The sequence below is a fragment of the Oryctolagus cuniculus genome, chromosome 19 (genome assembly GCF_051225735.1).
Source record: "Oryctolagus cuniculus isolate XC-2025 breed Fujian yellow rabbit chromosome 19, ASM5122573v1, whole genome shotgun sequence".
In the NCBI taxonomy this organism is placed as follows: domain Eukaryota; kingdom Metazoa; phylum Chordata; class Mammalia; order Lagomorpha; family Leporidae; genus Oryctolagus; species Oryctolagus cuniculus.
In genome coordinates this window covers 33,966,357-34,229,334 of record NC_142885.1, presented here as the reverse complement: position 1 = coordinate 34,229,334, position 262,978 = coordinate 33,966,357, and the positions used below count along the sequence as shown (strand labels likewise).

Here is a 262,978-nt window from a genome sequence, read left to right as displayed (position 1 = left end):
TCCACCCCCAAAATGGCCACTACGGCTGGCATGCTGCGCCAATCTGAAGCCAGAAGCCAGGTGCTTCCTCCTGGTTTCCCATGCGGGTGCAGGGCCCGAGCACTTGGGCCATCCTCCACTGCCTTCCTGGGCCACAGCAGTGAGCTAGACTGGAAGAGGGGCAACTGGGACAGAATCCGGCGCCCCAACCGTGACTAGAATCCGGGGTGCCGGCGCCACAGGCGGAGGATTAGCCAAGTGAGCCGTGGTGCCGGCCAATCTAACTTACTTTATTTATTTATTTTTTGACAGGCAGAGTGGACAGTGAGAGAGAGAGACAGAGAGAAAGGTCTTCCTTTTGCCGTTGGTTCACCCTCCAATGGCCGCCGCAGCAGGCGCACTGCAGCTGGCGCATCACGCTGATCTGAAGCCAGGAACCAGGTGCTTTTCCTGGTCTCCCATGGGGTGTAGGGCCCAAGCACTTGGGCCATCCTCCACTGCACTCCCGGGCCACAGCAGAGAGCTGGCCTGGAAGAGGGGCAACCGGGACAGAATCCAGCGCCCCAACAGGGACTAGAACCCAGTGTGCTGGCACTGCAAGGCAGAGGTAACTTACTTTTAAACTCAATAAATAAATATCACTCCACACACAACTGACTTGATTTATGTGGAGCACCCTCATACCTCATACCTCCCTTGAGAAGAACAGATTGTGTAAAAAAAAAAAAAGTGCTAAAGATGCTCACTGTGTTATTCATTCAACAAACACGTAGCACTGGCCCAGTGGGTGCTGATGATGAAAGTGTGAACAATACACACCCTCTGCTGGCTAGCCCACAGTCTAGCTGGGAAACCAACTCTAGACATAATTAACTCCAATATGCTGTGTTTAGACGCCATGGAGCAGAAGAGGGAATGACTAATGAGGTGGAGAAGCGTCCCAAAGCCAGGATCTTCAGGCAGGATTGGGGGAGGAGCACACAAGGCCAAGGTGTGTAAGAGAAGCTGGTGTCTGTGATGGCTCAGGTGTGATTTACTTTATTTTATTTTTAAAGATTTATTTATTTGAAACACAGAGTTACACAGAGAGAGAAGAAAAGGCAGAGGCAGAGAGGGGTCTTCCATCTGCTGGTTCACTCCCCATTTGGCCTCAATGGCTAGAGCTGGGCTCATCCAAAGTCGGGAGCCAGGAGCTTCTTCCGGGTCTCCCGTGTGGGTGCAGGGGCCCAAGCACTTGGGTCATCTTCCGCTCCTTTTCCAGGCTGCAGCAGAGAGCTGGATCAGAAGTGGAGTAGCCGGGACTCAAACCAGCGCCCTTGCCAGCACTGCAGTCAGTGGCTTTACCCACTGTGCCACAGTGCCAGCCCCAAACCAATTGTTAAAAATGTGAAATATCTCCCCGACCTTGTTTCTGTGGTGAAATGATTGATGGGGATTAGAATAGTATCCGTAACAAGCTGCATTAAATATTAAGTTCTTGCAGTCCTGTTTCTAATCATCTGGAAAAGCAGCAATGAACAGAAACATCCAGTCAGCAGTCAGTCTGTAGTTCAGTGTCTCAATGAGGCATGTTTCCAGATAAAACAATACCAGGTAGACCGGGAAAGGTGAGGTTGGAGAAAGATAGGTATGAGAAAGCAGTTTCAGAAGAGAGGACTTCCGCCTGGGAAATTGGGAGAGAGGCCAAGGTGATGTTAGATAGACGCTGAAGAGGGGGTAGAATCTGGCCTGTGGAGAGAGTGGTGATCTTGAAGCTGAGTGTCAGTGGGAACAAAGGCATGGGACTGGGACAGAGCAGAGCAGACTAAAGGGTGTGGCATGGGGGCGGACATTGTGGTGTAGCAGGGTTGGGCACCTGCTTGTGATGCCACCAGCAACCCATATCAGAGAGCTGGTTTGAGTCCTGGCTACTCTGTTTCCCATCCAGCTTCCTGCTAATGTACTGGGAAGGCAGGGGAAGACGGTCCAAGTACTTGAGCCCCTGCCACCCACATGGAAGACTTGGATGAAATTCCTGGCTCCTGAGGCTCCAGCCTGGCCCAGGCCTAGCTGTTGGCGCCATTTGGGGAGTGAACCAGCAGATGGAAGGGATCTCCTACCCGCCCCCCAACGATTTCTCTCCTTCTCTCCCTGTTGCCCTGCCTTTCAAATAAATGCATATTTGTTTGAAAGTCAGAGTTACACAGAGAGAGAAGGAGAGGCAGAAAGAGAGAGAGAGGTCTTCCACCCACTGGTTCACTCCCCAGTTGGTGGCAACGGCCAGAGTTGTGCCGTTCTGAAGCCAGGAGCCAGTAGTCTCCTCCAGGTCTTCCACACAGGTGCAGGGGCCCAAGGACTTGGGCCATCTTCTACTGCTTTCCCAGGCTATAGCAGAGAGCTGGGTCAGAAGTGGAGCAGCCAGGACTCGAACCGGCACACATATGGGATGCCGGCACTGCAGGTGGCAGCTTTACTGGCTACACCACAGCACCAGCCCAAAACTCATAAATCTTTAAAACAAAAATGGTGTGGCATGATAAGGATGTACATCCAAGAAAAGAAGCAGCATTCAGTTGTGTTCAGTCTCCAAGAAGAACTGCTGCAGAAAACACAGGCAGGGGATGGCGCTGTGGCACAGCAGGTTAAAGCCATGGCCTGCAGCCCTGGCATCCCATATGGATGCCAGTTCATGTCCTGGCTGCTCCACTTCCACTCCAGCTCCCTGCTAATGGCCTACAAAAAAGCAGTGGAAGATGGCCCAAGTCCTTGGACTCCTGCACCCATGTGGCAGACCCTGAAGAAGCTCCTGGCTTCGGCCTGGCCCAGCCCTGATCATTGTGGCCATTTGGGGAGTGGACCAGAAGATGGATGATCTTCCTGACTCTTCCTCTCTCTCTCTCTGTAACTCTTTCAAATAAATAAAATAAATCTTTTAGAAAACAAAAAACAGGCACAGCAAGTGATCTTGGAGAAGAAGCTGTGCAGAGAAGTAGGATGAGGTTCAGATCCATTTCTTGTGATCTAGGAGCAAGAATTGTCACCCTGGTGACAGCCATCATTCCTTTGTATTCCTGGGGGATACACAGGAATGAGTGAGAGGGTGGTTATAGGTATGAACATTGCAGCCATACAGTCTGAGTTAAATCCAGTCTCCATTACATACTAGCTGTGTGTGTTTAAGTTTCTTATCTTTCTATGTCTTTGGGGAACACATTTGTAAAACAGCCATGCCCACACCTCCCTTACGGAGTTGCTGTGCTTAGAATAACATCCAGAAGTGGGAAGCATGCTTTCAAAAGATATGACTATTATCATGGCCATGGCCCACATTGAAAACAACCAAACAAGATTTACCCAAAAAAAAAATTGTAAAGTGATGGGTGGATGTTATCCAGTTCTCACTGCAATGTGCTGTCCATCCTCGTGGGAGGATCACGGAGCCCTTCATTGCCCCCACCTTGCCCAGAACAGTTGAGCTGAGTTATATGCTTCCAATGAGTAGAAAACATGCACATGGCCATTCCAGGGCTGGGAGTGGTGTGAGGGATGAGCAGCCAGGGTGAGATGCATTTTCCTGGAGTCTGTTCCTTGTGTCCCCAAAGATGTCCACACCCCAGTCCCTCAGAACCTGTTCATATGTCACCATACAGGGCTGCACCAGTACATTTTTCATTACTGTAATGGAATACCCGAAGCCAGGTACTTTATAAGGAAAAGATGATTGTTCACAGTTTGAAGGCCAAAAGTCCGAACATCATGGTGCCAACTTTTTTGTTGTTGTTGTTTATTTATTTATTTGAAAGTCAAAGTTACACCCAGAGAGAAGGAGAGGCAGAGAGAGAGAGAGAGAGAGGTCTTCCATCCGATGGTTCACTCCCCAGTTGGCCCCAGTGGCTGGAGCTGTGCCAATCCGAAGCCAGAAGCTTTTGCCAGGTCTCCCACATGAATGCAGGGGCCCAAGGACTTGGGCCCTCTTCTACTGCTTTTCTAAGCTGTAGCAGAGAGCTGGATCAGAAGTGGAGCAGCCAGGACTCGAACCAGCATCCATATGGGGCGCTGGCGCTGCAGGCGCCAGCTTTAACTGCTACGCCACTGTGGCGGCCCCAACTTTTTTTTTTTAATACTTATTTATTTGGAAGTAGGAGAGACAGACAGAGATCTCATATCTGCTGGTTCATACCCTAAATGCTTGCAGCAACTGGGGTTATGCTAGGCTGAAGCTGGGAGCCAGGAATTCAATCTGGGTCTCTCACATAGGTGGCAGGAGCTTGAGCCATCACTGCTGCCTCCCATGGTCTGCATTAGTAGGAACTGAGATTGGAGTCAGGACTCAAACTCAGGTACCTCTGTATGGCATGCGAACATCCTGAACAGTGTCTTGAGTGCTGCACAAAATGCCCACCATGGTGCACCAATTTTGGTCTCTTCTGATGAAGAGCTCAAGGCAGATGGCACCTCCATGGTAGGAGCCTGTGTGACAGGGAGGGGTCTCCCTGCCAAAAGGAAGCCAGAGCAGCTGGGGATTCACTGAGATCCAAAACTAGATGAATCCTTTCACCTGGTGACCTTAACCACCTCCCACCAGGCCAAACCTCTTAAAGGTCCCACCACCTTTTAACATCACACTAGGGACCAGGTTTCCAACATCTGAGCCCTTGGGGACACACTCAGACTATATCCAGACCATAACAAGAGCCATAGGAACGGTTCAGATGTGATTAGAGATATGGACCTTGACATGAAGAGATTATCCTGGATTTTCTGGGCAGGCTTGACATAATACACAGTCATTAAAAGCACAGAATCTTCCCTGGCTGATGTCAGAGTCACAGGGAGGTGTGACCATGAAGGAATGGTCAGAAAGACCCATCATTGCTGTCTTGGAAGACAAGCGGAGGGGCTGTGAGCCCAGGGAAACAGGCAGTGTATAAAACCTGGAAAAGGCAAGAGAATGGATTCTCCCCTGCAGCCTCTACAAAAGACTGCAGCCCTTCCTAACACCTTGATATTAGCCTTGACAGAGCACACACACACATACCCATACACACACGCACACTCCTGTCAGCTTGTCCAGAGTGCCCCTGGTCTCAACAGCAATGGCTGCTGTCTGGCCAGGACAGGGCAGGCTGATGTTGTTTCCAGACCTTGAGGCTCAGCTGCCTGCCTGACACCCCTGCTGCAGATGCCTTGGGGCTTCTTGAGTTTACATTTCAGTCTCTGGCTGCTGGGGCCAGATAAGAGAACAGAGTGACAGGTGCAATGTTTCATTAAGGATTGCCCCTTGGACCTTGCAACCTAGCAAGAGTCTTCACTCTGCACCCTTGGGGAGGGCCCTTTTCTGGAGACTCGCTGGTTATAAATGGGCCTGTTCCCCACCCCCAGCCCAGTCTGCCAGGTGGGCCTGTGTACTGGCACCTCTGCCATGTGCTTCTCCCAGTGGGCTTGCAAAGTCCCTTGAAAAGTGTTAGAACAGTACCTGATAGGGCCAGTGTTGCAGCACAGCGGGTTAAAGCCCTGGCCTGAAGCACCAGCATCCCATATGGATGCCAGTTCGAGTCCCGGCTGCTCCTCTTCCAATCCAGCTCTCTGCTATGGCCTGGGAAAGCAGTGGCAGATGGCCCAAGTCCTTGGGCCCCTGCACCTGCATGGGAAGACCTGGAGGAAGTTCCAGGCTCCTGCTTTGGATTGGCACAGCTCCAGCTGTTGCAGCCATCTGGGGAGTGAACCAGCGGATGGAAGACCTCTCTCTCTCTCTCTCTCTCTCTCTCTCTCTCTCTCTCTCTACCTCTGCCTGTAAATCTGTCTTTCAAATAAAATAAATCTTTAAAAAACAACAGTATCTGGCACTTAGCAAGCACTGAATAACAAAATCTCTTTATAGTCTTGTCTAGTATAAATTGTATACCATAGGGGATAAAAAAGCAAGTTCATTTTTCAAAGTTTTATTTATTTTTTTTTATTTGAAAGGCAGATCGAGAAAGAAAGAGAAATAGATCTTCCATCATCTGCTTCATTTCCCAAATGACTGAAATATCCAGAACTGGGCCAGGCTGAAGTCAGGGGCTTGGAACTCCATCCGGGTCTCCCATGTGAGTGGCGGGGAACTAAGTACTTGGGCCACCTTCCCCTGCCTTCCCAAGTGCGTTAGCAGGGAGCTGGATCAGAAGTAGAGCAGTTGGGACTTGAACTGGTGCCCATATGAGATAATGACTCTGATATGGGCTGCTGGTGTTGAGGTGACAGCTTAGCCCCCTGCACCACAACACCAACCCCTCTGAACAATGGGACTCCAGGCCTTTGTTTGGAGTCCTAGCTCTGCCACTACTAACCTCGTGACCTTGGGCAAGCCCCTTAATCTTCTAGGCATATAATTTTCTAAATTTCTTTCTCTACAAAGTAATTATGACTGTGTTTACCTCCCAAGAGGATGAAGCGTGAGAATCACTTGGCAGTGGTTCTAAAACCTGCCTAAATTCTCTGATGCTCCTTCTCTTGAGGAGGAAACTAATTTCTCCCCACCTTGAACATGGACTGGCCTCAGTGAGTCACTTCTAATGAATAGAATGTGGAGGAAGTGACTATGGAGGCTGGAGCCAACACCACTTTGCTGGCTCTTTGGAGATATCTGAGCCAGCCTACAAGAAACCCCGCTACCTCCAAAGCACCACGCTGGTGGGACCATGTGGAGAGATGACACAGCTATACGGGGAGAGGCCTAAGGAGGCTCTTTGGCAGGAGCTCAGGCATATGACATGTGACTGAAGAAGCCTCTGGTGTAAGCCCAGCCCCAATGAGTATCTGGCTGCGATTGTACGAGAAACTCTCCGTGAGAGTCTCATAATGGAGTACGCCTCCCGCCGGATGAGAGATAACACAAGTCTCCCACGCTCCGCACCTGTACCTTCTGCAGTTGTGGTGGCCTGCAGTCAATTATGATTGGAAAATCTTAGAAAATTCCAGAAATTAAAAATGCTTAAGTTTGAAGTAACTTTTATTTTAGTTTACTGTTATAGATGTGATTTTATTGCTAATTATTGTTGCTAATCTCTCTTTCTCTTTTTCACCTGCTTGAAATACAGAGCAACACTAGAGAGAGAAAGAGAAAAAGAGAAAGAGAGAGAGAGAGAGAAATCTTTCATCTGCTAGTTCACTCCCCAAATACCCACAGCAACCAGAGTTGGGCCAAGCCAAAGCCAGGGACCAGGAGTGGCACTTGAGCTGTCCTCCACTGAGTCCCAGGAGCATTAGTGTTATATCTTAATGTTAGCCGTCGCGAAGCACACCGGACACCGGAGTAAGGGAAAGGGTTTATTAGGGAACACCCTACAGACCGGAGTGAAGGGGCGGTGAAGGAAAAAGAGAGAAGGAGACTGTAAGAGAGAGAGAGAGGAGGGAGAAGAGAGACCAAGAGAGTGCAGGAGAGAAGGACCGAGAGAGAGCAGGAGAGAAGGGCCAAGAGCCCAGAGGAGGAGGCTAGAGAGAGGAACCGAGAGAGAGCAGGAGAGAAGGGCCAAGAGAGGGCATGTTCAGGAACAGGCCCTTTTAAAACTTTGCCTGAGGCCGGCGCCGCGGCTCACTAGGCTAATCCTCCACCTAGCGGCGCCGACAAACCGGGTTCTAGTCCCGGTCGGGGCGCCGGATTCTGTCCCGGTTGCCCCTCTTCCAGGCCAGCTTTCTGCTGTGGCCAGGAAGTGCAGTGGAGGATGGCCCAGGTGCTTGGGCCCTGCACCCCATGGGAGACCAGGAAAAGCACCTGGCTCCTGGCTCCTGCCATCGGATCAGCGCGCCGGCCGCAGCGCGCTGGCCGCGGCGGCCATTGGAGGGTGAACCAACGGCAAAGGAAGACCTTTCTCTCTGTCTCTCTCTCACTGCCCACTCTGCCTGTCAAATAATAAAAAATAAAAATAAAAATAAAACTTTGCCTGAGGGCGGGCAGGGAAGCAGGAGCAAGGAATCCCATTAGGATGGGGGTGGAGCCTGGCTCAGGTAGCTACCTCCCTACAACTGCCCAGTTTCCTAACAATTAGCAGGAAGCTAGATCAAGGGTAGATTAGCTGGGACTCCGATCAGGCACTCTGATATAGGAGTTGGGCTTCCCAAGAGGTGACTTAACCCCCTGTGCTGCAACATCGGCCCCTGTGGCATCCTTATCCCTGGATAAGGAAAAACTGCTATAATTAAGACAACTGTTTACAGCTTTGGATTTTTTGTTACAGATACATGAAGTAATTTGCACATTAAAAAAATACACTGAATAAATACTAGTCCTGATTATTTTTATGATTTCAAATCAGGTTTAGCCTGGCCCACTAGGGCTTCCTTTACAGCAATTGTTATTAACTGAGTACTTAGCATAAATCAGACTAGTACATATACAGGTTTGTTTTTTTTTTTTAAGATTTATTTATTTATTTGAAAGACATAGTTACACTGAGAGAAGGAGAGATGGGGGCGGGAGGGTTCGGGGGGGGGGGGGGGAGAGTCTTCCAGTTGGCCACAATGACCGGAGCTGCGCTGATCTGAAGCCAGGAGCCAGGATCCTCTTCCAGGTCTCCCACATGGATGCAGGGGCCCAAGGACATGGACCATCTTCCACAGAGAGCTGGATCAGAAGTGGAGCAGCTGGGACTTGAACCAGTGCCCTTGCCAGCACTGCAGGCAGCGGCTATACCCACTACACCACAGCACCCCCCTCCCCCATATAGTTTTTATCTCACTCATTAAATAGCCAGGGCCTGGGCGTCTTTTTGTTTTGTTTTGTTTTTTTGTTTTTGTTTTTTTGACAGGCAGAGTGGACAGTGAGAGAGACAGAGAGAAAGGTCTTCCTTTGCCATTGGTTCACCCTCCAATGGCTGACGCGGCCGGAGCGCTGGTGCCGGCGCGCTGGTGCCGGCGCATCGCGCTGATCCGAAGCCAGGAGCCAGGTGCTTCTCCTGGTCTTCCATGGGGTGCAGGGCCCAAGCACTTGGGCCATCCTCCACTGCATTCCCAGGCCACAGCAGAGAGCTGGCCTGGAAGAGGGGCAACTGGGATAGAATCCGGCGCCCCAACCGGGACTAGAACCCGGTGTGCTGGCGCCACAAGGCAGAGGATTAGCCTATTGAGCCACAGCGCCGGCTTGTCCATTTTCACTGAAGTGGAAGTGAGTAACTCATCGAGGCCATGCCAAGGCATGATGCAGTTTAGATGCACCCCTGGCTGCTCTCAGAACTTGTCACAGAGCGGACTCCAGCAGGGGAGCAGCTGCTGGGGCTGCACTACTGCACTGCCAGTGGTGAGTCCTCTGACTGGGCTGGGTCCCCACCAGCGGTCCCCGTTATGAACTAACCAAATTGGGGCTCTTGCTTTTCCTTGTGGCATTCTTTCAGGATGGCTGCCACACAATACCATGTTTGCATGGCCCATCCACACCCAACAAACGAAAACCGTTGCAGCACCCCGGGCCTTGAAACTCTTTGTCAAGCTTCTGCTTTCATGACAAGGACTGTCACATGAGGTTTAGTAATGATCCTATTAACCCAGTGTTCATTCATTTGATCCCTTGGGTAATTAACTTCTAGCAAACCTGCTCCTGGCGTGCTCCCCGGGCAGATGCAATTGCTACCCTGCACAGAGCTTAAACTCTGTGGCCAGACCACTGGATTCAGGGTCAAGCTCTGCCACTTCCTAGCTGTGTATCTTTGGCAAGTCATTCAATCTCTCCTAGACTCAGTTTCTTTATTGGTAGAATGGGCATAATCGCAGCATTGGCCTGGGGGGGGGGGGTGAAGATTGAAGGAGATAATTAATAGGAGATGTTTGACATTGTACCTGGCACACTGTTAAACTCAAGAAGTATGAGCTATTATTGATATTCTGTTATTGCCCTATTTGTTTAGAGAAAATATTTCAGAGATAGCGTTGTGACGTGACGTCGCAGGTTAAGTCTCTGCCTCCAGCACTGGCGTCCCATATGTGTGCCGATTCGAGTCCCAGCTGTTCCACTTACAATTTGGCTCCCTGCTAGTGCACCTGGAAATGCAGCTTGGGTCCTTGCATCCACATGGGAGACCTGGAAGAAGTTCCTGGCTCCTGGCTTCAGTCCAGCCCTATTCTGGCTGATGCAGCCATCTGGGGAGAGAACCAGTGGATAGAAAATTTCTCTGTCTCCCTCTCCTCTTTCTCTGTCTTTGTAACTCTACCTTTCAAATAAATAAATAAATCTTAAAAAGAAGAAAAAAGGAGGAAACATTTCAGCCCACAACTAAATTTCTTCAACCTTTTTCCTTTCTTTCTCAGGCAGGAGTCAGAGCTTGATATTTCTGAAGCTGATGCTCGGGGGTGTGAATGGGTTAAGGATCTTTCCCTTTTCCCTGTCTTCCTCTTCTCCTGGAAGCACAGTTTTTCTTTTCTTTTTCAAGATGTATTTATTTAGCTATTTATTTGAAAGAAAGAGCAACAGAGAGACGGGGAGAAACAGAGAGAGATTTTTTTTTTTTTTTTTTTGACAGGCAGAGTGGATAGTGAGAGAGAGAGACAGAGAGAAAGGTCTTCCTTTTGCCATTGGTTCACCCTCCAATGGCCGCCACGGCTGGCGTGCTGCTGCCAGCGCACCGTGCTAATCCAAAGCCAGGAGCCAGGTGCCTCTCCTGGTCTCCCATGGGGTGCAGGGCCCAAGCACTTGGGCCATCCTCCACTGCCTTCCCAGGCCACAGCAGAGAGCTGGCCTGGAAGAGGGGCAACCAGGAAAGAATCCGGCGCCCCGACCGGGACTAGAACCCGGTGTGCCCGCGCTGCTAGGTGGAGGATTAGCCTATTGAGCTGCAGCGCCAGCCAAGAGAGAGATCTTTCATCCACTGGTTTATTCCCCAAATGGCCACAACAGCCAGGTCTGGGCCAGGCTGAAGCCAGGAGTCAGGAGCTTCTTCTGGGTCTTCCATGTGGGTGCACTTGGGCCATTCTCCGCTGCTTTCCCAGCCACATTAGCAGAGAGCTGGATCAGAAGAGGAGTAGCCAGGACTCTGAAATGAGATGCTGGTATCATAAGAAAACATTCGCCCACACAAAGTGGATTTTTAAAAAAGATTTGTTGATTTATTTGAAAGGCAGAGTTACAGAGTGGAAGAGGCAGAGAGAGAGAGAGATCTTTCCTTTACTGGTTCACTCTCCAGATGGTTACAATGGCTGGGGCTGGGCTGAACTGAAACCAGGAGCCAGGAGGTTCTTCCAGGTCTTCCATGTGGGTGCAGGGGCCAAGGGGCCCACTGCTTTCCCAGGCCACAGCAGAGAGCTGGATTGGACATGAACTGGCACCCATATGGATGCTGGCACTTCCAAGAAGATTTTTAATAGATAGCAAATATAGTTGGATCCTTTTTTTAAAGGATGCATTTATTTATTTAAAAGGCAGAGTTACAGAGAGGGAGAGAGAGAGAGAAATCTTTCATTGGCTGGTTTACTTCCCAAATGGTCACAAACAACTAGGGTTGGGCCAGGCCAAAGCCAGGAGACTGGAACTCCATCTGGATCTCTTATGAGGGTGCAGGAGCCCAAGTACTTGGGCCATATTCTGCTACTTTCCCAGGTACATTAGCAGGGAGCTGGCTCAGAAGTGTAGTAGCCTGTTCATAAACCTATGCCTATGTGAGATGTGGGTGTCACAAATGGTGGCTTAACCTACCATACCCCAATGCCAGCCCTGGTTGAATCCTTTGAAAAAATGCATTGTGACAACCTCTGCCTTTAGTTGGAGTGCTTAACTCATTTACATTTCATGAAATGATTAACGTAGATGTTTACATCTATGATTTTGTTATTTTTCTTCCTATCTCTCCTTGTAAGCTTTGTTCCTGACTTCTTTTGGATTGAGTATATTTTTAGCATTCCATTTTTTTCCTCTATTGCATTTTTAGACAGATCCGAAGCCAGGAGCTTCCCCTGGGTCTCCCACACAGTTACAGGGACCCAAGGACTTGGGCCATCTTTCACTGCTTTCCTAGGCCACAGCAGTGAGCTGGATAGGAAGTGGAGCAGCTGAGACTTGAACCGGCACCCATATGGGATGCCGGTGCTACAGGCTGCAGCTTTAACCCACTGCACCACAGCTCCAGCCCTGGCAGATCTGCTTTTAAAAGTTGGTTTCTCTAAGGATTATAATAATAAATCCTTAACTTATCCATTTTTACCCTTGGTGAATAATAAGGTAATGTAGAATCTTACAACAGTATAATTGCATTGGCCTTCTCCTCTACTTTATAATAAGACTGTCAATGGCAGGACCAGACCAAGGCCAGGAGCTGGGAATTCAGACAAGATCTCTCCCATGGATGATGCAAACCCAATTACTTGAGTCATCACCTGCTTCCTCCCAAGGTGTGCATTAGCAGAAAGCTGGAATTGAGAACAGAGCTGGGGCCCAAACTCAGGTGCTCTGAGGTGGACTCTGGGTGTCCTGAGGGACAGCGTGCTTGCTGCACCAAATGCCAGCCTTCTACCTTCATGGTTTTAAATGCTTCCTCCAGATCAACAGTCAGGTCCACTTTCATGTCTACTGTCTGAGACTCAGCCACAGAGCTCCTTTGATCTGTCCGACTCCTTTTTCACCACAGTCTTTTATGCGGTCTCCCTATTTTCCTTCCCTGTCTGAGTTCCCATCCCCATCCTACAGAATGGCCTTCTCACAAGCCAAGTTTGCTATTTGCTATAAGCAAACCTGGACTGATGATCTCTCATGTGCGGCCAGGCTGTCTCCTTCTACCTGGGTGTGCATGGGCATGCTGTGTAGCCCCAAAGCCCTTCTGCTTATTCACCTATAGAGAGGATCATTGTGAAGATAAATGAGGTTTAGTGTCAAGCTTGGCTCCTGCTGAGTTACCCATGTTCGGTTCTGTGGTTACAACCCTGCCGTCTTACGTACCTTCCCCAACTCCTAGCCCAGCCTCAATTCATTTGCCAAAGCTTTGGCCCCTGTAGGTTGCTGGATACATATTCAGGAATGTGACCTCATGTTTGCAGAATGCCACTGGCTTTTACATTTGGCCTCCCCAGGAAGGGATGGCAGCAGGCCTCTGACATAAGCTGGTAGGTTCCAGTAGCATGCCATTTAATTTTCTCATTTTTCAGGGCTTAGAGTTGGTATCCTGTCTTCCCAGCGACCTGTTGCGGCCCAGCTCTGGGCTTCTGTGGGAGAAAACAGGAAAGGCTGAGGGTCAGGTCACAGACATGGAGTGGATGAGGATTTGCTCCCAAAGGAATAGACCCTGAAGCCACAACACCAATACCCCCCCCCCAATTCAGGGCAAGATTGCTGGCTGCTCCTGTGCTCAGGATCCCTTGGGAGCCAGAGCTGGACACATGGATCCCCCAGGAGTTAACCCAATGCTGATGATGCTCGGCTAAAATACTGACAGAGGACTGGGAGGTAGCAAGGTAGATAGTGAGGGGAGGGCAACTCAGCTACACTCAGTCTTGTTGATTTTACTTTTTTATTTATTTAAGAGGCAAAGAGACACAGAGAGAGCCAGCCAGATGGAGAGAGCTCCCATCTGTTGGCTGACTCCCCAAGTGCCCAATGCGGCTTCTCCTATGGTGACTCAAGCTGGGAACTGGGAACTCAGTCCAGGTTTCCCATTGGGTTGGCAGGGATCCCACTACGTGAACTGTCACTGCCGCCTCCCAGAGTGTGCATTAGTGGGAACCTGGATAGGACTCAGGCCCTCTGATACACTCACCCTCCTGGCACATGTAATTATTTGGGAATTCCAAGTAATTCCACTCTTGAGTTGACTAAGGCATGAAAACCTTCAATCCACAAAGCATCTCAGCCTTTGCTCTCTTCTGTCCCCTATTCTACTCTCAGCACTATCACTGTATTTATCTTCCTGAAAAATAAATTTTGCGGGGCATGCATTGTGGCGAGGCAGGCTAAGCTGACACCTGTGATTCTGGCATCCCACATTGGAGCAACAGTTCCAATTCTGGCTTCTCTCCTTCTGATCCTGCTCCTTGCTAATGTGCCTGGGAAGACGGCAGATGATGGCCCAAGTCCTTGGGTCCCTGCCACCCATGTGGAAGACCCAGATGGTGTTCCTGGCTCCTGGCTTTGGCCTGGCCCACCACTAGCCATGCAGCCATTTGGGGAGTGAACCAGATCATCTAAAGTCTAGAGTCTGAGCTGTCCCTGAGCAAATCCCTTCTTCTCTTCCAGACCCAGAGGATCGAGAAGCCACCAAGGCACCACCCTCACTTTATTTCTTTTCTTTCGTTTCTTTTCTTTTTCTTTTTTAAAGATGTATTTATTTATTTGAAAGAGTTACACCGAGAGAGGAAAGGCAGAGAGAGAGAGAGGTCTTCCATCTGCTGGTTCACTCCCCAGTTCAGTTGGCCCCAACGACCAGAGCTGCGCCGATCGGAAGCCAGGAGCCAAGAACTTCTTCCAGGTCTCCCACGTGGGTGCAGGGGCCCAAGGCCTTGGGCCATCTTCTACTGCTTTCCCAGGCCATAGCAGAGAGCTGGATCGGAAGTGGAGCAGCCAGGTCTCGAGCCGAAGCCAGTATGGGATGCCGGCGCTTCAGGCCAGGGCGTTAACCCAAATGACCGGGAGCCAGGAGCTTCCTCAGGGTCTCCCCTGTGGGTGCAGGGGCCCAAGGACTTGGGCCATCCTCCACTGCTATCCCAGGAGCATTAGGGAGGTGGATCGGAAGTGGAGCAGCCAGGACTCAAACCGCCACCCATGTGGGATAACAGGTGTAGGTCGCGGCTTTGACCTCCCTGCTCCACAGCGCCGCCCTGACCACCCCGACTTTTCTCCGGGGCCACTCGTCCTGAAGCCCAGCCGGAGATGGCCCCGCCCGCAGCCTGGGTTGGCGGACGGAGGCAACGCCCATCTCGTCCGGCCACCTCGGATTGGCGCGGTCGCCGCCAGGGGGCGGAACAGGGCCGGGCGACCGCTGACGCCACCAGGTCCAGAAAAGCCCCGCGGGGCTGCTGGCTGGAGAGGACTGCGTGGCCAGCCGACGGTGAGTGCGCGGCGGCCGCCCGGGCGGGACAGGCGGGACTTGCGGGAGCGGAGGCCCGTGGCGCGCGCAGGGCGCTGCCCACATCCGCCCTCCCGGGAGCTGCGCTGTGTCCAGGGCAGTGCCCGGAGCCAGGGGCCGGCCGCGCCTGAGGTGAGGTGGGGGGACTCTGCGTGCTGAGCAAGTCCCTTCTCTTCCAGACCCAGAGGCCGAGGCTCCTGAACGAGGAGGAACCGCCCAACATGGCATCGGAGGTGAGTGGGACTCGGGGTCGCTGAGCCTCCGAACCTGCAGACTCGGGGCGCGGGGCCCCTGGGAGCCAGCCAGGGCAGTGAACTGCGCACGGGAGCTCCGCGCGCCAGACCTGCCGCCTGCTGGCCTGGGCGCACCTGCCGGAACCCGGCGCAGCCCGAAACCGGCGCTCGCCGGTAACCCCATCACCGTCTGCCCTCGCTCTCTCCTGGCGCCCCCAAGTGGCTTGTGTGGCAAACCCACCAAGCCACACTGCTGGGGGACAGTGAGCCAGAGCGGAGCCTACAGGGCTGCCAGGCAGGCCGGGAAAGATGCTGCCCACTCAGGCAGTCCCCTCTGCCTCTTCGTTTCTTCTTCCCCTTGTTCTGTCAGTCCCCACCCTGCACTGCCACAGCAGCCGTCCCCGTGCATAGAAAAAGGCCCAGCCCTTAAAGTGCCCTTGTCCCTGACTCTGGCATATGCAAGGAGCCAGGAGGTAAGGGACTCCCCTGACCCCTGCTGAGGCCCTGGTGGCCCCAGTGGTCTCAGGGCCTGGTTCTTACCTGTCCCGCTGACCTCTCCTCCTTAGAGGCCAGGGCTCCTGGCTTCTCACCCGGACCACTGAGTGGCAGGAGTCTGGGGCACATGCTGCCTTCCTTGGACCTCAGTTGATTTATCTGGCAAATGGGAATAATAATAGTAGTCTGCCTCCCTCTGTAAGGTGCCGGATCATGAGGTCATTGCTTTGAACCCTCGGGTAGAAGGGTCGGTCTGCCTGAGGCTGAGGAAGGGAACTTGGACTTGTGAAGCAGGAGGTCTGGTTTCAGTCCCTTCTGGCCCCTATTAATTAGCTGACAAATCACTTCCTCTCTCTGCGTGCATCTGAATAAACAGGGTAAGAAGGCCTCCCCTGCCAGCGCCTGTTTCATGGTGCAGGGCTTGGGGCAGGGCCTGGACTTTGGAGCCAAACAGACCTGGTGTCTGTCCCAAAGTCACTGCGGCTCTCCTCTTTCTTCATTTGTAAAGAGGAAGTTGTGGCGCCCACCCCCCAGGAGGATGCAACACAGGAGTGCGTCAAAGAGTTCGTGGGACATGGAATCAAAGATAAGTTTATTTGGTGTGGAAGGTATTGAAACCCGTGCCTGGGAGAGTCTTCACAAAGCTCATGGGAAAAATGCATCCCATGAAGAAACTATGTATGGATTTAACCATGTGCACATCAAAATAAACTTACCTTTTAATTCCATTTTGCCACGAATTTTTCCAAGTGGCCTTGTGGCATATGTAGCATCTCTAGCACAGGGCCAAGAAATACTCAATAAAATGCTGGCAATAAGCAGCAACAGGACTGATGCTTCCCTTGTTCATTCAACTCAGCTCAACTCAGTACCCTTGCCCCAGAGAGATCTTTCTGGACCGGATGACTCCTGGCAATGCTGTCTCCCCAGCACCTCACTCCAACCTCCTCCTGGGATCCTTTTAAGGCTACCAGTGAGGGGGCAGCTGAGTCTTAGAGTGCAGAGGCTGCCCTCAGTGACCTCAGCTTGCCCCAGGCCAGCCTGTGGGTTGGTGCTAATTGGTTTGGCTGCAGCCCACTCATTAAGTAGTAGTTGTTGTTATTATGAACAACTCAGGCACGGGAGCCCCAGGAGCCTGCTAGGCAAGGCGGTGCCTGGTTGCTGGCTGAGGAGCCTGCTGGCACTCCCAATTGTGATTGACTGGCCTGGCCTTCTGCCTCCAGCGGCCAGACCCAGGTCCCACACGATGCTTTGCTGGAGATCAAGGCTTGACAGAGCAGCTGCGGTGTCAGGGGTGGGCCCAGTTTAAAAGGCTGAGGGAGGCAGAGGCTCTCTCTGCAGGGCAGAGTCCATTGGCAACAGGCTGTTGGACTCAGGGATATGGGGGCGGGGGTTCAGCTCACAGCACTGTGGAGGCCCAGAGGTGCCACTAGAATCCACCCTGGCCCTCACTCAGTACTGGCTACCATTACTGAGTCCCCAGCTGAGTGCAGGTGAAGTGTAACCCGGTCGCTTCCAAAAGACCCGTGGAAAAACGAGATTAGATTAATTGATTTTGGTGCAAACCCAATTGAAATCCATGCATATAGAGGATCTTCAAAAAGTTCTTTGAAAATACATAGTATGAAAGCAACTGCCTGGATCTCAAAGTTTGTTGTTTTTTTTTTTTTTACACCAAAATGTATCTTTTTATTCCATTTTTGTGAACTTGTTGAGGTACTCTCAGAGGCATGCACTCTGCCAGCGTTATCTGATTGAATGTTCAACAACAGACCTATCAGAGAGGATTGTGATTGTCTCTCTCTTTTTTTTTAAAAGAAAAAGATTTATTGATTTTACTTGAAATTCAGAGTTACACAGAGAGAGCAGAGGCAGAGAGAGAGGTCTTCCATCCGCTGGTTCACTCCCCAGTTGGCCGCAACAGCCAGAGCTGAGCTGATCTGAAGCCAGAATCCAGGAGCTTCTTCCGGGTCTCCCACATGGCTGCAGGGGTCCAAGCACCTGGGCCATCTTCTACTGCTTTCCCCGGCCACAGCAGAGAGTTGCATTGGAAGGGGAGCAGCTGGGACTCGAACCGGCACCCATATGGGATGCCAGCACTGCAGGCGGTGGCTTTACCTGCTATGCCATAGTGCCGGCCCCGATTGTATCTCTTTTATAGAGAGGCATCCCCGAGGCTTAGAGGAGTTCCAAAATATGCTCAAGCTCAGGAACTTAAGAGACGAAGGGCATTGTGGGTAGGGGGAGCAGAGGACTATGTCCTTAATGACCTTGGAGACCCCCTGCAGAGAAAGGGTGCCAGTGAAGTCACGTGCCCACCTACCCCTATCTCTCCTCCCCAGGTGTTCGCATCCCTTCCCCCCCATCTATCCCAAATCTTGGCCTACATCCTTTTTCCATCCATCCCATCCATCTGCCCTTGGCTCCTGGGGGTCAAGGGGTCAGCTAGTGACCCCCTGGAAGCCCAGTGATAGCAGGGGTGTCAGGGGTGCCCTCCAGAACCAAAGGAGTGGCGGGAATTAGGACCTTGCCTGCCTCCAGCCGTAGGGGGAGAGTGCAGGTGCAGAGTCTAATGGGGCCCCTCGGGAGCTTCTTCCTGCAGTGGAGGAAGTTCAGAACACCAGAACCAAGCAGAGAGACCCTGATGAGTATGAGGCTGGGAGCATGGGTTCTGGCTTCAAACTGCTGGGCCACAGCCCTGTTGCCCCCACTGCCATCGAGTGCAAGCCTCGTGATGCTCTGTGCCTCAGTTTCCCCTCTCCATAGCATGAAAATGTGGGTACCTGTCTCAGAGAGTTGCTCTCAGCGCATGGCCAAGCAGTTAGCATGGTGCCCAGCACACAACAAAAATGCAAGACACGTTTAGCCACTGTTAGCATCATGATCATTGCCACATCAGTGCTGGGCTGCACCTCTAGGCCCTGGAGCTGCTCCCCAGGTGCTCTGCACCCCTCCCCTCTGCCCTGTGCCCCACCCCGTGTTCCAGGGTGACTTCTCAGCTTGGTGGGTGGCACAAAAGGTTCCTGAAGTTCTGCTGTGCCCCCAGGGGTGCCTGGTGGCCTGCCCCTGTCTCCTGCAGTTGTGCCACATTGTGGGAAAGACCTTACTCCAGGGACCAGCCACATTCTCTGACTCATTCCCTGAGTGACTCGGAGCACGACCTTGACCCTCAGTGTCCTTGTCCAGAGGGAGTAATCCTGCGTGATGGCCCCCACGGCCATCAGGCTTGATGACTGCTTTGGGGGCCCAGAGAGGTGCTGCTCTATAGCAGGAGGCAGGGGGGAGGTGACAATTCACTCTTGCTCTCTTGGCCAGAGCGGGAAGCTGTGGGGTGGCCGATTTGTCGGTGCAGTGGACCCCATCATGGAGAAGTTCAACTCGTCCATCACCTACGACCAGCTCCTATGGGAAGTAGACGTGCAGGGCAGCAAGGCCTACAGCAGGGGCCTGGAGAAGGCAGGACTGCTCACCAAGGCGGAGAGGGACCAGATACTGCGTGGCCTGGATAAGGTAACTCTCTGTCCCCTGCCCCGCCCGAAGGCCTTTTGTGGCCCTAGGCTTCTGGCGGATTCCTGAGCAAGCGCACATCGGAGTGGCTGAAGCCTGTTGTTCGGCCTCCAGCGGCACTGGCTAAGCACGTGCTGTGGGGACTGGCACAATGTGGGGATTCAGCCTGTAATGACCCTCACAGTCCCCTGCAGCTTGTGAGCAAAGGGGTACAGGCCTAAGATGCTCCCTCGGGGGTGGGGGTGGTGCCAGGACTCAGCTCCTGTGCAGCGCCAGGGAGAGAGGGTGGGAACAGGGCAGGGCCCTCTCAGCCACTGCTGCCTGCCCACCTGACTCCTTGGGGGTGCTGTCATCTGCTGTAGGTAGCTGAGGAGTGGGCCCAGGGCACCTTCAAACTGAACCCCAACGATGAGGACATCCACACGGCCAATGAGCGGCGCCTGAAGGTATTCTCACCCTCTCCCCCCACCCCCGGCCTCCCCCTCTGTACCTTGCCCTGGGCCACTCAGCACGAGTGCCATCTTTCTGCTGCCTTCATCCCTGGTACAGTGTGGGCAGGACCTCAGAGGCAGAGGCCTCTGCAGAGATGGCAAGAGAGTTGGGCAGGACTGGGGCCCTGGGATGGGGAGACAGGGCCGCTGGGAAGCCCTGCCTGTCTGGGCTGACCCTGCTGGGCTGTGGCAGGCATACCCGGACCCTGTGTCTCTCTTAACCCCCAGGAGCTCATCGGGGAACCCGCAGGGAAGCTGCACACTGGACGCAGTCGGAATGACCAGGTGCCACCACCCCTCCAACGCCCTATGCGGTGCCTGCCCTGCCTCGGGGAGCCCAGGCGGCAGTGAAGACCTGGCAGTGGTCCCGGGCCCCCCAGGGAAGCTACGTGTGTCCCCCTGAGGGCCACCTCCTCCTTCCTGCAGGTGGTCACAGACCTCAGGCTGTGGATGCGGCAGACCTGCGCAAAACTCTCCGCCCTCCTCTGGGAGCTCATCAGAACCATGGTGGATCGGGCAGAGGCGTGAGTGTCCCAGGACCACCCCACTAGGGCCCCAAGGGCAGCCAGGGAGTCCTCTGCCCCCAAGGCAGGCAGGTAGTTTGAATACCAGACCTAGAGGCCAGCGCTACTGACCGGGATGGGGAAGCCAGGCCCTGGGAACCAGGCGATCACGACTGCTCCCAGGCAGAGCAAAGCAAGCAGCCAGCAATGGGGCTTTTCTTGCGGCCTCCCGTCCTGCCGGTCAGCCTAGCTCAGCGGGCAGGGAAAGCTCGCCCTTTAAGGATTCAAATACAGGAGGCACCAGGCAAATGACCAGAAGCCCCAGGAAAGGGCCTGGCTGAGCCAAGAGCAGCCAGAGCCACTCCTCCGGCTGCCTGCACTTAAGGCCCCTTCCCAGGCTCCAACCCCCGCCCACAGAGGGCGGAACCAAAGGCTGCCTCCTGCCGGCTTCCTACAGAGGTTTGGCTTCTGTGCCTCGATGATGCCTTTGGGGCCACCTAGTGACGGTTGTGTCCTAAAGTGTATGTTTAAAATGGGTAACCTGTATGTGAGTTATTTATTAATAATGCCATTTATTAAAAAAAAAAAAAAAAGAAAGAAAAAACGGCCAGCGCCGTGGCTCACTAGGCTAATCCTCTGCCTGCAGCGCCGGAACACCGGGTTCTAGTCCCAGTTGGGGCGCTGGTTCTGTCCCGGTTGCTCCTCTTCCAGTCCAGCTCTCTGCTGTGGCCTGGGAAGGCAGTAGAGGATGGCCCAAGTGCTTGGGCCCTGCACCTGCATGGGAGACCAGGAGGAAGCACCTGGCTCCTGGCTTTGGAATCGGCGCAGTGCCAGCCGTAGCGGCCATTTGGGGGGGTGAGCCAACAGAAGGAAGACCTTTCTCTCTGTCTCTCCCTCTCTCACTAACTCTGCCTGTCAAAAAAAAAAAAAAAAAGCAAAAACAAAAAACCATCATATGCAGTACTTCTGCCTCTGAAAAACTGGATTTCAGATTTTTTTTGCATCAAAATAAACTTTCGATTTCTCCATAAACTTTTTGAAGCCCCTGTGTATTCCTGGATCCTCAGGAACCTCTCGTGTTCACAAGCACGGCCTCCCATTGCCAGCTGGTATCTATCATGGGCTCTCTTTGAGCCCAACTTGGAGCTGCCGAGTGGCTCAGGATGGGATCTAAGGGCAAAATCCCGCTCCCTGGCTCACATACACCGCCCACTTCTGGTCTCGTTTCTCTTAAGACCCATTTGTCCCCAGAACATCACTGGATCCCTTTGGTGGGCAGAGACGCCCTGCGCTTCCCTGCAGGGTGCTGGGTTTAACAGGCAGGACTCCTCAACCTCCGCTCAAGCCCCAGCCTGACCCCAAGCCCCTCAGATGCTTGGCCCTTCCCTTCCTCCCACAGAGAACGTGACGTCCTCTTCCCAGGGTACACACACCTGCAGAGGGCCCAGCCCATTCGCTGGAGCCACTGGATCTTGAGGTACGTGGAGTGCGGTACAGGGGTTGTGATGCCAAGGAGGGCCCCAGGCTGTCCTGACCCTCCTGCCCCTGCCACAGCCACACAGTGGCACTGACCCGAGACTCGGAGAGGCTGCTGGAGGTGCAGAAACGGATCAACGTCCTGCCCCTGGGGAGGTAAGCGAGACCCCACCCCATGCTCTGGAGCCCAAGGGGGGGTGCGTGGGGGGGTCTTCCTTGCTATACAGTCAACATGGCCCTTAGGAATGACAAAGGAGAAAAGCCAGGAAGGACAGAGCAGGGGCCAAATCCGGGCAGCTGCTGGGAGGAGGAGACCCTGCAGAGACCCCCCCAGGTCTCTTTTTTTTTTTTTTTTTTTTGACAGGCAGAGTGGACAGTGAGAGAGACAGAGAGAAAGGTCTTCCTTTGCCGTTGGTTCACCCTCCAATGGCCGCCGCTGCAGCCGGCGCACCGCGCTGATCCGATGGCAGGAGCCAGGATCCAGGTGCTTTTCCTGGTCTCCCATGGGGTGCAGGGCCCAAGCACCTGGGCCATCCTCCACTGCACTCCCTGGCCATAGCAGAGAGCTGGCCTGGAAGAGGGGCAACCGGGACAGAATCCGGCGCCCTGACCGGGACTAGAACCCGGTGTGCCGGCGCCGCAAGGTGGAGGATTAGCCTATTGAGCCACGGCGCCGGCCCCCCCCAGGTCTCTTAAGATGGGAACAATTATGCTAGCAAATGAGAGTCCAGCTGGCTGGCCACAGCCTCCCCTTTCCCCTGCATGGGGACAAGCGTTCTGGCACCCAAGGTGACCAGGCCAGGGAAGAGGCTAGCTCCAGGCCGAAGCCCTGGCAACCAGAGCCTGGTTCTGTGTGCACATGTGCACCTGTGCCAGGGCTTGCCGCCTGGGAGCCTTGTCACTCTGAAGCCCCTGTCCCTGCAGCGGAGCCATTGCCGGCAATCCTCTGGGTGTGGACCGTGAGCTGCTCCGAGCAGGTGAGGCACCCTGTCCTTTGTCCCCAGGGGGAGAGTCACCCTCAGCACCCACCAAGTACCACAGATGAACTTGATCCTCTTTCCTGGGAGGGGGTCAGAGGGCAGCCTGGTGAGGGTGGAGAAGGCCTTGCCTTGTGGTCCAGCCTTGTTTCCTGTCCCACCCCCACTCCCAGAACTGGATTTTGGGGCCATCACCCTCAACAGCATGGATGCTACCAGCGAGCGAGACTTTGTGGGTGAGTCCTGGGACCCTACCTTTGTCCCCCAGCCTCAGCTTCTCTCCAGTCCCCTCCCACCTCCTGGATGGCCCACCTGGAGGTGGGTGGGAGCCAGAGAGGCCAGGTGAGCTGAGAGCCTGCTCTTCCCTCTCTCCCAAGCCGAGTTCCTGTTCTGGGCTTCCCTGTGCATGACCCACCTCAGCAGGATGGCTGAGGACCTCATCCTTTATGGCACCAAGGAATTCGGCTTTGTGCAGCTCTCCGATGCCTACAGGTAAGGCCTGAGCTGCCTCCTTCCCCACCCCACCTCTGCACGCACCAGCATGGCTCCCTCCCTCCCATACCACCCCTTGGCCATTGTGCTGCTGATCCCTGCACTGCCTCGGCCAGCAGACAAGCCAAGTGACACCCAGCGTTTCTGTCCCCAGCACCGGGAGCAGCCTGATGCCCCAGAAGAAAAACCCCGACAGCCTGGAGCTGATCCGCAGCAAGGCGGGGCGAGTGTTTGGGCGGGTGAGCAGGGCACAGAGAGGTGCTGGGCTGAGCCAACTGACTCCGAGACTGGCTCCGGGTCCCAGCTCCTGAGCCTCACTCTTCCTGCAGTGTGCTGGGCTCCTGATGACCCTCAAGGGACTTCCAAGCACCTACAACAAGGACTTACAGGTGTGGGGCTGGGTGCAGGGGGAGGGACCCAGCTGCCTGCACAGTGCATACCAGTTCTAGGGGCTGTGGTCCCACTGACACCGCAACTTCCCTTCCTGTGCACACAGCCTTGTGCCGCGCTCAGGGCTCCCTGCTGTCTCTTAGTGCAGGCTGTGAGAGGTCTTTGTCCCCCAGGCAGGACAGTAGGAAGTAGGAATACCTCAGGGAGGGGAGAGGATGGACTTGGGGCCCTCACCTCCTACCATGTGCCCCCCACCCCCAGGAGGACAAGGAAGCCGTGTTTGAAGTGTCAGACACCGTGAGTGCTGTCCTGCAGGTGGCCACTGGAGTCATCTCTACACTGCAGGCAAGATGCTGACCCACCTGCCTCTTCTCCTGGAGCCCCTGGACTCTGGGTGGGCCTGCCAGGACAGAGGTCAGGGGAGGAGGTGTGGGGTGGATGGCAGCTGGAGAAAGGGGTATGCACTTGTCCCTACTCCTAGGGCGCAGCAAGGGGAGAAAGTAAAGGAAGATTAGACTCCAGGGGCCCAGGGCCCATCAGCTAGCCAAAGAAGATTTCCTTTTGTGTAGATTGATTGATTTTCATCAAAAGGCAGACAGGGAGATCTTCCATCTGCTGGTCCATTCCCCTAGATGTCCACAATAGCTGGGCAGAGTCAGGCTGAAGCCAGGGGCTGAGTGAGTGGCAAGGACCCAAGTACTTGAGCCATCACCTGCTGCCTCCCAGGGTGTGCATTAGCAGGAAGCTGGATCAGAAGCAGAGCACGAACTTGGACCGAGGCACTCCAACAGGGGATGTGGGCAACCCACATGGCAACTTCACCACCACCCCGGGGATTTCCTTTTTATCATTTGTTAGGGGAAATTGTGTTGTACCACAGTGTGGGCCCTTGAGACCCACACACGCCTTCAGCAGCCATCAGCTGTCGATTCTTTTTTTTTTTTTTTTTTTTTAAAGATTTATTTATTTGAGAGGCAGAGAGAGAGAGAGAGAGAGAGAGAAAGAGAGGTCTTGCATCTGCTGGTTCATTCCCCAGATGGCTACAACAGCCAGAGCTGAGCTGATCTGAAGCCAGGAGCTTCTTCTGGGTCTCCCATGCAGGTGCAAGGGCCCAAGGACTTGAGTCATCTTCTACTGCTTTCCCAGGCCATTAGCAGGGAGCTGGATCAGAAATGGAGCAGCTGGGACTCAAACCGGCACCCATATGGGATGCAGGCACTGCAGGCAGCAGCTTTACCGCTATGCCACAGCACTGGCCCCACCCCCTACTTATTATGAAGACAATTCTCTCTTCACTTCCTGTCGCTCCTGAGTGGTTCACAGTATGTCTCTAAAACACCAGCCCCAGAGCTTGGTTCTCGGAGGAGGAGCATCAGCAAAGGCAATCCTAGGTTCTACTCCCAAGGACTGAATCAGAGACTGGCCGTGGGGCGCAGCGATGTGTACGTTTAATAAATCTTCCAAGTAATCCGGCCACATGCCCAAGATTCGGGTTCTTTGAAAACACAAAGATGGCAACCAGCAATGTACCTAAAAATGATTATGAGATGTTGCAAGCAGAGATTGGGGCACAGCTGGGTGCTGAGAGAGGCAGGGGACATCCGGCTAAGGAGGCCCTGCCCTGGGCTTGGCTGGGGCCAGCACTTGCAGGCCCCAGGGTCCCGAGCTCACAGCACTCACCGGCTGGCATCCCTAGATTCACCGTGAGAACATGGCACAGGCTCTTAGTCCCGACATGCTGGCTACTGATCTCGCCTACTACCTGGTCCGCAAAGGGGTAAGTGTGAGGCAGCCGGGTGGTGAGGGGCGAGGGCACGGGGATGCCTTCCAGGCCAGGAGCAGGGACAAGCCAGAGGTGGAGGAAGCCTCCATCAGCGCCCCCTGCCCGGCACCCTAGATGCCATTCCGCCAGGCGCATGAGACTTCTGGGAAAGCCGTATTCTTGGCGGAGACCAAAGGGGTCGCCCTCAACCAGCTGTCGCTGCAGGAGCTGCAGAGCATCAGGTGCGACCACCATCCCCCCATACCCACCCTGCACCCTCTTCCTGGGCTTGGCTCCCAGAAGGCGCTCCTGGGCCCCTGGGGGAGGGGGGTGGGGATCACGGCCACAGCCTCATCTCATCCTCTCCCACAGCCCTCTGTTCTCGGGCGACGTGAGCCGCGTGTGGGACTACCAGAACAGCGTGGAGCAGTACGGCGCGCTGGGCGGCACTGCGCGCTCCAGCGTCGACTGGCAGATCGGCCAGGTGCGGGCCCTGCTGCAGGCACAGCAAGGCCTACACGCCCTGCAGGCTGCTCCCTAATAAAGAGGGCTCGACTGGAGGTTGCCGCGTGTTTCCTGCCCTAGCCCGGCTCACCCTGCTTGGTGGCCCCGCCGGCGTTTCTGGAGCCGGCCTATAGAGGCCACCAACAAAGTGGAGAAATCGGACAAGGATGGTGACAGAGGGGCCTCCCATCTGAACCCCAACCCCTTGACCACAGGGCAAGGCAGTGACCCTCGCCTGGGCTGTCCTTGGAAGGACTAAGCCTCCTTGGAACCGTGGTGGTACTTGGGTGGCTGGAGACCTGTTGATCACTGTCCATCCCGCCTCCAGCCCAGTGTCCGCCTGGGATCCCCTTGCTCTCATTCCCTCCTTGCGTATCCCATCCCTGAGTCTTTGGTGGCCCAGTCATGCATATGCTAAGTTAGCTTCCGCCAAAGGTGAAGACAGCGCCCCCTCCCTGTGAGAGAGTGACGTGCAGATAAATCCCCTCTGTTAACAGAGCAAGGGCGGGCCTGCTGGTCAAGGGACAGGTGGTCACTCAGGCTGCAAGGGGCCCTGCGGCCAGGCCTGACACACAAAGACTGTTAAGCAGACCCCACGGAAGTATGGAGACCTCATCCACACATATCTCACCCAAGTCCCTGCCATCCATGTGGGAGACTCCGATGGCGCTCCAGGCTCCTGGCTTCAGCCTGGTCCAGCTCCGGCTGTTGCAGGCATTTAGGGAGTGAACCAGTGGGTGGGAAGATCTCTCTCTGTCTCTCTTTTGCCTTTCAAATAACTAAAAAAGAAATATAATTGTTGTACATATGGCACAAAGAGAATTGGAAAAGACTAAGAAGGCCACCATGTCACCTACTCCACCTCCATGAGTGAGTCACAGCAGCAAGCCAAGTGGGGAATCAGTTTTTAGGTGATCCTGTTAGAAGTTCTTTGGGGCCGGTGCTGTGGCATAGTGGGTGAAGCTGCTGCCTGCAGTGCCGGCATCCCATGTGGGCGCAGGTTTAATTCCCAGCTGCTCCACTTCTGGTCCAGCTCTCTGCTGTGGTCTGGGAGAGCAGTGGAGATGGCCCAAGTCCTTGGACCCCTGCACTCACATGGGAGACCCGGAAGAAGCTCCTGGCTTCAGATTGGCTCAGCTCCAGCTGTTGGCAGCCAACTGGGGAGTGAATCAGCAGATGAAAGACCTCTCTCTGGGCCGACGCCACGGCTCACTTGGCTAATCCTCCGCCTGTGGCACCGGCACCTCGGGTCCTAGTCCCGGTTGGGGTGCCGGATTCTGTCCCGGTTGCTCCTCTTCTGTGGCCCAGGAAGGCAGTGGAGGATGGCCCAAGCGCTTGGGCCCTGCACCCGCGTGGGAGACCAGGAGAAGCACCTGGCTCCTGGCTTCGGATCGGCGCAGTGCACCGGCCATAGTGGCCACTGAGGGGTGAACCAACAGAAGGAAGACCTTTCTCTGTCTCTCTCTCTCACACTAACTCTGCTTGTTTAAAAAAAAAAAAAAAAGACATGCTTGTCTTGATGTCTTTGAAACACTGAATAAATAAATCTTTTAAAAAAAAAAATTCTTCCTTAACAACTGGACTCAACCTCCCACAGCCTGGCCTTGAGCAGAAGGAGTGAGCCTCTCTCAGCACGGGAAGTGGCAGAGTTTGTGTGGCTTTTCTGCAGGTGCTGCCTGTACTTGACTGAGCTGGTCACCATCTCTGCCTCCTGTTCTACTAACTGGTTTAACCATGTCTCTATTTTTGCTTTGTTTTTGTTTTTAACCTAAGCATCCATTTACACCAAAGTTCAGTGTGACCTTGTATTGGTTTTCTATTGCTGCTATAAAAAATTACCACAAATTTAGTGTCTTAAAACAACATAAATTAGGGTGGGCCTTGTGGCACTGCAGGTAAAGTCGCCACTTGGGATGCTGCATAATGTATCAGAGCACCAGTTCAAGTCCTGGCTGCTCCACTTCCAGTACAGATCCCTGCTAATGTGCCTGGGAAGCAGTGGATGATGGCTCAAGGACTTGAGTTCCTGCGACCCACATGGGAGACCCAGATGGAGTTCCAGGCTTCTGGCTTCAGCTTGGTCCATATCTAGCTGTTGTGACCATTTGGGGAGTGAGACAGAGGATGGAAGACATCTCTCTCTCTGTCTCATTTTTCAAATAAATACATAAATCTTTTTAAAAAGAAGAAAATTCATGTAAATATAGTATCTTTTAAAAAGAATTCTTTTTAAAAAAATTTATTTATTTATATGAAAGTCAGAATTACACAGAGAGAGGAGAGGCAGAGAGAGAGAGAGAGAGGTCTTCCATCTGCTGGTTCACTCCTCAGATGGCCACTATGGCTCGAGCTGTGCCAATCTGAAGCCAGGAGCCAGGAGCTTCTTCCAGGTCTCCCATAGGGGTGCAGGGGCCCAAGGACTTGGGCCATCCTCCACTGTTTTCCCAGGCCACAGCAGAGAGCTGGATCAGAAGTGGAGCAGCCGGGACTCGAACCAGCGCCCACATGGGATGCTGGCACTGCAAGTGACATCTTCACCTGCTACACCACAGCACCGGCCCCTAAAAAGAATTATTGAAACTTTTTATTTGAAAGAGAAACAGACATGGAGAATATTCCATCCCAAATGCCTGCAATAGCCAGGGCCGGGTCAGAGTGAAGCCAGAATCCTCAAACTCAATCTGGGTCTCTTGTGGGAGTGGCAAGGACCCAAGTACTTGAACTGTCATCTGCTGTCTCCCAGGGTGTACATTAATGGGAAGTGGTGGAGCTGGGACTCAAACCCAGGCACTTCAGTAAGGGATGTGGGCTTCCCAAACAGTGCCTTAGCTACTGTGCCAAGTGTCCACTCCAAATGTTGTGATTCCAGTGATGAGGAGTCTGAGATTGGTGTTATACTGAGAGGAAATCAAGTGTCAGCAGGGCCTGTCTTCCTCCATAAGATTTATTTATTTGAAAGTCAGAGTTACACACACACACACAAGCACACGCGTGAGAGGGAGAGAGACAGAGAGAGAGAGATCTATTTGCTGGTTCACTCCCCAGATGGCTGCAACAGCTGGAGCTGGGCTGAACCAAAGTCAAGAGCCAGGAGTTTCTTGCAGGTCTCCCACACGGGTGCAGGGGCCCAAGCACTTGGGCCATCTGCCACTGCTTTCCCAGGCCATAGCAGAAAGCTGGATCAGACACAAACCAGCATCTATAGGGAATTCCGGCACTTCAGGCAGCAGCTTTACCTGCTATGCCACAGCACTGGCCCCTGAAGTAGATTTTTAATAGATAGCATATAGTTGGATCTTTTTTTTAAAATGATGCATTTATTTATTTGAAAGGCAGAGTGAGAAAGAGAGATCTTTCATTGGCTGGTTTACTTCCCAAATGGGCACAAACAGCTAGGGTTGGGCCAGGCTGAAGCCAGGAGCCTGGAACTCCATCTGGATCGCCCATGTGGGAGGCAGGAGCCCAAGTACTTGAGTTATCACTTGCTGGCTCCCAGAGTACTCATTAGCAGGGAGCTGGATCAGAAGCAGAGTAACTGGGACTCAAGCCAGGCACACTCCAACATGGGATGTGGGTGTCTCTAACCCCAGCCGAGAATGAGGGAGTGTGTGCACTCAGATCCCCCTTCCTCATTTAAAGCCACTACTCGACATGGCAGGGGGGCACCCTCATGACCTCATCTAACCTTAATCTCCCCAAAAGTTCCACTCCCAAATTCCATCCACACGTGATGGGAACATTAAGTTTCCAACACATAACCTCTGGGGAACACACTCCACCACAGCAATGGAGGGTCCACTGATGAGGCTGACTCCTGAGCCAGTGACCGTTTCTCCAAGCACAGTTGGGACAGGTTTTGATCCTTAAAATTCTGGGGGTAGTACGGTGGCTTAGTGGATAAAGCTGCTGCCTGCAGTGCTGGCATCCCATATGGGTGCTGGTTTGAGTCCCAGCTGCTCCGCTTCTGATCCAGCTTTCTGCTCTGGCCTGGGAAAGCAGTAGAAGATGGTCCAAGTCCTTGGATCCCTGCACCTGCATGGGAGACCTGGAAGAAGCTCCTGGTTCTTAGCTCCTGGCTTCGGATTGACCCAACTCCAGCCATTGTGGCCATCTAGGGAGTGAACCAGCAGATGGGAAACTTCTCTCTCTGCTTCTACCTCTCTGTAACTCTGCCTTTCAAATAAATAAATAAGTCTTTTTTAAAAAAAAATTCTGAGTCTTGAGTGGGTTTCGGGGTGCGGATTCGGCAGATTAAGCTGCTGCTTGGGCTGCCACATCTCATATTTCAGTGCCTGGCTTGAGACCCAGCTCCCCTGTTTCTGATCCAGCTTCCTTCTAATGCTCCTGGGAAAGCAGCAGAAGATGGTCCCGAGTACTTAAGTCCCTGCCACCCACATAGGAGACCCAGATGCAGTTCTTGGCCCCTGGCTTCAACCTGACACAGCCCCTGCAGCTGCAGTCATTTGGGGAAATTGATGATTCTCTCTCTCCCTCTCTCCCTCTCTCCCCCTCTCCCCACCCCCCATCAGTCGCTTCCAAATGAATAAATACTTTATTAAAAAATCCTGAGCGTTCTCTGTGAAACAGAGTTGGAGGCCGAGTGTTCTCTGTGTGAGAGGCACCTGCTGGGCTGGAAGTCTTTCTTCCTGCCTCTTTCTTTCAAGTGGGGACTGCTCACTGTAGTACTGCTTCCTTAGCAGGCCGGTTTCTCCTGGCTCTTTCTCTCGAGTGTAGTTCCACTCCCTGATGCTTGAACTAGAAAGAGCTTCCTGGCCTTTGGGGAGGGATTTTTGTTCTGTCTTTTGATCCCACCTCTCCCCTAAGACCTTCTCAGTGGACTGAAACCCACTTCTTGAGTCCTGCTAACTGCATGCTGCACTTCCTTTTTTTTCTTTTTTTTTTTTCCTAAAGATTTTATCTGTTTACTTGAAAGTCAGAGTTAGAGAGAGGTAGAGGCAGAGAGAGACAGAGAGAAGTCTTCCAACTGCTGGTTCACTCCACATGGGTGCCGGTTAAAGTCCCAGCTGCTCTACTTCTGATCCAGCTCTCTGCTATGGCCTGGGGAAGCAGTGGAAGATGGCCCAGGTCCTTGGGCCCCTGCACCCATGTGGAAGACCCAGAAGAAGCTCCTGGCTCCTGGCTTTGGATTGGCGCAGCTCCAGCTGTTGCAGCCACTTAGGGAGAGGACCAGCAGATGGAAGATCTCTCTCTCTCTCTCTCTCTCTCTCTCTCTCTCTCTCTCGTTCTCTATGTAACTCTTTTTTTCTTTTTTTGAGATTTTATGTATTTATTTGAGAGGTAGAGCCACAGGCAGTGAGAGGGAGAGACAGAGAGAGGTCTTCCTTCCGTTGGTTCACTCCCCAGATGGCCGAAATGGCTGGAACTGCACCAATCCGAAGCCAGGAGCCAGGAGCTTCTTCCCAGTCTCCCACGTGGGTGCAGGGGCCCAAGGACTTGGGTCATCTGCTGCTTTCCCAGGCCATAGCAGAGAGCTGGATTGGAAGAGGAGCAGCCAGGACTAGAACCAGTGCCCATATGGGATGCCAGCACCACAGGTGGAGGATTAACCTACTGAGCCATGGCGCCGGCCCCGTAACTCTGACTTTCAAATACATAGATCAATCTTTTTAAAAATACACCATAGTTCGTTTCCAAACCATAGTTTCATGGTGAGGGCAGTACTTTCTCAAGATGGAGTCTCGGTTGCTCTAAAATGGAGTCCCTCCTGTCAGGGTGTTACTTCAACAGGAAAGCTTAATTGTTGCATCTGTCAGAAACACAATTTGCATAAAATGTAAAGGAAGCAAACATGGAAGTGTGCCTTGCTGACTGGTAGCTAAAATGTTAGAATGAAAGCTATATAATCTCTGTGGTGCTCTGTATTTATGCTATGTGTATGGGGTATTTTTCTACATCAGTGTGGTATTATCAAATTAATTTATAAAATCTTCTAAAGGACTTCTGTCTCAATTGTTTTACTTATTTTTTTTAAATAAATGTATTTATTTGAAAGTCAGAATTAGGCCGGCACCGCAGCTCATTAGGCTAATCCTCCGCCTTGCGGCGCCGGCACACCGGGTTCTAGTCCCGGTCAGGGCGCTGGATTCTGTCCCGGTTGCCCCTCTTCCAGGCCAGCTCTCTGCTGTGGCCAGGGAAGTGCAGTGGAGGATGGCCCAGGTGCTTGGGCCCTGCACCCCATGGGAGACCAGGATAAGTACCTGGCTCCTGCCTTCGGATCAGCGCGGTGCGCTGGCTGCAGCGCACCGGCGGTGGCCGCCATTGGAGGGTGAACCAACGGCAAAGGAAGACCTTTCTCTCTCTCTCTCTAGCTCTCTCTCACTGTCCACTCTGCCTGTCAAAAAAAAAAAAAAAAGTCAGAATTGCACAGAGAGAGGAGAGACAGAGAGGTCTTCAATTCGCTGGTTCACTCCCCAGTTGGCCGAAATGGCCAGAGCTGCACCCATCCAAGCCAGGAGCCAGGAGTTTCCTCTGGGTCTCCCATGCGGGTGCAGGGGCCCAAAGACTTGGGCCATCTTCCACTGCTTTCCCAGGCCACAGCAGAGAGCTGGATTGGAAGTAGAGCAGCTGGGACTCGAACCAGTGCCCATATGGGATGCTGGTACTACAGGCGGTGGCTTTACCTGCTACACCACAGCACCAGCCCCTGAACTGTTTTAAAGATTTTCAAAAGTGCTGTTATAAATTAAATATCTTTGTAATGCTCAGAAAATAATTCCAGAAACTAACCAAATGCTCTTCAAGTTCACATGACTTGGATAAAACTTTGGCAATTAAGCCTGGTTTAATTTTATCTTCTAAGTTATTAACATCAAGTATAATATGGAGTGCCTTCACAAATTTAATGGAAAATGTTTATTATAGAAAGAACTACGCATGGATTTCAAAATCACTTGCTGTAAAATAAACTTTAAAAAATGTTTTGAAAGGCAGAGCAATAGAGACAGACCCAGAGAGATCCTGTATTCTGCAGGCTCACTCCCCAAATGGTCACCAACAGTCAGGGCTGTGCCAGTAGGCCAAAGATAGGAGCCCAGAAGTCAGTCCAGGTCTCCCATGTGTGATGACAGGGGCCCAAGTACTTGAGCCATCAGCTGCTGCCTCCTAAGATGTGCATAAACTAGAATTGGAAGTGGGGCTAGGACTCCAGCCCAGGCACTCTGATGGGGTACAGACATCCCAAGTGGTATCTTTTTTTTAGAAAAAGATTTATTTATTTATTTATTTGAAAGTCAGAGTTACACAGAGAGAGAAGGAGAGGCAGAGGGAGAGAGAGACTGGTCTTCCATCTGCTGATTCACTCCCCAATTGGCCTCAATGGCTGGAGTTGCGCCACAGGCTGAAGAAGGGAGCCTTGTCCAATGCATCTCTTCCCTCTGCTGTTCCCAAGTCCTGTCCTTTATACCAAGCTGAAAACCTAGCAAGCACAGCGTTTCCCTGTGTTCTGTGAACCGTTCTAGCAAATGACAAACCTGAAGAGCAGATATGAGAACCTCTGCTTATAGCTGGGGGTATAAGGTGACAGGGGCTGGCATTGTGGCATAGTGAGTGGCTGCTCCTCTTCTGATCCAGCTCCCTGCTAATCTTCCTGAAAAAGCAGTAGAAGATGGCCCAAGTCTCTGGGCACCTGCTACCCACATGGGAGACCTGGAAGGAGTTCCTGGCTCCTGGCTTCCAGGAATGAACCAGTGAATGGAGATTCTCTCTGTCTCTGTCTCTCTCTCCCTCTCCCTCCCCCTCTCTAATGCTGCCTTTCAAACAAATAAATAAATCTTAAAAAAAAAAAAAAGTAGCACCACAGGTGACAACAGTGGGGATGGGCTGTGGACTTGGGCCCCTAACCTGTGGGATGTGATGCTGACTCCAGGTGGATAAAGTCAGAACTGAATTAAAATGCATGATACCTAGTTGGCATCTGCAGAGAACTGGAGGGTTGAATTGTTGGGGAAAACCCCACACATTTGGTCTCAGAAGTTGAATGTGTGTATAGAGGGAAAAAATGGTTTATTTTTACTATACGGTGAATACAAAGATAAAAATAGATTCGTAGTTGCTTAGAGCTAGGTGAGAGGGATGGAGGGACAGATAGCTAATGGGTACAGTTTCTTTCTGACGTGATTAAAATGTTTTAAAATGATCTACAATGATGGTTGCACGTATCTGTGAGTAAAATAGAAGTAATTGAACTGTACACTTTAAGTGGCAGAGTTGTGTGATATATGAATTACATCTCAATAAACCTGTTTTTAAAAAAGATCTAGGCCGGCACCGCGGCTCACTAGGCTAATCCTCCGCCTAGCGGAGCCGGCACACCGGGTTCTAGTCCCGGTCGGGGCGCCGGATTCTGTCCCGGTTGCCCCTCTTCCAGGCCAGCCCTCTGCTGTGGCCAGGGAGTGCAGTGGAGGATGGCCCAGGTGCTTGGGCCCTGCACCCCATGGGAGACCAGGAAAAGCACCTGGCTCCTGGCTCCTGCCATCGGATCAGCGCGGTGCGCCGGCCGCAGCGCGCCAGCCGCGGCGGCCATTGGAGGGTGAACCAACGGCAAAGGAAGACCTTTCTCTCTGTCTCTCTCTCTCACTGTCCACTCTGCCTGTCAAAAAAAAAAAAAAAAAAAAAAAAAAAAAAAAAAAAAAATCTAGGCCGGCGCCATGGCTCAATAGGCTAATCCTCCACCTAGCGGCGCCGGCACACCGGGTTCTAGTCCTAGTCGGGGCGCTGGATTCTTTCCTGGTTGCCCCTCTTCCAGGCCAGCTCTCTGCTGTGGCCAGGGAGTGCAGTGGAGGATGGCCCAGGTGCTTGGGCCCTGCACCCCATGGGAGACCAGGAGAAGCACCTGGCTCCTGCTTTCGAAGAGGCGCAGTGCGCCGGCCGCGGCGGCCATTGGGGGGTGAACCAACGGCAAAGGAAGACCTTTCTCTTTGTCTCTCTCACTATCCACTCTGCCTGTCAAAAAAAAAAAAAAAAAAATCTAAACATTAGGGGTAGGCATTGGCACAACAGTTAAGATACCACTGGGGGCCAGTGCTGTGCCCTAGTGGGTAAAGCCACTGCCTGTAGTGCCGAATCCCATATGGGTGCTGGTTCAAGTACCGGCTGCTCCACTTCCAATCCAGCTCTCTGCTATGGCCTGTGAAAGCAGTAGAGGATGGCCCAAGTCCTTGGGCCCCTGAACCTGCGTGGGAGACCCAGAGGAAGCTCCTGGCTCCTGACTTCGGATCAGCCCAGCTCTGGCCGTTGCAGCTATTTCATGAGTGAACCAGAGGATGGAACACTTCTCTGTCTCTCTGCCTCTCTGTAACTCTGCCTTTCAAATAAACAAATAAATCTTAGAAAGAAAGACAGACAGACACCGCTATGAGTTCCTGGCTCCGCTCCCAATCCCAGCTTTCTGCTAAGTCACCATGTGTGGCAATGGGTGGCCCAAATACTTGGGTCCCTGCCCAAATGGGGACCTGGTTGAGCCCCCAGCTCCTGCTTTCAGCCTGGCCCAGCCCTGGCTCTTCTGGGATTTAGGGAGTGAACCAGTGGATGGAGGATCTCTGACTGTCTCTCTCTGCCTTTCGAACAACAATAAACATTAAAGGTGTTCTCTTTGTTGCCTTTACTGCAAGAAGGAAGATGATTGCCAGCAACAGATGGTGGATATTCCAGAAAATGTTGACATCACCCTGAAGGGAACATGGCCATGGTGCAGGGCCCCACAGGACTCTTTTTCTTTTTTAAGATGTATTTATTTGAGAAGCAGAGTTACAGATAGAGGAAAGGAGAGAGAGAGAGAGATCTTCCATCCACGGGTTCACTCCCCAAATGGCTACAACAGTCAGGGCTGGACCAGTCTGAAGCCAGGAGCCAGGAGCCAGGAGCCAGGAGCCTCTTCTGGGTCCCTCACATGGGTGCAGGGGCCCAGGGACTTGGGCCATTCCACTGCTTTTCCAGGCCATCAGTAAAGAGCTGGATCAGAAGTGGAGCAGCCAGGACTCGAACCGGCGCTTATATGGGACGCCAAGCTCTGCAGGCAACTGCTTTTTTTTTTTTTAAAGATTTATTTATTTACTTGAAAGAGTTACACACAGAGAGAAGAGGCGGAGAGAGAGAGTTTTCCACCTCTGGTTCACTCTCCAAATGGCTGCAACAGCCAGAGCTGAGCCAATCAGAAGCCAGGAGCCAGGAGCTTCCTCCAGGACTCCCATGTGGGTGCAGGGGCCCAAACACTTGGGCCATCCTCTACTGCTTTCCCAGGCCATAGTAGAGAGCTGGATGGGAAGTGGAGCATCCAACTTGAACCGGTGCCCATATGGGATGCTGGCACAGTAGGCGACGGCTTTATCCACTATGCCACAGCATCTCATGTCAGAGTGATTGGGTTCCATTCCTGGCTCTGGCTCCAGGTTCCAGCTTCTTGCCAATGCAGACCCTGGGAGGCAGTGGCAGTGGCTCTAGTATTTCAGATTCTGCCACTCACGAGGGAGATCTGGATTGAGCCACTGTCTCTCAGCTTTGGCCTCAACGTAGTTCCAGGCATTGCAATCATTTGGAGACTGAACCAGCATAGGAAGCTTTCTTTATCTGTCTCTCCGCCTCTCAAATTAAAAAAAAGCAAAGAGCTCAGAAAAACTTGGACCTGTGCCTATGTCTGAAAAAAGACTGATGAATGGTATCCAGGTGTCATCCAGCTACAGAAACAAGGAAATGCCAAAGTCACTGCTAAGATTCTTTTGTGATATTTACAAAAATGCAATAAAATTTATCTCATGGTGTGGACCAAAGGGTACAAAGTTTCCATTAGACAAGAGGAGTGGGTTTTTGAGACCTATGACACAGAACGCTCATTCATTAGTAAACAAAGTTAATAATACTATATTATGTATTTCAAAATTACTGAAAGAGTAATTACTATAAAATGCTGGTAAGAAGTTATTGACATATTAATAGGCTTGCTATAGTGATTCCATAATGTGTACATCAAAACATCACACTGTGAATCATATATACAATCAGTATATGTAACTTAAAAACAAACATTTACATTTTAGAATTGCATCATAGAAAAATTTTTAAAGTATCTACAGGAAGTCCCAACCATGCTTTGATCAGCCAAGCATCCTGTGACTTCCTGTTATGTTCCAGGCTGTGACCCTCCCCGCTTTGCAGGGGTGTTTGTGTGCAGCACTCCCACCACCAGGGGGAGCATCTTTCCTATTTTCTGTTCAGATTTCAAAGTGCTTTTGGATAGAGGATGCTTTTATTTTATTTTATTTTATTTATTGAAAGTCAGAGTTGCAGAGAGAGAGATGGGACAAAAAGAGAGGTCTTATATCCACTGGTTCACTCTCCAAATGGCTGCAACGCCAGACCTGTGCCAATCTGAATCCAGGAGCCAGGAGCTTCTTCCGAGTCTCCCATGCAGGTGCAGGTGCCCAAGGACTTGGGCCATCTTCTACTGTTTTCCCAGCCCACAGAAGAAAGCTGGATCAGAAGGGAGCAGCTGGGACTCAAACAGGTGCCCATATGGGATGCCAGTACTGCAGGTGGCGGCTTTATCCACTATGCCACAGTACTGACCCAACCCTGCCTTTCAAATAAATAAGTCTTTTTTTTTTTTTTTTAAAGAAACGTATTTGTGGATTCTAAGCAAAGGAGGTGAGTGGGGAAGACACGGGACCTGTGCTGGTCCACGGCCTGTGGTTTCGGTGCCCTCTGTGGACAGCTCCCTGGGTGAGACTATGCCCAGAAAAGGGGGAGATGGGTGGACCCTACCACACAGCAGCCCCTCTCCTAGGACACACCTGGAGAAGTGTCACTCATGGCTGCGACAGGAGTGTGTATAATGGGAGTGAAAAGTGGAGACCATCTGAATGCTCAGCAGGAAACACATGGTGTCTCACACACAGGAACACTCTCCAGTAGCTAAAATGGACAAACCGGAGCTGCCTGTGTTGGTGTGAGTACATCCAGCTGCAGCTTGTCCCAGCATCATGCCTGGCTTCCCTGGGGTGGGAGGCAATGATCCTCTCCTGGAGAGGGAAGCAGACATCAATGAACGGCTATTCAGTTGATCACAGGTGTTCAGAAGAATAGCAAACAAGGTCACTTCTTTTTTTTTTAGGACTGATTTATTTATTTATTTGAAAGGCAGAGTTATACAAAGAGAGAAGGAGAGGCAAGGAGAGAGAGAGAGAGAGAGAGAGACGGAGGTCTTCCATCCACTGGTTTACTCCCCAGTTGGCAGAAATGGCTGGATTTGCGCTGATCCAAAGCCAGGAGCCAGGAGCCAGGAGCTTCTTCCGGGTCTCCCATGCAGGTGCAGGGGCTGAAGAACTTGGGCCATCTCTCCTCTCTCTCTCTCTCTCTCTCTCTCTCACTCTGCCTTTCAAGTAGATTTTTAAAAATTAAAAATTATTTTCTGCTTTCTCCTTTCCATATGATAGATTTTGAGCTCCTCAGCTTTTTTCTTTTCTTTTTTTTTTTTTTTAAGATTTTTATTTATTTGAAAGGCAGAACATCAGAGACAGAGAGGGAGAGACTAATCTTCCATCTGCTGGTTTACTCTCCAAATGGCTGTTAACAGCCAGCACTGGGCCAGGCTGAAGCCAGGAGCCTGGAAGTCCATCTGGGTCTCCCACGTGAATGGCAGAGGCCCAGCCACTTGTGCTGTCTTCCACTGCTTTCCCAGACCCACTAGCCCAGAGCTAGATTGTAAGTGGAGCAGCCGGGTCTTGAACCCATGCTTACATAGGTGATGGTGTCACAAGTGTAGGCTTAACCTGCTATGCCACAACGCTGCTTTTTCCCCTTAACAGCTAAGAGAAAGCTGACATAGCATCTTGGCAATGTTGAAGAAAAAGGAAATTGGGGAAGATAAGAAAGAGGATATTGCGTGTTTCCATCAAAGAAGGAGTTGCATTTTTCCATGCAAAGGTGTGGACACCATTCCATGTCACAAAATGGGCTCAAAGACTCTCGTGTGAACCAAGGGTGGAATTGAAGCGTTCATGAATATTCTCTCCAGAATGGGCTCTTGCTGTTTTCTGTGACTAAAATCTGTCCTTGAGAACAAGATCCATAGAGCAACATGGATGAATCTCAAAAAAAAAAAAAAGTTTCATGGAATAAGCTAGACACAAAAGAGCACCCTGAACAATTCTATTCATGTGCAACCCTGAAAAAGCCAAATCTAATCTACAGTGACACAAAGCAGGGTAGGGGTGAGAGGCAAGGAAAGGTTTGAGAAGGGTCAGAGCAGAATTCCTGGAGTGAATCAAAGCTCTCTACCTCGGTAGTGGCAATGGAAACTCAGACACACATCCTCCAAGCCTTAGCACATGGTACCAACTGAATGAATACATTTTAGTGTCTGTAAACTTCACATCAATAATTTCGAATAATAAAATAAACCATTCTTGGATATGTCTCTGGTTCATGCCCCAAATGCCTGCAAGGACCCAGCTGAGCCAGTCCTTAGCCGGGAGCCATGAGCTTCTTCCAGGTCTCCCACATGGGTGCAGAGGTCTGGGCACTTAGCATCTTCCACTACTTTCCCAGGCACATTTGCAGGGAGCTGGATCAGACGTGGAGCAGCCCGGACTCGAACCGGTGCCCATGTGGGATGCAGTGCTGCAGGCGGCAGCTTAACAGCTACACCACAGCACCGGCCCCTTGGACATGTTTCTACAAGACAAAGGGAATCATTTTAAAAACTCAGACTTTTGTTATTATTTTTAGATCTTATACAATTAACCTTTACCTTTTTTTTTTTTTTTTTTTGGTAAGATTTATTTATTTATTTGAAAGGCAGAGTTACAGAGAGAGAGAGGTCTTCCATCCTCTGGTTCACTCCTCAGATGGCTGCAATGACTGGAGCTGTATGATCCGAAGCCAGGAGCAAGGAGCTTCCTCCAGGTCTCCCATGTGGGTGCAGGGGCCCAAGGACTTGGGCCATCTTCCACTGCTATCCCAGGCCATAGAGAGAGCTGGATCAGAAGTGGAACAGCAGGGACTCAAACCAGCACCCATATGGGATGCCGGCACTGCAGGCGGAGAATTTACCGCTACACCACGGTGCCAGCCCCAACCTTTACCTTCTAAAGTGTCTGTTAGTCCCACTAGTTGTATCTGATCATTGTTAGACTGGTATTGACATTAAAGTAACAATTGAAATATCAAATAATATCTCTGTATTCACAAAAGATATAAACACATGTATACACATGAGGCATACTTCAAAAAGTTTGTAGGAAGAATGAAATCAAAAGATGAGTTTGTTTTGCTGCAAAAATTTTTGAAATTCCTGCATATGAGGAATCTTCCAAAAGTTCAGGGAGTGCAGATGACGTCACCTGGAGCTTGAACTGCAGCAGACAGGTGTCAAAGACAATGGCCAAGAACAGATTAAAAGAGCAGCAGGCCAGAAAGTTCTCTCACATAGCCAGCCCAAAACAAAACAAACAACAACAACAAAAAAACCTTTCAGGCTAAAACAAAGCAAAACCAGTTACCATCACTCTTAAGAAGGTAAACACTGGCCAGCGCCACAGTTCAAAAGGCTAATCCTGCGGCACCGGCACCCTGGGCTCTAGTCCTGGTCAGGGCGCTGGATTCTGTCCCGGTTGCCCCTCTTCCTGTCCAGCTCTCTGCTGTGGCCCGGGAGTGCAGTGGAGGATGGCCCAAGTGCTTGGGCCCTGCACCCGCATGGGAGACCAGGAGAAACACCTGGCTCCTGCCTTCGGATCAGCGCGATGTGCCAGCTTGCAGCGGTCACTGGGGGGTGAACCAATGGAAAAGGAAGACCTTTCTCTCTGTCTCTCACTCTCACTGTCCATTCTGCCTGTCAAAAAAAAAAAAAAAAAAAAAAGAAGAAGAAAAAAAAGTAAACACTGTGAATGATGAGGAAGTTAACCGAGTGAATGCAGCTATTCTAAACAGACAAAGGGAACTTGCACACTTCTTAAAAGGCCATTCTCTGGAACCTCTGCAGAAAGGGCTGGCTCCACAGCAACATCCGAATGACCAACCTGTCAATGCTGATGAGACCACAAGACTAATAAAGCACTGATACAATTGAATTCCCACCAAAAACATCAATAAATTAAATGTTTTACATTAAAAAAAGTTCATGGGAAAAGAGTGTTAGGAAAAGAGGTCAGATTAGTACCTCCTCCCATGGGGCACCAAATGTAAGAAATGGCCGTGGACGGGGCCAGCACTGTGGTACAGCAGGTAAAGCCACCGCCTGCAGCACCGGCATCCCGTATGGGCACTGGTTCAAGTCCTGGCTGCTCCACTTCCAAACCAGCTCTCTGCTATGGCCTGGGAAAGCAGTAGAATATGGCCCAAGTCCTTGGGCCCCTGCACCCAGAAGAAGCTCCTGGCTCCTGGCTTCTTTTCAATGCAGGTCCTGCCATTGCACTCATTTGGGGAGTGAAGTGGTGGATGGAAGACCTCTCTCTCTCTCTCTCTCTCTCTCTCTCTCTCGCGTGCGCGTGTGCGTACTTTCTCTCTGCCTCTCTGTAACTCTGTCTTTCAAATAAATAAATAAATCTTCAAAGAAATAGGGCATAGAATAGAGAGTAGACAAAATACAAGCTCGCAGCCAGATCAAATTTATAAATAAAATAAATCCATAGAAGTTGACCATCATGCTCATAGACCCAACATGTGGCAGAGGCCCAGACCCCAGGAGGCTGGGCCCTTTTTATCTTAGGTGGGCTAGGGGTGGGGGTGGAGGGGCAGCAGAGATGAGCTTCTCCATACTGGTTCTTCAGGTTTGGCCCACTGACTTCCAAACCTGGGGAAGAATGCAGGGGGTGGGGTGGGGAACAGTGCAGAACCTGAGGCTTAGGCCCTTGTTCCATCAATGAGCATTATGAAAAAGCTCCGCATGGATTTCAAGCTATTTTGCATGAAGATGAACTCACCTTTTAATTCTGTTTTCCACAAACTTTTTGAAAGACCATCGTATTTGTCAGCCCCCAGGGTGGAACTTGGCAGCCCTCTTTTCTCTACAAGTGCATGCATGTGCAATAATCTCCAGGATCTGTCACTCCTTACTCAAATGTGAGTTTGAGAGCCTGGAACAGGCGGTGTAGATGAATTATGGGGGTTGAGGGTGGCATCAACCCTGGGAACCATTGATGAGGATCAAGTTGCGCCTCCGTGGTGCCTGAATGGGCACTCAGCCTTGCCCTTCTCAGCCGTTGCGCTTTGAAATTGAGAACACTAACCCCTACTTTACTGTGTTGTTGGGAGAAGTGCATGAATTAACTCTGCAAAAGCACTCAGATGAGGCAGTCCTGCAGCAAATATCCAACGTGGCTGCCAGATGGCCTCTAGCTCATTAGAACACCATTCCAATAAAGTCCCTGTAGCTGATGTTGGGTTTTAGGACTTTTTTGGGTCTGAAGAAGGCGCAGAGAGGACTGGTTAAGGCAGAAAAAAGGACCACAGGCACAGGGGGCGCTGCGTCTCAACCCGCTGGGCAATGGGTGTGGGAACTTCCCCAGGGAGGGGCCCGTGGAACGTGGAATGCCGCAATGACTGGTAAGGGGGACTCGCCCGTGTGCGGACTCGCCCGTGTGCAGAAATCCCCACTGGCAGTTGTTAATAGCAGCGATGATTTACAGTAGATGGTTCCATCAGTTTGCTATGTTCTGGGGGAGGTGCAGGACAGGTGGATTTACCGGGTGTTTGGAATTAACTACTTGCGCTCCAGTGGGCTAACAGACCCTAACAGTGACACTGCCATTCCCATCCTGCACCTGATGCCATGACGCTTCCCAAACTTCCTACAGAGGCCAGAAAAGGGGCAGTCACCAAATTCTTGGAGATCCCCGCCTGTCCTTGGAAAACTCCACCCAAAGCAGCACCCTCTTTGCCCCCAGATCACATAGAGGGATGGCTCTGAACTTCATGGGGGCACAGCTCACTGTAGATACTCTATCTTGGGTGTGTGTTTCCTCAGTTGTTTGAAAGGAAAAAATGTTTATTTCTTTTTTAAAAAAATTAATTAATTCATTTGAAAGACAGAAGGAGAGAGAGAGAGAGAGAGAGAGAGAGACAGCGATCTTCTATCTGCTAAGTTTGCTCCCCAAAATGGCTGCAATGGCCAGGGCTGGGCCAGGCCAAAGCCAAGAGCCTGGAATTCTATTCAGGTCTTCCATATGGGTGGCAGGGGTCCAAGCACTCAGGTCATCTTCTGCAGCTTTCCCAGGTGCATTAGCACGGAGCTGGATTGGAAGTGGAACAGCTAAGACTCGAACTGGTGCTCATGTGGCATGCTGGCTTTGTCAGCAGTGGCTTAACCAGCTGTGCCACAGTTCTGGGCCCCCAATACATGCAATTCTACCTTGTGCCTGGAAAAGGGGAGAACGAAAAGTATTTGGTGAATAGCACCAGTGATTATCGTGGTTAATGATTGGTGTTTAATTTTAAAAGGGGTGGAGAAGAACTCAATGAGACTACAACATTTGAGCTAAGATTTAAGTGACAAAAAAGAAACTTCTTAAGGGGCATAGTAGGTTAAGCCTCCACCTGCGGAGCCAGAATCCCATATGGGTGCCGGTTCAAGTTCCAGCTGCTCCACTTCTAATCCAGCTCCCTGCTGATGGCCTGGGAAAGCAGAAGATGGCCCAAGTCCTTGGGCCCCTGTACCTACATGGGAGACCTGGAGGAAGCTCCTGGCTTTGGATTGGCCCAACTCTGGCCGTTGCGGCCATTTGGGGAGTGAACCAGAGGATGGAAGACCTCTCTCTCTATCTGCCTCTCCTCTCTCTGTGTAATTCTGACTTTCAAATAAATAAATAAATCTTTAAAAAAGAAAGGAATAGAAATAGTCAAAATAAACTTTGTTTTTATTTATTTGAAAGGTAGAGTTACAGGGCAGGGGGCAGACAACGATGTCTTCCATCTGCTGGTTCACTCCCCAAATGGCCGCAAGGACTTGGACTGGGCCAATCAGACACCCATAGCCTTGAACTCCATCTAGGTCTCCGGATGAGTGGCAGGGACCCAAGTACCTGGGCCATCTTCCACTGCTTTTCCCAGGTGCATTAGCCAGGAACTGGATTGGAAGTGGAGCAGCTAGTACCCGAACCAGTGTTCATGTGAGATGCCGGCATGGCAGGCCATTTAGCCTGTTGCACCACAATGCTATTCTGTTCATTTTAGAAGCAAATCAATGGATTGGATGTGAAGAATAGGGTAAAGGGAGGAATGAAGAATGGCTCTGGAGGCTGGTGCTGTGATGTAGCAGGTAAAGCCGCCGCCTGCAGTGAGGACATCCCATATGGGCAAGGGTTCAAGACCCGGCTGCTCAACTTCCGATCCAGCTCTCTGCTACGGCCTCAGAAAACAGTAGAAGATGGCCCAAGTCCTTGGGTCCCTGCACCCTCATGGGAGACCCGGAAGAAGCTCCTGGCTCCTGGCTTCAGATCAGCACAGCTCCGGCCATTGTGGCCAATTGGGGAGTGAACCAGCGGATGGAAGATCTCTCTCTCTCTCTCTCTCTGCCTCTCAAATAAATAAATAAAATCTTTTTAAAAAGGCAAGAAAAAAAGGCAGAGAGCCAGAGAGAAAGACACAAAGACAGAGAGATCCTATCTGCTGATTCACTCCTCAAATGGCCACAATGGCCAGGGCTGGGTCAGGCTGACTCTAGGAGCCAAGAACTCAATCCAGTTCTCCCATGGGTGGTAGTAACAGCTGTTGCCTCCCAAGGTATGCAGTAGCAGGAAGCTAGAATCTGAAGTGGAGCTGGGATTTGAACCCAGGCACTCCAACTCCAAGCCTGAGTTCCTTGCTGGCTGTGAACAGGAGGCTGTCACTGTGCTCACCTTGTGATATTCAGAACTGTTTGAATATTCCCCCAGGACATAGCAAGCAGGCCAAGAGCAAGCACGAAGCAGAAACCCCAGTCCTGGTCTTGCAGGCAGTGTGCTGCCCCTTCTGCCAAGTTCTGGTGATCATATCGATCCGCTCGGGAGTGACGTGTGAGCGCTTGGATCTCGCATGGCAAAGGATGTGATAACTTGGTGGGCAAAGGATCTAGACCGAGAACCCTGGGCCACTCCAGTGTTTAAAGACCAAGCAGAAGAGGGACCAGGAGAGCAAGGCCATATCCTGGAGAAGGCAGGGCAGGAGTGGGTTCTGAGCCTGGGTGGAGGGGCTGGACTTGGGGCAGGGGCAGTTCTTCAAGGGTAGTGGGAGGGCAGGCAGACCTTGTCGCATAGTAGCAGGTGTCTGCATAGATGTGCTGGTGGGAAAGAAAGATGAGGGTATTTCCATTTTAGAGTTCTGTGGTTTTTTTTTAAAGATTTTTTTATTTATTTGAAAGGCAAAGTCACAGAGAGGGAGGGACAGAGGGAGGAAGGAAGGAAGGAGGGGAGAGAGAGATGAGAGAGAGTCTTTATTTGTTGGTTTACTCCCCCAGATGCCTGCAATAGCCAGGTCTGAGCCAGGCTGGAGCCAGGAGCCAGGAGCTCCATACTGGTCTCCCATATAGGTGGTAGGGACTCAGACGCTTGAGCCACCATCGACTGCTTCCCAGGCACATGAAGAGGGAGCTGGATCAAAAGTGGAGCAGCTGGGACTCTAACTGGCGATCTGTTGTGGGCTGTGGGCATCCCAAGCAAGAGCTTGAGCCACTGTGTCACAATGCCCAGAGTTTTATTTTGTTGAGGAAGTACAAGATGTGGTTTCACAGTAAGATAGCAGACCATGAGCGTTTTGGTTCAAACTATGGTATAAGAGAATTGTGATATCTTGAGGCTATACCTGCCTCCTCCTGCACTCCCCTCCACCTCCACACGTTCTGTCTTTTCTGCTTCTCCTAGAATACCTTCTTCCCATCTGTTATAGACTGAATATATGAGGGCACTTCCAAAAGTTCAAGGAAAATGGAATCAAAAGATAAGTTTATTTTAATGCAAAAGATGTTGAAATCCATGCATATGAAGAGTCTTCAAAAAGTTCATGGAAAGTGAATATTATGAAAAAAACTGCATGACTTTAATTTTTCATCAAAATATACTTAATTTTTTTAAAAAAGATTTATTTTTATTTATTTGAAAGAGAATTATAGAGAGAGGAAGAGACACAGAGAGAGGGGTCTTCCATCTGCTGGTTCACTCCCCAAATGGCCACAATGGCCGGAGCTGTGCTGATCTGAAGCCAGGAGCCAGGAACTTCTTCCGGGTCTCCCACGCCGGTGCAAGGGCCCAGGGACTTGGATCATCTTCTTCAGTTTTCCCAGACCATAGCAGAGAGCTGGATTGGAAGAGGAACAGCCGGGACTTGAACTGGCGCTCATATGGGATGCTGGCACTTCAGGTCAGGGCTTTAACCCACTGTGCCACGGCATGGGCCAATGTACTTATTTATTAATTCTATATTCCAAGAACTTTTCTATATATATATACACATATATATGTATATGTGTGTGTGTCTGTAGTTTTAAATTGTTTACTTGTTTGAGAGAGACATACACAGAGAGAGAGAAAGAGACTTATAGACAGAGTGGGAGAGAGGGCCGAAGGGAACTCCATCCTCTGGTTCACTTCCTGAATGCCTGCAACACTTGGGCTGGGTCCAGGTCAAAGCACTAGAAACTAGGAATGTAACACAGGTCTCCCAGGTAGACAGCAGGAGCCCAGTAACTTGAGCCATTACCGCTGCCTTCCAAGGCCTGCATGGCTAGGAAACCAGAGCAGGGGCTGGAGCTGAGACTCAAACCCAGTTACTCCAATATGAGATGCAGGTGTCTTTTTATTAATTTTCTCCAAAGATATATTTATTTATTTGAAACCCTCCCCAAATGACTACAACAGCCCGGGCTGGGACAGGCCAAAGCCCAGAGCCGAGAACTCCATGCCAGGACTTGAACTGGCACTCATATGGGATGCTGGCATCACCAGCAGCGGCTTAACCAGCTGTGCTGTAATATCGACCCCAAGATGCTAGGCTAAATGCTCCCTCCATGAACATTTTGAAGTAGCTTTTTTTTTTGTCCCTTCAATATTAATGTGTCAAAACCCTAACCATTAACGTAGATATATTTGGTGAAAGGAAGTAATTAGCGTGAAATGAGATCAGAAAACTGGGGCTCTGTGCTGATGAGATTTTGTCTATGAAAGAGCCACCAGAGGCCGGCGCCCCGGGTCAATAGGCTAATCCTCCACCTGCGGCGCCGGTACACAGGGCGCCGGTCAGGGCGCCGGATTCTGTCCCGGTTGCTCCTCTTCCAGTCCAGCTCTCTGCTGTGGCCTGGGAGTGCAGTGGAGGATGGCCCAAGTGCTTGGACCCTACGCGTGCATGGGAGACCAGGAGAAGCACCTGCCTGGCTCCTGGCTTCGGATCGGCACGGTGCACTGGCTGCAGCAGCCATTGGGGGGGTGAACCAACGGAAAAGGAAGACCTTTCTCTCTGTCTCTCTCTCTCACTGTCCACTCTGCCTGTCCAAAAAAAAAAAAAAAAAAAAAAAGAGCTGCCAGAGTGCAGCCCGCACCCTCTCACTCTGTTTCCTCCTTGCCGTGTGAAGGCACAGTGAGAAGCCAGGCAGAGAGCCCTCACAAGACACAGAACCCGCGGGAGCCTTGACTTTGAACTGCAGGCTCCAGAACTGGGAGAAAGCAAGTGTCTGTCATTGAAGCTCCCCTTCCGGTGGTATTTTCTTAAGGCAGCCAAGACAAACTGCAGCCCTAGCCTGCAGGGAAACTGACATGATATATACCCAAACAAGTTCAAGATTAGTCTGAAATGAGGGCAGACACTAGAGCAATTCAAACATGTGTACCAGTAGCTGCTGGCTTGATGTTGAGCAACATAATGATGTAATCAGACCACTCGTTTTCAATGTACATTGATTTATTGACGAGTATGTCCGGGAGTTTTGTTGCTGGATCACTTGTATATTCTGGCTGTTTTGGTATGCCGATAGAAATTTTGCCCACTACTTTGGACTCATGAGACTGCAGCATCAGGTGTGTTAGGATTATGAAGATGTGAGCTGACACATTGGGGGGGCAACTTCTCCAAGAGATGGAATCACTGTTTGTAGTGTTTGTGCAAGTTTGTACACTACAAACATAAGAATAGTAATAACTTCTTTTTTTTTTTTTAAAAAAGACTGTGTATTTATTTGAAATGCAAAGTGATAGAGAAGGGAAGGGAGAGAGAGAGAGAGAGCGAGAGAGAGCGAGCGAGCTTCTATTTGCTTGTCTACTCTCCAAATGACAACGATGGATGGCTGGGGCTGGGCCAGGCTGAAGACAGGGGCCCAGAGCTCCGCCTGGGTCTTCCATGTGGGTGGCAGGGGTCCAAGTATCTGGACCATCATCTGTGGATTTCCAGGTGCATTACCAGGGAATTCAGATCAGGATCAGAAGCAGAGAAGCTGGAACTTGAACTGGCACTCATGTGGGATGCTGGCATTGTAAGCTACAGCTTAGATCTCTGCGCCACAATGCCGGTCTTTGTAATAATTTCTAGTTCACACAATTCTCATAAAAAGAAGGCTCTCTCCCCATGTATGTGTGTGTGTTCCTCTAAGTGTAGGTGATTGCAGAATAGCAAATTATTGAGGCTATTCTGTTACGAATGATCTCATATTGTGATTAGATATCAACAAGAATGGACAGGGCCAGTGCTGTGGCATAGTGGGTAAAGCCATTGCCTGCAGTGCCGGCATCCCATATGGGCACCGGTTTGAGTCCCTGCTACTTCACTTCCAATCCAGCTCTCTGCTATGGCCTGGGAAAGCAGTAGAAGATGGCCCAAATCCTTGGGCCCCTGTACCTGCATGGGAGACACAGAAGAAGCTCCTGGCTACTGGCTTCGGATCTGCTCAACTCCAGCCGTTGCAGCCAACTGGGGTGTGAACCAGTGGATGGAAGATCTCTCTCTCTCTCTCTCTCTCTCTCTCTCTCTCTGCCTCTTCTTCTCCCTCTGTGTAACTCTGACTTTCAAATAAAATAAACAAATCTTTAAAAAAAAAAAAAGAATGGAATTGTCTGATTACAACTGTACTCTCCAAATAACTAAAAGAACCTCCCACATGTTAGCTCCTGGTCCCACACATCTCCAGCCTTGTTCTCTCCATGACCCATTTACATCCCCCCGGGACACCAGCAAACACTCATCTCCAGCCCTGCGCCTGAGTGCCGCGGTATCAGGTGAGGAGGTCAGCACAGCACTCTTGGAACCCTCCTTACACCAGATCCACCAGCAGTAACTTTGCACATGGACATGACTCAACCACATAATTACATCTCACTAAACAGACTAAGGCTCAACTTCCAAATTAGAGAGGAAAGAGAGGGTGATCATAGCCTAGGAGAGTCAGAGTCTCTTGGGGCAAATTTTATCAAAAATATATCCTTTTTTCAAAGATTTATTTTATCTGAAAGGCAGAGTTGAGAGAGAGAGATTGAGATCTTCTACCCACTGGTTCACTCCCCAAATGACTAACAGCCAGAGCTAGGCCAAAGATAAGATCCTGGATCTCCTTCCTGGTCTCCCACATAGATGTCAACAGCCCACACACTTGGGGTATCTTTTGCTGCTTTAACATTAGCAGGTAGCTGGGGGCTGGGCCAGGACTTGAACCAACACTCATATGGGGATGCCGATGTCACCAGCGGCAGCTTAACCTGCAACACCTGCTAAACCACAACACTTGCACCAGAAAACATAAATTTATGTGTTTTGATTTGGCTTCCCTTCAAAGCAGAGCCCTTGGGTGCTACCAGCTTATTTGGGAGGTGAGTCTAGGAAGCAGAGAGAGTGAAACAAGGGAAAGAGAAAAAGAGGTCAGGACTATAAGAAATGGGGCCTCATTCTGTTGGGGACTGCAGGAAACCACACAGAAAACTGCCCAGAATGTACAGCCTCCATGAAGGGAGGTAGGAACACAGATGCACAGGCTCTCATCTCCCACTGTGGGGGCTGTCCCTACGACACTTCCCTGCCAGATCTCATTTTGGGAAATCAGATTCAATAAGCCCTTAGTCGAAGATGCTGGCAGAGGCACTGTGCGCAGGGAAGGACACCCATACACAGAGTGTTTTTTTTTTTTTTAAGATTTATTTATTTATTTGAAAGTCAGAGTTACACAGAAAGAGGAGAGGCAGAGAGAGAGAGAGAGAGAGAGAGAGAGAGAGAGAGCTCTTCCATCTGATGGTTCACTCCCCAATTGGCCGCAACGGCAGGAACTGCGCTGATCCAAAGCCAGGAGCCAGGAGCCAGGAGCCAGGAGCCAGGAGCCAGGAGCCAGGAGATTTTTCCGGGTCTCCCACGCAGGTGCAGGGGCCCAAGGACTTGGGCCATCTTCTACTGCTATCCCAGACCATAGCAGAGAGCTGGATGGGAAGTGGAGCAGCCGGGTGCCCATATGGGATGCTGGCACTTCAAGCCAGGGCTTTAACCCACTGCGCCACAACACCGGGCCCACTGAGTGGGTTTTAATGATGGTTAAGTTGAATTACTGGTCCCTCTTCCTCCTTCTCCTCCTTCTCTTCCTCCTCCTCCTTCTTTTTTATTTTATTTTTATTTATTTGAAAGTCAGAGTTACACGGATAGAGAAGGAGAGGCAGAGAGAGAGGTCTTTCGTCTGCTGGTTCACTCCCCAAATGGCCGCAACAGCTGGAGCTGAGCTGATCCGAAGCCAGGAGCCAGGAGCTTCTTCCCGGTCTCCCACGCAGATGCAGGGCCCAAGGACTTGTGCCATCTTCTACTGCTTTCCCAGGCCACAGCAGAGAGCTGGATGGGAAGAGGAGCAGCTGGGACTAGAACCAGCGCCCATATGGGATGATAGCACAGCAGGCGGAGAGCCATGGTGCCGGCCCCCTTCTCCTCCTCCTCCTTCTCCTCCTCCTCCTCCTCCTTCTTCTTCTTCTTTTTTTTTTAAGAGATTTTATTTTATTTTGTTTGAGCAGTAGAGTTACAGACAGTGAGAGGGAGAGACAGAGAGAGGTCTTCTATTCGCTGGTTCACTCTCCATTGAGCTGGATGCTGGATTGGAAGCGGAACAACCAGGACTAGAACTAGTGCCCATATGGGATGCTGGATGCTGGTGCCTCAGGCAGAGGATTAACCTACTGTGTCATGGTGCCGGCCCCAACTGGGCCCTTCTGGATGGAAGCAGCAGCATTTCTGGATGTGAGATATTCTGGTTCTAGAATCCAAAAAGGCTCTCCAAATGTGATGCCTTTTTCTGGGCAGGCACGGCCCAGACCATTGGACCTTGGAGAACTTCACTGAGTGGCAGGGGCTGAATCTTTCTGAGGTTTATTACTCAAGCTCTGGAATGGATACCCCTCCCTGGCCATTGATGGTACTTGCTACTCCCTGCTCACCCAAATAATTAGCACGACATCATTAACCTGCTGGGCCAGCACCATGTTCTGTGGGATGTCAAGGTCACTGGTCACCTAAGTATGACAGAGTACAGGAGGGTTGTCAAAGACTCGTCAAACTCTAGGGCTACAGAGCGCTGCTGTCTTTCTCCTGTAAGGATGAACTGCTCTCTGCGTATCTGGTGATGGAGATGGAAATGTACACATCTGTACCCACACATATAGGCCCAGGGGCTGTGCCGATGTATTCTAGAAAAGACACAGCCTTGTGTTTCTGCTACTGGTTGGTGAAGTTTATGGCAATCTGGTCACGGATCCCCATGACCTACCCAGTGTTTGTAGGGGTCATCAAGGTGTACTGAATGGAGTGCAATGGGGACTCCCCCCCACAGTTGCAACTGGGTGCCTTATTGCTTTTGTTTTACTGCCTCAGCAGGTGGGATGGGGTAGTGGGCTGGCCGAGGTTTCTGCTTGGCCTTCCTCAGTGCTCCATCAAGACGATTCCACCAATGGGGCCGGCACTGTGGCATAGTGAACAAAGCCACTGCCTGCGGTGCTGGAATCCCATGTGAGTGCCAGTTCAAGTCCCAGCTGCTCCACTTTAAATCCAGCTCTCTGCTATGGCCTGGGAATGTAGTAGAAGATTGTGCAAGTCCTTGGGTCCCTGTACCACATGGGAGACCTGGAAGAAGCTTCTGGCTCCTGGCTCCTGGCTTTGGATTGGCCCAGCTCTGGCCATTGCGGCCATATGGGGAGTGAACCAGCGGGTGGAAGACGTCTCTTCTCTCTCTCTCTCTCTCTCCCCCCCACCTCTCTTTCTCTGCCTCTCTGTAACTCTGCCTTCAAATAAACAAATAAATCTTAAAAAAAAATATTTTAAGAGCCTTCAGAGTGTAATAGGCTTGGTTCCAGATGGCACAGCCTGAGTCATGGAGGAGTGGCCTCACCCCTTGTCAAGGAACCCCACCCCCACCCTGCTGTACACTCCACACTCTGATCTGATAGACAGTAGTCCCCTCCCACCCACCTGCCCTCCTCCTATGAGTACTTATTAACCAGGCCCTGCGATTTTTTTTTTTTTTTTTTGCATGAATAAGCTACTTCTTCCTCCACGGGGCCTGCTTTCCCTGTTCCTGCTGTGCTACTAGTGTTGCTGGTCTTGCAGGAAAGGGAGGAGTGTTTGGATCTGGACAAGGACTCCTAGTGTGGTGCCTTCCTCAGTGATATCGGCCCCTGTGGCTCCTGTCGAGAGGGGGCCACTCTCAGGGGAGTATGGTTTCTTTCACTGGCCACAGGGTTCAGGTACCGCAGGGTTCAAGGTTGCCATAAACCACGCTGGGGTCTCCTTTCCTATCACGGTCCTGCCTCTACAATTTCTGGTACATTGTGGCTAAATACTGGACTCGGTTTTCAACACAGCCCACCTTTCAGCTTCAGGAGATGAAGAAGTCTTATTTATTTATCTACTTATTTGAGAGGGAGGGAGGGAGAGAGGGAGAGAGAGATGATATATTTTATATATATATAATTATAATATATATAATATATATAGAGAGAGAGAGGGAGAGAGAAACACTCCCATCTGGATCACCCCCCCCCAAATGCCTGCAATGACTCCAGCTTGGGCAGGCTGAAGCTGGGAGCCCTTAATCCAGGTCCCCACATAAGTGGCAGGAATCTAAGTACTTGAGCCATCACCCGCTGCTTTCCTTAGTGTGCATTGGCAGGCAGCTAGAACCAGAAGCCAGAGCTAGAAATTGCACCCAGGCACTCTGATGGTGATGCAGGCTTCTGAGCCTATTTCTTAACCACTAGGCTAAATACCCACCTCAAGATTTCTTTATTTTTTTAAGTTTTATTTATTTATTTGGAAGACAGAATGGCAGAGAAAGAGGGAGTGAGAGCGAGAGAGAGATCGTCCATCCATTGGTTCACTTCTCAAATGGCTGCAACAGCCAGGTCTGGGCCAGGTCAGAGCCAGGAGCTGGTCTCCAACTGGGTCTCCCGCATGGGCAGCAAGGGACCCAAGTACATGAGCCATCTTCTGTGCCTTCCCAGGCACATTGGCAGCGAGCTGGGTCAGAAGCAGAGTAGCAGTGACTCCAGCATCAGAAAGCCCCAGCTTACCCTGCTGGGCCATAACACTGGCTCCCCCAGATCTCCTTAAACAGTGCCAGCATATCCTGTATTGCTGTTGATTGAATAGAGCCTTGCATTCTCTCTCTCTCTCTCTCTCTTTTTTTTTTTTTTTTTTTTTTTTTTTTTTTGGACAGGCAGAGTTAGACAGTAGAGAAAAAGGGACAGAGAGAAAGGTCTTCCTTTTTCCATTGGTTCACCCCCCAAATGGCTGCCAAGGCCGGCGTGCTGTGCCAATCCAAAGCCAGGAGCCAGGTGCTTCCTCCTGCTCTCCCATGCAGGTGCAGGGCCCAAGCACTTGGGCCACCCTCCACTGCCTTCCCAGGCCACAGCAGAGAGCTGGACTGGAAGAAGAGCAACCGGGACAGAATCCAGCTCCCCAACCGGGACTAGAACCCGGTATGCCGGCACCGCAGGCGGAGGATTAGCCTAGTGAGCTGCGGCACTGGCCTGCATTCTCCTTCTTCAAGCTTGCCTGGACATTGAGCAAGCACTTCACAATCCTTATAATTCCAGTGCTCATGTTTCATTGTCACTCGTATTTCAGTGCTTCCCTGTTACTTGTATTTCATCTCAACCTACAATGGGCAAGAGTCTTAGGAACAGTAATGCCACAGCACCCCAGGAGCTGGCACCCTCTCTTTGCTAGTCCTTGCTGAATGACTGGCAAGGCTTTCGGGCTTCAGAATCCCACCCTGAGGGGTAGTTTTCTAGAGCCACTTCAGCTGTGCTCTCTTCAAAGAGGAGCCTAAAGCAAAGATCTATTGAACTAGTTGTCGGTATTCATTGGGAAGTAATCCTAGGAATCAGAAAGAGTAAGAGAGATTCGGTGATCTGAATGCTGGTGTCCTCCCCCAGTTCCTGTGTTGGAACTCAACACCAGGTGTGATTGGATTAAGAGGTGAGGCCTTCGGGAAGGGCTCACGGGGGCTCCACCTCATGAATAGGATTAATGCCTGTACAAAAGAGGCTCCCAGGAGCCAGCTTGCTTCTTCCACCTTGGTCGGGCACAGCTAAAAGACGTCATCTGTGAGGAATGAGGAATAGGCTGTCCTCAGACATTGCATCCACCGGTGCCTTGTTCTTGGTCTTTCCACCCTCCAGAATTACACAGTACAAGATAGTTTTAGAAATACTTCATCATGTATTTGAAAGGCAGAGTGACAGAAAGAAGGAGAATCAGAGAGAGAGAGAGAGAGAGAGAGAGAGAAAGATCTTCATTTGCTGATTCACTTCCCAAATGACCTCAACAGCCAGGGCTGGGCCAGGCCAAAGCCAGATGTCAGGGACTTCCTCTGGGTCTCCTACATGGGTAGCATGCCCAAGAACTTGAGCTGCCTTCCCAGGCACATTAGCAGGGAGCTGGATTGCAAGCAAAGCAGCTGGAACTTGCACTCTAATACGGTTACCTGCAGTGCAAGCAGTGGCTTAATGCACTGTACCACAACACTGGCTCTAGTCAAAGATATTTTTGTCATAGCAGCCTGAATGGACTACAACAACAAGCCAGAAAACCCAATGTCGGGGTACCTGGATTGTACACAATGTTCCCAGAGTGACCCAGGTGGTTAATATGCATGTACCCCTGCTTCTCAACCCAGAGAAGCAGAGGTTAGCAGTGGGGTGCTCTCAGCAGGGCATGGGTCCATGATCCCAGGAAACTAGGTCATTGCATCTGTGGTAGACATCACTGGAAGGCTGAGACATGGGGCACCATGGTACCTGATATATCATGTGAACAATTGCTAGCATATAGCTTTTTTCTTTAAAGATTTACTTATTTATTTGAAAGTCATAGTTACAGCAACAGAGAAGAAGAGAGGCGAGAGATTTTTCCATCTGCTGGTTCACTCCCGAAATGGCTAGAACAACCAGAGCTGGGCCCAACTGAAGCCAAGATCTTCATACAAGTTTCCTATGTGGATGCAGGACCCAAACACTTGGGCCATCTTCTACTGCTTTCCCAGGAGCATTAGCAGAGAGCTGGGTTGGAAGTGGAGCAGCCAGGACTCAAACCATATGGGATGCTGGAGCTGCAGACAACAGCTTAACCTGCTGTCGGCTCCTGGCACATTGTTTTTAAAAAATGTTTTAAAATTATTGTTTATTATTTGAGAGAGATTTCTCATCTACTGGTTCACTCCCTCAATTGCCTAAAACAGCTAGGCCAGGCCAAAGTCAGGAGGAGTCCACCTGGGAGCCAAGAACTCAATCTGAGTTCTTCCACATGGGTGGCAGGGACCCAACTCCTTGAGCTTCCTGGGGTGCATATTTGCAGAAAACTGGGGACAGGAGCCACAGCTGAAGCCAAAACTGAAATCTGCCAATGTCTTAACCACTAGGCTAATGACAGGCTCTTGCTGGCAGCTTTCTCAGGGCCTTAGAACAGCTCTGGAAGCTTCAGGGTTCGGCTTCAGGGCTAATCTGCTTCTGTTGGGATCTCACATTTATCTGGGAGAGAACGGATGACCAAAGGACTTTGAGTCCCACCAGCATCCTGCACACAGTGTTTCTCCTCCTTCCCTGGCTCCCAGCCTTAGGCTTCCCAGGGCTCCCTGGGGTGTCAGAGTCATGTGTATCGCCCCCATGGCAGGCCCCAGCATGTGATATGGAAGCAGAATCGTTGGGAAATGGGGACTTTATTACAACATCCCTAAGCTTAATGTTTGTGGGTCAGTGGCCTCACTGACATGAATTAGAATGAAGAGGAAGCTGGCCAAATTTAGTGACTGGCAAGCAGGAGGAAATGCTCCCAAAAGCCTGGGTTTAATCCAGACCAGGGAGGAATTAGCCCCTGAAAGACCCTTCAGATTTTCCAAACTGTTCACCTGAGACATAGGGAGACATGACATTTGGCCCTCATGGCCAAATGCAGGGATGCTTTTAACAGATGCATTGAGAAAAGACTCAATCATAAAAGGGGGGGACTATGAATAGCACCCACAAAGGGTGGGACTGGGTAACTTCCCCACTCGTGAGCTTGGTTTCCCTTTTCTATTTCTGCAGGCAAGTCTTCAGCATGGGAAGGGTTTATGCACCTGCATTTGGGAGCAGTGAAGAGGAAGCTAGTCTCCCTTGTGGGTCAGCCTGGGCAGATGGAAAGGACTGATCCCTGGGGCACAGTAGGTGGTGGCAGCAAGAAAGGAAGAGAGAAGGGGGCGGGGGATAAGGGGTGGAGATGGACCAGAGGAAAAGCCTCCTCGTGGTGCCCTCTCAGGGACACGCAAGCTGCTGATGGGACAGGCTAACAGCCAGGAGGTGACAACCAGATCCAGACAGACAGAGAAGCAATGGAGCTTCAGCCCGGCAGAGAAGTGAGCTTGGAGGAAATGGAGTTGGAGAACCCAAGAGGGAAGGGGCGTGAGAAGCTGGTGTGTGTGTGTGTGTGTGTGTGTGTACGCATGCGCGTGTGCTGAGGGGCAGGGCTTAGGAAAGTAGCAACCTGGGAATAGGGAGGGTCACCCTGCAGCTCTGGCCTGGGATGAGGGCACTGCAGGCCATGCTGGGGAATGGTGAGGGTCTGAGCCAAGGATCGGGGTCCTCAGTGAATTTGGGGGTATATGCGTGTAGGTGGGCAGGAGAGGGAAAAGAAACTAAGATGTGTGAACTGAGCAGTGAAACATGAGCGGGATGAGAGGGACAGGAAGAGATAACCAGAGACGAGGAGGAAGGCTTTCCAGGACCAGGGTGCGCAGCATTCCCAAGGACGGAACAGGGACGTTGCAGGGTGTTGTGGTCAGAAATTGGCCAGTGGGGGAGGGGCAGCAGAGAGGCACGGAACATGCTAACATGTTTGGAATTTTCCTGGGGCCGGCGCTGTGGCATAGCAGGTAAAGCCACCGACTGTAGTGCCAGCATCCCATATGGGCCCCAACCTGAGTTCCAGCTGCTCCACTTCCCATCCAGCTCTCTGCCGTGGCCTGGGAAAGCAGTACAAGTACAAGTGCTTGGGCCCCTGCATCTGTGTGGAAGACCTGGAAAAACTCCTGGCTCCTACATTCGGATGGGCGCAGCTCTGGCCATTGCGGCTATCTGGGGAGTGAACCAGTGGATGGAAGACCTTCCCCCCTCCCCCGCCTCTCTCTAACTCTGCCTTTCAAATAAATAAATAGATAAATCTTAAAAAAAAAAGAAATTTTCATATTGTAAGCGTTTGGGGAAAAGCCTTTGGACTTTGTCAGTTCCTATATTTATTTTTATTATCTTGGGAAATCGGAAATCTGTTCCCAGTATCAAAGTCCATATTCAAAGAAGATTGCTTTGGTGAGCATTTCAGAGCCAAAAAAAAAAAAGTTGCGTAATTGTAGGAGTCATCATATCCAGGTGGGGTCCCCAGGACAGTAAGCTGTCTTATCTCTTCCCCTGCATCTTCTTGTGCCCCGGAGGCCAAGAGCAAGCCCAGGACCCTGACTGGGACTTGGGGCCCCTGGGTCCAGGGGCAAGGCCACGGCCAGAGTCCCTGGCGCCAGGCGAGACAAGGCAAGGCAATGGCTTCGTTTGAGGCTGCCTGGTAGGAGTAAGAGAGTGGAAAGGAGTTTCAAACGGGGGGGGGGGGGGCACTTGGGCCATTTCAGGGGTTCCTTGTTGGCCTGCGGCCCTGGCCCTGCTGCCCCAGGGAGGCAGATGGATTAGGGATGGAGGGCAGTAGCCGCGGGGGCAGGGCCTGCGAAGCTGGGCGAGGCTGGCGGGGAACTCCGGCCCCCGCGGACCCTGTGTCCTTCGTGCCTGGGGCCCCGCGTGGGGCCCGTCCCTATTCTCCGAAGATCCAGCCTCGGGCTCCAGGCTGGCCCTCCCAACGCGTGTGCATAGAACGGGCGCTTCCAGGCCTGGCACTCGCCCTCACCCAATATGGCGCGAGCAGCCTCAGGCGTGACACGTGACGCGCTCCGCCCCAGGCTCCGCCTCCTGCGCCGCTTTAAGCCTGGCGGCGCGGCGGCTGGCCACCAAACAACAACGCGGGAACCATGCCCCGGAGGCCGGCAGCTTTCCGGGCCCTGCTCGGCCCGCTGCTCTGGGGCTGTGCGCTGGCGCTGCAGGGCGGGATGCTGTACCCCCGCGAGAGCCCGTCGCGGGAGCGCAAGGAGCTGGACGGCCTGTGGAGCTTCCGCGCGGACTTCTCCTCAGGCCGGCACCAGGGCTTCGAGCAGCAGTGGTACCGGCGGCCGCTGCGGGAGGTGCGGCCCGGAGCCGGGGAACGTGCGGTGGGAGCGGGGAGCCCAGCGCCCTCGCAAAGCCCTTGGAGCTGTTGGCAGGGAAGGAAGCTGAAGATGGCCGGGCTTGTTAGCGTGGGGCTGGGAGACCCGGAAAGGGGGCTGAGCGCCTCAGGCAGTGTCCGCAGCGCTGTGGAGCCCGAGCGGGGCCAGGGTGGACTTCTCGGGTGGCCGTGGGTTCCTTGGCACCCAGCCAGCCCCATCGTGACATGGGTCGCGGTTTGCAGAGAGCTGGGGCTGGGGCAGGCCTGTGCCCAGGGGAGCCTTGCCCTTGTTAGATCCTCTTTTTCTGACTTTGCCGCCCCAGCCTTCTCAGAAGAAGGAAGGAGGGCAGGGTCCCCGCGTGTGCCTGGCTCAAACTTTCCCCAGCTGCCTCTGAGTCAGGGGATCTGCCCCTTCCTCCTGCCTCGGCTGGGTTGTGGTCTCGGGCGCACCCCCTCTCCGTGTAGATCTTGGCCCGGGAGTACTCCATCTATACCTCCTCCTCCCCCTGCAAGTCCTGGGTGCATTTCGCTCGTATCAGGCTTGGGCTAGGCAGCTGTGAGGGTCATGCATTCTAGGTTCTTAGGGGGCGTGGACCTGACCCCAGCCTTTCTTTCCCCAGTCAGGCCCCACCCTGGACATGCCAGTCCCCTCCAGCTTCAATGACGTCAGCCAGGACGGACAGCTGCGTAGCTTTGTCGGCTGGGTATGGTACGAACGCGAGGTGGCCTTGCCCCAGCGATGGACCCAGGACCTGGACAGGAGAGTGGTGCTGAGGATCGGCAGTGCCCATTACTACGCCATTGTGGTCAGTGCAGCCAGCAGCAAGGGAGCGAGAGGGTGGGCCAGGTTGTGAGCAAGCCTGAGTCCCAGCTGTCACCTGACAGCCTGTCTCTTGGGATGGGACAGTGAAGGGGGGGACACTCGTGCCTCACACTGGGCTGTATGCCCTGGGTGGGGTTGCCTAATCTTGGAGCTCCAGTCTTTTCCACCAGGCTGGCCAGACAAGGTGGCAGGTCCCTCGGCCCCCATGTGCTGTAGCTTATGGGAGGGGCGTGCCACGGGTAGCAGGGCCCCCTCCTCATGCCCTGGCCCGCTGCCCCTGTGTCTGCAGTGGGTGAATGGAGTCCACGTGACAGAGCACGAGGGCGGCCACCTCCCCTTTGAGGCTGACATCAGCAAGCTGGTCCAGAGCGGGCCCCTGGCCTCCTGCCGCATCACCATTGCCGTCAACAACACTCTCACACCTTACACGCTGCCGCCGGGAGCCATCCTCTACAAGACCGATACCTCCAAGTGAGCCAGTCCTGGTCTTGCTAGGGACTGGGTAGGGGGGCCTTGGCAGAGTGGAAGCCTTGGATCTGGGGAGGCCAGGAGGTTGAAGGACTGTGGGCGAAGGCATTGGGCCGCTGTCTTCCCACCCTAGGTATCCCAAGGGTTACTTTGTCCAGGACACAAACTTTGACTTCTTCAACTACGCGGGACTGCATCGCTCCGTGCTCCTCTACACCACACCCACTGCCTACATCGATGACATCACCATCACCACCGATGTGGCCCAAGACACTGGTGAGGGCTCCTGACAGGCTCTGCCCTCGGTAGCTGTGCTCTCTGTTTGGAAAGCTCCCCCAGGAAGAAGGCCCTCCCCAGTATCTCTCCGCCCTCACAGGTTCCCATCCACCAAAGCAGCCAAAACCCAGGCTGTCCAAGCAGGCCAGGGTTTCCCAAGTCACCCACGTGGTTGCTGTCATTTTGTGCGGGAACATGGGTCAGTGAGGCATGGGGTCTTGCCTGGAATCACAAAGCTCATAAAGGAACAGCCTCACTGCACATGGAGTTCAGGAACTAAATGGTTGTTGGCCAAGGGGCTCCTCGGAGTGGTGGCTGCAGGGTGCTCCCATCTGTGGAGCCTGCCCTTGGCCCTGACCTCTCTTGTCTCCTGCAGGGCTGGTGAATTACCGGATTTTTGTCCAGGGCACTGAGCACTTCCAGCTGGAAGTGAGTCTCCTGGATGAAGAAGGCAAAGTTGTGGCCCAGGGAACGGGTGGCTGGGGCCAGCTACTGGTGCCCAGCGCCAACCTCTGGTGGCCATACCTGATGCATGAGCGCCCTGCGTATTTGTACTCGCTGGAGGTAATGCCTGCCCCCATCTAGCAGCCCTCACTTGTGCAGGGGCCCAGGACAGGTGGGCAGGCAGGCCAGGGTCCCCTGAGAGCTTTCTGATCTTTTTTCAGCCCTCGGTGGGGAAGCCCAGCTTTGCCGAGCAGGCCCCAGGGGAGGGCGGGGGTAGGTCCCTCCTTGTGAAGAGTAGAGCCCTGTCATTTCTCCATCACTGCGCGCAGGCCTGGGGTATGCCACTACGGTGCACCTGCTGCTGGGCGTGCCGGGTGCACTCAGGCCAGTGGGGGCGATCACACCTGCTGGTTTGGCTCTCCTAGGTGAGGCTCATCGCACAGACAGCAGCCGGGCCTGTGTCGGACTTCTACACACTCCCTGTTGGCATTCGCACCGTGGCTGTCACAGAGAGCCGGTTCCTCATCAATGGGAAACCTTTCTATTTCCATGGGGTCAACAAGCACGAGGATTCAGATGTGAGTTGGGGGGCCCTGCAGAGCCTGTTTCTGGCCACGCTCATCTCCTTTCCCCTCCCTCCCCAGTGCCTTGAAGCTCAAGGCGGTTAAGCAAGAAGCTGGAAACCCCAGTGTCACAATGAGGGGCTAACCGAGCGCTAGTGGGCGGTTGTCTGGGGGCCCAGCTCTGGAAGGAAGTGCACCTTCGGCAGGGACGGAGGGTGGGGGTCACTCTGCTCTGCTGTCTTCCTAGATCCGAGGGAAGGGCTTTGACTGGCCGCTACTGGTGAAAGACTTCCACCTGCTCCGCTGGCTCGGTGCCAACTCCTTCCGCACCAGCCACTACCCCTATGCGGAGGAGGTGATGCAGCTGTGTGACCGCTACGGGATCGTGGTCATCGACGAGTGTCCCGGCGTGGGCATCGTGCTGCCGTAAGTGCCGTGCTGCCCGGCTGCCCCGCTGCCCCGCTGCCTGGCTGCCCAGCCCTGCGGGCCATGACTCCGCTCCCTTTCCTTCCCGGCCACAGCCAGAACTTTGGCAACGTGTCCCTGCAGCACCACCTACAGGTGATGGAGGAGCTGGTGCGCCGGGACAAGAATCACCCGGCCGTGGTGATGTGGTCGGTGGCCAACGAGCCTAAGTCCTCCCTGAAGCCTGCCGGCTACTACTTCAAGTGAGTGCCCCCGGGGTTCCCCTGGGCTGGGAGGTGTGGTGGAGACGAGACCTCAATCTTGGTTGATGGCCCTTGGTGCCAATCAGATCGGAGGGTAGGTACATCCAAACCCAGCCAGCTCAGGACCAAATGTCTACTCACCCCACTGGGCTATTCAACTCAGGGAGACCCTGAAAGGGTCTGAAAGGAAATCTGGAGTTATCCTATTTGTATATACAACTTCACAGTAAAAAAAAACAAAACAAAAAAAAAAACAGCTGGTGACGTGGTCTAACTGGGAAGCAAGGAGAGTCTTTTTTTTTTTTTTTTTTTTTCTGACAGGCAGAGTTAGACGATGAGAGAGAGAGACAGAGAGAAATGTCTTCCTTTTTCCGTTGGTTCACCCCCCAAATGTCAGGGCGCTGCACTGATCCGAAGCCAGGAGCCAGGTGCTTCTCCTGGTCTCCCATGCGGGTGCAGGGCCCAAGTACTTGGGCCATCCTCCGCTGCCCTCCCGGGCCACAGCAGAGAGCTGGACTGGAAGAGGGACAACCGGGACAGAATCCAGCGTCCTGACTGGGACTAGAACCTGGGGTGCCGGCGCCGCAGGCGAAGGATTACCCTAGTAAGCCTTGGCACTGGCCGCAAGGAGTCTTTATAAAAAGACAGCGGAGGGGTCAGACAAGCGTGCTCTGTAAGCACAGCTACACAGTAGCAGATGCACCCAGCAGAATCCATGGACCCGTCCCTCAGTCTCACAGGCAGTCTAACGTGTGTGAAGACTGCAGAAAACCACTGTGGGGTACCCCGGGCCCGTCTGTGCAGCTGAGCTCGTCTCGGGACGTGATCCTGAAATGGTTGCTTAGTGACACGCAGTGTCCGCCAAGACCAGGCCATCTACGGGAGGCAGATGGTTCCATCCGCTAAATGCCAGTGGCCTATCCCTGTTCTGCCCAGGTCACTTGCACTGGACAGAAACACCACTTGGGGGGTGTCACAGTCACCGAGGGAGGCTGTCCCTGCCGGGGTTGGGGGGGAGTGTTCCTTCTTTCTGTTACAGTCATGCGGTGGTCACAGCCTTGACAGATGAATTATTTCACTAGTAGCAGACGTTGTGGAAACATTCCTCGAAGCACATTAGTGGATTTTTTTTTTTTAAAGATTTATTTATTTGAAAGAGGTACAGAGAGAGAGAGAAGTCTTCCATCTGCTGGGTCACTCCCCAAATGGCCGCAGTGGCCGGAGCTGATCTGATCTGAAGCAAGGAACCAGGAGCTTCTTCTTGGGCCATCCTCTGCTGCTTTCCCAGGCCACAGCAGAGAGCTGGATCTGAAGAGGAGCAGCTGGGACTCGAAGCAGCACCAATATGGGATGCTGGCACTGCAGGCAGGCGCTTTAGCCCACTGCACCACTGCGCCACAGCGCCGGCCCCTCCTGAAGTGTTTCGAGCTGAGCCATGGTTGGAAGGGTGGAGGGCTCTGAGAGGCCCCGGCCTGGTGACGGCCGCCTCTGAACACCCACAGCCCCTCCAGGCTCCTGGGTCGTGGTGCGAACAGGATGAGTCAGGGCCTCACAGACAGAACCCTTTTATTTTTTTTTCTATTTTTAAAAAGATTTATTTATTTACTTGAAAGGCAGAGTAATAGAGGGAGAGGGAGAGAGAGAGAGGAGAGAGAGGAGAGGACAGGACAGGACAGAGAGAGAGAGAAAAGGAGAGATCTTCTATCTGCTGGTTCATTCCCCAAAAAGCTGCAACAGGCAGGTCCATTCCAAACCAAAACCAGGAGTCTGGAGCTCCATGTGGGTCTCCCACACGGGTGGCAGGGGCCCAAGCACTTGGGCCATTGCTGCCTTCCCAGTGCATCAGCAGGGAGCTGGGCAGAGAGAGCTGCTTTCAGGGGCCAGTGTGGTGGCACAGCGGGTAAGATGCCAGATGTGACACTGACATCCTGTATTGCAGCACAGGTCCAAGTCCCAGCTGCCCCCACGTTCTATCCAGCTCCCTGGTAATGCATCCAGGCAGGCCGGGAAGATGGCCCAAGTGCTTGGGTCACCACCACCCACATGGGAGACCCAGATGGAGTTCTGAGCTCCTGGCTTTGGCCTGGCCCAGCCCAGGATGTTGTAGCCATCTTGGGGTAATGAATCAGCAGAAGAAAATCTCCCTCCTTCTCTCTCTCTCACAGCCTCTCAAATAAATAAGAATAATTTTTTTTCATTTATTGAAAGGCAGAGTGAGAGAAAGAGCAAGCAAGCTTCCATCTGCTGATTCACTCCCCAAAATGGCTGCAGTGGCTGGAGCTGAGCTGATCCGAAGCCAGGAGCCTGGAGCTTGGAGCTTCTTCCAGGTCTCCCACATGGGTGCAGGACCCAAACACTTGGGCCATCTTCCACTGCTTTCCCAGGTGCATTAGCAGGGAGTTGGATTGGAAGTGGACCAGCCGGGACTTGAACTGTGTCCATATGGGATGCTGGCACTGTAGGCAGCAGCTTTACCCGCTATGCCACAGTGCTGGTCCCAGCCCCAAAATAGTGTTTTTTTTTTTTAATTTAATTTTTAAAAAAACATTTATTTATTTGAAAGAGTTACACAGAGAGGAGAGGCAGAGAGAGAGAGAGAGGTCTTCCATCGCTGGTTCACTCCCTAATTGGCCACAACGGCCGGAGGAGCCCCCAAACCAAGCCCTGACCGCAGACAGGTCCTCTGCTGGGGGCCTCCTGTCAGCTGCACTCGGCGTAAATGTCATTTCCTCAGAGGGAGAGCCTGGCCCTGCCCCTCTCCCACATGCGTTAGGTTCCCGGTGATTGCCTCGGCGCGCGCTCTGCTTCCTCTTCCTAATTCTGCTCCCACAGTCACTTCAGTGCAGCCAGTAGCTGTGTGTGCGTCTCTGCCCCTTCTGTTCCATGCAGCTGTGGAAGCCACCGCCCAGCACCCCGCACACGGCACCCTGCCCACCTCCTGGCACGAACTCCCGGATGGTTTGCTACATTAACCCCCGTCCTTGCCTGATCCCACCCTTCTTGTTCTCAAAATCACCTGGCTAGCCCTTGTGAGAGCAGCCTCTCTGCAGAGCAGGAGTAAGGGACAGGCAAGAAAACTGAGGGGCTCCGGGTAACTGGATATGACTTCAGAACATGGCCTCCAACCCCAGCTATCCAAGGGGGCTTCAGAAGTCCAGGGAAAACTGGAGTCAAAATATGTTTTTTTGTTTTTTTGTTTTTTTTTTTTTGAGATTTATTTATTTATTTATTTAAAAGTCAGAGTTACACAGAGAGAGGAGAGGCAAAGAGAGAGAGAGAGAGGTCTTCCATCCGCTGGTTCACTCCCCAATTGACCCCAACGGCTGGAGCTGCACCCATCCAAAGCCAGGAGCCTGGAACTTCCTCCAGGTCTCCCATGCAGGTGCAGGGGCCCAAGGACTTGGGCCGTCTGCCACTGCTTTCCCAGGCCATAGCAGAGAGCTGGATCCGAAGTGGAGCAGGTGGGACTCGAATCAGCGCCCATATGGGATGCCGGCACTGCAGGCAGTGGCTCTACCCACTACGCCACAGCACCAACCTCCAGACTTATCTTTTAATTCCATTTTCTGCAGACTTTTCGACGCACCTCTGTAGCGGCAGGGAGGAAAAGTGCGGCTGTGGCGGGTTTGGGCCAGGGTGCGCGGGAGGGAGAGGGTGAGAGAGTGGACTCCGTGGACTGATGGAGCCTGTGTCTTCTGCCCCGCCACGGACAGGACCGTGATTGCCCACACCAAAGCCTTGGACCCCTCCCGGCCCGTGACCTTTGTGACCAACTCCAACTATTCGACAGACTTGGGGGTGAGCCGGGCTGGGAGGGAGGGGTCCTCTCCTCCTTTGCCTGCCTCTTTTTAGTCCTGTCCTGATGCTTGCTAACCTGAACTTCTGGAAGAGCCGCGGGTGGGCGGTGCAGCTGTGTTCACGGATGGTCTTCAGGTGAACGCTAACTGCCCACCTGCTGACCTCCCAGGCAGTGTGGCTTCCTGGAGGCAGTGCCTAGAGGGGGGAAGCACTTTGTTCTCAGTGTGGACTCAGTATTTTTGACACCTGAATTTAATGTTATGCACCTGAATTTAAAATGTCAATGCTTTCAGTTCCCTTGGCCCAGGGTTTCCCAAACCTGGCCAATCGGCAGAATCTCTGAGGGAAGTTTTTTTTTGTTGTTGTTGTTGTTTTTAAAGATGTACTTTATTTATTTGAAAGGCAGAGTGACAGAGAGAGGGGGGCCGTACTGTGGCATAGTGGGTGAAGCCACCACGTACAGTGCTGGCATCCTGTATGGGCTCCACTTCCGATCCAGCTCTCTACTATAGCCTGGGAAAGCAGTAGAAGATGGCCCAAGTGCTTGGACCCCTGCACGCATGTGGAAGACCCAGAAGAAGCTCTTGGCTCCTGGCTTCAGATTGGCTCAGCTCTGGCCATCGCGGCTATTTGGAGAGTGAACCATTGGATGGAAGACCTCTCTCTCTCTCTCTGCATCTGCATCTCTCTAACACTGCCTTTCAAATAAATAAATAAATCTTTAAAAAACAAAAAGAGAGGTCTTCATCCGCTGCTGGTTCACTCCCCAGATGCTGCAATGAGCAGGACTGGGCTGGGCTTCAGACTAGGAGTCTGGAGCTTCATCTGGGTCTCCCAAGTGGGTGCAAGTTCCCAAGAACTTGAGCCATCCTCCGCTGCTTTCCCAGGCACACCAGCAGGGAGCCAGATCAGAGCGGAGAGCTGGGTCTCAAACCAATGCCCATATGGATCCCGGGTTGCAGGCAGAGGCTTAACCCACTATACCACAATGCTGGCCCCAGATTCTGATTTTTTTAAGTCCAGGATTTGAACCTGAGTTTTATTTTGTTTTGGTTTTTAGGATTTATTTATTTGAAAGGCAGAGTTACAGAAAGGGGGAGGGAGGAGAGAGAGAAAGAGAGATCTTCCATCCACTGGTTCACTTCCCAAATGGCTATAACGGCCAGGCCGAAGCCAGGAGCATGGAATTTTATCCAAGTCTCCCCTGTGGGTAGCAGGGGCCCAAGCACTTGGGCCATCCTCCACCACTTTCCCAGCTGCATTAGCAGGGAGCTGGATTGCCAGTGGAGAAGATGGGATTCAAATCAGTGCTCATATGGGATGCCAGTGTCACAAGTGGCACTGTACCACAACCCCAAACCTGGGGTTTAAAAGCCCAAACCTGGGCTTTTGAAAAGCTCCGTAGTGATCTCAGTGGCCAAGCAGCTTGGGAACCACTGTCAGACTGAGTGTGGAAGGGGTAAGGTCTATAGCCGGTTGTCGCCTCTGCATGGGCTGCACCCAGGCCGGTCCTGCACCCCATGTGGCTGCACCTGCATCCCAGCACTTACGAGTCTGGCTACAGCAGCCCCTTGGACACTGTGGAGTTGCCCTGTAGCTCTAAGACACAGGAGCAAGAAAGTGTCCTTCACTGTCAAAAAAAGTGGATGAGAAATCATTGTGCACACACATTGTGAAGCCATCATTTTTTTTTTTTTTAAAGATTTATTTACTTATTTGAAAGGCAGAGCTACAGAGAAGCAGAGACAGAGACAGAGAGAGAGGTCTTCCATCCGCTGGTTCACTCCCCAATTGGCCACAACAGCCGGAATTGTGCTGATCCGAAGCCAGTGCAAGGGCCCAAGTGCTCAGGTCATCTGCTGCTGCTTTCCCAGGCCATAGCAGAGAGCTGGATGGGAAGTGGAGCAGCTGGGACTCAAACTGGCGCCCATATCGGATGCTGGCACTGCCGATGGTGGCTTTGCCTGCTACGTCACAGCGCCGGCCCCTTGAAGCCATCATTTTAGCACAGATAGGGAAAGCTATGTCAGCCAGATGTTCCCTCCTCCCAAGACATACAAAGGCTGCCATGAACTCTAGCATTGCACAGAGAGCTTCCTCTTGCTAGTTCACTCCCCAAATGGCTACAACAGCCAGGGCTATTCCAGGCCAAAGCTAGGTGCCAGAAACCCATCTGGGTATCACATGGGTGGCAGGGACCCAAGTCCCTGAGCCATCATCTGTTGCTGCAGGGTGTATACTAGCACAGAGCTGGATTGGCGACAGTGGAGTGGGAATCGGCATCCAGGCGCTCTGATAGGGGATCCAGTGTCCCCCGTGGCATTGAAACAATTGTACCAAATGCCCTCCCCAAGTTCCAGTCCTTCATGGGGACAGGAAGGCTCTGCTGGACACCCTGTGCCTGTCCCTGGGAGAGGCTGCCAGACTCACTGACAGTCTGTGATCCCTGAGCCGTGCTGCCACCCACACCTGCCCCCAGCTTTCTCCTTTCTCCTGCCTACATCTTCCCACCCCCAAAGTGGGCAGAGGCACTATGGATAGACCACATCAGTCCAAGGGCAGACTCCGGACACTCGCATTTATTACGAGACAGGTGTACACAGCCAAACAGGTGATGTTAGATTCCAGCTGGGGCACCCTGAAGGTTTTGTGGAGTCCTCTCCAGCAGGGTCAGGAGTGTCAGCCCAGCACCGTAGACCTGCTGCTGCCTGGGGTCCCTTCCTGACTACTTCCTACGCGTGGAGCGGGGTGATCCCCAGGATCTGACTCTCACCCTCTGCGTCGCCTTCCTACCTTCTCTGCCGGGGTCCTGACACTGTTTGCATCCCCTGGTTAGTGAACGCGCCTCGGCGCTCTCGTCCTAGGTTCCGTACGTGGATGTGATCTGCGTGAACAGCTACTACTCTTGGTATCACGACTACGGGCACCTGGAGTTGATTCAGCTGCAGCTGGAGACCCAGTTTGAGAACTGGTACAGGGCCCACCAGAAGCCCATCATCCAGAGCGAGTACGGAGCAGAGACGATCGCAGGGTTTCACCAGGTAGGTTGTGCACTGCATTCTGCCTGGTGCGCCACCCACTCCTCATTTCCTCAAGCGGCACTTGATGGTTTCCCTTCAGCTCCTTGGGGCCCCTGCCCCCTCTGCAGCCCCTGCTGCCCTACAGTCACACCTGCCTCACTGGCTGCGTCCTCATAGGCAGCCACCACCAGCAAATCCAGACCTCGGAGACCTGTCCTTAGCTCCCCCGGTCCACGGGACCAAACCTTCATTCCTGATCAGGGCAGTGATGTCCTTTGCTACCTCCCCTGTCCTGTGTTTCATCTCTTTTCTCTCCTTTCACTCCCAGCTAATGAAGAGCCTCCGCTGCATGGGGACGAGCAGGGCTGCTGTCTCTGCCTGTGACGCCCGTGTTAGCACCACATTCACCAACAGATGCCACGTCTCGGCTCAGCTGTCCCTTCTTGGGGAGGTTTATCCCACCTGTTCCAGGAAGAGTACCTACCTGTCTGTCAGAATTTCTTGCTCTTGACCTTGGCCAGGCTGTGGGCTCTAGGGGAGAGAAGGAATCCTACTGATTATTGCTTCCTGAGCACTCAGCAGTGTGACACACAGCAGGTGCTAAATAATATTGGGGGAAGGAGTGAAATCTTGGGAGCAATGTTTAATCATCAGCTTTGCTCTTCTTTTTTTTTTTTTGCCCATTTCCTTACCAAAGATACAATGCTGTGTATTTGGGGAATTTTTTTTTATGTGGGCTTTTTTTTTTCCTTTTAATTATTTTCATTTGATTTGAAAGGCAGAGACAGAGACAGACAGACAGGTGGAGAGAGATCTCCCATCTGCTGGTTCATTCCCCAAATGCCCATAACAGTCAGGGCTGGGCCAGGTCAAAGCCAGGAGCCTGGAACTCCATCCTGATCTCCCAAGCACGTGAGCCATCACCTGCTCCCTCCCAGGGTTCTCATTAGTAGGAATCTGGATGGGAAGTGGAGTAGCAAAGACTCAAACCAGGCACTCTGATATGGGATGTGGGTGTCCCAAGTGGTGACTTAGCTTCCACACCAAGCACCTGCTCCTTCATCTGGCTCCTTGAACCATAGCCAGCCCTTCACCCACTCCCATAGCTCTGTCACCTCTACCTGCCTACCTGCCTGTCACGACTCCTGCCACCCATTGTTGATACACACTTCTTCTTCTTCTTTTTTTTTTTTTTTTTTTTTTTTGACAGAGTGGAGAGAGAGAGAGAAAGAGAGAAAGGTCTTCCTTTTTGCTGTTGGTTCACCCTCCAATGGCTGCCGCGGCTGGCGTGCTGTGGCCGGCACACCGCGCTGATCCGAAGCCAGGAGCTAGGTGCTTCTCCTGGTCTCCCGTGTGGGTGCAGGGCCCAAGGATTTGGGCCATCCTCCACTGCCCTCCCAGGCCACAGCAGAGAGCTGGCCTGGAAGAGGGACAACCAGGACAGAATCTGGCACCCCAACCGGGACTAGAACCTGGTGTGCCGGTGCCGCAGGTGGAGGATTAGCCTATTGAGCCGCGGCGCCGATACACACTTCTTAAGGTGTGTTAACAGCTACCCATGGTGGGCTATACTTTTCTGTTTGCACCCTTAAATTCATCTTGCTTATGTAGAATGCCATTTCTACAAAGTAGTAAGATATGGGAAAATCTCTCATAGATGTATACATTTCTTTTCCCTCTTTGAAGGGTGACCAACTCTGAATCTTTAAGAAACTCCCAGAGTCTGGATGGAAACTGAGAGAACCTTTGCAAGGATGGGAAGGGTAGCCGTGACTAGGGCAGGGGTAGCACTCTCTGCACCGTCCAGAACTTGGTTACTGCACACGTGGTTAGTATGGCTGAGCTGATTTACTGTTTATTTTTTTTTTTAAAGATTTATCTATTTATTTGAAAGAGTAACAGAGAGAAAGGAAGAGATAGACAGATCATTCATCCACTAATTCATTCCCCAAATGGCCACAATAGCGAGGATTGAGCCAAGCCAAATCAGTGAGCCGGGAGTTTCTTTTGGGCCCAAATGATTGGGCCATCTTCTGCTGCTTCCCCAGGCACATTAGCAGGGAGCTGTATAGAAAGAGGAACAGCCAGGACTCAAACTGGCACCAATATGGGATGTGAGTATTGAAGGTGGCAGTTTTATCTGCTATACCACAGCAGTGGTCCCACCTCTTTTTTTTTTTTTTTAAATTAGCAGGAAGCTGGAATCAGAAGCAGAGCTAAGACCCAAACCCAGGCACTCTGACAAGCCACGTCCTAATCACTGTACCCTATTATTTATTTATTTATTTTTTAAGATTTATTTTATTTGTTTGAAAGAGTTGCAGAGGCACAGAGAGAGAGAGGGGGGGGGGGTCCTCCATCCGCTGGTTCATTCCCCAGTTGGCTGCAATGGCCAGAGCTGCACCAATCTGAAGCCAGGAGCCAGGAGTTTCCTCTGGGTCTTCCCACACGGGTGTAGAGGCCCAAGGATTTGGGCCATCTTCTACTGCTTTCCCAGGCCATAGCAGAGAGCTGGATTGGAAGTGGAGCAGCCGGACTCGAACCGGTGCCCATATGGGATGCCGGTACTGCAGGCGGTGGCTTTACCCGCTACACCTCATTATTAGTTTTAATTTAAGTACCACATGTGGCTAGAGGCTGTTGTATGAGACAGTGCAGGTTCATGTCCATTAAAACAAAGTAAGACGTCTATGTCATGCCCTGCCCTCATTCAGCTGTGGACATGGAAGCGAGCATGGTTCAATGTTGGAGTTGTATTCTCAGTGTATATTTATTTATTTATTTTATTTTTGACAGGCAGAGTTACAGACAGAGATAGAGAGAACGGTCTTCCTTTTCCGTTGGTTCACCCCCCAAATGGCCACTATGGCCGGCTTGCTGTGCCAATCCGAAGCTAGGAGCCAGGTGCTTCCTCCTGGTCTCCCATGCGGGTGCAGAGCCCAAGCACTTGGGCCATCCTCCACTGCCCTCCCAGGCCACAGCAGAGAGCTGGACTGGAAGAGGAGCAACTGGGACAGAATCCGGCGCCTCAACCGGGACTAGAACCCCGGGGTGCCGGCGCCGCAGGCGGAGGATTAGCCAAGTGAGCCGTGGTGCTGGCCTTCTCAGTGTATGTTATACAGCCTTTTGAGTCCCTTTCATTGGAAAAGAAAGTCAGGGCTTTGCTCTCCCCTAAAATGATGGAGCAGCAGCATCTTTGGACATCTGAGACTTGAGCCTCCAAAACGTTTGCTTGAGATGAAAACTTGACCTTGCGTCCCCAGGACATCTTTCCCAGGGTTACATCTTAGCAGGCAGCACACAGCACTTCACTGGGTACTGAATCCACATCTCGGCGTGGGGCAGTCTCAGCCTAGCACTGCCCTCGGGGAGGCTGTCGCCTTGTCTCAGGGGGCTTGGCTGCCGTCCCCACCTCCATCTGTGCCCTCTCCCTGTTCACCATCATCATGTATGACGGGACACGTCTCTTCCTTGCCAGATTACAGAGCCTTTCCTTTCTGGTTCATCATTATGTCTGCAATGCCTGTCACCTAAGCAGATGGGAGATTATTTGTTGCGTGGATGAAGGGGCTCAACGAGCAGCTCCTTGCCCCGACCTGCTGCACATGGGGCTGAGGCGAGTTCCGTCTGAGTCGCGCTGAGTCGCGCTAGTTCCCAAGTGATGCACTGGCAGCGATGGAAAGCTCAAGGCAAGCACATATCTACTTCCAGCATCATTCAGCTTTAAGACAGGACAGAGACAGAAAAGCTAAGATAAAGCAAATATCAAGTTGTGTTTATAAATAAAGCGGTATTGGTTACTTTTTTTTTTTAATCTTGTTTGACTTCGGGTTACGTCCTAGCCTGGCTATGTCTACACCACTACATACCACTGTGAGGACAGGTATTTTGGTCCTCAGCAAGGGGGCCTTTATTTTTATCTAACCTGTACATGGTCTGTCAATTCTTTTTTTTCTAAAGATTTATTTTATTTATTTGAAAGACAGTTACAGAGAGAGGTAGAGACAGACAGACAGACACACACACACACACACACACACACACACACACACACAGAGGTCTTCCATCCACTGGTTCACTCCTCAAATGGCCACAATGGCCAGAGCTGAACCAGGAGCCAAGAGCTTCCTCCAAGTCTTCCCACGCAGGTGCAGGGGCCCAAGGACTTGGGCCAGCCTCCGCTGCTTTCCCAGGCCATAGCAGAGAGCTGGATTGGAAGTGAAGCAGCCGGGACTCGAACAGGCGCCCATATGGGATGCTAGCACTGCAGGCAGCGGCTTTACCCGCTAAGCCACAGCACCAGCCCCACATCTGCCAATTCTAACTTATAAATTCTCTTTGCCTCGAATCCCAGGACCCTCCTCTGATGTTCAGCGAGGAGTACCAGAAAAGCATGCTGGAGCAGTACCACTTGGTTCTAGACCAGAAACGCAAAGAATACGTGGTGGGGGAGCTCATTTGGAATTTTGCGGATTTTATGACCAACCAGAGTAAGTGGCAGTGGGCTTGGGGGCAGGTACGGATTCTAATTTTTCCAGGTGGGCTTTTCGGTCCCAGGTATTTGGTTGTGAGAATACTGGAAACCAAAAAGGGGAAAGCTGATTTCGTGAATGCCAGCTGCACAGAGAACTCCTAGAAGTAAACCAAACCAGCAGCAAAGAAATCACGCACCTGCTGTACAAAGCATTCATGGCCAGACAGCAAACAGGACAGTCCACTGTGCTGGGGCAGACGTGGCCAACTTGCCGTTGTGTATTTCACAACACCATGAAGCAGAACTCGCCCTCGGACTGGGTTTACTTTGGGATACTTATTATCCCAGAGTAGGGCACGGAGCCTGAGAAATGACAGGTAGGTCAGCCTACCTGCATATTATTCACTGGGAAGAAGCAGGCTCGGGGCTGGCGCTGTGGCATAGTGGGTGGGGATACCACCTGCTGTGCCAGCATCCCAGATGGGTCCCAGTTCGAGTCCCAGCTGCTCTACTTCCAGCCCGGCTCTTTGCTAATGGCCAAGCAGCAGCAGATGGACCAAGTGCTTGGGCCCCTGCCACCCACACGGAAGACCCAGAAGCAGCTCCTGGCTCCTGGCTTTGGCCTGGTCCAGTGCTGGCCATTGTGGCCATGTGGGGAGTGAACCAGAGGACGGAAGATCCTTGTCTCTCTGTCTCTCCCTCTATCTAACTCTTTCAAAATAAATAAATAAATCTTAAAAAAAAAAAAAAAAGGCTCACCAAAATAGAAGTTTCAAAGCACGTCTGGGTGCAGGGGTGTTTAAGTCTTCCAAGAGAGTAATTCTGGGACTTCAGCAGTGGGGAGAGATGAGGGTGACTTCAGCTAAGTTCTGAGTATTTCGGGCTTCTTCCCACACATGATTTCTAGTTTCCTGGCTCACCGTCAACACAGGAGGGCATTTTAGGTGAGTGGAGAAGACTATGGTTGTGGTGGGAATGATGGTCCATGTTTTGGGGAAGATGGGCCTCTGAAAGGCTAAGGCTTAACCAAAGACTAGAATAGAAAGGGGATAAATTAGCCTTGAACACGATGAGATGAGGAGAGATGAGGTCAAGAGGAAAAAAGAATGAGGACCCGAACCTCTACTCTGCTTAACAAATGAGAATGGCACCTGGGAATACCTGGATTTTTGTGGAGTAAGAAATTAGCTGAGTGACGTAAGCTTTGCATAAGTAAAGTGAGAATAATGCCTATCACCTTGTAGGTTGCTTCTGTTTTTAACTCTCATTTATTTGAAAGGCAGAGAGATAGAAAGATAATGAAGCAGAGAGAGGTTGCCCATCTGCTGGTTTGCCCTCCAAATGCCTGCAGCAGCCAGGACTGGGACAGGCTAAAGGCAGGAGCTGGGGAACTCCCCCAAGTGGATGGCAGCTACCTGAGCTGCCATCTGCTGTCTCCCAGGATGTGCTTTAGTGGGAAGCCAGGTAAGAACCATGCATCCAGGGGCCAGCATTGTGGCCTAGTGGGTAAATCCCCTACCTGCTGTGCTGGCATCCCATATGGGCACTGGTTCATGTCCCAGCTGCTCCACTTAACAATCCAGCTCCCTGCTAACAGCCTGGGAAAGCAGTGGAAAATGACTCAAGTGCTTGGGCCCCTGCCACCCACCTGGGAGACCCAGAAGAAGATCCTGGCTCCTAGCTTTGACCAGGCCATTGTGGCCATTTTTGGGGAGTGAACCAGAGGATGGAAGAACTCTTCTTTCTCTCTGTAACTGACTTTCAAATAAATAAATAAATCTTAAAAAAAAAAAAAAATCGGGCATTCCAGTATGGAATGTGTGCATCCTAAAATAGAATCCCAGCTGCTGTGGCAAATGCATTCCCCAATTCCTTGTAGGTTGATGTCCGATTTCATTTGGCCACGTGCTTGACAGTGCCTGGTATTTGCCTGTTGTAGAAGAAATTAGTCTTGAACTTTTTTTTAAAAGATTTATTGGGGCTGGCGCTGTGGCATAGCAGGTAAAGCCACCGCCTGCAGGACCGGCATCCCATATGGGTGCTGGTTCGAGACCCGGCTGCTCCACTTCCTATCCAGCTCCCTGCTCTGAGCTGAGAAAGCAGTAGAAGATGGCCCAAGTCCTTGGGCTCCTGCACCCACGTGGGAGACCTGGAGGAGGCTCCTGGCTCCTGGCTTCGGATTGGTGCAGTTCCGGCCATTGCAGCCAATTGGGGAGTGAACTAACAGATGGAAGACCTCTCTCTCTCTCTCTGTGTAACTCTTTCAAATAACAAATATATCAAAAAAAAATTTTATTTATTTGAAAGGCAGAGTGACACAGAGAAACACAGAGATTAAAAGGAAGAGAAAGAGAGAAATCTTGCATCTGGTGGTTTACTCCCCAGATGGCCATCAATAGCCATTTCTGAGCCAGGCTGATGCCAGGAGCCAGGAACTCCATTCAGGTCTCCCACATGGGTGGCAGGGGCACAGGTACTTTGGCCATCTTCTGATGCCTTCCCAAGTGCATTTGCAGGGATCTGGATTGGAAGAGGAGCACTTGTGCCAATTTGGGTCGCCAGTATTGCAAGTGATGGCTTAACCCACTGCCACAACACTGGCCCCTGTCCTGAGCTTCTGGGCAGGAAAATTCTTTTCCATTTAGCTGTGGTCTCTCTGTGGGTAGGGGTGGAAGGAAAGCAAGCTGAAGGTGTGGCCCTTACAAGCTGCTGTTGGCTTTATTCCCCTCCCAATTCCAGCTCTGGGAAACTGACCCCCAGCAGGAGTATCCAGGCCGGAAGTTGGCCTGGGCAGACCCTGAAACCTGTATCACCCATAGGCCAAGGTTTTTGCACCTGCTCTTCAGGAAGGGCCAGCCTTTTCCGGAATAACTCTGTCTCAGTTCCCCTTTGCCCCAAATTCCAAGCACCTGGGTACTCAAAATGTTATTTTGTAAATAAAAGATCAGTTTTTTTTGGGGGGGGGGTAGGCATTTGGTGCCGCACAGCTGAGATGCCCACATCCCATGTAGTGCCTGCGTTCCAGTGCTGGCTGCACCCCCAGTTCCAGCTTCCTGTTCATGTGCACCTCAGGAGGCCACAGGCCATGGCTCAAGTACTTGGTTCACTGCTATCCATGTCGGAGACCCGGATTGAGTTTGGGGCTCCTCCTGGTTTTGGCCTGGCCCACCCCCAGCCATTATGGGTCTTTGGAGAATGAGCCAGCAGGTGAAGAGTGCTGTCTCTCAAATGAAAAAAACCACAGATATAAATGATTTTGAATTTCTTCCCCTAATGGGCTGGAAATTCACACAGCAGGGGCTGAGGTGTTTTGGGGGAGCAGTGGCATGTAATGCTTTAACCTCCAAGTTGTTACTTTAGGTCCAGCAATGGCCATTTCTTTTTCTTTTTTTTGCTTTTTCTCTTTTTTGACAGGCAGAGTGGACAGTGAGAGAGAGACAAAGGTCTTCCTTTTTGCCATTGGTTCACCCTCCAGTGGCCGCCGCGGCCGGCGCACCGCACTGGTCCGATGGCAGGAGCCAGGTGCTTATCCTGGTCTCCCATGGGGTGCAGGGCCCAAGCACTTGGGCCATCCTCCACTGCACTCCCGGGCCACAGCAGAGAGCTGGCCTAGAAGAGGGGCAACCGGGACAGAATCTGGCGCCCTGACCGGGACTAGAACCCGGTGTGCCGGCGCTGCAAGGCGGAGGATTAGCCTAGTGAGCCGCAGCGCCGGCCGCCATTTCTTTCTAATATTTATTTATTTATTATTTGAAAGGCAGAGTTACACACAGAGAGAAGGAGAGGCAGAGACAGAGGGGTCTTCCATCCGCTGGTTCACTACCCAGCTGGCTGCAATGGTCGGAGCTGTGCCGATGTGAAGCCAGGAGCCAGGAGTTTCTTCCAAGGACACGGGCCATCTTCTAATGCTTTCCCAGACCATAGCACAGAGCTGGATGGGAAGTGGAGCAGCAGGGACTCGAACCAGTGCCCACATGGGATGCCGGCACTGTAGGTGGCAGCTCTAACCACTATGCCACAGCAGCGACCCTAGCAATGGCCATTTCTATTGAGTACCCAGCTGGGCTCCAGTTTGCCTCCAGTTTAGTCTCCAATTCCGGGGGCAGAAGTCATCTGAAATGCTTTGTTTGCCTTTATTGTTGTTTTTTAAATTTTTATTATTTTTTTAGCCCCGCAGAGACCAGTTGGGAATAAGAAGGGGATCTTCACTCGTCAGAGACAGCCAAAAAGTGCAGCTTTCCTCCTGCGAGATCGCTACTGGAGGCTCGCCAATGAAACCAGGTACCACCGGTCCACAGTGAGGTCGCAGTGCCAGGGCAACAGCCCTTTTACCTTTTAAAGCCAGAACTACCTTTGGGGCCGCCTCTCAGCAGCCACCTCCACGGAACAAGTGCCTCCCGGGACTGTTCAGGGCACTGCCAGAAGGCTTCCGGCACTCTGCTGGAAGAGCACCTCCAAGGGGAAAAATAAAAGCTTTTCTCGTATGAGAATAAAGAGTTCAGCGCCAAGTGATTGCTCTGTGCTGCCGACAGGCATCTCCGATCGAGGTCAGGCCGTCTTCATAGCCGTAACACGTTTCAGCCCTCGTCCAACCGCTGCCTCACTCACCCACGCCATTTCCACGGCGCCTGCAACTAGGCCAGCCCTGACCCAGTGAGAGCGCCAAAGGCTTTCATAGCCGCGGGTGAGCCCTGCACATGGGCTGATGTCCCGCGTGGCCTAAGTGATTTATAGAACTGCCCTGGCAGTGCAGTAATTAGCCAGGTCTATGTGCCAGTTTCCTGTTAAGCTGGTCGATACACATAATGAGGCTTTCGTGCTGATGAGTGTCAGAGGTAACCAGCCCTCCTAGGACACCGCTCCTCCCGCAGCCAGAGTCTAGTCCCGACAGATGGACAGCCCACCGGCTGTCATGCTGACTGTGGCAAGGCCTCTTTAACCAGGCTGGGCCCACTGGTGACTGCCCCACGCTTTGGTACCTCAGGAGATCCTCTGGGCCCTCTCCCAGAGCACAGCCCCCCCCAAGGAGTCTTTTCTCCCACTCTCCATACAGGCAAGTAAGGTGCATAATTCTAACGTTTGCACATTCCATGATCCTGTTTTAAAGCTCCATGCTCGGGCAAGTACTCTTTTGGAGAGCAATCAAATGGAGGACAAGCAGCCAATAACAGTTCTTGATACAGAACGCGAATTGCTTCAATTCTGCTTGATTCTCATGTCTCAGTGTGCAACCCTTTATGGCTGTCCCTTGCAAGGGACAGGAAGTTCCATGGAAGGAAAATTTAGCTGAATCTTCGGCATCTCCAGGTCTGTTTTTAAAAAATGAGTGTAGTCAGTTGAGATAGCTAAGTTAGGGAGTAGGTTAAGCAGTTAGGATGCCACTTGGGACATCCGTATCCCATATCAGAGTGGATGGTTCAAGCCTTGACTCTACTTTGAATCCAGCTTCCTGCTGACGTGCACCCTAGGAGGCAACAGGTGGTGGCTCAACTGCTTGTATCCTTGTCACCTACACAGGAGACCTAGATTGGGTTCCAAGCTTCCAGGCTGGCCAGGCCCTGGTTATAAACCAGCAGATGGGAGATCTATTTATTTTTGTATCTCTTTGCCTCTCAAGTAAAGTAGAAAATTAATGTTTTTAAAAAGACAAATAGTACATTAGGAATTCTAGAGGTTCCATTTCTCATCACCCCCGAACTCAAGCTCTTCATATTCCAGTGGAATGTCAATGAATAATGTCTCTCATTGACAAACATTAAAAAACATTAAGCAGACACTCCTGAATGTTCTACAGATAGGGGCAAGGTCTGTTTCGGAGGTCATAAGGTTCTAGCATAGAACACATTAGTTCTAGTCAGTGAAGGATGGCTGCAACATACTTCAAATGGACTCGTCTCTAGCATATGCCATCTTTTTCTTCTTTTTAAAGATTTATTTACTTCAAAGTCAGACACAGAGAGGGACAGAGAGCGAGCTTCCATTATCTGGTTCATTCCCCAGATGGCCGCAACAACCAGCGTTGAGTCAGGCTGAAGCCAGGAGCTTCTTCCCGGTCTCCCACATGGGTGCAGGGGCCCAAACACTTGAGCCATCTTCCGCTGCTTTCCCAGGCACATTAGCAGAGAGCTGGACTGGAGGTGGAGCAGCTGGGACTTGAACCGGCACCCACATGGGAGGCTGGCATCATAGATGGTGGCTTAATCAGCACCGGCCCCAGATGGCATCTTAGAATTTTCAAGGTAAGCTAAAGTAAAGCTGTGGAGAACATCTGACTGGTATGTTTCCTATGTTTACAGAACTGTCAGCCATAACACCTTTTGTAACATCCGTTGTTGACAACCACACAGATGGTAAGCCACAGGACCTCTAAGAGCTAGAATCTCTCAAGGACTCTGTGCCTTCCTTACACGGACATCTAAGAGGAAAGTCAGTGGCTCTGTAGAAACAAGGTCACAGTCGCAACTTCCAGAATACTTTATAAGGCTTTATGAGGCTTCATTTTAGCTTCCTTTTTGAAGTGCAGTACTACAGTGTAAGAACAATGGCAGCACAACTTCCACAGGTAACTTCTACATTTATTTTATACCAAAAAAGTTATGTGCAACAAATAAACATTCTTACATATTTACATTTGTTTTTATTTACCAGTTAGCAAAATGGTGCCCTAAACCTCTGATAAAGAACATTTCTATCTCCGTTAAAGGGGAATCTGCCCAGTGAACTCCATTTCAAATGAATGTTTACTCAGGCGCTCAAAGCACTAGTAATAAATATTTCTGATGGAACATACTATACAGATCATACACCTAATAATTAGGCCATGCTTAATACAGTTTTATAACAAAACATTTCACCTTTTATGGGCTAATTTGTTGAAAAAAATGTTTAACCATGTAGCCTGGACTCCCACCCCCGCCCCTTTTGTTTCGCTGAAGGGTAGTTCTCACAAACTAGGAATCATAACTGCTGCCTAAAGTCTCTCTGCAAGACGTGCTGTGTGCTGCAGGACAACTCGTGAGGACAGAGGCGGCCTGTCGGGTCCATCTCCCCAGAGGCTACTGAAAATGAGAGTGGGTTTCTTTGTTGGCATTTGTCTAGACAAGATTTCCTGGTACTCACTGGTTGTCAAGCAGTGTTGCTGATCTAAGTTATGAAGTAATTGCCTAAGACAGCTCTGCACTTTGGCAGTCTTTGAAAAGGCATAAATGAAGAACAAAAGCCAACAAAGAATTTTTAATTTTATTGTAGCCTGGTCCTGGATCTTATCAAGTAGGTCCAAAGACCCCTTGTACCACATGACAAATCATCTTTGCTTCTGTATGAAAATAGTCAGTACTTTCAACATTCTTGAAAAGTAATGAATTTAAGGAGGGGATACATACATGAAGTAATTCCTGGCACACAGCTAATTAAACCTGAGTTATTTCACCAGAAGTTTTACCCTCACTGACAGCAGCTAGCTGCAATGAAAAACCAAATGAAATCCTCCAAACCACCCAGATTCCCTAGGATTTATCCTTTAACCATACTTTCCCCCTTCAAATATTTATAACTGTTAATAGAGGCTTCCTCTGTAATAAACCACTCCAAACACATGAAGTGGGAATTCCTGCTGTAAGCGATTCTTTCCCTAGCCTGGCCGTCAGCCCTGGTGGCCAGCAATGCCACAGTTTATACGTATTCAGTCTGGAATTATAGCAATCTTCAAACTTTATCACATGGCATTTCCTCCCCCTTGTGGGTGGAGAAGAATGTAGTGGTGGGGGGGAGAGGGCCTATAGTTTTCCAGGGCATATGTCACTTACTGAGACACCGGCATCACACTCCTGCCATTGCAGGCAGCACATGTTCATCTCGCAGCGAGAAAAGGGGCGTTGATTTTACTGCGTCATAGGAATGTGGCTTTTTAAAAAAATTTATTTATTTTTATACAACTGAAACAGTGGTTTCCCCAAGGCTTATAAAAGTAAAGGAAAAACTTGAAGGGTCTGGCTGAATGACTTTCCTTGTTTTCTCATTTGAGAGTTGAAGACATTTTCAAGACTGTAACCTCAAGACAAGCTTTAACTATACTCTGCTGACTGATACAAAATGTGACAAAAACCTTTTGAGACTGGGACACGAGGAACTTGTTTAGCACTAGCGGTGTTATAAATACCACAGAAGTCTTCACGGTGAAGCCATTTCCACTCTAGTTTGTGAACTGCCTTGGGAGAACCACACACACTGGCACAGATGACCTCACTGCACAGTTCTCAGATCAGAGGACTGACTTCTCCACAGGAACCGGCATTCAGTCAGTGCTTCCTAGAATTCTGTAACCACTTGACAATACAAGAACAACACGTACATAATAAAACAGGCATTGAGATATTCACATTCATGGGAAAACATAAGCCTCGATGAAATCTGAGTTAAGCTATCTTTTAACGAACTGGTTAAGACCGGTTAAAAGTTCATTACAATTCAGATTTGATACCTGCCTTGGGCCAGAAGGACTACACTGCATCAGTGAACAGCTGTAAACTGCTAGATAGCTGCTGACTCTGTACACACTTTACTTTTCAGAGCGGGCCCGCCCCCTCCCTTCGCTAAGAAGGCAAGTAGAACACTCAAAACTCACCAATCTAATTGCCTATTTTTAACAGAACAATTAGTTGAATTGGAAGCAAAAACACTGCTACTGCTTCTCAATCTAAAGAATAAAATGATCATTCAGAACCTTTTTGCAGAACACAAGTTTTCCACTTGACAGAAAGGAGGGGGGGACACTTCTGCCCAGATTCACACACAAAATATTTGGTTTGAGATTTTAAGACAGAAGGCACTTTTAACACTCTGGCAGAAGATGTTAACCATAGAAACATACTGTCACTATTTCACTCAGGTTTATTCAAATCACTTTAAGAAATTCTGCTTACTGCATTTGTGTAGTTAATAGAGCAGTGATGACATTACTGTATTTTGCTCCTAGATATTTCTACCTATAGTACTTCTCCCAATTAAGTAAACTGAGCAGTGTGTCAGCCCTAAAGTTCACAGATCCAATGTCCGACTCTGAAACAATTAAACCAGATATCCAATTAGTGCAGAAAGAAACAATGAGAACACCGTGGAAAGACCGAAGGGCAATTCTCCTTGAGCACTGGGGCTTACACTGGTTATTTCCAAGTTCTAATACTGTTTAGTTGACTGGCACCAATATTAAGTAAAATCATCTGTGAAAATTCAACTACTGTCAAGAGGCTTTACCTGAAAATGCCATATTAATATTTCCAGTTTTTCTCCAAAGAAATATACCCATTTCCCAAATCATTAGTGTTCCGAAGGCCTTGGACTTGAAGGTCTGGTCACACAGCTCCTTCTGTAAGGTTATAATTCATCCAGTTTTACGCCTAAACACAGAATTGACTTGAATGTACAAATTCATTTTCTTCCTTTCAGAGGATGGAGATGAAAGGGAACCAACCACCCTAATATTTTTGCTGTCAGTGTTGCACCCATGGCTGTCAGTGTTTTTCACGAGATGCTCGGTAGGGACTTCCTACTTTCACTATTTCATCAGTCAACATTGAGCTGCATTCTTCATTGCTACACTTCAACTAAACCGTACAGTAAGTTCTGCAGGGATGGATCCAATGTTTCTACCTTTATTTACAAATATCACAAAAATGGATTCTAGTTGAATCTACATGTTTAAATCCGTCAGCTAAAAACATATTACATATTGTAAACATGGCAATATTTAATACAGCATCTATTCTAAAATAGTTTCATGTCATGATCACATTTGTTATACCTGAAATTGAATTTATACACATTAGAGAATTACTAGCAATGGTTTCTCACTTTACAGTGGAGGGAATGGGGCTAGGGCTACATTTTATTATTTGAGAAACATCTTCAAAGTAAAGTTAAAGCTTGTCTTTGATTGGCTTGGTGATCCTTTTTTTTTTTTTTTTTTTGTATCCACATTTAAAATGAAGATCGACACAGAAAATAGCTAGGGCCCCTTCTAATGTACAGGATTTTAAAAAATCAGTTTAAGATTCTCAGGGAAGTGTCTGTTGTGAAGAATTAAAAAAAAAAAATGCTGCCAAATAAACTTAATGGAAAAAGGGACTTCAGACTGTCCGTCAGGAGTTCATCAGGTGTCAGTCCTGCTTGGGCTGCAGCTGCCGCTTCCAGGCCTCATTCAAGTAAACCAGTCGTTTGTAGTTGATGATAAGAAGAATGAAGTTCAGCGCGTACGTGGTGACGCAGATGATGCAGAACTCCTTCAGCACGAAGTACAGAATGTAGGCCAGGTACAAGGACCCTACGGCAGACATGATGGAGGACGTCATGAGGATCAGAGCCGCCACGGCGCTTGCTGTGAGGCCTGCAAGACAGAGACACCTGGCTCAATCAGGCCTTGATGCTGAGACAGCGGCTGAGTTAAAAGATAACATTTCATGGCCAGCTGTGGTGTGTGAATCCTTGTCTGACTGCAAAACTCTGAAAGTTGAGAACAAAAACTACCGGACTATTTGAAGATTATGCAGGTTGACTATGCAGACAGGATACCAGTGTAATGGCTGCAATGTTTGGATTTGTTCGTATTTCAGATGAAATATTATTTCATAAACCAGCCATAGCTAAGGATTTGCATACCAAGAAAAAAATGCGGTTTCACAATCACATTAAGCAATGAAGCTGATTGAGAAGATCAACAGCCCCAACTCTCCTAATGAATAAAGAGCATGGAGACAAAACCATTCCTTCCAAGCTGTGCACATCTAGGGAGAGTCCACCCTGGCCTTTTTATACAGACTCCCTCTCTGTGGAAAAGAAAATGTGTTATTCCATCTTTAGATCAAATTGGTCAAAAATGCTTCATGGAAGAAGACTGGTACTACTCTAGAAGGAATAAAAATCTTGATAAACCTTTCAGAAGGGGCTCACCCTAGAGTACAGGAAACCATCTGTGGCCAGGTGGCCCCCTATGGGTCAACCCTGATCAAGAAAGAAGGCAGTCATGTGAGCTATGCCAGGGCTTCCACCCCCCCCCCAAAAAGTGCCCAAATTCTTGACTCTTCACGTGCACTCTTGTGATTTCCTGTGTCCAACGACATGTGAACAGTGTGTTTCTTTTCAAGGGTAGAGAAGATGGCAGAACATACTAAACTACCCTCCCACCCAGTGGGCTAATGCAGAGCAGCACAAAATAAGAATAGGTGGGGGTTGGTGCTGTGGCGTAATGGGTAAAGCCACTTCCTGTAGTGCTGGCGTCCCATTTGGGCACCTGTTTGAGTCCCAGCTGCTCCTCTTCCCATCCAGCTCTCTGCTATGGCCTGGGAAAGCAGTGGAAGATGGCCCAAGCCCTTGGGCTCTGCACCCATGTGGGAGACTTGAAAGAAGCTCCTGGGGCCGGTGCTGTGGCGCAGTGGGTTAACGCCTTAGCCTGAAGCGCTGGCATCCCATATGGGCTGCTCCTCTTCCAATCCAGCTCTCTGCTATGGCCTGGAAAGGCAGTAGAAGTAGAAGATGGCCCAAGTCCTTGGGCCCCTGCACCCACGTGGGAGACCTAGAAGAGACTCCTGGCTCCTGGCTTCGGATCGGCACAGTCCGGCCGTTGTGGCCAATTGGGGAGTAAACCAACGGATGGAAGACCTCTCTCTCTCTCTCTCTTCCTCTCCTCTCTATGTGTAATTCTGACTTTCAAATAAATAAATAAATCTTAAAAAAAAAAAAAAAAAAGGAAGAAGCTCCTGGCTTCTGATCAGCCCAGCTCCAGCCACTGTGGCCATTTGGGGAGTGAATCAGCAGATCTCTCTCTGCCTCCCTGTAATTCTGCCTTTCAAATAAATAAATAAATCTTAAACATGGTTAAAGAAGTCAGTGAAGAAGCTAAAATTGTGGGATTTGTTGGCAAAAAGAAAGGGAAAGGTGCCTTGGAGCCGTGGCATAGCCACAGAGACTTGACTTGTCCACAGGACTATTCACAACTAGATAATGTGTTAATAAGGTTCTTCAAGACGAATGTGCTGTTCAATTACTTTGTCAGGGACTGGCATATCTGGCCAGACACCTGCTTCTGTCAATAAAGCTTGCTGAAACCCAGCCATCCTCATTTATATAAGGTCTGTGGCTGTTTTTACACCAGAAAGGCAGAGTCAAGTAGCTGTGGCAGTAACCACAGCCTGAACTATTCTGGCCTCCTACTGAAAAAGTTTGCTAATTTCATCAAAAAATAATGCCGTCACCTTAATTTTACCTGATAAAGTTACTTATTTTCTCCACATCTTTCTTTCCTCAATTCTTTTTTTTTTTTTTTTTTTTTTTTGACAGGCAGAGTGGACAGTGAGAGAGAGAGAGAGAGAGAGAAAGGTCCTCCTTTTGCCGTTGGTTCACCCTCCAATGGCCGCCGCGGCCGGCGCACCGCGCTGATCCAGTGGCAGGAGCCAGGAGCCAGGTGCTTCTCCTGGTCTCCCATGGGGTGCAGGGCCCAAGCACCTGGGCCATCCTCCACTGCACTCCCTGGCCACAGCAGAGGGCTGGCCTGGAAGAGGGGCAACCGGGACAGAATCCGGTGCCCCGACCGGGACTAGAACCCGGTGTGCCGGCGCCGCTAGGCGGAGGATTAGCCTAGTGAGCCGCGGCGCCGGCCTCTTTCCTCAATTCTTAAACTGGGATACTAATCATGCCTTCCTCTGAAGACTGTTGTGAGAATTAAATGAACTAATACAAAGCACAATTAAATGAGCTAGCATACAGCATGGGGAACGCCCTATCAATGCCAGCTATTAGTTAAATGTTCTCATAACTAGGTACCTGTAGCTTGGAGACATTTTCCCAGTGGAATTTAAAATGTACCATAAATAAATGACAGTACATTCATGCAATGGTGTATTTTTCAGCTGTAAATAAAGAATGAAGACACTCAATGCACTAATATGGGAAGACCACCAAGACAGATTAGTAAAGCACAAAAAAGACCAAAAATGCAAGCTGTAGAATATTTGGGTAGCATCTGCCTTTTATATTTAAAAAGGGAGGAAAATTAAGATCTTTATATTTGTATTTTCTTGTACATGCACAAGAAAATTAGAACAACAAGCTTCCAGTCAGGGATGGAGGGCAAAGAATACCAAGAAAAGGGGGCAGAAGTCGGACAGACCTGTTACTGGATAGTGGTTCACCTTCTTAAATTTTTGAACTGGGTGAATGCATTTCTATGGAAAAATTAAATTCAAAATGCTATCTCAAACAGCTTAGAAGGGAGTGAAGATAATGTGCTTTGGAACACAGTATTAGATGAGTTAAAATGTGTCTCCAATAACAAAGACATTGACAAAAGCATGTGAAGGGTCTAAAACAAAACTTCAGAAAATGTGACGGGAAGAAATACATACGATACAAAATATGTATATCATGAAATTAACAAATTAACAGTATAAATAGAAATGATGTTTCACCTACTAGCTCCAAAACTTAATACAGCCATAGGTTTTTTAAGGCTCTTTTCTATTAAGGGAAAATGAACTACTGCCTTGCATTTGAGCTTATACTTTATAGGCTTGTTTAGAAAGACAAGAAAACAAATATATGGAACAAAAAAAAAAGACACTGCTCCCAGCCAAGTCCCTTTTTTATGCATTTATGCACATATATACAAAAATATATTTACCTATTCCTTTTTTTTTCAATAAACAATGTCTTGCTCTTTTCAGGATATACACATAGACCTATGCTTTCCTTTAATGGCTATACAATATTCTCTAATTTTAATATACCCTAATTTACCCAGCCATTACCCACTGCTAGGCTCTTTCCAATTTCTTGCTATTTTAAACAGTGCTACTCTGAATACCCTTGTGTGCGCATCTCTGCAGGATGACTACGTAGACAGAGAATTGGGCAAATCTGATAGGACCATCCAGAAAAAAAAATCAGATTCAAAATTTGCCTCGTAACAAATCAACTTCAGCTAGAAAAGTTAAATATGTATTTTAATGACTCAAATCACAGAAGAGCTGACTGATAATAGAATATAATAATGAACATTGAATTGCAAAGGCAAAAACAGATTTAACCTGAAAATTATAAAACCTTATAAAAATTCACAAAACTAAAAAAAAAAAAGAATGGGGGAAATATCTCTAACAAATATGAAAAAGGGCCACTAGCCAGATCAGAATAAATAAGGGCAATAAAAAGGAAATGAAAATATAGTAAAATCAAAAGAATGGCTACTATATGTATGCATTAGAAATTTCACGGAAAGTACTTTAAAAATGGACTGATGAAACTTTAGGAAAAACAAAACTGGGAGGTCAGGTGGGAAAATAATATGGTAATACCTATTAAAACCCATATATTTTATATATATATATATATATATATATATAATTTTGTCTCATAAACCCATGACTAGAAATTTATTTTGTGGAAATAATTAAAAGAAGAAAGTGTATGTGGGGGTGGATCATAAAGTCAATCACTGCAGTGTTACTTGGAATGTAAGAAACGTGCAGCCAAGGGCGGGTGTTTGCCGCGGGTAAGTCACTGCTTGGAAAGCCCATTCTCATATCCGAGTGCGAATTCCAGGCTCCTGGCTTTGGCACCATCCAGCCTTGGCTGCTGTGAGCATTTGGAGAGTAAACGAGTAGATGGAAGATCTCTCTCTCAAATAAAAATCAAGGCTTTTTTTAAAATGTGAAACTTGGGGTGGGTGTTTGGTGCCTCAGTTAGGTTACTGCTTGGGATGTCTGCTTCCAATATCAGAATGCCTGATGGGAACCCTGGTTCCTCCATTTTTGATCCAGCTTCCTACTAATGTGCACCCTGGGAGGCAGCAGGTGATGGCTCTGGTACCTGAGTCTCCGCCACCCTCATGGGAGACCCAACTGGAATTCTAGGCTCCTGGCTTTCACCTGGCCCAGTTCTGGCTGTTGCTGGCATTTAGAGCGTGAGCAGGTTATGTAAGGTCCTGTGTGTCTGTCTCTCTGCCCTTTAATTAAATAAAAATAATAATTTAAAAAAGCAGAAGACAATGGAAATAGTGAATATATAAAAGTGATGGAATTATGAATATAGTTTACTGTTAATGTTTTCTCAATACATGATACTTTTAAATAGCCTCGGAATCTATAAAATAATGAGGAAAGAGCTTACAGTGAAGACAGAAGTGATAATTTCCTTGAGTGACTGTTTTTTCTGTATATCATGAGATACTCCTACTATTGATAATTAGATACCAACTGATACCAAGTTCAACATCAGCATCATAAAAATCTCAGTGAATCAAGTTTTCATAACACACACATGTGCTACAAACTAGTGGTTCTATCATTAACATAAGTGTTTATTTAATATAAAGACACACTTTAGGGCAAAGACACAAAGCACTAAATGGAATATAACAAACTTAGTTTTTGTATTGCTGTATAAATACTTACCAAGTAATAACTGTAGTATATAAAATATAAGTCCAAAGACACTGTTTGGCTGGTTTAATACACCATCTTTTCCAAAAATGGAACCCAAAAGACCAAATCCTCGACCCCATCTGTAAAATAAGGAAAACCAGTAACCCTACATTTGAGTTTCCCTATTTTTAAAAATGTAAAATTATTTGAGAATGTTATCCAATTTCTAAGATCAACTAAGTCCTTTTACTGAGGTCGCTAGATTTCTATGATCTAAAATGAACATGTTTTAAATCGCCAATATATCTATGTATATCTCTTTAAGTGACCAATTTCTACATATTCTCTTTTACAAAAAGTAAGATAAAATATTCTTTATCTGATGGCAGTAGTATTTGCAGGAGGAGGGTCTCCCTCAATTTAAGCCACAGTGTCTTAGCAGTAGCACTACTAACATTTTGGGCTGGGTAATTCTTTGTGGCAGGGGCTGCTCTGTACATTCCAAGGTGCTTGGCGGTGTCCCTGGCCTCTACCCCCCAGATGCTAGGAGCACTCCTTCACTCTCAGTCTTCAGCCATTACCAAACACCCCTGGAGGGGCAAACTGTCCCCTGGTGAAAGCCACTGATGTAAGCTGCCCTGTATTTTCACTCAAAGTAGTAGGCTGGGAAGTTGTTTCCTGACAGATTTCACCAGCCTATGTTTAGGAAGCATATCCTGGGAACAACTTGAGGGGATTTTTAAAAAGTTCATGAAAAAATAAATTAAAATAATATTACAAATTACAGGCTTTTCCTAGAATCATATCTGAAAAGTAAAAAAAAAAAAAAAACTATTACATATATGCCATCAGTTTTTATTTATGGTTAACTTCAAATTTTGCATGAGTTAAGATTTTGAGATTTCTATTTTCCTATTTAAAAAAGGACTATTCTAATTTAAGAAAACTTGATACAAATATCAAATTAATATTCACTTTGGATAAAAACATTTGGATGACTTTCATTCTGAATGAGAGTGCTTTTTTAAAAGGAAACAATGGTGTTAAGTCAACAGAAAAGCACTCTAATAAACCTAAACTTTAGTTCTGAAGACAAACTGCCTGAAAACAATTAAAAATGATTTTTATTAGCCACACTAGTTTAATTGTACTCAGTGCCCAAGACGGAAACCTTTTCATAATGATGGCATTGAGAGAGAATAACCCCAATTTTACAAGCAAGAGAGGGCTGGAAAGACATTTATCGTTCAGAGCTACACATTTCAAACACAAAACCTTCATTATATTCATTTATTCTTTCACTCACAAAATACTTATTGAGCATGTACTAGGTGCAGACACTGCTAGGTTGCTGGGGATCCAGGAGTGAACAAGCCAGGCAGCTTTAATTTAGGGAAGAGAAGTAATATACAGGTTGAAAAACAAAAATGAGCAAGCCTATTCACAGAGACAGGAAAACCAGAGGAGGAATAGCGCTCCGCAGTGCAGTCACCTGAGGGTCTTGTTAAAAGGCAGGTTCTCCTTCAGCGGGTCTGTGATGGGGCCCAAGATGGCATTTCAAACACACACACACAAACGAAAGAAAAAGCAAACTGCTCTAGGTGATGCTGATGCTCTGGCCTGAGGACCATACTGTTGGCCCCACCGCTCTAGACAGAGAAGCGGCAGAAAAAGCTACCCTAGCTAGATGCTGAGGGAAGGTCTTTTTCAGGAACTAGACTCAAATGCAGAATGGGAAGGAGCCATTCTTAGGAGACACGGTCTGCACAAAGGCTAGGAGTGTGCCAAAACAGAGCCACCAAGGTCACATACGATGATCAGGGAGATTAACAGGAGAAGCAGACAGGAGTCCAATCATTTAAGATAATGTAGGGCCCTGTTTTTAGGCCATGATAAAGGCTTTGTATCTTATTCTAGTTGCAAAAAAGACATTCATGAGGTATGCCTATTTAAGGTGACTGCTGGCTCCTGTGTAAGGACCAAACTGCAGGGGGCAAGAGAACAGAAGAGAAACTATATGCAATCAAACTTCTTCTTATCTGAAGTACGAATTCAAATTTAAATCAGCTGCCTTTGGCAATGGACATAATTGGGCATATTGCCAAAGTTATCAAGAGTATACTGAATTTTTATACATTCAAAGCATTGGTCTAAGCCTGATTATTCACAGGGGATCATATGGGTATTTTCCTTGAAAACAATGCAGTAATCCAGAGTGAATACATTATTTTATCAAAGGAATAAATGCATAAGATCTCAAAAAAATACCAAAAGCCTTATAGAACAAAACAGAGACTACCCTATTCCTATCACCCTCATACTCAATTCTGATTTTCAGAAGCAGAAGTCTTTTCCTGTTTTCTGCTCCTTTTTGCCTCCACATTTGTAAATAATATGCTCACAATGCTATTTCTTGATTTACCAATTCTAAATATTACCATTTGACTTTTTAATATGGTAGGGCAAAATACTGCTGGTTCAATTTGTGCACATACATCAAGTTAACACAATAGCATCTCCAAGTGCCATCACCCTGCTTCAATAATTGTGCCTTGCCAGTACTGTGGCATAGCGGGTAAAGCACACGGGTGCTGGTTCGAGTCCCGGCTGCTCCATTTCCGATCCAGCTCTCTGCTGTAACATGGGAAAGCAGTAGAAGATGGTCAAGTCCTTGGATCCTTGCACCCACTTGAGAGACCTGGAAGAAGCTCCTGGTTCCTGACTTTGGATCAGCACAGCTCCAACCTTTGTGGCCAATTGGGGAGTGAACCAGCAGATGGAAGATCTTTCTCTCTGCCTCTCCTTCTCTTTGTGTATAACCCTGACTTTCAAATAAATAAATAAATCTTTAAAAAAAATTGTACCTTTCCTGTTTCATTTCCACCTCTACTCACCACACAATGGTTAGTATTAGTTCTTTTTTCTTGAAGGCAAATAAATATATAATTTATTTGTTATTTCTGGGGCTGGCATTGTGGTGTAGTGGGTTAAATTATTTGTTAAATATATTCACATTGCTGTGAAACAATCTGCAGAATTTTTTCTTTTCTTTTTTTTTTAGATTTATTTTTATTTATTTTATTTATTTATTTATTTATTTTTTTTTTTTGACAGGCAGAGTGGACAGTGAGAGAGAGAGACAGAGAGAAAGGTCTTCCTTTGCCGTTGGTTCACCCTCCAATGGCCGCCGCGGCCGGCGCGCTGTGGCCGGCGCACCGCGCTGATCCGATGGCAGGAGCCAGGAGCCAGGTGCTTTTCCTGGTCTCCCATGGGGTGCAGGGCCCAAGCACCTGGGCCATCCTCCACTGCACTCCCTGGCCACAGCAGAGGGCTGGCCTGGAATAGGCGCAACCGGGACAGAATCCGGCGCCCCGACCGGGACTAGAACCTGGTGTGCCGGCGCCGCTAGGCGGAGGATTAGCCTATTGAGCCGCGGCGCCGGCTAGATTTATTTTTATTTATTTGTAAGAGTTACAGAGACAGGTAAAGCCAGAGAGAGAGAGAGAGAGAGAGAGAGAGAGAGAGAGAGAAAGTCTTCCTTCCGCCGGCCCACTCCCCAAATGATTCGCAACGGCCAGAGCTGAGCCAATCTGAAGTCAGGAGCCAGAAGCCTCCTCCCAGACCTCCATGCGGGTACAGGGGCCAAGGGCCCGGGGCCATCCTCCACTGCCCTCCCAGTTCACAGCAGAGAGCTGGATCAGAAGTGGAGCAGCTGGGAATCGAACCAGCGCCCACATGGGATGCTGGTGCTGCAGGCAGGCCAGTGCCCTAACCCAATGCACACAGCACCAGCCCCCAGAATTTTTTCATCTTGCATAATTTAGACTCTGTAACCATAAAAGAACAATTCTCTTCCCACCCTATTCCTCCAGCCTCTGGTAACTATCATTCTGTTTTCTGTCTGTGAATTTGATACCTCAGATAAGCAGAATCATACAGCATTTCTTTTTCTATGACTGGTGTATTTCATTTAGCATGGACAGTGTCCTCAAGGTTCATCCCTGCTGTAGCATGTGACAAGACTTGGCTGTTTAAAGGCTGAATAAAATCTTACCATACATATATTTCACATTTTGTTTATGCATTCATCCATAAATAGGTATCTGGGCTGCTTTCATCTCTTAGTACATAGAACTTTTCTGTTGTGTGTGTGTGTGTGTGTATTTTTCTGTTGCACCAGTGAATTAAAATTGCTCATAATCTTTCAGTCATTCCTCTGATAGGAAAAAGACCCCTGGTAGGAAAATTTCAGGTAAAACTAACTCAATGTGAAGGCAAATCAAGAGATGTGGTTCACAAGACAACAGCTGGAACATTCCCTACCATTTTGTTAACAGTGTGGTTTGTGGGAGTGAGGTAGCCCTGGACAAGATGAAAAATAACCCATATTTCCTCCATACTAAGCTCATCATCAATTTAGAAAAGGGAGAAAAAAACCTACCTGTATAAATATGTATATTGATCCTAATGGTAAATTAAACAGTGGACATTAGAAACATATAAGTTAATGCTTGACCCAAAAAAAAAAAAAAAAGAAGTTAATGCTTGAGTTTGTTCCTTTTGAGGAAATGACCAGCTTGTATCAAGAAAAGGTCTTTCTTCCAGGTTATGACAGCATGTCAAATGAGACTTAAGATTATTTCAGCTGAAAGAGCCACCTTTGTTTTTTCAAGTTATATCAGGAACAAAAAAGAGCCACAAATACTAAAAAGGAAAACTGGATTCTGCAAAGTATAAAAAGGATGGGATAATACATTCATGGTAAATGACAATACTATATGTTCAATACATAGTTATAATTATGATAACTATGTATGTAAAATTTTCTGCAAGGGGCTGGCATGTGGTGTAATAGGTTAAGCCTCTGCATGCAGCACTGACATCCCGTATGGGTGCTGGTCTGTGTCCCGGCTGCTCCTCTTCCAGTCCAGCTCTCTGCTGTGGCCCGGGAAGGCAGTGGAGGATGGCCCAAGTGCTTGGGCTCCTGCACCCACATTGGAGACCCGGAAGAAGCTCCTGGCTCCTGGCTTCGGATCGGCCCAGCTCCGGCCATTGTGGTCATTTTGGGAGGGAACCAGCGAATGGAAAACCTTTCTCTGTCTCTCCCTCTCTCTGTCTGTAACTCGGCCTCTCAGATAAATAAATAAATCTTAAAAAAAAATTTCTGGCCGGCGCCGTGGCTCAATAGGCTAATCCTCCACCTTGCGGCGCTGGCACACAAGGTTCTAGTCCCAGTCGGGGCGCCGGATTCTGTCCCGGTTGCTCCTCTTCCAGGCCAGCTCTCCGCTGTGGCCAGGGAGTGCAGTGGAGGATGGCCCAAGTCCTTGGGCCCTGCACCCCATGAGAGACCAGGAGAAGCACCTGGCTCCTGCCTTCGGATTAGCGCGGTGCGCTGGCCACAGCGTGCCAGCCGCGGCGGCCATTGGAGGGTGAACCAACAGCAAAAGGAAGACCTTTCTCTCTGTCTCTCTCTCTCACTGTCCACTCTGCCTGTCAAAAAAAAAAAAAAAAATCTGCAAAGCTTAGTGAAAAACTTCTATAAGATACTTGTGTGTGTGTGTGTGTATTTAGTTTTCATTATTCTCAATTCTATTAAGGTTATTGAATGACATCAATACAACATGAAGTTGCACAGTCCACAAATAATTTTCTTCCAAATTCTTTATGCATAAACAAAATTTGTTAAAATTCTGTACCACTAAATAAAAGTATCTGAATGAAAGTTCACAATAATCTCATATGCAGCATTCAGAAAAATATAGCCCATACCACTGCCTGGTCTCAGGCTTTCTTGAAGCTGCCTAGAAAATGATTCTTCCCAAACTGCATCTCCATAACCCAGCTGCCTCAAGATAACCCCAAGATAATATCCTACATTTTCATATACTTACTTATTTCAAAGTTAATGTCTTTAAAACATACATTTTTTAAAAATTATATATTTATTTTTCATTTTTTATCTGAAAGGCAGACACACACACACACTCCATGCCTGCATAGCCAGGGCTGGGTAGGCTGAAGCCAGGAGCCCAGAACTTCTATCTTGGTCTTCCACACAGGTAGCAGGGACCTGGGTATAATCAAGTCAACACCTGCTGCCTCCCACGGTACTCTAGAGCAGGAAGCTGGATTGGGATTAGAGGCCGGACTAGAGCCAGGCACTCTAGATATGGGAGGTAGGCATCTCAGCTATTAAGCCCAACACCCACACCTCTGCCAGTATTTCTAGTAGGATTATTGCTATTTCCCTTCATTAGCTAGTTACAAGGTTACATGAATTTTGTGTGATCTACTCATCCCTGTCCCATAAATAGCAGGTGTGTGTGTATACCTACATACGTGTGTGTGTGTGTGTGTTATAACAACTTTTGGGGCCAGTGCTGTAGTGCAGGAGGTTAAGCTGCCACCTGTGATGCAGGCATCCCATAAGTGCAGGTTCAAGGCCCTGCTGCTTTACTTCCGGCCCAGCTCCCTACTAATGCACCTGGGAAAGCAGTGAAAGACGGCCCGAGTACTTGGGCCTCTGCCACCCGTGTAGGAGGCCCAGATGAAGTTCCAGGCTCCTGGCTTCGGCCTGGCCCAGCCCTGGCTGTTGCAGCCATCTGGGGAATGAACCAGCAGATAAAAGATTTCTCTCTGTCTCTCCATCTATGTCACCCTGCCTTTCAAATAAATAAATAAATAAATATTTTTAAAAACTTTTTATTGAAGCAGTTTATATATGAAAAAGTACACACAAGTGTGTAAAACTCAATGAATTTCCATGAGCTGAATATGCTTGTGCACCAGAACCCAAGTCATGAAATAGAGCAGTCAGCACCCTGGACGCCCCCTTGTAGTCACTTCTCCTCCTCCAGGACAACCACTATTCTAATGTCTTCTTATAAAACAGAACTATCACATTCAACACCATTCTATCTAATGTATTAAATATAAAATGCATAATAAAATATTTAAAAAATACATTTTAGGGCAACAACCTTGTAACCACCACCCAGAACAACAGATTTTTGCTTCCCCTTCCATGTGCCTCAACCTAATTAAACACTCATTTCCTGTTCTTTTTTTAAAGATTTATTTATTTATTTGAAAGAGTTACACAGAGAGAGGAGAGGCAGAGAGACAAAGAGAGAGAGAGAGGACTTCCATCTGCTGGTTCACTCCCCAGTTGGCTACAACTGCCGGAGCTGCGCTGATCTGAAGCCAGGAGCCAGGAGTTTCTTCCCAGTCTCCCACATGGGTGCAGGGGCCCAAGGATTTGGGCCATCTTCTACTGCCTTCCCAGGCCATAGCAGAGAGCTGTATTGGAAGAGGAGCAGCCGGGACTAGAACCGGAGCCCATATGGCATGCTGGCATTTCAGGCCAGGGCGTTAACTCACTGCACCACAGCATCAGCCCCACATTTCCTGTTCTTAAAGATTACAACAATTGAGCCGGTGCCGCAGCTCAATAGGCTAATCCTCCACCTAGCGGCGCCGGCACACCGGGTTCTAGTCCTGGTCGGGGCGCCGGATTCTGTCCCGGTTGCCCCTATTCCAGTCCAGCTCTCTGCTGTGGCCAGGGAGTGCAGTGGAGGATGGCCCAAGTGCTTGGGTCCTGCACCCCATGGGAGACCAGGAGAAGTACCTGGCTCCTGCCATCGGATCAGCGCGGTGCACCGGCCGCGGTGGCCATTGGAGGGTGAACCAACAGCAAAGGAAGACCTTTCTCTCTGTCTCTCTCTCTCACTGTCCACTCTGCCTGTCCAAAAAAAAAAAAAAAAAACAAAACTATATTTTACTTAGCTTTCTGTTATTATCATTGATATTCAAAAACCCTCTTGAGCAGTATCTGTTGATATGAGCCTCTTTCATATCAGGAAATCTGTCGGTTGTAATTTTTCCCCTGGAGACTCTGCCTGGACTCCTCAACCTCCCTGGGCTGCTCTGGAGGACCTGATTTGGGTTGGCTGCTCTCTTAACCTGCTGCACAGCTACAGTCTAAAACTTCTAATTTCTTTCCCACACAGGATCTTTATTTCTTAGATTCTAGAGTCTTCCTTTTCCTCCTTCGTTTACTCCTCTGTCTTGGTGGAATAATCCTCCAAGAGACTCCTTAAGAAAATATATTTGGCTCAAGTACTTGGGTTCCTGCCACTCAGGTAGCAGACCTGGCTCAGACTGATCAGCTCTGGCCTTTGCAGGCATTCGGCATGCCAGCAGATGGAAGACATCTCCCTTTCACTCTACCTTTGAAATAAATAATAAGTCAATCTTACAACAACAACAACAAAAAACCACACTCATGGGACAGGTTTTTAGCATGGTGGTCACGATGTCCATTAAGACATGCGTGCCCTGCAATAAAGTACTTCAGTTTGATAACTGCTCCAGCTCCAGACTTCAACTTCCTGCTTGATGCAGATCCTGGGAGACAGCAGGTGGCTGGCTGCTCAAGCACTTGGTCTCCTAAGTTCTCTCTTTCCCCTTTTGCTTCATTTTCTAAATAAGCGTGATACACTCTTCCAAGCTTTCAAGTGAATTCATTTATTAAACTTACTGTGTGGAATATTATTATGAAAACAACATTGAAAGAGCCTTTCAAAACTGGAGTAGGGAGGCCATAAGGGGAGAAGGACTCACAGCAGCTGCCTGGGCATGTGAACTCTGGTTCCCTTCTGACTGCAGGTAACTACAACATATCATTACACTGTGCCTAGAGACTAAAGATGCATATCAAGAAATCATGGGACTCTTATTTTATGGCCATTTGTACTGAGTATATACATTCTTTTCTGTATCTTCTGTTGGTCACAGAGCCTCTGCCCTTCCTTAATTTCCAAAGAAGTTCTCCACAAAGGAACATTCACCTCTGTGCCACCTGCTCACTTAAACTCCCACTTTTCCTTGCCATCTTTGGAAACATTTAGATTCAGACCCATCTAAACTTTCTCCCAAGTTGCATTCTTCAAGGCCCCAAATAAAGACTTTGCTTTTAGAGTTTCTGAGTATGCACTGATCAACAATTGCTACCATATATCTAATTTCTAAGTGTTCTTATTCTGATTGGTTCTTTTACAAACGCATCTGACTATGTTTCAGGTTACCACTTTTTCTTAGATATAAGGAAAGAAAATCATTTAAGTTTACTTCTGACGCTGTTTGTGAGTGTCTGTGGTATTTGCCTATGTGTGTCTGTCTCCCGTATTGGAGACTTCTCAAATGTCTGGCCCGATGACCCTTAACTATCTACTCATTTGTAAGATCATGGCACTGGTCTCTGGAATGTTAATTTCAATGCTGGATAAAACAGAAAATGCCCATTATAGCTGCTCTCTTCCACTGATGACAGCTAAAACTTGAGTAACAAAAAGGAACTGAGAACTCTGAAAAGTAAAAATAGGTGGTGGATAGGGGAGGCAAGTCAAAACCTGAACAACCAGTACAGCGGAGTACCGTAGGAGTTTTTTTCCTCCTTCTATTCAAAGATAACTTCTGGCTTTGAATCAAAGGTGGCCCAAGTTGCAGAATTGTCCAGTGGAGCAGTCGATCAAAAAAGTCCCTGTTCTGGGAGAGTCTAAGAGAAAGGAACTCATGTGACCTAGAACATGAAAATGGTCACAGATTGAAACACAGTGAAAAAGCGTGGCATCTCTGCCTTTATACTGCATCTGTGTCCTTTGCCACCCTAACCTTTGGGTCAGACTGCATGTAGACATGTTAGTCACGAGGGGAATTCTGCTTGCAGCTTAAGGTTTCTGCAAATGGGCCCTTACATGCTCTCTTCCTCGGAGGAGACAAGGAAGAGCACAGAAATAATGATTGCTCTGTTATGGTTTTATTGGAGGACCTTGACCATATCCCCAGCTCTCAGTCAACCAATCAAGAGCAGTTTTACAACCCTTTTCGAGCCCTTGCTGGTGCCCAGGTATCTGCAGTAATCCATCACCTCTCAGCCTTTCCCTCTCCCCTTTTCCTGCCACTTGTACTTAAAATTGGTCTATGACAAGGCATGGAGAAGATAGTTTCTTTAGGGTGCTAGCCCAGCCATCCTTTTGGTTTACCAGTACTCCAAATGAAATTGCGTCCTTGCTCCAACACTTCACCCTCAAGTTAATGGTTTTTTTGTGCGGTGGGCAGATGAACTTGGACTCAGTAACAGTTTGTTTTCAGATTTATTTTCTTTCTCCCTTGGCCTTGCTTAAAGGTCAGTATGATACTGTGAAACATACACTTGGTCTGCATCAAGTTTCTTGACGTAACTCCTAAAATCCGTGGAATCTCCGAAGTAATAAATGTCTTGCTGTAGCTAGTCAGTCAACAGATGGATGGCAGCCCCAACCCTCAACCTTCAGGGAATGGAGACAGGCCAAAAGTCAAGCTGATCACCAAAGGCCAATGATTTAATCAATGGTGCCTGTGGAGGGAGCCTCCATAAAAATCCAAAAGGACATGGTTCAGAGAGCTTCCGTATAGCTGAACACAAGGAGGTTCCTGGTGGGTGAGGAGCCCAGAGGGAATATGGACACTCAGTGCTCCTTCCCCCATCCAGCTCTTTGTCCTATCCATCTCTTCAGTTTATCAGTATCCTTTGTGACAGCCTTTATAATAAACCAGTGAACACAAGTATTTCCCTGAATTCTGTGAGCTGCCTGAGCCAATTAATTGAACCTGAGGAGGGTGAAGTGGGAACCCTGATTTACAGCCTGCTGGTCAGAAGTACAGGGAAAACAACCTGGGGCCTGCGATGGGCCTCTGAAGCAGGGAGACTAAGCCTTCCACCGTGGGCTCTCCAGCCAAACAGTGTCAGAACTGACTTGAATTAGAGGACATCCAGCTGATGTCCACTGCTGAAGGACTACTCTGACTTTCAAATAAATTTTAAAAAGAAAAAACCAAACAATATCTGGAATTAAATATCCACTAGAAGACATCAATAGCAAACTAGTAACACCAAAGGGAATATTAATATTCTAAAGAATGCAGAGAGGAAAAAGACTTTAAAAATACAGACTTAGGGTAGGGACTTGTAGGATAATATTAAAAGTTAACATTCATGTCACTGGGTTTCTGGAAGGAGACAAAGACAGACATGGTGTGTGTGAAAAATAATGACAGCCGGCGCCGCAGCTCACTAGACTAATCCTCCACCTGCGGCACCGGCACCCAGGTTCTAGTCCCGGTCAGGATGCTGGATTCTGTCCGGGTTGCTCCTCTTCCAGTCCAGCTCTCTGCTGTGGCCCGGGAGTGCAGTGGGGGATGGCCCAAGTGCTTGGGCCCTGCACCCGCATGGGAGACCAGGAGAAGCACCTGGCTCCTGGCTTCGGATCAGTGCAGTGCACTGGCTGTGGCGGCCATTTGGGGGGTGAACCAACGGAAAAAGGAAGACCTTTCTCTCTCTTTCTCTCACTATCTAACTCTGCCTGGCAAAAAAAAAAAAAAAAAAAGGAAAGAAATAAAGAAAGAAAAGAAAAGAAAAAAATGACTAAAAACACCCCAATTTAACTAAATATAAAAATTTGTAAATTCAAAAAACTCAGTGAATGTGCAGCTACTAAACTCAACACTATACCCAGACATCATAATCAAACTACTAAAAACCAAAGCTAAAGAAAATACTTTTGAAAGCATCTAGAGAATAATGATACATTATATGGAAGAGAATAGTAACTCAAATGCCTACTAATTTCACATCAGAAACCATGAAGGCAAAAATCTTTAAAGTGTTGAAACAAAAAGAATTGTCAACTGAGAATTCTCCATCTGGCAAAAAATATCTTTCAGGGACCATGGATAATTGAAGGCAATCTCAAGGGCGGGAAAACTAAGAGAATATATTATCAGATCTGCACTAAAAGAAACATTAGTGAGGGGCTGGTGCTGGTGAGAGTCCCAGCTGCTCCACTTCCGATCCCGCTTTCTGCTGTGGCCTGGGAAAGCAGTGGAAGATGGCCCGACTCCTTGGGCCCTGCACCTGCAGAGGAAGACCCAGAAGAAGCTCCTGGCTCCTGGCTTCAGATCATCTCAGCTCTGGCCATTGTGGTCATTTGGTGAGTGAACCAGCAGATGGAAGACCTCTCTTTCTGTAACTCTTTCAAATAAGAAAAATAATAAATCTTAAAAAAAAAAAAAAAAAAAAAACCCAAGGACTCCTGGCAGGCACACTATTAAAAAAAGAAAAAAAGAAACACTAGTGAAAGTTCTTCACAGTAAAGGAAATGATACCCGAGGGAAATATGGAACTTGAGAAATGCAAAACAACAGAATGGTAAAGAGACTATTTTGTCTCCTGCATTCTTTTAAAATATGTAAGATTGTTCAGCCTTAAAAAAGGAGGGTGAGCAAGCATTCAGCCTAGTAGTTAGGACACTAGTTGAGATGCCCAATTCCCGTTAACTGACCACCTGGGTTCGATGCCCTCTCCAGCTCCCGAATGCAACTGTCTGTTGATATGGACCTGGGAGGCAGTGATGATGGCTCAAGTGGCTGGGTTCCTACCACTCACGTGGGAGACCTGGCTTGAGAGCCCAGCACCAGCCTGTTGTAAGGTGTTTGGGGAGTGAGCCTGCACATGGGATCTCACTTTCTATTTCTATTTTTTTTTATTTGTTTGACAGATCTATTTCATTTTTTTTTAAATTTATTTGACAGATAGACAGTGAAAGAGAGAGACAGAGAAAAAGGTCTTCCTTCCATTGGTTCACCCCCCAAATGGCCGCCACGGCCAGCGCCCTGCACTGATCCGAAGCCAGGAGCCAGGTGCTTCTCCTGGTCTCCCATGCGGGTGCAGGGCCCAAGCACTTGGGCCATCCTCCACTGCACTCCCGGGCCACAGCAGAGAGCTGGCCTGGAAGAGGAGCAACCGGAACTAGAACCTGGCGCCCATATGGGATACTGGTGCCGCAGGCAGAGGATTAACCAAGTGAGCCACGGCGCTGGCACCCTTACTTTCTATTTCTTTGTCTCTGCCTCTTGAATAACTTTAAAACAAAAAGAAGGCAATTCTGTCATTGATGACAACATGGAATGAAATTTAAGAACATCATGTTACGTGAAATAAGCCAGGCACAGAGAGACAAATACTGAATGTTCTCACTTATATGTGGGATCTAAAAACAAATATCAAACTCCTAGAAGCAGAGAGCAGAACAGTGGGGGCCGGGGAAGTCTCGAGAGGAATCAGGTTTGTTCTTGAGTTCTACTGTATCCATGGTGAATACAGTTAATGAGAGAACTGTATATTTCAAAACTGCTAAGAGTAAATTTCAAATGTTCTTACTACCAAAGAATATTTTCTTGTTTATTTTAGGTAATGTATATGTTAACATTGGTCATTATCTCATAAATACATACAATTATGAATTACCTATTTATAATGAAATTTTAAAACCCTCATTCAAGGATTATCAAAAGATAAAATATTTTTCAAAATATAAGATTGTTGGAAGCAAATGTTATACCATTGTTGAGTGGAGTTTTCAATTTATGTAGGGATAAAGACACATGACATAACGGGGAGAATAATAGGATCTTTAAAGTTGTAAGAATTCCTGCATCGTGGTACAGATTAAGCCACCACCTGGGGTGCTCCACTTCCAATCCTGCTGCCTGCTGAGCCTGGGGGTGCAGTGGAGGATAGCCTGAGTACCTGGCCCCTGCACCGCTGTGGCAGACCTGGATGGAATTCTCAGCTCCTGGATTCAGCTTGACCCACTCCACCCACTGAGGCCACTTGGGGAATGGACCAGCAGGGGGGAGATCTCTTTCTTTCTCTGTGTCTCCCACTCTGTAATTCTGTTTTTCAAATAAATAATTAAATCTTTAAAAACAAATTCAGAGATAAATAATTTATAAAAATGAAATTTTAAAAATTTCAAATATCTAAAAGAAGGCATGAAATAGGGGTAAGAATGAGCAAAAAAGGTGAAGATGCAAATAGAAAAAATAAGTAAATAAAAAGGTAGACTAAAAGCGAAACATATCAACAACTACACTGAAAATAAATGGCCTAAACACATGAATTCAAAGACAGATGCTGTCAAACTGAACTTAAAAATAAAAAAGGCCCAAGTATATGCTGTCTTCAAGAAACTCATTTTAAATATAATGATGCAATTAGGTTAAAACTAAAAAGATCAAAATGAAGTACCATATAAATACTAATCAAAAGAAAATTAAATGATAAATTTTATGTTATATATTTTATCAACAAGAAAAAAGGTATAGAGGCAGTATTAACCACCAGAATGCAGTGTCCAGAACATGGGAACTTAACAGGGAATAAAAAGAGACATTAAAAGGTCAATTAACCAAGAAGACAAAATGCTCCTAAATGTATAAGCATCTAACAAGAAAACTTCAAAATGAAGCAAAAATTAAATGCCCGAGACAGAGCATTTGGTATAGTGCTTAAGATGCTACTCAGGATACCTGCATTCCATATCAGAGTTTGATTTTAAGGATTTATTTATTTGAGAGGCAGAGTTACAGAGAAAGGAGGAGAGACAGGGAGAGGGATCTTCCACCTCTTGGTACATTCCTCAAATGGCCGCCCACAGTGAGGGCTGGGCCAGGATGAAGTGGGAGCTGCTTCTGGGTCTCCAGCATGGGTGCAGGGGCCCAAGTACTTGGGTCATTTGTGGCTCTGCTTTGGATCCAACTTTTTGCTAATAGGCACCCTGGGAGGCATGAGGTGATGGTTCAAGTACTTGAATCCCTGCAATGCAGATGGAGTTCTGGGCTCCTGGCTTTGACCTGGACCAACCCCAGCTCTTGTAGATATTTGAGGAATAAACCAGCAGATGGAAGCTCTCTGTCTGTTTGAAAGGAAAAAAGAATCCACAACAATACTTAAGGATTTTGATGTTATTTCTTATCAGTAAATGATAAACAGAAAATCAGAAAGAATTCAACAGGTCTGAATGGAACTATTAACCAATTGGACCTTACATTGTATAATAATCTACCCAGTGATAGCAGGTCACATGTTCTCAAATATGTGTGGAATTCTCACCAAGACAGACTTTATATAAGTAAACATAAATAAATTCAATAAATTTAAAATAACTGAAATTGCATAAGGGAATCAACTAGGAATTGGTAATAGAAAATTAGACCGAAATTAAACATCTAAAAAATATGCATGGGTCAGAAACTATTTTGAACTAAATAAAAATACTACATATAAAAAATTGATGGTATGCAGTGAAAGCAGCCCTTAGAGAAAAACATATAGGGACCAGCACTGTGGTGTAGTAGGTAAAGCCACCACCTGCATTGCCAGCATTCCATATGGGTATCAGTTCAGGTCCTGCCTGTTCTACTTCCAATCTAGCTTCCTGCTAATGTACCTGGGAAAGATGTAGAGGATGGCCCAAGTGCTTGGGCTCCTGCACCCACATGGGAGACCTGGAAGAAGCCCCTGGCTCCTGGTTGCGGACCAGCTCAGCTCCAGCCTTTGTTGCCATTCATATTGTATTAAAATGCTAATATTAAACAACAAGAAGAAAGGTCTGAAATCATTACTATAAACTTCTACCTTAAAAAACACACACACAAACAAACACACACAAGGAACCAACTAGACCTACAACAAATAGAAGGGGGGAAAAATCTCAAAAACCCAAGAGTAGAAAAAAATCAGGGGCCAGCACTGTGACATAGCAGGTAAAGCCGCCATCTGCAGTGCTGGCATCCCACATGGGTGCTGGTTCAAGTCCCGGCTGTTCTACTTCTGATCCAGCTCTCTGCTATGGCCTGGGAAAGCAGCAGAAGATGGCCCAAGTGCTTGGGCCCCTGCACTTGCATGGGAGACCCGGAAGAAGCTCCTGGTTCCTGGCTTTGGATTGGCACAGCTCCAGCTGTTGCAGCCAACTGGGGAGTGAACCAGCAGATGGAAGACTTCTCTCTCTCTCTCTCTCTCTCTCTCTCTCTCTTTCTCTGCCTTTCCTCTCTCTGTGTAACTCTGACTTTGAAGTAAATAAATAAATCTTTTTAAAAAAGAAAAAAAAAACAATGAAATTTACAACAGAAAACAGAAAATAAATGAAACCAAAAGTTGATTCTTCAAAATGATTGAGAAACTTCTAGCTAACATTATTGATAAATATTTGACAAAGAGGGAAAAAAAAACACAAAGTATTAACATCAAAAATTAAAAGGATATCATTACAGTTATATATATTAAGAGAATAAGGGAATACTACAAACAACTCTATACCCATAAGTTTGACAACTTGGATCAAAAGGACTAATACTGTGAGATTCATAAATATCAGTAGATAGTGTCAGTAACTTGTAGAAAGTAAAAGGATCTAGAAAAGCCAAAACAGGTTTGCAAAGTTGGAGAACATACACTAACTTTAAAATATCCGAGGGCTGAGCACTTGTGGTGCAGCGACTAGGATGCTGCTTGGGATGCCAGCATCCTAGAGCCTGAGTTTGGGTCCTATCTCTCTTCTGATTTCCTGCTGCTGCACACCTTGGGAGGCAAAGAGTTTTGGCTCCAGTTGTTAGGTCCCTACCACCCACATGAATACCCAGATTGAGTTCTTGACTCTTGGCCTTGCCTAGCCCCAGCTGCTAGAGGCATTTGGTGGAGCAAACCAGCAGATGGAAGATTTCTGTCTGTCTCTCTGCCTCTCAAGTTAAGTAAGTAAATAAGATAATCTAGAGCTATGGTAATTAATCAAGACACAGTATGGGACTTGCGTTGAGATATAGCAGGCAAAGCTATCACCTGGGATGCCAGCCTCCCAAATGGGTACAAATTTGTGTCCTGGATGCTCCACTTCTGATCCAGCTCCCTGCTATTGATCTGGGAAAGCAGTGGAAGATGGCCCTAGTGGACCTCTGAAAAACACATGGGAGACCTGGATGGAGCTTTGGGCATTTGGCTTCAGCCGGGCTCAGCACTGGTTGTTGTAGCAATCTGGGGAGTGAATCAAAGGATGGAAGATCGCTCTCTCTCTCTGCCTTTCCCTCTCTGTAACTCTTTCAAAATACATAAATAAAAAGACAGTGTAGTGCTGGATAAACACAATGATCAACATAGAATACAGATTTCAGAAACAGACATGACCACACACAAAAACTGAATCTCAACCTATACCTCATACTTTATTTATTTTGAAAGATTTATTTATTTGAAAAGTAAAGTTACAGAGAGAAGAAAGGGAGAGATAGAAAGAGAAAGAGTGAGAGATCAGTCTTCCATCTGCTGGTTCACTCTCCAAATGGCCGCGACAGACTTCAGCAATCTGCTGCTGCTTTCCCAGGTGCATTAGCAGAGAGCTGGATCAGGAATGGAGCAGCCAGGGCTCAAACTGACGGCCATATGGGATTCTGGCGCTGCAGGTGGCAACTTTAGCTGCTATGCCACAGCACCAGCCCCTACTTCATACTTCTAAATACTTTTAAAACAATGGCAAATTGGTCTTCATCGATACTTAAACATTTGCTTTGTGAAAGACATTGTTCTCAAAATGAGAAAACAAGTAAGAGACTGAAGAAAAAATGCTTGCAAATTACCTACCAAAGAACTTTTATCCATAATCCAGTTTTTTTTTTGTTTTTTTGTTTTTTTTTTTTTTTTTGACAGGCAGAGTGGACAATGAGAGAGAGAGGCAGAGAGGAAGGTCTTCCTTTTGCCGTTGGTTCACCCTCCAATGGCTGCTGCGGCTAGCGCGCTGCGGCCAGCGCATCATGCTGATCCGAAGCCAGGAGCCAGGTGCTTCTCCTGGTCTCCCATAGGGGTGCAGGGCCCAAGCACCTGGGCCATCCTCCACTGCACTCCTGGGCCATAGCAGAGAGCTGGCCTGGAAGAGGGGCAACCGGGACAGAATCCGGTGCCCCGACCGGGACTAGAACCCAGTGTGCCGGCGCCGCAAGGCGGAGGATAAGCCTAGTGAGCCGCGGCGCCGGCCCATAATCCAGTTTTAAAAAACACTAAAAATTCTAACACATCTACCAGAATGGCTGTTAAACATAATGGAACCCAAAAACTCAACACATCTAAGTGCTGGTGAGTATGTGAAGCAACTGGAACTCTTGTATGGAAAACAAATTGGCATTTTCCTCTGAAACTTAAACTTATATGACCTAGAGGTCCTATTCCATTTATTCTAGAGACACAAAACCTTATGCCCACCAAAAAAAAAAAAAAAAATTGCACAAATGATTATTGTGGATTTATGGTTGTCCCAAATTGGCAATAACCCGACTTTCCTTCAACATGTGAATGGATGAACAAGCTTTTGCAAACTATGGAATATCACTCAGCAATAAAAATGAAAGGACTATTTGCTTTTGAAAATTTGTTTATTTAGTTATTTGAAAGGCAGAGTTAGAGAGAGGCAGAGGCAGAGAGAAACGAGTAAAGAGAGGAGAGAAGAGAGAGGAGAGGGGAGAGAAGAGAGAGAAAGAGAGACAGAGAGAGAGAGAGAGAGAGAGAGAGAGAGAGAGAGAGAAACTTCATCTGTTGGGTTCACTTCCCAAATGGCCCCAATGGTCAGAGCTGGGCCTATCAGAAGCCAAGAGCCAGGGCTCTTACAGGTCTCCCACACAGGTGTAGGGGCCCAAGGACTCGCACCATCTTCTATTGCTTTCCCAGGCCGTAGTAGAAAACTGGATCAGAAGTGGAGCAGCAGGGTCTCAAACCGGAGCCCATATGGGATGCCAGCACTGCAGGCGGCAGTTTTACCCGCTATGCCACAGCGCCGGCTTCAAAAGGACTACTGATACATGAAAAGACAAGGATGAATCTCATATACATTTATGGTAAGTGAACAAAGTCAGACTTAAAGACTAAATACTGTAAAATTCCATCTTATGGACATTATGAGAAAGGCAAAACAACTGGGATAGAAAATAGATAAATGTTTGTCAGGGGCCAGGGATAAGGAAATGTTGACTACAGTAAGGGAACCATTTTGATGTTTACAATAGTAGTGGCTACATAATTATATGCATTTGTTTAAACTCAACAAACTATAAAACATACAGAATATACAAACTTAAGAGCTAATCAAGTCATTAGAGGCACTCCAATGTCAGTATCTGTGTATATTTTATCTAGAAAGAAAATGTTTCTCTAGAAAAGCTTTAAAATCCCACCACTAGGGGTAAACATGGGGATTAAAATGCCTGGTTGCTAAATGTTCTCAGAGCTGTGCATACTTTCTCTTTCTTGTCCTTGTGGTTTTATACAATCATTTTTTTTGAAGATTGCTTCTTCTGGGTCTCCCAAGTGGATACAGGGGCCCAGTACTTGAGCCATCTTCTGTTGCTTTTCCAGGAGCAATTAGCAGGGAGCCGGCTCATAAGCGGAGCAGCCGAGACTCGAACTGGCATCCACATGGGATACCGCCACTGCAGATGGCAGCCTAATCCACTATATCACAGTGCCTGCCTCTATACAATTTCTTTTATTCCTTTATTTCCTTTGGTGTTCCCTGATGGTATAAACACATGCATTCAATCCATTATGTTTACTTAGAAATCTAAAATTCACTTATTCAAAATTTATCAACTATCTATATAAGCAGTGTTTGAGACAGTAGACTGTGAAGTTGGGCACGAATGAATCACAGTCCTCACTCTCAAGAAGCTGTCTTAAAGAACAGAGAAAAACCATATTCAGAAATGTGACGTAATGCTGTGGAGCACTCATGTACCCAAGTGAAAAGGGCTTAATTCTGTCTAGGAGGGTTAACAGTAATGTGGTGGTGACCGGAGGGGTCAGAATGGGAAAGAGACCACCTAGGAGACTGCTCTAATAGTGTAGGTGAGACATGAAGGTCTGACCAAGGGCTAGAGGGCTACAGATGTTCACATATCAGTCTTAAATGCAGATTCAGAAGTGTGTCTCTAAAAACTAGTCATAAATAAGGCAGTATGGAGAGATAAAAACAAAGTTTGGTTATGGATGGAATCCTAGCAAGCACCACAAGTTAAGAGAAGGAGTCCATGAAAGGGACTGAAAATGGGCTACAGCAGCAAGAGAAGCAGTACAGAGTACCAAAGGAAGGATATAATATTCATTATCAAGTCCAAAGGAAAAAGTGAGTGAAATACAGAGCAAAAGGCATTTCTTAGAATTGACAAGCTAATGATGAATTGTGACTTAAAAGAAGGGGCACACCAGCGCTGCCTGCAGTGCAAGTATCCCATATGGGCGCTGGTTCAAGTCCCAGCTGCTCTACTTCCAATCCAGCTCTCTGCTATGGCCTGGGAAAGCAGTGGAAGATGGCCCAAGTCCTTGGGTCCCTGCACCTGCATGGGAGACCTGGAAGCAGCTCCTGGCTCCTGGCTTCGGATCAGCGCAGCTCCAGCCATTGTAGCCATCTGGGGAGTGAACCAGCGGATGGAAGACCTCTCTCTCTCTCTGCCACTCTGTAACTCTGCTTCAAATAAATAAATCTTAAAAAAAAAAGTGGGGCGGGGGGAGGCCTTTAGCCTAACAGTCCAGATGCTGGTTAGGTCAACTCTGTAGCACACTGAAGTACCTAGGTTCCATTCCTAGCTCCCAATTCCAGCTTCCTGCTAATGCAGATCCTGGGAGGCAGGGGTAATGGCTCAAGTAATTGGGTTCCTTCCATCCACATGGGAGACCTGGATTGAATTCCTGGCTCCCGGCTACGGTCCTGTCTGTTGTATGGATCTGGGTAGCAGGTGGGAGCTCTGTCTCTGGTTCTCAAAAAATAAGGAATGAGTAGACATAGCTGTCAGTCACCACTAGTCCTATATAAATAGAACTAACCATTTGATCATTTGTCTGCTAGTATGTTTTCAAAAATTTTAAGATAAACTTGCTCAAAATATGAAGACTAATGTGGCATATATAAACATTATCATGAAGTGTAGTGTTAAACTCTAACAGTGGTTCCAATGAAAAACGTCCCAGAGATTTTATTTGACCAGAGGTTGGTAAACTATTTCATGGTGTAATCTAGCCCACAACTATTTTTGTAAACAGAGTTGAAATGGAACACAGCCATTCTCATTTGTATTGTATTTCTGATCACTTTTACACTATAATAGAATAGTTCAGTAGATGGGACAGAGGTCATATGCCCACAAAACCTAAAATATTTGCTATCTGTCCCTTCACAGAAAAAGTTGGCCAACTCACATTTGACCAGTATAATGTCACTACTGATAAAGATTAGGCAACTTCGGAATCTAAGAACAGAGTATCCAGATTAAAGAGGGTAGAGACTAACGTGCTGCTAAGTGCTACCATTTGGCCACCAGAAGTCGCACAACTGGTTTAATTTGGTACATTCAAACTTAGCCCAGGATCTAGCTTTGGGACTTTAAAATGTGAAAATCTTGAAAACCCGTGAGAGCGTCCAGCCTCAGCAAGCCAGGTTCTGAAGACATTAGAGCTTACGGAGCCTCTACTGAGAAGCCCACCCTCCCCAGGTCCTAGATGATCCTACACTATTGATTCCTAAGTACAATGCATCAAGGTACCATTTCACACATGCCTATACCTGAAGAGGGCACCTTTGTAACCAGGGTAGAAAACCTGACTGCTCATCTCTATCTCAGACTTCAAGACATACTTCATTATGCCTCATAGGCTGCCTTTTAACTTGTTCCAGAAGGTCAAGCTTCCAGTCATCCACCACATGACTCTCACTGCTCTGTACTTTCCATCAGAATCTGAAATTTTACAAAAATGCAAATACAAAAAAAGATTTTTTTCTTTAGCTTGTCCTTAACATCACGAATTTCCTTGCAGTCATTCAGATGAAAAGAGCTTTTGGTGTCATACTCATTTGGCAGCGCCATAAAGAAAAATGCCCTCTTCCCTTTCATTTTTTGCTTGCAGGACTTTGTTCCTCTTTCCCTCTTGCAAAACTGTGGCTCCCTGGAGGAACATTTCAACACAGACATGCCCCAGCCACTGCTCTCTCTCGCCGCCCACACACCGCCACACCTTCACACACTCTCATTCAAGAAAGCTTTTAAGCTCCTAGCTTAGTCTTTCTGTCCTCTCCAACTTCTGCTTTATTTTTGAGACTTCAGTATCATGCAGATGAACCATACATCAGTTACCCCTTAGCAACTTCAACTCAGTTACCTTATTCTGTGATCAAATGCTCTTTGTCATTACCACAAATAGAGAAAGGAACAAGAGAGATGTAATATTTGAAGAAATAGTGGTGAAAACTCTATAGCCTCTACAATTCTATACTCAAGTCTAAATATCACTTGAAATTGAAGGTTAATTTTTTTTTCTTTTCCAGATGGAAAAAACTGAATTTGTTCACTTTGCAGACCTACACTATAAGACGTTCTACAAGCAAAAGAAATAGCATCCTAGACAACAGTACTACAAATATGTAGGGAATAAAATTAGAAAGGAGAAACATGTAGAAGACTCAACATCAATGGATGTTAACTACATAAAGCAATGTCTTGTGGGGTTAACAAATATATAATGTGAAATTAAACAAGTGAAACAAGTAAGACCCGCACAGTAACAGAGAAGTGACAGAACTAGTAATTAACATTAGGCATTAATTAAAGTCAAGGATTCATTGTATAATACATAAAATAATGACTAAAAGTAAATGTAGAGGCCAGCATTGTGGCTTAGCGGGTAAAGCCACCGCCTGCAGTGCCAGCATCATATGGACACCAACTGCTTCTCTTCCAATCCAGTTCTCTGCTCTGGCCTGGGAAAGCAGTAGAAGATGGCCCAAATCCTTGGGCCCCTGCACCCATGTGGGAGACCTGGAAGAAGCTCCTGGCTCCTGGCTTTCGATCAGCGCATCCTGGACCATTGTGGCCATCTGGGGAGTAAACCAGCAGATGGAAGACCTCTCTCTCTCTCTCTCTCTCTCTCTGTAACTCTGCCTTTCAAATAAATACGTAAATCTTAAAATAAAATAAAATAAAATAAAATAAAATAAAATAAAAGTAAATGAATGTATCTGAATAGGTAATGAAGGAGGAGAATGGAAGGAGGGGGCTGGAATAATAAAAGATGTCTGAATAATCCAAAACAATGTGAAAGGAAAAACATACTAGAATTTGTAGAAATAGAAATTGTAAGATATTACTAAATATATCAGCAATGAAATTGACCATGTAGGGGCCAGTGCTGTGATGTAGCAGGTAAAGATGCCGCCTGCAGTACCAGCATCCCATATGGGCACCAGTTTGAGTCCCAGCTATTCCACTTCCAATCCAGCTCTCTGCTATGACCTGGGAAAGCAGTAGAAGATGGCCCAAGTCCTTGGGCCCCTGCACCTGCATGGGAGACCCGAAAGAAGCTCTTGGCTCCTGACTTGGATGGGTGAAGCTCTGGATGTTGCAGCCATATGGGGAGTGAACCAGCAGATGGAAGACCTCTCTCTGCCTCTGCCTCTCTGTAACTCTGCCTTCCAAATAAATGGATAAATCTTAAAAAAAAAAAAAAAAAAAAAAAAAAAACTGACCATCTAAACAGGCTACTAACACAGTTATTAAAAATACTATGAACTTATGAACTCTCGTAAGATGTAGCTAACACTGTTTAAAGGGAATGTAGAACCATAAATGCATACATTAGTATTTTTTAAAAGATTTATTTATTTATTTGAAAGTCAGAGTTGCACAGAGAGAGAGGAGAGGCAGAGAGAAAGGTCTTCCATCTGCTGATTCACTCCCCAGTTGGCTGCAATGGCCAGAGCTGCACTGATCTGAAGCCAGGAGCCAGAAGCTTCTGCCAGATCTCCCACACAGGTACAGGGGCCCAAGGACTTGGGCCATCTTCTACTGCTTTCCCAGGCCACAGCAGAGAACTGGATGGGAAGTGGAGCGGCCAGGACTTGAACCAGTGTCCATATGGGATGCCAGAACTGCAGGCAGCAACTTTACCTGCTAAACCACAGCGCCAACCCCCATTAGTCCTTTAAGTATCAACCTCAAAAAGGTAGAAAAATAATTGCAAATTAAACCCTTCAAAAGTAGAAGAAGCTAGTAAATATAAGAGAAATGGTAAATAATATAGAAAATAGGAGCCAGTGTTATGGCACAGTGGGTTAAGCCACCACCTACAACACTGCTAGCATCTCATGAGTGCCGATAGTAGTCCCGGCTGCTGCACTTTTGATCTAGCTCCCTGCTAATGCATCTGGGAAAGCAGTGGAAGATGGCTCAAGTACTTGGGCCCCTGTATTCATGTGAGACCCATATGGAGTTTCAGACTCCTACCTTTGGCCTGGCCCAGCCCTGGCCATTGAGGTTATTTGGAGAGTGAAGCAGAGGATGGAAGATCTCTAACTCTTCATTTCAAATAAATAAATCTTTAAAAAAATATTTTTAGGGGTAAGCGCTGTGGCATAGTGGGTTAAGCCACCACCTGCAGTGCTGGCATCCCATTTGGGTGCTGGTTCAAATCCCAGCTGCTCCATTTCCAATCCAGCTCTCTGCTATGGCCTGGGAAAGGAGTAGAAGACAGCCCAAGTCCTTGGACCTTTGAACCCCTCCCTGCACCTGTGTGGGAGACAGGGAAGAAGCTCCTGTCTCCTAGCTCCTGGCTTCCGATCAGTGCAGCTCCGACCATTGCAGCCAACTGGGGAGTGAACCAGCAGATGGAAGACCTTTCTCTCTGTCTCTCCTTCTCTAACTCTTCCAAATAAATAAATCTCTAAAAAAATATATTTTAAACATAAAGGAAATAAAAGTATAATACTAATCAAAGATGAAAAAATATGCTCAATGTCTATAAAAAGATTTACCTTTAAAAATATAGCAAGGGCCAGCGCCATGGCTCACTTGGTTTATCCTCCGCCTGCGGCGCTGGCATCCCATATGGGTGCCAGTTCTAGTTTCAGTTGCTCCTCTTCCAGTCCAGCTCTCTGCTATGGCCTGGGAGGGCAGTGGAGGATGGCCCAACTCCTTGGGCCCTGCACCCTCATGGGAGTTCAGGGAGAAGCACCTGACTCCTGGCTTTGGATCGGCATAGCGCCGGCCATAGTGGCCATTTCGGGAGTGAACCAATGGAAAGAAGACCCTTCTGTCTCTCTCTCTCTCTCTCACTGACTGTAACTCTGTCAAATAAAAAAAAAAAAAAGAGAGAGAGAAAGAAATTATCAGGAATGAGAAAGGGCTCAACACCACACAGACTACTTAATACATTAATCTTCTAGATCTTGCTTTTTTTTCCTTTTCAGATTGATTTATTCAAAAGGCAGAGTGACAGAACAAGGGGAGACAGAGAGAAGGAAATAAAGATATATAGATAGACCGACCGACCGACCGACCATCTGCTGCCTTTCCAGGCACATTAGCAGGAAGCTGGATCTAAAGCAGAGCGGCCAGGACTTGAACCAGCACTCTGACTCCGGGAATCAGCACTCCCATATGGGATGCAGGGGCCCAATACAGTGCAACATGAGAGCCCCCAGACACCAGCTTTTGCACTTGGCCAGGGAGGGCCTCTGTTGCTCCTCCTGTCAGCTGCAGCTTCTTTCCTTGAAAGCTTTCATCTCAGATGATGCAGATGAATTCGTGTCAATCCATGACTGTGTCTCCTGTACTAGTTTATATGCTCCATGAGAAGAGAACATCCTGATTACTCAATGTCTCACACGGTGGCCAGCAAGTGGCAGGGAACCAGTCATTTATTCAACAAATACTTATTGAGTGACTACCATTTTCCTGGTACTGTATTAGCTACTGGGAATACAATAAAAAATAAAATATACATCTTTCTATGCCTTCATGGAGTTTAGGTTCTCATGGAGGGAGACAAGCAAACAAGTACACAGAAAAACATAGAGAGTAAAAGGTGGATAAAAGGTTAAAAGAACTGCAATTTAAACTAACATTTAAAATTTAAAGGCAGATAGTCAGGGAAGGTGTCGTGAGGTGAGAAAGTAGATTAGGAACCCTGGGTCTGAAGAACAGTCAGGAGCTCAGTACGGACAGAGTGAGCAAATGGAAGAAGGTCAGCGTGGGGACTGAGCGTGGCACAGCCAGTTAAGCCGCCACCTGCAATGCTGGGATTCCACATGAGCACCGGTTTGAGTCCCAGCTACTCCACCTCTGATCCAGCTCCCAGCTAATGCACCTGGAACAGCAGTGGAGGATGGCCCAAGTACTTGAGCCCCTGACACCTGAGAGATTCAGATGGAATTCCAGGCTCCTGGCTTTGGCCTGACCCAGTCCCCATCACTGGAGAGTGAACCAGCAGATAGAGGATCGATCTCTCTCTCTCTCTCTCTTTCTCTCTGTCACTCTTTCAAAAAAATAAATAAACTTTTAAAGAAAAACAAAGAAAGAAGGGAGAGACGAGTAATAATAAATAAAGTAAAAAACATTGGGGCAAGGGAGGTTCTGTTTACATTTTAAAAGAATTTTTCTGGCTACAGTATTGAAAATAGACAATGAAAGAAAAGCATGGATATAAAGCAGTCCAGGCATGATATTACTGTAATCACCCCAGCACAGATGAGGGAAGCCTAGGCCAAGATGGTATGTGGTAAGAAATGGTTACACTTAGGATGTATTCTGGAGGTAGTCACCAACACTTGCTCACAGAATGAATATGCACTGTGAAAACAGGAAAAGGTTTAAGAAAATACCAAGGTTTCCAACTTAAGCAGCCAGAAAGAAAAGTTGCTTGTTTCTTTCTTTCTTTTTTTTTAAAGTTAAGATATAGGCAGCTTTGTTCCGGAAAATGATCAGGAATTTAGTTTTAGACACGTCTGAAGTGCCTATTGTAAAATGTCTAAGTAGAGATGTCAGATTGGAAGTGGATGTATGAATCTGCAGTATCAGCTAGAGAAAATATCTGGAAATTGTCAGCATACAGTTTGTAGTTAAAATCATCAGACTGGGGGCAGGTGTGTGGTACAGTGGTTAAGACGCCACTTAGCACATCCTCTGCCTTTCAAATAAAATTTAAAGTCATGAAAATGAATTACTTCAACAACTAACTTTGGGTAAATGAATCAATCAGTGACTAACAACCATGACTAATAGCCATCAGAGCCGTCACAGCGGAACAAGTGGTGTAGAACTATGGTGACGCGAGCTTCTTTCGGACAGGAGCCACACCTTTGCTGTTCTTAGGTTTCTTCAGAATCTTCCTTTGCCTTCAGATATTCTCACACACCACTTCTGAGAAAAAGCTGCAAAGCCAACAAGGAGACAAGCAAAATCTCCTTTGATCTGATCTCCAGATTTGGTGGCCTTTCCTTTAACTGACACTGTAAGTTTTCTACACTCTGTATCTTGAAACACATGCTGCCTACGTCTCACCCAAACCTGGCTGAGAAAAGTATCCTTTGTGGAGTGTCTGAGGATCACTGCAACCACTCATTGCTATGGGCTTTATCTTGAGTCAACCTGAACCACCAGAAGCTATGCCTTTGGACAATACTCTCTCTCCTGTGTACCAGAGCTTGCACTGAGTTTCATGTTGGCACTGTTTCTCAGCAACTTCTAAAGCAAGTAGTCAAATGAATTCCAGTGCTTCACTGGCTGTAAGGAGGCTTCTGCAAACATGATCTGCACACTTCTGTGCTATGAAACCCTACAAGAGATTTCTTATATAATTGATGGGAAAAACTGAGTCTTCCTTGAAGAGAAATAAATAGCCAAACTTTCTTTTCTAGACAGACTGCCATGAAGTATATGTTTGATTCCACTCATACCATATTCTAGAACAAGCAAAACTATAATGAGAAAAAAATCACAACAATGGTTCCTTTTTTTAAAAAAATATTTATTTTATTTATTTGAAAGACAGAGTTACAGAGAGAGGTAGAGACAGAGAGAGAGGTCTTCCATCTGCTGGTTCACTCCTCAGATGGCCGCAACTGCCAGAGCTGCACCAATCTGAAGCCAGGAGCCAGGAGCTTCTTCGAGTCTCCCACGCAGGTGAAGGGGCCTAAGGACTTGGGCCATCTTCTACTGCTTTCCCAGGCCATAGCAGAGAGCTGGATCCAAAGAGGAGCAGCTGGGACTAGAACTGGCACCCATATGGAATGCCGGCGCTTCAGGCCAGGGTTTTAACCCACTGCACCACAGCACCCGCCCCAACAAACCATCCAGGCCTCTCATGTGGGTCACAAGAACCCAAGTATCCATGTCATCACCTGCTGCCTCCCAGACAGCATATCAGCAGGAAGCTGGATTGGCAGTGGAAGAGCTGGGACTCGACCCAGGCATTCCCATTTGGGATGTGGGCAAACATCCTGCACCAAGCAGTTACCCCAATATCCAACCTTTTCTATACAAACTGGATCACTAGGTAATCAAGTAATAGTAAAAGGGAGTTTTTTTTTCACACAGCTAATAAATGAAGAATGATAGAATATCACCATTTTGCAGCACCTAATAAATTAATGGATTTAGGCATTGAACATCAAATGGTAACTACATGACAAAAAGATGTAGTCTTGATACATTCCCCACCCCCCAAATCAAACTTCTAGATCAAATTACCAATTTCCCATAAGATAGAAAACACTACTGGACAACTATTAATAAACTACAAAAGGAAGAGAGATGGAGGGAGATCTTACAGATTATGACACCATTAACCAGCTGGAGTGTTTCTATTTAGATCCTGACATAGAGAAATTGAAATTTTTCTTAAAAGTAAACATAACATTTATGAAACAACTAGAAAGTTCAATAATGACTAGGTATCTGATATAAAGACAACTGGTTTTCTTTTCTCTCCTGAAAAATTTATCAGTGGATTGATTGAATTAAAAGGCTGGTTCACTCCTCAAATGGCCACAACAGCCAGGAACTCCATCTGGGTCTTCCATATGGTTGGCAGCGGACCAAGTACTTGGGCCATCACCCACTGCCTTCCCAGGCACATAAGCAGGAAGCTGGATTGGAAGTGTAGAGTAGTTGGCACTTGAACTGGCACTGATATGGGATGCCAGCATTGCAAGCAGTGGCTTACCTCACTAACTACAATGCTGGCCCCTATTGGTTTTCCTTAAGTGTGATAATTTTATTGTGTTTCAGTTTTTTAAAAAGAGAACTTATCATTTATATAATGAAATATGATATGATATTACATGTGATATTTTCTTCAAACTAATCCAGGAAGAAGAAAATGGATAGGAGTACAAAAAACAAAACAGATCACAAGTTGTTAACTGTTAGTGCTATATGACAATTGCATGACATCCATCTACGATACTATCTGGTTACTTTTTGTATGTTCTATTTATTGTATCTTTTTGAAACTCTACAAAATTAAAGATTTTAAAAGTCTTTCATTAAAAAACAAAAACAACCTCTAAGTCTGTGCTTACAAAGGAACTAGAATCTGAATTTGCCCTATCTATGTAGGAAGGGAATCTCAAGTAAAGATTAACAATAACTGTCATAGATGGGTGAAAACCCTACCTCCTTCTGGCAATTTCAAATACGAAACTTTCTCACTCAGTGGGGGATATTTCTACCTTAAAGGAACCAAAGACTCTCTGAGAGAGAGCAAAAAGCACCACTGACAATAAGTTCACAATCAAGAACTACAATAGTCAGGGGCATTTGGTTTAGTGGTTAAGATGCTGACAAAAATATGAGCACTTGGGTTCAATACCTGGCTTTGGCTCCTGACTCGTTTCTTGCTAATGCAGATCCTGGGAAGTAGGGATGTCTGCTCAAATAACTGGGTTCCTTGCTGCCCACATGGGAGACTTGGATTGATTTCCTCACTCTTGGCACATGGGTCAACCCAACCCAGATATGGCTGATGCAGGCATCTAGGGAGTGAACCAGCAAGACGGTTTAAAAATTTTTAAAAACTTACAAATAAGATAGATAGATAGATAGAGTTCAAACAGGAGAATCTCAAGAATGGAAATAACAATTTAAAAGTGATTATGAAATAAATGTCTGCTACAGTTTGGATATGGACCATCCCCACCAAAAATCCTGTTGAAATTTCATTGCCATTGGGCCGGCGCCGCGGCTCACTAGGCTAATCCTCCGCCTAGCGGCGCTGGCACACCGGGTTCTAGTAGTCCCGGTCGGGGAGCCAGATTCTGTCCCAGTTGCCCCTCTTCCAGGCCAGCTCTCTGCTGTGGCCAGGGAGTGCAGTGGAGGATGGCCCAGGTGCTTGGGCCCTGCACCCCATGGGAGACCAGGAAAAGCACCTGGCTCCTGGCTCCTGGCTCCTGCCATCGGATCAGCGCGGCGGCCATTGGAGGGTGAACCAACGGCAAAAGGAAGACCTTTCTCTCTGTCTCTCTCTCTCACTGTCCACTCTGCCTGTCAAAAAAAAAAAAAAACAAATAAAAAAAAAAAAAGAAATTTCATTGCCATTGTAGTGGTGTTTGGAGGTAGAGTTTTTAAGAGATGGTTTGGTCGTTAAATACAGATGAATGCCTTTTTCACAAGGGAATGGTGGGAGTTGGCCCCCTTTCTACTGCTGCATGCACCAACTTGGCCTTCCACTACGCGGCATTATGTGTCAGCCATGGCCACCCAATTCTGGACCCACAGCCTCCAGAACTGTGAGCCAAAATAAGCCTCTATTCTTTATAGACCATTCAGGATCAGAATAACACCAACAGAAAACAGGCTAAGGCAATGTTCAAAATTGATTTAAGAAATGCGAGGAAGGGGCCCGTGCTGTGGCTTAGAGGGTTAAGCCTCTGCCTGAAGTGTCAGCATCCCACATGGGTGCCGGTTAGAGTCCCGGCAGCTCCACTTCAGATCCATCTCACTGCTAATGTGCCTGGGAAAGCAGAAGAAGATCGCACAAGTGCTTGGGCCCTTGCACCAAGTGGGAGACAGGGGTGAAGCTCCTGGCTCATGGCTTCAGCCTAGCTCAATTATGGCCATTGTAGCCATTTAGGAAGTGAACCAGCAGATGGAAGATCTCTCTGACTCTCCTCTCTGTCGCTGTTAACTCTGCCTTTCAAATCAATAAATAAATCTTTTATTTTTTTAATTTTTTTGGCAGGCAGAGTAGACAGTGAGAGAGAGAGACAGAGAGGAAGGTCTTCCTTTGCCGTTGGTTCACCCTCCAATGGCTGCTGCGGCCGGCACACCGCACTGATCCGAAGGCAGGAGCCAGGTGCTTCCTCCTGGTCTCCCATGCGGGTGCAGGGCCCAAGCACTTGGGCCATCCTCCACTGCACTCCCGGGCCGCAGCAGAGAGCTGGCCTGGAAGAGGGGCAACCGGGACAGAATCCGGCGGCCCGACCGGGACTAGAACCCAGGGTGCCTGTGCTGCTGGCAGAGATTAGCCTAGTGAGCCACGGCACCGCCCTGATGCTGAAGAATTAACAATCTCAGATGGTACCAAGTTCAAGACATCTAAAATAAAATTTAAAAAGATTTTTTTAGTACATCTTGATTCAAGATACAAGGGTTAGAGTCCAAGGTGAATGAAATTGGTGTTTTGAGAGCCCTCGAAATTCTCCCATACATCCAGGATTGGAAAGAAGTCCTAAAATTTATTTTGGCACAAAAGGCCACATCACACAGAATTTCACGGAAACTTTCCTTAGACATTTCATCACATTTCCTGCCCATTTATTTGAGAGGCAGACAGACAGAGACACACACAGGCTCCCCAAATACCTACAATGGCTGGGCTGGACCACAGCAGCAACACAACCTACCCACAGCCAAGTGTGTGGTAGGGACCCAATTACCTTAAGCCATCATTGCTGCTTCCCAAGGTCTATACTGGCAGGAAGCTGGATCCAGGAATCAGACCCTGGAACTCCCATGTGGAATGTGAGCATCAACCACTATGCTGAACATCTGCTCCTCATCTGTATCCTATCAATCAGACTTTCAAAAGCCTTTTCCAGTAATGGAATGATACTCTCATCTTCTCTTTTCATGGCACAGAAGTTTGTGTGTGATGATTTCAGTGGAGGAACACTAATCTAATAGCATAGCTCCTATTTGATTACTGTAGCACAAAAAAAAGTAGATATAGACCTCCCTCTATAAGGATAAACTATTAAATCCTTAAAAAAGATGCATAGGAAGCCAGCACTATGGTATAGGAGGTTATGCCTCTGCCTGTGGTGCCAGAATCTCATATGGGTGCTAGTTCAAGTCCCAGCTGCTCTACTTCGCATCCAGCTCCCTGTTAATGACCTGGGAAAGCAGTGGATGATGGCCCAAGTGCATGGGCCTCCACACCCCAGTGAGAGAGCCAGAACAAGCTCCAGGCTTTGGATTGGCCCAGCTCTGAATGTTGCAGCCATTTGGGAGTGAACCAGTGGATGGGAAATCTCGCTCTCTTGTCTATCCCTGTCTGTAACTCTGCCTCTCAAATAAACAAATAAATCTTAAAAAAAAAAAAAAGAAAAGAAAAGAAAAGAAAAGAAAAGAAAAAAGAAATGAGGCTAGTTATTTGTGGACTTCGTAAGTATTAATGAACATAAAGATTACAAATTTCTTGAGCAGGATACAATCATCTAGTCCACTGCTATCCAAAGGGTAGGCTTAAACCAGTGCTAGTCTACAAACTATGTTAAAGGTCCACAATGAGATCAGTTCAGAAACTGAAAATAAGCATTCAGAACCTTTCCTAGAACTTTTGACACTGCCATACCATCCAAATACATGATCCATGGATTGGTCTTGATGAAGAGAGTACTAACTGATGCAGATGTTGTGAAACACATAGTGAGTTGCATATCGTGTGAAATGTCCACTAGTCAGGTACAGCAGTCAATTTATATATGTATTTTTAAGGTTATTTGGTCAATTACCTAAAGTAAATAAAATTCTGATTAAATGTACAGGCTTATTCTTTTTTTTTCTTTTTTTAAATTTATTTGACAAATAGAGTTAGACAGTGAGAGAGAGACAGAGAGAAAGGTCTTCTTTCCGTTGGTTCACCTCCTAAATGGCCGCTACGGCTGGAGCTACGCCGATCCGAAGCCAGGAGCCAGGTGCTTCTTCCTGGTCTCCAACGTGGGTGCAGGCGCCCAAGCACTTGGGCCATCCTCCACTGCCTTCCTGGGCCACAGCAGAGAGCTGGACTGGAAGAGGAGCAACCGGGACTAGAACCTGGCGCCCATATGGGATGCCGGCACCACAGACAGAGGATTAACCAAGTGAGCCATGGGGCCAGCCCAGGCTTATTCATTTTTATAGTTAATTTTTACAAGCATTTTCATCTTAAGTCTCTTTTTGATTTATAATTTAACAGATTAAATTAGAAATATGATGGGGCTGGCATTGTGACGTAATGGGTTAAGCCACTGTCTGCAACACTGGAATCCCATATGGGCACCTGCTGGAGTCCCAGATGCTCCACTTCCAATTCAGTTCCCTGTTAATGCACCTGAGAAAGCAGCAGAAAATGCCCAAGTGCTTGGGCCCCTCCCTGCACCCATGTGGGGATACCTGGACAAAGCTCCTGGCTCCTCCTGGCTTCTGCTTGGCCTACCCCAGGCTGTTGTGGCCATTTGAGGAGCGAACCAGCAGATGGAAGATCTCTCTTTCCCTCTTTCTCTGTAACTCTGCCTTTCAAATAAATATTTTTTAAAGAATTCCTTTACAAAAAAATTACAGAAGTGAAATTCATATTTTTTAACTGAATTTCCATATGGATCAAAAAAAGCTTTAGATTTTTTGGCACCCTTTTAGTGGAAAAGACACACTTTCTCTGGATGTACCAGTCACAGTAAACCAAATGACAGTGAAGGAAGTGACTGCAAAGAGATGAAGATCAAGAGGCCATACTACTTTCAGTCAGGAGTATGATGCCTCATACACTGAATTCAGTATTGTAGCCATAATTGATGGTGCAGCTCTAACATCTCTGTGTTAACTGCAGAGGTATACTTGTTAAAGGAACAACAAACTATCAAAATTTAAGGGGCTTTTACAGACAAAAAGTACAGAAATAAGCCCAAACAGAAAGAATCCTTTGAAAGACAGAGTACTGAATTTAAGAAGCCAACAAGCAGTTGATCAGTATTTTATCCATAAATATCTGCATTACAGACTTCCTATCCTAGCACTCTGGACTGTTTAAGTGAAAATGCTAAATATAACTGTCAAGAAATAACTGAATGGGCCGGCGCCGTGGCTCAATAGGCTAATCCTCCACCTTGCGGCGCCGGCACACCGGGTTCTAGTCCCGGTTGGGGCGCCGGATTCTGTCCCGGTTGCCCCTCTTCCAGGCCAGCTCTCTGCTATGGCCAGGGAGTGCAGTGGAGGATGGCCCAGGTGCTTGGGCCCTGCACCCCATGGGAGACCAGGAAAAGCACCTGGATCCTGGCTCCTGCCATCGGATCAGCGCGGTGCACCGGCTGCAGCGGCGGCCATTGGAGGGTGAACCAACGGCAAAGGAAGACCTTTCTCTCTCTGTCTCTCTCTCTCACTGTCCACTCTGCCTGTCAGAAAAATAAAAAAAAAAAAAAAGAAATAACTGAATGATTACTTGGAAATAGTGGATAAATCTACATTTTCCAGTGATAGCACAGCTTGCGACATTCAGAAGCTAATGATACAGAAGAACGATGTACAAAACAAAGCTTCTATCTTGACAAAGGTATAGATATTGTTAATGTGCTATTTGAACATGATGAGATGTGAAGGAAGAATTCTTGTTCTCCGTTTTACATCCAGTAAACGGAAATGGCTCCAAACTGGAAAAAGAATTACATTGGCAACAAAAGTCAGTCTGGGGTTTTGTATAAAACAATATTCTAATGGCACAGCTGCAATGACAAGAAAACTTTCCAGAGTAATTCCCCAGATTAAGAAGGTTGCACCAGAAAAGAAATCACTCCTTTTTTAATTAACAAAATCTTAGTATAAAAAAAGTTGAACTACATAGTACGTTTACTGCCCTAATAAAAATCATGAGGATGGGGCCTGCGCCATGGCTCACTTGGTTAATCCTCCGCCTGCAGCGCCAGTATCCCATATGGGTGCCGGGTTCTAGTCGCGGTTGCTCCTCTTCCAGGCCAGCTCTCTGCTGTGGCCCGGGAGTGCAGTGGAGGATGGCCCAAGTGCTTGGGCCCTGCACCCGCATGGGAGACCAGGAGGAAGCACCTTGGCTCCTGGCTTCAGATCGGCGAAACGCACCGGCCGTAGCTGCCATTTTGGGGGTGAACCAACGGAAGGAAGACCTTTCTCTCTGTCTCTCTCCCTCTCACTGTCTATAACTCTACCTGTAAAATTAAAAAAAAAAAAAGAAGATGTAAATGCTAAAACAGCAATTATTCTATTATGTACTCACAAGGAAGTATGTTATAACTGCTGTTAATGAATGAATGTTAGGGGTCAGTGCTGTGGTGTAGAAGGTTAAGCCACCGCCTGCAACGCTACCATCCCATTTGGGCAACAGTTCAAGTCCTGGCTGCTCCACTATCCATTCCACTCCTTGCTAATGAGAGACAGAGATAAAGAAAGGAACTACAGCAGCACTAGAAAACAGCTATCAAATTGGCAGTAAGACCTCACCTATCAATAATTACCCTGGTGTAAATGGAGTGAATTCTCCAAATAAAAGACACAGAGTGACTGAATGGATAAAAAAGCAAGACCCTTGGGGCTGGCACTGTAGTGCAGTGAGTTAAGCTGCCACTTAGTGTCCACATTCCTTGTGGACACCAGTCAAGTCCCATCCTGCTCCCTGCTAATGTGCTAGGGAAAGCAGTAGAAGATGGCCTAAGTGCTTGGGACTCTCCACCTACATGGGAGACCCAAAAGAAGCTCCTGGCTCCTAGCTTCAGCCTGGCCCTGCCCAGGCTGTTGTGGCCATTTGGGGAGTGAACCAGTGAATAGAAGACCTTTCTCTTTTTCTCTCTAACTCTGCCTTTCTTGTTTTCTTTTTTTAAATTTATTTATTTATTATAAGTCAGATTTACACAGAGAGGAGAAGCGGAGAGAGAAGACTTCTATTCGTTGGCTCACTCCCCAATTGGCTGCAACAGCCGGAGCTGCACAGGAGCCTCCTCCGGGTCTCCCACAGGGTGCAGGGGCCCAAGAACTTGGGCCATCCTCCACTGCTTTCTCAGGCCAGAGCAGAGAGCCAGGTCGGAAGTGGAGTAGCCAGGACTGAAACCAGAGCCCATATGGGATGCTGGCACTGCAGATGGTGGCTTTACGTGCTACACCACAGCGCCAGCCCCAATTCTGCCTTTCAAATAAATAAACACATCTTTTTAAAAAATGAATTAATGTTAAAACATAGTTAGTATTAAAATAATGGTTACTAAGGAGAAATCTGAATTACAGAACAAACAGTATTTCTGCAAGATAAAAAACAAGTTTGGATCCAACTTTTCAAAAGATTTGAATTAGACAGCCAATAGTACTAGTATCTTTAGTACTTTTTAAGAGCTTAATATTTCCTTACAAGGAAGAAATGCAACACGTTTTCAATGGCAAGTAAGATTAAAGGGCAAAAACTAAAGTTGGAAGAAAGAACAGTTTCTACAGATTATCACTACACATGTTATAAATGTAGCAACATTTTACAACTTAATTTTCTAACCAAATGAGATCCATAAAAAGAAATGTAAAAGAACCAAATCCATTTCTTTCATCTAAAGTTATTTTAACTACTCATAGCATAAACTGATAGAAATGGCTGCTGTTCAAAGATAAGGGATATTTGTTTTACTTGGGATAAAATTTGAAGTACTGAGCTTCATTAAACTGCTTTCAAGATCTTTTCTCCCATTGCCAACAACATAATTGAATAACAATGTTTTCCCTACTTACTACTATTAAATCAAAGCAAATAGCAAAGTTTAGCTATAGAGTGTCACCTGACAGAGGTGCTGTATATTCAATCCAACCTAGATAAATTAACAAGAGGCAAGCCACTTTGTCACATTACAAATTTTAAATATTAAGGGAGTGGTGTTTGGTACAGCAGTTAAACCACTGCTTGGAACACCTGCATCCAATACTAGACTGCCTAGGTTCAAGTTCCTCTCTCCATTTCATCTTCCTGCTCATCAGCGCCCTGGGAGGCAGCAGATGAAGGCTCAAGCACTTGAACCCCTGCCACCCTTATTGGAGACCTGGATGGAGTTCTTGGCTCTTGGATCCTGGCTTTCGACTGGCCCTGTGTGGCTGTTACAGGCATTTGGGTAGTGAGTCAGTGGATGGCAGATCTCTGTAAAAGAATGTGTTAAAGTACTTAATACGTGGAAATTCTATTTCTTTCTTTCTTTCTTTCTTTCTTTCTTTCTTTCTTTCTTTCTTTCTTTCTTTCTTTCTTTCTTTCTTTTTTTTTTTTGACAGGCAGAGTGGACAGTGAGAGAGAGAGACAGAGAGAAAGGTCTTCCTTTTGCCGTTGGTTCACCCTCCAATGGCCAGTGCACTGCGGCCAGCACACCGCACTAATCCGATGGCAGGAGCCAGGTACTTATCCTGGTCTCCCATGCGGGTGCAGGGCCCAAGCACTTGGGCCATCCTCCACTGCACTCCCGGGCCACAGCAGAAAGCTGGCCTGGAAGAGGAACAACCGGGACAGAATCCGGCGGCCCGACCGGGACTAGAACCCGGTGTGCCAGCGCCGCAAGGCGGAGGATTAGCCTAGTGAGCCGCGGCGCCGGCGGAAATTCTATTTCATAATTATTTATTCAGTTACAATCACAAAATAACTATGTATATGACTATATATGTCCAGTTTTTATAATTCTTCATGTTGCTGTTATTTGTTAATTAAAATGCAATGTTAGCAGATAAATACGTCACTGGAGCTTGTATTTTGCATGTCTATCATTTATTTTTAATAATACATTTTACAAACATGATAGTCCTAAATGGGCTGGAAAACTGAAAATCTCTGCCTTCAGCAGTCTGAGAAACACTGGGCTAGTCTTAAGTAGCTACTTGTATATTGAGTTTGTGCCAACAGATTAAATTCTGAATAAATCTCTATTAACTGAGATTCAGCTAACACGTTAGGTAAATGTAAACTTTTAAGTATATGGAAATTTGAAGTGTATAGGAAAATGCCCTGTCAGCATTTTTATATGAAGTAGTGGTGGCCTGTGAATATCAGAAGAGCCAACAGACCTGACACATGGCTTGTTTTCACTGTAAATAATAAAAGTCAGACTACAACACATTTTCATATTTAATCTGATGTCCTGTTCACTTAAACTGTTGTCTTGGGAAGAAAATGATGAAGGAAGAGTCTCTAAAAATCAAAACCCATCTATCTTAGGTTAACAAGCTGAACAAAATTGTCTATGGAAACACCAAAACGTTCTGATTATAACCTCAGACTCCCTGGGGTTCAAGTAAATTTGAACTTGAGAAATAATTAAATACTTGGCTCAGAGATCTTTTAGATCCTGCTAATAGCAACGAAAATGTTAGATCTTCTCTCCACGATTCAAACAAAACAGTAACATTCACAGCAATGTACATCACCAATAACCCAAACTGCATACTAGAAGGTTTGCTGCAAGTCATTCCAGAATGAGAAAAACAAACCCAAACCAATCTTTCAAGCTAATTGTCAGATGGAGGATGCTAAAGGCAATCAGAAATATTGCTGAGGCTGGCACAGCAGGTAAACCCACCACCTGTGACGCCGGCAATCCCATATGGGTGCAGGTTTCAGTCCTGGCTGCTCCTTGCTAATGGCCTGGGGAAGCAGCAGATGATGCCCCAGGTACCTGGACCCCTGCCATGGGAGAAATTCCTGGCTCCTGGCTTTGGCCTGGCCCAGTGCTGGCCATTGCAACCATCTGAGGAGTAAACCAGCAGATGGAAGATCTCTCCCTCACTATCCATAACTCTTTCAAAATAAATAAGTAAATCTTTTTTAAAAAATCTCATAATTAGTATCAACACAAATTTAGGATTTTTCAGCCTGAGCTTACCCACCACTTTCTTACTCTTTCTCATTCTAAATTAAAGTCTATTATCCCAAAATGAAATTCCATCTCCATCATTCTGCATAAAATCTTTATTGACCTCACCTGCTGAAAATGTAGACTATGGGCCGGCGCCGCGGCTCACTAGGCTAATCCTCCGCCTAGCGGCGCCGGCACACCGGGTTCTAGTCCCGGTCGGGGCGCCGGATTCTGTCCCGGTTGCCCCTCTTCCAGGCCAGCCCTCTGCTGTGGCCAGGGAGTGCAGTGGAGGATGGCCCAGGTGCTTGGGCCCTGCACCCCATGGGAGACCAGGAAAAGCACCTGGCTCCTGGCTCCTGCCATCGGATCAGCGCGGTGCGCCGGCCGCAGCGCGCCGGCCGCGGCGGCCATTGGAGGGTGAACCAACGGCAAAAGGAAGACCTTTCTCTCTGTCTCTCTCTCTCACTGTCCACTCTGCCTGTCAAAAAAATAAAAAAGAAAAAAAAAAAAAAAGAAAATGTAGACTATGAATCATGGGTCCTCTTCAACTTAGCCTTCACACCCCAACACCACAACTGCCACTGTTTTGTTATATTTATTTTGCTGACATCATCTGTGTCTGGCTTTAGACTGAACTCCTTGAGAAGGCGAATTCTTATTCATTTTTGGGTCCTTGAGCCAAATTATAAAGCTTAATTAAGAAAAAGAGTAATTCAGTTCTTTCCAGCTTTGTATCTGTGGTCCTCTCAAAAAACAGGTAGCTTGCGTTCAAGCTTTGCTTGATCATTCACATATTTCCTTGACAGTTCTCCTACCTTTTGGTAAATTCAGGAAGCAGAGACTGTCTAGAGCATACACTCACATGGCAATATTTACAAATAATAACTCTTGAACCTAACTTTCTACTACTAAAAATGTTTGTGATACCACATTTTAACTGTCCAGGTAGCTGACAATTCAAAGGAACAAATGACAAAACCATTAAAGTCACAAATGGACACTCCACTTTATTTTCCAGTCCTAAGTTATTCTTATTGGAGTTTTAATAAGCCAGAGCTGAAAAAAGAATACAAAGTCTGACAGTATTAAAAAAACTGGTATGATCGCTTCTTGGCCTTTTGGCTAAGATCAAGTGGTATGAACTGCTGTTAAAGAATAAAATATATACTACTCAATGTTTTAAAAGAAGGAGGAAATTTGGCATTTGTAAATCACCATGCAGTTGACATACCCTAAGATTAGGAAAAAGTTCATAAAATGAAAAGATGTTCAGGTGAAAAACATAGTTTGCCAAATTTAAAACATCAAGAGAAGCAATCAATGAGAGATGAAATATTACTGAACTAAACTTAGTGACATTTTAAAAAATAATAAATTATCCCACAATTCTAATCAAAAGGACAAAATAAATCAGTAAAAAGAAAAAATAATAGAAATGTTATTCAGATTAACCTTACCAAAACAGGGGTGGCAGGAAACAAATATATTGGTTATGCTTATGCCAAATTTATTGAGCATTCAAGTACACTATTGCCATGCACTAAGGACACAATGGTGAACATGGAATGTGTCTCCAAAATGTCCATAATCTAGAATAAAAAGCTGAAATAATAACCCAAGAAATGAAGAAAACTACACTCATGAAGAAGGGAGGGAGGGAAAGGAAAAATAACTGTGTACATTTTGTTTTAGATAATTTAACACAAGGAGATTCTGGTAGAAATTTTAAACTTCAAAGTATCTGACATAGCACTGCAAGAGAGAATCAATTTATCTACAATTTTGTAATCTAACAATGTTTTTTAACATTGTTAAACATCACACAGAGCAATGAGATTAAGTTGGCACTACTATGTGCTGTAGGGAGAACACAGATGTCATCTCCCCACTGTCATCTGATTTGCCAAGTCTCTGGTGAGAAGTCTACTGTCATTCTTTGTTATGCTCTACACATCGTGTATTTTTATTTTCTGCTTTCAAGATTTTCTCTTTGGGGCCGGGGCTGTGGCACAGCAGGTTAACATCCTGGCCTGCAGTGCTGGCATCCCATATGGCACTGGTTTGAGACCCAGCCACTCCACTTTCCATCCAGCTCTCTGCTATGGCCTGGGAAGGCAGTAGAAGACAGCCCAAGCCTTGGGCCCCTACACCCACATGGGATACCTGGAAGTAGCTCCAGGCTCCTGGCTTCAGATCTGCTCAGCTCCAGCCATTGGGGCCAATTGGGGAGTGAACCATCAGATGGAAGACCTTTCTCTCTCTCTCTCTCTCTGCGTAACTCTTTCAAATAAATAAATAAATCTTAAAAAAAAAAAAAAAAAGATGTTTCCAACCAGACTGATTAATTTTCAAAAAAAAAAAGAATTTATCTTTAGTACTAGATATCAGCAATTTGATAATGATATGCCTTGGTATAGATTCATTTTGTATTTATTCTCCTTGGGATGTGCTGAGCTTCTTGAATCTGTGGATTTATAATTTTCACCCAATTTGGAAATTTTCTGGTCATTAATCTAAAAAAAAAAAAAAATTCCTGTCCAGTTCTCTCTTTTCTGGGGCTCCAATTATATGTATGTTAGACTGGTTTTGCCCCAACTATCATTTCATTATAGTCACTGATGCACTATTAATTTTTCATTTCTCTATGTCTTGTGTTCAACAGTTTCTACTGTGGGATGCCAGCATCACAGGTGGTGACCTCAGCCTTTATACCACAATGCCAGGTCCACAGATTACATTTTTAGTTTTGCTTTCTTTTCCTCTGTTCTATTTATGAATAGTCAAAGGCCAGTCACATATGCTACTTGTGTTAAGAACAAAAGAGGTCATAAAGGAAATTTATTTCTTTTCATAAATGAACTTTCAGAACTTGTTGAAATTAGACAGGGTGAGATCATGCCCAGGTGGAAAGGATACAACATGGACAAAACTTTGGAAACTGGCCTATATCAGAAAATTCAGAATCAGAAATCTTAATCAGGGGTGGGTGGTGACCATCTGGGGAGTGAAACAGCAGATGGAAGATTCTCTCTCTCTCTAACCCTTTCAAATCAATCAATCCTTTTTTAAAATGTAACCAACTAAATTTTAAAATATAAGCTTATACATGTGCTTTTATCCATCTCTATCAGGAGGTAGGAAGGAGTTAATTCAATTAAAATGAAGACTGATTCTGTTTTACAGATATTGTCTTCTTTATACTTCCCTGTATTCTACACACACACTAACACACAGTGTAAAATGAGAAGCCATTTTTTAAGTCATCACTTCTAGCTAACAGCAAGAGCTATTTTTGCAGGACATCATCTTGAACAAGTATTTTAAAAACCGAGTCACATTATCTTCCACCTACAGTCTGCTTGCACCCCTCTGTTCTGACTAATGGTGCACAATCCTCTCATGAAAGTTCAATCATTTCAACTTATTCCTCTGTTCCCACATTCAGTCAGAAATCCTACTGGAAGCAGTGAGTTTCAATCCTTGGAAATGGTATTACTGCAGAGGACTCTAGAATGATCTCAAAGCAGCACTGAAAAGCTGGTAGAATGAAAAAACTTCCTTACCAAGTCAGAGGCAGGAGGAATCTGCAAACAGCAAGCAATATTCTTGGCACAGAAGCAGGCTGTGGTTGGCCCCAGGATAAGGAGGCATACTTTCAGGAGTGGATCAAAGTTAGATAAGCCCAGGGAAAACTATGGTGCGGGTTCAAGAAGCTGGAGGCTTGATAAGCCTGCATTTTCTTTGGCACCTATCAGGCTTCAAGTGGCACTATGGCATAAAGTTTTTTGCTGCTAAAACTGGCGCTTTATACTGGTTGAGCTTAATAATACCCATCAGCTAATAACTTTTTACTATGTAATTACCCAGTTCTGAATTATAAAGTCCATCTCTTTTTATTTTAATGTTCTTTAATAATATGTAATAAATGAACCAAGTATAGAATTCAGGTCACAAAAAAGTATGGATTGAACCCTAAGGACACTGTGCTAAGTAAAATAAACCAGTCACAAAAAGATAAATACCACATGACTCCACTTTTATGAGCCATCTAGAGAAGTCAAATTCATAGACACAGAAAGCACAATGGTGTTTGCAAGAAGAGATGGAAAGTTAGTTAAAGGATATGAAAATGCTCTGGAGCTTGGCTGTACAGTAATAGTAATACACTTAACACAACTGTGCACTTAAAAATATTTAGGATAGCTTTGTTATGTGTATTTTACAATTAAATATTTTTAAGTTTAAAAATCACAAGATAGTATACAGAGAGAATGTCTCCGAATTCTGTCCTCCAGCTACTCAGTTGGATCCACTGCTCAGTGTTAATTTTTTTTCCTTCCAAAAGTATTTTATTTATATTTGCTTATATATTCATGCCTTTTTTAAATTTTTTATTTTTGACAGGCATAGTGGACAGAGAGAGAGAGAGAGAAAGAGAGAGAGAAAGATCTTCCTTTTGCCGTTGGTTCACCCTCCAATGGCCATCGCAGCCGGCGCACCGCGCTGATCCGAAGGCAGGAGCCAGGTGCTTCTCCTGGTCTCCCATGGGGGTGCAGGGCCCAAGCACTTGGGCCATCCTCCACTGCACTCCCAGGCCATAGCAGAGAGCTGGCCTGGAAGAGGGACAACCGGGACAGACTCCAGCACCCCGACCAGGACTAGAACCTGGTGTGCCAGCACCACAAGGAGGAGGATTAGCCTATTGGGCTACGACGCCAGCCGATATATTCATGCCTTTTAAAGTAAAACACACCCACATACAAATGGTATTCACGCACCTTGGTCTTTTCATATGTCTTAGAGACTTAAGAACTGCTACTGGGGCCAGCGCTGTGCATAGCAAGTAAAGCCACCATCTGCAGTGCTGGCATCTCATATGGGGGCTAGTTCAAGACCTGGTTGCTCCACATCAGATCCAGCTCTCTGCTATGACCTTGGAAAGCAATAGAAAATGGCCCAAGTACTTGGACCCCTGCACCCATGTGGGAGGCCTGGAGGAAGCTCCTGGCTTCAGATTGGCTCAGCTCCAGCTGTTGTGGCCATTTGGGGAGTGAACCAGCAGATGGAAGACTTTCTCTCTCTCTCTCTCTCTCTAACTTTGCCTTTCAAATAAATAAATAAATCAAAAAAAAAAAAAAAGAACTGCTTCTAATTCATCGTATGACTACATATATCATTAATCATTTTACCAGTTCCCTACTGATAATTAGGTTTTGGCCAAACTTTTATGATAGACATAGAAATAAATGTCTTCATACCATTTAACATCTCACAAACAAGGGTGTATATGTACATGTTATATGCCTAGAATGGAACTTTTATGACAAAGGCATTGTGGTGCAGAGTTAAGCTTCTACCTGCATCGCTGACATCCATATGAACCCTAGTTCAAGTCCTGGCTGCTCCACTTCCAACCCAGCTCTCCTAATGTGCCTGGAAGGGCAGCAGAAGATGGCCCAATTACTTGGGCCTCTGCTACCTACATCGGAGACCTAGATGGAATTCCAGACTCCTGGTTTTGGCCTGGCCCAGCGCTGGCTATTGTGACAATTTGGGAAGTGAACCAACAGATGGAAGATTCTCCCCCTCTCTCTTCCTCTCTGTGTAACTGTTTCAAATAAATCGTTAAAAAATATATTAGGGAAAAAATTATTAAATGCTGGTGAGGATGTGGGAAAAAAGGTACCCTAATCCACTGTTGGTGGGAATGTAAACTGGTACAGTCATTGTGGAAGACAATATGGAGATACCCCAGAAATCTAAATATAGATCTACCATATGACCCAGCCATCCTGCTTCTGGGAATTTACCCAAATGAAATGAAATCAGCATATGAAAGAGTGATCTGTACCCCAATGTTTATTGCAGCTCAATTTACAACAGCTAGGATATGGAATAAGCCCAGGTGTCCATCAACTGATGACCAGATAAAGAAATTATGGTATATACTCTATGGAGTACTACTCAGTGGTATAAAAAAAGGAAAGAAAAAGCAAAAGAAATCCTGTCTTCAGTCCCGAAAAGACAGATACCATACGTTTTCCCTGGTCTGTGGTAACTAAGAGTACCTAAAAGGTAATGTATAGGAATGAAATTGACATTTTGAGATTTGATGATTGTTCACAGCCCTTGTCTCAACTGTTGAGGAATGGCATTTTTTTTTCCTTCAAACTATTTGTTAAACTCTCTACTTAGTGTAGGATTAATTTTATGAGTATAAAGTAAACTGAAAGTAAATCTGTAAAAGTTAGAGTGGGAATAGGAGAGGGAGGAGGAAGAAGGATAGTAATGTGGGTGGAAAGGAGGGTAGGTTAAGAAGTATCACTATGTTCCTGAATCTGTATATATGAAATACATGAAATTTGTATAATTTAAATAAAATTTTAAAATATTACAGAAAAATTATGCCTGAACTGAATGTGTACAATTTTTCATATTCTCTAAGCAATACAGTAAAAATAATTTACATAATTACATAGTACTAGGTATTATGAGAAATCAAGAGATGATTTACTGTATACAGGAAGAAGTACACAGGTTATATGACAATGTTACACCACTTTATATAAGGGACTTGAGCATATGCTGGTCTTGACAGTCATAGGAGATCCTAAAACCAATCTGTTACAGATATCAAGATACAACTGTAGAGCACACACTCAGAAAAGTACACACATTCTAAGCTTATACCTTGATGAATTTACCTACTGTAAACAAAGCCAAATTAACCAGCAGCCAGATAAAGAAACACATTATAAGCCAAAGTCCCTCTTATGCCCCCAAAATTAATATCACACTAACATCTAACACCACAGAATAATTCTGCTTCTGCACCTATATTTTTGTGTCCAGCGCCTCCACTCAATGTTATTTATTATGTGCACTGTGATTTATTTTTAAAATTTTGTTGCTCTATTTCTCAGTATGAGAATATTACTACTGAGGCATGTGCATCTTGATTTTAAAGGATACCATCAAACTGTTCTCCATTACTGTAGAATTATACTATGAATACACAGAAGTACCTAAGTACCTATTTCCCTACACTTCAGCCAACAGTCAGTCAATCTTTGACCTTGGCCAATCTGATATATTAAAAATGCTTTTAGGGGCTGGAGCTTTGGCATAGCAGGTAAAGCCGCCACCTGCAGTGCCAGCATCCCAGGTCCTGGCTGCTCCACTTCCCATCCAGCTCTCTGCTATGGCCTGGGAAAGCAGTAGAAAATGGCCCAAGTGCTTGGGCCCCTGCACCTGTGTGGAAGACCTAGAAGAAGCTCCTGGCTTTGGATTGGCACAGCTCCAGCTGTTGCAGCCAACTGGGGAGTGAACCAACGGATGGAAGATCTCTTTCTCTCTCTCCCTCCCTCCCCCCTCCTTCCCTCCTTCTCTCTCTGTAACTCTGACTTTCAAACAAATAAATAAATCTTTTAAAAAAAAATGCTTTCAGCCGGATTCTGTCCCAGTTGCTCCTCTTCCAGTCCAGCTCTCTGCTGTGGCCCGGGAAGGCAGTGGAGGATGGCCCAAGTGCTTGGGCCCTGCACCTGCATGGGAGACCAGGAGAAGCACCTGGCTCCTGGCTTCGGATTGGTGCATCCAGAATCCCATTTGGGCACTGGATGGAGTCCTGGTTGCTCCACTTCCGATCCAGCTCCCTACTGATGCTCTTGGGAAAGCAGCAAAGGATGGCCCAAGTCCCTGGGCTCCTGCACCCACATGGGAGATACGGAAGAAGCTTCTGGCTTTAGCTTAGCCCCGACACGCCCCAGCTGGTGCAGTCATCTGGAGAGTGAACCAGTGGATGGAAGATCTCTATCTCTCCCTCTCTCTCTCTCTCTCTCTCTCTCTCTGTGAAACTCTATAACTCTGCCTTTCAAATAAATAAAATAAATCTTAAAAAATAATCAATCTCCATCTCATACCAATATAAAGAATTCAAGGGGCAGGCATTTGGCAAAGTGATTAAGAAACCTGGGACACAGTATCCCGCATTGAAGTGCCTGAGTTTGAGTCTCAGCTTTGCTTGAGTCCAGCATCCTGTCTAGAAAGCAGCAGATAATAGCTCAAGTACTTGGGTCCTAGCCACTCATGGGAGATGAGATTTGAGTTTCAGACTTCTAGCTTCAGTCTGAACCAGCCTCTGCTATTGCAGGCATCTGGGGATTCAAAGATGTCTCTATGTCACTCTTTCAAATAACATGAAAATTAATTTTTTAAAGGTTTATTTATTTGAAAAGCCAAGTTACACAGAGGCAGAGGCAGAGAGAGAGAAAGAAAGAGAGAGAACAAGCGAGAGAGAGCAAGCTAGCTCTGTCATCCATTTGCTGGTTCACTCCCCAGATGGCTGCAACAGCTGGAGCTGTGCCAGCCAGGAGCCAATAGCCAGGAGCAGCTTCTGGGTCTCCCACACAGGTGCAGAGGCCCAAGGACTCAGGCCATCTTCTACTGCTTTTCCAGGCCATAGCAGAGAGCTGGAAAGGAAGTGGAGCAGCTGGGACTTGAACTATATGGCACTGCAGGTGGTGGCTTTACCTGTTATGCCATAGCTCCAGCCCCAAAAATTAATTTTTTAAAAAAAGTTTCCATAGATTGTTAATCTAAATGTTGAAAAGCAGAATGTTACTAAAAATATATAGAATATGTTCACACTAGGGAAAAAAATCCCTAATTAAACAATTGGGGCCAACATTTGGCTCAGCAATTGAGACATTGTTTTGGAAGCCCACATCTCATACTGGACTCTCTGGGTTTGAGTCCCAGCTCCACTTCCAATTCCAGAATCCTTCTAATGTACAAATGAGAGGCAGCAGGTAATGGATAAAGTACTTGTTTCCATGCCACCCATGTGACAGTCTCAGATTGAGTTCTGGGCTCCTGGCTTTGGCCTGCCTCAGGCCAACTTGTTGTGGGTATTTGAGGAATGAACCAGTAGATGGAAGATTTTTCTGATCCTTCTCTGTCTCTGCACCTTTCAAATAAACAAATATATTTTTTAAAAAATAAATGAGTGATATATTTAACTACACTAAGAATTCCTGTGCTCACTTCAGCAGCACATATACTAAAATTGTAATAATACAGGAGACGATTAGCATAGCCCCTGCACAAGGATGACACACAAATTTGTGAAGAGTTGATATTTTTTTTCTTCTTACTACTTTAAAAGAAAGAATTAAGAAGGCGGGAGCATGAGCAGCAGGGAGGGTAGAGTGGAAGTGTCTCTATGCACCTAAATCTGTACATACAAAATACATGAAATTTGTTCACCTTATATAAATAAATTGCCAAAGATGGACATCTTACTATGTAACATGACAGAAAATAATAATTTCTTTAATTAAAAAAAAAACCTCCTGGGGCTGGCACCGTGGCATAGCAGGTAAAGCTGCCACCTACAAGTGCCGGCATCCCATATGGGCGCCAGTTCAAGTCCCAGCTGCTCCACTTCCAATCCAGCTCTCTGCTATGGCCTGGGAAAGTAGCAGAAGATGGCCCAAATCTTTGAGCCCCTGCACCCACGTGGGAGACCCAGAGGAAGCTTCTGGCTTTGGATGGGCACAGCTCCAGCCGTTGCAGCCAGTTGGGGAACCAGCAATACCTTTAAGAGAATAATAAAGTAAAGCAAGGCAGATCACCGAGTAAAAATATCTGCAATACAGATATCGAAATGAGGGGTGGTGTATACACAGTTTGAATATCCCTTAGCTGAAATGTTTGGGACTGGAAGTGTTTCAGAGTTCAATTTTTTTTTCAAATTTTGGAATACTTGCATAGACTTTATCAGTTAAAATAGCATCCCTAAACTGAAAGTCCAAAATAGGAAATGCTCTAAATTCCAAAATCAGGAATAACTTCAGGTCTTCAGACTAGGAATTAGGAATGCTCATCCTGTGTGTGTGTGTGTGTGTGTGTGTGTACGCACACGCATGTGCACGCAACTCACAAACTGTAAGACATCCAATAGAAAAATAGGCAAGACTTTAATGAGTCTTTCAAAGAAAATATATCCAAATGTCCAAGAAACATACAAAAGGCTGTTTAACCTCATCAGTAATCAGAGAAATGAAAAATAAACCAAAGAGGAGTATATACCACTCCCCTTCTCTTCTGCAGATTTTATTAAAATAAACATTAGGCCGGTGCCGCGGCTCACTAGGCTAATCCTCTGCCTGCGGTGCCAGTACCCTGGGTTCTAGTCCCGGTCTCTCTCCCCTTCTCTCTCTATAACTCTGACTTTCAAACAAATAAATAAATCTTTAAAAAAATTGCTTTCAGCCGGATTCTGTCCCAGTTGCTCCTCTTCCAGTCCAGCTCTCTGCTGTGGTCCAGGAAGGCAGTGGAGGATGGCCCAAGTGCTTGGGCCCTGCACCCACATGGGAGACCAAGAGGAAACACCTGGCTCCTGGCTCCGGATCGGCGCAGCGCCGGCCAAGGCGGCCACTTGGGGGATGAACCAACGGAAGGAAGACCTACCTTTCTTTCTTTCTTTTCTTTTTTTTTTTTTTTGTTTTGTTTTTTTGACAGGCAGAGTGGACAGTGAGAGAGAGAGACAGAGAGAAAGGTCTTCCTTTGCCGTTGGTTCACCCTCCAATGGCCGCCGCGGCCGGCACACCGCGCTGATCCGATGGCAGGAGCCAGGAGCCAGGTGCTTTTCCTGGTCTCCCATGGGGTGCAGGGCCCAAGCACTTGGGCCATCCTCCACTGCCTTCCCGGGCCACAGCAGAGAGCTGGCCTGGAAGAGGGGCAACCGGGACAGAATCTGGTGTGCCGGCGCCGCTAGGCGGAGGATTAGCCTAGTGAGCCGCGGCGCCGGCCTTTCTTTCTCTCTGTCTCTCTCTCTCACTGTCCACTCTGCCAGTCAAAAATAAATAAATAAATAAACATTCACCTACTCTAAAACCCAGAAATCCACTCCTAGAATAGTTATATGTACATTCAAAAAGAGAAATGAGTATATATGTAAAAAGATTTGTAAGAGAATGTTCATAGTAGCTTCACAATAGCCAAAACTAGAAACATCAATAAGAATATAATTAAATAAATTATAATCATACAATAGAACTCATCCAAAAAGGAAAAAAAGAACAACTGATAGAACCAACATTTTGGATGAATTGCAAATACATTATCCAAACAGAAAGAAGTCACAGACAAAAAAGTACAAACTACATGAGCCATTTACATGAAATTCAGAAACAGACAAAACAAATTCACAAGTGTAGATGCCAAGACCCTGTGGTTAGAATAGAAGTTTCTGACTGGAAAAGATCATGAGAGAATTTTCTGGGTGATGGAAACATTTTATGTAGTTATCTGAATAGTGGTTACTAACACAGGCATTTTTACACATATTTTTTAAGCTATCCACTTAAGATTTTTTACATTTTATTTCATACAAGCTATACCTCAGTTACACACAAAAAACCATTACATAGGTACCAGTATGATTAATAAAATTCAACAGACTGACAATTCCAAGGTCTGGCAATGGGATGAATAAGGAATGTTCATATATTGTTGGTAAGGAATCTAAACAGCCTGGCATTATCAAATAAAATCAAAGACACACAATGTTAATAATTGCTACAAACTGAGAACTTAAATGTCCATCAAAAAGAATGAGCCTGATACAATAGAAATTATTCAGCAGGAACTAACGAATATACCACAGCTCCATAAAACATGAATAAATCTTACAAAATAATAATACTGAAAGTAGCTAAGTGAAAAAAAAACCAAAGGTTTCTATTTATATAAAGTTGAAACAGGCAAAACTAAACTATCAAGTTTGGGAGCCGGTTTTGTGGTATAACTGGTAAAGCCACTGCCTATGATGCCCCACCATCCAACACAGATGCGGGTTCCTGTGCCGGCTGGTCCACTTTCTATCCAGCTCCCTGCTAAGGGCCTGGGAAAAGCAGCAGAAGATGGTCCAAGTTCTTGAACCCCTGCCACCCACGTGGGAGACCCAGAAGAAGCTCCTGGTTTCAGCCTGGCCCAGAGATGGCCATTGTAGCCATCTGAGGGGTGAACCAACAGATGGAAAATAGACGGATTCTCATTCTCTTTCTCAAATAAATAAATCTATAACAAAATAAACTATCAAGTCTGGATGCAATCTTATCCAGAAAGGAAAGAAAAAGATGATCATGAAAGTCAGGATAGAGGTTAGTTTTTAGGAGGAGGAGAGCATAGTTGGTTGAGAGGGAGTTTAAGGAGGGTTTTCTGGAGTGCCAGCAAAGGCCTATTTAATCACCTGAAGGTCTGCTGTAAGGGTTCCGCTGTTATAATTTTAACAAAAAAGATGCACTGTTTGGTGGTGTTTTTTATGTATGTGTTTTATGGCTCATAGTTTTAAAAAAGTTCAAAACAATTGAACCTGGTGACTGATCAGACTAGGGTGGTGGTGGGGTGTCAAGAACCACAGACAGGGACCGGCACTGTGGCACAGTGGGTTAATCCACCACCTGCAGCGCCAGCATCCCATATGGGCGCTGGCTGCTCCTCTTCCAATCCAGCTCTCTGCTATGGCCTGGGAAAACAGTAGAAGATGGCCCAAGCACCTGGGGCCCTGCACCCATGTGGGAGACATGAAAGAAGTTCCTGGCTCCTGGCTTCAAATCGGCCCAGCCCTGGCCATTGTAGCCATCTTGGGAGTGAACCATCGGAGACCTCTCTGTCTCTCCCTTTCACTATCTGTAACTTTACTTCTCAAATAAACAAAATCTTTAAAAAAAAAAAATCACAAACAAGTCGATGTTTCTGACTTACACAATTGTTTGGGTGGTGGTGCAACAAGCATTTTCAGAGGAAGAATATAAATTAAATGTTGGACATGTTGAATTTAAAGGACTTTGGAGGCACTGCTTTAGAAAGTGCAGTAGGCAATCAGATAAGTACACAGAATGCTCAAAGTAGTAGTCAGGGCCGGCGCCGTGGCTCACTAGGCTAATCCTCCGCCTGCGGCGCCAGCACACCGGGTTCTAGTCCCGGTTGGGGTGCTGGTTCTGTCCTGTTGCTCCTCTTCCAGTCTAGCTCTCTGCTGTGGCCCAGGAGTGAAGTGGGGGATGGCCCAAGTGCCTGGGCCCTGCACCCGCATGGGAGACCAGGAGGAAGCACTTGGCTCCTGGCTTCAGATTGGTGCAGTGCGGCGGGCCACAGCAGCCATTTGGCAGGTGAACCAACGGAGGGAAAACCTTTCTCTGTCTAAATCTGCCTGTGAAAAAAAAAAAAAAAAAAAAAAAAAAAGGCCGGCGCTGCGGCTCACTAGGCTAATCCTCCGCCTAGCGGCGCCGGCACACCGGGTTCTAGTCCCGGTTGGGGCGCCGGATTCTGTCCCGGTTGCCCCTCTTCCAGGCCAGCTCTCTGCTGTGGCCAGGGAGTGCAGTGGAGGATGGCCCAGGTGCTTGGGCCCTGCACCCCATGGGAGACCAGGAAAAGCACCTGGCTCCTGGCTCCTGCCATCGGATCAGCGCGGTGCGCCGGCCGCAGCGCGCCGGCCGCAGCGGCCATTGGAGGGTGAACCAACGGCAAAGGAAGACCTTTCTCTCTGTCTCTCTCACTGTCCACTCTGCCTGTCAAAAAAAAAAAAAAAAAAAAAGTAGTCAGGGCTGGAGATAAAAAATTGTGGATTTATCCCTAAGTGAAGCCCTGGACATCAAAGTGATTAAAGAAGACTGACAGAAGTGCATAGTGCTGATCTATGGATCATCAACATTTAATGTTCAGGTACAGGAAAAAGGAAGGGACCACATTGTAGGAAGAAAATGAAGAATATGTCATGAACCATTAAAGAAGAGAGAATGTTTTATGAGTAGTCAGTCATCCACTGCAGGGATTTAGAAAGATGAGAGAGGATACAGACTGTGTGTATTGCTCAGCAAGCCAGCTGTTACTCCACCTCTTTCTAGCTGCCCTGAGACACGAAACAGCCCAAAGAGTCAACACTTCTGAGATGGGCTATGTGTTGTCTTTTGAGGCAAGGATTTAAGGTCCTTCTTGGCCTTCTGTCTTCTCAACTCTCAGGAAGGAAGGGGGCAGATCTGAGCACACTGATTGGATCTGTGTACAACTTGGTAGAATCATGATTAAAAGGTCAGCACACAGGTGCAGGCTCACTTTTCTGCTTCTTCCATGTGACTGGAGTCGTATGAGATGGTTCAGCCACACCCACCCCCAACCCCCTCTCCTCGCCAGCTTCTCTTCTCCAAGGGACAACCCAGGCCAAAACAACTACTTGGGCAGAAAAGGCCCAGGGCAGGTGGCCAAGGCTAGATCAGCAGTCAGCCAGGGCAAATGGGCTCTCTCTGGTTACATGGCCCCAGGCAACTGATAGGAACTCGTTAAATCAGGCTTTGATAACATCACAGTGGAAGATCTAGTCCTGTTTGAGAACTGGGGTACTAGAGGAGATTCATCTCATAACTTGCTTTAGTTTGAAAACAACTTAAGCTTAACCAGATTCTTAAGAACAGCTTTTCCACATGAACCAGCTGGGCTCATTCCAGTCTTCCATCCTGGAGTTTGGTGCCCAAATTCTAGTTAAGAATAAAATGTAAAATAGTTTTGTTTTCTGTTTGACAGTATAAATACTGAATACAAATCTATCCCTCAAGGACTCTACAGAGTTGAAAACAGGAGTTATGGATTGCAGTGAATTCTGACTGACACTTCTGGAATCCCACACAGAGTATCATAAAATTATCCTAATTCCTTAAATTCTAGCACCACATAAATCACAACCTTAAACATACACATTCTTTCCCTTCCTCCCTTTCTCTCACCTACCTCTCAGAAAGTAGCACAAACTATAAATGGAATCTAATGTGTTCATCATGGATTAGTGAAAATAACAAAATGTGAATTAAAATAAAACAAGCACTGTGGTGCAACAAGTTAAGCCGCCCCCTGCAATGCTGGCATCCCATAAGAACACCAGTTCAAGTACCTGGGAAGGCAGCAAAAGATGGCCCAAGTACTTGCCCTTGTACCCACGTAGGAGACCTAGATGGAGTTCCAGGCTTCTGGCTTTGGCCTGGCCCAGCCCCAGTCATTATGGCCATTTGCAGAGTCTCAGTCTCAATCAATCAATCTCTCTCTCTCTCTCTCTCTCTAGCTCTGCCTTTGAAACAAATAAACAAATCTTAAAGAAAAAAAAAAAAAAAAACCCACACACTTAGTGATAAACGCTCAACTTGCCAACGTACTGCTGACAGCACAGCCAGTTAGTGCAGTCCTTTGGAAGGAAAATACTATGACACATATTAGGAACCAAACCTGTTATTCACTGCTTTCTCTTTTATGACAGGAGAAAACAGAAAATTGCAAAGGCTTAGTTTCATAAATAATAGTACAACATTATAAAAATGAGACAATTGTGCCGAAGGCATTTGATGAAGCAGTTGAAGCCATTTGGGAGGCCAATGTTGTGGCACAGTGGGTTAAGACGCTGCCTGCAACAACATTTCAAACAGGTGCAGATTCAAGTCCCAGCTGCTCCACTTCAGATTCAACTCCCTGCTAAAGCACCAGAGAAAGCAGTGGAGGATGGACCAAGTGCTTGGGCCCCTGCCACCCATGTGTGAGGCCCAGATGGAGTGCCAGGCTCCTACCTTGGGCCTACTCCAGCCTTAGCCGTAGTAACCATTTGGAGGAGTAAACCAGCCAATGGAAGATGTCTCTCTCTCCTCTCCCTTTCAAATAAATAAATAAAATCTTAAAAAAAAAAAAAAAAAAGTAAGAAGGAGGAGGAAACAGCAGCAGCCACTGCCACCATCTGAGATGTCCAAATCCTTATCAGAATGCCTGGGTTCCAAGTCCCAGCTCTGCTTTGGATTCTAGTTTCCTGCTAATGTGTACCCTGAGAGCAAGAGGGTGATGGCGCAAGCACTTGAGTTCCTGCCACCCATATGGGAGACCCGGATTGAGTTCTAGGCTGCCAGCTTCAGCTTGCCCCAGCCCCAACTGTTGTAGTGAACCAACAGATGGAAGAGCTCTTTGTCTCTGTTTTTCATGTAAATAAAAATATAGTTTTAAAAACAAACAAAAAATATAAATACTTGTGTATTTTGAAGGAGAACCAAGGTACTTAACCTATTAGATTTAATAACAGCTAAAATTTGCTCAATACTTATGTGCTAAGGCTGTGCTGTTTGTACACACTATTTAATTTTACAATAATCTTACAAGGGAGGTGGCACACTAACCTCATTTAACAAATGAGAAAACTGAAGCAGATACTTGGGTAATCTGCCCAATGTCAAACAGGGTACAAAAGAACTGGGATTTAAAACCATGAAACCTTGATTTCAGAACCTCATTTCTATTTACTATGCCAGTATTTCATAAAGTACGTGTACTTTGGAAAGAACAGTTATGTATTTATTTAATATGCATTAGAAAAAACAACTGGCACAACAATCAGCTTTCACAGTTCTTACAAAGAAGTGTTTCTGGGTTTTTTATGTAAATTTTAAACTGTTACAAATTAATGGTGCAGATGATACAAATATATGGCAAAGCATGTAGGAGGTACTTGAATGAAAGTTTGTAAAACAATATTCTCACTTTTAGAGGGTCATTTTTTTCTTCATATACTGCAATTCTGTACAAATTTTACACATCAAATAAGTACTAACAAAAGGACATTTTTTTTTTCAAAAGAATAAAACAATTCCTCCTGGAACTTTTTTAAATTAAACAAGAGTAAAAGCATATTAATTTATACTATCCTTCATGTCCTACAATAAGATAAGAATTGTTAAATTGATAATCCCTAATCATTAAATTAATGACAGTAAGAGAGAGAAAGATGATGATACAGTGCCAATTATAAGAGCCTGAGTGTATAGATACACTGTGTACCATGATAAAAATCTCTTTAGGTCCCAAATTAGAAGAGAACAGAGAAATAAAAGTGGGGATAGATTATGAGTCTTTTCAACCAACTAATTTACTCTAATGCTATCTTTTCAAAACATCTGTCTTAACCAAAATCAAACCACAATGGGCATCTCAGTTAAAATGGTATCTGGTAAGCAACTGTAAAATAGAAAGATACAGTATGTTCCTTGATGAGAAGATTTGTAAGTGAAGATTGACTGACTCCTTCCCACATTCCTCTATAAATTCAGTGCAGTTCAAATCGAAATCTCAATAGGATTTTTTTAGAGCTTATCAAAATAGTTAAGAAAATTTTCAAAATAAGCAGATTTGCCCTATCAGATATCAAACTTACTATATAAAGCCAGGGAGGAGTAGGGGACTGCAGGAATGGAATATATACTGACAGACATTATCAGTAGAACAGAACTGAGAATCCAGAAAGCCACCTCAGATACACAGTAAAGTCTTGTGGCATTTCAAGTATGAACAAGTTAATAAATGGAATTACGGAAAAGCCTACTCATTCAGAAAAAGTCAAGTTAGGTCTCTACCTCACACTAGATACAAAGCAAATTCCATGGGGCTGGAATTGTGGCATAGTGGGTAAAGCTGGCACCAGAGATGCCAGCATCCCTTATGGGCGCCAGTTCACGTCCTGGCTGCTTTACTTCCAACCCAACTCCCTGCTAAAGGCCTAGGAAAAGCAGAAGAAGATAGTCCAGGTGTGTGGGGTCCTGGCACCCACGTGGGAAACCCAGATGAAACTCCTAGCTACTGGCTACAGCCTGGCTCAGGCCCAGCTGTTGCATCCACTTGAGGAGTGAACCAGCAAATGGAAAATCTCTCTGTAGTTCAGACTTCCAAATAAAAAAATACATTTTTAAAATTTATATTAAATGCATAAAGAGAGTCGGACCTTCATCCACTGGTTCACTCCCCAGATTGCCCTCATCAGCCAGGGCTGAAGCCAGGAGCCCAGAACTCCATCTAGGTCTCCTTCTAGGAGGCATTGGCAGGAAGCTGGATTGAAAACAGAGCAGCCAAGACTCAAACCATACAATATGTGATGCAGGGGTTGTAACCAGCTTAACCCACCGTGCCAAAATGCCCACCCCCTTTACCCACCTTTTCCTTTCTGGGTATCTGCATTTTGTTCTTACAGGTTAGTAAGACTTTTTAGATATCAAAGTAGTTAATCTCTTTGTGTATGTGTGTGTATAAAATATATATAATATACATATAAAACACCTATTTTCGGCTGGCGCTGTGGCTCACTTGGCTAATCCTCCACCTGCAGCACTGGCTCTCTGGGTTCTAGTCCCGGTGGCTCCTCTTCCAGTCCAGCTCTCTGCTGTGGCCCAGGAGGGCAGCGGAGGATGGCCCAAATGCTTGGGTCCCTGCACCCGCATGGGAGACTGGGAGGAAATACCCGGCTCCTGGCTTTGGATCGGTGCAGCGTCGGCCATAGCGGCCATTAGGAGAGTGAACCAACGGAAGAAACAGAACCTTTCTCTCTGTCTCTCACTGTCTATAACTCTCTGTGTGTCTCTCTCTTACTGTCTAACTCTGCCTGGCAAAAAAAATATATATTTTCTTTTTTTCTTAAGATTTTTTATTTATTTTTTTAGTGAGACAGAGTTACAGAGAGAGGGAGAGACAGAGACATAGGTCTTCCATCCACTGGTTCACTCCCCAGATGGCCCCAATGACCATTTTCTGCTAAGGGCCACTTGGACATTTATAACATCACTCACAGGCCATACAAAATTATCAACTTAAAAACCAGCCTGCTATAGGTTTATCAAATTTCAAGTCCTGCCTGCAGTTGCCCTGGCAGAGTCAGACCAAGCAATTTTGCGGGTTTGTAGAGACTGTGGGGTCCCAGGACAGTCTCCACACCTGCTTCAGAGTCTGCCATCTTCACTACCAGCACAGAGTGCACAAATCAACTCTGCAAACACAGTGCAGTCAAGTGCATCATCCATTCTAATTCCTTATTTTGTCATAGATTTTTCCACTATTTGGTTCTCAAACACAGTGTTTTTAAAAAGATCAATAATCACAAGACAGCAACAAAAGTGTCATTTAACTAGGGGTATCCTAATTAGACATGAAAAAAAAAGTAACTTTAGAAATCATAATTAGGCTGGCGCCTCAGCTCACTACACTAAATCCTCCGCCTTGCGGCGCCGGCACTCCGGTTCTAGTCCCAGTCGGGGCGCCAGATTCTGTCCCGGTTGCTCCTCTTCCAGGCCAGCTCTCTGCTGTGGCCAGGGAGTGCAGTGGAGGATGGCCCAGGTGCTTGGGCCCTGCACCCCATGGGAGACCAGGATAAGTACCTGGCTCCTGCCATCAGATCAGCGTGGTGCGCCGGCCGCAGCGGCTATTGGAGAGTGAACCAACGGCAAAAGGAAGACCTTCCTCTCTGCCTCTCTCTCTCACTGTCCACTCTGCCTATCAAAAAAAAAAAAAAAATCATAATTCTTTCGTAAAATAATTTTTTTCTAAATGAAATCTTAGTAGATTTTTACAATATGAGAAACAGATTAAAGCAGTATTTTATTCCATTAGTATCTCTTTAAAGATTTTCATTTATTTATTTGAGAGGTAGAGTTACAGAGAGAGAAAGATCTTCCATCCGCTGGTTCATTACCCAGATGGCTACAATGGTCAGAGCTGGGCTCATCCGAAGCCAGAAGCCAGGATCTTCTTCTGGGTCTCCCACGTGGGTACAGGGGCCCAAGCACTTGGGCTATCTTCTACTGCTTTCCCAGGCCATAGCAGAGAGCTGAATCAGAAGAGGAACAGCTGGGACTAGAACCAGCGCCTATATAGGATGCCAGCACCACAGGCAGAGACTTAGCCCACTACACCACAGCACCAGCCCCCCATTATTATCTTTTAAGATTTATTTATTTGAAAGTTACACACAGAGAGGAGAGGCAGAGAGAGAGGTCTTCCATCTGCTGGTTCACTCCCCAAGTGGCCGCAACGGCTGGAGCTGTGCTGATCCAAAGCCAGGAGCCAGGAGCTTCCTCGGGGTCTCCCACACGGGTATGGGGGCCCAAGGATTTCAGTCATCTTCCATTGCTTTCCCAGGCCACAGCAGAGAGCTGGATAAGAAGTGGAGCAGTTGAGACTCGAACAGGCACCCATATGGGATGCTGGCAGGTGGCGGCTTTACCCGCTAAGCCACAGTGCCGGCCCCTCATTATTATCTTTTAAAACTCAAATTTATGACATTTATGAGAATAAAGTCCTTCTGGCAAACACAGTTTAAATTAAGGATAACTGCAGCAGTCTTATGTCAAATTTGTTTTGCTTTGATTGCAGTTATCAGGAAAAACCTGATTCACAAAGATGATCAATTAACAATGATAAAGGTGCTTATGTTTTTTTTAAAAAAAAAAACAGTATATTAATGCTATCTAAGTATTTAATTACACATGTCCAGAAGCCTAAAAGTTAGAACATTTCCAAGTTAAATCTATAATAATATTAAGGAATGTGAATAACTGGTAATCACACATTTTTTTTTAAAAAATCTCAAAATATATACTAATCATTACCTCAAGATACATGCATAAGGCAGTCAATAAGTTGTTTCATAATTCAGTGAGAATTCTATACAGTGCTGAATTTTGCTTATATAATTTCATACAAACAAGCACTATCCCAAATTTTAGTGCCAATATAAAGCAAAAGTCTTATAAACTAATAGCATTTTTAACAATTCAAAGTATGGGGCTGGTGTTGTGATGTAGCAGGTAAAGCTGCCACCCATAAGGCCAGCATTCCACACGTGCTGATTTGTGTCCTGGCTGCTCCACTCATCCAGCTACCTGCTAATGGCTGGGAAAGCAGCAGAAGACAGCACAAGGCTATTAGGTCCCTGCTACCTATGTGGGAGACCCGGAAGAGATGGGCCCAGCTCAGGATGTTGCTGCTATTTGGGGCGTGAACCAGCAGATGGAAGACCTCTCTCTCTCTCTCTCTCTCTCTCTCTCTCTGCCTCTCTATAACTCTGCCTTTCAAATAAAATAAATAAATCTTTAAAAAATTAATTAATTAAAAAATGTTTCAAACATATGCACAAAATAAATGAGAAACTATTCAGTGATAGTTATTCTACGAGTTGCCATTACAGATTACCTAAATTTTCTTGCTTTTGCTTATTTTCATCCAAATATTCTAAATACATTGCTTTTTGCTTCTTTTATTGTGATAGATATTTACTTACTTTTTAGATGTTAACATATAAAATTGTACATATTTATGGGATAAGGTTTTGACATACACATATATTGTATAATGTCCAGAGTAAAAACATGTATCTCTTCAAATTCTAAATTTTTATGTTGAAAACACCCCAAATCCTATCTTCTGGTTTGCTTATTTAAATAAATATACAGGGCCGGCGCCATGGCTCACTTGGTTAATCCTCTGCCTGCAGCACCGGCATCCCATATGGGCGCTGGGTTCTAGTCCCGGTTGCCCCTCTTCCAGTCCAGCTCTCTGCTGTGGCCCAGGAGGGCAGTGGAGGATGGCCCAAGTGCTTGGGCCCCTGCACCCGCATGGGAGACCAGGAAGACGCTCCTGGCTCCTAGCTTTGGATCGGCACAGCGCCAGCTGTAGTGGCCATTTGGGGAGTGAACCAACAGAAGGAAGACCTTTCTGTCTCTCTCTCTCTCTCACTGTCTATATCTCTACCTGTCAAATAAAAAAATAAATAAATAAATATACAATGCATGATCTATAGCCACCCTTCTGACTCCCACCCAGTTGATTAACCTGTGTTAATCAACCTTCCCCGTCCTTCCTTTTTCCTTCCCTCCCCAGCTTCTGCTAACCTCCATTGTATTTTCAACTTCTATGAAATCACCTTACTGTTTTTTTTTTTACTTTTCATCTTAAAATTATTATAAGTATCTATAAAACACAAGAATCTGTAAGGAAAAAAAGAGCACCAGGAGGTCCCAAGTGCCCTTCTCCCAACCTCCCCCAGTGATCTGACTTCAGTGACTATTGTCTCCTAAATGCCAGTTTTCTACCTTTTCACGCCTTTACTCATGCTGTTCCCTAGAGTTCTTCCTCATCACTGAAGAAATCATCCCTCCAAATCCTAGTTCTGCCTAGTGATTTAGCCAGCACCACACCCCAGGCCCAATCTCCTGTCTCTCTGTGCAGTAGGTCAACAAGACTCAATAGCTCCCTCCAAAAGAACTACCTCCACCTAGCACAGATCCAAATTAACTTAACCCTCTACTTTATCTTTCCTCCCTAGGCAAACCTAATTAAGTCTTCCTGATAGCTTACCTCACTGCCTATCTGTTATCAAACTGGGTGTGACAAATGCCAGGTCTCCAACAGGTTTTAGGCTTAGAATCCCAACACTCCAGGAACTTATTTCTTGAATATCACGCCTTCCATAGTAATGTCTTGTTTTCCAACAAGACTGCTCTAAATAAGTAAAGTTATAATACTATTCCTGGATATTCCTATCATACATATGTGAAAAATAGCACCAGTTTGCATAACTTTCAAAACTTTTGGCCAATACAGGTATCACTTTATCAACAATAGAACTAAATGTAATTTAAAGTAGTAGTAGGGGCCGGACATTGTGGCGCAGCGGGCAAAGCCACTGCCTGCAGCGCCAGCATCCAATACGGGAGCCGGTTCATGTCCTCACTGCTCCTCTTCCAATCCAGCTCCTTGCTAATGTGCCTGGAAAAGCAGTGGAGGATGGCCTAAGTCTTTGGGCCCCTACACCCATGTGGGAGACCCAGATGAAGCTCCTGGCTCCTGGCTTCAGTCTGGCCGCATCCTGGCAGTTGCTGCCATTTGAGGAGTGAACCAGCAGCTGCAAGTTCTATCTATCTCTACCTCTCCTTCTTTCTTTGTAACTGTCTTTCAAGTAAATAAAATAAATCTTAAAAAAAAATAAAAAAAGACTTTCCCTTACTTTAAAAATAAATAAATAAAGTAGTAGTAAAGAGTTTATATTCTTGAGCCAAATTGCCTGGGTTAAATTCAGAACTCTATTTGGATCAAGTTTCATTTACATTCTGTGTGTGCCTCAATTTTCTCATCTGTAAATGGTGATAATAGTTACCTCCCTTACAGGGCTTCTCTGAAATTAAATAATACATGTACAGCACTTAGAACACTGCTAGCAAGTATTACCTATAAGTATGAACGTCTCTCTCTTTTTTATTTTTATTTTTGACAGGCAGAGTTAGAGAGAGAGAGAGACAGAGAGAAAGGTCTTCCTCCGTTGGTTCACTCCCCCAAATGGCCACTACAGCCAGCGCTGTGCTGATCCGAAGCCAGGAGCCAGGTGCTTCCTCCTGGTGTCCCATGCAGGTGCAGGGACCCAAGGACCTGGGCCATCCTCCACTGCCTTCCTGGGCCACAGCAGAGAGCTGGACTGGAAGAGGAGCAACCGGGACTAGAACCCGGCACCCATATGGGATACCGGCACCGCAGGCGGAGGATTAACCAAGTGAGCCATGGCGCAGGCCAATGAAGTCATCTCTAAAGCATGACTGTTCAGATTCATCTCTTTGTGAGACCTATTCCTCTTACACTCTGAGTTCCTACTGCTTCTGAAATTTCTATGCATGGTAACATTAGAAATCTATACTTTACTCCTAAATTCACCTTACTCAAAACTACTGGGGGCCGGCACCATGGCTCACTTGGTTAATCCTCCGCATGCAGCGCCGGCATCTCATTTGGGTGCCAGGTTCTAGTCCCAGTTGCTCCTCTTCCAGTCCAGCTCTCTGCTGTGGCCCGGGAAGGCAGTGGAGGATGGCCCAAGTGCTTGGGGCCCTGCACCCACATGGGAGACCAGGAGGAAGCGCCTGGCTCCTGGCAGCCATATGAGGGGTAAACCAACGGAAGGAAGACCTTTGTCTCTCTCTCTCACTCTCTCAATGTCTAACTCTGCCTGTCCAAAAAAAAAAAAAAAACAAAACACCTACTGGAACAAACTTTCCTTTGCACACTAGCAGTTACTAACATTTCACTAAATATAAATGAGCACTTAAAAGTTGTGTGGTGATGACAAGAATGCTAAGGAAAAAGCAGGATTCAGATTAGAATGTATAATGTGCCTTCATGTTTAAAAACCAGTCAAGGAAGGGTGGCATTGTGGCTTAGCAGGTAACACAGCCGCTTGTGATGTCAGCATCCCATAAGATAGTGTTATGGCTGCTCGTGGTCATGTTTTGGCTGCTCCACTGCCGATCCAGCTCCCCTTCTAAAGGCCTGAGAAAAAGCAGTGGAAGGTAGGAGACCTAGAAGAAACTCTCCTGGCTTTGGCCTGTCCATTGTGGCCATCTGGGGAGTGAACCAGCAGATGCAAGATCTCTCTCTAACTCTGATTTTCAAATAATAAAATAAAATAAATATTTTTTTAAAAAACGGTGGGGATACTTTGGTCATATTTATACTTGTATATGCACAACAAGGCACTGGAAAGCTTCAAGGCTGCCTATGGAAGGGGAGAAGTGTATGTTTGGAGGAGGGATACGAAAGGAGACTTTTCACTGTAAATGCTGTTATCTTTCAACTCTGAAAAGGAAATGCATGACCTATACAAGAATGTAATTTAACAAGTACTCTGGGAGCCAAGTCTCAATCTGCTACCACCTGTGTTACCCTGGGCAAGTCACTCAGCCCTGGAATCTCAACTGCATAAAGAGAGGGGCAGTAAGCCTTTCTAGGTTCTGTTCTAATTCTAAAACTTTATCTCAGTGGGGAATGGGATGTAAATAGATGATTTAAAAAAAAAGGGATATGAGAGAAGTACTAGTCCAACATTTTGTAAAACAAGGCAACTTTTAGGGACTGATGATTTTCAAACACTGTTTGTACGGTCTTAAGAACTATAGAATTATTAAGCCTATCATTATTTTTTATTATTATTATTTTTTCACAGGCAGAGTGGATAGTGAGAGAGAGAGAGAGAGAGAGAGAGGGAAAAGAAAGGTCTTCCTTTGCCGTTGGTTCACCCTCCAATGGCCGCTGCGGCTGGCGCACCATGCTGATCCGAAGCCAGGAGCCAGGTGCTTCTCCTGGTCTCCCATGCGGGTGCAGGGCCCAAGGACTTGGGCCATCCTCCACTGCACTCCCTGGCCACAGCAGAGAGCTGGCCTGGAAGAGGGACAACCGGGACAGAATCCGGCGCCCTGACAGGGACTAGAACCTGGTGTGCCGGCCCCGCAGGTGGAGGATTAGCCTAGTGAGCCGTGGCACAGGCCAAGCCTATCATTCTTTCAAGAAACCCTTCTCAGAGTCTAATGCAATTTACAGAAAGCACCTATAAAGAATATTCTGCGTGTGATTTTGTTTCTAAAATGATTTTAAATGACTTTAAGCCTTTATATGTCAGTCATAAAGTAATTAACAAAATAAAAACTAAAATAACTTTAAACATATAAACCAAACAGAAGACAAGAAACTTGGTCTATTTAAGGGCATTTATTGTCAGAAACTGCAAATAGAAAAAAAAAATAAAGTAACACCTTCAATCAATCACAGCTATCACTGAATATATACTGTTTTTAGGTATATACATGTATCATATTTGATTCTAACACTCAACTGGCAAAATAGGTCTCGATATCCCTATTTAACAAAAGAAACAGGCTCAAGGAAGATAAGTTCCTAACTTGAGGCCACAAGTGACCGAGCCAGGAGCCCCCCCAGATCCCTTGGTACCAAACCGAAGGAGCAAGGGTGCTTACTGAATGTCAACTGGCAGGCTGGCATAGGTTTGTAGTGGAGCTTTACACCAATTTACATAAAAATGAGGAAACATAGGAACAAGCAAGTAAACTTTTCAAAAAGCTAAATGATTCATTTAAAGGTCTTTTATCCTGAGATTCTGCTGCTCTACCAAATTTTTTACTTAAAATATCTTTTTTCAAAATGAAGTGACCATAGAAGTAGACAGTGATGTGAATTACTGCTCTTATTTTTACTGGCTGTACTTAGTAAAATTTTAAAATGTGCCAATTCTAATGCACTTTCTCAATTTTCTGGGGGAAATACTCACTTCTTTTGAAATCCAAAACTCTAGAACCACTCCCTTACATAATTATGCTCCCAAAATATCAGAGAACTTTACACACAGACACTGGCCCTCCTCAAGATTCTCTCATTAATCCCTACTTTATTTCTATCTGGATTAGGAAATTTAAGGATTGAGAAATGAGAATAAAGTGAGTTTAAGCAATCCAAAAATCCTGTGTGTTAACACTGGATCCTAGAAGAGGACTTTCCCTCAGGGTCTTTTTAGTTTGTTGACTTCTTTAATTCTTTACTTCCAATTCTACTAACTCAAACTTGGGCTCACTTTCTTTTCCCAAAATAATCACATCTCTGAATACTACTGCTACATGGCAATCAAGATTCAAACAAAAGGAACTAACTTGAGGTCTCCAACAACCTGCTCCTACTTGAAGTCTTTTTCACTTTGGCAAAATAAACTTTTTATTTATTCTAGCCACTTCCAAAAGAAAATTAGTCTTAAATCAGACTGACAACACTTTAACTTCCAATTCTCCATTAAAATATGTACTTATACTTGCGGCGCCGGCACACCGGGTTCTAGTCCCGGTCGGGGCGCCGGATTCTGTCCCGGTTGCCCCTCTTCCAGGCCAGCTCTCTGCTATGGCCAGGGAGTGCAGTGGAGGATGGCCCAGGTGCTTGGGCCCTGCACCCCATGGGAGACCAGGAAAAGCACCTGGCTCCTGGCTCCTGCCATCGGATCAGCGCGGTGCGCCGGCTGCAGCGGCGGCCATTGGAGGGTGAACCAACGGCAAAGGAAGACCTTTCTCTCTCTGTCTCTCTCTCTCACTGTCCACTCTGCCTGTCAAAAATTAAAAAAAAAAAAAAAAAAAAAAAAAAATATGTACTTATACAAATATATTATACATATATATATACTCATATACATATATATGAGTTTACAAGTAGTTTACAAACAGGATGATTAAGCTGGATAAATTTCTTGAAAATAATTTTATATTATAAATGCCAAATATGTTATTTTCTCATCCTATTAGCTTGTCTTATTTCTTACCTATTCTTCAGAAGGCATCAAATTTAAAATATTTTATGTACAAGCTACATAAGTATCAGTTCCAGTCACAACATATTAAAATTTATATTTAAAGGCACTAGCATGGTGGCAGAGCAGGTTAAGCCGTGGCTTGCAATGCCAGCATCCCATTTCCCAAAACTACGCTTCCATCCCATCCTCCTCCTAATGCACCTGGGAGGGTAGCACTGCTTTGCAAAGAAAAGCCAATTTTGAGAACTTGAATAGACTCTTTCCCTGTCCAAATGTCAAAAGGCCCATAAAGCAGAAGATGGCCCAAGCCCTTAGGCCCCTGCATTTGCGTGGGAGACCAGGAAGAAGCTTCTGGCTCCTGGGTCCGGATCGGCGCAGCTCCGGCCGTTGCAGCCAATTGGGGAGTGAACCAGCAGATGGAAGACCTCTCTCTCTCTCTGCCTCTCCTTCTCTCTGTGTAACTCCAACTTTCCAATAAATAAATAAATCTTTTTTTAAAAAAAGGTCCATTAAATTTTCATACACTATGTGCTTCCAGAAAAAAAAAACGGAAACAGTACTAATTCTGCCTAAATTCATTACCAGTATAGCCTCCGAAGGTGTTTTCTTACTTAGATTTTCCACACTGAAATAAATGTGCTGCTGGCGTAGTCCTTTCATGATGCATTTACTCATTCATCTCCTTCTGAGTGCAAGCTACTTTTAAGTAAAAAATCCTTTCCAAAATTAAAATTAACATTAAAATGTTTGCATAAGATACATGCAATGGTTCTCAAAGGTATCTTACTAGAGGGTCTAGTACGTCTTTCTAACTTGGTCCAAAAGAACCAACAACAAATGGGAGCTTTTTGTCACACTGATCTATTTTTCATTATAAACTGATATTACATCTTAAATGCATTTTTAAAAAAAGAATGCTTAATGCATCCACAATGGCAAGTATGTTCTACTCAGAAGTTATAAGAATTTGGTTTAAGGGCAAATGAGATCAAGCACCTGGGCCAGGAAAAGATCAGCAGCCTGAAGTTTGCAAACAGAAACAAGACAGACTCCAATGCTAGCTTGTTCATGTTACCACCAATATGTGGGTCAAAATAAATTAATGACCTATACATGTCTGTCTACCTAGCAATTTACCATCACAGCAAGGGAAGAAACTGCTCAAGTGTGGGTAGTGTTAACAAACATCAAAATATTAGAACAGTCTCCATTAAAATGATAATCCATGAGTTTTGAAATCATTTTTCACTTTTGCTATGTTTTTAATGATCCTCTCTCAAATGAAAAACAATCACTTTTAAAATGTAAACTTCTGTTTTTTCCCCAAAGTAACCTGCCTACGAATATTCAATACATTAAAATAAAATGTAAAAGACAGATCAATTACAACATCGAAAACCCTAAAATTAGCGAAACCAGCTTAGCAAAGTGTGTATTTTTAACCTTTTGTGAGTATCCAATTATGCTAATCAACGACGTTTAAAAGTCACCCTAATTGAGCTTAAAACACTACCACTATGCTTAACACACTCATCTCTTACTCAAATTAAACCGGATTCAAACTCAGATCATTTACCCTTCCTGGACACCCTGAAATACACCAGGGGGAATCCAAGAAATCAGACACGTTAAATGCCGGTATCTTCTTCCAGAGTGGGGTCAAATTCGTGTTTGCCCAAATGTCACCGTCTCAAGAAGTCCTGCAAATTCTCCTTAGCGCGACAGAGTACAAAGAGGCCTGGCTACGGAAACACCTGTCCTCGCACCGGGAAAACAGTGAGCAATGCAACCCCCTGGAGCCCACGCCGGCCACGCAGCCTCGGGCTGCAGAGATCCGGGGGACGAGGGCTGGACACCGGCCCTCACAGCTTCGCCGGGACGGGGGTCCTACACCCCAGATCCGACTCCCAGGGCGAGAACCAGGAAACCTGTCAAGCCTGCTGGGACCCACCCTCGGCACAACCCTCGCGCCCCAGCCTGCCCGACTGCTCCCGGTCCGCTCCGGCCTCCCGCTGCACTCTGCCACCTCATCCCTCCTCGCCGGCCTCGCCGCCCCGCCGCCTCCGCCCCGCAGGCCTGCGCTCCCGCTGCCCCCGGGCCGGACCCCGGGCCGCCGCCCCCCGGGCCCGACTGCGGCCCGGGTCCCAGCGCCGTCGGTCCCTCTGCGGCCCGGTGCCCGCCGCCCCCCAGGCCCGAGCTTCCCGCCGAGCGCTCCCCACCCCCAGCCGCCGCCCGCGCCCCGCTCGGCCGCTCCGGGCCCGCTCCCCTCAGCCGGGATACCTGGAGGTAAGGGCGGCGGAGCACTTCACCCAGGGCCCCAGGTCACAGAGGGCCCGGTGCTCAGGGTCCCGCTCCTTCTCCCGCTCCACGTGGTAGGCGTAGATGGAGAGCAGGATCCCGGCGGCGCACACTGCATACCGGGCCACCCGCTCCCACCGCGGCACCGACACTCTCAGCAGGACGGGCGCCGCCATCTTCCCCCCTCCTCCTCCGCCGCCGCCGCCGCCGCCGCCGCCTCCCTCCGCCTCCACCTCAGCCGCCGCCGCCCGTCGGGGCCCGACCCAGCCGCCGCCGCCGCCGCCACCGCCGCCGCCGCCGCCACCGCCGCCGCCGCCGCCACCGCCGCCGCCGCCGCCGCCGCCACCGCCGCCGCCGCCGCCGCCGCGCCCCATTGGCTCGGTCGCCTCCTCCCGGCCCCGCCCCCACAGGCGCGCGGCCCAACCGCCCCGAAAGGAGTGAATCGGGAAGGGCGGGGAAGGCGCGCGCGGGCGCGGAGGGAGGGGGCGGAGCGCGCAACCGCCGGGAAGGCCCGGCTGCCGGCGGAGACGGAGGCGGTGCGGCGCGCGTGGCGGGCGAGGCCGAGGGCAGGGGCGGGGCCAGGGGACGGGAGGGGCGTGGCAAGGCGCGGGGGAGCGGGAGGACCTTCGGGGGCCGTTGCGATGAATCTATTTCAGACACCACAGTGCGTGACTGGACAAGCCCTGGGCCCCGCCTCCTGGGGGGTGGCAATCAATTACCATCCTCTTTTTCCTTTTTTGTCCTTATCACTTGATATTTCTGACCCAATCTGAATTAACCGCGTCCGATGCCCGGAGCAACAGAGCCAGGTTCCCATGACCTGATCGTCCCCAGCACCACCTCCAGGCACCTGTGTTAAACATGTGCAAAACTTTGTGGGGTTTTTAACGTGCAGAACTAGTTTTTAAATTAAAAAAAAAAAAAAGATTTTAAGTGACTTAAGAATGCCTTGCTTCTAAGCTGAATTCGAGGTTGCTTACCATAATCCATATACTGTAGAAAAACAAATAAACTAAAAAATCACAAAGACGAGAAAGACAAGACAGAGTAACCAGGAGTTAAGAACACGGAGACCAGCAGACCACAGGGGCTGCCCAGTTACTAAAACCAAGTCAGAAATTTGTTTCTGAGCTTCCTGGTGGTCAAAACTGGAAGGAAAACCCATGGAAGTGCATCTCACTGTTTAATCATCAGCACACGGTTCCTGGACACTGCCAGCTTTTCCCAGGATGCAGCTCTCCAAGTTCCAGGAGCTTTAGGTAGTGATTTTGAGTGATAAACAATGTCCTGGTAGCAGTTATCTGCTGGGTAACGAGTCACTCCAACTTTTGTAGCTTAAAACAGACGATAAAATGTTCTCACAGTTTCCGAAGGTTAGGGATCTGGGTGCGGCTTCACTGGGTCCTCTGGCTCCAAGTCTCCTTGGTGGCTGCAGCCAGGTTGACAGCTGGAGCTGCTGTCATCTCAAGGCTGGAGAATCGTGTTTCCAGCTCTCTCCTGTGCTGTTGTTGGCAGGCCTCGGGTCTTCTCTGGCTGTTGGCTGCAGATATCAGTTCTTCTCCACTTGTACCTCTCCCTAAGAAGCAGCTGGCTTCCCCCAGGGCAAGGCTTGAGAGAGAGAGAGAGAGAGAGATTACAATTTTTGGATAATATAATTAATCTTGCAAGTGACATCCCATCGCTTTTACAGATTCTGTTACTTAGAAGATAGTCCCTGGGTCCAGCCCACACTCCGAGGCAAAGGATGAGCAGGGCACAGGGTGTGAACACCCGGAGAAGGGGATTAAGGGCTGTCGGCCATGGTCCTCAAAAAGATCCCCACTCTAAATCTAAGTGGACTCTCCAGCCTGCAACTCCCTCCTGCTAGATTCCTTCACTCAGTGCATGAGATTATTGATCGATTGGCTTCTTTCGCTCACCATTATGCCTGTGAGGTTTATCTGCCCTGTTACACATAGCAATTATTATTCCGCATTACTGTGTAAATCGTCCATTCTATGAATGACCACACCATTTTATTTAGCCACTCTGTTGATGGGCATTTGGTCCGTTTTTTAGCTATTACGAAAAAGCTGCCATGAACACTCCTCAAATGTCTTTGGGTGGATACAAGCGCTTAGTTCTATTGGGAATACATACAGGGCAAAATGACTGAATGAGATGGTATTAGTAAAGACCGCCTTTGTCGATTCAGTTGCTCCAGGAAACAGATGCCAAGGTGGAATTGGATGTGCAAGAGACTTACCAGGGACAATGTGAAGGATAGAAGAGGGAGGGAGCAACAGTAGACAAGGACAGCCTCCAGACCACAGATCAATTGAACAATTTGTCTCTGCCCTGCAGGTCAAATTCCCAGAGAGGGGAATATAGGGCTTTTGGGTTTTTTGTTTGTTGGTTTGGTTTGGTTTCATTTGTTTTTTTTTTTTTTAGAGTGGCAGATACTACTCACTGATTGTTTGGAAATTGTGGGTGACTGCTCTGCCCGAATTTTTGCTGCCTGTTCTGCAACACACAAGTCAGCCTCGTTCTACCACTCTCTCCAGTTCCAGGGCTGTGTATAATAACATTCGACCTCGCCTTGGTTTCTAACATGCTCAGGTTAACCCTAATGATCTCAACTTCCTTTTCATGTCGTCTCCTGGCATGCATACCCAAAACATCCAGTCCTGTTGGAACAAATGTAAAGGAAAGTACAAGACCACAAGAGGAGTTTGTTGCAATACGTCGGATTCATTATTTGGGGGCACAATGGATTGGGAAATAAGGCTTTCAGTTCCCTTTGACCGCAGATATCAGAGCAATTTCCTGCTAATTAATATGTGCTTTGACTTTGGATTTTAGTAAGTTTTAGTACAAATATCCAAGAACAAAATCTTTTACTGAATATATATTAGAGACAAATTGTTCAAGCAATCCCAAGCCTGACAACTGTGAGAGCCCTACAGTCTCAGTCAGGCTGTTGAGGAGCATTATAGGAGCTCTATGCAAGGCCCGGGTGGCCTGAATCTAGTACCCCAACCTTTCAGTCATTGGCATGCCTCAGCAGGAGCACAGTGGTGGGCTCACAGGTGGAGCAGCTACAGGCTGGTGGCCAACCAGCCCCCCTTGCAGCAGGCTCTCTTGAAATGAGATTCCAGTGGGATACCACCATGAGGGCCAGACTACCAGTTTTTCCAAAGTGGCTATAACACTTTCAACCCCAACTAGCAATGTATGGGAGTCCCCATCACTCCACTTCTTCAGCAACCCTTGGCATTGTCCATGCTTTTAATTTCCACATTTTGGTGGCTCCATAGAGGGATCACATTGTGGTTTCAAAATTACCTTTCCAGGGCCAGCACTGTGGCGTACTGCATCTGCTGGTTCACTCCCCAGTTGGCCTCAACGGCTGGAGCTGTGCAGATCCAAAGCCTGGAGCCAGGAGTTTCCTCCAGGTCTCCACGCGGATACAGGGGCCCAAGGACTTGGGCCATCTTCTACTGCTTTCCCAGGCCGTAGCAGAGAGCTGGATCAGAAGTGGAACAGCTGAGACTTGAACCAGTGGCCATATGGGATGCCAGCACTACAGACAGCAGCTTCACCTGCTATGCCACAGTGCCAGCCCCACAAAGAGCTTTTTATCCATTGGTTCACTCCCCAAAAGCCCGCAACAGCTGGCGGTGGGCCAAGCTGAAGCCAGGAGTCTGAAACTCCAACTAGTTCTCTCCTGTGAGTGGCAGGGACTCAGGTATTTAAGCTATCATCTGGTTTAAGAGGTCTTTCTATATTCTGATACAAATACTTTGTCAGATGTGTGTCTTTTTTTATTATTTGTTTGTTTTGTTTTTTAAAGATTTATTTATTTGGGCCAGTGCTGTGGCTCACTTGGTTAATCCTCCACCTGTGGTGCCGGCATCCCATATGGGCACCAGGTTCTAGTCTTGGTTGCTCCTCTTCCAGGCCAGCTCTCTGCTGTGGCCCGGGAAGGCAGTGGAGGATGGCCCAAGTGCTTGGGTCCTGCACCCGCATGGGAGACCAGGAGGAAGCACCTGGCTCCTGGCTTCAGATGGGTGCAGCTCCGGCCGTTGTGGCCATTTGGGGAGTGAACCAATGGAAGGAAGACCTTTCTCTCTGTCTCTCTCACTGTCTGTAACTCTGCCTGTCAAATACATAAATAAAATCTTTAAAAATTTATTGCAAAGATCTTCTCCCACACTTGCCTGCCTGTCCACTTTCTTAATGCTCTTTTTGATCGAACAAGAGAGCTGACTTCTTTGAATTCCTCATACACATTCCACTACCTCTTATCTCAGAGCTTGCACAAGCATATCCACAGCAGAGCTAGCTCTTCTTCCTGGAAGACTTTCCCATGGCTCTGCTAATAGTCAGGACTGGTGACAGAAACCCAGCTCACCAGGCAAAGGACTCAAGAATAAAATTCATGGGAGGCTGTTGTTTTGGAATAAGCCCCTGCACTCAGCCCAGCAGGGCAAACCAAAATGGAGTCACTCGTGGCACATTCCAGTGTCATTGAACTAAATTATTTATCTGACTTTCTATGAAATCAGGAGAGTAGTGCTACTCAAATTCCCAAATAGGCCAGTTTTAGCAGGCATGATGAAGAAGGCTCCCTCTGCTTTCAGTCTTTCAGGGAAAGTCACCTTAATAACACAGTGTTAACCAATCTGGTTTTTTGTATTATGCGGTTTCCTTGTTCCTGAACAAGCTGCAACATAGAAACCAACCATTCTGCCATGCATAGCAGATCGCCCAGATCTACACCTTTAGATTAAGCATCGCTTGATTCATGGGTAGCTGGAAAGAAGGGGTCCTGGGGGTGGCAGCCTGTATAGACCAACAGGACCAGCCCTCCCAAAGAACAAGACGTTGGTCTGGAAAGCAGGAAAGAGAAATTGGAGAGCTAAAGCTGGAGGTGAATCCGTTCATTTGTTTCACAAGTATTTATTGAGTACCTATTTCATGCTGGGCACAGTCGCAGAGGTTGGGACCACAAGGGAGAAGATGATTGACAGGTGTTTAAGTTTTTTTTTCCCCCTCTTAGAATATTGTCCCCGGTTCTTCAACACTGGTACCAAGAAGGAGATCTGCGTTGGCTCAATTCACCATGCCAGAACCAGAAATCTGAAAAGGATTCTACAAACTTGCTCATGGCCTACACTTGCTTTGCTGAGTCGGAATTCTGTGCTCTGCATTTTCAGCCAACGTTTCAGGTCTTAGCAAGGACAGAACAGAGTCCTCACGGTGTGACAGTAGCTGATCAGAAATCTTTCCATAGCAGCATCTGACCACCCCAGGCCTCCCCACATCCTTCGGGGAATCACCCCTAGAAGAGATCGTCCTACTGAGAGGAGAAGGATTTGTCATCTTTGCATCCAAGGGAAGAGGGATTCCGTTATCATCCCATTATTGTCAGTCCACACAAAATGCTCCTTTTAAAGGCTGGACAAGGACTGGCCCAAGAAACATCCTTTGCATGCAGATGGCCTGCTGAGCCTCCAGGCAGAGAAGATGTCTCTATAGCACATTCCTGCACACTAGGCGGTAAGTTCTATTGAAACTTCCCAAGATCTGTACAAGATAGTTGTCATGAGCTCCACTTTTCATGTTAGAAAAATAAGTCTCAGAAGGCTAAGAGCCCAATTACTGCAATCAGTAGAGCTCCAAGTAGCAGCCAGGCCCGTCTGAGTATAGTGTTTCTCTTCTCACCAGCACCTCTGACTTCTCCGTGCTAAACCACACGCAAGGGGATGCAGATGCTCTGTTCATTACCCAGGAATGAATGGATCATGTTTCCCAACCTTCCCTTCGGTCCTGTTTCAAAAGCAGCCATGACTTCCCCCACCAGGCCTCCCATCCCTTTCATTCCATTCTAAGTCCTTTGCCTGTGTGAACTTGTTTCATACCAAGAACAACTTTTAAAGTGGGAACTGGTGTTTTGCTGTGTTTTGCAGATAAGGAAACAGGCTCAGAGAGATGAAGCAAGAGCTAGGAAGTTGCAGGACTAGGATTCACACCCCATCAGTCTGGCTCCCCGATTCATGCTGTTAACCTCTGTGCCATGAGTTAACACGGAGAAATAGGATTTTACCACCGCTTCACTTACTATGTGTTTTACTTACTTACCTTGTTTATGTCTGTCTCTCCCAGGAGATTGTAAGCCCCATGAGGACACAGCTCTGTCTGTCTCGTTAACTACTGAATCCAGAACAGAGCCTGTGGGCCAGTGCTGTGCTGCAGCAGGTTAAGCTGAGGCTTAGGACACAGGTATCCCATACTGGAGTGCTGATAAGTCCGGCTACTCCAGTTCCAATCCAGTTCCCTGCTGATGAACCTGGTAAAGCTGCAGAAGATGGCGCAAGTGCTTGGGTTCCTGCCACCAATGGTGGAGACCTGGATGGAGTTCCAGGTTCCTATGTTCAGCTTGGCCTAGCCTGGGCTGTTGCTGCCATTTCAGGAGTGAACCAGTGGATAGAAGAGCTCTCTCTCTCTCTCGCTCTCTCTCTCTCTCTCTCTTTGCCTTTCAAATAAATATTTTTTAAAACCACATAGAATAGGACCTAGCAAAGATATTTTGAATGAATGAGTAAATGAATGAACACTCAGAAATGTCAACCATAGTATCTTTGCACAAATAGTAGGTCTACAGCAAGCCTCTTTCCCCAAATTAAAGGAAAATCCTACCCACAAAGATTAAGAGTTTCCCCATTCACGACAAAAAGGCAAGAGCTTTTAATAGATGTTTTGCCCTCTCTACCTTCACTTCACTTTTCTTTTTTTAAAAAGAGTTATTTATTTATTTGAAAGTCAGAGTTATACAGAGAGAGAAGAGAGAGAGAGAGAGAGAGAGAGAGAGAGAGAGAGAGAGAAGTCTTCCATCTGCTGGTTCACTCTCCAACTGGCCGCAATGGCTGGAGCTGTGCCAACCCAAAGCCAGAATCCAGGAGCCAGGAGCTTCTTCCAGGTCTCTTACGAGGGTGCAGGGGCCCAAGGACTTGGGCCATCTTCTACTGCTTTCCTAGGCCATAGCAGAGAGCTGGATCAGAAGTGGAGCAGCCAGGACTCAAATCGGTGCCCATATGGGATGCTGGCACTGCGGGCAGCAGCTTTTCCCACTACACCACAGCACCAGCCCCCACTTTACCTTTCTTATGTCCTCTGCTTTCCTGGGGATACCAGTGTCCAGGTGGACAGCCAGAAAACTCCCTGGTTCACTGTTCCATATCTTCTTCTGTGGCTGCCCCACTTAAACTGCCCACAGGAATGGCCCTTGCAATCCTTTTGAATGACTAGAATTCTGAAATCTCAAACTTCAAGATTCTTTCTTTTAAATTTGTATTTATTTGAAAGAGTAACAGAGAAAGGAGAGAGGGAGGGAGGGACGGAGGGAGAGAGAGAGAGAGATCAGCCATCTGCTGGTTCACTCCTACAACTAGGGACTGAGCAAGGCCAAAGCTGGGAGAAAGACACTTAGTCTAAGTCTTACACATGGTTGCTAGAGACTCAAGTGCCTGAACCATCAAGTACTGCCTCCCAGGGTGTGCATTAGCAGGAAGCTGGAATCAGAAGTTGAGTCAGACCTTGAACCCAGACACTACAGTATGGGATGTGGGCACCTGGACACAATATGGGATGTCTTGACCACTCAATCAAATGCCTACCCCTCAAACTCAAACTTCAATATTCTGTTCTTGATACTTACCCTCTGTGGCAAATTATGTTTTCCAAGATGATCACAACGAGAACGCCCAGTCCCCATGCTGTTCTTCCATGTGATATTAACAGTGGGTCTGTGCTGCTTACCCTGGTCTCTGAGAGGGTTTGTGGCTGCAGAAGTAGTGCCATGTGCCTTCGGAGGCCAGTTCACAAAAGCTGAGGCTATTTGTCTGTGGCCTTCCTGGGATGCTTGCTCTTTGCACCCTGCCTCCAAGCTGTGAGGAAGCCCAGACCACACAAGGAGGCTGCATTTAATCTTCCAGTCAACAGATGGATCTCAGGTCTCAGATGACAACAGCTAGCCCGGTCACCACCTGTGGAATGAAGAAGCCCCCAGCAGGAGACTCCACATGAAAACCACCTTGCTGAACCCAGTCAACTCCCAGAATCACAAAAAGAAAAAAGACTGTGGTTTTTAGCTTCTGAAATCATGGGGCTGTGCACTGTGTTCTAAGAGGAACTGAAAGACCTTCCTTCCCTTCTGGTTCTCTGGTGCTCTGACTCACCACACCAGCCTCTCTCTCTGGAGACCCGCTCTGCCCTAGTCAATGTTTACCCCAGAAGAGGATTGGGGTATTCTCCTGGTCTCTGTGACTATTCCTAGACCATATTTTTTTTCGGACAGGCAGAGTAAGACAGTGAGAGAGAGAAAGACAGAGAGAAAGGTCTTCCTTTTTCCATTGGTTCACCCCCCAAATGGCCACAATGGCCAGAGCTGCAGTGATCCAAAGCCAGGAGCCAGGTGCTTATCCTGGTCTCCCATGGGGTGCAGGGCCCAAGCACTTGGGCCATCCTCCACTGCACTCCCTGGCCACAGCAGAGAGCTGGCCTGGAAGAAGGGCAACCGGGACAGAATCCGGCACCCCGACTGGGACTAGAACCCGGTGTGCCGGCGCCGCAGGCGGAGGATTAGCCTAGTGAGCTGTGGTGCTGGCCTCCTAGACCATGTTTCATCTTCTTTGGCTAACCCAAATGTCTCTGAACCCTCTAGCTTTCTGTTCTCCCGAATCCTGCATCCCTCGTGTGACTGCAGAAAACCCTGACTTTTTTCTCTTTCTAAGGATTCCTGAGATCTCCACAGGAGCTCATGCGCCATCCATAAAGAGGTGAGTTAATTGGGGCCAGCACTGTGGCATCCCAGGTGAGCGCCAGTTTGAGTCCTTGCTGCTCCACTTCCAACCCAGTTCCCTGCTAATGTGCCTGGAAAGCAGCGGAGGATGGCCCAAGTCCTTGTGCCCCTGCACCCACAGAAGAGAATCAGTAGAAGCTCCTGGCTTCTGGTTTTGGCCTGGCCCAGCCCCAGTCATTGCAGCCATTTGGGGACTGAATCAGCAGATGGAAGACCTCTCTCTCTCTCTCTCTCTTCTCTCTCTCTGACCTTCAATTAAATAAATAAATAAATATTTTTAAAAATAAAATGAAAAAATAAAAATTAAATAAAAAAAGAGGTCAGCTGATTTGTCCCCACTCCACTCCAGCCTGTATAAGAACAAGGACAAGGACACTTTTGAGCTAATCAGCATTCATGCTCTCTGTTGAAAGGAAAACATATAATAAATAAACCCATCCCCAAATGCTGAATTCCTGGTGGGCCTCTGTGTTAAAAGTAACTTTCAAACATCACTCCTACTAATGTTTATCATGTTGTTTATTTTTACAACTTCCTAATTAGAGACTCCCTAAGATATTCTAGGCAGCTCCTCAGTAAGTCACAGGAAGCACAAGAATAAGTTGTTCAAAAAAATTAACAGGGGCTGGTGTTGTGACACAGCAGGTTAGATGCCTGCATCCCATATGGGCACAGGTTCAAATCCCACCATTTCAGCCATTTGGGGAGGGAACCAGTGGATAAATTTGTTTCTCCCCTTCTCTCTGAAACTCTGCCTTTCAAATAAATAAATAAATCTTTTTAAAAATTAACAAAAGGCGTTGCCTTCTTTTATACTTCAGTTGGAGATGTTTCCAGATTTCATGAGTCTTGTTGGTCCAATGTTTTTTGAGGACAGATTTCTCTGTGTTGAGAACAGTGTCCCTTGATGAGTTGCAAACAGCACAGAGAAACTCTTCTGTCTTACATAAGAATTATTTTCTCAAAAGCATATTGAACAAAGACAAATTTTGAGCATCAGAGTCCCTGGTCTGGAGTAAGTGCAGAGGGCAGGACTGTGCTGGGTTAAGGGCATGCGTTGGAAGCCCAGCTCTGCCACTTTTCGAGTGGTGCATGCCTGCCCAGATGTTCAAGCACCCTTTGCCTAAGTATCTTCATCTGGTACCTGCCTCAGAGAGAGAGGAGGATTAAAATCCTGGCACATAGAAGCATCTGATAAATGCTAGTTATTGTTACCTTAATCCCTGTCTCTATGGTGAAAGAAAAATATAGCATTGGGTGAAATTAAACTCTTCCAGAAGCAAAGGCTTAAAATAAACTGCTCTTCAAAAACTAAAATTATCATATCGGGTAAATGCTATCCAAAATTTAACTAATCCATATTCCAATAAGTCCATGAAATCCATAAATTGATGCAGTAATGGAGAACTTTCATTATTATTATTACTATTATTTGAATGGCAGAGTGACAGAGAGAGAGATCTTCCATCTGATGGTTTACTCCCCAAATGACTGCCATAGCCAGTGCTGGGCCAGGCTCCAATCAGGATCTCTGAACTACAATTGGGTCTCCTACAAAGGTGGCAGGGGCCCATGTGTTTGAGCCATCACTTGTTACTTTCCCAGGCACATTAGCACAGAGCTGGATCAGAAGCAGAGCAGCCAAGACTTGAACTGGCCCTCCATTTTGGGATACTGTGGTCACAAACAGAGAGGCTTAACCTGCTGCACCACAATGCTGGCCCGGGTTTCTTGAAACATTTAGCAACTGACTTAAAATGCAGATTCTTGGGCTTTGCTTCCTGCCTGATTGCCATCAGAGGAGAAGCCTAGAAATATGTATTTTTTTGCAAAAGTCCTGCAGGTGATCCTTATAATTGCGCAAATTCAGATAGTAACACTGAAGGGTTGGTGAGTGTGTTGATTTTCCTGGGCGGGGTAATTTGTAAGCCCTATCTTCAATATTTCTCCAGTTTAAAATGATGTTGGCCACAGAGGAGCTTTTCTCAAATTTTAATGTGCTTAAGAATCATTTGGAGAGTTGTGAAAAATTCAGATTCCTGCTCCTATCCACAGAGATGCAGATCCAGAGAGCTGGGCTGCACTCAGAGATCTACATTTAACCACCCCCTTTCCTCCAAGGTGAGTCTCTGAGAGCCACTTGTGAGTTTATTGCCCTTTGTATACTAGGAAAAAGTCAGGTATCTTTTTTAAAGGAAAAGGTTTGGCTTTGCTGTGTCATTTAAATATCCTAGACCTCATTAAACTGCAGATATAAACAAAGTGACATTAAGATTATACCTGAATTTTGATTGTGCAAGAATCGGCGGCCCAAACTCAATCCCTAATGCAACGGTGTTGGAAGTGAGTCCTTTGGGGAGTAAACTCTTAGGTCCTTAGAACTCCACCCTCACAGACTGTCATTATAATGATATTTAAAAAGGATTTTCCAGGGAGAGTTTTGACTCCCTATCCCCCTCCGGCCCCTCCACCAAGTGAGTCACAGTGCTCCTCCCCTACTCAGGATATAGCACAAGACATGGGAGAGCAGCCTCACCAGACAAGGAACATTCTAGAACTTTCCAATCTCCAGAACTGTGGGAAGTACAATTCTCTATAAATTACCCAGGCTCAGGTGCCTTGTTACGACAGCACAAAAACTAGGTGCACTGGAAATCTCAAAACAAAACAAAACAAAACACCACTGCAGGTATGTCTGTTGATTACTTTGTTGCTCACCAGCCTCAGTACTCACACCTCAGCTCTGCTGTTAACTCACACTTGTTACTCAGCTATTGCTACATTGCAAATTATCCCCAAGTTAGAGGCTTAAAGCAATCATCTTGTCTTGCACATAGCTGTGAGTTGGGGGCTGCCTCAGTGTTTGGAACTGCAACAGCAGGGCCTGGAGCAGATGGGATGGTGCAGTATTTCTCTCTCTTGGCTTCAGAACCTCTCCATGTAGATTAGTTTGGGCTTCCTCAGGGACTGCTCCCCCAAGTAGTTCAGGGTTGTTATTCCAATAAACAAAGTGAAAACTGCACCCCTTCTCTGACCTAGCCTTTGGGAGACACATTGCCTCAATTCTGCTGTGTTCTATTGGTTGCGAGAGCCAGAAGCCTGGCCAGATTCAAGAGGTGGGGAACAGGGATCCATTCTATTCCCCGTCTGTACCCCTTCTCTCAGCAGCAGGGGGATCAAGGTCACATTATAGAATAGCAAGGAGGGTAATAGACATTGTGGCTGCATCTTTGGTAAATATAATCAGCTATATAACCTGTGTTAAGCCTTAGTCTCTCATATGTAAAAGGAGGATAATGACATGTGCCTAACAGGATCACAGTGAGAGCTAGGTGAATAGCGACACGGAAAGCACTAGAATGGTATGTGGCCAGTGGCTATCAAGAAGCTGGATCAGAAGCAGAGGTGGGACTCAAAACCAGGCACCAAACCCTACATCCTCCATACAGACTGGCTGCAGAACCCCGCCTCTGCCTCCATGCAGCATACGGATTGCTATCCACCCAAAACTCCAGCAGACATCCCCAACGTTGCCCCGAGAGGATCCACTTCTGAGCTGGCCTGACCGCATATTCTGCTGTCAATCCACCTCCACGGATTCCCCCTGACACCAATATTCATGCAAAGTAAATAAAACAATCCAACAATAATATGCCTGCCCCCTCCCCCTCTCAGCACTGTGCTAGGCTATGGAGAGTTGGGGACTGTTGTCTGTCCCCCAAACTGAGGGGTGATAGTAAAACCATACATGCAACCCCCACGCGTGACAGTTTTTCCCTATGGAACAAAGACACTCTCAGGATAGGTGCTGATATCAGGCCCCCATACTGTTCCTCTTGGACCCCTGCTGCTCCCCACCTCACTCGGGTGCTTTCTAAACATCTGCCTACTGTGCCAGTTGCCATTAGGATTACAGTAAAGTCCTCAGTCTGATTTTTTTCTGGTGTGTCTCAAATCCTTCCTTCAAATTCATGTATTTCTAAATTGTGAACAGAAGTGGAGTTGGCATAGCAGGCATTATGGAGCACTAGGTTAAGCTGTCGCTTGAGATACCCAGATCCCATATTGGAGTGCCTGGGTTCAAGTCCCACCTCCACCTCTGAGTCAGCTTCTTGCCAATGTGCACCTGGGGAGGCAGCAGATGATGGCTTAAGTACTTGGGTCTCTGCCCCCAACATGGATATCTAGATGGAGTTCCTGGCTCTGATCTGGCCCAGTCCTGGCTGTTGCAGGCATTTGAGGAGAGAACTAGCAAATGCAAGATCTCTCTCTCTCTCTCTCTCTCTCTCTCTCTCTTTCTCTTTTAAATAAACAAACTTCAAAAAACAAAAACAGAAAAGCAAGGTTGGCTTTCCCCAGGGCCCCCTGTCTGTCAGAAGAAGCCGGTGACTACTTAGGAGAAAGGGAGCCACTTATGTTCAGGCACTGAACACATTTAAGTCCCAGCTGCTGTAATACCCCACCCTCCATCCAGGATACCCTGCCACACCTACCAGAACCCTTCAGCCATTTCCCCATTCAGGAGGTGCCCATGGATTCAGCAGAGAGTCTTCAGGCTCAGAGAGACCTGGGGCACTCTATATATCAAGAAAACCCGGGAATCCAGCCCCGCTGCAAGTGGACATCCTACTCTCCTATAGTTGCACAGGATCTAAACCTCTCCTGTTCAAGCAAGCTCCCACCTCCCAGTGAAAGAGATGGAAACACCAAATGCAAGGGTACTTCAATTTTGGAGGGGCTATGCCTGGTGACACAGTGAGTTAAGCAGAAGCTTTGAGTCCCAGCTGTTCCACTTCTGATCCAGCCTCCTGCTAATGCACCTGGGAAATCCATGGAAGATCACCTGAGTCCCTGGTTCCCAGCCATCCACGTGGGAGACCAGGATGGAGCTCCAGGCTCCTGGCTTCAGCCTGGCCCAGCCCTGGCCATTGGAGCCATTTGGGGAATGAACTGGGAGATGGAAGGTCTTTCTCTGTTCCCTTCTCTCTCTCTCTCTCTCTCTCTCTGTCACACTGCTTTATAAATAAATAAATAAATCTATCTATCTATCTATCTATCTTAGCAGCAGCCAAAAAAAATAGTTTGTGGGGAAAAAAAGTGGAAGTTAACAGATAAGTTTATTTTGGTGCAAAAAAATGTTGGAATCCATACACGTGAGAGGTCTTCAAAAAGGTCACAGAAAATGCTTATTGTGAAAAAAAAATTTATGCATGGATTTCAAACGTTTTTACAACAAAATACACTTATCTTTTTATTCCTTTTTGTAATGAACTTTCCTAAATGCAAATGTGGGGAGACCCAGAGATCTTGGGTCAGGGACAGTAGGTGAACCTGCATGGTATCTACATCTAGTTTCTGGACGTGTCCTGGTGCCAGGGGCAGTGTCTGCCATTGGTGAAGACAGCCAGGGCAGCAGGGCCACTTCAGAACAGCTCCCAGATGGGACCCGAGCCTTTGTGCCAGCTGTAGAGCCTGTCATCAGACCGTCCAGAAGTTCCACACTATTGGATATCCTTTCCAGAAATTCCTTTTCTTCTTGAGTTAACCAGAGTTTACTGTGACACGTTTGCCCATGGGGGCCTGACCAGTCGCAGCACGCTGAACATTGTTTAACTCGAGAGACCTCACCACACAGGGACCTCAGCAGGGATGCAGCATCTACAAGGATGCAGCAAGCTCCACGGGGGTGAGGCCTGCCCAGAGGTGGTGGGCACCACCCAAGGAAGCCAGAACAGAGGGAAGAGCATGGTTGGCACCCAGTGGACGCAAACCTGCCAGTCCTACCACTTTGAAGGCTCCCTACGAGAGGAAAAGAAAGAGCTTACAATAGCAGTTGGAGGTAATAACCAGGGGCATTGGGGTATGCATTACTTTTTTTTAATTTTAGGAATTTTTTTGACAGGCAGAGTGGACAGTGAGAGAGAGAGAAACTGAGAGAGAGGTCTTCCTTTTCCGTTGGTTCATCCCCCCAACGGCCACCGCGGCTGGTGCGCTGCGTCTGGCACACCGCGCTGATCCAAAGCCAGGAGCCAGGTGCTTCTTCCTGGTCTACTATGCGGGTGCAGGGCCCAAGCACTTGGGCCATCCTCCACTGCACTCCCGGGCCACAGCAAAGAGCTGGACTGGAAGAGGAGCAACCGGGACAGCGCCCCGACCGGGACTAGAACCCGGGGTGCCAGCACCGCAGGCGGAGGATTAGCCTATTGAGCCGCAGCGCCAGCCTTTCTTTTCTTTTTTTTTTTTTTTTAAACACTTATTTGCCATGAATTCATGAAGAATAGGTTCTGGAGCTTAGACTTCTTTCCACTTTTTCTTATAGAGTGAGTTTCTTTGGATGGAGCAAGCTGGTGCTTCAGTTGAACCAGGTATCTTTCTTTTTGGCTGTTTTTTTTTTTTAAGATTTATTTATTATTTATTTGAAAGGCAGAGTTACAGAGAAGCAGAGGCAGAGAGAGAGAGAGACAGAGAGAGAAATCTTCCATCTGCTGATTCAGTCCCCAGATGGCCGCAACGGCTGGAGCTGGGCCAATCCAAAGCCAGGAGCCAGGAGCCAGGAGTTTTTTCCAGGTCTCCCACGTGGGTACCCAGGAAGAAGGACTTGGACCATCTCTACTGCTTTCCCAGGACACAGCAGAGAGTGGATCAGAAGTGGAGCAGCCGGGACTTGAGCTGTGCCCATATGGGATGCTGGCACTGCACGCAGCAGCTTTACCCACTATGCCACAGAGCCAGTCCCGGAACATTACTTCTGAATCAAGCAATTTATTTTTTTTAATATTTATTTATTTATTTATTTGAAAGCCAGAGTTACACCAAGAGAGGAGAGGCAGAGAGAGAGAGGGGGAGAGAGAGAGAGAGAGAGAGAGAGAGAGAGGCCTTCCATCCACTGGTTCACTCCCCAATTGGCCACAACGGCTGGAGCTGTGTCAATCCGAAGCCAGGAGCCAGGAGCTTCTTCTGGGTCTTCCTTGTGGGTGCAGGGGCTCAAGGACTTGGACCGTCCTCCATTGCTTTCCCAGGCCATAGCAGAGAGCTGGACAGGAAGTGGAACAGCTGGGTCTCGAATCTGCGCCCATATGGGATGCCGGTGCTTCAGGCCAGGGCATTAACCCACTGTGCCACAGTGCTAGCCCCGCAATTTATTTTTCAAAACTGCAAAGTTGGGCAGTTGAAGAGCTGATTCCATATCCTACTGAATTCTTAGAAAACTATATTGCAGGGCCGGCTCTGTGGTGTAGTGGGTGCTGGTTCAAGTCCCAGCAGCTCCACTTCTGATCCAGCTCTTTGCTATGGTCTGGGAGAACAGTAGAAGATGGCCCAAGGCCTTGGGCCCCTGCACCCATGTGGGAGACCTAGAAGAAGCTCCTGGATCCTGGCTTTGGATCAGTGCAGCTCCGGCTGTTGTGGCCATCTAGGGAATGGACCAGCGGATGCAAGACCTCTCTTTCTCTACCTCTCCTTCTCTTTGTGTAACTCTGACTTTCAAATAAATAAATATATCTTTAAAAAAAAAAAACTATGTTGCTTTTTGTCTCTGATCTATTTTCTTGAATAAATTAGGTAATTATCTAATCACTTATATTTGGTAAGATTGGTAAAGTACCTCTAACATTAACATTTTAGTTAGTGTAAAATATCATAAGCTCCCTTCCCATATATGTGGTACATAATTATCTCAGTAGGAAAAATTTATCATGATCTAATGAAAAGGAGCACAACCCAGTGTAAATATACCCTTTATTAAGTGGTGAAGTATTATAAAACATGTTACGTGAAATGCTTCCTCTCTCTATGAAGGAATACATATAGCTAATATTACATTAAGTCCCATAAATCTAGACAAAATATTTTATAATTGGTAAATAAAAAGACAAAAATAAAAGACAAAGTTCTATGATCTTTGAGAAAAGACATTTATTCAACATCTCCAACTGTGGGCAAATAAATATTTTCACTCCTGTATTTTAAATTACTACCAAAATATTGTATCTTTCTACAAGCAACAGAAAACAAGCGTGCAGTATCCAGAAAGTTTTTCTGACAAAGGTGTCAAGTCTTTGAAGGTACACCCAAATTTTTATTTCCTGAATAAGGGCACTATAATTTTAGGTTAAAGTTATTGTAAGCAGTTCAAGCAAAAATGCACATTGTTTACATTTTAAAGCAAGTAATTTTTTTTAAAGATTTATTTATTTATTTGAAAGTCAGAGAGGAGAGGCAAAGAGAGAGAGAAAGACAGAGAGATAAAGAGACAGAGAGAGGTCTTTCATCTGCTGGTTCACTCCCCAATTGGCCACAACGGCTGGAGCTGCATAGATCCGAAGCCAGGATCCAGGAGGTTCTTCCAGGTCTCCCACGAGGGTGCAGGGGCCCAAGTCCTTGGGCCATCTTCTACTGCTTTCCCAGGTCATAGCAGAGAGCTGGATCGGAAGTGGAGCAGCCGGAACTCGAATTGGCGCCCATATAGCTTTACCTGTTATGTCATAGCGCCAGCCCCGCAAGCAATTTTGATAATGTTTAATTAAAGTGTAAGTATAAATGTGAACCCGTTGAAACATTTATTAACAGCTCTTGGAAAGGCTCACAAATCAACAAGTAATGGAATAACTGAAAAATAATGAAAGCATGAGACTATAAGCAGTGTTTGGTGACAAATCCAAAAATATCTTCAAGAGATTTTAAAGAACATAAAAACACAGCTTTATGATTCCAAGTTTGAAAACCTAGCAGCAAAACAATCTATTTGCATATAATGGAATGCAATGAGTATTTGTTCATAAGACTCTGAAAGTCTTGAAACTATTATACATAAACCAGAATGGAATCCATTAGGATAAATGATTTAAAGATGTCCAGAGTAGCTTACCAAGAACTACTAGACACTCTCACCTGTTATCACCGAACCTTAAGCAAGCTTATGCAAAACTGTGTTCTGGATAGCTGAGTCTTATGACTCCCCAATAACAAGCTCAGATAAGACAGATCAGACCTAAAAGATAAGCAGTTGCCCAAGAAACATAGGTTGCACGAAATCGCCTAGCCAAGTGTTGGGTGCCAACAGTTAACCCAACTCCAGTGAAAATACATATCATTCCAACACTAATGTATGCACAGCAGGGTCTTCGTGGAAGTGCACTGTCCACGGAGGAGATTGCTTTGCAGTGTGGGCATTTTGCCAGAGTGTTGAACCTCAGTTCCATCCACAGGAATGTGCTTCCACAGTGTCCACACACAACCCTTGGACCTTCTTGTTGGGTTGGCAGAGCAGGTTGAGCTGGCTGTTCAGAAGTAAGCATTATTGGGCCAAGGGTGATTATGTGTCTACAGCTGGGTCTTGGACATCCTGTTCGCCGAGATGTGTCCTTACAAATGAGGAGACAATTACAAGGGCATCTAACATATTTCTTCCCTGATGGTGGGTTTTTGATTGGCGTGGCTTCATTGCAGACCATGCCCTTAGTCACAGGCTGGTGAAGTTTGCCATCCAAATTGATGAGAGACTGGCATGTACGGCAATTTACTACTGGAATACCGCTGCATCTGGATTAGCAACAGCCATATATGGAGGTGGGAGTTCCGTGCTGGGGCTGCTTTCTTGCAAATATGGTGGGACTGGGGGAGTGACATTCCCTGAATACAATGCTGATAGCAATGGTGAGCCTTCGTCCACCCTGTCCACAGCCATGACTGCAGCAGCGGCAGGCCAGAGAGAGGCTGAGCCAAGTTACAGCAGAGGTGGAGGCAGAGGTGGAGGTGGCGGCTCCTGGCTGTTCTTTAAAAAAAAAAAAAAAACTGATTATGTATTTTTAGGTAAGGCAGAGTGGCAGAGACGGATTGGGGACAGAGATGTCTTCCAACTACTGGTTCATAACCTGGCAACAGCCAGGTTGAAGCCAGGAGCCAGGAACTCCATTTGGGTCTCCCATGTGGGTGGCAGGGACTCATCCACTGCTTTCCCAGGCACGTTAGCCGGGAGCTGGATTGGAAGCAGAGTAGCTAGGACTTGAACCAGCACTCTGGTCTGAGATGCTGGTGTTCCAAGCGAAGTCTTAACCTGCTGCACCCCAACACCCAACCCTTCTTTCTCTTTCTGATCATTTTTCTTCATACTGAAGTTTCAGGAGCTGTCTCAGCTCCTAAGAGTACTTAATATGCTCAGTACACACACTAATTTCTTTAGCAAGAAGCTTGCCCTTACCTTGTTGACAACGCCAAGAGCATGCTGGGTAACACTGTAGACTCTTCCAGGGTTGCCACGGTAGCACTTCTGGTCATTCCTTTTGGAACGGCACCCATTCTATTGATGCCTATGGTATCACCTTATCACACACAGATTCACATATGTGTAGCTAAAGGAATAACTGCGTTTGGGGCTGGTGCTGTGGTGTAGCAGGTAAAGCCACCACCTGCAGTGCCCACATTCCATATGGGCACCAGTTCAAGACCCGGCTGCTCCACTTCTGATCCAGCTCTCTTTTGTGGCCTGGGAGAACAGTAGAAGATGGCCCAAGTCCTTGGGCCCTTGCACCCGTGTGGGAGACCCAGAAAAAGCTCCTGGCTCCTGGCTTCGGATCAGCTCAGCTCCAGCCGTTGGGGCCAACTGGGGAGTGAACCAGCAGATGGAAGACCTCTCTTTCTCTCTCTGCCTCTCGTTCTCTCTCTTTGTAACTCTGACTTTCAAATAAATAAATAAATATTTAAAAAAAGAAAAAGAACTGAGGCTGAGAGGGAAAGAGCTCTGGGATTTGTTTCAAGTTTTCATTGGGATGTATCTGTTGTTCTTTAAACGCTCTAATGTCTTTACCTATGGCAAGCAATGTAGGAAAGAGACAGGGTGAGAGTAAAAAAGAGGCAGAAAAAGAAAAAAAGGGAAAACAAAAACAGAAATAAGGAAAATAAAGGTGATACTATTGCTCTCCGACAACTCTGGAAAATTGAGACAGTGGCGTGACATGTCCACGCTGAGCCCTTCAGGGTGTGCTGGTGGCTTCCCCACAATCCCAAGGGAGACCTAATGTTCCTTTCCCAGTCAAGTAACCTCAATTTAGGGATGTCCCCAAAATACGGAGAAAGGAGTTCAGGGTTCTGGCAGTGGTGGGCCACTCAACCTGTCTCAGCCTCAGTGTGGTCAAAGGGAAAAAAGAAGGGAGGACTTGGACTTAGGCTCCTTTTGGGTACAAATTCAAATGTTCTTGTAATTGACAACAGATCTTGGTAAGAAATAAGAATGGGAATAGGAGTGGGAGGAGGAAGCGGGGGTGGGAGTGTGGGGGGCAGGGCAGGTAGGGTGGGAAGAATCACTATGTTCCTAAAGTTGTATTTATGAAATGTATGGAGTTTGCATACCTTAAATAAAAATGTTCGTTTTTAAAAAAAAAAAAAACAGAAATAAGAAAAAATTCCGGATGTGTAAATGCTCACCACAGGAAACATAATCAGAACAAACTGGAAGTGCTGAGTCAGAGCCCAGCCAGACCAGGAAGGGGTGACTGAGGACCCAGAGCTTCCTCCTAACCCAGGTGAACTGCTCCCCCGACCCTGAATCTGCTCACACCAGCAGCTTGCTGCACAGCCAGCCAGTCTTGTGCCAGTAAATTAAACCTGTTTATTTCATGAGAATGAAAAAGTGAATGACTGTTTTGTGGGCTACAGAATGTGACTCTAGGGGCTGAGTCTCCTCTTGTAGCACTGGCATCCAGTATGGTCCCAGCTGCGCCACTTCCAATCCAGCTCCCTGCTAATGCGCCTGGGAAAAGCAGAAATGGCCCAAGTGCTTGGGCCCCTGCACCTATGTGGGAGACCCGGAGGAAGCTCCTGGCTCCTGGCTTTGGACTGGCCCTGTTCCAGCCATTGCAGCCATTTGGGCAGTGAACCAGTAGATAAAGGAACTTTTTCTCTTTCCTTCTCTCTTTCTCTGCCTTTCAAGTAAAATAAAGAAATATTTGGCCTAATTTAAAAAGTAATATGGAATATGAAGAATGTTTCTGTAACTATTAGTCCATGTATTTGGACATATAAAATACCAAGATCTTTCTAAGGAGTACATTGTAAAGTAAGTAATGAGAATGTCTAGTACAACAAAGACCAGACATCAAAGTCAGCAGTTAAAAATTCCAGGACCAAGAAAACAAAGGAATCAAAAGAAAGTGGGGGTGGGGGGGCGCCGCTGTGAGGTAGTCAGTGAAGCCGCCACCTGCAGTACTGGCACCCCATATGGATGCTGGTCAGGTTCCAGCTACTCCACTTCCGATCCAGCTCTCTGCTGTGGCCTGGGAAAGCAGTGGAACATGGCCCAAGTCTTTGGACCCCTGCACCCGCATGGGAGACCCGGAGGAGGCTCCTGGCTCCTGGCTTTGGATCGGCTCAGCTCTGGCCTTTACAACCATCTAGGGAATGAACCAGCGGATGGAAGACCTCTCTCTCTCTCTCTCTCTCTCTGTCTGCCTCTGCCTCTCTGTAACCATGCCTTTGAAATAAAATAACTAAATCTTAAAAAAAAAAAAAAAAATGGAAGGCCCTAGTGCTTTATTCCTTTGATCTTCAGGACATTTTTTTCATTTCCAATTCTGAATTTGGCAAGGAGAGTGAACTGTGGCCTGGTGACTGGCAGACAGCATTTCAGAGTTCACAGCATGCATGGGAAACATAGCCTTAGCCAAAGCTGTGGCATCATGCTTGGCCTCTCACCACATTCACAGGACTTGGCTCAAAACAACTTGATACAAATCGACTCCAGCTTCAAAGGAGAAAATATAGCTCCCAAGATGTTCAGGAAAAAGATAATTAGGATTATTAAAAATCAATGAAGGAAGGAGAAAAGAAGGGAGGGAGGGAGACAGAAGGGTCCCTTGGCCATAAACTCCTGCCCAGTTCTGGGCAAGTGACAAGATTCCAAGAATAGGCGGGAGGTCTACCTCCAGGACCCAGGTATGGTTTTGGATGTGCGGGCCTATTGGAAAATAAATCTCACTCACTAACTCATAGAACTGACCTGATGAAAGGATCTCAGGGAACATGTGCTCTCCCCTCCTCGTTTGAAAGACGAGGAAACTGGAACTAAGGAGATGATTCAAGTCCCTCCCTGGGCGGAGAAGCGCTGCTCCAAGGTCAGCTGTTAGCATCCGGGGTCTGCCAAGGGACAATTCCCAGGAGCGCGTCCTGCCTGCATGCTCCAAGATCCTTTAGAACAGCTTAAGACAGCACTGATGTGTCTCTACCTCAGAGGACAGCCAGCTTGTCCTTTGCCTTTTGCACCCCTTCAGGCAAGTGGTATGTCTCAACTCCGTGTTTGTGCAAATCCTTGAGCAGCACAAGCTTCTGAGCTGAGAGACTCTCCACTCTGCAATGGAGGGCAAAGGCTTGGAAGGCTTGGCCCAGCTTCAAGCTCCTTCCCCCGTCGGAGGTAGCAGGAAAAAAAAATTTATTTTTTGCACATGGTGAGAGTGAGACCAGGATCATCAAACAGAGGTGAAGTTACTTTACTCTTGAAGTAAAAGAAATTACATTTAAGGGATGGGTGTTGTGGTGCAGCAGGTTAACGCTCTGGCCTGAAGCACTGGCATACCATATGGACTCCGGTTAGAGACCTGGCTGCTCCACTTCCGATCCAGCTCTCTGCTATGGCCTGGGAAAGTCCTTGGGCCCCTGCACCCACGTGGGAGACTGGGAAGAAGCACCTGGCTCCTGGTTTCAGCCTGGCCCAATATGAGGAGTGAACCAGCAGATGGAAGACTTCTCTCTCTCTCTCTGCCTCTTTTCTCTCTGTGTGACTCTGACTTTCAAATAAATAAATATTTAAAAAAGAAAAGAAAAGAAATTTCATGCTAAGAGACCAGGAAAAGGAGAAAATAGAGGGGGCAAATGGCAACATTTCAGAGTGGAGCTGATATTTTTATGAGACATAAATGTTTTTTAGACTCTTTGTAATTTAAAAATTGCCCTTGGAAATACAATTAATATTTACTCTCTATGATTTCCTAATACAAGAAAAGAAGTGAGCAGGAGGGAGGGAGGAACAGAAGCAGAACTTGAGTAGAATCAAGGGAAATCCCCAAAAAAGTTGAGAGTCTGATCCAAGTTCTTGCTCCCCCTTTTCTCGCCTTCGATTCTATATTTAGCACAAGGAAGGATTCCAGGCCCTATTTTGGCTTATCTCTTCTATTCCTAAATCATGCTTGTTCCTCAAGTATTTAATGAGGGAGGGAAGCCATGAGCTAGTACAATCTGTTCCCCACCACCCCTGGAATTTTCCACATGCAAATAGGACACAATGAAATCAGACAATGCAAACATTCTCACCAAGGCAGCCAAGGGATGCCTTTGTTCTGGTGAACCAGAATGAAGTTTAACTAAATACACTGGGGAGCAACTTAAGCAAAGTGGAAATGCAAAAACGTTTTCCACTTCCAGATATAGCAAAACACGTTAGGAATAGCTTTTTGGTCTAAGAAAATCCAGTGACTTACAAAGGATCATTTCCATCGTGGTCTAATGAGATCACAGTTTATGGAAGTTAATAATGATCAAAGTTAATGAAAAAGATGCCTCGGTATTTTGTTGTCTTTAAAAGTGTGTCCTGTTTTGATTATAAGGCAATTAAATGCTTAAACATTTTTAGAATCATGGAAAAAAAAATACTGGGGTCAGTTAAAAGGAAGTGCAGAATCACATTAGTCAGTGTCTAAGTTAACTGTTTTGTACAATCTCCTTGTTTAAAAGACAGAGCTTGGGGCCAGCATTGTGGCACCATGGGTTAATCCTCCACCTGTGACACATGCATCCAGTATGAGCACTGGTCGGAGTCCTGGCTGCTCCACTTCTGATCTAGGTCCCTGCTGATGCACCTAGGAAAGCAGGAAGATGGCCCAAGTGCTTGGGCCCCTGCCACCCACATAGGAGACCCAGATGGAGTCCCAGGCTCCTGACTTTGGTCTGATTCAGCCCTGGTCATTGTGGTCATCTGGAGAGTGAACCATCAGGTGGAAGATCTCTCTTCCTCTATGTCTCTCCCTTGCTCTCTCTTTGCAACTCTACCTTTCAAATAAATAAATAAATCTTTAAAAAAAGTTCAAAGAAACTGGAAAAGAAAATTCTTAGTTAGATGTATTACTGGAAATAAAACCAATCTAGAGCTTCGTATACGAGCAAATCTGACTGCTCTCTCGGCTCTTCCTTTTCCCCTTGGCTGGCTCCTTCTCCAAGTGTGGGTTTCATTTCCAAACACGGGAAGAGAAGTGTTTGGGAGAACTTTCGCTATTTTAGAGTCTGTTGCTGCCGAACAGCTGTTTGGGATCAGAACCAAGATAACACAGCACCTGAGAGCCTGTGGCCCTGGCTTGTGGCTGTGCAAACTCAGGTAGCATGCTCTCCTGGACTGAGAGATCCTCTGCTGCCTATGGAACCGGTGGAACAGGCACACGAGGAGAGGCAGGTCTCCATCTCCAGATCCAAGCAATGAATGAAGATGTCGACTGGAGGACCCAACACTTTCCATGAAGCCTCCCAACCCTGAGCCCACAGAGGGAGGGTCAGAGTGAAGGGATCTGAGGCTGAGCTCTGTTTTTTTTTTTTTTTCTTTAGATTTATTTTATTTATTTGAAAGACAGAGCTGCAGAGAGAGGTAGAGACAGAGAGAGAGGACCTCCATCCAATGGTTCACACCCCAGATGACCACAATGGCCGGAGCTGTGTTGATCTGAAGCCAAGAGCCAGAAACTTCTTCCAGCTCTCCCACGCAGGTATAGGGGCCCAAGGACTTGGGCCATCTTCCACTGCTTTCCCAGGCCATAGCAGAGAGCTGGATCGGAAGAGGAGCAGCTGGGACTAGAACTGGCACCCATATGGGATGCCAGTGCTTCAGGCCAGGGCTTTAACCCACTGCGCCACAGTGCTGGCCCTGAGCCCTGGTTTTTTTGTTTGTTTGTGTTGTTGTTGTTTTCCTAAGGCCCTGATCAACACTTGGCCTAGAGTGATCAAAGGACATTGAGGTAGAAGTGGCTCATCAGTTGTCCTAGTCCCACACTTGCTACTCCACGTCCAGTCTCTCAATGAGCATCTGGAATGTTCTTTTCAACAAAAATCAGATAAGTTACTCCCTATCTCAAATCTGCCAATATCTCCTCACAGCTCTCAGAATAAACAACAAAGACCTCACTGGGGTCTCAGGAACCCATTCCAGTCTGGGCTCTGTTTGCCCTCTGACCTCATCTCCGGCCTCCTTTCTGCACTTGGCTACACTGGGCTTCACCACTGCTTCTCAAACACGCTTTGCATTTGCTGTTCTGTCTGCTGGCAGATTCTCGAATCTTCATGCGGCTGCATCTCTCGCTTCATCCAGATGTTTCCTTGAGTGTCCTGCTCAGAGAGGCCTTTCCTGACCACTGCATCTAAAACAGTCCCCCATTGCATTGGTTTTCTTCTACTTTATTTTTCTCCATAGACTTACCCAAACATTACACTGGGGATCTCAGCCTTATAGTGCGTTTACCCCTATCTTCTAGGAGAAGGAATCTTAAACGTGTAGTTATTTATATATTTGAAAGGCAAAGTAACAGAGATGGGAGAAGACAGACAGAGAGAAAGAGATGAAAGAGATCTTCCTGGGGCTGGTGCTGTGGTGTAGTGGGCAAAGCCACTGCCTGAAGTACTGGCATTCCATATGGGCACTGGTTCAAGTCCTGGCTGCTCCACTTCCGATCTAGCTCTCTGCTATGACCTGGGAAAGCAGTAGAAGATGGCCCAAGTCCTTGGGCCCCTGCACCTGTGTGGGAGTCCTGGAAGAAGCTTCTGGTTCCTGGCTTCGGATCAGCACAGCTCCAGCCATTGTGGTCATTTGAGGAGTGAACTGGCAGATGGAACACCTCTCTCTCTGCCTCTCCTTCTCTCTCTGACTTTCAAATAAATAAATAAACCTTAAAAAAAAAAAAAGGAAGAAAGAGATCTTCCATCCACTGATTCACTTGAACTTGATGAGTGAGTGGTGATGACCCCAAAAAAAGTGTCATTTTCTTCTAATTAGTTCAGATTCAATTTCCTCTTAAATAGATGCCAACTGAGAAACATCTCAGTGTCAGGTAGGAACATACGTAGAAATGTAAAGGTGACAAATCACAAAATCTCCCTCCCTTGATCCACATTCACTCTAAAGGTATTTCCTGTGGTGCAGTGGATAAAGCTGCCACCTGCAACGCGGCATCCCGTATGGCTGCCAGTTTGTGTCCTGCCTGCTCCACTTCCAAGCCAGCTCCCTACTGATGGTCTGAGAAAACCAGCAGAAGATGGCCCAAGTACTTGGGCCCCTGCCACCCACACGTGCGAGACCCACATGAAGCTCCTGGCTCCTGGCTTCAGCCTGGCCCAGCCCCGGCTGATTCGGCCGTCTGGGGAATGAACCAGCAGATGGAAGATCTCTCTCTCTCTCTCTCTGTAACTCTTTCAAATAAATAAATAAATCTTTTTAAAAAAGATATTTCCTGTGTATGTACTATGTGCCAAGTTAGGCTCTGAGAACAACCAAGATTCCTGCTAAATGGAGCTCATTTTCTCCCTGGGTAGGAAGACAAATTAAACAAATAAGCAATTAATTAACAAGCTGATTTTTGAATGCAACATCTGCTCCAAGGGCACTAAGCAGGCTGATGTGATAGGAAGGAGAACGAGAGCCTCCCGTCACAGAATTCTCTGCTGAGGAATGAAACATGGGAAAGATCTAGCCATGGCAAGAACTATGGGAAGCCCATTTCAGGCAGGGAAGAGCATGTGCAAAGGCCCTGAACGCTTGGAGATAAGGGAGCAGAAAAGAAGCCCCTGTGCTTGCAAAATGGTGGGCAAGAGGAAAAGGGTAGAAGGTGACAGGCCAGACCAGATTATGTTAGGATCTGTTTTTTGTTTGTTTGTTTTGTTGTTGTTGCTTTGTTTTTTATAGAAAGCTTTTACTGGGAGCTGGCGCTGTGGCACAGTGGGTTAAAGCCCTGGCCTGAAGTGCTGGCATACCATATGGGCACCGGTTCTAGTCCCAGCTGCTCCTCTTCCAATCCAGCTCTCTGCTATGGCCTGGGAAGACAATCGGAGATGACCCAAGTCCTTGGGTCTCTGCACCATGTGGGAGACCTGGAAGAAGCTCCTGGCTCCTGGCTTCAGATCGGTGCAGCTCCAGCCGTTGCAGCCATCTGGGGAGTGAACCATTGGATGGAAGACCTCTCTCTCTGTCTCTACTCTCTCTATAACTCTGTCTTTCAAATAAATAAAAAAATCTTAAAAAAGAAAGCTTTTATTTAATAAATATAAATTTCATAGGTACAGCTTTAGGTGGTTCTTCCCCCCATAACCACCCTCCCACCCACAAACCATCCCATCTCCTACTCCCTCTCCCATCCCATTCTTCCTTAAGATTCATTTTTAATTAGCTTTATATACAGAAGATCAATTCTATACTAAGTAAAGATTTCAACCGTTTGCACCTACACAGACACACAAAGTATAAAGTACTATTGGAAGACTAGTTTTACCGTTAATTCTCATAGTACAACACATAAAGGATAGAGGTCCTACATGGGGAGCAAGTACACAGTGACTCCTGTTGTTGATTTAAATAGAATCTGGTTTTGATGTTTCTTGCATTTTAAAGGATTCCTGTCTCTTTAAAAATTATTGATTTATTTGAGAAGCAGAAAGACAAGAAAAAGAGTCAGGCAGAGATAGAGAAATCTCCCATCTACTAGTTCACCCCCCAAATACCCACAATGGCCAGAGCTAGGCCAGGCCAAAGCCAGGAGCTGGGAACTCAATTCAGGTCTCCTGCATGGATGGCAAGAACACAACTACTTGATCCATCACCACTCTCTCTCAAGGTTTGCAATAGTAGGAAGCTGGAATCAGAAGCTTAAGCCAGGGCTCAGATCTTGGCACTATGATATGGGATATGGATATCCCAAGGGGCATATTAGCTACTACACCAAACACCCACTTCTGGTATTTTTTTTGTTAAAGATTTATTTATTTATTTGAAAGTCAGAGTTACACAGAGAGAGGAGAGGCAGAGAGAGAGAAAGAGAGGTTTTCCATCTGCTGGTTCACTCCCTAGTTGGCTGCAATAGCCGGAACTGCACCGATCTGAAGCCAGGAGCCAGGAGCTTTTTCCAGGTCTCCCACACTGGTGAAGGGACCCAAGGACTTGGGCCATCTTCTACTGCTTTCCCAGGCCATAGCAGAGAGCTGGATGGGAAGTGGAGCAGCTGGGACTTAAAGCAGCATCCATATGGGATGCCAGCACGGCAGGCGGCTGCTTCACCCACTACGCCACAGCGCCAGCCCCCTGGTATTATTTTAAACTCAATTTTAAGCCATTAAATGCTGTCAAGTGGAGAGGTGGCATAATAACAACATTCAAATATTACTTTGTGTTTCATATACCTATTGCTATAGAATAAACCACCTTAAGCTTAGGGCTGTACAACTACAATGTCACGTATCACTAGTCTCACAATTCTGGAGGCTGACTGGACTCAACTAGGTGGTTCTTGCTCAAGATCTCTTGCCTTCAGTGACTGGCAGGGGTATGAGGGCAGATGTGTCCCAACCGTGAAGATACAGCTTAGAATTCCCACATCCCATATCAGAGGGCCTGGGTGTGAGACGGGCTCTGCTCCTGATTCCAGCTTCCTGCTGGTGTGCACCCTGATGGGGAGCAGATAATGGCTCATGTAGTTGAGTTCATTGGAGACCTGGATTGGATTCCCAGCTCCTGACTTTGACCTACTCCAGCCCTGGTTGTTGTGGCCAGTGGATGAGTGAATCAGCTAATGTTGGGAAGCAGCTCATTCTCTCTCTCTCTCTCTCTCTCTCTCTCTCTCTCTCTCTCGGCTTTTTAAACAGATAAATAACAATTTAAAAGCAAACAAACAAGCAACAACAACAATAAAACTCTAACTGGAGATGGAGTCGTCTCAAAGATTTCCTTGCTCAGGCTGTGACCTGGAACTCAGCTGGGGCTGTCTGGTGTACACCTCCCCACAGCCTCCCCATGTGACCCGGTCACCCTCACAGAAAGGCCAGTGGGATTCAAGAGCACCCAACCCAAGAGGGAGAGCCAATCAAGGGCAACACTTCCACCGTATTCTATCCATGGAAGCACATGACTCAGTTTATATTTAATAGAAAGGGAAGCCGGCGCCGTGGCTCAATAGGCTAATCCTCCACCTTGTGGCGCCGGCACACCGGGTTCTAGTCCCGGTTGGGGCGCCGGATTCTGTCCCGGTTGCACTTCTTCCAGGCCAGCTCTCTGCTATGTCCCGGGAGTGCAGTGGAGGATGGCCCAAGTGCTTGGGCCCTGCACCCCATGGGAGACCAGGAAAAGCACCTGGCTCCTGCCATCGGATCAGCGCGGTGCGCCGGCTGCAGCGGCGGCCATTGGAGGGTGAACCAACGGCAAAGGAAGACCTTTCTCTCTCTGTCTCTCTCTCTCACTGTCCACTCTGCCTGTCAAAAATAAAAAAAAAAAATAAAAAAAAAAAACTTTAAAAAAAAAAATAGAAAGGGAACTAGATACACCCCACGAAGACAGAAGTTTCCAAGTATTTTCAGGAGCTGGTGCTGTGTTGTAGTAAGTTAAGCTTCTGCTCGGAGCACCAGTATCCCATATGGATACTGGTTTGTGTCCCAGCTGCTCCTCTTCCAATCCAGCTCTCTACTAACGGCCCAAGTGCTTGGTCCCCTGCACCCATGTGGGAGACCTGAAGAAGCTTATGGCTTTGGATAAGCCCAGCTCTGGCCATCACAGCCATTTGGGGAGTGAACCAGTAGATGGAAGACCTTTCTTTCTCTCTCTCTCTCTCTCTCTCTGTCTTTCCCTCTCTCTTTCTATAACTCTACCTCTTGAATAAATAAATAAATGTTTAAAAGAAAAATTTGCAGACAATTTAAAAGCACCACATCTTGGTTTCCGAGTAGAGAATAAATTATAGGTGTGGGGGCAACAATGCAATAAAGGGAGGTCGAGCAAGAAATCAAAGTAGCAAGAAATCTTTGCGGAATCCAAGCAAGAACCGCAGCTGGAGTAGAGACTAAAGACGTACAGAATGCAAGGATATGTTTGGAAAGTAGAAATGAAGGACTTGGCAGTGAGCTGGATGCGAGGAGTGGGGAAAAGGTGAGTGCAAGGCCTTTGGCTTAGACAACAGGGAGCAGCGTGCTGCTACTCTAATAGAAGTGATGGGAGCCAGGGGACAAAAACGAAGACTTTCTTTCCGTTTTATATTTTTTAAAGATTTATTTATTTATTTGAAAGGCAGAGTTACAGAGAGGCAGAGGCAGAGAGAGAGAGGTCTTCTATCTGCTGATTCACTCCCCAAATGGCCACAATGGCAGAAGCTTGGCTGATTGGAAGCCAGGAGCCAGGAGCTTCCTCCAGGTCTCCCACATGGGTGCTGGGGCCCAATCACCTGGGCCATCTTCTACTGCTTTCCCAGGCCATAGCAGAGAGCTGGATAAGAAGTGTGGCACCTGGGATTTGAACAGGTGCCCAAATGGGATGCCGGCACTGCAGGCGATGGTTCTACCCACTAAGGCACAGTTGCAAACAGAGACAAAGAAGGGAAAGTGGTCCCCCGACACTAACCTTGAAAAGTGACTGCTCCCAATTATCTGGTGAAGCAGTTGTGCTCGGTTATCTTGTCTAGGGAAGGAAGATGTCCTAAATTCTGCATCTGTAACTCCAGCCATAAATATGTCCTATACATCTTCCCCTGGGATCTCTTTTATAAACACACTGGACACACCGACCGCTGAAAGTGTGGTCCTAAGTCACGTAGGCTGCAATTTAAACCCACCAATGCTATAACGGTTAAGGTATGATGCTGAGAACCTATAAATAAGGTAAGGAACTTGGGATTGTCGCTCAGTTCTCAGGAAATGATTCCAGCCGAGCCTGCTGGAGTTACTAAACCGCTCTGGATCCTCTACTGTCTCTGGTGTCTTTCAACGAAGAGTTTTTTCCACCCCAGTTTTCTGTAACATTATTAACTCCTCATAGGCAATTACTTGTCTTCTGGTTTGTTGAGACAGGAAGTCAAACAATGTTTACCTACAATAATGGCTGTCAAAGAGGCTGGCTTGCCACAAAGGTGACTAATTTTGTCATTCTCATCCCCCTTATGGTACTTCGGGACAGTTAGTTAGCTTAACCTTCTTTCTCGTATGCTTGTTCTTCTTGGGAGTGGTGTAACTCCTCTTCTTCCTTTTCTTGGCACCACCACGAAATTTCCACATAAGATGAAGAGTGGGCTCCTTTTGAGTGTTGTAGTCAGATAAAGTCCATCCACCTTCCAATTGCTTGCCAGCAAAGATCAGTCTTTGCTGATCAGAAGGAATTCCTTCCTTATCCTGGATCTTGGCCTTTACATTTTCTTTTGTATCAATGGTTCTACCTCAAGTATGATGGTCTTCCCCATAAGAAAAAAAAAAACTCAAGATTTTCATACAGAATACTTTAATTTTGAGGTATATATTAGATAATCAAGTAGAAATGTCAAGTTGAGATTTAAGTTGAGTGCAACAGATAGGTATGGATGAAGGGTATGAGTTTGGCAAATATTAGCATATTTATCCCATGTAAAGTCATAGAATAAAAGAGATCACCTAGAGAGAAACTATAGATAGAGACTAGGATCAATCCTGGAAATGCTACAACATTTAGAACCCTACTTAGAAGAAAAGGTAGCCCCAGATTGTAAGAAAGTGCTCCCATAAGAACTTGGTGCTTTAATAAGGAAATTAGTATGCAAGGACCAGACACAACACCACAGAATAAGTAAAGGGAGATTACAGAACTCAAAGAGCAGACACAAAACAAAAAACCATTTAAGTCTAATTGATCAGAAACAAGAAAGAGAACCAACCTGCTCAAAAATCAAAAGAATTGAGACAACATATGGCACAACAGGTTAAGCAACCAATGGCAATACCAGCATTCCATATCAGAGTGACAGGTTCAAGTTCCAACTACTCTGTTTCCCATCCAGCTCCCATTAATGCATCTGGAGAGGCAGTGGAAAATGCCACTCACGTGTGAGACCTGGATAGAGTTCCAGGCTCCTGGCTTCAGCCTGGCCTAGACCTGGCCATTCTGGTCACCTGGGGAGTGAAACAGAGAATGGAAGTTTCTCTCTCTCTCTCTCTGCCTTTCAGATTAATACGTTTTTTTAACAAAAAGAATAATATATATAGAAATCTCAAAACTTTTATTAAAAAAATTGACCCAGAGGAAATGCTTGATGTAGTCTTAGTGAATTCAGAGAATAAAAAAATAAAGTGATCACATTAACAACTATGGAAATTAAATGGAGACAGCAATACGCCACTGGGTTGTCAACTGGAGACCCTGATGGAGACAACCTAAAAAAATAAAATAAAACAACAACAACAAAAGCTGGATGGAACCAGTGCTGTTGTGTAACAGGTTAAAGCCCTGGCCTGCAATGCCAGCATACCATATGGCGTTGATTCAAGTCCTGGCTGCTCTACTTCTGATCCAGTTCCCTATTAATGCACCTGGGAAAGCAGCAGAAGATGCCCCAACTGCATGGGCCCCTGCACCTGCGTGGGAGACTTGGAAGAAGCTCCTGGCTCCTGGCTTCGGATCGGCTCAGCTCCAGCCACTGCGGCCATTTGAACCAGCAGGTGGATGACCTTTCTCTCTATTCTTACTTCTCTCTATAACTCTGTCTTTCAAATAAATAAAATAATCTGGAAAAAAAACTGGAAAAGTATGCAGAGATAAAGAAGAATATAATCAGCATGCAAAGGGCATAGTACATACCTAGAAAAATACATGAGGAGTCACCGGCCCAGTTCCAGCTATGGAACTTCAAAGATAAGAAAGCATTCCAAAGGCCTTCATGCAGGAAAACATGACCCACACGTGAGAAGAACCTTCAGCCAGACCTGGACGTTTCCAGCACCATAACAAAAGCCATGATACTGGAGTATAGCCCAAAGGAAGGGCTCAAGAAAACAAAGTGAACTGAGAGTACTTTACCCTGAAAAATGCCATCCACGTATAACAGCAATAATCAAAAACTCTCAGGGATGGCGCTGTGGCACAGTGGGTTAACACCCTGGCCTGAAGCGCTGGCATCCCATATGGGTGCTGGTTCGAGACCCAGCTACTCCACTTCCCTTCCAGCTCTCTGCTATGGCCTGGGAAAGCAGTAGAAGATGGCCCAAGTCCTTGGGCCCCTGCACCCGTGTGGGAGACCCAGAAAAAGCTCCTGGCTTCAGATCAGTGCAGCTCTGGCTGTTGCGGCCAATTGGGGAGTGAACCATCCGATGGAAAACCTCTCTCTCTCTGCCTCTCCTCTCTCTCTGTGTAACTCTGACTTTCAAGTAAATAAATAAATCTTAAAAAAAAAAAAAAAAAAAAAAAAAAAAAAACTCTCTAACATGCATCAGTTCAGTGAATACAGCAGCAATGAGCTACAATGGAAACTGCAGATTAAAAGAACCATTATATTTTAAATGTTTTTTAATAACTTTAATCAAAAGCAAAAGAGGATGATCCAAGTCCTTCGGTCCCCGCACCCACATGGGAGACCCAGATGAAGCTCCTGGCTCCTGGCTTCAGTGTGGCCTAGCCCTGGCTGTTGTAGCAATTTGGGGGAGCAAACCAGTAGATGGAAGACCTCTTTCTCTCTCTATCTCTCTCTGTCTCTCCCCCTCTCTAACTCTGCCTTTCAAATAAATAAATAAAATATCTTTATAAAAAATAAATTAGGGGGCCAGTGCTGTGGCATAGTGGGCTAAGCCTCCACCTGAGGCACTGACATCCCATATGGGCACCAGATCAAGTCCTGGCAGCTCCACTTCTGATCCAGCTCTCTGCTATGGCTTGGGAAAGCAGTAGAAGATGGCCCAAGTCCTTGGGCCCCTGCACCCACATTGGAGACCTGGAAGAAGCTCCTGGTTCCTGGCTTCAGCCTGGCCCAATTTGAGGAGTGAACCAGCAGATGGAAGACCTCTCTCTGTGTAACTCTCTCTCTCAAATAAATAAAATATTTTTAAAAAATTAAATACATACATAATTTTAATAAATCTTAAAGAAACAAATACCACTTGTACATAAGTATTTATCTGATGTTCAGAAATTCTTTTAGTCCCTTTAGCTTCTGTTATATCAAGCACACTGAAGGTTATATATGTTTACTATTTTAGAAAATTTACTCATTTATTTGAAAGGAAGTACTACAGAGAGGGGGAGGGAGAGAAAGAAAGAGAGAGAGAGAATCTTCCATCACTGGTTTACTCCCCAAATGGCTGCAATGGCTGTGGCCAGGCCAGGCTGAAGCCAGCATCCAGGAACTCCATCTGGGTCTCCCAATGGGTGATGGGGACACAAGTATTTGAGCCATCTTCTACTGCTTTCCCAGGCACATTAGCAGGGAACTAGGTCAGAAGCAGCACCACTGGGACTCGAACCGGTACTCATATGGGACACCACCATCACAGGAAGTGGCTTATCACTGTGCCACAAAAAATTGTCAGAAAATTGTTCTCAATCCATTCATTTATCAACTTAGCTTGCAAACTTCCACACAGGAAGAGTTATGAAACTATCATTTCTAACCTAATGTTAAAAATGCTATTTCTTGGCCGGCGCTGCAGCTCACTAGGCTAATCCTCCGCCTGCGGCGCTGGCACCCCAGGTTCTAGTCCCAGTTGGGGCGCCAGATTCTGTCCCTGTTGCTCCTCTTCCAGTCCAGCTCTCTGTTGTGGCCCAAGAAGGCAATGGAGGATGGCCCAGGTCCTTGGGCCCTGCACCCACATGGGAGACCAGGAGGAAGCACCTAGCTCCTAGCTTTGGATCGGCGTAGCGCACCATCCGCAACGCACCGGCTGTAGCGGCCACTTTGGGGGATGAACCAATGGAAAAAGGAAGATCCTTCTCTCTGTCTCTCTCTCTCTCTCACTGTCTAACTCTGCCTGTCAAAAAAAAATGCTATTTCTTGGGACTGGCATTATGCCCCAGTGGGTTAAACCATCATCTGAAATACCAGCATCCCATATGGGCACCTGTTCGTGTCCCAGCTGCTCCACTTCCAACCCAGCTCCGTGCTAATGTGCCTGAGAAAGCAGGGGTTGATGGCCCAAGTCTTTGGGTCCCTGAACCAATGTGGAAGACCCAGATGAAGCTCCTGGCTCTGGCTTTGGCCTGGCCCAGTCCTGGTTGTTGCAGTCATTTGGGCAGTAAACAAACTCTCTCTGTGTCTCTCCATCTCTCTCTCCCTGTAACTCTGACTTTCAAATAAATAAATAAATCCTTTTTTTAAAAGTTATTTCTTGGTGGTAGGTAATGTCATGATTTATTACTATCTTATTTGTAGTTTTCTACATGACTTGGATTTAATATAACAATCACAAGCCATTTTTACAAAAACAAGCCATTCTCAATTTTTTAAATTAGGAAGTTGATGTGAGTTACAAGTGAACTCCAGAAAGTTTGTGGGAAAAAAGGTGGAATTAAAAGATGTTTATTTTTGTGCAAAAAAAGTTCATAATCCTTGCATAGATCTTCCATAAGATGTATTTTCCATGCCTTTTTGAAGACCTCTCTCATGTGTGAATTTCAGAAAATTTTATACCAAAATAAATTTATATTTTAATTCCATTATCCGCGAACACTTTGAAGTATTCTTGTACAAGAAGTAATACTTAATTCATACCTGTTACATGCTAGATATTTTGCATGCGTGTGATCACTGAAGCCATGTATAGTCTTCATTTTCCCAAAGAGGAAACAGGGTTATGAGTACGTTCATTCCAGAGTCATATATCTAGTAAGGGGGAGCGCTCTAGCTTCCCACGGTGCCAGAATCCTCCCACCATCCTGCCTGCTGGGTTTATTAAGCTTACCCCCTACCTTCAGCCTCATGCATGTGCACAGGAGTGCTCACACACACACACACACACACACAAACATTTCTGCAATATTCCATCTTCCCAGTTCAGGAACTTGTGACAAACCCAATGCAACACCCACTTCCTGACTGTTATTCATCTCTATGATTTGGGCAATAGCTGCTGACGTCCTCCTGGTGAGCAACACATTTGAGTCTTAAGGGAAGCACTCATAACAGAGCCTCCTGTCTAGGTGGGAGGGCTGATGTTCTGAGATAGCCAGCCCTTTGGGGTGCTCTGCTTTGCATCAGAGCAAGTGGCTGAAGGGTAAAGTACTGTTGACTCGTGGTCATCTCTGTCTATCTTCATGAATAATGACACTTTGTACTTCTGCAGTGTTTGTGCTATGGGGGCTTTAAAAGGCTGGGGAAGCTTGTAATTTCTAGGCTTTCAAATATCTCATTCATAGCAAATGTTACATATATAATATATTATACATATATTTTATATATATATATATACACACACGCAGACATAGTCATACACACACAGTCATCTGCTGGTTCTGGAAAGATCTGCAGATGCTCAAGTCTCTTATATAAAATGACATGGTGTTCACATAAAACCTGTGCACATCCTCCTTTTTTTTTTTTTTTAAGATCTACTTATTTATTTGAAAGTCAGAGTTACACATAAAGAGAAGGAGAGGAGGAGAGAGAGATCTTCCATCTGCTGGTTCACTCCCCAAATGGCTACAATGGCCGAAACTGAGCCAACCGAAAGCCAGGAGCCAGGAGCTTCTTCTGGGTCTCCCACGTGGGTGCAGGGGCTCAAGGACTTGGTCCATCTTCTACTGCTTTTGGTCCATCTTCTACTGCTTTCCTAGGCCATAGCAGAGAGCTGGATCTGAAGTGGAGCAGCCGGAATTCGAACCAGCACCCATACGGGTTGCGGGCACTGCAAGTGGTGGCTTTACATGCTACCCCACAGCACCGGCCCCCTCCCATGTACTTTATTTATTTATTTATTTTGACAGGCAGAGTGGGCAGTGAGAGAGAGAGACAGAGAGAAAGGTCTTCCTTTTGCCGTTGGTTTACCCTCTAATGGCAGCCGCAGCCGGCACACCGCACTGATCCGAAGGCAGGAGCCAGGTGCTTCTCCTGGTCTCCCATGCGGGTGCAGGGCTCAAGCACTTGGGCCATCCTCCACTGCACTCCCGGGCCATAGCAGAGAGCTGGCCTGGAAGAGGGGCAACCGGGACAGAATCCGGCACCCCGACCGGGACTAGAACCCGGTGTGCCAGCGCCGCAGGTGGAGGATTAGCCTAGTGAGCCAGGGCGCTGGCCCCCATGTACTTTATTTTATTTATTTATTTGACAGGCAGAGTGGACAGTGAGAGAGAGAGACAGAGAGAAAGTTCTTCCTTTTTGCCGTTGGTTCACCCTCCAATGGCCACCGCTGCCGGCGCGCTGCGGCCAGCACACCGCGCTGATCCGATGGCAGGAGCCAGGTGCTTCTCCTGGTCTCCCATGGGGTGCAGGGCCCAAGTACTTGGGCCATCCTCCACTGCACTCCCTGGCCACAACAGAGAGCTGGCCTGGAAGAGGGGCAACCGGGACAGAATCCGGTGCCCCGTCCGGGACTAGAACCCGGTGTGCCGGCGCCGCAAGGCGGAGGATTAGCCTAGTGAGCCGTGGCGCCGGCTCCCCATGTACTTTAAATCCTCTCTAGATTACTTGTAACACCTAATCCCATGAAAATGCTATATAAATAGTTGCTATACTGTATATTTTAGGGACTAATAACTTTTTAAAAGTTTGTATGCGTTCTGTACCGATGCAGGGATTTTTTTTCCCTGGAATATTTTTTATTTGCAGTGGTTAAATCTATGGATGTGGAACCCTTGAATACAGAGGACCAATGCTGTGTGCATACACTTCAGAAACTTCATGGAGGGGACTGGTGTGGTGGCATAATTGGTAAAGCTGCTGCCTGCAGTGCCGGCATCCCATATGAGAACCGGTTCAAGTCCCAGCTGTTCCATTTCCAATCTAGACCCCTGCTAATGAGTCTGAGAAAAAGCAGCAAGGGATGGCCCACGTGTTTGGGCCCTGCCACTGACAAGGGACACCCAGATGGAGCTCCAGGCTGAAGCCAGGCCCAGTCCTGGCTGTTGGGACCATTTGGGGAGTGAACCAGTGCATGAAAGTTTCTCTCTCTCTCTCTTTCTCTGCCTTTCCTATAAATAAATATTTTTTTAAAAAAACAAATGTCATTGATTTTGACCCATTCCCATGTGCTTTCAGCAAGGGCAAGGCTGAGGGTCTCAGTGGCAGAAAGCCACTGTGAGGCCTGCAGAATTGCACAAAAATATTCTAGAAACCCATCTTCCAGATTCATAAATGGCTCACTGGAGGCCACCTGCTATGGAGCCAAGAGAAGGGACTGGCTGCTGGAGGCCCCCCAAGGTCACACATCTCAGGAGCGGGGCACTGCAGAAGCCACCCTGCAACAAAAGGTACAGGAGACGTGGCCAATCGGACATGGAAGGAAGACCTCTTCCTCTTGCCGCATCTCCCTCGCACTCTCTACCGACAAAGCTTGGCACCAGGCCAGCTGGCAAGGAACACTTTTAAAAGGCCTACTATGGTTCAAAGAAGATGTTCAAACCCCTACATCTTATGCTGATGGTTAATAGATTAAGGGTGGAGACTGGATCATAATACGGTGTCTAGGAGGTGGGACCTCCAGTGGGCGGTCCTTAGCGGGGGGGCGTGTCCTTTGAAGGTAGTTCTCCCCAGAGGGTTGTTGTAAAAGTTGATTTGGGTCTAGCTGCTGTTTCTGTTCTCTCTGCGCCCTGGCTCAGCATTTTTTGTTCAGATGAAAGCAGGAAGGTGGTGAGGAGTAGCTAAAGGCTGCCAACAGCACCTGTGCGCATGTGTGCTCCAAGCCCCACCCTCTTCCATGTGCACTGGCTGGAAAGGTCCAACCTGACTGCGACCTTGGCATGCCCATTCCCATCATGCACCTGAACCTCACTTCCCATCACGCCTTCCTGGAGATCACGTGACACTTCTGAAATTTCCTGCGAAAAATGGACATGGAAGGCCGTGGTACTGAAGCCCTGCATGAACTCCACCCTATTTGAATATTCAACTAGGCGCTACCCAGGGCACCACCCCCTACCATACAAACGGATGACCCCAACTTTTGGGGAGGACAGCAGCCAAGCAGCCATTTCCTTGTGTAGAGAGGTTGCCGCACTCTCGTCTGAGTGTGTACTATCCCTTTCAAGAAATCGTACTTCCTGCTCCCCTTAGGTTTGTCTCCTTGAATTATTTTCTTGTGTGGCTCCAAGAACTTGGAACAGGCCCAGCGAGGCGCCAGGTTGCCCACAGCAGTTCCTCCGCACTTCACCGCTGTCAGCCTCTGCCCTCATCCGGTGCCACACGTGGCTGCGCAACCTCGGACTACGAACCTCCAAACCGTGAGTCAGCATAAGCCCCCTTCCTTCGGAAGTAGCTTCTCGTGGGCGTTTTAAAGTAATGAGAAGTGGACTGGCACCAAAACTTGGTACCGGAGGAGTGGTGTCGTTCATGCTAACTCTACCTGAAGATATGGAGTGGAGGAGCCCTTTTTTTTTTTTTTTCCATGAGCTGCCAAGGCTATGGAAGCCTCTTTTTAAAAAAAAAAAATTATTTAATAAATAAAAATTTTGAAAGTACAACTTTTGGATTATAGCAGCTTTTCCCCCCATAACCACCCTCCCACCCACAAACCATCCCATCTCTTACTCCCTCTCCCATCCCATTCTTCCTTAAGAGTCATTTTTAATTAGCTTTATATACAGATCAACTTAGTATATACTAAGTAAAGATTTCAACAGATTTCACCCACATAGACACACAAAGTATAAAGCACTGTTTGAAGACTAGTTTTACCATTAATTCACATAGTACAGCACATTAAGGACAGAGATCCTACATGGGGAGTGAGTGCACAGTGACTCCTGTTGTGATGTCAGTAATCACCCGAGGCTCTTGTCATGAGCTGCCAAGGCTATGGAAGCCTCTTGAATTCACAAACTCCGACCTTATTTAGACAAGGCCGTAATCAAAGTGGAGGTTCTCTCCTCCCTTCAGAGAAAGGTACCCGATATGGAGGAGCCTTTGACATTGATTTAGTGGAAAAGGCTGGAAGAGTTTGGAGGAGCAGGCTGGAGACGGCCTGAAATACTGTAGGCAGAGCATCAGGGGTGATTCGGATGAGGGCTGGGAAGACCAGAAATGTGGACGGTCCAAGCCGCACTGGTTAGGTTTCGGAGGAAATGCGCTAACAGCCACCCCTGCCGCCCCGTAGCAAGGAAGCTGGCTTCGTTGTGTCTCTTTCCTGAGGCTGTGGGAGGCAGAAGTGAAAGATGGTGGACCAGCTTGTTTGGTGACGCTGATTTCAAGGCTGCAGAGTCCGGCATATGCAGGTCATGGACTGCAGCTGGAAGTTGTGCAGTGAGCACCAGGAGCAGAAAGGAGCAGGGCAGAAAGATCTGGAAAGCTTGCAGCCAGGCCACAGAAAGAAGGAAGAAAACATGCATTTGGGAGAGTGCAGTGGAGAAAGTGCAAAGAGTTTAATCCAGGAAACAAGAACAGGAAAGACTAAGATCCCACAGGCACTGCAGGGTTCTTCCAGGCATGAACCTCCCCTACCCCAACCCCTCCATCCCAGTCCCAACAGAGGCCTGGAAGTACACATGTGCAAAGACCTTCCAGGGCAGGATCCCTTCAGCAAAGATCCTAGGGTGTCCTGCTCATCCAGCGTCAGCTTCAGACCCTCCCAGACCGACAGAGATCACTGTAGCCAGGGCTTAAGTAGCCCAGGTGTGGCTTCTGCCAGCAGAAGATCTTGGTATTGGCCTGTGCAAGATGCTGGTTTTTTAAAAGTTTATTTGTTTGAGAGGGGGAGAGAGAGAGCAAGAGAGCGAGAGAGCGAGCGCTATGTGGAGGGTGGCCTGAGAGCACGTGGTAAAATTCCTTAAGACAAGAGGGGATGTGGACTCCCAGCTCCACCCAGAGATGCAAATCTCTTCCTGGGAATAACCTCGCAGACTGTAGAAAACTCATCATAACTGAGGAAATATTGCAGTTACAAGTACACTTCTTTGATTTTAGCCCATATTTTAATGGGCAGCCTCTGGCTGTCCTGCCCACTGCTCCCTTATAAGTTTATGGTAGCAGGGCTGGCACTGTGGCGCAGCAGGTTAACATTCTGGCCTGAAGTGCTGGCAGCCCATATAGGCGCCCGGTTCTAGTCCCGGCTGCTCCTTTTCCGATCCAGCTCTCTGCTATGGCCTGGGAAAGCAGTGGAAGATGGTCCAGGTCCTTGGGCCCCTGTATCGGATGGAAGACCTCTCTCTCTCTCTCTCTCCCTCTCTCTCTCTCTCTCCTCCCACCTCTCCTCTCTCTATGCAACTCTTTCAAATAAATCTTTAAAAAAACAAGTTTTCATTGTAGACTATAACAGATCGGCATAATGAGGAACTGCCTGGTAAAAGGTAAAAAAGAATGGGAAAGAGCAGCACAGGACAAGCAGAACGAAGGAGCAGCTCCTGTCGCTAGGCTGAGGTCTTCCCCTCTTCAGAAAGCCACAGTCAAGTCGTTATGTGGTGACACGTGGAATATGCTAGAAACCAGCCCTCTGGCATTTCCTGAAAATTAACGCTGTGAGTGCAGAGTTGTCCCACTGTTGTGCTCCATACAGAGCCATCTGGGAAGGTGCTGGGGGAAGCCACTGGCCATCATGTGTTGCTAACCAACTGCACTCCAGGAGCCTGGGGCTGGAGCAGCTCCCTTGCCATTCTCTTGCATTGTCTCTCCAGCGCCCCCTACTGACGGTGCTTCATAACGTGTCGAGGGGGCAGAGCACTGCTTGCAGAACAGGCTGTGGAGGGTGGAGTTGGAGCTGAGAGGCAGGCAATTGAGAACTAGTGCGTGGCACAGCTCCACCTGCCCAGGAAAGAAGGGCAAAGGGAAGAGAGGAGGGTAAAGGCCAGAGAACGCCGGTCCCTCGGGTTTGCAGACACAGTCTGAGAAGGGCCGGAGGAAGATTGTCTGGGCAACTGTAACATCACAATTGCCACCGCCCACTGGACCCTTGAGGCTTCCAAAGACAACATTGCATGTGTGAACCCAGACGTTTCTCTGTGCTCTTCTTGTCCCTAACCCCAGGCACCTCACCTCCTTCGCAGTCACTAACCCCACCTCCTATTTCACAAAAACTCCGAAGCCAAAGGCCCAACTCGTGGAACGTTTTGGCCCTAAATCTCCACGCCATCCTGTATTGTACCTTGCCTCTTCCCATCTTGCTATGAAGAAAGGGCCAGTCCCCCTCTGGGTTATCTCCTCTGTTGCTGCCTTCCCTATCCCTTCTCCTTCCACTTCTCCACATCTTTAGCCCGTCCCCACCAGCACTGAACCTGCTCACGTTCCTTCTATTTTGAAAGAGCTCTCCCTGAACTCCAAGTGTTCCCCTGTTAAGGTTTCCCACACACCCACAGAGCCATCTGCTCCCAAAGGCCTGCCCCACGCAGCAGCCCTGAGTCACCGCTTGGCTTGAATCCACGAATCTGATCACATCCTTCTCCCATTGAAATAGCTTCTTCTTGCCTTGGGGATGAAATCCAAACTTCTTTTTTATTTTAATTTTGTATAAAGATTTATTTTATTTATTTGAAGGGGACAGAGATAGAGTTTGATCCACTGTTTCATTCCTCAAATGGCTGCAATGGCCACATCTGGGCCAGGCTGAAGCCAAGAGCTTCTTCCAGGTCTCCCATGTGGATGGCAAGGGTCCAAGCACTCGGGCCATCTTCACTACTGTGGCCTAGGAAGGCAGTGGAAGATGGCCCGAGTGCTTGGGCCCCTGCACCCATGTGGGAGACCCGGATAAAGCTGCTAGCTCTTGGCTTTGGACTGGTCCATCTCCAGCCATTGCAGCCATTTGGGGAGTAAACAGGTGGATGAAAGAGCTCTCTCTCTCTCTCTCTCTCTCTGCCTCTACCTCTCTGTAACTATGCCTTTCAGATAAATAAATAAATCTTAAAGGAAAGGCGGTTTTCACCGCATTCTGAGAGTAAGCAAGTTTGAAGAGGAAGAGAACAGAACAGAGAGCACTGAGGCGGGATGGTGGGTGTGGCGGGATGGTGGGTGTGGCGGGGTGGGCTCAGTGTCCAGCTGGGTGGCTTTTGAAAAAACGTTAGTAAAGTTAAAACTTCAGGGGTCAGCCACGCAGTCAGTCTGTGAATGTGGAATTCACTGCAAATGCCCGGGAAGTCTCTCAGGATGCACGTTCCAGTAGGAAAAAAGACCAAAAGTGCCTGTAAACGGTCTGAAGTGATATCTGCTGTGTGTTCATGACACCGTAAAAGAAACGGTGGGTGGGTGTCGGGCTCCGCTTTGGCTCAGCTCCTTGGGATGCCGGATTCCCTACATCAGAGTGAAAGTCCAGGCTCCGTTTCAGATTCCAGTTTCTTGCTGAAGCAGGAGGCAGCCGGTGACAGGTCAAGTCGTTGAGTCCCAGTCCCCCAAGTGGGATGGATGGGAGTTCCTGGGTGCCAGCTTCAGCCGAACCCAGCCCCAGCTGTTGTGGCCTCAATGGCTAGGACCAGGCCAGGCTGAAGCCTAGAGCCAGGAGTTGTTTTTTCCAGGTCTCCCATGTGTGTAGGCACCTAAGGACTTGGGGTCATCTTCATCTGCTTTCCCAAGAGCATTAGCCGGAAGCTGGATCAAAAGTGGAGCATCTGGGATTCGAACTGCTGCCCATAGGGATGCTATTGTCACAGGCAGCACCTTAACCTGTTATACCACAACACCGGCCTCTGCTATTTTCCAAAAGTATCCAGGATCTGATCATTGCTCATCACTGCCATGATCCTGGTCAGAACCGAGGTCAGCACCCACTTAAATGTTGCTACAGGTTGACCTCCCTCCAGCTACCCAAATCTGCCTGCAATCTCTTCCCAACTCAGCAGCCAGAGGATCCTTTTTTTTTTTTTAAAGATTTATTTATTTGAAAGTTACAGAGAAAGAGGAAGGAACAGGAAGAGAGAGCTGGTTCACTCCCCAAATGGCCACAACAGCCAGCACTGGGCTAGGCCAAAGCCAGGAGCCCAGAGCCTCCTCCAGGTCTCCCACACAGCTGCAGGAGCCTAAGTATTTGGGCCATCCTCCACGGCTTTCCCAGGCACATTGGCAGGGAGCTGGACCAGAAGTAGAGCAGCCGGGTCTTGAACTGGCACCCATAATGGGATGCCAGCATTGCAGGCAGAGGCTTAACCTGCTATGCCACAACGCCAGCCCTCAAATAATTTTTTACTTTATAAAGAAGAAAGGTTTATTTAGCTCACAGTCCTGGGAGGTTCAAAGACCTGGTGCTAGGGCCAGTGTTGTGGCGGAGTGGGTACAGCCACCGCCTGCAAAGCCAACATCCTATATGGGTGCCAGTTCATGTCCTGGCTGCTCCACTGCTAATGGCCTGGGAAAAGCAATAGAAGATGGCCCAAGTGCTTGAGTCCCTGCCACCCATGTGGGAAACCTGGATGAAGCTCCTGGCTTCTGACTTAGGCCTGGCAGAGCCCTGGCCATTGCAGCCATCTGGGTGGGGAGTGAACCAGTGGGTGGAAGATCTCTTTCTCTCTGTCTCTGCAACTCTTTCAAAATAAATAAATCTTAAAAAAAAAAAAAAAAAGATACAGCACCAGCTCAGCTTAGCTTTGCTGAGGGCCTCACAGCTGGTGGCATCCCAGTGGTGTGAGCATGTAGGGGATCAACTACACAGTAGATTAGGAAGCCACGGGGCACTGAGGTCCTCTTCCAGGGCAGCACGCCCAATGACTTAAGGACCTCCCACTGCCCGCACTGGCACGCAGCATCTCCACTCTGAGGACCCTGCTTCCAAAGCAGGAGCCCGTGGAGGACACACTGCATGCAAACCAGAGCATGCTGAGCGACTGCCTGAGAGCAGAGCTGGGGAAGCACGCTGGGTCCTCCTGCGCCCTTCAGCTCCCCTTGTGTTGGCTTCATCTGCTATCTGGCCGTCTCCGTGCAGCACAGCAGCTCCCGGCCCACGTTCTCTTCTTGCTCCTCCTGCTCACAGAGAGAAAGCTCATTTTCTGATCATTCTGAAAACAGCCACAGGGTTGAATTCTACTGACCATTGTTGACCAGCCTTTTTTTTTTTTTTTTTTTTTTTTTTTTTTGACAGGCAGAGTGGACAGTGAGAGAGAGAGACAGAGAGAAAGGTCTTCCCTTTTTCTGTTGGTTCACCCCGCAATGGCCGGCGCACCGCGCTGATCCGAAGCCAGGAACCAGGTGCTTCTTCTGGTCTCTCATGGGGTGCAGGGCCCAAGACTTGGGCCATCCTCCACTGCACTCCCGGGCCACAGCAGAGAGCTGGCCTGGAAGAGGGGCAACCGGGACAGAATCCGGTGCCCCGACCGGAACTAGAACCCGGTGTGCCGGCGCCGCTAGGTGGAGGGTTAGCCTAGTGAGCCACGGCGCCGGCCTCTTACCAACTTTTAATGTACTCTATGTATCCGGGAGATTCATTAGTGATTGTCTCCTCTGCCATATTTACTTGACCTGCATGCAGTGAGCGCCAGGACCTTCCACAGCTCCCAGGTGGTCTACTGCACAGCTGTGGTTGAGGATGCCATTCTGCAGCAATCAGCCCACTCCGAATTCTAGGATGGCACCTGGCTGCCCAACAGAAAGACTGTGTTTCCCAACTTCACTTGCAGCCAGATCAGGCTACATGTTTGCAGGACCTTCCCTAAGAGCTGGAACCCTCTTCTTTTTTTCTCCCTCCTTGATGCTGCCTCGGATGCAGAAGCTGCCCTCTTGGACGTGGTCACTCAGGGTGGAGACACAGCAGACAGGAGGAGCTTGAATCTCTGAAATCAAAGAGGAGCATCCAACAACCAGACCTAGGGCCTGCATGTTGAAGAGAAAAGAAATAAACTACTGTGGCATAGGAGGTTAAGCCTCCACCTGCAGCGCCGGCATCCCATATAGGCACTGGTTCAAATCCCAGCTGCTCCACTTCCGATCCAACTTCCTGCTAACACGCCTAGGAAAGCAATGGAAGATGGCCCAAGTCTTTGGGCCCCTGCACCCATGTAAGAGACCCAGAAGAAGTTCCTGGCTCCTGGCTTCAGACTGGCCCAAATCTGGCTTTTGCAGCCATTTGGGGAGTGAACCAGGGGATGGAAGACCTCCCTCCCTCCCCCACCCCCGTCTCTCTCTCTCTTGCTCTCCCTCCTTCCCTCTCTAACTCTGCCTTTCAAATAAATAAACAAATCTTTAAATTCTTTACTTCACTTCTTTATTCCCTAGTATTTAGATTTTTAAAACTATTTCATGGCGGCCGGCGCCGCGGCTCACTAGGCTAATCCTCTGCCTAGCGGCGCCGGCACACCGGGTTCTAGTCCCAGTCGGGGCGCCAGATTCTGTCGCGGTTGCCCCCCTTCCAGGCCAGCCCTCTGCTGTGGCCAGGGAGTGCAGTGGAGGATGGCCCAGGTGCTTGGGCCCTGCACCCCATGGGAGACCAGGAAAAGCACCTGGCTCCTGCCATCGGATCAGCGCGGTGCGCCGGCCGCAGCGCGCCGGCCGCGGCGGCCATTGGAGGGTGAACCAACGGCAAAGGAAGACCTTTCTCTCTGTCTCTCTCTCTCACTGTCCACTCTGCCTGTCCAAAAAAAAAAAAAAAAAAAACTATTTCATGGCAAACCCTGTCTGTACTGTCCTCCTCACCTCTCACTCTCAGCTTTGTTTCCTTTGCTCACCCTTAGCCTCAGCTAAGATACCATCTAGTCCTCTGATAGCAGGGAGCCCTTGGACATACTTCAGACCCACCCTTCTCCTCTACAATGTTTGTCACAGTGTGGATGACTTCTAACGTCTCCCCATTGTATGACAAGCTTGCTCATCACTGTATCTTCAGCACCTATTATGGGCTGGCACAGAGCAAATGCTCAATTAACATTTGTTGGAAGAGGTAAGGGAATGAGCATGCAAAGGTGCAAGGCAGATCTTGTGAAAATATTTGAGGAGTCTGGCACTGCGGCGTAGTGGGTAAAACCACTGTGTATAGTGTCAGCATCCCATATGGGCGCTAGTTCAAATCCCGGCTGCTCCACTTCCAATCCAGCTCTCTGCTATGGCCTGGTAAAGCAGCAGCAGAAGTCCTTGGGACCCTGCACCTGCATGGGAGACCCGGAAGAAGCTCCTGCTTCCTGGCTTTGGATCAGCATAGCTCCATCCATTGCAGCCAAGTGGAGAGTGAACCAGCAGATGGAAGAGCTCTCTCTCTCTTTCTCTCTCTCTCTCTCTGCCTCTCTAACTCTGCTTTTTGAATAAATAATCTTAAAAAAAATTTTGCACCGGAGACAAGTTTTGGCTAACATGTCTGAATTTATTCACAACCACGTATGCTTTTTAAAGGGCAGGGAGAAGGGGCATAACTAACTCAGGGGAACACTAACTATAGGACAGAACTGGCACTGGTGCCAATATGCCTCTCCAATCAGCTTGGAGGTAGCTTTCCAGGTGGGCCTGGACCACACCTGGGAGCAGTTTACCTGATTGGCAGAAGGTGGGGGGGTGAGAAGAAATGTGCCTGTGCTCAGGCTAACATCTGGCATTGCCCACAATCCCCACCTGTTCCCTACAGTACACTGGCTTCCTTTCATTTTGACTGCCTGTTCGACCCATTGAGATAGATGTTTGCTCCCAGCAGGTGCATGGGAGGGAAGTGCTTTTAGGAGAGGGATTTATGATTAGAGTTCTGGAAATATGAATAGATTCAGCATTGCTGCGAATGCGGTTTTGGGCATTCATGGAGGGTGGGAATTTGTTCCATGTAAGGCGCCCTGGAAGCAAAGACAGACTGGGAAACTGAAAGACATGTTCCCTGTTGAACAACATCTGTCTGCAGACAGCTCAGCTGGGTCCACTGTCTCCTGTCTGGTTTCTCAAACACAAACTGCCCAGATGGAATCTGAAGTCAAATCTGCCGTAGATCAACATTGACTCAGCAGCCTGCCGTGTTGCGAGGCCTCACGCCAGGAGCTGTGCAGGACACAAAGTGGAAGGGAAAGCTGGACTCCAGCAACTGCTGGGAGAAAGGAGAGGGCCCCTTGGGGACAGCCAGCCGGCGCCTTGGCAGTGCTTTGTGGGAGGGCTGGAGCTTGATGAGGTCTCCTCAATACGGAATGTGGGCTACAGAGCACAAGGGTACTTCCAATCGTGTTTGGGAAAAGTGGAATTGAAAGGTAAGCTTGGAGCCGGCACCGCGGCTCAAAAGGCTAATCCTCCGCCTGTGGCGCCAGTATACTGGGTTCTCGTCCCTGTCGGGGTGCCAGATTCTGTCCCGGTTGCTCCTCTTCCAGGCCAGCTCTCTGCTGTGGCTTGGGAGTGCAGTGGAGGATGGCCCAAGTGCTTGGGCCCTACACTCGCATGGCAGACCAGGAGAGGTACCTGGCTCCTGGCTCCTGGCTCCTGGCTTCAGCACTGGCCATGGCGGCCATTTTGGGGGTAAACCAATGGAAGGAAGACCTTTCTCTCTGACTCTCTCTCTGTCTATAATTCTACCTGTCAAATAAATAATAAAAAATAAAAAAATTGGTTACTTTTCACCTGTCATTTTAAATTTGTAAGTACTTTATCTTCCAGAGCCATCTCCCTTTTGCTTTAGGTTGCTTTTTGTCACTTTCAGCTCTACCCTGAAGGACTTTGCAGTCCCGGAAGAAATCCTGGTATGGCAACATGTTCACATGTAGAGACGTGGCCAATAGCTCAAAAACGATCAAATAATACTGCGCAAATCAATTGCTACAGGAAACTCTCTGGGAGAGTGAGAGAAAGCCTCACAGACAAGCTTACACTTCAGGTGAGTCTTGAAAGGTGAGGAAGCATCCTAAGACTGCAGGGAGGGAGGAGGGAGGTAAAAAGAACAGAGGGATGGGGGTTGGAGAGGGTTGGAGTGAGTTACCCAAGCAGGCAAACAGCCTCGGGGAGGCCTAGACAATTGAGACCATGCACTCTGCTGAACGAATGGGGAACAAAGGATGGCTGGAATGCTTTGGACTGCAGTAATGATAACCACAATCACTTAGAACACAGTATTTCCTTAATCCCATGAGAAACAAAGGTAGGTGTCAGGATTATTCTCATTTTATAGATGAAATGATTAAGATACAAGGATAATTTGTTCAAGTTCACATGGATATTAAGACCAAGTCCAGTTTAGGGTCTGGTCCAACTTTAAAGCTTACTTAGTTTATCAGGACCATAGACTGCTTCTCTTAGGCATTTAAGAAGCTAGAACACGGGGTCGGTAGTGTGGTATAGCAGGTAAAGCCACCACCTGCATGCTAGCATCCCATATGGGCACTGGTTCGAGTCCCAGCTGCTCCACTTCCAATCCAGCTCCCTGCTGTGGCCTGGGTGTTAGGAAACTGGCGCAGTTGTAGCCAGGTGGCCAAATGGCCCAGCTACCTGAGCCAGGCTCCACCCCCATCCTAATGGGATTGGCTGCTCCTGCTTCCCTGCCTGCCCTCAGGCAAAGTTTTAAAAGGGCCTGTTCCTGAACACGTGCTCTCTCTTGGCCCCTTCTCTCCTGCTCTCTCTCAGTTCCTCTCTCTAGCCTCCCCCTCTGGTCTCTTGGCTCTGCTCTCCTCTTTGCTCTATCTTCTCTACTTGCTAGCTCCTCTCCTCTCTGTTTCTCTCTCTTATACTTTCTCTCTTTTTTCCTTCGCCGCCCTTTCACTCCGGTCTGTAGGGTGTCCCCCAATAAACCCTTTCCCTTACTCCAGTTTCCGGTGTGCTTTGCAACGGCTAACATTAAGATATAACACTGGGAAAGCAGTGGAGGATGGCCCAAGTCCTTGGGCCCCTGCACCTATGTGGAAGACCTGAAAGAAGCTCCTGACTCCTGGCTTCGGATTGGCCCAGCTCTGGCCGTTGCAGCCATTTGGGGAGTGAACTAGCAGATGGAAGATCTCTGCTCTCTCTCTGTCTGTAACTCTGTCTCTCAAGTAAATAAATAAATCTTTAGAAGAAGAAGCAGCAGCCAGCAGCAGCAACAGCTAGAACAGGCCAGCGCTGTGGCAGAGGGTTAAAGCCTTGGCCTACAGCAACAGCATCCCATATGGGAACCAGTTCAAGTGGCTGCTCCTCTTCTGATCCAGCTCCCTGCTAATGTGCCTGAGAAAGCAGTGGAAGACGGCCCAAGTGTTAGGAAACTGGAGCAGTTGGCCACATGGCCCAACTACCTGAGCCAGGCTCCACCCCCATCCTAATGGGATTGGCTACTCCTGCTTCCCTGCCCACCCTCAGGCAAAGTTTTAAAAGGGCCTGTTCCTGAACACGTGCTCTCTTGGCCCTTCTCTCCTGCTCTCTCTCTCGGTTCCTCTCTCCAGCCTCCTCCTCTGCTCTCTTGGCTCTGCTCTCCTCTCTCCTCTTCTCTGCTCTCTCTTCTCTCCTTGCTAGCTCTTCTCCTCTCTGTCTCTCTCTCACAGTCTCCCCCTTTTTCCTTCGCCGCCCCTTCACTCCGGTCTGTAGGTTGTTCCCCAATAAACCGATTCCCTTACTCCGGTGTCCAGTGTGCTTTGCGACAGCTAACATTAAGATATAACACCAAGTGCTTGGGCCCCTGCACCCAGGTGGGAGACCTGGAAGAAGCTCCTGGATCCTGGCTTCTGATTGGCTCAGCTCTGGCTGTTGCACCATTTGGGGAGTGAACCAGCGGATGGAAGACCTTTCTCTCTGCCTCTCCCTCTCTCTATAACTCTGTCTTTCAAATAAAGAAAATAAATCTTTTTGAAAAAAGAAAAAGAAGCTAGGACAACCCACATCTCTCTCTATTCACACACTTCTGACCAAATATGGGAGGAGGTTTCCACATCAACTGATGCACCAATTCTTCAGATACCAATTGGGTATCTCATCATGCAACTCTGACACTACTTGGAGTTAGTGCAGACCCCACAGGCTAAGAGCTCAATCCCCCAAGAGTGTTTCCATTAAAATCTGTTTATATATTTATTATTTGAAAAGTGGAGAGAGAGAGAGAGCCCTTCCATTGCTGGTTCACTGCCCAAATGCCCACAACAGTTGGGGCTGGGCTGAACTGAAGCCAGGAACCAGGAAGTCATTGCAGGTCTCTCATAGGGAGACAGGGACCCAAGTACTTGAGCCATCACCTGCTGTCTCCCAAGGTGCACATTAGCAGGATATTAGAATTTGAAACAGACCAACACTCGAATCCAGGCACTCTGAAATGAGGTGTGAGTGTCCCAAGTGGCGTCTTAACCTCTGCACCAAGTGTCAGCCCCACCAGCTATATCCATTTTCGGAACATGTACCGGAGCTGTCGCTGTGGCATAGCAGAGAAAGCTGCTGCCTGCAGTGCTGGCATCCCATACAGACACCAGTTTGAGTCCTGGCTGCTCCACTTCTGATCCAGCTCTCTGCTACGGCCTGGGAAAGCACTGGAGGATGATCCAAGTCCTTGGGCCCCTGTACCCACGTGGGAGATCCTTAGGAAGTTCCAGGCTCCTGGCTTCGGATTGGCACAGCTCCTGCCATCGTAGCCATTTGGGGAGTGAACCAGCGAATGGAAGACCTCTCTCTCTCTCTCTCTCTACCTCTCTCTGTAACTCCACCTTTCAAAAAATAAATAAATCTTTAAAAATAATAAAGAAACACGTACTTTTGATCAACCCATTGTAAATCAGGGGTTCCCACAACCCAACTCTTGGGCTTGATTAATTTCCCAGAACAGCTCGTAGAACTCAGGAAAGCAGCTGACTTACTGTTACTGGTTTACTGTCAAGGATCCAACTCATAAACAGCCAAATGGAAGAGATGCAGAGGGCCAAGTATGTGGAAAGGAGCAGAGCTTCCATGCCCTCTTGGGAGATGCCACCCTCCTAGCAACCAGGAAGCTCTCCCAGCCTTGTCATTCAGGGTTTTAAGGAGGTGTGATGGATAAAAATCATTGACCATGAGTGAGTAAGTCAATCTCCAGTCCTTCCACCCTTCTGGGGGTCTGGGAGTAGGGCTGAAGACTCTGACATGGTGTAACGAGGCAGATAGTTAAGCTTAGGTGAGCTGGCATTCTTAGAACCCTGCAATGTAATCCTAACTCTCTGACTGTCAATTTGATACACCTGTCTTCCCAAGGTGCACCAGTCTCATCCAAGACCAGAGCAAATGCTCAGACCCCACCCCATCTGTATATCTAAGGTACCACCCCCTACCTCATAGTAAGAGAAGAGCCAGGGATTGGGGTGGGGTGGGGGTGGGAGTGGGGGTGGGGAGGGGAGGGAGGTCCCTCTTTATCACAGACCAGTTTCAGAAGCTGGAGATAGCACTCTCATTTTCTGTCTCTCTCATGGGCAACCCTCTGGGTAGGCAGTTGGCCACACTCTGTGCATACATGTGTGTCTATTACCCCTCAGTTAAGTAAATTCTGCTCCTGTTTGTGCATGTTACCAACCACCCCTTAGAACTTTTATCTCTGTGTGAGACAAGAACCTGGATTGGAAAACAATGTGCTCCTTGCCCACATCAGCTCTGTTCCTCTCATCATAGTTGGCTCCTCTGGCAGCCAGTCCCCATCCTGAAGCCAGCTAGGGCCTTTCAGTCACCAGTCATCTCACTGACATCCAAAACTCCACTCTTACCACTCTGTAGAAGCTGGAGGTCTTAAGACACTCTTGGTCAGGAACCTGGGACTAAGGCCAAATTGAGAAGTTTCTGTACTGCAAAAGAAACAGTCAGGAAAGTGAATAGGCAACTGACAGAATCAGAGAAATTATTTGCAAATTATGCAACTGATAAAGGATTAATAACCAGAATCTACAAAGAGGTCAAGAAACTCCAACCACAAAACAAACAACCCACTTAAGAGATGGGCTGGGGCCAGCGCCGTGGCGGAGTAGGTTAATCCTCCGCCTGTGGCGCCAGCATCCCATATGGGTGTCGGTTCTAGTCCCGGTTGCTCCTCTTCCAGTCCAGCTCTCTGCTGTGGCCTGGGAAAGCAGTAGAAGATGGCCCAAGTCCTTGGGCCCCTGTACCCACGTGGGAGACCAGGAAGAAGCATCTGGCTCCTGGCTTCGGATCACTGCAGCTCCGCCCATTGGGGCCATTTGGGGAGTGAACCAACAGAAGGAAGACCTTTCTCTCTTTCTCTCTCACTGTCTGTATCTCTACCTCTCAAATAAATAAATAAAAATCTTAAAAAAAAAAAAGAGAGATGGGTCAAGGACCTAAACAAACATTTTTCAAGAGAGAAAATCCGGGGCCGATGCTGTGGCGCAGCGGGTTAATGCTCTGGCCTAAAGCGCCAGCATCCCATATGGGTGCCGGTTCGAGACCTGGCTGCTCTACTTCCAATTCAGCTCTCTGCTGTGGCCTGGGAAAGCAGTAGAAGATGGCCCACGTCCTTGGGCCCTTGCACCCATGTGGGAGACCCGGAAGAAGTTCCTGGCTCCTGGCTTCAGATCAGCGCAGCTCCGGCTGTTGTGGCCAATTGGGGAGTGAACCATTGGATGGAAGACCTCCCTCTCTCTCTGCCTCTTCTCTCTCTGTGTAACTCTGACTTTCAAATAAATAAATACATCTTTAAAAAAAAAAAAAAGAGGAAATCCAAATGACCAACAAGACACATGAAAAAATGTTCAGGATCACTAGCCATCAAAGCCACTAACAAACCAAAACTACAATGAGGTTTCACCTCACCCTGGTTAGAATGGCTTACATACAGAAATCAACGAACAACGGATGCTGGTAAGATGTGGGGAAAATGGAACACTAACCCACTGTTGGTGGGAATGCAAACTGGTAAAGCCACTATGGAAGACAGTTTGGAGAGTCCTCAGAAACCTGAATATAGCCCTACCACATGACCCAGCCATCCCACTACTTGGAATTTACCCAAATGGAATTAAATGGGAAAAAAAAAAAGCTGTTTGCACCTCAATGTTTATTGCAGCTCAATTCACAATAGCTAAGGCATGGAATCAGCCTAAATTGCCATCAACAGAAGACTGGATAAAGAAATTATGGGATATGTACTCTATGGAATACCACACAGCAGTAAAAAAAATGAAATCTGGTCATTTGCAACAAAATGGAGGAATCTGGAAAACATTATGCTGAGTGAAATAAGCCAGTCCCAAAGGGACAAATATCATATGTTCTCCCTGATCAGTGACAACTAACTGAGCACCTAAAAGGAAACCTGTAAAAGTGAGACGGACACTATGAGAAGCAATGTCTTGATCAGCCCTTGTCCTGACTGCCAAGGAACAGCTTACTATTTTATTCTTTTAGGATTTTCTTTTCCTACTTAATACCATTGGTTGAACTCTTTACTTAACACACAATTATTCTTAGGTATTGAAGTCCAATTGAAAATTGATCCCTGTTAAAAATAAGAGTGGGAATAAGAGAGGGAGGAGATGTACAATTCAGCACACATTCCCTCAGACTTACCCCTAACGGTAAAGCTAAAAACTTGCCATGGGACTCCAAATCCCATTAAGTTGGCAGGTACCAGTGCCATCTTGCTAAAAGTTAAAGTGATTGGTTTCAGTTCATAGCTGATCATAAAGATAGGATTAAGTGTCAAAAGGAACACATAAATAAGACCAAGTGTCTGCTAATAATAATAGATATAATTAAAAAGGAGCAAATGATCCAACATGGGAAGCAGGCCACACAGCAGACTCATAGAAATAGAATGACAGATGTCCTAAACAGCACTCTGGCCTCAGAATCAACCCTTAAGGCATTCGGATCTGGCTAAAAAGTACATGAGAGCATTTCAGGCATGGAAAGCCAAGACTCTGTGGCAAAAAATGACCTACATGAAGGATCTCTATGAGTGAGATCCCCATGGAAAGAAGGGGCCATCGAAGAAGGAGTTACCCTTCTCTGAAGGGAGGAGAGAACTTCCACTTTGACCATGGCCTTGTCTAAATATGATCAGAGTTTGTAGACTCAAGAGGCTTCCATAGCCTTGGCAGCTCATGACAAGAGCCTCAGGTGATTACTGATGTCATAAATAAGAGTGTCAATTGTTAAATCAACAACAGGAGTCACTGTGCACTTGCTCCTCATGTAGGATCTCTGTCCTTACCGAGTTGAACTATGAGAATTAATGGTAAAGTTTGTCTTCAAACAGTACTTTATACAGAAAGAAGAGAAGGAAGGGAGGAGAGGATTTGAGAGGAAGGAAGCCTGTTAGATAATTCCCATTTACTAAGATTTTAATAATTGTCATGCACCAGACTTGGTGATTTCGATTACAGTTACCCAGATGATAATGGTAGAATTGAAGAGACAACATCCAGATATTCTTTTAAGGTAGAGTCAAGAAGGTTTGCTTCATGATTGCCTTGATGTGGATGGTAAAAACAGAGGTGGTCTTAATGAGAAAAAAAAAAGTAATCTGGCATGGGGTGCGTGTAATGCATCCAGCTGGGGAGCTGCTGTCATGGGGGTGCATTGCAGCTGCTGTGCACATGAGATGGAGGACATCTGGTAACATGTTGCATGCAGAAACAAAGACATGGATTTGGAAGCAGATAGGGGGCAAGCAGTTGAAGTTATGTCAGGAGGTGATAATGTTTAAAAAAAGATGATGAGCCCAGAGCTCTGAGTCTGAGAAGGGTCACCTTCAAAGGATGGGCCCAGTAGGAGACGCTAGGGAGTGCCCGTCCCTCTGCCCAGCATGCAGGAGCCTGGGCCTGGAACAGGGCTACACTGTGAGATTGCAGGAGTCTGCGGGCAGCCCAGGGGGACCAGGCTCACCTAGCATGGCACTACAGGGGCAGCTGATGAAACAGTTTCTTGGAAGAAATCAAAGTTAAGTTGCAGCAGAAAAAGGAGCAAAATTCAATAAAAATCAGCAGCGGGGATGAATAATTCAGAAACAGGCGAAAAGCTTTGGTGTTAACAACTGTGGTTAAAAACAAAAATTACACATATGGTGTCGGCATCGTGGTGCAGCAAGTTAAGCCGCAACCTGCAGCGCCCATCTGGGCACCAGGAGAGTCCTGGCTGCTCTGCTTCTGATCCAGCTCCCTACTAATGGGCTGGGCTTGGGCCCATGCCACCCATGCAGGAGACCTGGATGAAGCTCCTGGCTCCTGGCTTCAGCCTGGCCCAGCCCTGCTGTTATTGTGATCATATGGGAGTGAACCAGCAGATGAAACATTCTCTCTCTCTCTCACTGCCATTCAAATAAATAAATCTATCTTTAAAAATTACATATATTAAATGTACGATGTAATGTAGTGCTCCCCTTAACCTTTATAAAGGATAGGCTTCAGCAATGTTAAGTATATTCACAAGGTTTGTAAACAGATCCCTAGAAACATCTCTGCAAAACTGAAACTCTGCATCCGTTAAACATTAACTCCTCTCCCCTCTCCCAGTCCTTGGAAGCCACCTTTGTACTTTAAGTTTCTGTGATTTTGACAAATGTAGGTAGTCCACATGACTAGAATCATGCAATGTTTGTTACTCTCTGAGTGTTTTTGCTTCATCTAACATAATGCCCACGAGGTTTGTCACTACTGGAACATGTGAAAAAATTTCCTTCTTTTTCAAGGTTGCATAATACTCCACTGTCCGATTATACCACATTTTGTTTATTGCTTTGTCTATGTGTGGACAGAGTTACACAGAGAGAGAAGGACAGGCAGAGAAAGACAGAAGTCCTCCTGGGCCGGCGCCGTGGCTCACTTGGCTAATCCTCCACCTGTGGCGCCGGAATCCCATATGGGTGCTGGGTTCTAGTCCCAGTTGCTCCTCTTCCAGTCCAGCTCTCTGCTGTGGCCCGGGAGGGCAGTGGAGGATGGCCCAAGTGATTGGGCCCCTGCACCCGCATGGGAGACCAGGAGGAAGGTACCTGGCTCCTGGCTTCAGATCGGCGTGGCCCCAGCCGTGGCGGCCATTTAGGGGGTGAACCAGCGGAAGGAAGACTTTTCTCTCTGTCTCTCTCTCCTCACTGCCTAACTCTATCTGTCAAATAAATAAATTTTAAAAAAGAGAGAGAGAGAAGTCTCCATCCACTGGTTCACTTCCCAGTTGGCCACAATGGCTGAAGCTGTGCCAATCCAAAGCCAGGAGCCAGGAGCTTCTTCCGGGTCTCCCACATGGGTGCAGGGGCCCAAGGACTTGAGCCATCTTCTACTGCTTTCCCAGGCCATAGCAGAGAGCTGGATCTGAAGTGGAGCAGCCGGAATTCGAACTGGCACCCACATGAGATGTCGGCACTGCAGGCAGTGGCTTTACCCACTATGCCACAGCACTGGCCCCATGAATATTTATGTTGTTTCTACCTCTTCACCATGGTTAATAATGTCATGATGAACATGGCCGTTCAGATATTTTTTTCAAGATCTTGCTTTGAATTCTTTTGGATGTATACCCAGAAGTGGGATTTCTGGGTCATGTGGTTAATTCTATTTTAACTTTTTTGAAGAATTTCCATATTGTTTTCATAATGGCCACATCATTTCACATTCCCACTAACAGAGCACAAAGTTTCCAATTTCTCTGTATCCTCACCAACACTTATTACTTACACTATTACTGCTCTTTTGATGCTGGCCAGCCTAAGGACAGTGGGGCCATGTCTCACAGGGGTTTAGGTGAGCATTTCTCTTGTAATTAACGACACCAAGCATCTTTTCCTATGCTTTCCTTGCTAGGCCACTGGGACGCAAATACCTAGCTTCACACCTGGCCTACTGAGCCCCAATTAAGAATGAAGCTGAGGGGGCCAGCACTGTGGCGTAGAGGGTAAAGCTGCTGCCTGCAGTCCCGGCATCCCATATGGGCGCTGGTTCAAGACCCAGCTGCTCCACTTCCCATCTAGCTCTCTGTTGTGGCCTGGGAAAGCAGTACAACATGGCCTGGGTCCTTGGACCCCTGTACCTACATGGGAGACCTGGGGAAGTTTCTAGCTCTTGGCTTCGGATTGGTGCAGCTCTGGCCCTTGCGGCCTATTGGGCAGTGAACCAAAGGATGGAAGACCTCTCTCTGTCTCTCTCTCTCTGCCTCTCCTTCTCTCTGTGTGTAACTCTGACTTTCAAATAAATAAATCTTAAAAAAAAAAAAAGAATAAAGCTGAGAATGTCATGGTGGAATTTTTTGACCTAAGATTCTGGCTCTTACCTCTCCTGCCCGCCCAGGACACCCCAAGCTGATAAGAGCTTGCATTGTAAATTGTCGGCTTTTATAAACACCTGTCAAGCCCGGTCAGATCCGCCTTATCATGGCCACATGTGAGTCTCTGCATGTGTGCCCCAGCCCCTTTCCCAGTCATCTGTCACCTGGGGGCTAAACTTCTTTCCAAACTCCACTCCCCCACTTGTCACCCAAGCGTGATTTTTACTGCTTTTACTGTGCTGTCTTTTCCACAGTGAAGTCTTTTTGGTCCTGATCGGCTGTCCTGGTGCCTTTTCCTGAACTTAACATTGACCGTTTCTACATGTTCTGTGGAGAACTGTCTATTCAAATTCTTTCTCCATTTTTAAATTAGTTGATTCTTATTGGGTTGTAAGAATTCCTTTTATATTCTGGACATTAATATGTCTTCTCAGACATATGATTTGCAAATATCTTCTTCTAATCTCGGCTTGCCTTGTTAGTCTGTTGACTACTTCCTTGATGCACACAAGTTTTTATGTTTTCTCTAATCCATTTGCTTTTCTTGGCTGTGCTTTTTGGTGTCGTGTCCAAGAAATCACTGCCAATTTCAATGTCATGGAGCTTTCCTCCTGTTTCCTTCTAGAGCTGTATGGTTTTAGTTAATACACTCTGAACTTTAACCTACTTTGAGTTAAGTTTTGTGAACGGCTTAAGGTAAGAGTCCAATTTCATCCTTTTGCATGATGGATATCCAGTTTTCCTAACATGATTTGTTGAGACTATCTTAACTCCTTCAATATTCTTGGCAACCTTGTCAAAGATTGATCATATTTACAACAGTTTATTCTCTCTATTCTGTTCCATTGTGCATACGTCTGTCTTTCTGCAAGTACTAAATTGCCCTGATTACTACTGCTATGCTGTATGCTTTGAATCTGGAAATGTGAATCCTCCAGGTCAGTTTTCCCCCCAAGATTGCCTATTCCTAACATCTTGACAATCCATAATAATTTTAGGATGAACTTCCCTATTACTTCCCCAAGAAGTCATTGGACTATTTTTTTTTTTTAAGATCTTTTATCCATTTGAAAGTCAGAGTTACACAGAGAGAGATAAAGAGAGGTAGAGAGAGAGGTCCTCCATCCACTGGTTCACACCTCAGATGGCCGCAATGGCTGGAGCTGTGCCGATTGAAAGCCAGGAGCCAGGAGCTTCTTCCGAGTCTCCCACATGGGTGCAGGGGCCCAAGGACTTGAGCCATCTTCTATTGCTTTTCCTGGGCCATAGCAAAGAGCTGTACAGGAAGTGGAGCAGCCAGGTCTCAAACCTGTGCCCATATGGGATACCAGCACTGCAGGCGGCAGCCTTACCTGCTACGCCACAGCGCAGGCCCCAACTGTTTTCAAAATATGATCATTTTGGGGCCGGTGCCGTGGCTCACTTGGTTAATCCTCCGCCTGCAGTGCCAGCATTCCATGTGAGTGCCAGGTTCTAGTCCCAGTTGCTCCTCTTCTAGTCCAGCTCTCTGCTGTGGCCCGGGAAGGCAGTGGAGGATGGCCCAAGAGCTTGGGCCCCTGCACCTGCCTGGGAGACCAGGAAGAAGCACCTGGCTCCTGGATTCAGATCGGCACAGCGCCGGCCATAGCAGCCACTGGGAAGTGAACCAAGGGAAGGAAGACTTTCTCTCTGTCTCTCTCTCTCACTGTCTATAACTCTACCTGTCAAATAAAAAAATAATGATCATTTTGGACATTATGTAAATGCTAGCAATAATAAATCTTCCAATTCAGGAACATGGGATGTCTTTCCATGTACTGCATCTTCTTTGCCTTTTTTTTTTTTTAAGCAACATTTTATAGTTCTTGGTGTACAAGTCTTTTGCCTCCTTAGTTAAGTTCATTCCTAAATATTTTATTCTTTCTGGTGACGCCTTGCATGAGATTATTTTCTTACTTTTCCTGTCTGAATTAGTCATTGTTGATGTATAGAAATACAACTGATTTTTGTGTGTTGGTTTTGTTCCCTGAAACTTAGCCAAAACTGTTTATTTTCTTTTATAGATTGTGTGTGTGTTTGTGTGAGAGAGGTATCATTAGGGTTTTCTATAAAAAAGCTTATGTCATCTGTGAACAAAGATAATTTTACTCTCCTTCCTTCATAATTTGAATGTCTTTTATTTCTCTTGTCTAATCACTCTAGCTAGGATTTCTAGAGTTTGTTGAACAAGTAGCAAGAGGGGCAGGTATTGGTGTGCAACAGTTAAGACATTGCTTGGGGCCGGCGCCGTGGTTCACTTGGTTAATCCTCCGCCGGTGGCACCGGCATCCCATATGGGCATCGAGTTCTTCCAGGTCTCCCACATAAATGCAGGGGCCCAAGGATTTGGGCCAAAGTCTGTTGCTTTCCCAGGAGTATTAGCAGAGAGCTGGATTGGAAGTGGAGCAGCCAAGACTTTAACCAGCACCCATATGGGATACTGACACTGCAGGCCAGGGCTTTAACCCACTGTGCCATAACACTGGCCACCCACTTCTTCTATCGTCAGTCTGATAATGCATACTATCTCTCAAAAGGGCTGAAGCATGGCTTTTTATATGCATCATTGGTCACAGGTTTATGTGCAATATTTATGTTTTGTCCATTTGTTTTTATTGAAAACTCCTTTTATTCAATAAGCTATTTAATAGATGTGTTCTCCTCCAAAGGATAAGATTCTGAAATCATTGATATGTTCCATTGTTGAATATTTCATAATTTAAGAATATTTGATTTTTACAGTTAAATTGTTTTGGGCTTATTTTTAGCTTTTAGAATTTCTTCATTTAACATTCATCTTTATTTCTTAAAATCTTGACGGCATTAAAGATACATCTGTAGGTATAGATGTGGCTATAACCTTAAATTTTTATATTTATTAATATTTTAATAACCAATAATGACAATTTTATCTCCCTTTAAGTACAGTAATTATAAAGAATATTTTTATTTTATAATTTCTAAAGAAATTTTTTCTGTAAACTTTTGTGGACAAAAAATTTGACCAGTGAATTTTTCACATTTGAAACTGATCCCTCATTTTCTTTGAAGAGTTTATTTTTATTTATTTGAGTGCCAGAGACAGACAGGATGAGACAGAAAGAGAATTCTTCCATCTGCTGGTTCACTCCTTGATTGGCCCCAACAGCCAGAGCTGGGCCAAGCTGAAACCAGGAGCCTGGAACTCCATCCAGTCACACACGGTGGCAGGGGCCCAAGTACATGGGCCATGTTCTGCAGTCTCCTCAGGGAGCTGGATGGGAAGTGGAGCAGCTGGGACTCAGAGCATGGGCTCTGATATGAGATGGTGGCATCGCAAGCAGCAGCTTAACCTGCAGTAGCACAATGCAAGCCCCTGAAATTGTTTTTTTGTTTTTGTTTTTTTGTTTTTATTTTTATTTTTTTTAATTTTTTTATTTTTTGACAGGCAGAGTGGACAGTGAGAGAGAGAGACACAGAGAGAAAGGTCTTCCTTTGCCGTTGGTTCACCCTCCAATGGCCGCCGCGGCTGGCGCGCTGCAGCCGGCGTACCGCGCTGATCCGATGGCAGGAGCCAGGAGCCAGGTGCTTTTCCTGGTCTCCCATGGGGTGCAGGGCCCAAGCACCTGGGCCATCCTCCACTGCACTCCCTGACCACAGCAGAGAGCTGGCCTGGAAGAGGGACAACTGGGACAGAATCCGGCGCCCCAACCGGGACTAGAACCCGGTGTGCCGGCTCTGCTAGGCAGAGGATTAGCCTAGTGAGCCGCGGCGCCGGCCTGAAATTGTTTTTTTTAATTATATATCAATGAAAAAGTATGTTCTTTCTTTGTAGGTTATAAATTTTTAAGCAAATATTAATTAATTTTTTTTAAAGATTTGTAATTTGTTTACTTGAGAGGTAGAGTTACAGTCAAAGATCTTCCAGCCATTGGTTCACTCCCTAGATGGCTTCAAGGGCTGAAGCTGGGCTGATCAGAAGCCAGGAGTAATCTATCTTTCAAATAAATAAAATAAATATTTAAAAACAAGCGAACAAACAAATGGGGCTGGCGCTGTGGCACAGTGGGTTAAAGCCCTGGCCTGAAGCACCGGCATCTCATATGGGCACTGGTTCTAGTCCTGACTGCTCCTCTTCTGATCCAGCTCTCTGCTATGGCTTGGGATAGCAGTAGAAGATGGCCCTTGGGCCCCTGCACCCACATGGGAGACCCGGAAGAAGCTCCTGGCTCCTGGTTTGGATTCACACAGCTCCGGCTGTTGTGACCATCTGGGGAGTGAACCAGCGGGTAGAAGACCTTTCTCTCTGTCTCTACCTCTCTCTGTAGCTCTATCTTTCAAATAAATAAAATAAATCTTTAAAAATAAAAAAAAATAAGCCTGGAGTCAGGAGCTTCTTCCAGGTCTCCCATGTGGGTACAGGGGCCCAAGGACCTGGGCCATCTTCCACTGTTATCCCAGGCCCTAGCAGAAAGCTAGATCGGAAGTGGAGGAGCTGGGGACTCAAACCAGTGACCATATGGGATGCCGGCACTACAGGCAGAGGCTTTACCCGCTATGCCACAGTGCCAGCTCCTTCATTATCTTTTTTAAAACCACATTTCTGGGGCTGGTGCTGTGGCACAGCGGATTGAAGCCCTGGCCTGAAGTGCAGGTATCCCATGTGGGCGCTGGTTCTGGTCCCAGCTGCTCCTCTTCTGATCTAACTCTCTGCTATGGCCTAGGAAAGCAGTGGAAGGTGGCCCAAGTCTTTGGACCCCTGCACCCATGTGGGAGACACGGAGGAAGCTCCGGGCTCCTGGCTTGGGATCAGCGCAGCTCTGGCCGTCGTGGCCAACTGGGGAGTGAATCAGCGGATAGAAGACCTCTCTCTCTGTCTCTACCTCTGTCTGTAACTCTGTCTTTCGAATAAATAGAATAAATCTTTAAAAAAAATAAAACCAAGTTTCTGCTTTTATTTACAGTCTACTAATTCTCTTCCACTGACTAATTTTTTTTCTAACCAATGGTTGTGTGAGTTGAATTCTTCCTCCAACATTGAATTCATGTTTTTGTTAAAAAAAATAAATTTCACATTGATAAAAATACAATCAGGGGCCGGCCCTTGGAGTAGCAGGTAAAGCCACCACCTGCAGTGCTGGCATCCTATATGAACGCTGGTTCGAGTCCCGGCTGCTCCACATCCCATCCAGCTCTCTGCTATGGCTTTGGAAAGCAGTAGGAGGTGGCCCAAGTCCTGGGTCCCGGCACCCATGTGGGAGACCCAGAAAAAGCTCCTGGCTCCTGGCTTCAGATCACCACAGCTCTGGCCATTGTGGCCATCTGGGAAGTCAACCAGTGGATGGAAGATCTTTCTCTCTCTCTCTCTGCCTCTGCCTCTCTGTAACTTTGCCTTTCAAATGAACAAATAAATCTTTAAAAAAAATACAATCAGGGGCCAGCACTGTGGTGCAGCAGGTTAATGCCTTGGCCTGAAGCACCGACATCCCATATGGGCACTGGTTCTAGTCCCAGCTGCTCCTCTTCCTATCCAGCTCTCTGATATGGCCTGTGATAGCAGTGGAAGATGGCCCTGCACCCGTATGGGAGACCCAGAGGAAGCTCCTGGCTCCTGATCGGCGCAGCTCCCACTGTTGTGGCCATCTGGGGAGTGAACCAATGGATGGAAGATCTCTCTATTTCTCCCTCTCTCTGTCTGTAACTCTACCTCTCAAGTAAATTATTACCTCTCAAGTAAATAAATTACAAATCTTTAAAAAAATAAATTAGTATTTGCTTCAAAATTTATAACCTACAAAGAAATAACATACTTTTTTCATGTGATATATAAATAATATAAAGTAAATAATAATTTTTAAAAGATAATGAAGCCTTAAATTGCTGTGGAAGGAGTGGAAAGAGGAAGATAGAGGGGCCAACAATGCATTGCAATAGGCCAGCCTCCGCCTGTGGTGTTGGCAACCCACTTAAGCACCGGTTCATGTTCTGGGTACTCCTCTTCCAATCCAGCTCTCTGCTTAGGGCCTGGGAAAGCAGTGGAGGAATAGCCCAAGTGCTTGGGGCCTTTACCCACATGGGAGACCCGAAAGAAGCTCCTGACTCCTGGCTTCGGATCAGCCCAGCTCCAGCCCTTGCAGCCATTTGGGGAGTGAACCAGTAGATGTAAGACCTTTACCTGTCTCTCCATCTCTCTGTCTATAACTCTACCTCTCAAATTAATAAATAAAATATTAAAAAAGAGGAAGACAGAAAAAAAGACAATTTAACAAGGATTTCTAATTTTTTGCAAAGTGTTTTGAATTATCCTTGTCATAGTACTTTTAATGTTTCCTACATGCTTTCATGGTAAATAATTTCTGCATTTACCTCTTTTATTTTTTTTTAAATAATTCAGGGGGCCGGTGCTGTGGCACAACTGGGTAAGCTGATGTTTCCAATATCAGGGTGACAGTTCAAGTCCTGACTGCTCTGCTTCCTAACCAGCCCCCTGTTACTGAGCCTGGGAAAACAGCAGAAGATGGTACACGTACCTGACCCCCTGTCACCTACATGGGAGACCTGGATGAAGTTACAGGCTCCTGGCTTCAGCATGGCCTAGCCAGGCACTTGGGGAGTGAACCAGCACATGGGTCATGGGGACAGTTGCTAACCATGTTCCAAGCCTTCCCATAAAGGAATCTTCCCTACACTCATCAGCAAGTCCTGTCTCTTGCTGGCAGACAGAGCAATTTTATTGGTATTGTATGCCTGAGACTGGGCAAAGGAAACATGTCTCGATTCAGCCCACCTGTGCACTGCTGCAGTTCCCCGTAATCCACTCATTTCATGGATGGAGGTGGCCATCTTAAATAAGCACATGGGACTATCTACTTGTTAAGCTGAGTCACTTCCCAAACCTGAAAGGGAGCTCGTTAATGCTGAGCTACCAGGAGGGACTCCTTTGATCCATCCCACCTTCCATAGTAATTGCTTTTAACCTCATTACCGTCTGATTTATTCATCCAATTTCTTAATAACCATGTTGACTAATAACTTTGATGCACCCCTCATATTGGCATTCCTGAAACAGGTCACATTTCCATCACCCTTCTGCTTGACCATGCGGCCAGACCACTGGCCACTGCCAAACATAAGGGCTTTTACCATTGTTCGATTCTTCAGCATGCAATTCAGCCCACTGAACTGATGTGTTTGTTACTGTCCTCTGTCAGAGTGGCATCCTTCCAAACAGGATGTAGTCTGCTCACTTTGAAGCACACAAAGCAGCTGAGAATGGTTTACAGGCACTGTCCCACTGTCAGTAGAACGGTGTGCAACTCCAGAGTCAGTCTCCAGGGGAAAGAGGCCCCTTCACATTCCCTTCTTACATTCCCTGTGTAACATGATTCTGTACAAATCATTTCCTTGTTATGGAACTGTCCTGGGTCCTGACCTTCACATGAGGGCATCTCCCAAGACATTGCGGCTCTTTCACATTTTAAGATCATTTTATGTTCTTCAGTCGTAGGGGTAGCCTCAGTTAATGTCCTAGAACAGGTAGTAAATGCACCTCAAGCGGAAACTCTCTAGTTCAATGTCCTTTTAGTGGCCATAAACCCCGGTGTTGTCACTACAGAGGGCCATCCAACAAATAAATTGTCTATACCAGCACTCTCCTTCTATTCTACATTGTATGGCTTAGGCAATCTTATTGGTACCCAGTTAGCATGCCCAGCTAATATTGCTCAAATGGAATATTTATGCACCGTCTGCTCTACAATGCTAGGTAGGGGAAACATTCCCCAGTTAGAAGCAAGGTGCCTCCTCATAACACAATGAGGTAAAAGATGCAACCACTAAACATAAAGTACATTCAGACATACCAGCTCTCTTATACATGCTTTTTAAAGATGTATTTTATTTATCTGAAGGTAAGAGTTACAGAGAAAGAGAGAGAAAGAGAGAGAGAGAGACTTACATTTTCCATCATATATCTTCCTGGATGCAATGGTCAGGACCGGGCAAGGTGAAAGCCAGATTCATCTGGGTCTCCCACATGTGTATAGGGGCCCAGGGACTTGGGCCATCTTCTGCTGCTTTCTCAAGCACAGTAATGGGGGGCTGGGTGGGATGTGGAGCAGCCGGGACTCAAACTGGTGCCTATATAGGATGCCAGAGTTGCAGGCAGTGGCTTAATCTGTTTTGCCACAATGCCAGCCCCATATTCTAGCTTTCATTATCTCATCAACTCTTACATTTTGATATTCAACTTCCAGGATCTCCCCTACCAACCCCCTCAACCCTCACCATTTTACCCTGTTCTGGGCAAAGACTTTGGGTAATTTTTTTTAAAGATTTATTTATTTATTTGAAAGAGTTACAGAGAGAGAGAGAAAGGTCTTCCATCCGCTGATTCACTCCCCAGTTGGCCACAACAGCCAGAGCTGCGCCTATCTGAAGCCAGGAGCCAAGAGCTTCTTCTAGCACTATCAGGGTAGTTCAAATACATAGATCTTTTAAAAAGGTAAGATTTCAGCCGCTTCATACAGGCATTTCACTTGTCACAGGCAGAGTCAGGCATATCCCCTACTCACGATAAACTCATTTTACAGTGTCTTTTATTTAGTCCACCACGTGGGTGCAGGGGCCCAAGGTCTTGGGTCATCTTCTATTGCTTTCCCAGGCCATAGCAGAGAGTTGGATCAGAAGTTGAGCAGCCGGGACTCAAACTGGCACCCACATGGGATGCAAGCACTGCAGGCAGCAGCTTTACCCAGTACACCACAGCACCGGCCCCAGGCTTTGGGTTCTGAGCAGGTGGTTAAGCTAAGAGACTCTGGCCCTTCTGTCAATCTTTAATTGGTTCATCTGCCTGGCTATTGCCCCGGGAAATTTCAGATCAGTTTTATCATTATAATCTTAGTCTTCTTTCAAATTTCTCTAAAATGGCATAAGGCAAGAAACTTGTTTGGATTTGAGCTGAATAATGCTGGGGTACTCAAACTGTACTCAAAGATTGACCACCCAGTCTTTGATAGTGCCGAATTTTTTTAAGGATTTATTTATTGATTTGAGAGGCAGAGTTACAGACAGAGGGAGAAAGAGAGAGAGGTCTTCCATCCACTGGTTCACTTCCCAGATGGCCACAATGGCCAGAGCTGTGCTGATCTGAAGCCAGGAGCCAAGAGCTTCCTCTGGGATTGCCACGTTGGGACAGGGGCCCAAGGACTTGGGCCATCTTCCATTGCTTTCTCAGGCTATAGCAGAGAGCTGGTTTAGAAATGGAGCAGCCAGGACTCGAACCGGCATCCACATGGGATGCTAACACTACCCTGATGATGCTGTATTAAAACCTTTGTCTTCAGGGCCAGCATTGCAGCATGGCATAGTGGGTTAAGCAGACACCTACGATATCAGCAACCCATGTAAGTGCTGGTTGGAGAACTGGCTGCTCCACTTCCAATTCAGCTCCCTGCTAATGCACCTGAGAAAGCATCAGCAGATGGCCCAAGTACTCAGGCCCCTGCACCCATATGGGATACCCAGATGAAGCTCCTAGCCCCTGGTTTCAGTGTGGTCCAGCCCTAGACATTGCAGCCATTTAGGGGGTGAACCAGCAACTGAAAATCTTTCGATCTCTCCCGCCCCACACTGGAACTCTGCCTTTTGTTTTAATCCCATCAGTGCCCACCTTGTTCATCTCATTTCATAATAACCATCTAAAGATTTCCATCCTTCTGGGATGAATCCTTTTTGTTTTCCTTCTTAGTTTCCCTGTTATCAATGTTTTATTCATTTTTTCCTTTTTTTAAGATTTATTTTATTTATTTGAAAGAGCTATAAGGCCGGCGCCGCGGCTCACTAGGCTAATCCTCCGCCTAGCGGCGCCGGCACACCGGGTTCTAGTCCCGGTCGGGGCGCCGGATTCTTTCCCGGTTGCCCCTCTTCCAGGCCAGCCCTCTGCTGTGGCCAGGGAGTGCAGTGGAGGATGGCCCAGGTGCTTGGGCCCTGCACCCCATGGGAGACCAGGAAAAGCACCTGGATCCTGGCTCCTGCCATCGGATCAGCGCGGTGCGCCGGCCGCAGCGCGCCGGCCGCGGCGGCCATTGGAGGGTGAACCAACGGCAAAAGGAAGACCTTTCTCTCTGTCTCTCTCTCTCACTGTCCACTCTGCCTGTCAAAAAAAAAAAAAAAAAAAAAAAAAAAAAAAAAAAAAAGAAAGAGCTACAGACAGAGGTAGAGACGGAGAGAGAGGTCTTCCATCCTCTGGTACACTCCCCAGATGGCCGCAATGGCCAGAGCTGCGCCGATCCGAAGCCAGGAGCCAGGAGCCTCCATCGGGTCTCCCACATGGGTACAGGGGCCCAAGGACTTGGGCCATCTTCCACTGCTATCCCAGGCCACAGCAGAGAGCTGGATCGGAAGAGGAGCAGCCAGGACTAGAACCGGCGCCCATATGGGATGCTGGAGCTTCAGTTCAGGGCATTAACCCACGGTGCCACAGCGCCGGCCCCTTCATTTTTCTTATTTCTTATTAATAATTCAAAAATTCCCACTCTCCAGGGATGAGTTCTATGACTCGCCCCTTTGCCTTTTTCTATTTTCTTTTTAATTAACATAATGATTTTATTTGTATGTATAAGATCCATGTTGAGTAGCCAGTGCTGTGGTGTAGCAGGTTAAGCCTCCGCCTGTGATGCCAGCATCCCATATCAGCACCGGTTCTAGTCCCAGCTGTTCACTTCCAATCCAGCTCTCTGCTATGGCCTGGGAAAGCAGTAGAAGATACCCCAAGGTCTTGGGCCCCTGCACCCACGTGGGAGACCTGGCAGAAGTTCTTGGCTCCTAGCTTCAGATTGGCAATGCTCTGGCCGTTGCAGCCATTTGGGGGAGTGAACCAGCAGATGGAAGACTCTCTCTCTCTGCCTCTGCCTCTGCCTCTCTGTAACTCTGCCTTTCAAATAGATCTTTTAAAAACGTAAGATTTCAGCCGCTTCATACAGGGCATTTCACTTGTCACAGGCGGAGTCGGGCATACCCCCTACTCACAATAAACTCATTTTACAGTGTCTTTTATTCAGTCCACCAGCCGGAAGGTTTCTTCTGGAATAATCTCCTGTGTGTATCTGCATCACATAGAGTGACCTATAATTTTTTTCACGGTGAGCTGTGGGTTTGGCATCAACCCATACATGCCTTTCCTCTCTGTAGCATTCATAAACCAAGACATTGCCCCTAAATTAGACACTCTCACAACTCATTTTAGTAAATATTTGTCACGAGGCTGATGATAAAGAGCTACACATGGGCCAGTGCTGTGGCTCACTAGGCTAATCCTCCACCTGTGGCACCAGCACCCCGGGTTCTAGTCCCGGTTGGGGCGCCGGATTCTGTCCCGGTTGCTCCTTTTCCAGTCCAGCTCTCTGCTGTGGCCCAGGAGTGCAGTGGAGAACGGCCCAAGTCCTTGGGCCCTGCACCCGCATGGGAGACCAGGAGGAAGCACCTGGCTCCTGGCTTCGGATCAGTGCAGTGCACCTGCCGCAGCAGCCATTTGGGGGGTGAACCAACGGAAGGAAGACCTTTCTCTCTGTCTCTCTCTCACACTAACTCTGCCTGTCAAAAAAAAAAAAAAAAAAAGAGCTACACATTAAATTATTCCTTCACATTATACCCTCCAGTTTCCATAGTTTCTTGGTGTACTAGTCAATTTTGTTTCTATAATGTGATACTCGAGGCTGGGTACTTTATAAAGAAAAGAGATCTACTAGGCTCACAGTTGTAAAGGTTCAGGGCATGCCAACAACATCCACTGAGCGCTGGTGGAGGCCTTGGAGCAGACGGCACCTTGCAAGAGGAATGAAGGAGAGGGATCAGGTGGAGAGACAGGGAGCCAGAGCACAGAGGAGCTAGGCTTGGTCTTCAGTCACTGCACTCTCAAGAACTAACTCAGAGGCCCATGAGAAGCACCTCAATCCTATCTGAGAGCAGCATCTCAAGAGACCTCTCTCTAGGCCCCACCTCTCAGAAGTCCTGCCACCTAACATTGCCACACCGGGGACCCAGCTTCCAATACATGAACCCTTGGGTGACAAACTGTACTCCATACTCACTCTTTTTTAAAAAGTTTATTTTTATTTTGTAAATTTATTTTGAAGGCACAGCAACACACACACGCACACACACACATACACACACACACACGAGTTCTTCCATCATTAGTTCACTCCCCAAACACTTGTAACAGCTAGGGTTGGGCCAGACTGAAGCCAGAAGTCTGAAACTCCATCAGGGTCTCCCTTGTGGGTGTCAGGAACTCAAAGACATCATTCACTGCCTCCTTCAAGGATGCACATTAGCAGGACACTAATGAGAAGTACAGTAACCAGGACTCAAACTAGGCACTGCAAATGAGATACAGGAATCCCAAGGGGTGGCTTACCCTGCTGCACCACCACACCAGCCCTGCTACTCACTCTTTGATGATTTTGTTTGCATTTCCCTAAATCCTGGGGGTTGATGACCCGGTTACAAGATAAAGACTACAACTCCCTGGTCACAAGGTAAGGATCCACCTAGTGACAGAACATCTGGGAGACCTCACTCACTGTGTACCTCTTGCATGATTGTAGTCATGTAGCTAAAATTTGTATTTTCCTATATGAAACCTGACCACTTCCCTTTGGTGGAGACGTTGGATGTGAACGCGCCAGCCTGCCACCTCCCTAGTTACCAGCATCCTGAATAAACTTCCTCTCTTTGTTTCTCCTAAATTCTTATCCTCTGAGTCATTAGCTTCTCTCGTGACAATTACCTGATTTCAGGTTCAGTAACAAAACCACATCACAGCCACAGCACTGGGTCTTGCCCTTCCCCTGCACTGAAAGTCTTCTTGGAGACCAACGGTCTTAGAGGTACTTTCCATTGTCCTGGAAGAACTTTTCCCTTGGGGTGGACAAAGCTGAAACTGACTGATGTCTGAACTTGGTCTAGAGTCATTATTTCCATCTTTGCTACTGTAGATGACCATAACCACGGGATTGTCTATTTTGCTTTTTTTCTTACTAGTTCCCGTTTCCTTATATATCCAGGGGACCATTCCTTGACAGTTGGATCCATTCCTGAATCCCAGGTGTGATTTTTACATTTTGTAAGTGACTGCAGCACAGATGACTGCTGCATACCCTCAGTGACCACATGGCCAGCCAAGACTCCAAAGCTCCTCATTCCCCTATCCTTTTAGACAGTCTCTGCCCAAACCACATGTTCCCACGAGCTAGGACCCTTCTAGAAAATCCCTCTTCACTGACACCAATTCTGAAGATACTACAGAGGGGGGAATACCCTCAGACTCCATTCTCCTACTATATACTCACAGCATAGATCACTTCTGCGATCCTGAGATGGGCGGGGGTTTCTCCCCACCAGCAAGCAACTGATAACTCTGCAGCGGACTCCAGCCAGGTATTCTTCAGCCCACTTTATTTTTGATGATATCCATCTGGAGATTGCATCAAATTCCCCCTGTTTGAGAGCTCAGTACCCAAGATTGCGACTGTGCTTTCAATTGCAGATGCCAATAGCAAGCCTTGGGTTGTTTTAGCTGTGCTTCTGACCAACTGGCTATAAAGCAGGCGTCCCTTCTTAGGTTCAAATAATTTCTTAAGTCAGTTCACAGAACTCATTGTGTAGGATAAGAAATGTGGGAAGAGACCCCAAACTTCCTTGCTCTCTCCAGGTGTGCTACCCTCCAGGAACCACCACATATTCACCTATCTGGAGGCTCTCCAAACTCTGTCCTATTGAAATTTTTTAAATTATTTATTTATTTATTTATTTGAGAAGTAGAGTTACAGACAGAGAGAGGGAGAGACAGAGAGAAAAGTCTTCCATCGTCTGGTTCACTCCCCAAGTGGCTGCAAGGGTCAGAGATGAGCCAATCTGAAGCCAGGAGCCAGGAGCTTCTTCCAGGTCTCCCACATGGGCACTGTGGCATAGCAGGTAAAGCCGCTGCCTACAATGCTGGCAACCCATATGGGTGCCAGTTTGAGTCCCAGCTGCTCCATTTTCTTTTTTTTTTTAAAGATTTTATTTATTTATTTATTTGAGAGGTAGAGTTACAGACAGTGAGAGGGAGAGACAGAGAGAAAGGTCTTCCTTCTGTTGGTTCACTCTCCAAATGGCCGCAACAGCCAGAGCTGAGCTGTGCCAAACCGAAGCCAGGAGCCAGGTGCTTCTTCCCAGTCTCCCATGTGGGTGCAGGGGCCCAAGGACTTGGGCCATCTTCTACTGCTTTCCCAGGCCACAGCGGAGAGCTGGATTAGAAGAGGAGCAGCCATGACTAGAACCAGCACCCATATGGGATGCCAGCGCCGCAAGCGGAGGATTAACCTAGTGCACCATGACGCCGGCCCCATGCTCCATTTTCGATCCAGCTCTCTGCTATGGCCTGGGAAAGCAGTAGAAGATGGCTCAAGCACTTGGGCCCCTACACCCACGTGGGAGACTCTAAAGAAGCTCCCAGCTCCTGGCTTCAGATCAGCACAGCTCCAACCATTGCAGCTAATTGGGGAGTGAGCCAGCATATGTAAGACCTCTCTCTTTCTCTCTCTGCCTCTCCTTCTCTCTCTGTGTAACTCTGACTTTCAAATAAATAAATGAACCTTTATTTTAAAAAGAGAGAATTAATGAGAAAGGCAGAACTTCTAAAACTGTGTGTATGCATATACTTTTGTAAGGAATTAAAGTCTGCTACTGAGGCATAGTTGTTGCTTTTCTCCCTCTAGGTCTGGAATCAAACCACTAAACAAGATATAAAGTCCATTATCTGAGATTATCTGAGGGGCTGGCACTGTGGCATAGTGGATAAAGCCACCACCTGTGATGCCAGCACTCCTATATGGGCACTGGCTGGCATCCTGGCTATTCTGCTTCTGATCTACCTCCCTGCTAATAGCCTGGGAAAAGCAGTGGAGGATGGCCCAAGTGCTTGGGTCCCTGCCACCCACATTGATGACCCAGATGAAGCTCTAGGCTCCTTGCTTTGGCCTGGCCCCACTCTGACCATTACAGCCATGTGAGGAGAGAACCAGTGGATGGAAGCACTCTCTCGCGCGCGCTCTCTCTCTCTCTCTCCCTCTCTGTAACTCTTTCAAACTAAATAAATAAGTCTTTTTTTTTTAAAGCCAGTATTGTGGTACAGTGGGTTAAGCTACCATCATCCAATTTGAGCATCAATTTGAGTCCTGGCTGCTCTACTTCTGATCCAGTTCCCTGCTAATGTGCCAGGGAAAGCAGCAGATGAAGGTTTAGGTACTTGAGCCCCTGGCACCCACACAGGAGCTCTGGATGGGGTTACTGGATCTTGACTTCAGACTGGCCCAGCACCAGTCATTTGGGGAATGAACCAGCAGATGGAAAATTGATCTATCTCTCTCTCTCTCCACCTCTCCTTCCACCCCATAACTCTTTCATATAAATAAATCTTTTTAAAAATTGAGAGGCAGAGAAACAGAGAAGGGGGAGAGAGAGAGAGCAAATTTCCACTTGTTGATTCACTCTCTAATTACCCTCAAGGGCAGAAAGACTTGGCCAGGCCAAAGCTAGGAGCTGGGTACTCAAACTAAGCTTCCCACATTGGTGACAGGAGCCCAATTACTTGAGCCATCACTGCTGTCCTCCACATAAATTAGCAGGAAGCTGGAGTCAAGGAGCCAAAGCTGGGTGTCAAACCCAGGCGTACAGATAGATATGAGTCATGGGTGTTTTAACCCATGACATCTTAACCACCAGCTAAATGATCACTTCCAAAGTCCACTTTTAAATCTAACTCTAATGATGTAATCAGAATTAGTTCATAGAGTCCTTGTCACAAGATCAAGACAGATGGTGGCAACCATTTTAAATGTCGTATCAGAAGCTAGGAGGCAATCCATCTGTGAACTGAAAAGTGAGGCGCTCATACCAGAGGAAAGAATGGAGGAAAGAACTGCCTGGGGTTCAGTAAACTCCATCTTAGTCTGGTTCTGCTTTTTCTTAAGATTTATTTATTTGAAAGGCAGAGTTGGAGGGAGGGAATGAGGGAGGGAGAGAGAGAGAGAGAGAGAGAGACACCTTTCATCTGCTGGCTTACTCCCCAAATGATGCAAGGACCAGGGATGGGCCAGGCATAAACAAGGAGCCCAGAACTCCATCTTTGTCTCCCATGTGGGTGGCAGAGGTCCAAGCACCTGGACCATCTTCTGCTGCCTTCCCAGGCACATTTGTAGGGAGCTAGATTAGAAGCAGAGCAGCTGGGACTTGAGCCAGCTCTTATATGGAATGCTGGTATTGCAGCAGGAGGCTTGACCTACTAGGCCATATCTCTAACTTCACAAATCTATTTCTTATACAACCTTGGCGAAGTTGTTGCTGGTTCTCCATCAGGAAAATTGGGGCAGGACTATCTCATAGGGTTCTTGTAAAGATTTTCAGAAGACAATATTACAACAAAGTTCAAGATAAAATTGACTTTTATTTGTAATTCTAGAATCAGACAAACTTCATTCTACAAAACAGAATGAATGATCCAATAAGTTGATCAGAGAAGGCTGACTTTACAGGTAGAAAAGAGTTGAAGAAAGCAATAAGCAGAATGGTCAGTAAACGTCTTGTAAAGGTTGAAGCAGAGTGAACAATTTTTTATCATGCTTGCTAAACTAGCTTGTTGGGGGACTGAGTTGTCTCTCTCACTTGCTTTCTCACTTTCTCTCTGCCACATACAAATCTCCTAATTTCTTGAAAGGCCAAAAGTTTCATCTTGATGGTGTGGAAGTTTAGCATGAGGAACTCCATTTTGGATCAATATTGGGCCCCTACACCCGCTTGGGAGACCAGGAGGAAGCACCTGGCTCCTGGCTTTGGATCGGCGTAGCACCGGCCGTAGTGGCCATTTGAGGGGTAAACCAACGGAAGGAAGACCTTTCTCTCTGTCTCTCTCTCACTGTCTAACTCTATTTGTCTTCCTTCCGTTGGTTTACCCCTCAAATGGCCACTACTTGGGCCATCCTCCACTGCCTTCCCGGGCCACAGCAGAGAGCTGGACTAGAAGAGGGGCAACCGGGACTAGAATCTGGCACCCATATGGGATTCCGGCACCACAGGCAGAGAATTAGCCAAGTGAGCCACTTGCGCCGGCCCCTCCCATAAATCTTATTCAACAAGATCAAGGAACATGAAATACTTATCGAGGAGTCTGTTGTGTCTAAATACTATTTTCCATATTTTAAAAAAGATGTATTTATTTATTTGGGAGGTAGAGTTACAGAGAGAGAGAGACGGAGAGATCTTCCATCTGCTGGTTCACTCCCCAAATGGCTGCAACACCTGGAGTCGAGCCAATCAGAAGCCAGGAACTTATTCCAGATCTCCCATGAGGGTGCAAAAGTTCAAGCACGTGGGCCGTCTTCCACTGCTTTCTCAGGCCATAGCAGAGAGCTGGATTGGAAGTGGAGCAGCCGAGACACAAACCGGTGCCCATATGGGATGCTGGCCCCGGCAGATGGAGGCTTAGCCTACTATGCCACAGCACAGGCCCCATCATTTTCTATATTAAAAGGATCTGGCCGGGCCTCGGCTCACTAGGCTAATACTCCGCCTTGCGGCGCTGGCACACCGGGTTCTAGTCCCGGTCAGGGCGCCGGATTCTGTCCCGGTTGCCCCTCTTCCAGGCCAGCTCTCTGCTGTGGCCAGGGAAGTGCAGTGGAGGATGGCCCAAGTCCTTGGGCCCTGCACCCCATGGGAAACCAGGATAAGTACCTGGCTCCTGCCTTCAGGTCCGTGCGGTGCGCTGGCCGCAGCGCACCGGCCGCGGTGCCATTGGAGGAAGACCTTTCTCTCTGTCTCTCTCTCTCACTGTCCACTCTGCCTGTCCAAAAAAAAAAAAAAAAAAAAAAAAAAAAAAAGAAAGGATCCAGGACTCATTGAAAAAATGACTTATTCTGGATTTAGGGCCTGAGAGTTCAAGATGAGCCATTGAGTTCAAGATGAGGACATTGTGGTACACAATAAAGCAAGGACATTCTCCAAGACTACCAAAAGAATAGAATAGAGGACTATATGAATTCTCTTTCATTGGCCAAAGATTGGACAATTTGAGAATAAAGAATAAATACACATGGGGCCAGCGCTGTGGCGTAGCAGGTAAAACCACTGCCTGCAGTGCTGGCATCCCATATGGACGCCGGTTCAAGTCCCGGCTGCTCCACTTCCAATCCAGCTCTCTGCTATGGCCTGGGAAAGCAGTAGAAGACGGCCCAAGTCCTTGGGCTCCTGTACCCTCGTGGGAGACCCGGAAGAAAATCCTGGCTCTAGCTTTGGATCGATGCAGCTCTGGCCGTTGCAGCCAGTTGGGGAGTGAACCAGCGGATGGAAGACCTCTCTCTCTCTCTTCCTGCCTCTCCTCCATGTAACTCTTTCAAATAAATAATAAAATTAATATTTTTAAAAAATAATAAATATGCATGCTATTGAAAGACATTGACTATATTTTTTAAAGATCCCTGAGTTCACAATGATTCTCAACCCCCCCCCCAAAAAAAAACCACTTAAGTCTATTAGAACCCCTGGAAACCCATCTTTAAAAGGAAGAATTGAGCCATTGTTCTGCCTTTTCTCTATTTTTTTTCTTTAAACGATTTATTTGTTTATTTATTTATTTGAAAGTCAGAGTTACACACACACACACACAGAGAGAGAGAGAGAGAGAGAGGTCTTCCATCCTCTGGTTCACTCCCCAATTGGCCACAACTATCAGAGCTATGTCGATCTGAAGCCAGGAGCCAGGAGCTTCAAGAAGCTCTTGGATCCTGGCTCCTGGCTCCTGGGTTCACTTTGGCCCAGCTCCAGCCTTTGTGGCCATTGGGGAGTGAACCAGCAGATGGAAGATCTCTCTGTCTCTCCCTCTCTGTGTGTGTAACTCTACTTCTCAAATAAATTGATAAAATCTTTTTTAAAAAGTGGCTGATTTTGTCAGGTGTGAAAATGATATTATGGTCATATAAGAAACAGGCATACTTTTCTGTAGATTTGGATACTGGCACATAAGGGGTGAAATGACACAATAACTGCAGGGTAAAATGATGCAGCAGGGGCTGGTGGTGTTGCAGTGGGTGAAGTTGCCACCTGCAGTGCCAGAATCCCCTGTGGGCGCCGGTTTGAGTCCTGACTGCTCCACTTCCCATCCAGCTCTCTGCTATGGCCTGGGAAAGCAGTGGAAGATGGCCCAAGTGCTTGGGCCCCTGCACCCACGTGGGAGACCCAGAAGAGTCTCCTGGCTCCTGGCTTGGGATTGGGGCAGCTCTGGCCATTGCAGCCATCTGGAAGTGAACCAGCAGATGGAAGACCTCTCTCTCTGCCTTTCAATTAAATAAACAAATCTTTAAAAATAAATTTATAGTAACAATGTACGTTTAAAAAAATAATGCAGCAGAAGAAATAAAGCAAATGTGTTGTGATCTTGGTACTTGTTGAATCTTTGTGATGGAAAATGAGAGTTCCTTATTCTATTCTCTTCAATTTTGAGAATGCCTGAATATTTTCATAACAAATTTTAAGAGTTTTTTTTTTTTTGTTTTGTTTTTTTTTTTTAAGAAAGAGATCATGTATAGGAGAAAGATACGGAGAACAAATATTTCTCTTTCTCGGCAACACAGATTTAATGGATCTACCTGGATGGAAGCGAAAACCCTTTCTGCGTTTTATTAAAAACACTCCCCTGGGACTCCTTCATTTAAGGAACCACAAAATTGCCCTGGCAGCGAGGTATGTAGGCCACGCCTCCAAGGAATCCGACCCCGGAGTGCGCAAGAAATAACTCAGGTCCCAACCCAGTCACAGATGGAAACCCAGCAAGAGAAAATAGTTAAGACAAAGAAAAATTTTAAGTTGAGATGTTTTCGTTTCCTTTTTGTTCTTAAGGGGGGGAGGGAGCATGATTTTCAATCTAAGAACGGAAATTCCCAAAGGAGTAGCTGCGGTTTTTGTGGGTCGCGCATTCTGTGCGCTGGTCAAAGCAGACCGCAGCAAGGCCTGCTTCACAACCGCCCCCGAGAGCCGCGAGCCGCGCACAGGGCGGTAATTAGGTAATGAGACCTGGGAGTCCTGGCGGAGCCTGGGGCTGCAGCGGCTCAGCCCGGCGGATCTGGGACGGTCTGGAGCTCGGGTCACCGGGCCGGATTGCTCCGCCTCTGCGGACCCCCTGGAGCACACCTGCCCCCGCGTCGGCCTGAATTACTTAGACTCGGCATCTCGGGGCTCCGGGACCACGGCAGCGGGGCGGCGCTCACAGACAGCGTCTTCCATCTCAAACTGCTCTCTGAAAACCGTATTCCTGGAGCCAACGCTACGGCGCAGCGGGTTAAAGCCCTAGCCTGACGCGCCGGCATCCCATAGGGCACCGGTTCTAGTCCCGGCTGCTCCTCTTCCTATCCAGTGTTAAGGGGGGAAGGAGCAAATATAAAATGACACACGGGCCCTGCCAACCGCAGGTTCTTGTAGCGTTTGACAACTTTGCTCTCAATCTTTCATGGACATAGATTGTAAAAACACATCATTACGTTGACTTGACATCACTGTGGAGCACTTGCTCACGTCAGGAAATAGCCTAACAATGTTTGTTGGCGGCTACAACTTCTCCGCAGGAAAACACAGCACCTTCTTTTCACTAAGGAATCCCTCCCTGTCGGATACTCCGATAGTTTTCCATTTTGGACGGACATAAGTAGAATGCGGAGTCGGGGTTTGTCAATGGCCCCCTTCCGGCCTCCTCTGAACAGCTCCTGGCCAGAGTTCAGGAGTCGCCGCTCCGGGTCGCGGGAGGCTGGGCCAGCGCTCTGTGACGTCAGCCGTGGCCCCGCCCCTTCAGTGCATCCAATCGGAGCGAGGGGCGGAGCTTCCCGGCTTCCGGGACCGCGCGGGCGCGTGGGGCTGCCAGGCTGCCGGGCAGGATGGCTCTGGGCACCGAGCCGGCACTTCTCCGAGCCCAGGCTCGGGCCCGGCAGCCGCCGGCCAGCTACGAGGAGGAGCCTTACGACTGCCTCGACTACTACTACCTGCGCGATTTCCCGGCCCGTGGGGCTGGACGCAGCAAGGGCCGGACGCGGCGAGAGCAGCAGCTGCGCAGCAACCGGCTGCTGCCGGCCGGCCACGAGCGCAAGATCACCCAGAAGCTCCTCAATGGGCAGCGCAAGCGGCGCCAGCGGCAGCTGAAGCCTCGGCCGCGCACTCGCCAGGCCTGAGCGCCGGTGCGTGCGGGCCCGGGAGCCCCGCCGGGTCGTAGCCCGCACCCCCTGCACCCCTGCAGGTGCAGCCGTACAGATGCTGCCTTTGTGCGGAGCTTTGTGGCTGGGTGGAATTCCGACGGGCCCAGAAAGCGCCCAAAATGTCTTTTTTAAAAAATATAACAGAGAACTTTTTTTTTTTTTTAAACCTCCAGTGCTCGTGCTGGAACTAAAATTGAATAACTGATTTTTGGTTTTTGTCTCATTTTCTGCAGGATAGCCGAAGGACCTGTGCAGAGTATTTTCTCCGACTCCAACTGTAGCCGAGGTCCTAAGGGGGAAAGAATCCATGCTGGTGGATAGAACTCTTCAAGTTTAAGTTTACTGCTTCACTGTCTTTCTCTTACTAGTTGATTGTTAGGTAACAGCCAAGGGCGTATGCCTTTTTAGGATTTTCTAATTAAAAGGGAACAGCAAGAATGGCATTTTAACTCTTCCTGGCTTTTTTCCGCCCACCAGTTACTATGTTAACTCATTTCAAGGCCACAGATACTTGGCTTCTTAGGCGTAGAGAGCACAGAGAAGAATGGGGGAGAGGAACAGTAGGGATTTATTGAGGACTTCTGCCCAGGTCTTACAGACTATTCGAAGGTGTGATGTTATAGTAGTGTATATTGGACAGTTGCTAGGTCCTCTGCGGCACTCATCCTGCAACCCTTTGAGGTAGATGCCTCTGTCCCCACTGTAGAGGAGGGATTCTAAGGCACACAGAGTCCCAAGAATTTTCCAGAGATCACACAGGTAATAGACCAGGAGATCTGACCTGGGTTCTTGGGCGTTGCTCTGTTATACATTTTTTTTTTACCACAGAGGTAAGTATCGCATACCTAGGGGCTTGTGCCGAAGCTGGTGCTTGGGGCACTTAGCTGGTTGGAGTGCCTGCTGCTCTGCTTCTGATCCACCGTGCTGCTAACGCAGTCCTGGGAAGCAGCAGCTGATGCAGTAAGTACTTGGGCTCTGCCACCCACATGGGAGACTGTGGGAGACCGGGATGAAGTTCCTGGCTTCTTAGCTTTAGCCTAGTGAGCCGCATCTCACCCCTTTCTTGCCTGTTTCTCCCTCTCTGTCACTGGGTTTTTCATATAAATACATCTTTTAAAAAATCTATTTTGGGCCGGCGCTGTGGCTCACTTGGCTGGTCCTCCGCCTGTGGTGCCGGCACCCCAGGTTCTAGTTCTGGTTGGGGTGCCAGGTACTAGTCCGGGCTGCTCCTCTTCCAGTCCAGCTCTCTGCTGTGGCCCGGGAGTGCAGTGGAGGATGGCCCAAGTGCTTGGGCCCTGCACCCACATGGGACACCAGGAGGAAGCACCTGGCTCCTGGCTTCGGATCAGTGCAACGCCGGCCGTGGTGGCCATTAGGGGAGTGAACCAATGGAAGGAAGACCTTTCTGTCTGTCTCTCACTGTCTATAACTCTCTGTCTCTCTCTCTCTCACTGTCTAACTCTGCCTGGCCAAAAAAAAAAAAAAAAAGCTACTTTGTACTTAAGTTTTATCCACAAGTTTCCTGTGGGGACATGTTCTGTGCAAACCACTTACATTTTATTTTTTTTTTTAAATTTTTTAAAGATTTTATTTATTTTATTTGAGAGGTAGAGTTACAGACAGTGGGAGGGAGAGACTTCCCAGATGGCCACAACAGCCATAGCTGCGCCAATCCGAAGCCAGGAGCTTCCTCTGGGTCTCCCATGCGGGTGTAGATGCACAAGGACTTGGGCCTTCTTCCACGGCTTTCCCAGGTCAGCAGAGAGCTGGATTGGAAGTGGAGCAACCAGGACTAGAACTGGTGCCCATATGGGATGCCAGCACTGCAGGCGGAGGATTAACCTACTGCGTCATGGCACCAGCCCCACCACACTATATTTTAACAACTTTTTTGAAAATAGAGAATTTTACAGGAGCTTCATTTTATATCAATCTAATTGATAAAGTAATGATGTTACTCTTTTGAAGAGCACTTTAAATAAAAAAGATATATTTACTTATTTGATAGGGAGGGAGAGTTAGAGAGAGGTGAGACAGAGAGATTGATCTTGCATCTGCTGGTTCACTCCCCAAATGGCCGCAATGGCCAGGGCTGGGCCAGGAGCCAGGAACTTCATCTGGAACTCCCACATGGGTGGCAGGGCCCAGTTACTTCAGCCATCTTCCACTACTTTCCCAGGCACATGTAGCAGGGAGCTGGATCAGAAGTGGAGCAGCCTGGACTAGAAGCAGCACTTATATGGGATGCTGGCATTGCAGGCAGAACCTTAACCTGCTGTGCCACATGCTGGCCCCTCCAAATTTTTTTAATTTTTCCCAACACTTAAGAGGAATGTGTTCTTAGTGCCCCAGATCAGCAGATATTCAAAAAACATTTACTCCTCCATCAGTTTCCCTCAACTGTTAGTGTTTTTGGACCACCTACAAACTCCATGTTCAAGATAAGAGTTGAGGGGCTGCATTGTGGTACAGTGGGTTAGGCCGCCACCTGCAGCACTGGTATCCCACATGGGCACCACAGTCCTGGCTGCTCTTCCCATCCAGCTCCCTGCTGATGCACCTGGGAAAGCATCAGAGGATGGCCCAAGTCCTTGGGCCCCTGCACCAATGTGGGAGCCCTGGAAGAAAATTGTGGCTCCTGACATCAGCCTGGCCCAGCCTGGGTCGTTGCAGCTGCTTGGGAAATGAACCAGTGGATGGATGACTTTCTCTCTCTCTCTCTCTCTCTCTCTCTCTCTGTAATTCTGCCTTTGAAATAAATAAATCTTTAAAAATAAAATAATAAGAATTGAGTTATAGTTCTAAAATGATGCTGAACATGGCTGGCTGGCTTCCTCTCCAGTCTGTCAGCACTGTACTCACCAGTGAGCTCTCTTCTAGGAGAGAAAGGTATTCTACCATAGGGAGCAACTGTAGTTGAGTGCTTGGTTTGTTCACTGCTCAAGCATCCAACACATTTCTCTGGTAACTAATTTCAAGTTCCACTACATCTGAGTCTCCATAAAGGGTGAGGATTATAGAGAAAATAGATCAAGATCAAGCATCTAATACAATTAAAGGCCTGATGTGTGATAGGTGCTCCATGAGTGGTAGCTTTTTTTTTTTTTTTTTTTTTTTTTTTTTTTTTTTTTTTAGATTTTGTTATTTGAAAGGCAGGGATACAGAGAGAAAAAGACAGAGAGGTCTTCCATCTGCTGCTTCATTCCCCAAATGGCCGCAACAGCCGGAGCTGTGCTGATCCGAAGCCAGGAGCCAGGATCTTCCTCTGGGTCTCCCACACAGGTGCAGGGGCTCAAGCACTTGGGTCAGCCTCTACTGCTTTCCCAGGCCACAGCAGAGAGCTGGATCGTTAGAGGAGCAGCTGGGACTAGAACTGACGCCCATATGGGATGCCGGCGCCACAGGCTGAGGAGTAACCTATTGCACCACAGTGCTAGCCCAGCTATTTTTTTTAGATTTATTTATTTTTATATCTTTTTTAAAAGAATTACTTTTTATTTATTTTGAAAGAGGAGTTACAGAGAGAAGTAGAGCCAGAGAGAGAAAGAGAGAGGTCTTCCATTCCACTGGTTCACTCCCCAAATGATCACAATGGCCAGAGCTGAGCTGATCCAAAGCCAGGAGCCAGGAGCTTCCTCCAGGTCTCCCACGCAGGTGCAGGGGCCCAAGGTGTTGGGCCATCTCCTACTGCTTTCCCAGGCCACAGCAGAAAGCTGGATTGGAAGAAGAGCATCCGGGACACAAACCGGCACCCATATGGGATGCCAGCACTGCAGGCTGGGGCTTTAACCCACTGTGCCACAGCGCCAGCCCCTATTTTTATATCTTAAAGACAGAGTGACAGAGGGGGGGGAAAGAAAGAGATCTTCCACCCACTGATTCACTCCCAGATACCACAGCAGGACTCCGCTAGGCTAAAGCCAGGAGCCAAGAACTCCATCTGGGTCTCCCACGTGGATGGCAGAGTCAAACACTTGAGCCACCATCTGGTGCTTTCCAGGCACATTTGAGAGCTAGATCAGAAGCAGAGTAGCCAGAACTTGAATCGGTGCTCTGTTATTGGGATGCAAGTGTCCCAAGCTTCAGCTTTACCTGCGGTGCAATAATGCCCACCCCTAAATGGTAACTATTTTTTAATTTCTAGAACACCATTCCTCTCATGCTGCTTCTGTAGTCACAAAGTCTGGCTGTTGTGGGCATTTAGAAAGTGTCTTTCAAATAAGAGCTTTTATTTATTTTTATTTTTACTTTTATTTATTTGAAAGAGAGTTACAGAGAGGTAGAGCCAGAGAGAGAGAGAGAGAGTCTTCCATCCGCTGGTTCACCCCCCAGATGACCACAACAGCCAAAGCTAAGCTGATCTGAAAGCCAGGAACCAGGAGCTTCCTCCGGGTCTTCCACACCAGTACAGAGGCCCAAGGACTTGGGCCATGTTCTACTGCTTTCCCAGGCCACAGCAGAGGCCTAGATTGAAAGTGGAGCAGCCAGGACTTTAACCAGTGCCCATATGGGATGCTGGCACTGCAGGCTGGGGCTTTAACCCTCTGCGCCACAGTGCCAGCCCCCAAAATAAGAGGTTTTTTTTTTTTTAAGAACATCATATAGATTTGGGCAAGTTGCTTAATTCTACTAAGTATTTTACCCTTACGTCTACCTAGTACTTATTTCAAGTTTTTTTTTTTTTTTTTTTAACAGGCAGAGTTAGACAGTCAGAGACAGAGACAGAGAGAAAGGTCTTCCTTCCGTTGGTTCACCCCCAAAATGGCTGCTACAGCTGGTGTGCTGCGCCAATCTGAAGCCAGGAGCCCGGTGCTTCCTCCTGGTGTCCCACGTGGGTGCAGGGCCCAAGCACTTAGGCCATCCTCCACTGCACTCCCGGGCCACAGCAGAGAGCTGGACTGGAAGAGGAGCAACCGGGACAGAACCAGTGCCCCAACTGGGACTAGAACCCGGGGTGCCAGCGCTGCAGGCCTAGTGAGCCACGGCGCCGGCCTATTTAAAGTGTTCTTGAGAGGTATAAATGGAATAATGCATGTAGAGCTCTTAGTGTCTGAAGCGTAGTAGACACTAAAGAATTCATAATAGTATTCCTGATGCTGCCGTCTTAGCCTTCACGTTTTTCATCCTTACTCCTAGTTTCCCTCTGCAACATCTCAAATGCCATGTCCACATTAATCTTTCTGAAGACCATTTTAATCATATAAAAACCTTCAATGGCTTTTCTAGCTGTAGCATAAAAAGCCTACATTCTTTATATTGTCCTGAAAATCATCTATTGGATTTTCTTTTGTTTACCACAACTTAGAAAAACACAGTGATTCTTGGCCTAAGTTTTCTGTCCCCTAAACCTGCCATATTCAATTTCTACTTCTTCATTTACATCTGTCCTGTCCTACTCAACCCTTTCCCCTTTACAATTTTTAGTGGTGTTTGTTTTTTTGTTTTTTTTTGTTTTGTTTTGTTTTGTTTTGTTTTGTTTTCTTTGACAGACAGAGTAGACAGTGAGAGAGAGAGACAGAGAGAAAGGTCTTCCTTTTGCCATTGGTTCACCCTCCAGTGCCCGGTGCGCTGTGGCCGGCACACCGCGCTGATCTGATGGCAGGAGCCAGGTACTTCTCCTGGTCTCCCATGGGGTGCAGGGCCCAAGGACTTGGGCCATCCTCCACCACACTCCCTGGCCACAGCAGAGAGCTGGGCTGGAAGAGGGGCAACTGGGACAGAATCCGGTGCCCCGACCGGGACTAGAACTCAGTGTGCTGGCGCCGTAAGGCGGAGGATTAGCCTAGGGAGCCGCGGCGCCAGCCCCCCTTTACAATTTTTAAAAGAAAATTTATTTCATTTGAAAGGCAGAGGGGGGGAGAGAGAGAGTGAAAGACAGAGAGCGCTTCCATCTCTGGTTCACTCCCCAGATAGCTGCAGTAGCTCATAGTAGGCCAGGCTGAAGCCAGGAACCAGGAACACCATCCGGGTCTCCCACAGGAGGGGCAGGGGCCCATGTACTTGGGTCATCTTCTGCCTTCCCAGGTTCATTAGCAGGGAGGTGGATCAGAGGTGGAACAGCCAGGATTCAAACTGGCACTCTGATATGGGATGCTGTTGTAGGCAGTGGCTTAACTCACTGCACCACAATGCTGCCTCTTCCCCTTTATAATTTTATCACTTCTGGAATTTGTGTATATTTAAGTGCTACCTTCTTTCAAGGCCTTCATATTGACTGTACAATCACTTGGAATCCTGTAAATGTCACTTAATCATTTGTCCATACAATAATTAGTACTTGTATTTTTGTTTTTTATTTATTTATTTGAGAGGTAGAGCTACAGAGAGAGGGAGAGACAGAGAAAGGTCTTTCATTCACTGGTTCACTCCCCAAATGGCCACAACAGCCAGAGCTGGGCCAATCCAAAGCCAGAAGCTTCTTCCAGGTCTCATAAGTGGGTGCAGGGGCCAAGCACTTGGGCCATCTTCCACTTCTTTCCCAGGCCATGGGCAGAAAGCTGTCTCAGAAGAGCAGCAGCCAGGACAGAAACTGGTGCCCATATAGGATGCCGGTGTTCCAGGCAGAGGCTTAGCCTACTACGCCACAGTGCCTGCTCCAGTACTTGTATTATTTTTTTTTAAGATTTATTTTATTTATTTGAAAGACAAGAGTTACAGAGAGAGGTAGAGACAGAAAGGTCTTGTATCCGCTGGTTCACTCCCCAGATATTTTTAAAAGCTATTAATCTCCTTGAGAGGCAGACACATGGAGAGTACTCCCGTCTGCTGGTTCACTCCCCAAATGTCTGCTCAGAACCAGCAGTTCAATCCAGGTCTCCCTTGTGGTTGGCAGGGACACAACCAACCTGAGCTAACACCACTGCCTCCCAAAGTCCGCATTAGAGGGAACCTGGGGGTGGGAGCCAGAGCCAGGAATGGAACCTGAGTACTCTTAAGACGCAGGCTTCTTAAATCCCAGGCTAAACACCAGTCCAGTCCTAGTACTTTTAGGTCAACAGTTAGACGTAACTTTTTTTTCCTCTCAGATGTGCAAGACATTGTATTCAAGTTATCTGAAGAAAAACATTTTGAGTCTAAGGACCATAATTTCTTAGAAATTTCAGTTTCTCCACAACTCCTGCTGGAAAGTACAGCACACACGGGCAGCTGTTAGCCATATTAAAGCAGCATCCTGTAAGATGTTCTGCTTACGAGGCTTTATAAATTTTACATGCTAGAAATTGGTCATTAACTTTAAAATATGGTTGGGTCAGGCACAGCAGTTAAGCTGCACCTTGGGACACTCACATTCTGCATCAGCGGTACCTGCACCTACATAGGAGACCTGGAGGAAGCTCCTGGCTCCTGGCTTCCATCTGGTGCAGCCCCGGCTGTTGCAGCCATTTGAGGAGTGAACCAGTGGATGGAAGATCTCTCTGTCTCTCCCTCTCTCTCTGTAACTCTGCCCTGCAAATAAATAAGTAAATCTTTTTTAAAAAAAAAAAATTATAAAGTCCTAAAAGAAGTGCCTGGTGTTTGAGTCTCAGTTTTGCTCATGATCCAGCTTCCTGCTACTGGGCACTCCGGGAGGAAGCAGATGACTCAAGAGCCTGGGTTCCTGCCACTCACGGGTGACACATGGATTGGGTTCTGGGCTCCTGGCTTCGGCCTGGCCCAGCCCTGGCTGTTGCACGCATTTGGGTGGAGAAGCAGCAAGTGAAGATTCTGATTCCCTCTATCCCTCCACCACTTCTCTCTCTTTCCCTCCCTCCCCCTCTCTTACTCTCTTACTCCCTCTCTCTACCTCCCCCTCCCTCTGTCTTTCAAATAAAAAATGAGGTTCAGGCATGGGATATAATGGTTAAGTCACTGCTTGGGATGGCTCTCAGAGTACCTGGGTTCGAGTCCCAGCTATTCCACTTCTGATCCAGCTTCCTGCTAATGCACACCCTCAGAGGCAGTAGGTAACAGCTCAAATACTTGGGTCCCTGCCACCCACAAGGGAGACCTGGATGGAGTTTCTTGTTTTGGCCTGATCCAACCTTGGGTGTTATAGGCAATTGGGGAATGAACCAGCATATGGAAGATATTCATATATTCTCTCTCTCTCTGTAATACAATGAAAATAAAATGTTTTTAACAAATGAAATTTTAAAAATTTAAACATGGTCACTGTGGAAAATGTCTGTGCTACTTATCTATTTGTATCTAATAAATTACCCCAAACCTACTAGCTTTAATCCAGTGTGTTCACTTCAGCAGCACATCTACTAAACTTGGAATGACACAAATATATATATATATATATATATATATATATATATATATATATACAAAAAAATTTTTTTAAGGGAAGGGTTTATTGGGGGAAACCGGACAGACTGGAGGGAAGGGTCAAAGAAGGAGAGAGGGAGAAGGAGAACGTGAGAGAGAGAGAGAGATTGAGAGAGCCACGAGTTCAGGAACAGGTCTTCTTAAACCTTTGCTGGGGGGAGGGGCGGGCAGAAAAGTAGGAGCAGCGAATCCTATTAGGGTAGGAGTGGAGCTGACACCAGTGGTTGGGCCATGGGGTCACCTGGCTTCCAGCCATGGCGGTGGGGGCTAGAGCCTAGGATGGTGTCCGGGGTGTGGATCACACCATAGATAAGACTGCGCCGGAATGACACAAATGGCCTCAGTGCAAGGATAACAAACAGATTCATGAAGCATTCCACATTAAAAAAAATACAGTCACGTACCACTTAATGATGGGGCTACATTCTGAGCAGCGCATTGTTGGGTGATTTAGTAACTGTGCAAACATCACAGAGCATACGCGCACAAACTACCATGGCTACCAGGTCACTAAGTGACACCAGTTTGTGGGACCACCGTCATGTATGTGGCCTGTCTGTGAAACTGTGCTTAGCTTAGTTTCTGTGGCTCAGGAGTTCGGGAATGGCATGACTGGAAGGTTCTGGTTCAGGGTGGCTCATGAGGTTGCAATCGGGGTGTCAGCTGAGCCTGCATCATCTCAGTGCTGGTTCCGAGATGTGACTGCTGACAGGAGGCTCTGTTCCCTGTGACACGGGCAGCTTCACAACGTGCTTGGATGTCCTCATGGGACAGCTTGCTTTCCACAGAGAGAGGGATCCAAGTGAGTGAGCAAGGAGTTACGCCACCGTACCGTCTAGGATCTAGTTTCCAAAACTGCAGAAGGTCACTTTTGCTTTTTCCTGTCAGAGGTGAGTCACTAAATCCAGCCCACACTCAAGAGGGTAGGAATTAGGCACCAACTTCTGAAGAGAGTATCAAATAATGTATGGCGTATTTTAAGCTACTGTAAGAACGAGGGTATTTCAAGAAGGTTGTAGGAAAATGGAATTAAAAGTGTGAGCTTATTTAGGTACAGAAACAACTTTTCGTAACACATGGAAAGGATGTAAAAAATTATTCATGATTTAAAAGTTGTGAGAGGGGCCGGCGCTGTGGCACAGCAGGTTAAAGCCCTGGCCTTAAGCGCCGGCATCCCATATGGGCACCGGTTCTAGTCCCAGCTGCTCCTCTTCTGATCCAGCTCTCTGCTATGGCCTGGGAAAGCAGTAGAACATGGCCCAAATCCTTGGGCCCCTGCACCCGCGTGGGAAACCTGGAAGAAGCTCCTGGCTCCTGGCTTCAGATCGGCACAGCTCCGGCCATTGCGGCCATCTGGGGAGTGAACCAGTGGAGTGGATGGAAGACCTCTCTCTCTGTCTCTACCTCTCTTTGTAACTCTGTCTTTCAAATAAAATTAAATAAATCTTTAAAAAAAAAAAAAAAAAAAAGCTGTGAGAGACCCAGAGTTCTGTGTTCCTGGCTTCAGCTTGTCCCAGCCTTGGATATTGTGGACATTTGGGAGGTAAACCAACAAATGGAAGATACTGTGCCCTCTTGCTCGCTCACTCGCTCTCTCTCACACACATACACACACGCACAGACATACTCACTCACTGTTGCTCTGCTTTTCAAATACTTTCTGAAAAGAACTATTGGTTTAAATTTTGACTGAGATGGGGCCGGTGCTATGGGGTAGTGGGTCAAGCAGCTGCCTGCAGTGCTGGCAAGCCATATATGCGCTGGTTCAAGTCCTGGCTGCTCCACTTCTGGTCCAGCTTCCTGCTACCGTGTCTGGAAAGCAGCAGAACATGGCCCAAGTGTTTGGGACCCTGCACCCACATGGGAGACTCTGGAGCTCCTGGCTCCTGGCTCCAGCCTGCCCCAACCCCGGTCATTGTGGCTATTTGGGGGAATGAACCAACAGATGGAAGACCACTCTCTTTTGTCTACCTCTCTCTCTAACTCTGCATTTCAAATAAATAAAAATAAATCTTAAAAAAAGAAGACTGAAACAACTACGGAATGAGAAGTTGTTATATCCATTTTACCAAAGAGTGAAACTCATGGACCAGTGTTGTGGCACAGTGGGTTAAACCACAGCTTACAACACCTGTATCTCATAGTCTATAGAGTATCAGGTTGAGTCCTGGTTGCTCTACTTCTAACCTAGCTTCCTGGGAAACTGGATGATGGCCTAAGTACTTGGGCCCTACTACGCATGTGGAAGACCAGGGTGGAGTTTCTGGCTCTTGGCTTCAGCCTGGCCCCAACTTCTTTAGGGTTACCATTTGTGAAGTGAACCAGCAGGTAGAAGATCTTTTTCTCCTTCTCTTTTTCTCCTTCTCTCTCTGCCTTTCAAATAATCACTTAAAAAGTGAACTTCAGCCCATCTATCCCTATAAAATAAATTATATGTGGCAGAATTCTGGTATTATTTTCAATTTTTTTACCTGTTATTAATTTTTGATGGCACTAATATGTTACCTATTTCAAAATTCAAAATATATAAAATTTTATAAACTTAACTGCCCCTACCACAGACATCCAGTCCCTGTGTCTAAAAACAACGAATGTTATCAACTTCAAATAGTTTAGACATATAGAATATGGTCTTTTCTCTCCCATTTACACAAATAAAAGCACACTACACTCTATCCCCAGCCTCTGCTTTTTTATTCCTCTTCGTAGTTTCTTGTGGAAATCACGTCACATCAACATATAGAGAAGCTTCCTCCACCTTTTACAGTGTCTGTTATGTCAAGATACCATAACTTTTTTTAACTTTTATTTAATGAATATAAATTTCCAAAGTACAGCTTACGGATTACATTGGCTTTTTCCCCCACATAACTTCCCTCCCACCCGCAACCCTCCCCTCTCCCCTTCCATTCACATCAAGATTCATTTTCAATTATCTTTTTATACAGAAGATCAATTTAGCATATATTAAGTAAAGCTTTCAACAGTTTGTACCCACACAGAAGCACAAAGTGCAAAATACGGTTTGAGTACTAGTTATAGCATTAAATCACAATGTACAGCACATTAAGGACAGAGATCCTACATGAGGAGTAAGTGCACAGTGACTCTTGTTGACTTAACAAATTGACACTCTTGTTTATGGTGTCAGTAATCACCCTATGCTCCAGTCATGAGTTGCCAAGGCTATGGAGGCCTTTTGAGTTCACTGACTCATCATATTTAGACAAGGTCATAGTCAAAGTAGAAGTTCTCTCCTCCCTTCAGAGAAAGGTACCTCCTTCTTTGATGACCTGTTCTTTCCACTGGGATCTCACTCGCAGAGATCTTTCATTTAGGTTTGTGGTTTGTTTTTTTTTTTCCCCCCACAGTAAGAACCATACTTTTAAGTGACATGTTACTTTTGGGAATTTAGGTTACCTCTAATCTTTTACTATAACAAACAAACAAACAAACAAAAAACCTTTGCACAAACATCTAATATTCAATTTTGGAATTACTTAGCTAGGTCTGATTAAAATTTGTCTCTGATCAGAATTCCTGTCTCAGATTGCCCAAATGTTTGCTCACTCTGAGCTCTTGTGCCAGGATATGTCCTTTTCACCACCTCTGCTGATGAATTATCCAAAAGAAAAATACAAACTTTGTAAAACATTCTCTCCTTGAAGAAGTTCTGCTATAGAGGTACCTTACTATGAAGGGAGGAGAGAACTTCCACTTTGATTATGACCTTGTCTAAATAAGGTCGGAGTTTGTGAATTCAAGAGGCTTCCATAGCCTTGGCAACTCATGACAAGAGCCTCAAGTGATTACTGATGTCATAAATAAGTGTGTCAATTGTTAAATCAACAACAGGGGTCACTGTGCACTTATTCCCCATGTAGAATCTCTGTCCTTAATGTGTTGCACTATGAGAATTAATGGTAAAACTAGTAATCAAACAGTGCTTTATACTGTGTGTGTCTGTGTGGATGCAATCTGTTGAAATCTTTACTTAGTATATACTAAGTTGATCTTCTGTATATAAAGCTAATTAAAAATGAAACTTAATAAAGAATGGGATGAGAGAGGGAGTAGGAAGTGGGCTGGTTTGTGGGTGGGAGGGTGTTTATGGGGGGAAAACCGCTTTCAAAATTTATATCTATTAAATAAAAGTTTTCTAAAAAAAAAAAAAGTTCTGCTATAAACTTTTTTCACAGAAAGTTTCTGCATTATTTACCCTTAGGTCTCAGGTACACTCTGCTGTTGCTGGGACATGAAAAGGCTATTTTAGACTCCACTACTTCCGGTGAAAAGGGAAAATTGCTGATTGACATCCAAGCAGAAATGGAGGCTCCACCTCTGCTTCCTTTCCTCCATAAACCTCACCCCACCCACAAAGCCTTTCCCACGAAGCCCCTCATGAAGTGCCACAAGCCAACTTTTCTTAGTTTAAAGCATTTCATATCATCACTTGTCGGCCTTCTGGCTAAGATCAAGTGTAAAGCATTTCATATCGAGTTTGTAAAGCACAGATTCTTGGGGCCTTTGCAGTAGCTGCCCCCTCTTCCTGAGTGCTCTTACCCTCCATAAACACATGGTTTCTCCACCTCTTCAAGGACTCTGTCCAAACACCACCTCTTCAGAGTCCTATCTTGCCTAACTTCCAACTCCCAATCTCTCTTACCCACCCAAACATCGTGGGCCTGCTTGCTTCCTACTGAGTTCTAAAAAAGCACCAGAAGATGTTGTCCCAAAGAGTAATCTATTTGCAGAAATAAGGAGACTCTGGGGAATCATGTTAAAGCTGTGACTCCACAGGCAGGGGAAATGGGGGTCTTTTATTTGGGGGGGGTGAATATGTAAGAGGGGAACTTCCTGTCACTGAGTGAAGCCTGGGCACAGGCCCGCACAGTGCAGTTAAATCAACATAAGCTTGTATGTTATGGTAATAGGTTCATGCTCCTCCTGGCTGGAGATCCTAGTATTAAAGCAAAGGCTGCAGCGTCAGCACAGGAGCACACACACATTTTCTCTTTAGGGAGAAGTGAGTTTTGTTGAGATGAAGTCCTTGTCGATGTGTTGCCACAGACCTAACTGGTTCTTCTCCCTCTTACCAAAGACTAATCCCTCAGTTTTCTAGGACTTGCTCCATCTATGGATCCCTATATTCCTGACTTTGGATTCACTCTCTTCAGAAGCCTCTCCATATTCATGCATGCACCTTCCAAACTTAAGAAAATAAGTCACTCTTCTTAAAAATTATTTGAAAGGCAAAGAGACAGAGAGATAGCTCCCATGTGCTGGTTCATTACTGAAATGCCTGCAACAGTCAGGGCTGGGTCAGGCTGAAGCCAGGAGCTGGGATTTCACTCCAGATTTCCCACATGAGTGGTAAGGACACAACTACTTGTACCATCAGCCACTGCTTCCCAGGGTGCACATTAGTAGGAAGCTGGATCAGAAGTAGAGGCAGGAGGCTGGGCCAGTGTTGTGGCACAGCAGATTAAGCTGCTGCCTGTGACATCAGCATCCCAAATGAGCGTGGGTTCGAGTCCCAGCTGCTCCACTTCCTATCCAGCTCCCTGTTTATGTGCATGGGAAAGTAGTGGAAGATAGCCCAAGTGTTTGGGCCCCTGCCACCCATGTGGGAGACCCTGCTGGAATTCCAGTCTCCTGTTTTTTACCTTGCCCAGCCCTGGCCAATACAGCCATTTGTAGAGTGAACCAGTGAATGGAAGGTCTCTCTCTCTCTCTCTCTCTCTCTCTCTCTCTTATTCAAATAAATAAACTAAATCTTTAAAAAGGAGCAGAGGCAGAGCTCGAACCTCAGCACTCTAATATGGGCTGTAGAAGACCACTCCCCCCTTGCAGCATCCTCCTCTTTCTACTCACTTTCCTTTATCTCTTTAATTCTTCCCATCTCTCTGGCCTCTGAAGTTCTGAGATCCCTAGGGTCCAGTCCTCAGCACTCTCCTTCCTCCCTGTGTTCCCCTGGAGCACTTTCTTTCCCTCTCGGAGCAGGAGGCGCTGTCAGTCTACAAGCCAGGGACTCCAGCAGAGCCTGCTGAATCCGTTTCAAGTCTGAGCTCAATGCCTATATTTCTGGCTACCTGTCTGGCATTTTCATTTAAATGTTTTCCTGGCATATTGATTCTTTATTTTTTTTTCTCACTTTATTGGAAATGTAGAGAAAGGGAGAGGTTGATTTTTCATCTACCAGAATGCTCACAGGAGCCAGAGATGGGCCAGGACAAAGCCAGCCACCTGGAACTCCATCTGAGCCTTCTTTGTGGGTGGCAGGGACTCAAATGCTTGAGCCATAACCTGCTGCCTACCAAGGGTGTGCATTAGCAGGAAACTGCATGCTGAAGCTGAGTCGGGACTCAGACCCAGGTGTTCCACGATGGGATGTGGACATCCCAACTGCTGTGCTGATCACCTGCTCATCTGTGATACTTGTTAAACTGAACTTTCTATTTCCAACCTACTCTCCCAACTATCCCCATCCTTATTTTCCTTCCCAGTAAATGGCATTTTTATCCATGTAGTCTTTTGTATCAGAAGCCAAGGAGTTGGCTCCTTCATACCTCCTACTCTGCCATTCCTCCCGTTCAGTCCACCATCAAGTCTCATCAGGTCTAAATGTCTAGAATCCCACCACGTCCTGCTCCTCCACCTTCGCCTGCCTAATTGAAACTACTTTCCTACTGCATAGCTCTCAGTAGGTTTCTGTGCCCTTCCCTGCTTCTCATCCATTCTGTAACAGCAGCTAAAATGATCTTCAAAAAAATAAATCAGGAGCAAACATTTGGTGCAGTGGTTAAGATGCCACTGAGAATGCCTGCAACCCAATATCAGAGTGTCTAGGTTCAAGACCCAGCTCCAATTTCAATTCCAGCTTCCTGCTAATGCGTACCACGGAAGACTCTCATACTTGGGTTCCTGCCCCCCAGGTGAGAGACCTGGATTATTACAGGCTCCTGACTTTGGCCTCACCTAGCCCTGGCTGTTGTGGGCATTTGGGGAGTGAAATAGCTCTCTCTCTTTCGCTGTCCCTTTCCTTTCAAATAAGTAAAATAAATATATTTTTTGAAAACCCAGATGTGAGGGCTGGCACTGTGGTATAGTAGGCTAAGCCTCCACCTGCAGTGCCAGCATCCCATATGGGCACCAGTTCTAGTCCTGGCTGCTCCTCTTCCTATCCAGCTCTCTGCTATGGCCTGCAAAAGCAGTGGAAGATGGCCCAAGTGCTTGGGCCTCTGTGCCCATATGGGAAACCCAGTGGAAGGTCCTGGCTCCTGGCTTCAGAATGGCCCAGCTCTGGCCATTGCAGCCATCTGGAGAGTGAACCAGTGGATGGAAGACCCCCCCCCCTCTCTCTGCCTCTCCTCTCTGTGTAATTCTGACTTTCAAATAAATAAATAAATCTTAAAAAAGAAAAAAAAAAAGAAGGGGAGACACAAATACCTACCTAAATTAAGTGGTGGTGACATGGAGGAAAAGTATCACCAAGTTATTATTGTGACTAATTTCTGCTTCCAGATCCTAAAAGCAGTGAATGTTCTCCAAAGTTCTTTCAGATTTTGAATCACAGAGGTACTGTCACCAGCCACCCTGGACTGGCCCAGACCCTACTGCAGGAGCAGCAACTGTGCAGGTAGGTCAAAAAGTATCCAAAGATCATCTCAGATTTCTGTATTCATTTGAAAAGCAGAGTTACAGAGATGCAGAGGAAGAGAGGAAGGAAGAGAGAGAGAGAGAGAGAGAGGTCTTCCATCCACTGGTTCACTCCCCAAATGGCTGCAACATCCAGATCAGAAGTGGAGCAGCCAGGTGTTGAACCGGTGCCCATATGGGGTGCCGGCACTTCAGGCCAGGGTGTTAACTTGCTACACCACAGTGTCGGCCCCTGTGTCTCCCCTTTTTGAAATTTAAATTCCATAAATATAGCATTCAAAACAAAAACTGAGAACAGTGCAATAGTTTGCTTGAGCAATAAAAAGGTTTAGAACCTGGTAGCATTCCAGACAGAAGACAGTTCTGAATGCCCCGCCCTAACATGTATGTTATATTTATAGCCCAGAAAAGGATATGACATACAGAAACAACCTGATGGAAGCCAACAGCATTTGCCTTGTTTGGACATGGTCTGATCAACTGGCTGTGTGATTGCCTGAAATTTGACTGCTATAATTGTGTGAGAATCAGTTTCTTGATTACATAAGTTATAATCAGCTTATGTTACTGGAAACAATTGCTCAGAGGTTCATGTCTTCACGCAAGAATTTCAGATGTGAGACAGAGAGTAGTAGTAAGTGAGGTAGCAAAGTTTAATGAAGAGAACACACGTGACAGACCAGGGCAGCATACCAGCAAAGGACTCAGAGCCCAGACGATATTCAGGTTGTAGTTTTTATGTATAAGGACATGGGTCCTCACCACCACTCCACTTCTCCTTTCCTTCCTCTTCTGAGAAATCGCTGGGTGGAGGGCTATGTGGGTGTGGAATTCCCAAAAATTGCTCCAAGGACCTTAACAGCAGTGTTATCAGACCTAATAGCCCCATTTCCTTTGGCCCCTCTTATATATACATAGGCTAATGTCCACCTAGCTACCTCACACACATCAATTCAGAGTACAAGCTATTTTAGGCCAATCAGTTATGTACAGAGGCTAATCTAGGCCAAATTTAATTCAGTGTAACATTAGAATCTTGTTTTACTTGGTGCTATTTCTGAAACATCCAGTGTACTGTAACAGACCTCCAGAGGCAAAAGTTGCCATAGGACCAACAAAACAGCACAAATCTAAGATTGCAAAGAATGTAATTTATTGGGGGATTTATGGACAGAAGGTGGTCTTGGGCAGCTGAGACAGTGGATCCCTATGCCATGAGTCAGGAAAAGAGGAGTTTTACAGAGAAAGGTGGTTCACAGCCAATTGGAATGCACGTTACACTTTTTCAAGAAACATTAACATTCATAAGAAGGTATCCCAGACATTAGATAAGAGGGACTCTAGGAAACAATAGCAAGTGAGGGCCACAGTTTAATCATGTGACTTTGTGTACCTATCACAGGGCTTGGGGTGACCTCTAAGGTTATTACCTACTGGTCAAGATACACGGTGATTAGACCCAAGATGGCTGAAGCACATCGGGCTGAATGCCTACACTAGCCATTCAGTAAAATCTTGTCAAATCACAGTGTAGGATGCTATCTCAAAGCAACTCAACACTGTCAAGCCCTGCCTAAAACTTTCTTTCCTCCAGCCACATTGTGACTCAAAAAAATATTTGTCCAAATATGTAGCTTCCTCAAGGTCCCCCAGCAGTCAAGCCAGAAACGTGACTCGCACAGGTTGGGCTAAACTCACCATGTTAATACAAACGTCTGCAGGACGTAGCGACAGCCTTCGGCCGAGGAAGCAAACTGCTAACCCTTCTGACTCATGCTAAGGTCGGGGGACAGAGTTTGCAGGGCACCACAGGATCTTCCGGTTATATAAAGCGCCCGGGCGCGGAGCTCATTACGTCAATTACGCACGACGAGGCTCCGCCGTGAAGCCCTGCTCTTCCAATGACCTTCAGGGGCCGCCGAGGCGTCAGCAAACGAAAGGATCCTGCCCGAGCGCTGATTGGTGTAACCCTGGGGTAAGCCCCGCCTCTTACCTTCCGCTCTTCTTCTTCGCCGAAGTACTTGAACTCTTGCCAGAGTTTCGTCCTTGGAGACGCCGGGGTAGCTTGGCCGTGAAGATGCCGCGTGGAAGCCGCAGCCGTACCTCCCGCATGGCCCCTCCGGCCAGGTGAGGCTGTTTGGGGACCTGGGGGTGGCGGTCGAAGCACGGATCTCTGAATCCTGTCGGCCCCGGGGCGCCGAGGTGGGGGAAGGGGGGGCGCAGAGAGCCCGCCTCGGCCGGACCGAGGTGGATTGTGTTCACACTGTGTGCTGGGAGCGTGGGGGAAGGGACAGAGCTCATGCCAAGGCCGGGAGGCGCATTTCATAAAGCCGTGGCCAGCTGCCACTTGCTAGGAAGCCAGGTCACAGCCTCCGGACGTAGCCTCGATTCGGAGGAGGGCGCCCTAGGAATAGTCCACAGGCGGGCGCAGAAAGCGGGGTGCATTGGCAGTGTCCAAGCAGTGGGGGCGGGGTGGGGACGCCCGCTTCCGGTCTCCGGGGGACTCGGGCTCCTCACGCCCCCTGCCTGCTGACGCGGACGTGGTGGACCCGGGTGCTGCCACCCACGTGGAAGACCTGAATTGAATTCTTGGTTCCGGGCTTCGGTCTCGACCCAGCCCCGGGAGTCGCCGGCGTCGGAGAGTCCGCAAGAGGGATGGGAGCTGTCTTTGCCCTTCCAGCTGTTTTTTTGTTTTTGTTTTTGTTTTTGTTTTTGTTTTTGTTTTTCAAAAGCAGTGCTGGACATAACCAGTGGAAGTTCTAGACGTACTGCAGATGGGGAGTACGGTAGCTCCACACTTACCTCACTAGGCTCCGGTTTTGGGATCTCTGAAGTGAAAGACCTGAACTAGATTGTTTACCCAGGTGTCCATTGTTAGCTTTTTTTTTTTTTTTTTTTTTTAAGATTTATTTATTGGAAAGTCAGAGTTACACCGAGAGAGAAGGAAAGGCGGGAAGGGGGGGTGTCTTCCATCCGCTGGCTCACTCCCCGATTGGCCACTACAGCCGGAGCTGCGCCCATCCGAAGCCAGGAGCTTCCTCTGGGAGCAGGGGCCCAAGGACTTGGGCCATCTTCTACTGCTTTTCCAGGCCAGAGAGCTGGATAGGAAGTGGAGCAGCCGGGACTTGAACCGGCGCCCATATAGGATGCCAGCACTGCAGGCGGTGGCTTTACCTACTTGCCATAGTGCCAGCCCCCCCGAGCTAGATTCTTTACCCAGGTGTCCATCGTTAGGTCTTAATTCAAATGTTACCAGCTTAGTGGGAGCTTCCTTGATTTTCCTAAAATTGCAATATCCCTCTTCATACTCCTGCTCTTGAAAGTTCTTTAACGTTTAATGTACGACATTTTTACTATTTGATCTCCGTGTATAAGGTCCGTAAAAGCGCAGATTTTCGTCTCTTGTTAAGTTCTGTTCTCGTCATGCATAGTAGTTGCCTGTGTGTGTGTGTGTGTGTTTTATTTATTTGAAAGGCAGTGCCTCCAGGTCACTCACTGGGTGTGAGGACCCAAGCACTTGGGCCATCTTCTGCTTTCCCAGGCTCATGAGCAGGGAGCTAGGTCCCAAGGGGAGCGGCCAGGTCTTGAACTGGAGCCCATGTGGGATGCAGGCCTCACTGTGGAGGCTTAACCTGCACAACACTGGCCCCTCTAACTCTTAATATTCTATGTTCTGTATTAATATTCTGTATTTCTTAATGAAGAATTGGAATAACTGTGTTCCTGAAAAAATACAATGGGTTATGTGAGCATATGGAAATTATTGCAAAACAGCAGGAAAAAAATACACTTGGTAATTACCACTGTAACAAAAAATTAGATGAAATTGTGTTTGTATATGTATATAGTAAGCATCTGGGATTAAGAATTTAAAATGAAAATCTTGAGATTTATTCTGATACAAAGGTGTGTGTTTTTTATCGTGTTGTTCTGGTTTTTGTAATTTCCAAAGCTCAGTAGAAACGGAAGCTTAATGTATTTATGTTCTTTCAAGCCGGGCTCCTCAGATGAGAGCCGCCCCGAGGCCAGCACCAGTAGCTCAGCCGCCAGCAGCAGCCCCACCATCTGCAGTGGGCTCGCCCGCCGCGGCACCCCGACAGCCAGGCCTGATGGCCCAGATGGCCACCACTGCAGCTGGCGTGGCCGTGGGCTCTGCTGTTGGGCACACGCTGGGCCACGCCATCACTGGGGGCTTCAGTGGAGGAAACAGTGCTGAGCCCTCGCGGCCCGACATCACTTACCAGGTAAGATTTGGGGCAGCATTTTCCTCCCGTGGGAATATCTGTGAGAAAATCTAGTTTTTATGTTCTTTGGGTGTAGAACTATCTTTAGTTTTAGAGTCTACAATGCTGTTAATAGAAAGTGGGTTCTCAAAAGCCACATCGGGCAGTTCAGTTAGTGCTTCAACAGCACCAACGAATCGTACTGTACAAATTGTGTTTCTTCCCAAGGAGTCGAATTGTGACAGTCCAGCCTGACTCACTGCAGAACAACCGTTTTTCCCTTTAATGTGATTTTATCTTGGCAGTGCTTACTGATCCAGTCTCAATCTTAGTTAAGACATCAAAAATCTCTTCAGTTGCTCTGTGTGGTCTCCTGTGATAGTTGCCATTTCCCCTCTTTCTGAGATGTGTAGCCTTTCTCTTCTAACGAGCACAAGTCTGTATTCTGTACTTGTGGTGTACAGGAAACCATCTATCCGTCTTTCTATTGTAGTCCCATTTTTCCTCCACGAAGCTTCGCTGAACTGTTTAATCTTGAGATGCCCAGATAACCATTCCACCTTACTTTTGTCTTAGTTGTTGACTGATTGCCACTGGAATTTAGTTTAAGTTCACTTGCCTCCTACTTTTAATGGTTTGCGTTTTTTGTATTAATTTGCATCTGTCTAGTTCTGCTTTCCCAGATGATGTGGCAGATAGCCAGGTGATGGCTGCTGCTGTGTGTCTGGGTGTCAGTACGATTTCCTTTCTTGACAGTGTTGGATGTTTTGCCTTCACAGGAGCCCCAGGGAGCCCAGTTAGCACAGCAGCAGCAGTTTGGCCCTTGCTCCTACGAGATAAAGCAGTTTCTGGAGTGTGCCCAGAACCAGAGTGACGTTAAGCTCTGTGAGGGTTTCAATGAAGTCCTGAGACAGTGCAGAATTGCAAACGGTACGTGCTTTGCCAACCTGTGTCTCCTCAGTTCACAGTGATAGTCCTGATCATGATGGGGCTGTTGGAGGGTGTGTTTAATAAACTGACAAGTTAGAGGAAAGTAATGTTTCTTTAAAAAAATTATCCTTATTTATTTGAAGGAGACAGGGAGAGATCTTCCGTCTGCTGGCTCACTCCTCAAATGCCCGCAATAGCTAGGGCTGAGCCAGGCTGAAGCCATGAGTTCGAACTCAATCCCCATGTGGGTGGCAGGGATCCAGCATCGCTTCTGCCTGTCAGTGTGCACTAGCAGGAACCTGGAATCAGGAGGAAAGTTGTGACATAAGGCCAGGCACTCTGACATAGGATGCGGACGCAGCATCGTAACTACTGTACCACATGCCTGCCCCATAATTTAACTCTTAATAAGGAACTAGTCCAGAAGTTTACCAGTTATGTTCTGAGTTTCATTATTCAGCAAGCACTTACAAGTCAGTGTGTCAGATCTTGTGGTCTGTTGCCCTTAAGTCCATGAGTATAAGACGACATTTCGTTTTCATCAGTAGTGGGCATCTGTGCCTCACTGATGAAAAGTTCGGTAAGTCCCCAGTAGAACACTGGGGATTTAGGCTCTTTGGATTGTTGGCTCTTTTTTTTTTTTTTTTTTTTTTTTTTTTTTTTTTTTTTGTGATTTCCTCCTGTCTACCCAAGATGTTTACTTTGATCTTGCACTTTGATTTAGGTTGGGAAATTGGGAAGATAGCTTTTAGGTGTTCAAACTATGGAATTAAGGGATTGCATGTCCAAGTTTATCAGAAGTCTTTCTTGAAGCTATGTCTAGTACCAAAATGGCTGTTTCTGCCTTGGTGCTTGTTCCCTAGAAGCACACGTGCACTCACTGTTTTCCATTGTGCCAAGCGTAGAGGTTTTGTTGGCCACGGCATAAACCAGCAACCCTGGGCTGCTTCCCTGCTGTTCTGTTTGGAGGGCTGGTAGGGGTAAGTGGTGCTTCCAGTGCTCTTCTAACTCAGCTTTTCTTTTTGCAGGGTTAGTCTAATCAAGAAGCTCAGGATGAAGCAGAAAATTGGATCTCATGACCAAGTTACTTTAGCATACAGATGTAATCAGTAGTGTAAAGCCGCCTGGTCAGCCTGTCATCTGCTGTGAAGAGCTTCCTTAGTGGAAATTCATTGAGATGATACTGAATTTGGGGCTGGACAGATGTTTGGTCTCCTTGAACAAGCTGTTGTAATGTTATTGTTTATGAGTAGAATAAAGTGATTTTCTTCCAAGATGTAGTGTCTTACGTATAAGGTCATTAATTCAATGTAATATACATGTGCATGCCAAACATAACATTTGGCAGGAAAACACTATTGTCTCAACCATTCTTTTAGGTTCATCTAGTCTAGTCTGGATATTAAATTAGCATCCACATTCAGATCTGACAGCTCCCTGAGGAGTTTTTTAAAGGAGTAGCTCACTAGAAATCATGCCATTCTTTTTTTTTTTTTTTTTTTTTTTTTTGACAGGCAGAATGGACAGTGAGAGAGAGAGAGACAGAGAGAAAGGTCTTCCTTTTGCCATTGGTTCACCCTCCAGTGGCTGCCACGGCTGGCACATTGCGCTGATCTGAAGCCAGGAGCCAGGTGCTTCCTCCTGGTCTCCCATGCAAGTGCAGGGCCCAAGCACTTGGGCCTTCCTCCACTGCACTCCCCGGGCCATAGCAGAGAGCTGGCCTGGAAGAGGGGCAACCGGGACAGAATCCAGTGCCCTGACCAGGACTAGAACCCGGGGTGCTGGCGCCGTAGGCGGAGGATTAGCCTATTGAGCTGTGGCACCAGCCAATGCCATTCATTTAAAAAGAGATCCCCATAGAGTTCAGTAAATAGCAGTAGCAGAAAGCCTCACTTCAAACAAAAAGATCTCAGATGGGTTGTAGGAGGGGACCTGTTGCTGTGTTGGGTCTCCATCATATGATGTGTCACTGTTCCCCTGGCACATCGAATTCACGGAACGGAAAAGCCATTCTCTTAAGGGAGGCAGTTCCTCTGCAGATGTGTTTTCTTATGCTTAAGGCATAACTTCCCTTTTCTGAAAGACTAGCTGAGATCACTGTGTTGGTGAAGGACTTACAAGCGTGGACTCCATAGAGTTGGTTGCTTATTTGAGGATTGATTTATTTGAAAAGTGGAGACACAGATCTTCATTTTCTTTTCTTTTTTTTTTTTTTTTTTTTTTTTTTTTTTTTTGACAGGCAGAGTGGACAGTGAGAGAGAGAGACAGAGAGAAAGGTCTTCCTTTGCCGTTGGTTCACCCTCCAATGGCCGCCGCGGCCCGCGCGCTGCGGCCGGCGCACCGCGCTGATCCGATGGCAGGAGCCAGGAGCCAGGTGCTTTTCCTGGTCTCCCATGGGGTGCAGGGCCCAAGCACCTGGGCCATCCTCCACTGCACTCCCTGGCCACAGCAGAGGGCTGGCCTGGAAGAGGGGCAACCGGGACAGAATCCGGCGCCCCGACCGGGACTAGAACCCGGTGTGCCGGCGCCGCTAGGTGGAGGATTAGCCTAGTGAGCCGCGGCGCCGGCAGATCTTCATTTTCTTATTCACTCCCCAAATGGCTGTGATGACCAGGACTGAGCCAGCCACTGTCCAGGAACCTAGAACTCTATCTGCTTCACTCGTGTGTAGTGGGGGCCAAGTACTTGGGTCATCCTCTACTATTCTCAAGCACATTAGGGAGCTAGATCAGAAGCAGAGCCAGTAGGATACACTGGAAGCCGGTGTCACAAGCCCAGCAGGACACCTTAACCTGCTACAAGACTAGCCCCCAACCCTACATTAATTCTTACTTTGAAAAGTACATTTTCATGGGTTCCATTAGAGACTTTGTGCCGGAAAGTGAATCCAGTTGTTACTTTCATTGCTCTCCTAAAAGGGGCCAAAACTCCCTGCCCTGACAATGCACTCCTGGGCTGTCCCCCCAGAATTTCATCTGGGTTCATCAGTAGGTCCTTTGCTCATTTTCCTAGGGGTTCAGGACCTGTTAGTTGAATGTTGATGCCCAGGTGCCTTGTCATTTCAAGGTGTATGGTGTGTTCCCCATTTAACAGTGAATGAAAAGAAAATGAGCCACTAACAGTGGCTGGCCTGGCCTGGTTATAGAGAGTCATGACTAAGAAGGACACAATATACTAGGTGCCCTGGCCTTTTGCCTGGGGTCATACTAGATTTTGTGATGCCCTGAAAATCTCAGGCAGTCAAGTATATAGTTTATGACCTGAGTGTAAAAACATGTTTTCATACTTAGAACATTTCCATTTCAATGTGTTAAATCTCAGCAAATTGGAGACCTTTGAGCTTAGGATTCACACACTAAAGTCACTTTCACCTCCTTTCTGTGTAGCAATTTAAGAAATTCCCAAGGTGAGATGGTTGGTCAACATGGTATGGAAAGAGCCCTGGCATTTAAAACATCAAGGGTTGATCCAGACTTTCCTTACCTACTTGGAGAAAGAGCAAGTCCCATTCTCAAGTGTTGCTGACTACCAGAGTTTTGGAGTCCAAAGAAGGTTGTCTATGCCGCACTTAATAAAATGGTAAGCTAATGGGTATTTCTGGACTCTGCTCTCACGTGAAGCCTTGCATATTAGTTTTTCACTACTTCAGCTAAAATATCAGAAGTTCTTCAGGCGAGAAGAAGGTTTGTTTTGGCTTAACAGTTTTGGAAGTTCGCAGTTCAAGGTTGGGTGGCCACATTAGCCCAGTGTCCAAGTCTTTGGGCCCCTGCACCCATGTAGAAGATCCAAATGAAGCTCCTGGCTTCAGCCTGGCCCCAGTCCTGGCTGTTGCAGCCATGTGGGGAATGAAAACCAGGTGGAAGATTCTCTAAGTCTACATTTCAAATAAGTCTCTTTAAAAAAAAAAAAAAAAAAAAAACAGAGGCAGAGAGGCAGAAGGCATGTGAACAGAAGATCATGTGGTGAGCCAGGAATCAGAGGAAGCCTTTTATAATGGTCTCCTTATAAAGTCATCCCAACTCAGTCATGGGGTTCTACCCTAGCAGCCTAATCCAATCAATCACTTCCCAATCACTTCAGACACCATAATTGGATGAAGCCTGGACCCTTAATGCACCAACCACTGATCCACTAACAATTTAAGACTTTGGGGGGCCGGTGCTGTGGCACAGTGGGTTAATGCCCTGGCCTGAAGCGCCGGCATCCCATATGGGCGCCGGTTCGAGTCCCAGCTGCTCCCTTCCGATACAGCTGTCTGCTATGGTCTGGGAAAGCAGTAGAAGATGGCCCAAGTCCTTGGGCCCCTGCACCCACCTGGGAAACCTGGAAGAAGCTCCTGGCTCCTGATCGGCGCAGCTCCGGCCATTGTGGCTAACTGGGGAGTGAACCTCTCTCTCCCTCTCTCTGGGAGTAACTCTGACTTTCAAATAAATAAATGAATCTTTAAAAAAAAAAAACAAAAACAAAAAACTTTGGAGTTTAAATGTCTGCATGCATCTGGGGAGCCAAATCCTATTGAGTCTGCCACATACTGTTTTACTCCCTCTCCCAGACTTGCAACACTAGAATTAGGATCTTGGGGGTGGGGAGAGAGCAGCTTTTTAAGTTTAGGATGAGAGAAGACAATAAAGAATCAGTGTCTCCAACTCAATTCACAATAGCTAAGATACAGAATCAACTCAAATGTCTGTCAACTGAAGACTGGTTAAAGAAATTATGGGATATGCACACTAAGAAATACTACACAGCAGTAAAAAATGAAATCCTGTTGTTTGCAACAAAATGGATACAATTGGAAAACACTATATTTAGTGAAATAAGCCAGTCCCAAAAAGACAAATACCATGTGTTCTCCCTGATCTGTGGTAACTAATAGAATATCCAAAAAGTAATCTATGGGACTGGCACTGTGGTATAGTGGGTAAAGCCACTGCCTGCAGTGCCAGCATCCCATATGAGCACCGTTTCAAGTGCCAGCTGCTCCACGTCCAATACAGCTCTCTGCAATGGCTTGGGAAAGCAGTAGAGGATGGCCCAAGTCCTGGGCCCCTGCACCCACCTGGGAAACCCAGAGGAAGCTCCTGGCTCCTGGCTTCAGATCAGCACAGCTCCCACCGTTGCTGCCATTTGGGGAGTGAACCAGTGGATGGAAGACCTCTCTCTATCTGCCTCTCCTCTCTCTATGTAACTCTTTCAAGTAAATAAATAAATCCTTTTTTTTAAAAAAAAAAAGGTAATATATAGATATATAGAAGTGAAATTGACACTTTGAGATGTGATGTCTTTGAACTGCCATTGTCTTGACTGTCGAGAAACAGTTTTTTTTTTTTATATACTATTTGTTGAACTCTTTACTTAGTGTAGGCTTAATCATATGTGTATAAAGTTAACTGAAAATAGATCTTAGGGGCCAGCACTCTGGCATAGCAGGTAAAACTGCCATCTGCAGTGCCAGCATTGCATAAGGGTGCCGGTTTCAGTCCCGGCTGCTCCTTTTTTTTTTTTTTTTTTTTTTTTTTTTTTTTTTTGACAGGCAGAGTGGACAGTGAGAGAGAGAGACAGAGAAAGGTCTTCCTTTGCCGTTGGTTCACCCTCCAATGGCTGCCGCGGCCGGTGCACCGCACTGATCCGAAGCCAGGAGCCAGGTGCTTCTCTTGGTCTGGTCTCCCATGGGGTGCAGGGCCCAAGCACTTGGGCCATCCTCCACTGCCTTCCCGGGCCAAAGCAGAGAGCTGGCCTGGAAGAGGGGCAACCGGGACAGAATCCCGCGCCCTGACCAGGACTAGAACCTGGGGTGCCAGCGTCGCAGGCGGAGGATTAGCCTATTGAGCTGCGGCGCCGGCATTGCTCCACTTCTGATCCAGCTCTATGTTGTGGCCTGGGAAAGCAGTAGGAGATGGCCCAAGTCCTTGGGCCCCTGCACCTGTGTGGGAGACCCAGAAGAAGCTCCTGACTTTGGATCAGCACAGCTCCAGCCATGTGGCCATCTGGGAAGTCAACCAGCAAATGGAAGACCTGTCTCTCTCTCTCTGCCTCTCTGTAACTGCCTTTCAAAAGTAAATAAAAAAGAATCAGTGTCCACCATGTGTTGGCCTGTTCCACACTGAGGACCCTGGCGTGAGGCTGTACCTGGTCACCGCCCATAGCTGT

General features: G+C 47.3%; 5 protein-coding genes, 1 long non-coding RNA gene, 1 other non-coding gene and 1 pseudogene across 14 annotated transcripts; 5 read left to right on the top strand and 3 right to left on the bottom strand.

Annotated features, from left to right (window-relative positions):
* The first annotated feature begins 14,856 nt into the window (after nucleotides 1-14,856).
* On the top strand, nucleotides 14,857-25,858 carry ASL (argininosuccinate lyase). 3 transcript variants are annotated; one of them, XR_016226129.1, is made up of 17 exons: nucleotides 14,857-14,954; nucleotides 15,152-15,205; nucleotides 19,016-19,210; nucleotides 19,570-19,653; nucleotides 19,927-19,983; nucleotides 20,125-20,222; nucleotides 21,601-21,678; nucleotides 21,756-21,833; nucleotides 22,554-22,654; nucleotides 22,828-22,890; nucleotides 23,032-23,146; nucleotides 23,301-23,385; nucleotides 23,476-23,535; nucleotides 23,798-23,881; nucleotides 25,233-25,313; nucleotides 25,434-25,540; nucleotides 25,671-25,858. XR_016226129.1 is itself a non-coding variant. In XM_002722284.6 (17 exons), the coding sequence occupies exons 2-17, from the start codon at nucleotides 15,194-15,196 to the stop codon at nucleotides 25,837-25,839; spliced, it is 1,419 nt and encodes a 472-aa protein (XP_002722330.1). In that variant the 5' UTR covers nucleotides 14,859-14,954; nucleotides 15,152-15,193; the 3' UTR covers nucleotides 25,840-25,858. The 3 variants fall into 3 exon arrangements, 2 of the variants coding, with proteins under 2 accessions (XP_002722330.1, XP_089177650.1); XM_002722284.6 differs by having other exon boundaries at nucleotides 14,859-14,954; nucleotides 22,602-22,654; XM_089321524.1 differs by having other exon boundaries at nucleotides 14,859-14,954; nucleotides 22,587-22,654.
* A 32,386-nt stretch (nucleotides 25,859-58,244) lies between these two features.
* On the top strand, nucleotides 58,245-111,345 carry GUSB (glucuronidase beta). 4 transcript variants are annotated; one of them, XM_070064749.2, is made up of 13 exons: nucleotides 58,245-58,473; nucleotides 59,114-59,299; nucleotides 59,606-59,787; nucleotides 59,918-60,060; nucleotides 60,437-60,624; nucleotides 60,930-61,082; nucleotides 61,315-61,493; nucleotides 61,589-61,735; nucleotides 65,449-65,533; nucleotides 68,398-68,574; nucleotides 72,908-73,043; nucleotides 77,197-77,308; nucleotides 110,670-111,345. In XM_070064749.2, exons 1-13 carry the CDS (start codon nucleotides 58,264-58,266, stop codon nucleotides 110,767-110,769), a joined length of 1,998 nt encoding a protein of 665 aa, XP_069920850.1. In that variant the 5' UTR covers nucleotides 58,245-58,263; the 3' UTR covers nucleotides 110,770-111,345. The 4 variants fall into 4 exon arrangements, with proteins under 4 accessions (XP_069920850.1, XP_069920851.1, XP_002722331.2 ...); XM_070064750.2 differs by lacking the exon at nucleotides 110,670-111,345 and adding an exon at nucleotides 79,324-79,651; XM_002722285.6 differs by lacking the exon at nucleotides 110,670-111,345 and having other exon boundaries at nucleotides 77,197-77,521.
* LOC149120482 (uncharacterized) lies at nucleotides 67,218-69,088 on the bottom strand. The gene is made up of 2 exons (XR_016226128.1): nucleotides 69,038-69,088; nucleotides 67,218-67,421 (listed from the first exon to the last, which is right to left on the bottom strand). It is a non-coding gene; the product is annotated as an uncharacterized LOC149120482 (long non-coding RNA).
* On the bottom strand, nucleotides 79,582-156,840 carry VKORC1L1 (vitamin K epoxide reductase complex subunit 1L1). Of its 2 annotated transcripts, XM_051836347.3 has the most exons (3): nucleotides 156,448-156,840; nucleotides 88,468-88,577; nucleotides 79,582-83,408 (listed from the first exon to the last, which is right to left on the bottom strand). In XM_051836347.3, exons 1-3 carry the CDS (start codon nucleotides 156,837-156,839, stop codon nucleotides 83,182-83,184), a joined length of 729 nt encoding a protein of 242 aa, XP_051692307.2. In that variant the 5' UTR covers nucleotide 156,840; the 3' UTR covers nucleotides 79,582-83,181. The 2 variants fall into 2 exon arrangements, with proteins under 2 accessions (XP_051692307.2, XP_089177649.1); XM_089321523.1 differs by lacking the exon at nucleotides 88,468-88,577 and having other exon boundaries at nucleotides 156,448-156,750.
* LOC127488210 (U6 spliceosomal RNA) lies at nucleotides 136,237-136,344 on the top strand. Its single transcript, XR_007915754.1, has one exon. It is a non-coding gene; the product is annotated as a U6 spliceosomal RNA (small nuclear RNA).
* A 17,247-nt stretch (nucleotides 156,841-174,087) lies between the features above and the next one.
* Nucleotides 174,088-253,487, bottom strand: LOC108175751 (type 2 phosphatidylinositol 4,5-bisphosphate 4-phosphatase pseudogene; annotated as a pseudogene). The gene is made up of 3 exons (XR_016226127.1): nucleotides 253,374-253,487; nucleotides 208,932-209,009; nucleotides 174,088-175,079 (listed from the first exon to the last, which is right to left on the bottom strand). The product of XR_016226127.1 is annotated as a type 2 phosphatidylinositol 4,5-bisphosphate 4-phosphatase pseudogene (transcript).
* On the top strand, nucleotides 235,303-236,146 carry NUPR2 (nuclear protein 2, transcriptional regulator). The gene is made up of 2 exons (XM_008249657.5): nucleotides 235,303-235,685; nucleotides 235,937-236,146. The coding sequence occupies exon 1, from the start codon at nucleotides 235,389-235,391 to the stop codon at nucleotides 235,677-235,679; it is 291 nt and encodes a 96-aa protein (XP_008247879.1). The 5' UTR covers nucleotides 235,303-235,388; the 3' UTR covers nucleotides 235,680-235,685; nucleotides 235,937-236,146.
* A 219-nt stretch (nucleotides 253,488-253,706) lies between the features above and the next one.
* On the top strand, nucleotides 253,707-258,102 carry CHCHD2 (coiled-coil-helix-coiled-coil-helix domain containing 2). Its single transcript, XM_002722282.6, has 4 exons — nucleotides 253,707-253,802; nucleotides 255,670-255,919; nucleotides 256,678-256,828; nucleotides 257,857-258,102. The coding sequence occupies exons 1-4, from the start codon at nucleotides 253,753-253,755 to the stop codon at nucleotides 257,865-257,867; spliced, it is 462 nt and encodes a 153-aa protein (XP_002722328.1). The 5' UTR covers nucleotides 253,707-253,752; the 3' UTR covers nucleotides 257,868-258,102.
* Nucleotides 258,103-262,978: the final 4,876 nt, after the last annotated feature.

Coding starts and splice junctions, on each gene's coding strand:
- ASL (XM_089321524.1), top strand. Junction 21,834..22,586: donor AACGTCCTGCCCCTGGGGAG/GTAAGCGAGACC, acceptor GTCACTCTGAAG/CCCCTGTCCCTGCAGCGGAG. Junction 22,655..22,827: donor CCGTGAGCTGCTCCGAGCAG/GTGAGGCACCCT, acceptor CCCCACTCCCAG/AACTGGATTTTGGGGCCATC.
- CHCHD2 (XM_002722282.6), top strand. CDS start 253,753: ATGCCGCGTGGAAGCCGCAGCCGTACCTCCCGCATGGCCCCTCCGGCC. Junction 253,803..255,669: donor CGCATGGCCCCTCCGGCCAG/GTGAGGCTGTTT, acceptor TGTTCTTTCAAG/CCGGGCTCCTCAGATGAGAG. Junction 255,920..256,677: donor GGCCCGACATCACTTACCAG/GTAAGATTTGGG, acceptor TTGCCTTCACAG/GAGCCCCAGGGAGCCCAGTT.
- NUPR2 (XM_008249657.5), top strand. CDS start 235,389: ATGGCTCTGGGCACCGAGCCGGCACTTCTCCGAGCCCAGGCTCGGGCC.
- VKORC1L1 (XM_051836347.3), bottom strand. CDS start 156,839: ATGGGGCGCGGCGGCGGCGGCGGCGGCGGTGGCGGCGGCGGCGGCGGC. Junction 88,578..156,447: donor TCCGCCGCCCTTACCTCCAG/GTATCCCGGCTG, acceptor CTTATTTTACAG/ATGGGGTCGAGGATTTGGTC. Junction 83,409..88,467: donor TATACTACAGTTATTACTTG/GTAAGTATTTAT, acceptor TCTGTCTTGCAG/GCCTCACAGCAAGCGCCGTG.
- GUSB (XM_070064749.2), top strand. CDS start 58,264: ATGCCCCGGAGGCCGGCAGCTTTCCGGGCCCTGCTCGGCCCGCTGCTC. Junction 58,474..59,113: donor ACCGGCGGCCGCTGCGGGAG/GTGCGGCCCGGA, acceptor TTCTTTCCCCAG/TCAGGCCCCACCCTGGACAT. Junction 61,083..61,314: donor ACAAGCACGAGGATTCAGAT/GTGAGTTGGGGG, acceptor CTGTCTTCCTAG/ATCCGAGGGAAGGGCTTTGA.